The 209,196-nt window shown below is 44.0% G+C and overlaps 1 protein-coding gene and 5 long non-coding RNA genes across 15 annotated transcripts; 4 read left to right on the top strand and 2 right to left on the bottom strand.

The window, feature by feature from the left end:
- Nucleotides 1–19,167: 19,167 nt before the first annotated feature.
- Nucleotides 19,168–89,233, top strand: LOC138850608 (uncharacterized). The gene is made up of 2 exons (XR_011390590.1): nt 19,168–19,573; nt 81,858–89,233. It is a non-coding gene; the product is annotated as an uncharacterized lncRNA (long non-coding RNA).
- LOC138850610 (uncharacterized) lies at nt 50,749–53,690 on the bottom strand. The gene is made up of 2 exons (XR_011390592.1): nt 53,331–53,690; nt 50,749–52,207 (listed from the first exon to the last, which is right to left on the bottom strand). It is a non-coding gene; the product is annotated as an uncharacterized lncRNA (long non-coding RNA).
- LRRC8C (leucine rich repeat containing 8 VRAC subunit C) lies at nt 71,654–183,222 on the bottom strand. Of its 5 annotated transcripts, none has more exons than XM_051856269.2 (6): nt 183,203–183,222; nt 177,785–177,932; nt 169,260–169,365; nt 152,501–152,611; nt 114,028–114,169; nt 71,654–78,140 (listed from the first exon to the last, which is right to left on the bottom strand). In XM_051856269.2, the coding sequence occupies exons 5-6, from the start codon at nt 114,163–114,165 to the stop codon at nt 75,867–75,869; spliced, it is 2,412 nt and encodes an 803-aa protein (XP_051712229.1). In that variant the 5' UTR covers nt 114,166–114,169; nt 152,501–152,611; nt 169,260–169,365; nt 177,785–177,932; nt 183,203–183,222; the 3' UTR covers nt 71,654–75,866. The 5 variants fall into 5 exon arrangements, with proteins under 5 accessions (XP_051712229.1, XP_051712230.1, XP_069934192.1 ...); XM_051856270.2 differs by lacking the exon at nt 183,203–183,222 and adding an exon at nt 178,154–178,236; XM_070078091.1 differs by lacking the exons at nt 152,501–152,611; nt 183,203–183,222 and adding an exon at nt 178,154–178,236.
- On the top strand, nt 107,218–108,262 carry LOC138850609 (uncharacterized). The gene is made up of 2 exons (XR_011390591.1): nt 107,218–107,526; nt 107,799–108,262. It is a non-coding gene; the product is annotated as an uncharacterized lncRNA (long non-coding RNA).
- LOC103350127 (uncharacterized) lies at nt 110,290–142,534 on the top strand. 6 transcript variants are annotated; one of them, XR_518201.4, is made up of 4 exons: nt 110,290–110,509; nt 110,633–110,999; nt 114,014–114,565; nt 118,510–124,453. It is a non-coding gene; the product is annotated as an uncharacterized lncRNA (long non-coding RNA). The 6 variants fall into 6 exon arrangements; XR_011390586.1 differs by lacking the exons at nt 110,290–110,509; nt 118,510–124,453 and adding an exon at nt 142,000–142,534 and having other exon boundaries at nt 110,550–110,999; XR_011390585.1 differs by lacking the exon at nt 110,290–110,509 and having other exon boundaries at nt 110,550–110,999.
- Nucleotides 166,346–183,324, top strand: LOC103350126 (uncharacterized 35.5 kDa protein in transposon Tn4556). Its single transcript, XR_011390584.1, has 3 exons — nt 166,346–167,041; nt 171,485–171,594; nt 178,751–183,324. It is a non-coding gene; the product is annotated as an uncharacterized 35.5 kDa protein in transposon Tn4556 (long non-coding RNA).
- Nucleotides 183,325–209,196: the final 25,872 nt, after the last annotated feature.

Genomic DNA, 209,196 nt, shown 5'->3' on the forward strand with positions numbered 1-209,196 from the left:
CAATACCAGATTTCAGGACATACTACAGGGCAGTTGTTATCAAAACAGCATGGTACTGGTACAGAAACAGATGGATAAACCAATGGAACAGAATTGAAACACCAGAAATCAATCCAAACATCTACAGCCAACTTATATTTGATCAAGGATCCAAAACCAATCCCTGGAGTAAGGACAGTCTATTCAATAAATGGTGCTGGGAAAACTGGATTTCCACGTGCAGAATCATGAAGCAAGACCCCTACCTTTCACCTTACACAAAAATTCACTCAACATGGATTAAAGACTTAAATCTATGACCTGACACCATCAAATTATTAGAGAGCATTGGAGAAACCCTGCAAGATATAGGTACCGACAAAGACTTCTTGGAAAAGACCCCAGAGGCACAGGCAGTCAAAGCCAAAATTAACATTTGGGATTGCATCAAATTGAGAAGTTTCTGTACTTCAAAAGATACAGTCAGGAAAGTGAAGAGGCAACTGACAGAATGGGAAAAAATATTTGCAAACTATGCAACAGATAAAGGGTTGATAACCAGAATCTACAAAGAAAGCAAGAAACTCCACAACACCAAAACAAACAACCCACTTAAGAGACGGGCCAAGGACCTCAATAGACATTTTTCAAAACAGGAAATCCAAGTGGCCAACAGACACATGAAAAAATGTTCAAGATCACTAGCAATCAGGGAAATGCAAATCAAAACCACAATGAGGTTCCACCTCACCCCAGTTAGAATGGCTCACATTCAGAAATCTACCAACAATAGATGCTGGAGAGGATGTGGGGAAAAAGGGACACTAACCTACTGTTGGTGGGAATGCAAACTGGTTAAGCCACTATGGACGTCAGTCTGGAGATTCCTCAGAAAACTGAATATAACCCTACCATTCAACCCAGCCATCCCACTCCTTGGAATTTACCCAAAGGAAATTAAATTGGCAAACAAAAAAGCGGTCTGCACATTAATGTTTATTGCAGCTCAATTCACAATAGCTAAGATCTTCGTCATATTTCTTTAACGCATCCCATTATCTTGACAATTTTTGAAATAGTATACATTGCTGAAGGACTTTTTTTTACTTAGTTCTTTTTCCACCTTACTTTTAAAATAAACTTATGTTGTTTTCCCACTAACTTTTTCAAAATGTATTTATTTGAGAAAGAGAGAGAGAGAGAGGTGCTATCTGCTGACTCAGCCCCCAAATGCTAGGAACTCGGAATGCAATACAATTGTCCCACATGGGTGGCCACTTACTTGAGCCATCACAGCTCTTCATTAGCAGGAAGCTGAAATGAGGAGCCAGAGCAGAATTGTGAATTGAACCCAGGCACCCCAATATGGAATACAGGATTCTTAACTACTATGCTATGCTAAATGCCCATATTATCCACTTCACTTTCATTTAGCATTTTATTTTCCATCTTGTCTCAGGACCCATGAGGGACCAAATGTAAAACCTCATGTGACCATCCTTACTGTATTTCATCCTCATGTTGGTGGGACATTTTGTAAATCTGATTTTGAATAATAGTCTAAACTTCTAGAGTGTGATAATCCTGCCAGTTTCATCCCATTCACTCCTCAAACCCACTCCTGCAGCCAAGAACTAATCATATCCCAATCTACTACATGGACTGATGATTGATATTTCTTTCCTTGTAGGTAATTTTTTTAACATCTGACTTCAAATTCCCCGTGTGACAGGTAGTGTTTGCTACCACTTCAGAGCTTTGCTGAGAGAATGGTTAGTGAACAAATTGAAGCCAAGTGCCATCACTCCTGCCTTTTCAATTCCACCTCAAGTCCGTGTCAACATGACACTTTCTTGAACTTATATTTGTGCTCAAATTTTGTTTTCTTTAATCTCATCATTCGTTTCCATTCTTTCCCTGGTATCTGAGGTGTCTTAGCAACAACTCCAAGCTTTGAGCAACCATCAAGCGCATACTCTCGAGAAACTCGTGTCGTTTTTTTCACAGACAACTTGATCTTTTTTCCAGAACTATAACAACAGCAGAGAAGCTAATGATTTACTACCCCTCTATCCTGCCACAAGCCTATTTCCAAGACTCCGTAACCTTCCTAAGTAGCTTCTATTTGCTGCTGATTGAAAATACTCTACCAGTTATCATTTGACAGCTCTCCAAAGCCGCCACAGCACTTTGGAGTTAGCTCAGACCACGTCCTGTTGGGAAGAACCACCAAGACCGTACACTGTCCTGAGTCTGTGATCACTACTAGTCAGAGACTTACGTTTTTATTGAGTTATGATATATAAATAAGGTGTACAATGTCTAAACTTGATGAATGCAGATACGTGCACAGGTGAGTGTGTGTGCACACATGTAACTACTGCCTAGATCAAGGTTCATTTCTTTTTCTTTTTTTAATTTATTTGAGAGGTAGAGTTATAGACAGTGAGAGAGAGAGACAGAAAGGTCTTCCTTCTGATGGTTCACTCCCCAATTGGCTGCCACGGCCGGCACTGCGCCAGTCCGAAGCCAGGAGCCAGATGCTTCTTCCTGGTCTCCCATGTGGGTACAGGGGCCCAAGCACTCGGGCCATCCTCCACTGCCTTCCCAGGCCACAGCAGAGAGCTGGACTGGAAGAGGAGCAACCAGGACTAGAATTCCGTGCACATATGGGATGCTGGCGCCACAGGTGGAGGATTAACCAAGTGAGCCACAGCACCGGCCCTGGTACAGGTTAACTTCAACACCTAGAAGTTTCCCTTGACTTTTTTTTTTTTTTTTTTTTTTTTGGACAGGCAGAGTTAGACAGTGAGAGATAGAGAGAGACAGAGAGAACGGTCTTCCTTTTTCCATTGGTTTACCCCCAAACGGCCGCCATGGGCGGCGCACTCTGAAGCCAGGAGCCAGGTGCTTCCTCCTGGTCTCCCACGCGGGTGCAGGGCCCAAGCACTTGGGCCATCCTCCACTGCCTTCCCGGGCTACAGCAGAGACCTGGACTGGAAGAGGAGCAACCGGGACAGAACCGGCGCCCCAACCGGGACTAGAACCCTGAGGGCCGGCATCGCAGGCGGAGGATTAGCCTAGTGAGCCACGGCACCAGCCTCCCTTGTCTCTTATGCCTATCCTCAATTAATGTCCCACTGTAGGTAGAAGAAATCTAACTTCCAACATCATAGATTTATTTTTTTTCTGTTCTCTAATTTCACAATAATAAGAATCAAGTAGTATGTGTGGTTTTCATTATCAATACATTAATGAGATCCATGTTCCTATGTCCAGTAGAACTATATTTGTTTTTTTTTTTTTTTTTTGATTGCTGTGTCTCACTCTATTGTATCAATGTTCCACAGTTTATTTATCCATTCTGCTACTGATGGACTTTTGCATTGTTTACAGTTTGGAAACATTACAAAAAAAAAAAAACTACTTAGAGATTTTCATATATGAGAGTATTCAGTTACACACAGATTCTGTTATTTGGACAATTCTTTATGTGATGATAGACAGTGTAGAAAACTAAACCAAGAAGTCTAGGATACTTTCTGTATGAAATTCAGAGAGAACCCATGTGTCATCTGGGACCAGTCAGAAATCAGCCAAGAAACATACTTAAGGGTTTCCACTATGTCAGGGGTTTTTGGATTGTTGATGCTTCATGGTATATGTGAACTATATCTCACATTCTGTATCCAGGCAGTATCCTAAGAGAACAGCTGGCCAGTCAAAGCCAGGGAGGAACACACAGTGGCTTCAGTGTGGCATGATTCCTATGGGACAGCTGGGGGACCAGGATAGCTTTGCTGTTACTATTTGACTAACAAAGGTGCCAAGACTACTAATTCCTAGTATCATGCACAGGGGACCCTTACACATAGCACTGGCTAGCAAACCAGAAACTCAGGGAAATACGAGTTCTGCCATTAGCATTGAGAGTAAGCATGAAATACCTGTAGATGGCTGCCCGCCCCCGTGCTTCCCTTATGTGTAGTGTGGCCACAATTTGAGTTGCTTATCAGTGTTTGCATGTGCACTGTGACATCGAAGAAGTGATCGCACCAGCATTCCCATATGGCCACTAATAAAAAACAGGAACATCTGCTGTACCTTCTGACACAATCTTTTTGTATGACACCTTTCGTACCCCCTATAGCACCCCCCAAGCACTTCAACTGTACACAAGTTGGGCTGGGAAACACTGCTCTCGTGGTGTGGGAGGGGTGCCTTCAGCACCTCCAAAATGCAGAATCATGGGGCAGCCCTGCTGAGCATCCCAGACACCCAGGAACGGCTGCTACCGTGTCCTTCCAGTCAGTAGGGTTTGGATCTGTCCCCCATATTTGTTACGGAATACACTAAATTTCTGGAGTCATTATATTTGCTCAGCAGATGTTTAATAAGTGGTTTAATAGGAAGAAACAGAGGACCACATGTAGCTACAATTCCTAACCCAGGCCTAGGCTGCGGTTCTGAGGATAACACTTATCTTGACATATATTTCCTTGCAACAACAAAGTCTTTGTCTACCCACATCGTTGCTTAACCGATTTAACAGGTTTGCCCTCAGTCCAGGTAACTTCTAACCAGAAAAACACACTTAAAAGAAGTTGGAAGGAACATCTTGAAGGCTGTTTTACAAAAATAAAAAATATTTTCATTAGAATGTGTGCTTTGGCTAAAGGTAAACAGTGCAGACCCACACAGACCCTGCTGGTCTCCGTCTCCAAGGACCTATCTAAACTGCCAGATACAGCTGGCGCCTAGAGCCCGCGGGCACTCCTTCCTTCTCCCCCTACACCCAGCAGCACCAAGGAAGAGTAAAGCCCCTTTCAGTTGTATGACTCAGGTCCACAAGGCTCAGCTTCTCACCAGTGTTTACTGAGAGAATGCCCAGGAGAATCACTAGCAGACTTCTCAACACTGCTTGAAGAGATTGCCCCAGACTCCCGGTTCCCTTATAAATGGAATGCATTCAAGAGGAAGTCCTGCGTTTGACTTTGCATAATCTTTTCTGACTCTCTTCTTTTTTTTTTTTTTTTTTTGAAAGATTTATTTATTTATTTGAAAGTCATAGTTACACAGAGAGAGAAGGAGAGGCACGGAGAGCGAGAGCAAGAGCGAGAGCGGTCTTCCATCGCTGATTCACTGCCCAGATGGCCGCAACAGCTGGAGCTGCGCAGATCTGAAGCCAGGAGCCAGGAGCTTCCTCTAGGTCTCCCACACGGGTGCAGAAGTCCAAGGACTTGGGTCATAGCAGAGAGCTGGATCAGAAGTGGAGCAGCCGGGTCTCGAACAGGCGCCCATATAGGATGCCGGTGCTTCAGGCCTGGGCTTTAACCTGCTGCGCGACAGTGCCGGCCCCTCTGACTCTCTCTTCTTTGCCTCCATTCCTCCCTTTCTCCCTTCCTTCTCTACTTCGTCCCGTGTGGTTATTAACTATGACTATCAGCGAGCACCTATGACATGCAAGGGGCCAGTGAAGAACTGAGATTCAGCTGAGAACAAGTCTAGGAAAGTCCTTGACTCCATGCAGTTTACATTCTAGTTAGAGGGTGAGGTAATGAACAAGTAAACAAATTAACTAATAGAATGTCCCAGACTATAAGCACCAAGAAGGCAGTAAACAGGGTGTTGTGATGTAGAATAGCATGGGAGGCTATGACCAACAAACGTGAATTTGGACACCATCTGCAGGTGTGTGAATAATAGAGTTTTTTTTTAATATTTTTTAAAGATTTACTTTATTTATTCAAAAAGCAGAGTTTCAGAGAGAGAGAGAGAGAGAGAGAGAGAGAGAGATTTGCCAACTGCTGGCTTGCTCCCCAAATGGCCACAATGGCAGGGGCTGGGCCAGGCTGAAGCCAAGAGCTGGGAGCACCATCTGGGTTTCCTATATGAATGCAGGAGCCCAAAAACTTGGGCCATTCTTCTGCTTCCTTCCCAGACACGTTATCAGGGAGCTGGATCAGAAGCAGAATAGCAGGGACTCAAGCTGATGCCCATATTGGATCCTGGCATTGCAGGCAGTGGCTTAACCCATTATGCCACAACACTGGCCTCAGTAGAGTTCAACTTCTAGGGATACTACTCCTCAATGAGAAAGCTTAGATCAGTCTCCCTTAAGAAGGAAGGAAAAGAAAACTTTAAATGCCAAGGCTATTTATCCTGTGAAGAACTCAGAGAGAGAGAGAGAGAGAGAGAGAGAGAGAGAGAGAGAGAGAAAGAGGTACTTTTGGGTTCTCTAAGGTACTTGGCGCAGGGACATCTATCTTGTTTATCAAGAGTGTGTCCAGTGAATAGCACTATACTGGAGACAGTAAAAGCTACAAAAGCACTAACTGATAGGAAACCCAGTGGACCCTGGAAACCAGACCAATATAAAGCCAGATCTTTCATCTTAGGTAAAAGAAAACCCAGCAGTGTCCTCAATGATAAATTGTAACATCCAGAGACCTTTCCAAACGCAACAGACTTCAGTGGCTCTGGGAAGGACCCTCAGTAAGGCATGGCAACAGATTCGGGGTGGGGGAGGGCAAAAAGAATTTTCTTCATGAGAGGATTCCTCTTGAAAGTGTCAAGGCATTGGCGTTGACTGATTTGTTGTCAGGCAAAGGATTTTCTCTTGAGTCCAGATTGCCATTTACCAGACGAAAATCAACACTCTTGAAAGAACTATACTGAAAAGTGTTCATTAGGAAAACACAATACCCTATTATACTATTTACCCTCTTGTAATTTATTTAATTGTATACACATCAGTCTTTTATTCCAACAGACCATGAACTCCTTCTGCAGCAGCTTAAAGAACTGATAGGCAGGGGCTGGTGCTGTGGCATAGCAGGTAAAACCACTGCCTGCAGTGCTGGCATCCCTTATGGGCGCAGGTTCAAGTCCCGGCTGCTCCACTTCCGATCCAGCTCTCTACTATGGCCTGGGAAAGCAGTAGAAGATGGCCCAAGTCCTTGGGCCCCTACACCCATGTGGGAGACCTGCAGTAAGCTCCTGGATCCTGGCTTCAAATGGGCCCAGATCTGGCCATTATGATCATTTGGGGACTGAACCATCAGATGAAGACCTCCCCACCTCCTCTGCCTCTGCCTCTCTCTGTGTCTTTCAGATAAATAAATCTTAAAAAAAAAAAAAAAGAAAGAAAGAAAAGAAAACCTGATAGGCAGAATTGTCTGTCTTCTTGCTGTGATTTGAACAGGATTTGGCTCCTGAACTCATGCAGATGTTTAAACCCCAAAGTTACAAGTTGATGGTACTAAGAGGGTGGAGGCTTGAGCCAATTGCTGTGTTTATGAGGTGGGCCTGGTTTTTTGGAGGTACTTAGGTCACTGGGGTCGTGCCCTGGGAAAGTGGTTTTGCTATGGTGCTGGTTAGAAAAGCCTGCGACAGGCCTGATCTCTCTGCCTCCTGGCTCACCAAGTGATCTTTTCTCTGCACACACTCTGTAGGCTACCAGTGATGTCTACTGCCCTCATCAGAGGCAAACCAATGGGGCTGTCCCATCTTGAACTTGAACCTCCAAAATGGTGACCTAATAAACCTTCCCTTCAGAAGTAGCTTGTCTCAAGTATTTGTTACAGTCATGAAAAAGCTGACTTATATAACTTGTCTTGAAGTTACATTTTTGAAATAAGCACCTGTTTTGTGATTGGAGATCTTAGATAAATAATGATAGCATTTTCACAAGGTATCTTATTTTTCACTTATTCTTATCATCATGATATTGCCTGGGTAGCTTTTTGGGGGACAGTGTGGGCTCTTGAAGATTTGAAGATTATGGTGAAACCAAATCTCTACACACAATAAGACTCCCTCCCACACCTTGTAGATATTTTTGATCTCTAACATTTAGCACAGAATCTTAGTAAGTGATTGATGCATTGAAGATAAACACAAAGAATAAAGAAGTAATTAAAAAACAGAATATGTGCTAATCTTACCTTAAAATGCCCATAATTTGAATGTTTCCCTTAATTAGTCATTTTCAGCATTGCCAAAGTGATACACAAGCTGTAACATGATAATCGTAGTGAATTCAAAAATTCATTTTAATGCTATTTCAAATGAGACCACAGGGGAGAGAGAGGGGATGTCTTAGAACAGTGTACGTAAATGTGTTAACTGCAAAGACCTCCTTCAAGGTGGGTATGCATCAAACATTTATAATCGCTGCTCCTGTCCTCACTCTCAAAACCAAACTGCTTTGACCTCAAAGCCCCCACACCTTCTTCCAGGACAAAGCAAGGGTCAGAAACTAATGAACCCTTGGATATAAATAATCTGTTGTTTCCACAGGACCTCTTGTGACAGCCGTGAGGTTTCTTTCCCCTGGGAGATTGCATTAGAGAAGAGATCTGAGCTAAAACCATTCCTGCTGAGCTGCTGCCAACAGAGAGTATGATATTGCCAGCTTAATTAAAAAAAAGAAAGAAAATGTAAGTGGCATCCAAATGAAATATAATTCTATTTCATTTTTATCCAACAATTTAGATGGACCAAGGAAAGGCACTCTGCTGAGAGCCAGTCAAATGAGTCCTCTGATACCTCACAGAGGCTTGGAGGACAGTGCTGAGGATGGGCTCCTGCAGGGGGAGTGAAGGTACCCCTCTTCCCCAGAGGCAAGCATCAGAATGCAGGGGAGTACAGAGAGGCGAGGCAAAAGTGAAGCTGCACCCTGCTGAAACTCCCCTCTGCTGATACTAGCTGCAAGTCACAGAGGTGACTTTTAAAAAAATATTTATTTGAAAGGGAGATGAGGAGAAGGAGAAGGAGGAGGAGGGGAGAGAAAGAGAGCGAGAGCAAGAGAGGGATCTTCCATCTGCTAGGTCACTTCTCAAGTACCTGCAACACTTGGAGCTATGCCAGACAGCGATGGAACGTGGGAAACTGGGAACTCAGCCTGCATCTCCCACATACATGACAGGAACCCAGCTACTTGAGTCATCACCCGCTGCCTCCCAGGGTGTACATTAACCAGAAGCCGGAATTGGAAGCAAGGTGAGACTCAGACCCAGGCCTCGGAAATGGAATGCAGACGTCCCAAGAGATATCTCAACCACTATGCCAAAGGCTCATGCCCACAGAGGTTCTTGAGTAAGAGAATGATATGACCATAGAAACATTCAGGAACCAGAATTTGTCAGATCTCAACAAACATTTATTGAATGAATGAATGACTCAGATTAAGACCAAGAAATGAATTTGGCCACTAGGGGACGTGGCTTTCACAAAAAGCTCTATGAAAAAGGATCAGAAAATAGCTGATTAACACCACAATTATAGTCCTAGATTATTTATAGGTGTCTACTTGCTATTCTTAAATTAAGGTCACAAAAGAACAAATTGACTTGTGGAATGTGATAAACATACAGCTTGACTTTTGTTCTTATTGGTCCTATCACGCTTATTTTGTGTGGCAATCTTTCCCAGCCCTAGATGAATACAGTTCACCCCAAGGTAAGGTGTGTAAGTCACCAACCCGGCCAGTGCACACACTTTGGAACAGCTAGAACTAAAAGCCTGATTTCTATATACCAACCACACCTTCTTCCTTTCTTGGGCCACCGGGGAAGGCTGGCCGCTTGCAGTGAAACAGGGCACTCCATCCTTCCTACGTCTTTCCCTGCTCCTCTTCTTCAGTACCCCCAGGGTGTGACATTGAACGAGGAAGGGAAGACAGGAGCAGGACTTTTCTACTCCAGCCCTGTGTGCCATCATTCAACTTTGTACTGAGTTAGGCTGCTGCTTCACGCTGATCTTCTTTTGAAGGTGCATGTGGGGGGTCTCCATGCTGGAGGGCTCTGGAGCTGTGAAGTCTTTCCTTTTGCTGGCAGCAGCTCTTGCCTTTGAGGGTGGCGGTGGTCCAGCCCCACAACTGCTGGAGTCTGCTGCACCCTTTAGGAGATCCTCTGAGGTAGATCTTGCAATGGCCTTGGGACCTGAGTCCTGAGTCCTCTGTGACTCCCATTGGGCAAGTGTCTTTTCACCTGCCCCTGCTGGGGGGCAGGGAATGCAGATGTGTCCCAGGGTGGCAGCTACTTGCTGTGGTTCCATTACCCTCAGTGCCTCTTGCCATCTTCCCTCCTGCCCTGCCAATTTGCTGGGGCAGAAGTCAGCTCTCAGCTCACTGCATCTTCCAAACCTCAGGAGACAAACCAGGCTGTCAGAGTGGCTGTGTTGAAGGACTCCAAAGCATGAGGGGGGTTCAGGTATCCCATCATCCTTTGTTCATTGTTGGGGGACCCAACTTGAAGCTGATGCAGAAGTTTCTCCAAATAAATCCATCTCATCAGAATCATTCCTTTTGCTTCTCATGCTCCCAAAATTTTCACATTCTTAACGCCCAAAAAAGTCTATGGATAAATGGCCTGAAATTTTGAAACAAACCTCAGTGTGTTTGTTACTCTATTTAGAGTCTTCTTACGGCATTCTGTCTCATATACATTTTGGTACCTGTGGTGAGAAACATTCTATTTTAACATCAGGTTGCATCAACTTAACAAACCCTATGTAGGGCATTCTATAAAGTAGCTTCAATGCTTGTCACTTAACATGCTTGCCCTTTTAAAGCCTGAAGTTTATTAGTATTAACTTACTATTCTCATAGGCCTACAATTCTAAATAGTGTCCATGATAAAATATTCCCTGCCTCACTGTCCATCCTCAGTAACCAAATTCTATTTGGGAAATGGAATTTGCCCAACAGTGTATCTATACAGTATAGTGTGGTTCCGTTGTATCCAAATGAGTACTGTATTACATTTCATTCTTTCAGTATTTATTTGCAAAATTAACTAAATGATTAAACTTTTGTTAAATTGGTTTGATAAGGAAATTGGCAATATGGTTTTCAACGGTGCCATATCTTTGATGGATTTAACACACACTCATATATGCATATACATTCCTCAGATTAGATCTTGAAATCTTTAGAGAGTGAATTAAATGACAGAAGTGTTGACTTTGAAAAAAAAAAAGTTACATTACATAAAGCCTGAAGTTTAAAGAACTTCCAAAGTAATCAAAAATATTGGAAAATGACCTTTGCCATCTTTATTGATTAGGAATGTTGGCTGATCAGTAGGGGCAACTTGCACATTGTGGGGGGTTCTCAAAGAAAAAGAATGAAAATTACAAATAGTTGGGATGAAAACATACTGAAAGCATTTTCCCTCAGATCTGAAACAAAATAAGGATGTCCACTTTCACCACTCTTATTCAATATAGTTTTCAAAGTATTAGCAAGAGTAATTATGTAGAAGAGAAAAAAATAAGGAACATTGAAATTGGAAAGGAGGAAATCAAAATGTCCATGTTTGTAGATGACGTGATGTTGCACATGGAAAACCCTAAGGACTCTACCAAAAAGCTATTAAAACTATAAAGTCGGGGGCCAGTATTGTGGGAAAATGTGTAAAGCTACCGCCTGCAATATTGGCATCCTATATGTTCATGTTCCAGCTGTTCCACTTCCAATCCAGCTCCCTGATAATGTCATGGGAAAGCAGCATAAGATGGCCCAAGTGTTTGGGCCCCTGCACCCATGTAGGAGACCCCGAAGAACTCCTGGCTGTTTGGCTTCGGACTGTGCCAGCTCTAGATATTGTGGCCATGTGGTGAGTGAACTAGTGGATGGAAGATCTCTCTCACTCTGTAACTCTGACTTTCAAATAAGATAAATACTTTTTAAAAAGATTTATTTATTTATTTGAAAGTCAGAGTTACAGAGAGGCAGAGGCAGAGAGAGAGAGAGAGAGAATCTCCCATCTGTTAGTTCACTCCTCAAATGGCTGCAATGGCCAGAGCTCTGCTGATTTGAAGCCAGGATCCAGGAGCTTCTTCTGGGTCTACTATGTGGGTGCAGGGGCCCAAGGACTTGGGCCATCTCCTACTGCTTTCCCAGGCCATAGCAGAGAGCTGGATGGGAAGTGGAGCAGCCGGGACACAAACCCATGCCCATATGGGATGCCAACACTGCAGGCGGCAGTTTCACTTGCTGTAACACAGTGCTGTCTACAAGAAATATTGTTTTAGAAAAAGGAACTACCAAATCAACATACAAAAATAGCAATTTATTATTTCTTATTTATATACCTATAATAATCATGCTAAAAGAGAAATCAAGAAAGAAATTCCATTCACAATAATTACAAAAAAAGTCACAAATATATAGGAATAGGTTTAACCAAAGAAGTGAAAGATGTCCACAATGAAAATTATAAGATATTGATGAAGAAAATCATCAAGGACACAGAAAAAGAAAAGATAATCCTTGCTCATGGATTCGAAGAATTATTACATTTAAACTGTATATATTACCTAAAGCAATCTACAGATTCAATACAATCAATATTAAAATGCCAATGACATTCTTTACAGAATTAGAGAAAACAATCCTAAAATTCATATAGAATCAACAAAGATCCAGAATTGCAAAAGTGATCCTGAACAAAAAACAAAACAACACAAAAAAAACTCATCCCAAGTTGGAGGCATCACAATACCTGATTTCAGAGCCTAGGGAGATTACTGATGCCATAAACAAGAGTGTCAATTTGTTAAGTCAACAACAGGAGTCACTGTGTACTTACTCCTCATGTGGGATCTCTGTCCTTAATGTGTTGTCCAATGTGAATTAATGCTATAACTAGTACTGAAATAGTATTTTACACTTTGTGTTTCTATGTGGGTGTAAACTGATGAAATCCTTGCTTAATATACACTAAATTGATCTTCTGTATATAAAGATAATTGAAAATGAATCTTGATGTGAATGGAATGGGAGAGGGAGCAGGAGATGGGAGGGGTGCGGGTGGGAGAGAAGTTAAGGGGGGGAAGCCATTGTAATCCATAAACTGTACTTTGGAAAATTATATTTACTAAATAAATGTTAAAAAAAAATACCTGATTTCAAAGCTTACTTCAAAACTATAGTAATTAAAACAGCATGCTACTAGCATAAAAGCCAGCACATAGATCAATGGAACAGAATAGAGAGCCTAGAAATTAATCCACATGCATGTAGTTAATCAATTTTTGACAAAGGTGCCAAAAACACATCAGGGGAAAGGATAGTCTTTTCAATAAATGGTGCTAGCAAAACTGGATGTATATATGTAGAAGAATGAAATTAGGGGGCTGGCGCTGTGGTATAGTGCCCATATGGGTGCCGGTTTGAGTTCTGGCTGCTCCACTTCTGATCCAGCACTCTGCTATGGCCAGTGAAAGCAGTAGAAGATGGCTCAAGTCCTTGGGCCCCTGCACCCATGTGGGAGACCTGGAAGAAGCTCCTGGCCCCTGGCTTCAGATTGGCACAGCTATAGCCATTGCAGCCATCTGGGGAGTAAACCAGCAGATGGAAGACTTTTCCTTCTCTCTGTCTCTGCTGCTCTGTAACTCTGCCTTTCAAATAAATAAATAAAACTTTTGAAAAGAATGAAATCAGCTATTCTACCCCTCACCATCTACAAAAATGAGTTCAAGATGGATCAGAAACCTAAATGTAAGACTTAAAGCAATGGATTTGCCAGAAAGAAACAGGGGAAACACTTCAAGACACTGGTGTAGGTGATGACTTCTTGGATAAGATCCCAGAAGCTCAGGAAACAAAAGCAAAACTAGATACATGGGGTTATACCAAACTCAGAAAGCTTCTGCACAACAAAGGAAGCAATCAATATAATGAAGAAACATCGACAGAATGGGAAAAAATATTCGCATGCTACTTATCTGACAGTTAGCTTCCAGAATATATCAGCAACTTAAAAAACACAACAACAACAAACACCAACAAATCTAGTTTAGAAATGGGCAAAGGACCTCAACAAACAGTTATAGAAAGAAGAAATACAAATGGTCATCAAATATATGAAAAATGCTCAATTTTATTAGCCATCAGGGAAATACAAATCAAAATCACAATGAGATATCACCTTACCTCTGACAGAATGGCAAAAAGACAGAGTAATACATGCTGACCAGGGGAACCCTTACATACTGTTGGTGGAAATGTAAATTTGTGCATCCCTGTGGAAAACAACAAGTAGATCTGCTTCAAAACTAGAATGGGGGCTGGCACCGTGGCTCAATAGGCTAATCCTCCGCCTTGCGGCGCCAGCACACCGGGTGCTAGTCCCGGTCGGGGCACCGGATTCTGTCCCGGTTGCCCCTCTTCCAGGCCAGCTCTCTGCTGTGGCCCAGGAGTGCAGTGGAGGATGGCCCAAGTGCTTGGGCCCTGCACCCCATGGGACACCAGGAGGAAGCACCTGGCTCCTGCCATTGGATCAGCATGGTGCGCTGGCCGCGGCGGCCATTGGAGGGTGAACCAATGGCAAAGGAAGACCTTTCTCTCTGTCTCTCTCTCTCTCACTGTCCACTCTGCCTGTCAAAAAAAACAAAAAAACAAAAAAACAAAAAAAAACAAAAAAAAACTCATTCTCTAACTCTGAATTTCAAATAAATAAGCAAACATTTAAAAAAAAGAAATTACAAATTTTAAAATGCTGAAAAATACCATAAACAGAAATACAGAAATATTTTATATGCTTTTATTAATGGATCACTTTACGTGCACAAAGAGATTTCAAAAATTTTCTGGAAAGATGTAATTAAAATACAAAGGTATTTTGGGGCAAAATTTTGAAATCCATGCTTTTTTTCATAATAGGCATTTTCCATGAACATTTTCAAGGTCCCTTGTATATTTCTACAATTTATTTTGAATTTCAATAGATCAATAATTCTTAATGAAACAAAATCAACTGAAATTGAAGTCCATATAGGAGTAATTCAAATGAATTTTTAATTTTCTTTTTTTAAATTTTTAAATTTATTTGACAGGTAAAGTTACAGACAGTGAGAGAGAGAGAGAGAGAGAGAGAGGTCTTCCTTCCGTTGGTTCACTCCCCAAATGGCCGCTACAGCTGGAGCTGCGCCGATCCAAAGCCAGGAACCAGGTGCTTCTTCCTGGTCTCCCATGCAGGTGCAGGGGCCCAAGCACTTGGGCCAGCCTCCACTGCCTTCCTGGGCCACAGCAGAGAGCTGGACTGCAAGAGGAGCAACTGGGACTAGAACTGGAGCCCATATGGGATGCCAGTGCCGCAGGTGGAGGATTAACCAAGTGAGCCATGGTGCCGGGCCCTCAAATGAATTTTTTTAAACACTTAAATATTTCATTAAGCTACTTACTTATGTAATCACATTGTTCTTATACTATGTACACTGATTAACTTTCAAGTATGTTTGATGATTTGATAATTGGATTGCTTCTTTGAGTTGTTATGCTTCAATAATGGATATTTTTTCATTCTGTTTTGTCTAAACTACTGGTCCTCTTTGGGATGTGATGTAATCCAATATGTTGGAATGCATAAAATATATGGTGGGTGGACATTTAGCCTATGTTTAAGAGGTCATTTAAGACATCTGTATCCCATATTGGAGTGCCTGCGTTTGATACTTGGATCTGACTCCTGATTCCAGCCTCTGGCCAAAGCAAATCCTGGGAGGCAGTGGTGATGGCTCAAGTACCTGGACTGAGTTCCCAGCTCCTGGCTTTGGCCCCAGTCACTGCAGCCACTTGGAGAGTGAATGAGCAGATGGAAGCTCTTTCTGTCTCTCAAACAGATAAAAATTTAAAATATGTGGCTACACAGACATAGTTATTGAGGAATTAGCATGGGCTTGTGCCCTATAAACACAGGAACTCTGATAAATTCTTTTTGGTGTGACTTAATCCAAAGAAGAAAAAAATACATTATAGGCTTATAATTGTATACACTGCTTACTCAATATATTCCTGACAAGACAGAATTTCCATTTTGACTAGGTGACTTATTAATTTCCTCTGCTTATAGTTTTTACACATCTGAAGATCAGCAGAATTCTCCACACACTGGCCTCTTGGCTTCAAACTTTAGAAAACTTGATTTTCCTCCATTTCTCACAGACTCCCAATGTGCAATGCTCACCAATACCATAGTGACCTCTGGCATTGCCCCTCAAATGCTAAGTGACTGGCAAGGGGGTATTGTGGCAAAATTCCTATACCATACTATCTAGCAATACCTTAGATGAGGAGCTGAACCACATAAATATAACCTGCTTAATCCAAATGCTATGTTTCTTCTCAACTTCCTTCAGTTAAGTCCCAGTCAGCCCCTGCCTTACCGAAAGGCGAGTGTAACAGGTAGGCTAGAGAGGTCTTCACTGTGGTCACTGTGACTTTGAGTTTTACAAAGGTATGTGACCATGTGAACACATTCCCTGGGTCCAAAACAGGGCCTTGAGAAGGCCTTGTGCAAGTGAGGCGGACTGAAACTTCCTTCATTTCATGCCACATTTGCCCTGCCAGCCAGGAATGAGTGTTCTTTGGATGAGTCGCCTATTCAAATTTACATTTGGAAGCTTGGCATCCTGATGTGCTTGTGGGCAGATGCAAGCAAATATGTGTCACTGCCAGAGTTTAGCAGCTGGCTAACCTCCAACAAGATCAGCACTTGAGTAGAATTTTTCTAATTTTTAACTGTTATTTTTTAGCTTCCAGGCCTTAGGAAAGTTATTGACCTCATTAGATTGTTCATATACCATCGAAAGGTGTTTGACTTAGGAAATTAAGACATTTTAGTAAGCTAGCAAGGAGGAGACTTAGGCAAGGACCATGATGGGACTGGGTTGGTCTTGACATTGAGATAATGAAAGCATAGTAAGCTGCTTTAATTAACAGCCTACAATTCTTTTTTGTAGACTTGCATTTTATACTTTTTTTAATACAAAACTTTTTTGAAGATTTTTTTTATTTGAAAGAGGGGGAGAGAGAGAGAGAGAGAGAAGGAAATATCTTCCATCTACTGGTTCACTCCCCAAACGGCCGCAACAACCAGGGCTGAGTCAGACTGAAGACAGAGCCACAAGCTTCCTCCAAGGTGGTGAGGCCCAAGCACTTGTGCCATCCTCTGCTGCCTTCCCAGGCACATTAGCAGGGAGCTGGATCAGAAGTAGAGCAGCCGGGACTTGAACTGGCACCCATATGGGATGCTGGCACCACAGACAGCGACTTTACCAGCTATGCCACAGTGCCAGCCCTACATTTTGTACTCTTGTATAAGGGAACAATCAAAGGAGTGACCATAGTAACAGGACATTCAACTAATAATGGTGGTTTAAATAATAAGAACAATGAACTCTTAGGACAAGAATTCTCAAGGTAGGTGATTTGATAAATCTTATTTTGGGGACTCTGGATTATTCTATGATTCTCACATTCTAAATATGGGTGCCACAACTCCAGACTGTCCACAGGCAGAAAACTGGGGGACAGCAGCTTCTCATTTTAGTAAGTAACTGAAATCTTTTCTAAACCACTTTCCATAAGAATTCTTCTTTAAGTCTTGTTGGCTCCAACTGAGTACATGGGCACCCTTAGCTGCAAGGGGAAAACGGGGAAACTGGGCACCTGGAAAAGAAGCTTGGAGTTCCACGACTGGCTCAGTCATGCTTCATCTTTCAGGGCTGGGCACAGGACTGCCTTGAACAAAAATGCGTGTTCTATGGGGCTGCCATTGAGGCACAGCAGGTAAAACCACTGCCTGCGATGCCGGCACCCCATATGGGCGCTGGTTTGAGTCCCAACAGCTCCACTTCTGATCCAGCTCTCTGATAAATGCCTGGGAAAGCAGCAGAAGATGGTCCAAGCTCATGGGCCCCTGCCACCTATGTGGGAGACTTGGATAAATTGCCTGGCACTTGGCTTCAGCCTGGCCCAGCTCTGGCCTATGTAGCCATCTGGGGAGTGAATCAGTGAGTGGAAGACCTCTCTCTCCATCTCTCCTCTCTCTGTAACTCTTTCAATAAAAAAAAGAATCTTTTTTAAAAATATGAATTCTCTTTGTTAGGAAAGAAACAATCAGGAGGCAACTAATGGTATATGCAACTGCCCTTTTTGAACCAGATACCATCCTATTTGGAAACTGTTATGATGTGATGATGTAACCTAAACGAGTAATACACCTTACTTGCAGGCTTTTGTGGACAATGAGGCAGTCTCTATGAAATAGGTCTAAATTTTGCTTTTCTTCCAGAGATGTTATAGAAATCAGACCATCAAAGATCATAAAATAATAAATAGAAAATTGCTTCCAGGGACCAAAGCATACAGTGCTAATACTATAAAAAGATTCATTCATTTATTAATTAAACCAAGGCAATGTTGACTAAGTAGCTCATATAATGAAGTTATTGTATCAGATACTCTATGGAAAATCTATGAAGATAAAAGTTTTAACCTCATTGAGTGTATAATCTAGCTATCCAGATAAGTAAAATGTCCATAAAAGTGAATAACTGTTCCATTAATACATGAATACATATTACAAGACAAAGTTTTCATAAAGATTGCAAACACAGTAAAAATATCCTCCATTTATATATTAGTCACATTTATTACACAATATGTTTGCAGGTCACACTGTCATAAACCATTAAATTACCTTTCATAATTATTAAAGGTGAAACCCTTGGGTCAATTCTATTTGGTAGAGTTTATTTGTTCAAAACAACAAAATGACTTGCCAGCTGGGCAGGTTCTGAGAAGCCCAAGCAACAACCTGATGACACAGCAATTGTAAGATAACGGAAATGAGACACAGGAAACAACTTAATTGGCTGCTACCTAGTCAGTCAATCGGTCAGGCTGTTACGGCTTAACCAGCTAATGGCTTCCAGCCTCAGCAGTTAACTAGCCAAAGCTCCGTTACTGCAATTAAATTCTGTACTGGTTTGTTGTCTGGGGCCCAGTGCAGATGCTCCATCCAGGCTCGTGGGCTCCTACAAAATCCTGTTTAGCACAACAGAGACCCTGGGAGGCACATGGGTACAGTCTTACCTCAGCAGGTGAGGAGATTTGACCTGAGCTTAGGAGAACAGGTGAGGCCTTGATGTTAGGAGGGTGAGGACACTTTATATGCCTCCTCCAGGCATATAAAGTGTCAAAGGAAAGTGCAAGGCACCAGCACGCCTGTGCTCAAACCAGGTGTCTTGTTAATAATGGCGGTCGTGTATTGAAGACTCAACGACGTGGCAAGCCCTGTGCATGGTCCCCTCTGATACACAGGCTTCCTCACTGAGTCACCATGGTAACCGTGCAAAGAAACAAAGAGCTAGAACCTTGCCGTTTCATGCGTAAAGTGTAGGCCCTGGATTCTAACCCAGCAGTCGGGCGTTTAATCCCTGACTTCCGCTTCATGTTTTAGTGCTAAGGCTGGAAAGGAAATTCTAGGCTAGATTACAGAGGGGGGCCATGACGCTTGCCGCTTACCTCCGAGGACTTGGGGTTCTCCGTCCTTCTCCTACCTCTGCATCTACGTTTGAGCCAGAAGATACCTAGAGAAACTGACTCCGCAACAGAAGTTCGGGGTGAGAGCGGCCTGGGCTGAGGGAAAGGCGCCCTCCGTCTTGAGGCCCGAGAGATTCTCAGAAGACCCCCCAGTGAGTGCCGGAGACGGATTTGGCAGCGAGGCGCAGAAGGGATTAGAGAAGTTGGCGTTAGGGAACCCAGGGAACAGACCGTGGCAGCACAAATGAGCATGGGATGGTAAGGCCAGCGCGGCTGGGGGAGGACGCGAGGACGGGGCTTCGTAACTGGCCTCGGGGCGTCTCTTACTGGGTTTTCTGTCGAGCCCGTTAGAGGAGCTCAGGGGCTGGCTCCTGCACAGTCCCTGAGCCTGTTGTCTCCTCACGCGTGGCCACCAGAGGGCCTTCCTGCCTCACCTGGAGCCCGGCCTCCTGCACACTCCCCAGGAGGGCAGCTGGGCCCTTTAAAACTCAGGACTGGTCAGCGCCATGAACGCCTGTTTAATGGGAGCTTGCGTATGCCATAGCTGATCTTTCCTGAGAAGGAGCTGGCCACAGAACCCAAGAGGCAGCAAAGTGGCCTGGGGACTCGGTGGGCGGAGGGGACCGCTGCCTACAAAACACCAGCAGCAGGCCTTAACCAGCGCCAGCACAGGGCCTGAGGTTCCAGAAATTCCCAACACCCTTTGCTGCTTCAATCACACTGGCTGTTACTTAGGTTTTTTGCCCTGTCCTAGGATGGAAGTGGCAAGAGCACTTTTCAGCCTCAAGACAGCTGAACACAGAGACCTTGCACAGCTAGGAGGCAGCTGGAGCTAGGCGGTGTGTGCAAGTGTGTGTATGCATGTGTGAGTATGTGCATGTGTGCATGCATGTGTGGTAAATATGTACATGTGCATGCCTTCGTGTGTGCTCAGGAGAGTGTGGCACAGTGAGCACGTGCCCTGGTGTCTGTGTGTGCCTGCCCTGCAGGTGGAATGTTAATACTTGCTGCTTGGCTTCAGCCCAAAAGAGCTGCTTGGCTTCAGCCCAAAAGAGAAACAAGAAATGAAGTGAAAGGAAGTGCACTGGAGTCTGCTTTCACCACTAACTGCCCCCCTATTGATTTTGATCAACAAGGTATGCAATGGACACAAATGAGCAAAGGATAAAAGACTCAGGAGCCTGGGCTGGGCTGGGCGGGGCTGGGCAGCCACTCAGCAGGCCGCTTGCAGGAAAAGCCACCTCTGAAGCTCAGGTGCCTGGACCAGGTGAGCAGGTCGTACTTAAAGATCTGTGTGTGGCCGGCACCGCGGCTCAATAGGCTAATCCTCCACCTAGCGGCGCCGGTACACCAGGTTCTAGTCCCCGTCAGGGCGCCGGATTCTGTCCCGGTTGCCCCTCTTCCAGGCCAGCTCTCTGCTGTGGCCCGGGAGTGCAGTGGAGGATGGCCCAAGTGCTTGGGCCCTGCACCCCATGGGAGACCAGGAGAAGCACCTGGCTCCTGCCTTTGGATCAGCGCGATGCGCCGGCCGCAGCCATTGGAGGGTGAACCAACGGCAAAAAGGAAGACCTTTCTCTCTCTCTGTCTCTCTCTCTCACTGTCCACTCTACCTGCCAAAAAAAAAAAAAAAAAATCTGTGTGTGAGTGAGCTCGTCTTGGCCAGCACCTCCTTTGGGCTAGCCTTGATCTGATTTAATCACCCCTTCACCCTCTGAAGGGTGACAGCTCCCTGCATCACCTTCCCCGGGCAGTCTTTTCATTGTCTTTGTTAGGTTGGATCCTTTGCACGTTTCTCAGAGATGTGGTCAAATCCTTACTCACCAGTGGCTCAGACGCACCTGGCTGCCAACCGCTTTGCCTTAGCCATGTTGCCTCCTGCCCTGAGGGCCTTCCTTTTCCCTCTGTGAAGGATGGGGTAGGAGGATGGTGAAGGCAGACACACAGATGATGTGGTGACTTGTTGAGAGGAGCTGCTACCTAATTTCCAGACCTGTGTATTTCTGGTGAGTGGGTGGGGAAGGGCTGGAAGAAGGCAACATTAGAGACCCCTGGAGCATGCCCTACCCCGAGAGCAATACCAGGAGGCTCTCTGTATGGGCTCCACACAGACTAAGCTCACCTGAGTTCCAAAGACATAAGTTCCTGAGGGTCCTCCAAGATGCCAAAGTTCATGTGCCCCTTCAGGGAACATGTTTTCTCCCAGGCTCTCTAAGACTTTGTGAATGTGTCCTGGGGCCACCACATCTTGCAAACCTAGCTATGAGATCTGTTTTTTTTTTTTTTAAGGTTTATTTATTCAAAAGCAGAGTGACACACAGAGAGAGACCTTATGTTGGTTCACTCCTCAAATGACCACAACAGCTAGATATGGTCCAGGCCAAAGCCAGGAGCCTAGAACTCTATCCAGACCTTCCATGTGGGAGGCAAGGAGCCAAGAACTTGGGCCATTATCATCTGCCATCCCAGGCACATTAGCAGGAAGCTGCATCAGAAGTGGAGCAGCTGGGATTCAAGCCAGTGCTCTGATTTGGGATGCCAGTGCCACAACACTGGCCCTGGAACTCTACTTTATTTTTAATCTGTCTATGCATAGCCAGTTCTCCCCGACTTTGTATTCTTGATTGTGTGTGTGTTCGTTCACATAGAGGTTAACTCATTATCTCGTTCACATCCTAATAAAATCTAAGGAGTTGCACTTCTTAGAAATCATTCCTCACAACGCTCGGGCCATTAGCAGGGAGCTGGATCAGAAGTAGAGCAGCCAGGACTTGAACTGGTGCCCATATGGAATGTTGGCATCACAGGTATAGGCTCTACCTGCTACACCACAATCCTAGCCCCTGTGATTTCTTTTCATCCATCTTATAGAGTCTTTCACAGAGAAAATATTTTTAATGTCAGTGTAGTCCAATTTACACATTTTTCCACTGATGGATGATGCTTTTGGTGTTAAGTCCAAGATCTCTGCTTAGTTCTAAGTCCCCTCATATTTTCTCCTGTATTCTTTTCTAGAAGTTTTATAGTTTTACGTGTACATTTAAGCCCATGATCCCATTTTGAGCTAATATTGTTATATGGTGTAAGGTTTAGGTCCAATTGCCCCAGCATCATTTTTTATTGAAAATACAATTTCTCAGGGCTGGTGCTGTGGCGTAGTGGGTAAAATTGCTGCCTACAGTGCCGGAATCCCATATGGGCACCAATTCGAGTCCCGGCTGCTCCTCTTCTGATCCAGCTCTCTGCTATGGCCTGGGAAAGCAGTAGAAGATGGTCCAAGTCCTTGGGCCCTGCATCTGCATGGGAGACCCAGAAGAAGCTCCTGGCTCCTGGCTTCGGATTGGAACAACTCCGGCCATTGCAGCCATCTGGGGAGAGAACCAGTGGATGGAAGATTCTCTCTCTCTCTCTCTCTCTCTCTCTCTCTCTCTCTCTCTGCCTCTGCCTCTCTGTAACTCCTCCTTTCAAATAAATAAATAAATCTTTAAAAAAAAGAAACCAGAATTTCTCTTCCCTTGTCAAAAATTAATTCAGTGGGGCCTGCATCATGGCACAGAGGGTTAAGCCATTGCCTGTGACACTGACATCCCATGTCGAAGGGCAGGTTTGAATCCCAGCTGCTCTGCCTTGAATCCAGCTTCCTGTTGGCACTCCTGGGAAGACAGTGGGGCCTGGCCCAGGTGCTTGAGTCCCTGACATCCATCTGGGAGACCCCATGGAGTTTAGGGTCCTGCGTCCGGGCCCCAGCTGCTGTGGCCATTTGGGGAGTGAATTAGAGGATGGAAGATCTCTTTTTCTCTGTCTCTTCCTCTCTGTCATTTTGCCTTTCAAATAAATAAAAAGTTTAAAAAAGAACAAAAATTAATTGGGCATATTTGTGTGGGACTGGGTCTGGGTTCTGATATGGTTCCACCGACCTTTTAGCCTCTTCTGTCCACCAGCCCTGTGCTGTCTCTGTCTTGCAGTTATCTGTTAGGCCTTAATGTTTGGGTACAGTGATTTCTGCCACTTTAATCTTGTTTTACAAAGTGATTTTGGCTATTCTAGGGCCTCTCTCTTTCCAGATAAATCTTGGAATTAGATTATCTACCTCTACTCACAAAATCATTGGGATTTTAATAGGAATTGCATTAACATAGATGAGTTTTAGGAAAGGACTATTTTTCTTGAAGCTGAATTTTAGGGAGCAATTTTTTAGATTTATTTTTATTTATTTGGAAGGCACAACCACAGAGAGGGAGAGGGAATGATACAGAGACAAAAAAATCTTCCATCTGCTGGTTTACTTCCCAAACAACCAGGGCTTGCTGCAACAACTAGGGCTTGGCCAGGCCAAAGCCAGGAGCCAGGAGCTTCTCCAGGTCTCCCACTTGGGTGCAGGGGCCCAAGGACTTGGACCATCTTCTACTGCTTTCCCAGGCCACAGCAGAGAGCTGGATCAGAAGTGGAGCAGCTGCGACTTGAACCGGTGCCCACATGGGATGCTGAAGTCGTATGCTGCAGCTTTACCTGCTCCGCCACGAAATGGGGCCCAGAAGCAAGGTTTAATGAAAGCATCCCACGCCTGGCAGGGGTTTCTGAGCTGGGATGTATGTTCACTCCCAGCTCATAGAACCTCTTCTCTGGCTGCGGGGAGAAACTATGCGGAAGGCTGGGCAGTTGTAGGTGGTGCATGAGTGAAGGTACGTGTTGTTCCACCCGGAGAATGAAGCCGAGCAGACTCAATGCATTAGGTTGACTCCATCGGGGTGCAGTGAGGCTTCCTGGGATTCCTGCACCATCTTTAGAAAAACAACATTGAGGGGCTGGCACTGTGGGGCAGTGGGTTAATGCCCTGGCCTGAAGTGCTGGCATCCCATATAGGCACCGGTTCAAGACCTGGCTGCTCCACTTCTTATCCAGCTCTCTACTATGGCCTGGGAAAGCAGTAGAAGATGGCCCAAGTCCTTGGGCCCCTGCACCCACATGGGAGACCTGGAAAAAGCTCCTGATTCCTGGCTTCAGATCGGTGCAGCTCTGGCTGTTGCAGCCATCTGGAGCATGAACCAGTAGATGGAAGAAGACCTCTCTCTCTCTCTTTCTCTCTCTGCTCTCTCTGTGTAACTCTTTCAAATAAATAAATAAATCTTTTTTAAAAAGAAAAAAAAAACAACATCAGGAAGCAGATTATATACATCTTGAGTCTGTGAGAACTTGGCCCTGACCTCTACTTTGCTGGAGACTTGCTGGGTTATTGAAGATGCGTCTGTCCCCAGCACCCTCAGCAATAGTCCTTCAGGCAGGGGAACAAGTGGTGATGTTGCAAGAAGGGATGGTTTTGTTGAAAGTCTTTAAGCTCAGCCATTGCTGTGTTGTGTCTCCTGTCTTGTGTTCTCTTCATATTTCTTACACATTAGGGAATCAGCTCGCCACATTCTCTCCTCTCTGTTTTTTACACCCTTTTGTTCAGGGCTACCACTTCCTTCTAGCCACACCCTGAAGTTCTCAGTCTCTTATTTTTAGTCAGCCATCCGGATATTTGTCTTGTTAATTTTCATTTAGTTAACATCAGATGAAGTGAACCCAGTTCTTCTGTTCTCACCCAAAAGTTGGCCCCAGTTAGTTTTTTTAGAAAATCTTTGACTTCTTCCTATTGGTTTCATGCTCTGATTTATGCTGACTTTTATGATGTGTGTCACAAAGGGATTGCTGCACAATCGGTAAAGACCATGTGATAAGAGGGACTGCTTCCCTGGAACTCCTTCCACCCCAGAACACTAGACTCTTTTCTAAGATTTTATCTATTTGAGAGGTAGAGTTATAGAGAGAGGGAGAGACAAAGAGAGAGGTCTTACATCTATTGGTTCACTCCCCAAATGGCTGTAATGGCTGGAGCTTGGCCTATCCGACCTTTACAGGGTCTCCCAAGTGGATGCGGGGCCCCAAGCGCTTGGGCTATCTTCTGCTTCCCCAGGTCATAGCAGAGAGCTGGATCAGAAGAGGAGCAGCCAGGACTCAAACCAGTGCCCATATGAGATGCCGGCATTACAGGCAGAAGCTTAGCCTATTCTGCCATAATGCTGGCCCCCAGATTCTTTTTTTTTTTTTTTAAGATTTAATATTTGTTTGAAAGGTAGAGTGACAGAAGAGGAGAGACGAAAAGAGAGAGAGAGAGATCTTCCATCTATTGTTTCACTGCTCAAACGGCAGCAATGACTGAGGCTGGGCTAGGCCAAAGCTAGGAACTGGAACCTTGGAGTCTTCCACATGGGTAACAGGAACTTAAATACTTGGGCCATCCTCCTCTGCTTTCTCAGGCACATTAGCAGGGAGTTGGATCAGCAATAGAGCATCCAGGACTCCAACCAGCACTCTGATATGGGATGCCAGTGTCATAAGCCACGGGTTAACCCATAGCACCACACCTGCCCCAGAGTAACTGATTTTTGATGGCTGATGAAGTTTTGTGCATCCTCTAAGGGACTCTGAGTTTCATAGAGGCCATAAAAAATGTGTTGACAATGTCTGACCTTACATGTGGACTGAGAACTGTATCCAGTTAATGCAACAATTAGTTGTGTCAACTAACAGTTAAATATGATATCTACACAGTAAGCTTCAGTTCATACCTGAAGCTACTGGTGCCTTTGTATTAGAGAATTAGAGGACTCCTTAGCAGATCTGGCTATGGAAAGACCTCTTCCCTACTCCTCCCCCATTTGTTTACCTACACTCTCACTTGTCCCCTGCCATGCGACATTGGAATGATTCTTTCTAGATACATACTGTAGCTGATGTGGTCCTTGGGTTTGTGGCCTACCTCTCCAAGCTTTCATTCCTAAATAAGAGGCATACCCAGGGTCTGAGAGCTGGAGACTTAAGTCAAGCGTGGCAAGTCGCTGAGATAACCTAGTAGCTGGAAGGCCAGCACTGCATATACTCCCCTTGGAAACTGGAAGCACATAGAAGCCTTGTTTGGGGATTACAAAAGCCTGCAGGGCACAGCTGAAGGCTATGGAAATAACAATACCCATTGCATTAAGGCATCCCTGATCTGCTCTTTCCCAAATTCACTCCCCATACCAAAGTAAAAATCACAGCCAGTCTTCCTTCCCTCTCATTTCTGTCCCAACAGATCACCTCCATCTAGGCTGGCCTAACCCTCTCCTCTTCCTTGCCAGAAGAAGAGGGGACCTCTTGTATGCATGCAGGAGCCCTAACTTCTGCAGTTATACTGCTCTGTCCTTGTCCTTGTTCAAAGCTCTTCATTGTGGAGTTCCCAGTTCTTGGTTGTCTGGAGGGCTTGCATCTTCCTATGCTTGCCCTCTGCAGAAACTGGCCCAGCTGCCAGCAGTTGAGGATGGTAGCCTGCACTGACATCTGTCTGACCTCTGCCTTTGGTTTTCAAGCCCGGCTTTTGGATAGGAAAGCCAGAAGCTTCCAGATTGATTACAACCTAAAAAAACATTTTCCCCTCTTCACAGAAATCATTGCTACTTCCTGCGTTGCAATAGCAAACACCCCTCCTGGTAGCTGCCGGAAATGGGTTTGGCTGTTTAACCCCTTTGGGCTCACCCGGGAGGTGCAGCTGGAAGTGTGGGAGTGGGGGGCTTCCCCTTTCCTGCAAGCTCCCTCTGCAGAACACTGCCTACAAATCCCTTCCTGTCCTTGGTGGTCCAGAGCGGCCACTCTTGTTCTTGCAGTGCCCTGTCTGTGCCCTCGCTAATTGCCCTCTTCCTTAAAAAATGCAGCTGCCTGTTGAGGCCTCTCTTTCTGTATTTACAGCCAGTAATCAGCTGGTAATTTGCTTTCAATCAGTGCCAGTTCGTGTTGCTCAGATTCATATCTCCTCTTTCATTTAGTAAGGGAATGATTGCCTTTCCTCTTTACCGTTCGCTTTAAATATTAACTGCCAAGCTGTGTTGATTGATGGTCCCTTCAATACGAAGACAAGAGCTGGCAGGTCAAGAGAGCACTTGTCCAAAGCTGCATAGGTAATCCTCACGTGGTGAGGCAAGTCCAAATGCCTGGGACAGAGGTGGAGTCAGTTGTGTCTAGTCTCATGCCCAGTGTCTGATCTAGGTTTCTAGAGGCTTTCTGTTTTCTAATTCCAGGCAGGAATTAATTCCATCTTGGGCTCCAACAAGGGCCACCCTGGAAGGCTGGGGTGAGGGAAGGGTGGTTCAGGCCTGTGGCCAGGATCTGACCCCGAGATCCCAGCCTTACCAGATTGAAGACACTGCTTGTTGCGGGGGCTCAAGGCCCAAACTCAAGGCCTTGTGAGGCAAGTTGAATAGACCAGAAGCAAAATTTCTCTTTGACCTTCTCTTGTCCTCCTGTCTCTTGCTCCCTGCAAGACAAGCCACAGACACTAGAATTTCTCTTCCCCAAAGTGGGTCAAAGAAACCAGGACCTCATAAAGCCTAAAATCACTAATCTTCTGCTGACCTTAAATAGTATTCTGGTTCAACAAGTACACACTGGGCCATGTTCTTGACTAACATTAGAAATTCTCTAACCTCCCATGAGAGGAGATCCTAAGACCCCCACTGTAGAAGGAATTTTGCCACATGCCTAGAAGGAAGGAACACTGCACAGAGAGGCCAAGGAGAACCTGAACAGATGGGCCTTGCTGGTTTTCCCCTCAGCCCACTATCAGGGATCATGCCCTTGTTGTCCAATCCCATTTTTTTCTTTAAAAAGATTATTTATTTGAAAGAGTTACAGAGAGAGAAGGAGAGGCAGAGAGAGAGAGAGAGAGGTCTTCCATCCACTGGTTCGCTCCCCAGTTGGCCACAATGGCCGGAGCTGTGCCAATCTGAAGCCAGGAGCCAAGAGCTTCTTCCTGGCCACCCACACGGGTGCAGGGGCCCAAGGACTTGGGCCATCTTGTACTGCTTTCCCAGGTCATAGTTGGGACTTGAACCGGCACTGATATGGGATGCCGGCACTGCAGGTTGAGGCTTTCTCCGCTATGCCACAGCATCGGCCACCCAATTCCATTTCTACACGGTTGTCCAGGTGTCGTCCAACCTCAGCATAACTGCATTAGCATGCACCCTGCGTCTTTGGGGCTTCATCCTGAAGGCTCCTGTGTGTGGAAGACTGTCATTAAGTCTAGTTCCTGTGCGCTGCTCTTCTTAGCCTGTCAACACCTCCATGGTACAGGTGTCAGTGGGACCCTTTGTAATAGGCAGAAAAGAGATTTATCTCATTGTTAAAGTCGGAAAAACAAAAATCCAAGAACAAGAAGAGATTGTGTTTGTGGCTTGTGAGGCAGGTGCTGAGAGTAGAAGGAAAGCTGGGGAGGTGAAGATGGCAGGTGAGGGGAAGAGGGCCAGGGGAGGAGAGGCGCCTTGGAGCTGAGGCTCAGCTGGGGCTCATCTACCCAGGCGGTTCTCTTATTTAAAAATGTTTTGTTTGAGAGAGAGAGAGAGAGAGGGCCTCCATCCCCTAGTTTACTACCCAAATGCAGGCAATGGTTCCTGCCAAAGCCAGAAGCTGGGAACTCAATCCAGGTCTTGCATGTGGGTGGTGGCAGGAACAGAATTACTTGAGCCACCCCAACTGCTTCCAGGGTCTGCACTGGTGGGCAGCTGGAGTCAGGGGCTAGGGCGGGGAGTCAAAGCCAGGCACTCTGGTGTGGGATGTGGGTGTCTTAACCATTAGGCAAGACTGCCCTCTCAGGCACATCCTGACATGTCTTACTTGGCAGTGGCCTTGCTCTCTTTGTTTTTCACAAAGTTTAAAATTTTAATTTTCACTTTCATTTTTATATGTGAGGAAGAGTTCTAATTTTATATTTTTATACAAATGACTTAGGAATACAGTACTGCTTATTAAATTATCCTCTCCTAATTTACTAAGCCATCTCCATATCAAATTTCCATACATGAACTTAGACTTATTTCTAGATCTTTCTAATCTCTTCATATCTTTTTCTCCAGTGAAATCTTTACTATTGTTGGGCCTGTGCTGGGCCCAATTCTGTACGAATTTTTAAGAGTAAACTCATTCCACAGATGCTACAATGGGCTGTGTTCTTAAATGTGGCCAATGTTAGCAATGTCTTGCTCTGGAAAAGCTTTCTTCTAAGCTACTTTTCTCAGGGGACTGACTGGGGCTGGGGGACTGTGGACTCCTGCCCCTTCCTCCCTTCCCGTATTAGTGCTCTCATTAAACAACCTTCAGGGGCTGGCACTGTGGTGTAGCCGGTAGGGCTGCTGCCTGCAGTGCTGGTATCCCATATGGGTGCCGGTTCAGCTGCTTCACTTCTGATCCAGCTCTCTGCTGTGGCCTGGGAAAGCAGTAGAGGATGGCCCAGGTCCTTGGGCCCTTGCACCTGCATGGGAGACCTGGAAGAAGCTCCTGGCTCTTGGCGCAGCTCTGGCCATTTCGGCCAATTGGGGACTGAACCAGCAGATGGAATACCTCTCTCTTTCTCTCTCTCTGCCTCTCCTTCTCTCTCTCTCTGTGTAACTCTGACTTTCAAATAAATAAATCATAAAAAAAAACCTTCATACCCTCTAGCTGTCAGCTCCCTCACTTCCCCACACCCCTTTGTTTGGCTCACTTCCAAGGCATTCTAGAATGTCTCTAAGGGTGAGGCTCCAAGGTGGCTATCTGTTTGAAGCAGGTGGGTGGCTGAGCGAGACTAGGGGCCCGTGGCAAGGCTTCCTGGCCCAGAAGACAAACTCTTCTCTGTGGGAGAGGTGGGGAAAAGCAGAGCTCCTGGAGACCTGAGGTCGAGTCGGCCCTGTGCTGCCAGGGATCCTTAGCCTCTGGGTACCCCAGGTGTCCCATGTATGAATTTAGGATAATCTCGGGATACTAGTGCTGATTAAATGAGTTCATGATTGTTAAGTGCTTAGAACTGTGCTTTGTACAAGGTAAGTATTGGTAAATGTTAGTTTTTTAATATTAGATTTCTCGGTGGCGTGGGAGGAATGATAGAAATTATGAGGATGGGCATAGCTCTTCCAAAGCACCCCTAGGAATAGCTCTGCTAAAAGCCTTTCATTTTCTTTGGTCTGAGTTTCAACAGAAACGTCCCCAGGAGGCCTCCTCCACTGCTGTTTTCTCTGCCTCGCACCCTCAGACTCTAAAGTACTCTGCCTCTGTGCCCCTCAAAGCCCTGTACTCACAGATGCCCACCTGTATGACTTCAGTGGAACTCAATTACTTCAGTAAAGACCCTATTTCCAAAAAGATCACAATCTGAGGGGGGGGGGGCAGTGAGGAGGAATTCAACTCATATCCTGAGCCAGGGGAAGACTGGCTGGGGAGCAGTAGCAGTGGAATGGGATGTGTGCCCCAGAGGCCACAATTGCTACGGAAGGATATTTGGGCTTCCGGTGTGCCCTCAAAGCTTTATAAAGTAGTTTTTAAGAATCCAATCCTGGGGCCGCCACTGTGGCTTAGTGTGTAAGCCGCCACCTGCAGTACTGGTATCCCATTTGCTCCACTTCTGATCCAGCTCTCTGCTGTGGCCTGGGAAAGCAGTAGAAGATGGGCCAAGTCCTTGGGCCCCTGCACCCATGTGGGAGACTGGGAAGAAGTTCCTGGCTCCTGGCTCGGATCGGCGCAGCTCTGGCTGTTACAGCCAGTTGGGAAGTGAACCAGCAGATGGAAGATCTCTCTCTCTCTCTCTGTCTCTCTCTCTCTGCCTCTCCTTCTTCTCTATGTAACTCTGACTTTCAAATAAATAAATAAATCTTTAAAAAAAAAGAAAAAGAATTCGATCCTTCATGAAAAGAAGAACTGTAATCTTGAGACAAATCTAAAGACTCAGTCATGACAGATGACTTTCAAAAATAAAATTCTGATACGACAGATGGCAGTGATCCTGAAGAAAGGAATGAACATGGCCACCGAGAGTTCTTTGGTGAGTTCTCTCTCTCTCTTGTAAATGCTTATTTATTTGAAAGACAGAGAGAGACAGAGAGAAAGAGAGAGATCTTCCATCTGCTGGTTCATTCTCCAAATGGCTGCTACAGCTGGGGCTGGGGCAGGCCAACACCACTTCAGAACAAGGAACTCCATTTGGGTTTCCCACTTGGGTGGGAAACTGCTTAACTACCTGCTTAACCCGCTGCACCACAACGCCGGCCCCTGTGTTTTTCTCTTAAAGGATCGTGAAGAGATGTTGGTGGGCAGAGTATATAATCAAGACGGAATCTATGTGAAAGGAAGCTGAGAGGAAATACATCTTTTTAAGATTCTATTTATTTGGAAGTCAGAAATAGGAGAGAGAGAGAGAGAGAGAGAGAGAGAGAGAAATCTTCCATCCACTGGTTCACTCCCCAGTTGGCCACAACTGGGCTGGGCCAAGGTGAAGCCAGGAGCCAGGAGCCTCTTCCAGGTCTCCCATGTGGGTGCAGGGGCCTAAGAACTTGGGCCATCTTCTACTGCTTTCCCAGGTGCATTAGCAGGGAGCTGGATCGGAAGTGGAACAGCTGGGACTTGAACGGGCATCCATCTGGAATGGCGGCAGTGCAAGCAGAGGCTTAACCTTCCACGCCACAGCATCAGCCCCATAAATACATGTTATAAAATTTCTAAGGGCAATAAAATGGACTTCATTAGGTACAACAAGGAGAACAGCATGGAATGGGCACTTTATGAGCCTGAAGACACATGAGGGAACTTCAGAAAGTTCATGGAAAATGGATGTAAAAGGGGTAAGTGTATTTTGTTGCAACTCTTTTTTGAAACCCATGTGTATCTCTTCATAATGCACATCTCTGAACTTTTTGAAGGTGCCTATATGTTAGCAGAAGAATATAGGCAGCAGATGCCTCTCTTCTTCTGAAGGTTCTATTAGAGTGTCAAATTGTAAAGGCAGATCAAAGATAGGTACAGAGAAACAGAATCCAAACATAGTTGATAGAAATCATTAGCTATTTTGAATGAGTTCAAGAAATCATGCTTGATTAGTGCTGGCAGATATTTTCTGTAAAGGCTTCGTAGACCCTGTGACTTGGCTGAAACCACTCAACTTGGCTGTTGAAATGTGAGAGCAAACACTGGCTGTTTAGAAATGACTAGATGCACCTGTGTTTCAATAGAACTTTATTTATAAGACAGGCAGTTAGCCAGATGTGAGTGGGGTTGTAATTGCCACACTGAACTGTAGCTCTCTATGTGGAAGCAATGGCAATCCAGAAAACTGAGGGAGCCTGAGCTTTTTTTTTTTTTTTTTTTTTTTGACAGAGTGGACAGTGAGAGAGAGAGACAGAGAGAAAGGTCTTCCTTTTCCATTGGTTCACCCTCCAATGGCTGCCGTGGCCGGCGCATTGCAGCCGGCACACCACGCTGATCCGAAGGCAGGAGCCAGGTGCTTCTGGTCTCCCATGCAAGTGCAGGGCCCAAGGACTTGGGCCATCCTCCACTGCACTCCCTGGCCACAGCAGAGAGCTGGTCTGGAAGAGGGGCAACCAGGACAGAATCTGGCACCCTGACTAGGACTAGAACCCGGGGTGCCGGCGCCGCAAGGCGGAGGATTAGCCTATTGAGCTGCAGCGCCCACCGAGCCTGAGCTTTTGAGAGAAACACTGACGTCCTCTCTGAAGAATCTAGAGGAACAGGAGGTACCTAGAATCTGGAAAATGCCAGAGAACAAAAGATTCTGAAAGCTCCAGTCTGCTGAGTTTGGCACCGATTTCTGACTCATTTCCAGACTAATGCTAGTTAATCCTATCCTATAAATACTACATGAACACCTACTTTGTACTTTTTTTGGGGGGGAGGTAAAATAGCAAGGTTTATTAAGGAAGGGACATCCGTAAGGACAGATGGGCACCTCTCCAGACAGAGCCTGAGACTGAGAGAGTGCCCAGTCACTTGGACTCGGGGTGGGGGGAAGGAGTGAGGTTACATGGTTGAATGGAGAGAGTACACCCGGCCAGACCAGGCGGGCCGGCCAGACCAGGCGGGCCGCTCAGCAGAGAGGCAGAGGGCTGAGTGTGCAGTCCGGTTGAGGCTGGGGGAGGGGGGGTTTAAGGAGATGGTTCTTGATTCACACACTTCCTCCTGAAACAAAGGACTTTATGGATGCAAATGTTAAGAAGCTTCTCCCTGAGTTTTCTGAAACAAAGGACTTTATGGATGCAAATATTATCAGACAGGAGGAAGGGTGGGCAGGACCCCCTAGAGAATTGGGATCTGGAGCAGGGTATTTGAAATGCAGAAACTGGGCTGTACCTGAGAGATTGTGGAAGATTTGTCAGGCAGAAGGGGTGGGGACACCCCCCCAACCTGGCAGGTTATCAGGTGGAAGGGGGCAGGGCAGGGCAGGATGTGAATACTGGGCTGCCCCTGAAACACCATCAGGATGACCTTGAGATGCAGCATATGCTGGACATAGATGTCTTCTCTTTAGGCCTTTATGTCGCACACACATAAGCTCATAACTGACTTCCTACTTAACATTCCCCCCTCAAGAGGCAATACCCAAAATTCTTCTTTGGGATTATGGGTGGAGTTCCGTTTTCTGTAACTTCTTCAGAGCTGGCATATGGGCGTCGAGGGGGATTTGGGTATTTCCTCTTGCTATCTGTCTTATGGTGTGCAACAGTGGCCTTGGAAAGACTGTGCTGCTTGGTCCAGAGGGCTGCTCAGGTAGTCCAATGGAATGGGCTGGAAGCCTTGTCTGATGACCATTTGGAGTTCAACAGCTTTTAGTCTGTTAGAGACAAAATGAACAAGGGCATTAAAAACACATGGTGCAAAGAGAAGCATCAAGATTACGGAAGTTATTGGGCCAAGGAGAGGAAATAGCCAGGATTTCCATGACCAGATGTCAGGCCAGAAATCCCAGCCCTGCCTGGCCTGGTCCTGGAGCTGTTTGGCTTTGTCCAGGAAAAGTATGAATTTGGGTTTGTACCTGTCCAGTCTGATTGACCCAGAGACAACATTCTGCCTGGAACATGGCACAGATACCTCCTGGAGCAGTGGTTAGCATGTCCAATATTTCTTTCTTTCATAACCTGTTGTGACTTCCACACACCCTCTTCAACTTACTTGAAACACTCCATCATTCCAGTCTAGAGTAAACTAGCCATTAGGATTCTTACAAACCATGTCCTTTCCTTATTTAAAAAGCTCTTTCCTTTTTACCCTTCTTACCAACCAACAACACTCTTTCCTTCTAAATCTTTCTTACCAAGCACACATTTCTCTCTCTCTCTCTCTCTCTCTCTCTCTTTTTTTCTTTTCTTTTCTTTTTTTTTTTTTTTACAGGCAGAGTGGACTGTGAGAGAGAGAGAGAAAGGTCTTCCTTTTGCCGTTGGCTCACCCTCCAATGGCCGCTGCGGCAGGCGCGCTGTGGCTGGCACACCGCCAAGCACACATTTCTATACTTGTGATGTTTTCCATAGAGCCTGGTTGGCCCTTTCTACATTACCGGAAGACTGAGGTCTCCATGCAGAGTGAAGGTGCCTTACAAATCCCTTGTGTGATCTAGAGCTCTGGTTAAGGCAATCAGTTCTGCTAACTGAGCAAAAGTTCCTGGGGGCAGAGCACGCTTCAATAATGTGCCATGCTGTAACTGTTGCATACCCTGAGAAGCAGGTCCCGTCTGACAAAACTGTTTCTGTCTGTGAACCAAACCTCATCTGCGTTAGTCAAGGGGCTGTCTTTTAGGTCCCTTCTGCTGGCATAGATCAAGTCTATAGTCTCAGTACAGGAGTGGAGGGGACCACTTTCCCCTGGAACTGGCATTAAAGTAGCTGGGTTTAGAGTAGAGCAATGCCTTATTTTTACCTGAGGGTTTTCTAGGAGGAGGACTTGATATTTTAGTATTCTACTATCTGTGAGCCAGAGAGAGCCCTTTTGTTCTAATAGAGAATTTATTTGATGTGAGGTATAAAGGGCGGTATTTTGCCCCAATGTAATTCTAGATGCCTCCTCTGTCAGCAAGGCAGCTGCGCTATCATCCTTAGGCAGCGAGGCCATCCTTGTGCAACCATGTCTAAGGTTTTAGAAAAATAGCCCACAGGTTGCTTAACAGGTCCCAGATCCTGAGTTAACCCTCCTAAGGTGATTCCCTGCCTCCCAGTGATATACAGCTGGGAGGGTCTCTCTGGGTTTGGCAGTCCTAGCACAAGGGCTTTAGTCATAGCATCCTTTAGCTGAGCAAAGGCTGTGGTTTGCTCTTTCCCCCAAAGGAGGGGGCTCTGCTTTAGCTGCCTGTCGAGAGTCTGGTTTAGGAACTGTGCTGTTTCCCTGTATCTAGGAACCTGTAACCTGATAGAGAAAAGCTGGGACTGCCTGAAGTTTGCAGAAGTAAGAATTGGTTGCATGGCCCATATCCTCTCTGGGGCAGGTTTTCTCTCCCCAGGGGTGAGGATAAGGGTTAAATAATTAACACTCTAATGGACTGTCTATGCTCCCCCCCCCCCCCCCCCATATCTAGTAGCTAGTTTTGCTAGGAAGTTAAGCCAATGCACAAGACTAGAGTCTCAGACTGGGAAAGGAGACAGACTAACAAATCATTTACACTTAACCATCTACATTATGGACTATTGTGCACCCCCCTCAAGAGACAGGCCCTTTAAGTCCTCAGTGAGGACCTGTCCAAATAGGTGCAGGACTATCTGAGTTAGCTGTTACAGAAAGCCCTGTTTTTAGGAACTGGCAGGGAGGGCTTTCTAAGCTTAATACTATTGGATAGACCTTTAAGGCCTGGCTGGGTGTGTGAGGCCCAGACCTATCCATGGGGTGCTGGAAGAGAATTGCAAGAGATGCAAATCTCCTTTAAGGGAGGCACCCTTAAAGTGGCTGGACTAGGAGGAGAGCTGAATAGGAGTCTGATAGAAATAGGCAACTTGCATTTCACTGACCCTAGGCCATCCCCTCAATAGTAGTGGCTGGAGCTGGAAGCTGGGCAGAGGCTGGACAGAGCCAAAGGCTTTTTAGCTCGGGGCCACAAGGTCTGCGGATCTGAACCAGGAGTCCTTCGACACCCAGGGCAGTTCCGCGTCCAGTGGCCTTGCTCTTGGCAGAGCTGACAGAAGGCAGTTGCTGTCACGACAGCTGCTTGCCCAATGCCCTGGCTCCTTATATCAGCAAGTTGGGGTGCACTGGCCTTGCTGGGTCTCTTTGATGGCAGATCACTGTGTAAAGCAGCCATTGATTGGCCTGTTGCCTAACCTCTGCTGCTAGCTTGCTCTTCGTTCTCCTGGTCTCTAATAAAGTAGACCAAGGAGGCAGCCTCTATGATGTCAGTCAAGGGGGTGCTCAATCCAACCCTGATATTTGGAGATTTCTTTTAATATCAGGGGCGGCTTGAGTTAGGAACCTATCCCCTAATATGGCATTTCCTACAGCAGAGTCAGGATCTAAATCAGTATACTTATCAAGACCCTCTTTGAGCCTTTCTAGAAAGGCAGCTGGATTTTCCTGTGGTCCCTGCTCTATCATTGATAGCTTGTTAAAGTTCTTTGGTCTTGCCTTACTGGCTGTCCTTAGACCTGCTAAAAGACAAGCCAGCATGTGGTCCCTTCTTTTTCTTCCCTCAGGGGTATTATAGTTCCATGAAGGTTCCTTAATTGGGACTGCTGCCTCCGTGATTGGGTGTCCCTCATCCTGCCTATGCAAGGTGTTTGCATAATCATTGCATGCTGCGACACCATTTGCTTTTCCTCATGAGTTAGGGTAGTGTTTAGAAGGAATACTATGTCCTTCCAAGTAAGCTCAAACATGCCGGTAATCTTATGCCATCCCTCTAGCCACCTGTTGGGGTCCTCAGTGAAGCTTCGCATTTCTGCTTTCATCTCATTTAAATCCTGCATTTTAAAGGGGACTCATATTTTGGTGGGGCCATTGGGTCCTATCACTTCCTGTAAGGGAAACATTCCTGCACCCTCCGCCCTCGCGCTGAGCTCACACCTGTGCTCGGGCCCCTGCTTGTGCTCAGCCTCAGGCTAGGGCTCTGGCTCGGCCTTGGCCTTGGCTCAGGCTCCAGTTCAGCCTCACCCTCGGCCTCAGGCGGAACCTCTGGGCAAGGTGGGGCTGTTGGCTCCACAGAAGGCTGAGGGCGTGATGGCTCTGGGGCATCTAGGGGAGCGCTAGATGGCGGCTCCTTTGGCTTAGCTTTACAGTGGACTCCTGATAATAACTCAAATGAAGTTAACATTGCTGAGTCCAGTCTGCAACTTTGACAGAGCTCATGATCTTTCCTGAGTGCCGTAAAGACCTGCACATAAGGGATTTCTGTCCATTTACCATGCTCACGGCAGTATAGATATAAACAAGAAATGGTATTAGAATCTAAAGTCCCGTTTCCTGGCCACACTCTCTGATCATTTAGTTTGTATTGTGGCCACACGTTGTTACAGAGAGAAACTAGCGATTTCTTCTTTAAGACCCTTGGGTCGAACCAAGACCAATTTCTGAGAATGCATCCTAGCAGTGAGTCACGTGGTGGCAAGGAGAGCTGGTTTCCCATCTGAAAGAGAATAGAGGAGAAATCGTGGCAGAGGTGTCTGCCGCGCTAGGGAGGGAGCAGGTGTCCCCGCAAACCTCCAAATCACTCCTTGGCTCGCTATGTAGCCAAGGGTATGGGTTGCCAGGCTTAACTAGTATTACCGTGTAACCTGCAAACACTCTTGGGGTTCCTGGAACCCAGTAATCTGGTATCTGCCGCATAACTGCCTCAAAACTTCTCTAAATCTCTCCCTTTTGGGATCCTGTTCTCAGTGCTATCCCTCAGTCAGACTTGGCCTGATGGCCTCTGGCTATTTTTAATGTTAATTTGGCTAAGCCAGTCAGCCCCTCTTCTGAAACAAAGAATCCCGGCCTACAAAACTGCTTGGACAATACTAAAGTGCTCTTTTTACTTGGAAGGGTGCTGCCCGATAGCAAAGTCTATCAGCTGGCTCCCTGTCCTGACCTACACCTCGGGGGAACAGGGGAGGGCCTCAAGTAAAGACATTAGTGCAGCGGGGAGAGGTAACCAGCTCCCTGTCCTGGTGCCAACCGGGCCCTGGTGAGACACCAGAAGGAGGGAGGGCACACGCTTCCCACTGCCCTTGCTGTCGCACAATTCAACACGCAGAGCAAGCCAGACCTGACACAAAAACCCGCGCGGGAATGAGGTCAACTCTGAAGCTGCGTCCCATTAACAACACGTAAGGAACCAGACCCTTGGTAGGCACAATATAAGCTAGCAAAACCTTTATAACGCAACAAAGAAGTTCAAACTGTCTAGTCTAATCAAAACAGCCATCAAGGTGAGATCTTGATCTGCACTGTTTGAATATTTCAACAAACCCAGATCAATCAGGACTACCGCAATCACTCAGTCAATTAAAACAGATAGTTAACTTTAGCTCCTTTCCAGATTCAGTCCTCAGACAATCAAAGCTTAGCAACAGTAACAGCGCACAAAAACTTCAAGACCCACCAGAGCTACCATAAGCTGCAAAGATGGAAAACCTTCTACCAGGTTGGAAAGGGTTAACTGATAACAGCTTTTCCCTAGGTGGAGAAACCTGTGGAATTCCCTCTCCCTTTCTCTAGGCCAGCGGTATAGGAATGGAGATGAGGAGAGAAAAAGAGGGGGGGAGGGAGCGGGGTGGGGGGTGGGGGGGGGAAGCAACAGAGGACAAGATGTGAGCGACTGCCCTCACCTTCCCCTATGAATCTCAGCTGGAGGAGAGCGTAGGGAAAGGCCCTGATGTCTGGGGGCTGAGTGTGTCTGGGGGCTGAGTGGGGTTTGAAATCTCCTATCGCTCAAGATTGCCCACTACCTAGTTGTCCGAGTTTACCTGGAGGGCCAATATTAGCCTCGACCGAAGCTAAGCCCTGCTCGCATAGCAGAAGGCAGCGTGACCAGGTGTCCCTCCAAGAGAGAAACCTGGTACTTAGGTCGCAGTCCAGCCGCTGGGAAGCCAAAGCGAGCTCAGGGGGTCTCCAGGCTCTCTCAGCCAACTGCCCTTCCTAATTTCCCTCCCGTTCCTTACAATCCCTCTGGAGTTTCGTCGGGGGGACTCCACGTTCTTGGAGAGCTGTGGGGTGCTGGACACTCAACGGTCACTTCCACAGATCTGGTCCCACTTGAGGGAAGGAATACTGAGCTCTGATGTCTTCTCAAAGTCCCATCTGGGTCGCCAAAATGTTACTGGAGAAATTGCAGGGTTCTTGTCTTCGCGCAAGAAAGAATTCAGGCGTGAGACAGAGAGTAGTGGGAGGTAAAATAGCAAGGTTTATTAGGGAAGGGACATCCGTAAGGACAGATGGGCACCTCTCCAGACAGAGCCTGAGACTGAGAGAGTGCCCAGTCGCTCGGACTGGGGGGGTGGGGGAAAGGAGTGAGGTTACATGGTTGAGTGGAGAGAGTACACCTGGCCAGACCAGGCGGGCGGCTCAGCAGAGAGGCAGAGGGCTGAGTGCTACTTTGTACTTTCTAAGTTCTCAGTGGCCAACATAGCAGACATGTCCCTTTCCCTCAAGAAATTCCTGGTGTCAAAGGAAAGAGAGAATGATTTCTAAAAGTGATTGCAGGGAATCTGAATGCCCTGAAAGGGGAGGGCTCAGGGCAACAGAGATGTAAACTTTTCATCTAACAGGATAGAGGATGCATCAAGGTCTCCCTGAAAAAGAAACCCTGAGAGTTAAAGTATGAGAATTCATCTGGAATGATGGATGGCATAGAAAAACAATTTGAAAAGAGGGAAGAGCGCACAAACACCCAGCATCAGAGAGAATCCTCAAGAAACTGAAATGAATGGAAGGGGTTGGTGTGGCTGGAGGACAGAGGACAATAGGACAGGACACAGCTGAGTGGAGACCACAATCCAGATTGAGTGCCATGGATTTGGTCATTTCTCTGACACACCATCTAACAATACCAGTAAAAGTGGAAATAAGATGACTTTGACAGAAGTTTGCTTTCGGGAAGTGCACATTGGCTCCTATAATCTTTTTTTTTTTTTTTTTAATTTTTTGACAGGCAGAGTGGACAGTGAGAGAGAGAGACAGAGAGAAAGGTCTTCCTTTGCCGTTGGTTCACCCTCCAATGGCCGCCACGGCCGGTGCACTGCACCGGTGCACTGCGCTGATCCGATGGCAGGAGCCAGGAGCCAGCTGCTTTTCCTGGTCTCCCATGGGGTGCAGGGCCCAAGCACCTGGGCCATCCTCCACTGCACTCCCTGGCCACAGCAGAGAGCTGGCCTGGAAGAGGGGCAACCGGGACAGAATCCGGCGCCCCAACCGCGACTAGAACCCGGTGTGCCGGCGCCGCAAGGCGGAGGATTAGCCTAGTGAGCTGCGGCGCCAGCCTGGCTCCTATAATCTTAACTGCTTCCCTAATGTTCATGAGCAAGCAGCCTCTCAGGTCTTCTGCTTCCTGTCTCAGTTCCTTCTAATTCTCTCCCCACCCTGGAGTACTTCTACAATGCAAGGCTGAGTGTACCAGCTACCATGCTTACCAATCTTCCATGGATAACCATGCTCCTTTGGACTTGATGTATTTGGATTTTAATGAGGCATTTATCTAAGCCTTTTAAAATATTGGCTAAAAATTATATGTATTTATAGAATGCAGTAAGATATTTTGATACATGAATACATTGTGAAATGGCTAAATAAAGCTAATCAGCATATACAATATTTAAGTGTTCAACGATGTTCTTAGACAGTAAAATATATTTATAGGCATGGGTGGTTGATATAGCAGTTAGGATGTCCACATCCCCTATCAGAGTCCCTGTGTTTAAGTCCTGGCTCCAGCTCCAGCGTCTGATTACGGCTTCCAACTGATGTAGGATATGGAAGGCAGTGATGATGGCTCAGGTAATTGGATTTTTTTCACCCACGTAGGACACCTAGATTGAGCTCCTGGCTCCATTTCACCCTGGTCCAGCTCTGCCCATTGTATGCATTTGGGAAATGAAGCAGCAGATGGGAACACTCCTTGTCTGTCTGTTTATCTTTGTTTGCCTACCAACCATCTTTCAGATAGACAAAATAAATAAAAATTCAGGAATTGAATTTAGATGGATTGAAGACTACACACCAATAGAATACTGTTAATTGTCTTTAATGTATTGCCACAGTCCTAGGTAAAATCTACTTGTGGTTATGACACCTAGAATATGTGGCCTCTGTATCAGGAAAATAGAGGAATAGAAAAATCACATTATCTCTTAAATGCATTGACCTAAGAGTAACATTACCTTTGTCCAGTGTCTGTTGGCCAGAGGAAGTCACATAGCTCCAACTGAATTTCAGCAGAGTTTGCTAAAAGTAGGGGTGTGCATGGCATATTTAGAGTGAATTCTTTGCCGCAGTGTGTTATGGCTTGCTTTTTTTTTTTTTTTCCTTTTTTGACAGGCAGAGTGGACAGTGAGAGAGAGAGACAGAGAAAGGTCTTCCTTTGCCGTTGGTTCACCCTCCAATGGCCGCTGCGCTGATCCGATGGCAAGAGCCAGGTACTTATCCTGGTCTCCCATGGGGTGCAGGGCTCAAGCACTTGGACCATCCTCCACTGCACTCCCTGGCCACAGCAGAGAGCTGGCCTGGAAGAGGGGCAACTGGGACAGAATCTGGCGCCCTGACTGGGACTAGAACCCAGTGTGCTGGCGCCGCAAGGCAGAGGATTAGCCTAGTGAGCCGCGGCGCCAGCCTGTTATGGCTTTCAATAATACTTTAGATGTTTCCCAAAGACTCATGTGTTAAGGACTTAATCTGCAGAATGTGAATGGATTAAGGACGGAACATAATACACTCATGATATCTGAAAATGGACCCTTGGAAAGTGGTTAGACTGGATTAGGTTCATAGGCAAAGCCCCTGTGATTGAATCGAGGTGACTTAATAAGGACGCATACACAGAAGGAAGACAAGTGTGATCCCTGTTCCTCCACTTCCTGGGTGGTCAGGTGGTCCTTCCTCTGCACTTGTTCTATCATCTACTGCCTTCCTCAGATGCCAGATCTGTGTGGCCACCTGGTTTTGGACAGTAAACTCCAGAACTGAGCCAAAACAAATCTTCTTCCTTCTTAAATAGCTTTTATCAGGTATTTGTTATAGTAATGAAAAGTTGACTAATACAATGTGCTTATTGAGTCTAGATATGTCATTAAACATGGATGGTTAGATAATGTGCTTTATCGAATTAAATTTTTAAAATATCTCAATGAGGTAGAAAGATATACCTTCTCCGCAAGATAAAAATATATTCAGGAAGATGAAATACAAAGTCCCATATATTGGTTAAATTAAAAATGAACTCTTTTAGTACAAGGTGGAAAATATCTTGCTTGACAAATCTCGAATGAAATCAAACCACACAAAACAAATGGTTTTAGCTAATCATTTGCTCAGTATGAACCACCATGGCCTGCCAAAGAAATCTAGAGCAACAAAGCAGCATTCATGGGTATGCAGGGTTTAAATAAAGTACAGACCAATCCCTGACTGCAACACAATGTCTACCCCTCAAGGACTTTTTTAAGTCAATGGTAATGCTTTTCCTAGAATGCCACCATCTAAGAAGTAGCATACATATGTAGATACTTGCTTCTTCATTTTGCCACAGAACTAACCTCAGAGCAAGAGAAGTCCTAGACTAATGAATCCCAATTTGCTTTCTCTTGTCTAGTGTCCCAAGTGACCAAAGGAAGCTCTGAGATGTAGCTGACTATTGAGGGCACGGGAAGCAGCGCTAGTAGTGGAGCAGAACCTTGCTGACAACTCATGTGATCAAACCATGACTTTGGACTCCCTGGCTGTTTGAGTTAACCAAGGACTCAATGCCATTGGAAGAAGGGCAGGGAGGACAATCTGGCTGTGGCTCTGTTGGTCACCAGAATTAGATCCCAGTGGAAAAAAACAGAAGGCTAAGACTCTGGCTCACAGATAAGCTCTACCTCACTGGTGGTGATCTTATTAGGGAAAAAAACACCTGGATCTGATCATATCATTCTACTAACACTCTCTCCACTGTCTTTTAAATAATTTCCAAGCTCCATGTCATGGTCTAAATTGTCTTTTTCCGTCTCTCTCTCTAACCTCATTCTGCAGACTTATTCTAGCATTCACTTCTTATGGACAGAAACCTTTTGTTGTTTCTTGCTGTAGCTGCAGTGTTGAGAATAACACTTGGCTTATACCTCACTCACTACTTTTAAATGATTGAGACCAGACTTAACTTCCAAAAAGTCTTTATTGAATGAATCCGTTTAGTGGAAACTCTCATCCATAAGTTCTTAAAAATACCCCCCCCTTTAAAAAAATTCCATCCTTATATCTCCATCATTCTTCGGGTGGTGAAAAGCATGAGTCTGATTACTAAGAGGATAGCTGGAGAAGTGAAGAATACTGTCACGTCCAGGTCAAACTCCTTGGGAGAATTTGGTTGTGAGAATGGAATTGTCCAAGTTGGACTGTGCCCAGCACACCAGGGTACATTTGAGAAATGAATTTTGGCAGCAGATAAAATATTCTCTTGGTGTGGAAATGACCTTGTATTTAGCTTTCTTTTAAAAGCTGGCTTTTTCTGGCAGGGACAAGAGATGGCACTATGAAAGAGCCAGGATTTTGCAATGACAGTGGCAGTACCAGGAAACTTGTGGGTTATGTCAGAGTATCCACTGCTCAGCATCCATTCTGGTTAGGAAAATGATGGACCAAATGTGCCTTTATTTTGCCAATGTTTGGCCTCTTCATTTGGACATTCTTCCATGACTGTAGCTGACTGTATTCCAAGATGCATGAGCTTTGGCACCTGGATCTGATACCTACAGGTGAAAGAGAAACCATTTATCCATTCCTTTCTTCTTTGTTTTTTGTTCCTCCCCAGTTTAACTGCCTCAAATGTTAGTGAATGAGTCAAATGTTCACTGTTTTACCACCGAGGCTCACTTTGGAGACGCCAGTACAGTCCCTCATACTATTTTTCCACCAGTTCATCGTGACATTCTGGGGCTTTACAAAGACATCTTTTCTGTGTCACGCCATCCTAGGATGCCTTTTCCATCTTTATTCTTTTAGGACAAGACAGATGGAGGACAAGGTGCTGACAGCAGGATGACAGGGTGAGAGGAGCTGGATACAGCTTGGGTCTGTGTAGGTTCTGGGAGTGGAAGGAACAGATGAAGCTAAGGTTAAAATGCCAAGGAGTGCTAAGTGAACCCCTTGTTGGGATAGCTCCATATTAGAGCAAATCCATAAAAGTAGAAATGAATTTTAAGCTGTAGAGGCCTTCTCTGCTGATAAAGTTATGAGCACCTTTACTGTATAGAGTATATGAAACAGTTGCTGGTGCGATTTGGAGAGAAACACTGAAAAACACCTTCCCTACTAGCCTGGTCTGGTGCCTGTAAGTTTTCTTTATATCCTTCCTTGAGATAAAAGCATTAGCTCTCAAACAGCCTGAGAAAATGCTGGTGTTCCTGCTGCAGGAGGAGGAGGGTCAGTTGACAGGGATGGAGTTGGTCTACTCAGCTGTCAGCTAAGAATGCAAGAGATTTGCAATGGACTGAATGTTTACAAGGGCACATCAAAAAGCTCATGGAAAATTGGAATTAAAGAGAAACTTATTTTCATACAAAAAATCAAAATCCATTTGCAGTTTTTAAAATAATGCATTTCCATGCACTTTTTAAAGATTCATGTGTTGGAAATCCTAACCCTTGAGGTAGTGGTATTAAGAGGTAGATGAGTTTATTGTCATCAGTTCTTTCACAATGGAGAGCTCTGAGAGGGCGAAAGGAGTGATGTAGGATACCAGCTTGAAGGAGCCGCAGATTAATGCCAGTATGATGTGAGATACAAAATGGCTGTGGTTTCACTTCCTCCTTCTGACTCTCACACGAATTTCTCTGATGTGGCCACTCTAGTAGGAAACACCTAAGGGAAAGGAATTCTGAGACATACAGTTCAGCCTCATCAAGTTGACACATTACCATGTCTGCCATATGAGGTCAGCTGATTCCATAACCTATATTTATTATCAAGCTACCATACTTGGTTAACTAATTCCTTGACCTGTGACCTTTCCTTGACACCATATTATCCCTCTCCAAATGGCCAATTAAATTAGTTATTCAACTAAAAATTTATTTTTATTTTTCATTTGAAAGGCGGAAAGAAGAGTGAGAGAGAGAGAGGGAGAGAGAGAAATGAACCATTGGTTCATTCCCCAAATGCCTATTACAGCCTCCCACAAATTAAATGCTAGCTGCCAAGGCAAAGGGCAGCCTATCTGGGGTGTGCACAGTAAGAGGAAGGCAATTTGGGGCCGGCGCTGTGGCTCACTTGGCTAGTCCTCTGCTTGCGGCATCGGCATCCCATATGGGCACCGGGTTCTAGTCCCGGCTGCTCCTCGTCCAGTCCAGCTCTCTGCGGTGGCCTGGGAGAGAAGTGGAGGATGGCTCAAGTGCTTGGGCCCTGCACCTGCATGGGACACCAGGAGGAAGCACCTGGCTCCTGGCTTCAGATCAGTGTAGCTCCGGCTGTGGCGGTCATTTGGAGGGTGAACCAATGGAAGGAAGACCTTTCTCTCTGTCTCTCCCTCTCACTGTCTAACTCTATCTGTCAAATAAAAAAAAAGGCAATTTGTTTCTCAGGTACTCTACCCCTTCACTATTGCCTTCTCCCCAAAAGCCACCAAGCACACAGGTATCTGTACTGCACAAAGGTGCCAGCCAAGGGTGAGCGTATGTGTGGGCTGAAATATGGCCTGATTCTCTCACCAGTCTTAGAGATGGGTCAGCCATGAAGAATGAAAACTTTTCCCCAAAACCTTGGGCTTGAGGAAGCACCTTTTTATAACCTGCACAAAGGTATTCAGCGTACAGCTATGTCTCTTGTATCATCTGCCTATAGCTGTCAGTGACGTAAGCAGAATACATATTTGGTTTCTGCCCCCAGATCCTGACCTGGAGCTCCTGAGACCCTCATGATTTCTTGAAGGATAGGAACATCTTTTGTTACACTATTTGGTCTTGGTCCCCATCCTGACACAAGAGCTTCCAAGATGTTGGAGTATCAAGTGAAGAGTATCTTTTTCATGTTACTGTGGTTTCTGGTAGCAGGGGTCCCTAGCTAGCTTCAGGATGAGGACTGGCCACCAGAAATATTCCATTTTGATTGGCAGGTTGGAGCTTTCGGTCACCCTTTCCCATGCACCCCAACTTCCTGGGAGAGAAGAAGGACTGATGATTGAGGCAATCATTAATGGTAAATGATTAAATCAGTTACACTGACCCAATGAAATCTCCATGGAAACCCTGGACCATGGATTTCAGAGATCTCCCAAATTGGTGCACACACCCACGTGTTGGGAGGGTGGCACACCCCATGTCCACAAGGACAGCTGCTTCTGAATTTGAGATCCTTCTGGATCTTGCCCTGTGTATTTCCTCACCTGTCTATTCTTTGTGTCTCTAAGGATATTCTTTATAGTAAATGAAGAAGAGTAAATCAAGTGTTTCCTTGATTCCTTGATTCCGTGAGCCCTTATAGCAAATCATTGAATGCAAGGAGGGGCTGGTGAATACCCCTGGTTTGCAGGCAAATGGGTAATGGTTGTGGCTCACTTGGGGACTCATGACTCATTACTGGTATCTAAAGTAGGAGTAGCTTTGTGGGACTGAGCCTCTGACAGGTGGGGCTGAGCTAACTCTGGGCTCTTAGTGCCAGAAGTGAGTATAGGACTCCCAGCTAGTGTTGGAGAGTGTTGGAGAATATTGGAGAATGACTTGGTTTGGAAAACCCACCCCCACATTCAGTAACTGAAGTATTGCCGGTGGAGAAATGGTTTTTCTTACACTGTCTTACAGAGTTGTTGTTGTTGTTGCTGCTGCTGCTTTGTTGTTGTTTGTTAGTTCTTTGAGCAAGCCAAGTCAGGATGCCAGGACAGTCTACCTGAACAAAACATACTGCCCTCAAACTAGCCCAGCTTCTGGATTGTGTCAGGAACTAGAGAGTAACTTTATGTGAGGAAACTACCAAGAGACTCTAAAAAGTTCACAGGGGTGCTGGTGCCATGACATAGGGGTAAAACTGCCACCTGTGAGCCAACATCCCACAGGGGCACTAGTTCAAGTCCCAGATGCTCTACTTCTGATCTGCCTCCCTGCTAATGTACCTCCCTGGGAAAGCAGCAGAAGATGGCCCTAGTCCTTGGGCTGCTGGAGACCTGGAAGAAGCTCCTGGCTCCCGGCTTCAGATTGGCACAGCTTCAGCTTTTGTGACCATTTGGGGACTGAACCAGTGGACAGAGGTGCTCTCTCTCTGTCTCTCCCTCTCTCACTTTGTAACTCTGCCTTTCAAATAAATAAATCTTTTTTTTTTTAAAGTTGATGGAAAATGGAATGAAAAATGAGTTTATTTTGGCACATTTTTAGACTTCATGTAGTTTTATCATACTATTGTTATCTCATGAACTCTTCAAAGACTGACTGGTGAAGAAATCACACAGTGTCACACTGGTGTCAAAGCATTAGACTGTTGATCTGTCATCATGGTGTTGGAAAACTTCTTTCCCTTTTGGGAGTTGGCAGGACATTTCAACAAGAAAACTGAACTCAATACAGAGAGGTTTAGAGTGTGTGTGTGTGTGTGTGTGTGTGTGTATAGCAAGTGAGTGGATGCATAGTTTGAAAGAGCCGACTTCTAACATAGAGGAGTGACTGTTGGTTTAGGCTACATGCAGTCTTTGAGCTCATGTAAGTTGGGCTTGCCTTACCAGAACACTTTGCGAGCTTAGCACCTACGTGGGATGGTTCTTTCCTTCCTTCTGACTGTCGGTGCTCAGTTGTGCCTTTCAAAGGAGCTTGAGAAGTGAGGTCAGTCTTTTGTTCCCATGTTCTTCTGAGTCTGCCTGATACATTCTGGGTGGTGCTGTTGTGAGATGGTTAAGTAGGTCAGGTTTTGGATAATTCTTCATATTTCTTTTTGTAAAAAGTCATGTGAAACTTGTCAGACTCAACATGGAGTCACTTATGTCAACTGTAACAGGAGTAAATAAATAAAACTGGGAGGTTCTGAAGGCAGAGTTCTCATGCATGACTTGCATAACAGTTACTATCACAAAACATTCTGCCAGAACTAGAGCTTGCAAAGAGGCCATCACAACCTTATACAAGAAGTACTTTTACAAGGACATCTGCTCAGCAACTGTCCATTCAACCTGGGCTAACGTCACCCTGGTTGTTAATCAAATCTTTGTGTCCAAAGATTATTGCTTCAAAATATCTGATGTAGTATTCCTCATTTTTTGCCTTTAAAAACTTGCCATCATGTGCAGTTCCCTAGCAATGCTCTGCTATTCCCAAATAAATGCCATTATTTTTTGGAGAACTTTTCCTGTATCTGTTTTTATTTATTTGAAAGGCAGAGTTGCAGAGAGGCAGACACACACACACACACACACACACACACACACAGAGAGACAGACAGACAAAAAGAGAGAGAGAGAGATCTTCCATCCGCTGGTTCATTTCCCAGATGGCTGCAATGGTCAGAGCTGGGCTGATACAAAGCCAGGAGCCAGGAGCTTCTTCCTGGTCTCCCACGTGGGTGCAGGGGCCTAAGGACTTGGGGCCATCTTCTACTGCTTTCCCGGCCACAGCAGAGAGCTGGATTATGGGATGCCGGCCCTGCAGGCAGCGGATTTACCTGCTACACCACAGTGTTGGCCCCTCCCTGATTTGTTTTTTAAATGGACACTTTTAAGCATCAGATAAAATATTGAAAATGTGTAATGCCTGAGGTCAGAACTGTAATGCGAAGTACAACCAGATCTGTCCTAAGAATGCCCACGGGAGGTGAGCTGCTTGATGAAAATGTGCATGGTATTAGAGACTCCCCAGTGCAGACAAAATGAGCTTCCATTAGAAGGTGGGCAATTTGAGTTATGTAGGGATCTAAACTGAGCGTGGAGCTAGTCACACTGCTTCACACGGATGTTCCCAATTCTGCCACTGACTCCCCTTCTCTGCTTGCCTTTCCCTCTGAACTCCGTCATCACCCTTAGACACTTGCTGCATACAAGCAAGAGGGAATGGTGCTATAGACATGGTGTAAGTCACCCACTGTGCCGAGGACTTTACAGGAATTATTCATTCATCACATATGTGCTGAGGGCCTGCTACACTCTAGAAAGTGCTCCAGGTCCTGAGGATTAAAATAAACCACCAACCCCTGCCTCCATGGAAACAACATTCCGAAGGGAGATAAAGACAATTTTTTTTTTTTTTTTTGACAGGCAGAGTAGGCAGTGAGAGAGAGAGACAGAGAGAAAGGTCTTCCTTTTTTCCGTTGGTTCACCCTGCAATGGTCGCTGCGGCTGGTGCGCTGTGGCCGGCACACCACGCTGATCCGATGGCAGGAGCGGATTCTGCTGAAAACCACCCCGCCCCGTGACCCAGAACACACATAACACTGTTATTCTCATTTCACAGATAAAGAAGTACAGGCTTAGAATCCAAAATCTTTTCTCAGGAATAGACATATTCTTTTTTTTTTTTGACAGATAGAGTTAGACAGAGTGAGAGAGAGAGAGAGAAAGGTCTTCCTTCCTTTGGTTCACTCCCCAAATGGCTGCTATGGCCGGCACTGCGCCGATCTGAAGCCAGGAGCCAGGTGCTTCCTCCTGGTCTCCCATGGGGTGCAGGTCCCAAGCACTTGGGTCATCCTCCACTGCCTTCCTCGGCCACAGCAGAGAGCTGGACTGCAAGAGGAGCAACTGGGACAGAAGCCGGCACCCCAACCGGGACTAGAACCCAGGGTGCCAGCAATGCAGGTGGAGGATTAGCCTAATGAGCCCCGGTGCCGGCCAGGAATAGACATATTCTTAACAATTCACGTGTTAGAGTGGATCTCACTCCAAAGTATTTGCACTGTCTTCCTTTTTAAAATTTATTTGGAAGTCAGAGTTACACAGATACACAGAGAGAAAAGGAAAGGGAGAGAAGGAGAGGTCTTCCATCCTTTGGCTCAATCCCCAATTGACCGTAACGGCTGGAGCCTCACCTGTCTGAAGCCAGGGGCCAGGAGCTTCTTTTGTGTCTCCCACGTGGGTGTTTGGGCCCAAAGACTTGGGCCATCTTCCACTGCTTTCCCAGGCCACAGCAGAGAGCTGGATCGGAAGTGGGGCAGCTGGGACTTGAACTGGTGCCCATATGAGATGTCGGCATTGCAGGCAGCAGCTTTACCCGCTATACTACAGCATCAGCCCCTTGCACTGACTTCCTAGCAGGACACTGTCAAGCAATTTGTACACAGTTCAGGGATTTTGACACGAAGGGGTATGCTGAAGGTGGAGGCTGGGAAAGTTCCTTCTCTTGGGGCTCCTCCATACACAATGCCTTGGTTGGCTGCTTTTACTCAAATTGCTTTCCTTTTGTTCTAGAACAAACCTCTGCCTGAAGCTAGGCAGGGCTCCAGGACTACAGGACAGACTTGTCTGTTTTTATTTCAAACAGTATTCTTATTTTTTTAAAATAGTTGTTCGTTTATTTGATAGGCAGAGTTACAGAGAGGCAGAGGCACAGAGAGAGAGGTCTTCCGTCCTCTGGTTCACGCTTGAGTTGGTCACAATGGCTGGAGCCAGGAGCCAGGAGCCAGGAGCTTCCTCCAGGTCTCCCCCATGGGTGCAGGAGCCCAAGGACTTGGGTCATCTTCCACTGCTTTCCCAGGCCATAGCAGAGAGCTGGATCAGAAGTGGAGCAGCCGGGATCCGAACAGGCACCCATATGGGATACTGGCACTGCAGGTGGCAGCTTTACCCACTATGCCACAGCACTGGCCCTTCAAATAGTATTCTTTAGAATAGTTTTTGTTTTACAGCCTGAGCAGAAAGTACAGAGTTCCCATATACTTCCTGTACTGTTGACATCTCACTAGAATGGGCTTTCAAAACTTCCTTTTATTTACTTGAGATGGGGGGTGGGGAGAGAGAGAGAGAGAGAGAGAGAGAGAGAGAGAGAGAGAGAGAGAAAGAAACAAGCACTCCCATCTACTGGCTCACTCACTCCCTACGTAGCTGCGACCTCTGGGACTCAGCTGGGCTGAAGCTGGGATCTAAGAACTCAGGAGGCTCTGACATGGATGGCTGGAACCCAGCTATGGGAGCCATCACGCTGTCTCCTAGGGTCTTCCTTAGTAGGAATGTGGAGTCAAACCCACGTGCTCCAAAATGGGCTGTGGTAGTCTCACCTGCTAGGCTAAGCACCTGCCCATATCACTGACTGCTATTCACAAGTTTAAATTCTTCCCTCCTGCTCCTCTTGCACATTCCCATCTGGGCTGCACGTTGCTATGGGTTACTTAGAGGAACCTGGGAACCACAGGCACGCCGTGCTGGGCGTTAAGGGCCTACCACTCTCCCTCTTACAGAGGGCTCATAAGGACAAGGAGGAAACAGGACAGACAGAGGTGCCGGCTCCGGGAGCTTTCAGGGCTGGGGCTGCTGCTGGGCGGACGGCCATCCCTGCCTGGCCCCGTCCACTCAGACAACACCTTTCCAGTGGAGGCCACGGAGTCTTTTCTAGGAATTCTCGGCCTGGGACTTCCCCGCTGCTTTTGCGTTTCTCGTCCAGAGCTGGCTCACCTTGCCCTGCAGGCTCGCCTAAAAACTCCGCTTTAATACTGAGCCTCGACTGGCTGAGTCACAGCTTACGTCACCCTTTGGTCTCCGACTTTGAGACCGGTTGCCTTGCTCTGTGGCTGGGAGGAAGCGGCCTCCAGCCAGACACCCACACCTTCAGGCGGAGCCCCTTCTGAGACGCAGCTGGGTGGAAATGTGTCATTGCCGGCGCGGCAGGAGGGGGAGCATCCTGGGGGGGAGGGGCGAGAGCATGCCTGAGTCCAGAGCAGGCCTCGGAGGGCGCTTGCTTTTTGACTGACAAGGAAGTGACGTCATTGAGGGGGCTTTCCTTCTGAAGCACCGGGTTGACGCGGCACCTGGGGATGAGAAAGAGTGAGCTCAGGTCCAGCTTCTCTGACTTTTCACAGGCCCTTGAGGGAAGGAGGGGAGGGTGTCCTGTGCCAAATGGGCCTAACGTCTGGCGTCCCGGGCTCCCTGGCCCAGCAGCACTGGCTTTACCTTGGGAAGGTGCCCTGTAGGAGCCCCCCTTCCAGGGCAGAGTAGGGCTTTGCTGGTCTGCTTGGGTCCGTAGGGAAAGTCACAGGTCCCACTGTGACTTTCAAGAAGCCTCGATGGCTTGGACTTTATGAGCTCCTTCCTTGGTTAAAAACAAATTCTGTTTTACAGCAGTGTTGGTACAAAGATGAATACAATCGAGGCTGACTCCTCCTATCAGCCTTGTTCACTTTTCTTGCAATTTGAGAGAAACCAAAATGCAAACGTTCTGTGGGCTTCCTAAAGCACCCTGGGCTGAGGCTGTCTGCGGCTTCTGTACCTAATGGATACTCAGGCCGTGAAGTCACCGGGACGGTCAGGGTTCCCCTCGCCTTCAGCACGGAAGGCCCCCACGCTCACTTTGCCCATCCGCGGTGCTTTGTCAGCGATCAGGCTAAGCAAACCAGCACAGACCCCCACGGCTGTCTTGTACTAAGACAGAGGGCATATCAGAGGCGGGCGGGCACAGGGAACTGGGACCCAGGCACTGCAGGAGCAGGGATCTAGCAGCCTTGGATGAGCACTGCTGCCTCCCGCGCCAGGGCCAGACCCGCTGCATTTACTCCTCAGAAATAGGACAGTGCTTCTTCGTTTGTCTGCTTCTGCCACATTCTTAGAAATCTACTTAAAATAACGAAGGACTGTCTTCACAGCCCTCCCCGGCTGTCCTTGTTTTCCATATGTACTGAGACCCACAATCACCCCGTCCTGCCCCACACAGTCCGGAACTCCAGCAAAATAGTCTGCCGGGACCCACGCTGACACCCACTCTCCTCCATCTCTGCGTCCAAGTTCAAGGCCCGTTACCCAGATAGCTCACTTGGAAAATACACAATCTCTTCTGTAGGCTCTAAATCTCAATCAGTACCAGGAGGAGAAGGGGAAAATGTTAATTAATCAAATCTCCAAACGTCAGAGCATACATTGTTCCAGTCCTGAACATACCTGGAAGTGAAATACGAGAACAGAGGTGGGAGAGTGCCGCCCTTGTGGCAGAGGCGCGCCAGGGAGAACTGGGGCAACATCTGCTTGGTTCTCTGAGAAGCAGAATGTCCAGCGAGGCGTGCAGAATGGGAATGCCACGGTTGGCCCAGGAAAACGTCGTTTCTTTCCTTTGGAAGAGGACAGAGACTGAGACAGCAGGACTCTCACCACTCACGGAAAATACCAGGCCCAGCGTGATGCTCACATTTGACCAGACCACCCAGAGAAGTACCAGACCTTGGGCGCCACGTCCCTGACAAAGTTGTGTGAGTCTCAGGTGGGGTCCAGTTTTATCTGTGTAAATTACTCTACTTTGTTCTATGCCTGTCTCCCTCCCTCCCCTCCTCCTTCCCACCCACTCTTCCATCTTCATGGGAAGTGGAGTACATAGAATAGACTTCATTTTAATTGATTCTGAAAATCTTCTAAACTCTCAGATCCACCATTAGGTATTATTATTTTCACTGGTCAGGATGACAGCCATTGACACAGAGTCTGAAGACGGGTCTGAGTCAGTAAAGCCTTGGGAAGTATCCTTAAACTTGGTTATGGGGCCAGGGCTGTGGCACAGCAAGCTAAGCTGCCACCTGTGACACTGGCATCCCAGATGGCACAGGTCCAAGTCCTGGCTGCTCCACTTCCATTCCAGCTCCTTACTAATGCACCTGGGAACAGCCCAAGTCTCTGGGTCCCTGCACCCACATGAGAGATGAATGAAGCTCTTGGCTCTTGGCTTTGGCCTGGCCCAGGCCCAGCCATTGCCGCCATCTGGGGAGTGAACCAGCAGATGGAAGATCTCTCAGAGGCAGAAGAATTTCAGATTAATTGAAATTTCTGGTTATTTGGTCTCCAGTTAAAGTTTTCCTTGTCACATTCCTCTTTCCGTTTCCAGATACTAAAGCAAAGAAAAACAAAACAAAACAACTTTTCTGTGTTGAGATATCTATTTTTACAAATCGTCCACATATCTGGCTGTGAGATCATCATCATATGCACAGTTATCTCTGGTTGAAAACCTTTATCTTGATTAATTGAGGTACTTATCTGCTACGAACAGCAGGAAGGAGTTTCTAGACAGGACTCTAAAGTCCCTTGGCCTCTCTAAAACTCTGCTGTCCGCAAGTCTAGACTAGTAGATGCCTGCCACAACTTAATTATTTTATCTGTAACAGAAGTGTAGAAACTACATACTTTTCAATTACTACTGTTATAACCTAACAATACCAACATAATTAACAACCTTCATAAAAATATGCTTTTCTACTTTAAATGTTACAGATTTACATCATAGAACATTACTAAATAGAGAGAAACATAAAGAAAACATTAAATATCACCCATAATCACACTACTAGGTAATAAACACTATTACCATTTTAACGAATAGTCCTCAAATATTTTTCTATTCATATAATTTTAAAAACCTTTATTTATTTATTTATTTATTTATTTATTTGAGAGACAGAGAGAGAACTTCCATTTGCTGGGTCATTCCCCAAATGCACACAACAGCCAGACTGCGCCAACTGATTCTAGGAGCCAGGAACTCCATCTGGGTCTCTCACATGGGTGGCAGGAACCCAACCACTTCAGCACTAGCAGAAATGGAATCAAGAGTGTAGTGGGACTCAAACCAGGCACTCCAATACAGAACATGGACATCTTAACCAACATCTAACTCACCAAATGCATTTCCAGTCATGTAGTTCTTTTTAAAATACAGAACTAACGTATTCTAATAGGGAGTTGATGTTTTCCACTAAAACATGTATCACATTTACTTCCTCTGTGCAGTTAAGTATTCCTAGGCAACATGATGTTTCATGGCTACCCAGTGCTCGGTTGTATAGATGTACCATAATTTATTTAAGGATTCCCCTGTTGGGAACTACAGTTGTGTTGTTTGCTTTTCACTGTTACGTGTAACACCAACATTGATAGCCTGTGCATAAATCTTTGCAAGAGTCCCTAATTACTCCTAATGGAAAATTCCCAGAAATGGAATACTGGCTGCCAGAGCTTAAACAATTTCAATTCTTGTGTTACACATCCTGCCAAACCAGCCTGTAGAAAGGATGTACCAGTTTATTCTCCTAAAGTCACTTAAGAGAGTGATTGTTCATCTGTTGCCTCAACAATGCCCAGTCTTCAAGATCAAATTTCACCAATTTGACAGCTGAAAAATTGGAATTGTCATTTGCATCAGAATTTCCTAGGATACTCTTGAGGTTGTATACTGTTTCACATGTGTGGTTGGTCCTCCAATGCTGTCTGCTCAGTTGTCTACCCTACATGTTAGCTTTCACTTGTCAGTTTGTAGGTAAGCTGACTGGTCGACGGTTTCTACCTTCAGATCATTTTCTTTTTCTTTTTTTTTTTTAATGATTTTTATTTATTTAATTGAGAGGTAGAATTAGAGAGAGAGAGAATAAGAGAGAGAGAGAGAGAGAGAGAGAGAGTCTTCCTTTTGCTTGTTCATTCTCCAAATGGCCGCAATGGCAGGAGCTGGGCTAATCCAAAGCCAGGAGCTAGGAGCTTCTTCCTGGTCTCCCACATGGGTGCAGTGACCAAAGTACTTGGGCCATCTTCTACTGCTTTCCCAGGCTGCAGTAGAGAGCTGGATCGGAAGTGGAGCAGCGGGGACTCGAACCGGCACCATATGGGATGCCGGCACTGCAGGTGGCAGCTTTACCAGCTACAGCACAGCGCCAGCACCCCCAGATCATTTTCAAAAATGAATTTGATGGCAATGTGTGGCATGTGTTTTACATGCTTCCTTTTTTGTCACCTTCTCTAAGGAGGTCATTTAAAGTGAAGGCACGCTGAAAACTGGCCAAATTAGTTTCCTTTCAAATTCGTGTTCTTCTTAATCTACTCATGTAATTACTCTGTTTTGAAATTTTGCAGTGACCTTTTCTCACCTTTCCAATGAAAACAAAACATACTAGAAAAAAGCCACCATAGTACATCTCATCTAGAGTCTCATTGCCCAATACAGTGGCCACTTAGCTACATGTGGCCATTTAAATTTAATTCTAAAACACAAAAAGAAATGAAAATTTCAGCTCCTCACTTGTTCACTTGCTGCAGGTGGCTAGTGAGTACCTTTTAGGACAGCACAGGTGTGGAACTCTCCATCATCATAGGACACTTCTGGACATCACTGAAAACAGATTTGACCTGCTCCCTTGCACAGATCCCAGCCCCTGTATGCCCTTCTTTGGCTCATTCTCACTTGTTCTGCAGCATGGAGTTCCCACGTCACCTACTCTGGTGAAGCCTTTCCCAACTGCTTACATACCCTAGACTGGATTACCACACCAGACATATGGTACCCACTACAGTCCTATGGGCACTTGTCCATGGGTCCTTGTCCCTCACCAGCTCATTGAAGGAACATATGTGTTTTTACACTCTTTTTTTTTTTTTAAGAATATTATTTATTTGAAAGTCAGAGAGAGAGAAGGAAAGGCAGAGAGAGAGAGAGGTCTTCCATCCACTGGTTCACTCCCCATTTGGCTGCAATGGCTGGAGCTGTGCTGATCTGACGTGAGGAGCCAGGAGCTTCTTCTGGATTTCTCATATGGTTCATGGGCCCAAAGACTTGAGCCATCTTCTTCTGCTTTCCCAGGCCATATCAGAGAGCTGGATTGGAAATAGAGCAGCCGGGACTCAAACCGGCGCCCATATGGGATGCTGGCACTGCAGACAGCAGCTTTACCCACCACACCACAGTGCTGCCCCCCCCCTTTTTTTTTTCTAAAATATTGTGTTTTTGCACTCTGACTCCGCAGTTCCCAGATTAGTTTGTGAAAATTAGACAGAGTTTGGTGTATGTTGACTAAATGGGTTATCTACCATTTGTATCCTCCTGTGCAACGGCAATGTTTTCTTAAACATTTTTATTTTAAAGATTTATTTGAAAGTCAGAGTTGCACACAGAGAGAGGAGAAACAGAGACAGAGTGATCTTCCATCCGCTGGTTCACTCCCCAGACAAATGCAATGGCCAGGGCTGGGCCAAAGCCAGGAGTCAGGAGCTTCATCTGTGTCTCCCAGGTGGGTAGCAAGTGCCCAAACTCTTGGGCCACCCTCCACTGCTTTTCCCAGGCCACCGGCAGGGAGCTGGATCTGAAATGGAGGAGCCAGACATAAACTTGCACCCATAGGGGATGCTGACATTCTAGGTGGGGGCTTAGCCAGCCAAGCCACAATGCCAGCCCCAAGAAAATTACTTATTTTATTTGAAAGGCAGACACATAGATAGACAGATAGACACAGGTGGAAAGAGGTCTCCCATTTGCTGGTTCACTCCCCAAATGCCTGCAACAGTTGGGGTTGGGTCAGGTCAAAGTCAGGAGCTGGGAACTCAATATAGGTCTCTCATGTGGGTGGCAGGGACACCAGTACTTGGGCCATCACCTCGGTGCACATTAGCCGGAAGCCAGAATTGAGGGCAGAGCTGAAACTTGAGCCTAGGTACTCTGACGTGGATGTGGGCCTTCCAAGCACATTTTAACCACTGAAGCAAATATCTACCCCATGACAATCCCCCCAACTTTTCAAGAATGAAAAAACAAGGATGGGCATTTGGCCTAGTGGTTAGAACACCCATATTGCATATCAGAGGGTTGGGGTTCAATACCAGCCTCTGGCTCCCAACTCCAGCTTCCTGCTTATACAAACTCTGGAAAGCAGCGGTGATAGTTCAGGTAATTGTTTTTCTGCTACTCATATGGGATACCTGGATTTAGTTCTCATTTCCAGCTCTGATCTTGGCCTAGCCTTTACTGTCATGGACATTTGTGAATAAACCAATAGATGGGAGCTCTCTCTCTTTGTCTCTTTCTGTCTTTCAAATAAATTTTAAAAATGAAAATAAAAACAAAAGGTGCAAAATATTTATATTAGGAATAACACAATGATTAATCCTAATAAAATGATGAAATACATGGATTTGCTTTCTTGAGCTGCCTCACAATGGACAGTTCCATGACAATACTAACCTTCCCCTGTTGAAATGCGTATGTGTTGTCTTATACGTCAATGCATATAAATCACTGGAATGGTCACAAACCATGTCTTCCCAGTAATTCTCACCAAGCAGCACAGCCTGCGTAATAGCTGCTCTTTTCTCCTTGGTCTCCCTGGGTCTCTCAGGAGTCTTCATCCCATGTTCCTTCTACAGTGATAGCACATTTACTGGCAGACTGTGCACTTGTGAGTACTAGAGCCAGGGTACGTTTGTTCCTTTTAAATAAAAAGTAATCAAAATCAATATATCTGTCTTAGAGGAAAAACTTTACAGTACTGGTACAAAAGTAAAGGGAAACCCACTCAGAATCCAGCCACTGTCCGAGTCCCGCTGCTTGCGTTTTCATGTATAGCTACCCCCTCTTTATATATATAACATATATTTATATAAATATATATATTATATAAAATGTTTCTTGGAAAAATGACAGCACATTGTACTTCACTTTTTGTTTACTTTTTCAGTGAACACATCATAAGCTTATACATCAATAAATGTGCTTGTAACATTTGTTTTTCTGCTAGAATGGACTTAAGAGTGAAATGGTGACTGTGGAGGCCTGGACGCTGTGTGGGCTGTGAGGATGTCCTACAGCTGGTTCCCTTCTTTCTTTAAAAAAAAGAAAAGTTTATTTATTTCAAAGACAAAGTGACAGGGAAAGGGGAAGGGAAGGAGAGAGAGAGAGAGAATGAGAGAGCGTATATGTGTTTCCATCCTCGGGTTCACTCCCCAAGTGCTAGGTCAGACCAAAGTCAGGAGTCTGCAGCTCTATCCAGGTCTCCTGTGTGGGTGACAGGGACCCAAGTACTTGAGCCATCATCTGCTCCCTCCCAGGATGCTTTAGCAGGGAGCAAGATGGGAAGCAGAACAGCCAGGACTTGATCCCAGGCTCTCCAAAATGCATTGCAGTCATCCCAAGCTTCGACTTAACCCACTGCACCACGATGCCCGCCCTCAGATAACATGACTCTTCAGTGGAAGCTCTGCTGTGACCAAGAAAACATCGACTGTACCTTAACAAGGAGTGAACTTTCCACCTCAGGGCCATTGTAAGAAAAGTGATTAATGATCCCATCGTTTGCCTCTCCCTGTAGATGAGATCCTGTGTGGGAATCAGTGCCGGGAGGTGATGCCCCTCCTTCAGAATCAAGTCTGTCAGCACTGACCAGATGTTCTTTGATTTTTGATGTGATTGATAACCACATGGAAATCTGCATTGTTTAAACCCCATTCAGTGCAAGTACTCACCCTATAAGAAAAGTGGAAGACCAGTAATCAAACTTGGGGAACATTTAGCTCAGGCAACCAATTGGTTGTTTTCAGGTTTAAATCTTTAGTTTGACTTGCTGAATAAACTTTAACTTTGATTTTCCAATCAGAATCTGATTATTTCAGTTGATATCAGTATTTACTGTAAAACTGTATCATGTTTTTAAAAAGCATGATTTTTTAAAGAAGATTTATTTCTTTATTTGAGAAGCAGAGTTACAGACACAGGGGGAGAGAGAGAGACAGAGAAAGAGAGAGAGAGATCTTTCATCTGCTGGTTCACTTCTCAAATGACATCAATGGCCAGAGCTAGGCCAATCTGAAGCCAGGAGCCAGAAGATTCTTCTGGGTCTCCCACATGAGTGCAGGAACCCAAGCACTTGGGCCATCTTCCACTGATTTTCCATGCCACCAGCACAGAGCTAGAACAAACACACCAAATCAGTGAGTCCAGGGTGTCTCCAAGTCCAGCAAGCCAGTCTGAGGCAAAGCTTACCTGCTAATGCTTTCTTTGGGAGGTGCAATGCAGGGTTGCAAAAATACAGAAAAGGAAAATCCAGGCAGGGAAGGAGGAAAGTGAATATTCACTACCAAGTTGTTCACAGTTTCATGATAAAACATCCCTGGTGGGACTCACCAAACCACTGAGCCTGGGAAGGATCCCCTGGAGGGAGAGGAGTGGGCGTGGAATTTATCTGCCAGATGTCTTGGGTCTCCTCTCTGTCTTTAGTCCAAGTCCAGCCCATGGGCATGAACTTCCCCTCAGTTCCTAGTTGTGTCACTGTATCCCCCTGGGTAGGCACTGCAGACTCGTACTCATAACTGTAGCACTTCCTCTGTGTCTGAGCATGAGGGAGGAGTCAAGGGCCCAGAGGTGGGGCCAGAGATGCTGTGCCCGCTCTGTGGCAGGGACCGAGGCAGGGGCTGCAGACTCCACTCGGCAGAGGTGCTCTCTGAGGAGATGGATGCCCGGGAGCTTCTCCACCAAGGCTTTCCCACCATGCCCACCAAAGACCTTGGTTTTGAGAACCAAGGGATTCAGCAGAGGGCCTGTCCATATGTTCCACACTACCGAGAAGGGCAGGGCAGGAATGAAGCTTTGCAAAGAATGGGAAAAGGAAATTAAGGTCTGTGGGCAGGAAAGCTCCACCTTCCCTCTGGGGACAGAAAAAGAGCAAGAGGTCAGACGGGGACACTCACTGCGGCGGAGCCACGGCTCCCTCCACACCTCCTGCTTGGGCCTATCCAGCCCACACAGCTCCACGCAGGCAGCCAGGGCTCACCTGATGAGCAGCCTTCAAAAATACAGGGACAAGCCTGTGAGCATCTTCGATGCCCCAAGATGGATGGCACCTCAACACTGAACACACCAGCACAACAAGGGGCAGTGGCAGTGGGAGGAGGCGGGCTTTGCCCTGAGAATGACACTTAGAGTCTAAGCTACTTGAGTGGTTCCTTTTATAACTTTCCAGTCTCTAAACAGGGCAAATTTTCTGCAATCAGCTGGAGTTTTTGTGCATAAGCCAGTGGATAGAGTGTCTCTCTGTCTCTCTCTTCCCTTTCCAAATACAATGAAATAATGTTTAATTTTGCAATAATTGTAGCAAAGCAAAGGAAGTAAGTAGGTGGGAAAAAAGAGGAAGAGACGGGACCAAAGAGAACGGGGCTGCTGGGGATTTCCCTGAGGCCTGTGATGCCAAGGACAAGTTGCAGCAACACAGTCATGACTGTAAGGTGCATCATGCACAGCAAAATTTGCTCTGGGCACTGTTAATCTGGCAACTCTGGGCTTCTATCTGCAGCCTTTGGTTTCCTACAAGACCAGATGGCAGTTGTTTACCAGGATGTGAAAACAGAGAGGACGGTCTCGGAATCTTTAAGATTGTCCTGACTTTGAATATACCTGAGGATGGGTTTACTGCCTTTCTCAGTGTCGCACTGTCACAAAGATGAAACAAAGAGCTTTGTGGCATGGATAGCATACACCAAGCACCCTCAGGCCGACCCTGACCCTAACCTGTCTCCCCATGTTTTCCAGTGGCCCATGACCATTGGAAAGAGCGTTGCGGTCTTTCAAGCCTCAGCCCCCACCGATAAAGCTCTTTCCTTGAGGTCCTCATACTTCTGCTTGGGGATCCACTCTGCATGAACTTGCAGCTCAGTTTCCCCTCCTGAAACCTTTTGTATGGCTGGGTTACTTGGGCTCCACCTCTCCTTGTGTCCCTACTATAGAAGAACGTCAAAGTTACTTCTTTTTTTAAAAAATTAACTTTATTTATTTGAAAAACAGAGTTACAGAGAGAGTTAGAGACACAGAGAGAGAGAGAGGTCTTCCATCTGCTGCTTTATTCCCCAGATGGTCACAATGGCCAGAGCTGAGCCAACCCAAAGCCAGGAGCCAGGAGCTTCTTCCAGGTCTCTCATGTGGATGCAGGGGACCAAGGACCTGGGCCATCCTATGCTGCTTTCCCAGACACATTAGAAGGGAACTGGATAGGAATTACAGCAGCTAGGACTTGAACGGGCACCCATATGGGATGCCGGTGCTGCAGGCCGAGGCTTTAACCTGCTGTACCACAGTGCCGGCCCTAAGGTTACTTCTCATAACACATTGTAGATATTTGTACATTGTAGATATTTGAACCTGTGCTTTTCTTTTCCTATTAGATTATTAGCTCTTTGTAAACAGGAGTCACATTGTTAATTGTTGATCTTGGAAACAGTGTCTGGTACTTGGAGAGTGCTCAGAACATGTTGGTTGGTTGGATCGGCGCAGCTCCGGCTGTGGTGGTCAATTGGGCAGTGAACCAGCAGATGGAAGACGTCTCTCTCTATGTCTCTACCTCTCTCTGTAACTCCATCTTTCAAATAAATTAAATAAAATAAAAGACAACATCTAGCACATTCTAGATGCTAAATAATTATTGTAAAGTGTGTAATCTTGCAGGCTATTTTTATATTATCTAGAGCTCAGTCTATAGTCATCATGACATTAGCAAATTTCTTGAGAGCAAGTATTGATCTAGACCCATCATAAACTTCACACCACAAATCATTGTGGCAGTTTTTGAGATGAGTCCCATTTCGCAGAGGAGGAGAGTGTGTTTCAGGGAGTACGCAATTTGCTCCAGTGCACACATCCAGGAAATGGCAGGAGCAGCCTGTAAACTGTGATCCCAGTGTGTAGCGGTCACACATTACATCATAGGATCCCCTGCACCCAGGTGCTCTGATGATGGTCGGGTTTGGTACCAGCCCTGGGATACATAATATCATAGTGTGCCCTAGGAAGGCCCCAAATAAGAAGGTCCCTAATATCAACAGAGGCTAGATAATTTAAATTAACTTGCCTAAGCAAGTATTAGGTAAAAAAATACAGAGGACTTGAATTCATTGCCCAAAATACTGGTCAGGCCTGGCTTGTGGAGACCTGGAAAGTCAGACTGAGATCCACAGGCTGACTTAGGAATACCATAAGGAAGTTTTTTAAGCTGAGGAGCAGTAAGACCAGAGTGACCTTTGGGGACACAGGTCTAGTGGTAGAGGAGAGGGTGCAGGATGGAAGGACAGGTGGTTATGGGGAATCTCTTTAGGGGCTGTTGTAGTGACCACGGTTATGGTTAGAAGACATTAGCTCACAGACACATCAAGCAGAAACGTCCAGAAGATAGTTGGAGGAGAGAGGTAGAAAAGGAAGTGCTGGGGGCCAGTGCTGTGGCTCACTTGGTTAACCCTCCGCCTGTGGTGCTGGCATCCCATATGGGCGCTGTGTTCTAGTCCTGGTTGCTTCTTTTGCAGTCCAGCTCTCTGCTATGGCCCGGGAGGGCAGTGGAGGATGGCCCAAGTGCTTGGACCCCTGCACCCTCATGGGAGACTGGGAGGCGGCACCTGGCTCCTGGCTTTGGATTGGTGCAGCGCTGGCCGTAGCGGCCATTTGGGGAATGAACCAATGAAAGGAAGACCGTTCTCTCTGTCTCTCTCTCTCTCTCACTGTCTATAACTCTGCCTGTCAGATAAATAAATAAATAAATAATAAAATAAAACTATAAAAAAAGGAAGTGCTAACCCAAGGTAGAAAGCTGGGGGCTGCTACTGAAGGCTGCAGACACAGTCCTGAAAATAAATGAGGTCACCAAGCGTTAGGGTAAGAACAAAGGCTGAGATGTAAACTGGGAGATTTGGTGTATTCTAAGCACAGGGAATGAGGCGCCACTATGAACAGGCAGAGGAGGGGCTTGGAGTAGGCTGGTCAAGCAAGCAATATGGGAACCTGTTGAGAAAAACTTTGGGACGCTACTGTGGTGCCAAGGTTAAGAGCAAGGAGGTAGGTGCCAGGAGAACCAGAACCAAGAAGGCAAGTTAAACTGGCCAGCATTGGAAGTGAGGGTTTTGAGACAGGGACAGTGGGACAGGAAGAGATGAGAGGGATCAGGGAGGGGAGATGGGGGACGGCTGAAGGGCTTCTACAGACCTGGGACTTTAAAGTGGTTTGCATTGCCTTGGTACACGCTCTGCTGTCTCTCCAAACTTTCATTAAAATCTTGACAATGCACAAAAGCCAAGTGTGAGGGAGGAGGGCAGACTGGTCTTGGAAAGGGTAGGACAAGGATCACGTGACGGAATGGTGAGCCTGTAGGATGGCGAGCGGATGAGTGAAGGCATTTGGAAGAACAGAGGTGCAGTCAGCAGCCTGGAGACGTAGGGGGACCAGGAATCCATGAAACTTTGGACAAGACAACAGCTTCCGGAGGGCATTGGATGGTAGGGGATTGACGGGCAGCCAATTTCATATCCTAACAGTCTTAAGGGATCTTCAGTTCCCCTCTGACATCTGCAGTCTGACTTGATCATTTCTGAATGATCCAAACATGCTGGTGGATTTAGCAAGAGTAAACACCAGTGAGGGAACCCTCAAAGAACTTGCTTGAAAATGCTGGAGGCTGGAGGGAGAACGTGGATGGCAATGCAGCATTACATAGACATAGTTTCTATCAGCCGTCATAGGGCAGGCTGCCCAGCTGCGAGTCATGACTTTAAATTTTCAGCAGGACAGCCTCTCTGGGACTCTTCTGTTCCCTATGCTCATGAGTAATTGTTTCCTAGAAAACTTATTCCAAGCCCTCACTGTTTCTGCAGAGCTGGAGGGAGGTGACCTGGCACGGAAGGTGACTGCGAATGGGATGGGAAGTCTCAGATACCTGTCCTCGCTGCCTGTCCCGGGGAAGTGTCACCAAGGTCACTCTGCGGGGGAGGCAGAAGCTAGGACACTGCCCAGGCTCCTGTGCTGGGGTAAGAAGGGAAGCTGAGGAACTCAGCCAAGACCACCCAAGTGTCTCTGCATCATCACCACAGACAATGATGAGACATTTCCTCTTAGTAATTTGCGCAAATCATTGGCAAAGGGTGTGTGCACAGACTCCCGACTTGGAGCAATTTAGGAAATTTTGGTTTACGTTGAGAAAAACATATGATATGTTAAATGAAATTTGTAAAAGTGACTAGCTGACACCCTGTCAAAAGGTGATTTTTAAAACATAATTCAGTAAAGTGAAATGATGACTTTCTTGTAGATATTTCAGAATGTACATTTTGCCACATTCTCTCAGCTTGTCCAAAGATATGGGGTGAAAAAATAGTTTCTCAGTTTTGTGGCTTTCTGTAGTAATTACAGGATATGCCAACAGCGTATGGAATTCATAAATGACACTCGGCCTGTGTGGGTAACTATATTTCTTACTGACTCTGCTAGTAAACACAAAAGCTTGGAATCTCTGCATGTACAACACAGAGATGCCACCGGGTGGCTGGAGAGGTGGCTGAGACCGTGGGACAGATTGCATTTGTCACAGATGGCTACAACCACATCTGCTGTTCTGCATATTCTTACCATGTGACATTGAGGCTCCCCCCAGTAAAAGGTGGGATCAATGTCTTCTCTGTTCCTGCCCCCAAACTGGGCAAGATTTATCACTGACCCAACAAGGAGTGTATGACAGAAGGGAGGTATGTGACTTCAAGGGCAGGCTGGAATGGATAGAGTGGATTAAAGGCTGCAGCATCCTTTCTGTCTCTTGGGACACTCACTTTGAAGCCCTAAGCTATCACCATGAAGCCACTGGGCTGGGAGCAAGCACAGCTCTATGGAGAGGCTGTTCTAGCTGACAGGCCCAGCTGAGCATCCAGCCAACTAGAGTCAAAGCAAGACATGGGAGTGATGATGCCACCAGGTGACTGCAACTCCTAGCTATCAACTCTTCCAGTGGAGGTCCCATTGTGGGTCAGAAATAAGTCGTCTCAATGTGCCCTGGACAAATTCCTTACTCACAGAATCTAAGTGTCTTAAAACAGTTGCTTTATAGCAAACCATCAGTCAACAGGAGAAACCTGTCACAACCCTCAGAAGGAGCCAGCCCTGCAGCAGACACCTTGACCGAGAACCACAGACAGTAGATTTCTGTTTAAGGCCCCAGTGCGTGGTACTTGTTATGGTGGTCCTAAGAGACTCAAATAGTCCTGGTTTCTACATTCACTGGGTCTCGAGCTGTGGAAAGAGGGGTGTGTTATGTCCTTAACCATCATACAAATGTGAGTGCCCTAAATAACGAGGCAGGTAGAAAATGTTAAAGAAATTCTAAATTAATTTCTACATCTTAAAATTCTTTTTAAAAGTCTCGGGGGGCGGGTTGGGGGTAGGTGTTTAACCTCGCGGTTATGATGCGGGTGGGGACATCTGTACCCCACAGTAGCTGGGTTCAGTACCCTGTTCTGGCTTCTGACTCCAGCTTCCTGCCTATGCAGGCCCTGGTGATGGCAGTGATGGCTCCAGCAATCAGGCTCCTGCCACTTGTGTGGGAGGTCTGGATTTTTGGGCCCCTGCCTTCAGCCCAGCTTAGCTGTGGCTGTTATGGGTATTTGGGGTGTGATCCAGCAGATGAGACCTCTGTCTCTCTGCCTTTCAAACTGGGAAAAAAAAAGTTGCAAGGATTTTAATACAAGTAGAGCCCCATTTGGATTTGGATGGACAGGACTGAAAATAAAAGGGGCATTTCTGTGAAAATCTAACACCCTATCTGCACCTGTCTAATCCAAGTATATAGAATAAGTATAATTCTATTACTAATGGGCCTATTTAAAACATTTATAAAGTCCTGGATAATTTTTTTGTATACTCTGCTTTTCCCCCCTGCAAATATAAAAACTGTATTTGATTCTAAATATTTAAAAATAACCCAGAATGCAATTTTTGTCTTACAACTGTTTACCATAATGTAGTCACTGCTATTAAGAATATCACTTCGGTGCCTGTCAAAAAAAAAAAAAAAAAGAATATCACTTCGGATGTGGAGCTGTGGCGCAGTGGATTAAAGCCACCCAGATGGGTGCTGGTTCAAATCCTAGCTGCTCCACTTCTGATCCAGCTCCCTGCTAATGTGCCTCAGAAAGTAGTGGAGGCTGGTCCAAGTGCTTGGGCCCCTGAACCCATGTGGGAGACCTGGAAGAAGCCCTTGGTTTCTGGCTTTTGCCTGGCCCATCACAGACATTGCAGCCATCTGTGGAGTGAACCAGTGGATTGAAGACCTCTCTCTCTCTGTCTCTCTGTCTCTCTTTCTCTCTCTCTCTCTCTGTGTGTGTGTGTCCCTCTCTATAACTCTGCCTTTCAAATAAATAAATAAATCTTAAAAAGAAAAAAAGAAGGTCACTATCAGTGTTTAGCATTGGGTTTTGGAGTCAGCTTTCAGGCATTTTTGATGTGAATTCTTGATCAGATTTATAATCAAAGCACTCAACAGATACAGTAGTTTCTAAGGTAGAGAAAGTTACCTGACACCTATTATTATCTAGCTGGTTTGCTGTACTTGAGATTTGATTAGCATAAGTAATACTGTTGGGAGAATTTTTTTTTAAAATTTCAGAGGTAGAGATTGAAAGCACTCATGCTCCCATCTGCTGGTTCACTGTGCAAATGATAGTAAGAGCTGGGACTTGACTGAGCCAGATTCTGGTTCTGGGAAGCCAGTCAAGGTCTCCCATGTGGGTGGCAGGACCCCAACTACTTGAGCCATTATCATATGCCTCCCAGGATATACACTGGCAGGAAACTGGAATTGGGAGCCAGAGAGGGTTATAGAAGCCAGGTACTTTGAAATGGGATGTGGTGATCTCAACTGGTGTCTTAACCCCTAAGCCAAACACCTGCCCCTGTTGGGAATTTTAGAAAGTGTATTAAACATCAGAAATCTGCCTGCTGCAAGTCACAATTTCATCCCCTGCCACCATAAATAAATAAATAAATAAATACTTGCCTCAAATGGTGGAGTTAGAAATGTGCCAGGGGATTCCAATACAATCCCATCAAGGTGGCATGTACCAAAGCCATCTCACTAGTCCAAGTGATCAATTTCAGTTCACAGTTGATCACACTGATAGGTCTAAGAGTCAAAGGGATCACACAAACAAGACTAGTGTCTGCTAATACTAACTGATAGAATAAAAAAGGGAGAGAACGATCCAACATGGGAAGCGGGATACTCAGCAGACTCATAGAATGGCAGATGTCCTAAACAGCACTCTGGCCTCAGAATCAGCCCTTAATGCATTCAGATATGGCTGAAGAGCCCATGAGAGTATTTTAGGCATGGAAAGCCAAGACACTCTGGCAAAAAAACAAAAAAAAAAACCAAAAAAAAAAAAACCAAACAAAAAAAACCAACAACAACAACCTAAATGAAAGATCTCTGCCAGTGAGATCCCAGTGGGAAGAACGGGGCCATCAAAGAAGGAGGTACCTTTCTCTGAAGGGAGGAGAGAACTTGCACTTTGACTATGGCCTTGTCTAAATAAGATCCAAGTCGGCGAACTCAAAAGGCTTCCATAGCCTTGGCAACTCATGACTAGAGCCTAGGGAGATTACTGACGCCATAAACAAAAGTGTCAATTTGTTAAGTCAACAACAGGAGTCACTGTGTACTTACTCCTCATGTGGGATCTCTGTCCTTAATGTGTTGTCCAATGTGAAGTAATGCTATAACTAGTACTGAAACAGTATTTTACACTTTGTGTTCCTGTGTGGGTGCAAACTGATGAAATCTTTACTTGATATATACTAAATTGATCTTCTGTATATAAAAATAATTGAAAATGAATCTTGATGTGAATGGAATGGGAGAGGGAGCGGGAGATGGGAGGGGTGCGAGTGGGAGGGAAGTTATGGGGGGAGCCATTGTAATCCATAAACTGTACTTTGAAAATTTATATTTACTAAGTAAAAGTTAAAAAAAAAATAAAAAAAATAGCAATCCTGACTTGATATAAGCCATTTATTTAATCCCTCTTGCTTTCTATGGCTCTCCCATTTGACATGCATTCAGTTTCTTCAAGAGGTTATCTGGACTTACCAAAACTATATTTGTAGTTAAATGTTTAGATTGAGTTGCCTTGACTGAAGCCAAATCTCTAGTTTTCCATTCACATGTATGAATTCACTTTAAAGACCTCCTTACTAAAATAAAGAGTGTCAACATCCTGCTTTTGTTTCTGGATGCATAAAGCAACCAAATCTGCTCCCACGCTGATATTGTTGGGCACAGAGGGACTACCAGGAAAGTTCATGTGAGTCATACCACCAGAGGCTAGCAACTGGGGAGACTTAAGGAAAAAGTCTTCTAATTGCCAGCAAACTGGCCTCTTGTTTAAAAGGCTTATGGACAAGCCATGCTTGATGCTTGATTTCCACTTGGTGATCATTGTTGTATACAGCCTTTTGGGTTTTTGTTGAGATTGGCTACGTCATGAAGTACTTTATACACAGAAACTTAAATCACTAAGAAATATAACTTTATACCACACAATAGGCATAAACGGAACTCATCAACTCTTTCCTAAACTTGTGAAAGCTTATTCCTTAAACACACAGTGAATACACTTTCAGGTAATGTCTTGCAAGGGTTTTAATTATTTTTGGACTATATCATCCTAAGATGTTCTAAGCTGTCCACGTGATTGTGTGATCTTAACAAAATTATCACATACATGTGAAACTGACAATGGAGTCCCAAGAAATCTTACACTTCAAAGAATTTTTTTCCATATCAAAATCACTTTGGGGAACTTGATTATATTTTATTAGATAAACTATAGAGGAGATATAAAATGCAAAACTTACATGTTGCCTCCTTGGTGTTACTTTTGCAAGATCTATTTTACCCGAGACTAGTAATAAGAATGGAACCAAACACTTTTTAAAAATGGTATATGTCTAGAAATAACCCAAGTTGAAGTAAAATTAATTCCCTAAGGGATTAAAAAACTAAGAGAAAGCCTGTCTTCTACTTGTTCTCAAACTTTGTAACAAGAATCCTTGGATTGAGTGGGAGGGAGGTTATGGGGGGGAAAACCACTATAATTCAAAAGTTGTACTTTGGAAATTTATATTTATTAAATAAAAGTTGAAAAACAATAAAAATTTAAAAAAAAGAATCCTTGGATCGATATAGTCAGAACCATTAATTATATTTAGATCCTTGACATTCAAGCTCTGAGTATATTTATTGTTTATGCCTGCTTGTATAAATGATTGTTTGTACCTTGTTCAAATATGTTTAAATATAATACCCATGATATAACCTGGATTCAGAGATTTACACACAAAAATATGGCTAATGTTCTTTTTCACTATTTTTTTTCTTCCTGGATGTTTAAGATGACATTGGAGCTTATATTCAGAAATATGCATGCTTGTACTATAACTGTGTAATAACACCAGAGCCTCAAATTAATTTTAATGACTCACATTGAGCATTTACTTCTCTACCCAGACAAAATGCTTATCTTCTATCTTGCTGGCCAACAATAGCAGATAACTGAATCCATATATTCAATTTCAGAGTTTACCTCAAAGTTCCATACAAATGAAAGGCCTGGAAGATGGGACGGGGGAAGGTGCAAGTGGGCAGAGGCTTTTTGAGGTGTGCACATTGCACTAAGATCAGCAGATACTGTGAATCTATTACATTCCCCAGCTATTGTCCCCAAGATTTCTCCAGAGCTCTCACATAATCTCTTGTTTCTGAAACCCACATTCGCATGTCTTCTCTCTCCAGTCATCACCTTTCCTCATCTCAACAGTCCTTCTCCAGAGAGTTGATTATCAATAAAGTAAATAGTACGATTATGTGCAGCAGCAATTAAGCTTTGAAAGTTACCAGTTGGGGCCCGTGTTGTGGCAAAGTGGGTAAAGATGCTCCCTGCAATGCTGAAATCTCATGTGGGTGTCAGTTTGAGTCCCCGCTACTCCACTTCCAACCCAGCTCCCTGCTAATGGCCTGGGAAAAGCAGCCGAAGATGGCCCAAGTGTTTGGGCTTTTGCACCCACAAGGGAGACCCGGATGAAGCTCCTGGCCCCCCGCTGGTCCAGCACTGGTCATTGTGGACATTTGGGGAGTGAACCAGCAGGTGGACGATCTCTCTCTTTCTCTCTCCCTGTCTCTTTAATGCTGACTTTCAAATAAATAAATAAATCTTAAAAGAAAGTTATCAGTTACAATTTCCTTACACGTAGGTATAAGTAAGATTTTCATATAGGCTCCCTGAAGCCTGGAGAGAATGTGTGCATTGGGAGAGGCCTCCTTGCCATGCAGAACCATTCTGACTGCTTCCAGTGGCCACAGTCGTCACCCTGCATGCATTTAGGGAAAGCCGGACTGGACAGCCACTGTCCAATCTGATCTGGCAAGTGCACAGCAATTGCACTCCAGATTACATATTCAGGCACTAATTACCCAGATGAAACTCCAGAGGCATCTTCGCTAGATTCAGCGCAGTGAATTAAGGAAGGAAATAATTAGTGATAATTACGGAAACTAGCTTAACAGCGAAAGAATACATGCAGCCCATTTTCTGCAGAGGGAACCTTATAAATAGCTGAAGAAATGCAAGGGATAATCATGATTTCTGAAAATGAGAGAGAAAGGGACTGATCTCAATTTTAAGTTATAAAAACAACTTTATTTTGTTTCTAGGTACTACGTAGCCAAATTATGTTAAGACATTTCATCATGAATTTGCATTATGACAAATCAACTTTCAAGCATTGTCTTGAGTCTCAGAGGTTTTGTCAGCATTTGACATGATCCGAATACATAGAGACAGTGAGTGAACACATGGGAAAGGGAAACGGTGCAAGCACATAAGGTGTGGCCTTTCAACCAATAGAAATATCCATAAGGGGTCAGAGTGAGGCGGGAGAGAAAGGGGTATTCAGAAAAAGCAGCAAATGTACACCACATTCAAAATCATGCACAGGAACTGTTATTTAACACAGCCAAGACATTAAGTTGTCCGAAGTTTTATACTCCTTTTCAGGGACTTCAGATAAAAAAAAAATATTGCTTAGGGGCAGGTTGAGCCCCTCCTCTGTCTTCCCAAAATGAACTTAGGGATGCCCCCTTTGTCGGTGAATAACTCAGGGCAGATGGAATAAGAGTGGATAGCTTGTGTGGAAGCTGGCATGGACCTGTATCAGAACACGGCAGGGGCCCACATCTGAAAAACCATGCCAGGACTGGCAAATTATCCATGTTTTCTTAGTGTTTCTAAATGGACAAGAAAAGATCAGAAAGTCCCTAACCCTTTAGGTAGTCATCTCCTAACGACGGGTGTTTTCTTCATTTGTTTTGCTAACTGGATGATGACAGGGAGCTCTATCTTGAGTTACTGAGATAGTACCAAAGTGGGAACTGTTTGAATAACATTATCACATTCTGGATTCATAGGAGAATGTGCATTGACTCTTAATTTTAGTCTGTAAAAGCAAATTAAAATTATATTGCCATTTGTCTTATCTGTTCACTGATGAATACTGCTGACAGTTCATTACGATGAACCATGAATGTTCACTGGATGAGTACATCACCAATGTGGGTCCTGTATTTAGACTGAAATCAGAGAATAAAATAAAATGAAACCTAAACAATGGATAGATTTTCTTATCATAGAAAACAAACAGCAAAACCTCTCTTGGGGGAAACACTAGTAACAGATATAAAGATGATATTTTCCTTCTCGGTGTCAGAAATCATAGCATATTTGTAAGAACTTGGATTTTGCTCATTTCAAGTAACTCAAAGAGTTGTTTAAGACCCCTCTACACATAGTAGGCTTGAGAGGCAAAGAGCCACCTTTAGGACAAAATACTCGTTAACAGGCATATTTTCCAAGCTTTTCTGAAAAAGTAGTGCCCACTGCACAGGATACCATGTTAAATTGCTGGACCTCATTCAAATAGCTGAGAACTACAATGGCAGGGAAAGAATTGGGTGAACATCATGAAGAGATACAATTGTAAATGACAGATGTCATGGGTTCAAAACCTTGTGTTAAAAATAAAACAACACTCAGCACATCATGAACAAATGCAGGTTTCTTAGGCGGGTTCACTTGGGGTATACCTATGTGTTCCCCTTCAACCAGATCCTCACCGAACAATTGTTTGTTCTCTACTTCACCATTAAAACAGACCAAAACAGCTTAACCCATCACAAGTTTCAAACAGCCACATGAGTTGAGAATACATTATGGTGCTTTTACAGTTACACAAGCAGTTTCTCAGGAAATCCAACGGATGCTGGAGAAATACAGCTGCTGTTCCTCTTCAGCAAGAGCACTTGTAAAATACAGAAAGTGACACGATACCCTATACAGTGAGCTGATCAGTTAAGGAACTTTAGAAAAGTCAGCAGTTCATTTACCTGAGTTTACCATTTAAAGGCTGAACAGTAATTGAATGCTTTTTGCTTAATGTGGACAAAAAGTCACAATATTAAAATGGGCCAGAGTTGGAAGGTTTAGACTCAAAATGAAGTTTGAGACTTTTGAATTTTTATAAAAGGTAATAGAAATATTTATGATTCTTCCTTGTTAGTTAAAACAAAGTTGTAGTTTGTATTAATTTACTAGATGTTATTTGAATCTTAGGTTGGGGGGTGGTCAGCCTGTAAAAATCATTAAGAAAACAAATTCTTTTGATTTTTGTCAAACTGCTACAAGTGAACTATTAGTGACTTGCTTCAGTTATGAAGCTGTAAGAGATCATTAGTTAACACCAGATAAAGACTTCAGCATAAATATAATTTTAACCTGAATAGATACCCTTTGAAGGGTGATATAGAAAATAATCCTAAGTTTTATCCAGAAAAACAGTGCATCCAGTGTTTTGCCCTCAGTTCTCTAAGCTCGCCTTGCCGTGGGGTCTTTTTATAATGTTCCACCACAGACAATCTGCTAACAAATTGCTGAAAACAGTGAGGGTTATGTTTCTAAATGCAACACACTGTTCATAGTCAGGGTTCCAACAATATTCCAGAATTGAATATTTCATCATACAACAACTATAACAGTGCATTATTACTATTACTTATTGATAATAAAAGTACTATTCCAATTCCAGGTCTCAATAATTCAGCTACATAAAACCACCTAAAACTTTTACAGCCGAAACTGCCACGCGCACAGACGCAAAGTCTATACGGCTGGATTACTAAACAGAGGAAAAGTGATCCTTTCCCTAATCGTTCACCCCATCACGTGCTCTAGAATTTAAAACACAACCGAGATGTTCTCTCTGCTGAGCAGTTCCCAGAGTTGCTTTCTGTGTATGACTCAAAGTAGCGCTGGGAAAATTCACCAAGGAGCAATTTTTTAAAACAGCATTGTAAAAACCCAAATCATTCTCCTACTTTCTTTCATTTTAAGTGCCCAACATTTCTCAGATGAGTCTAGGGCTCAGAAAATTGTCCCTGTGAATGTGACAATTGAACAAAGTTCCTATGACCAGCAGAACTGGTCCTTGGTTGAGGGCCCAAACACTGTATTTTATTTTCCTGCTCTATACAGCTTAGCAGTCATTGAGCTATTTTGCCCTAAACCCTTTACTATGTTGGATTTTAAGGGGAAAGGTAAATCAAAGCTCTGCTGAACATCAGGTAAAATTATTGCTCAGTGGCAACCTCTTAGCCATTTATTCATCCTTTGAATAAAGTCATAGAATCATTCCAGATGAGAGACCTACTTTAAGCCAGAGAGCAGAAAGGGTTCCTGTGCTTGCATCGCAAGCATTCACAGCGAGGGCAGGTTTGAGGGACATCGATTACTACAGATGTAAGTGGGTTACTCTGCAACAGGCAGAATGTGGGTAGAGTACCACTGCCACACCACCCAGAGGGAGGGGAGGGTTGGCTGGAGCACAGTGGCTCTGTCACAAAGGGCTTGAGTAGTGCCATTTTTCCCGTCTGATGCATCCGTGTATCAAGATATCAAGGCTGATTGAATTACTCAAAGATGCAGGCTCCTAATCCTATGATTTTAAAATTGAATTGCCTATTAGAATATTAGACTCAATCAGGTTTCCTGAAGGATATTCACCAATACTACAAAGCATTGTTAAGGATGGGGGGAGCCTTTGTATTGAGTTTCCAAATTGTATTTTTTACAGGTTGGTTAAAAACACAAATCAGTTAAACTGTAAGTGACCAATTCAAGCATTTTTTTCCACCCCTCACAAAGTCCTTGTCTAAGGAAAACCGTCGCTGTCAGGCCTGAGAAGCAGTGCACTCGAGGGTTCTGCTGGAGGCTGGGGAAGAACTGAACACCAATACTGTGTGGCAATGCACTTGTGTGAGTCTGCACTCCAGAGCAGAGTGCTGCAGGACGAAGGGCGTGGCCCTGGAGAAGGCAGCTGGTCTCAAAGTAACGAGCACAGACTCCGTGCTTCTCACGCAACGAAAGCCAAAATAGGGACCCTGTACACAGGTGTAAACAAACGAAAAGCAACCTTGGCAAAACAACTTCATCCATTTAAAAAATGCCAAAATGCATGCAACTTAGAACTCCCTCCCTTTCACAAGAATAAACCGAAGAAATGAAACAAAACAAAAAACACATGGAACCATCTGATGCTGTCAGTAGAAAACAATACTAGATACAATAGGTTCCAAGAGAAATAAACTTTAAAATATTAATATTGAAAAAATACAATTAAATTTTTATTTAAAAAATACATACTCCTTACTTGAACTTTGTGTACATTTTGTTTTGTGTGAAAAAGAAAAAAAATAAAATAGGAAAGGCATTAAGAGTGCCTAATTATTTATACTGTATTTGGTAGAAGCGTGTTTCAGTCAAACTTGAACCAAAAATAAGTTATTCTGTTTTCATTTGCTCCCGGACATCAGAAGGCAGAGTTTCAAAGAGAGCATCTTCCACAACTAACCCAGCTCGTTTCAGAGCCCGGCAGTCGCCCAGTTCAGGGGGGAGGATTTCAAAGTGATTGCCTTTAACATCTAAGTAGGAAAGAAACAGTAAATTCCCAATCTTGGGTGAAAGTACGGATAGACTGTTCTTCCCAATCTTCAGAGTTTTGAGTTTCTTGCAGAAGTAGAGTTCATCTGGTAGGCTTTCCACTTTGTTAGAAGTGATGGAAAAATACTGTAAACTTTGGAGAACTCCGATTTCAGGTGGGATGAATCGAATGTCATTGTAGGACAGGTCCAAGTATCGGATCTTGTTGCATAGGAAGAGGTGGGAGGGCAGCACCTCTATTTTGTTGTGACTGAAGGACAGTCGCTCCAGGCTGGTGAGCTTCTTGATATGCTCTGGGATGTAGGAGATGCTGTTATACCACAGTTTGAGCACAGTCAACTTTCTCAAGTGCTGAAAGCTGACGATTTCTTCTATCGACTTGAGGTTGTTTTCCTTCAGGTCCAGTTCCTGGAGGCTGAGCAGGCTGAACACGGCGTGCGGGATGCGCTCCAGGTCGCAGTGGACCAGCTCCAGCTCAGTCAGGTTGGTCATCTTCTTCAGGTTGTTGAGCATCACCAACTTGGTCCCATCATTGTGGATGCACATCTTCTGCAGGTGGCTGGACACGTCCACCACCGCCTGGGGGATTTTGGAGACGTTGCTTTTGATGGAGAGAATTTTAAGGCTTTTGAGATCCCGCAGAGACTCGAGGGTGACGTTTTTGGAAATATCATGGCTTAGGGAGCCAACCAGGTAGAGCTCTTCCAGATTCCGGAGCCCATACATCCAGGGCGGCAGCTCCCTCATGTCATCAAACTTGACACTCAGGACCTTGAGGTTTTCCTTCAGGAAAGACAGAGCCGCACTGTGGATTTTGACGGAGCACTGGTGCAGAGAGAGCTCTTGCAGATTGTCTAGCTGCGCAATGGTGGCTGGTATCATGACGTTCTTAATGATTTCAAGTTTCAGAGACTGCAACTCTGTGATTTCAAAAACAGTGTCTGGAAGGCCAGAGAGCATGATAAGAGGCAGTTCCAGTCGGTTGTGGGCATTTGTCTGTAGCTTCTGCCTCAGTTTATCCGGAGTCCACTCGTTATTCAAGTTCAGCTGCTTTAACTTGTTTTCACTGACTTCAGACAGGAACACTGCAAATCTTTTGGAATAGAGAGGGTCATACTGGTCTATCATATGAAGCATAAAAGCAAAGTCATTCTTCACGTCAGGAATATCATCAATCCCAGTCTCTTGCCGGACGTACTCAAAGGAATATTCCCTTAGCGAACGGTAGAAGAGCCAGTATAAGGTATAAAGGCACGTCAATCCGTAGATGCTTACAAAGCACAGGTAGCAAAAGGAGAGTTTTGAGAACAAGTGTGCCATGGTATGATTGCAAGAAAAGTTTCTGTATCCAGTCATGTCCTGAATGTCAACGTTGCAGTCCACCGTAAACTGGACTTTGGAAACCAGAGCGCTGTTATAGGCAATGATGATCAGGAACTTGATGACCTTGAGTACGGTCTGGCGGACATACATGGCATACAGTATGTCCCCTTCCTCCACATGCAACCTGAACTTCTTCACCTTCTCAAATAAGGCCTTGGCTTGCTCACCTTCCTTTTTATCCAGAGCCCCAGCAGTGGTTTTGTCAACCACAAACTTCTCAGGAATTGACTTGAGAGACTGAGAGTTGACCAAGCTGCCTTCTGGCCCGGACTGGATGGTGTTGGACCGGTTCACATTGTTCTTCCTGCTGTCCTTCTCTTCTGAGTCCTCCCCAGACACCTCAGATAAAGCCCGTGTGGTCCAGGGAGAGTCAAAACACTTCCCCAGGATGGAGATGAAATGTTCTATTTTGGAGCTGGAGCCAGGGAATTTGAACCAAAAGTTACTGCAGAGCATGAAGACCAGGGTATGGATGAGGACAAGGTAAGGGAAATACTTGGCATACCAGTGGAGGGCCCGCTCATAACACATCTGGTTTATAAAACTGTACTGCTGGAGGTCCAAGTCTGTCTTCAGCCCCTTCATTTCCACAGTGGCGGGATTGGTAGGAGACGGTTTGGGTGGAGGCAGTGGGGTGGTACTGGCAGCTGCCTGAGAGACATTTGAAATGGAAGAGTGGTTCTGAGCAGGCTGCACTCTCTTCGGAAGGCAGATTATCTTGTCTTGCATGACCTGGAACACAGAAATCATATTTTCAAATTATCTTACTCAAAGAGCTTTCGTAATGTCATTAGTGTGAAGAAAGCAGCAATAACATCCAATAAACGTCTGCTTCCTCTGCCTGGAGAATATAATGTTCAATTCCAGCACCAAGATTTTATTCTTAGCTCATAGGCTAACAAAATGAAATAGCTGACTTTCTTCATCAAAGTTATGTCATAAAGCAGTGGTTTTGTCAGTACATGTAACAGTTCACAGACTGAATATTTAGAGAATATTCATGTGTTTCAAAAAATATTTATTATTTTAGAGGAAAGGAGGTAGAGTGAGAGTGAATGAGAGGGAGGAAGGCAGGGGACAGAGAGAGAGAGAAAGAGAGAGAGAAGGGCAGAGAGAGAGAGAGAGCAAAGGAGAAAGACAGATCTCCCACTTACTTGTTTATACCCTCAAATGCTCACAATTATTGGGACTGGGCCAGGCCTAAGTTGGGAGCCAGGAGCTGGGTACTAAGAACTTGATCCAGGTTTTCCACGTAGCTGGCAGGGACTCAGATGCTTCAGTCATCACTGCTGCCTCCCAGAGTGTGCATTAGCAGGGAGCTGGAGCTGGGTACCTGACTCAGCTACTTTGATATGGGATGTGGGCATCTTAACACTAGAGTAAATGCCCACCCCTCACATTGTTATTGTTGTTTTAATTTGACAGGCAGAGACAGACAGAATCATAGAGAACTCCCATCTGCTGGCTCACTCCCCAAAGGGCCACAAATGTGGAGACTGGGCAGGGCCACAGCCAGGAGCTGGGAACTCAATCCAGGTCTGCTACATGGGTGGCACAAGCCCAATTACTTGCCACCACTGCAGCCTCCCAAGGTCTGCACTGGCAGGAAGCTGGAGTCAGGGGGTGGAGCTGGGAGTAGAATTTTGGCACTCTGATGTGTGACATGGAGGTGCCCCAAGCAGCGTCTTAAATGCCTTGCCAAATGCCTGCCCTCCATAGGTTTTTTTTTTTTTTTTTAATTTGCATTTCTTCTTTCACAGGAACCTGGCAGAATCAATCATTGGTTGGGAAGTACATCCTCTTATCAGACTCAATCTTGAATTGAATGACTCAATATTAAATTAGTTTGTAATATTATTTATAGTGCTCAGTAGTAAAAGTAGTGGAAAGAAGAAATAAAGAAAAAATTCCTATCTTTATTGTTTTCTCTTTGCTTTCTGCCCAGATCCTAGAATATATGCATAAATGAATATGAATGGCTTTAATATAATGAGAATTTTGCCAAGTTTTTATAATGATCATTTCTTCATAGGCAGATGTACGACTACACAAGTGTTCAATAGTAAAATAATTATGTCTAAGTTGGCTAGCTTTTCACATGATATACTACACCGAGAACCTCTATCTCTCTACTAGTGCTTCAAATTGGTTGAAAAGAATATTAAGCTGTGAGATTACTTAGCAGTTTCATATGACTGCAATTTGGGAAAGAGATAAGGCACTCTGGCTGCAAATAAGGTTGGATGAGTCAGATGTGGTCTTGAATCAACCTGGAGAAATCACCTTCAGGAAGCAGCCCAGATAAGTGGAACATTTTGAACAATTAAGCAAACAATGCAAAGGGAGAGTAATAACCAAGGAGTACACGGCAATGGGATGTGGAATTAATAACAAAGGGAAACTCTGCCTAAAATATCAAATGGCTGGAAAACCATGGTATTTAGTGGTCCTGCAACAGCAAGGTGTTTAGTGGTTTTGCAATCAACAAAAGCCCTTTGTATTGACTACAGACATAGAATCTGAACTCATGACAATGTAGACGTGCTATGGCATGGACCATTATCACAAACTGGTGACCAAGGAACTCGCAGTCTAGCATACAGAAGCATGAGGTTGTCAGCGGAGTGACGCATCCATCATGTAGTGAGGCGCCTGGGACACGGAAGGACACCAGGATTCAGCTGCTGAGAAAATGAACGAGGCCAGAACCGCAGTAGCCCTTCCAGCTCAGGGCTGTATCTTGTCTGAGCGGAGAGGAGCCTCACCCAGGACCGAAGACATATTCCTCTAAGTCTTCATGGGGACACAGTTCTTGAAATATGCCTGCTACAGTGCCAGGAGGCTAAAGACAGTGTTCTATTTTCCAAAAGGTGTTAATCCCTCAGAAATGAGTAGAGTAGGGAAAAAAATAAACCCCAAATCCTGGAATTTCATCACTAGGAACACTAGTTGCAGAGGGAACAGCTCTGGGTTGAATCTGGAAGGAATGTGGGGGCAGGTTGTCCAATCCCAACAGCTGACACCTAGATTACAAAAGTGGGTAAAGGGGCAGTGGCATAGTTGGGTCCTGCAGTACCAGCATCCCATATGGGTGCTGGTTCAAGTTCTAGCTGCTCTACTTCCAATCCAGCTCCCTGCTAATGTGCTTGGGAAAGCAGTGGAAGATGGCCCAAGTAGCCTGGAAGAAGCTCCTGGCTACTGTCATCCAATTGGCCAGCTCTGGCTATTGCAGCCATTTGAGGAGGGAATCAACGGGTGGAAGATTTCTCTCTACCTCTGCCTCTCCCTGTCTATAACTCTACCTTTCAAATTAATAAATAAATCTTAAAAAAAGCAAAAGTGTGTAAAATGCTCTTTATGCTTCTCAGTCAGAATCCCTGGAGGAGAGAAAATGCACATGTAAAATTGTTCTATGGCTGTGATAATATCTACACAATATTTCTCAAAAAGAAACCCAAAGGATGAAAGGATTGGAGAAATGGGCGCACTATAATTTGGATTCATAAATTCTCATCTGCAAATAATCATGTTGAGAAAATACCACAGCAGTTTTTGCAAAGAAGAACAGGGTCTTGAATATTCTTCATCAGTTCATGAAATAAAGTGAATTTCTTGCTTTTGCTTTCTAGAAGAGGGTATTTTTGAGAAAAACATGAAGTAAAAACTCAAGCTTCCTTAACAAAGGGAACAATCTTTCCAAATCTGCCTTGCAATGCTGCTGAACTCCAGGAAAATAATATTTAAAATTGTAATGATCAAATCTACACCATCAAAGGGATGCATTTTCAAGTGGAGTGTATGCATACCTTATGTTGTATCCTGAAATAACTTGAATAGTCAATGTGAAATTAGGGCCTTTAAAAATAATTCTATTTTAGGTCACTAATGTTTGTGGATACGTTTTTTATGGTATGGTGTAGCTTTCATGGTGATTGCTTGTGTTCCAGTCTTTTGTTCTGCTAAGCAAAATTAATAAGCTCATTTGGTTGCACTGAGCTCCAGCTTCAGGGCCTAGACCAAACCAAAATGGTACCACTCATGCTAAATGCTATAGAGTCCAACTGAAAATTTAAGGAAGCAGATGCGTCAGTTTTTTTCTTGCTGATGTTTTGGGTTTTTGTTTTGTTTTTTAAGGAAGCAGACCTGGATTCAGTTTTTCCTAAAAAGAGATTTCAATCTACTTGAGTCAGCATAAAGGAAGTCCTCTCTGTTTTAATCCTTACAAAAAGTAATCTGATTTCAGCCAGTCAGCAATCCCCCCAACCCCCCACCCCGCTTTTGCTCCATCTCCTTATTCTCACCTTACAGAACCCACTGTTCTGCTTTTGCTTTTTCCTAGTGAGAGTTCTCATTCTGTTTTGTAGAATGAAGACTACCTTGATTCATGAATTGTGAATAAAAGCCAATGACAGTGCCAGCTAAGTTGGTTGTAATTTTGTCTTCTGACAGGTGGACTCACCACACCCATCATGATGACGGAGGAGTAGGATCTACAGTGGAGTGCAGAACCTGCTTGTGATAACCCCTTCAAGCAGTCCCCATTTGTATGCATGAGACACCAAGAGGCTGAGGTTAAAACAAAACCCAAGCACTTGCCTCAGAGAACTACTTGAAAGGACAGATGGAGCAACATGAGTGAAGGGCCAGCTTATCCAGCACATGCCAGAGTCATAAATGGCACCTGCAGGACATGAGTGCCCTGTAGTTCCGAGTGGCTTCAGGGGAAGGCAGGCATCCAGTGTCTCCTCCACGCAGTTATTTTATTAGGGACACTGAGGACGGTAAGCCCTTCAAGGTCAAGCTTGGGAGAAAGACAACTCAAACAGTATTTAGTGTAAGCAGTGTTCAAATTTGTGTTTGCCTTTTACAATGAACTTTATAATCTAGATCAAGAAATAAAACAAAACCTGGAGGTATTTTTATTTGTAAGTTAAGAAGAGCTGACTTCTTTATTGCTGATTCTTCCTCTCCAGGATGTATGTCCCCACTTTGTGCTTTTCAGGAGTGTTCTGTTGTTTTCCTCACATGGATTTTTACTTTTACAGTTAAATTTAATCTAAGTATTTTATTTTTTGCTAGCATAAATCTGTCTTTTCTTTAAAAAAATTTTAAAAAGTTCTGTTTGAGACAGAGAGCTCTAATTTACTGATTCACTCCCCAAATTACTACAATGGGTGGGGCTGGACCACGCCAAAGCTGGGAACCAGAAACACAGTCGAGGTCTCCCACATGGGTGGCAGAAACCAAATTATGTGAGCCATTGTCACTGCCTCCCGGGGTCTGCACCAGCAGGGAACTGGAGTCTGGAGTTGGAGCAAGGAATTAAACTGTGGTACTCAAGATGTGGGATGCACGTGTCTTAACTAGCATTGACTAAATGCTTTACTCCCTGAAACATTTATTTTTAACACACAAAATAGTCTTCCTTCTCCCTCTTTCTACCCTATACATTCCTTAGTGAATGCTGTAAGTTTTGCATACATTGTGCAGATCTCTATCTGTGCATATACATATATAAGTACACGAATGGAATTTTACTTTATGTATTACCCCTGCAGTAGGTACATTTATTGGGTTTTTTACTTGCATGGTATATCTTGAAGACTTTAAGACGCTGGCACCTGGGGCTGTACTTCATTTTAAGTGCCATGAAATTGCATTCTGTGGTTGTGATCTAATTTACTTCAGACATTCCCATGACGATGTGCACGTAGGCAATTTTGCTATTGCAAACTGTGCCAGTCTCAAAAGCTCACATACTGTTTGATTTTATATGGCATTTTGCAAAAAAAGGACAGAGAACAGACAGAGATGGAGAAGGGATCAGAGGTTAGGGATAGAGGTTCGGGGAGTCAGGGCAAAACTCAGCACCAGGAAGATCCCTTGGGGTGTTGAGATTCTTCTGCATCCTAATTCTGGTGGTGCTTACATGAATCTGCACATTTTAAAACTCAAATGCATACACACCTGGCTTAGATAAAAGGTGATTCATGAAGATGGGTAGGTTAAATGCCATCCAATATTAAAGTTGCTCTACCAGCTTATTTTTAGGTTAGGTCATTTTTTAATCTCTATGTTTTACCTTTGTGATTTTATTGTTTAGGTATCTGCCTTACATGTTTTTATTTTATTTTATTTTATTTTTTTGACAGGCAGAGTGGACAGAGAGAGAGAGAGACATAGAGAAAGGTCTTCCTTTTCCATTGGTTCAGCCCCCAATGGCCACTGCGGCCGGTGCACCGCGCTGATCTGAAGCCAGGAGCCAGGTGCTTCCTCCTGGTCTCCCATGCGGGTGCAGGGCCCAAGCACTTGGGCCATCCTCCACTGCCTTCCCAGGCCACAGCAGAGAGCTGGCCCGGAAGAGGAGCAACCGGGACAGAATCTGGCGCCCCGACTGGGACTAGAACCCGGGGTGCTGGCGCCGCAGGAGGAGGATTAGCCTATTGAGCTGCAGCGCCCGCCCAGCCTTACATGTTTCTTAAAACCCGAACTAATCATCCCTTTCTGCTTATAAGTGAACTTAATTCATTGCATTACTCCTATTTGGACATTTGGATTTATTTCTAGATTTAAATTGTTAATTTATATTTTCCCCTCTTTCTTCCTCCCTTCTGTTGCGTCAATAACTTTTCCCATAACTCTTATCTGTCCCCAGCCCCTGTCAGTCGGTTAGGAAGATGTAGTCTGCATTTCTATTCTTCTAGAGGCTACCTGTAATTTTTTAAATTGTACACTAAAAGTTTTTCAGTTTCCCTACTTCTCTTCCAAGAATGTTGTAAAACCACCCCCTTGAACTACCTTATTTTGTTGTTCTGAGTGTCTTAGACATCTTTCAAAACCCACATTTTTTCCTACATTTTGTAGTTGATTGTGATGATTTACAATCAAATCATATGCTCATTGATTATTTTAGATCCTGTTATCTTTTACCTGTGTTTATTTTCCTTTTGGTTGAAGTACATGCATACTTCCAAATTACTCTTTTAATAAGGACTTGTGGATGGTAACCCTATACCTGTGGGTCTGAAATGTCTATATTGCTTTTATTCTTGAACAAAGAAGTTTGGTAAGTTACACAATTCTGGGTTGATGCCAATTTCCCTTCAGCACATAAACTTATTCCATTTTCTCCTGGCTGACCTTTTTGCCATGAGGAGCCTGCTGTCAGTTTGATTTTGCTCTTTAGAGAGCCATCTATCTTTCTCTAGGGTAGTTTCTGAGATTTTATGTCAATTTTCAATGTATGTGGATTAATTCTGTTCCACACCTGGAACTAAGGACTTGGTTTTCCTCAGTTTTGGAGAATTTTCACAAGTATTTATCCAAACGTTGCTTCAAAAATTGCTCCAACCTTCCACAATTCCTGTAAGAGAGGTATGTGTGTGTGTGCATGCATGTGTGTGTATGCATGTGTGTTTGTGCATGCATGTATGCATGTTTGTGTGTGTGTGTGCGTGCATGTGTGTGAGATTCTTGTCCTCTGTGCTGAGCTCTGGTTAACTCAGGACTCTTACTCAATTCATTACTTCTCTCTGCACCTGAGTACAGTCTAATTACTCTAAGTTTGCTATATTAAAATTCACTCACCTTTTTGTTTCCAAGATTTTGACATTCTGTTTCTCCCTACTTTTTATGTTTATCCCTTTGACCACTCCAAGTATCTGTATTTTAAATTTATTGTCAGCTGTTTCAAGACTTAATTTCACTGTGAGTAAACCAGTGTTCCAGAGGCTAATGTTGCTGACAGCCTTTCTAAATACAGTTTCCTTCATGTGTTTAGTGTGCTAGGTGAGTTCTGAGTAGGAGGCTGTTTTACTGCAGTCACTCTTGTGTGTGTGTGTGTGTGTGTGTGTGTGTCTAGTTTCCTACTGCCAGTTCTAGCCCCCTGGTACCCCTGGGTCCTTTCGCTGTTTGATGTCCCACTGTGGTGTCAGAACCTCACAAGCCAGGCAGGCAGACAGCGGCAGCTGACTCAGTTCCTGCTTGGGAGGCACCGAGATGCGGTTTCCTCCCCGCCAGCTCCAGCATCCACTTAATCGCCCTTCTTTTCAGCTTCCTTTGCGAGCGGGAGCCTTGGCTTTAAACAGTGACCAGGATCCATTGTCTTATCATAGCTGGTGCATTTCTAGCTCCCTTTGCTGGCAGGAGCTGGGCTCCTGGCTGTGACGGATTAGCTCTGGATGAGAGCCAGCATCGATCCAGCCCTGCTCAGTATTCCCATTCGTGCTCTGCACCGATGCTCATCTTGTTTCCAGGTCCATGTACGCAGTTTCGTTATCTCCTTTGATATTTTATTCATCATGACTACATGTATTAAACAGAAGAGTGTCTGAGATATGTCTCGCACTCTATAGCTTTTCCGGAACAGTGTGTCTGCTTTAAATTTATTTATCCATTTATTTACTTGAGGAGGGGAAAGTAAGAGAGAGAGAGAGAGAGATCTTCTACTGGTTCACTTCCCAAATGCCTACAACCCCTGGGGTTGGGCCAGGTTGCAGTTGGGAGCCAGAAACTCAATCCAGGTCTCCCACATGGGTGACAAGGACCTAGGACCTGAGTCATCACTGCTGCTTCTCAAGGGGCACATATCAGGACACCGGACTCAGAATCAGTCCGAACTCAAAGCCGAGCTCCAGGCCTGGGCATCCTAAGTAGCATATTAACCAGCAGGCCAAACGTCCACCCCAGCTAGTTTCATTTTTAACATAAAAATCAGTTGAGATAAATTAACATTATAAAGAACCAGAATTGCTTTGGTAGTGACACACAAGGTGAACTCCCTGCAAAAGGCTCACTTCCTTTACATACCTCCCACCAACAGGACCTGAGACTACTTATTTTCCTATATCCCCAATAATAAAGTTCAATAATACAGTTGCTTTTCTATGAAATATAATCCTAAAATTACTTCTTTAGTTTAGACATGAAATTAGTTTTGACTATATTAACTAGAAAGAGAAACTGCATGAGAAAATCCTGTGCCTGATAAATGAAGTGGTACCATTCAAGTACGTTAACTTGTGATTCAGATGTATTCTTTAGATAGTGCATTAAATTAGTTATGGCAGGTTTGATAAACAGGTAGAGTGGAGCAACAGAAAGGGAGATGAACCAATACAAAGGTGACTAACTTTATTCTTTACCCTATATTGAAATATAGGTGGTACCAAGGGGTTCTACTTGTGGGGCCGGCATTGTGGCTCAGCAGGTTAGGCTGCCCCTGCAACACCAGTATGCCATATGAGCACTAGTTCAAGTCTTGGCTGCTCTACTTCTAATCCAGCTCCCTGGTTATGCACCTGGAAAAACAACAGAAGATGGCCCAAGTCCTTGGGTCCCTTACCCATATGAGAGGCCTGAATGGAGTTCTAATTCCTGGATTCCGCCTGACCCAGCCCCCGGTCTTGTGGTCATTTTGGAGTGAACCAGCAGATGGAAGATTCTCTCTCTCTCTCTCTCTCTCTCTCTCTCTCTCTGTAACTCTGCCTTTCAAATAAATAACTAATGAATCCTGGGTTCTACCCCGAGGCTGATCATCCAGACTTCTCCCCATCTCACAGAGTACAAGTTATTTCTGCTGATCTAAGAATGACCTAACAGGAAACACATCCCAAAGACCTATTCCCAAAGCTTGGTCAGGGATACTAGGGATAAACCATCCTTTGTCAACTTAAACTTACTGAAGAGCTAGCATGTGCTAAGCATCACAGGAAATTAAAGAGGCATAACCAATATTTTTATGCAAAAAGCACTTGCAATCTAGTTGGAGAGACAGGAGTAGCTATATTGCAAGTCAAATAAGAGTACAAATAGGGCAGTATGCACATCAAGTAGATGGAAAATGGGTGGAAAACACACCAAGAGCTCAGGCTTGGCATAAGCAAGGAAGGCCTCTTTGAAGAGGTGTAATTTCATTTGGGTCCTGTAGCTCCTGGACTTAGATACATTATTGGGGGATAGTAGGGTCACAACTTTGTGGTTTCCAGAGACAGGAGCAAGACATTGTCATTGAAGAGTGAAGGACAGATGACTGAACGATGAATTGGCACACTTCCTTTCTGAAGTAGACTCATTTTTCCTGAGTAGAGGGATGAAAGCTTTCATGATAGCCAAGTTCTCAGTTAATGTGCCAACTTCACTAAGCACCTTAGCCCAGGAACCAGATGATAGGGGACAAAGAAAGCACCCACCCTCAGAAGACAAGAGATTGACCCTCATCAGTGGTAGGATTAACTCTGAAAGTACAGACGTGCTTCAAGGATACTTACTGAAACTATTTTAAGTACAAAAAAGAAAAAGAAACCTTGGTGAGAAAGAAAAGGAACTGAAAAAACAGAGTAGATGGCTCTAAAGGGGGTGAACATCAAAATGCTCTCATTCTTAGCAAATGTCTCATCCACAAGTCTGGCTACTCCAACACTCGTGTTTGGGGGCAGTCAGCACTCAAGCCCAGAAATAGCCATCTGTGGGAGCTATACGTGCTGCACCACTAGCGCAGTCAAGCAAGGTGCTTGACTCTCAGGGGAAATAGAAAAGCAACATTGCAAGTGTGTGGCATCATCTGCTGCCTGCTGAGAACCTGCTATCTTCCCTTCTCTTGCAAAAGAACTTTTAGAGCAGTTTAAGGTTCACAGCAAAATTGAGAGGAAGGTCCAGAGATTCACAATATGCCACCTCCCGGCACATATGTACAGCCTCTCCCATTACCAGTGTCCTGACCAGAGCGGTGCATTTTTTACAACTGTAAAGCTACAGGGACACATCACAGTCACCCCAAGTCCAAGGTTGACAGTGGCGTTCATTCTTGGTGGTGTACATTCTGTGGGTTTGGAGAAGTGTATAATGATGAGTCCATCATTATAGTGTCATTTAGAATAGTTTCACTGCCCTAAAATTCTGCACTCTGCCTTTTCTTCCTTCTCTTCTCCTAGGCCCCCAGCCCACACACAGCCACTGACATTTTACTGTTTCCATAGTTTTGCCTTTTCCAGAATATCATACAGTTGGAATCATAAAATATGTACTCCACCCAGTTTGGCTTCTTTCACTTAGTGACAAGCCCATTTTTAAAAAATTTATTTATTTGAAAGGCAGAGCTACAGAGAGGCAGAGGCAGAGACAGAGAGAGATTCTTCCATCCACTGATTCACTCTCCAAATGGTTGCAATGGCTGGAGCTGGGCCATTCTGAAGCCAGGAGCCAGGAGCCTCCTCTGGGTCTCCCATATGGGTGTAGGGGTCCAAGCACTTGGGCCATCCTCCACTGCTTTCCCAGGCCACAGCAGAGAGCTGGACTGGAAGTAGAGCAGTCAGGACTCAAACCAGTGCCCATAAGGGATGCCGGCACTGCAGGCAGTGGCTTTAACTGCTATACCACAGTGCTGACTCTGAAATGCCCTTAAGGTTCTCCTCGTCTACTCAAGGGATGCTAGCTCTTTTATTTATTTTTTTAAAAGATTTATTTATTTATTTGAAAGTCAGAGTTACATAGAGAGAGGAGAGGCAAAGAAAGAGAGAGAGGTCTTCCATCTGCTGGTTCACTTCCCAGATGGCCGCAATGGCTGGAGCTGTACGGATCCGAAGCTAGGAGCCAGGAGCTTCTTCCCGTTCTCCCACGTGGTTGTAGCGGCCCAAGCACTTGGGCCATCTTCTACTGCTTTCCCAGACCACGGCAGAAAGCTGGATTGGAAGAGGAGCAGCCGGGACTAGAACTGGTGCCCATATGGGATGCTGGGGCCGTAGGCGGAGGATTAACCTACTGTGCCACGGTGCCGGCCCCAGGATGGTCTCTTTTTTAATCATGATGTTAAAACTTATATGATAGCCAGAAAATAACACACTGTGTATTGAGGAAGTGTAGATTCAATCAGTAAAGGAAGAGAAATACCAGTCTGAAGCAAATTGCTAACTTTTAAGGTGTTTACTAATAAACACAAGAATGGAATCAAAAGTTTGTTTTAATTGGTTGCTCATTTCGAGTATTTCAGGCATGGAAATCCAAGACACTCTGGAAAAAAAAAAAAAAAAAAAAACCCTAAATGAAAGATCTCCACGAGTGAGATCCCAGTGGAAAGAACGGGTCATCAAAGAAGGAGGTACCTTTCTCTAAAGGGAGGAGAGAACTTCCACTTTGACCATGGCCTTGTCTAAATATGATCAGAGTCGGTGAACTCAAAAGGCTTCCATAGCCTTGGCAACTCATGACAAGAGCCTAGGATGATTACTGATCCATAAATAAGAGTGTCAATTTGTTAAGTCAACAACAGGAGTCACTGTGTACTTACTCCTCATGTGGGATCTCTGTCCTTAATGTGCTATACATTGTGATTTAATGCTATAACTAGTACTCAAACAGTATTTTTCACTTTGTGTTTCTATGTGGGTGCAAACTGTTGAAATCTTTACTTAATATATGCTAAACTTATCTTCCGTATATAAAGAGAATCGAAAATGAATCTTGATGTGAATGGAATGGGAGAGGGAGCGGGAAAGGGGAGGGTTGCGGGTGGGAGGGAAGTTATGGGGGGGAAAGCCATTGTAATCCATAAGCTGTACTTTGGAAATTTATATTCATTAAATAAAAGTTAAAAAACAAATTGGTTGCTCATTTCAATAAAAGCAACAAGAAAAAGAAAAAAATAAAGAACCATACCCTGGTAGCCATAGTTTGGGATGGGACCAAAAAACAAAACAAAACAAAACACCTCAAGAGTTTGGAGGGATGAGTTCACTAAAGCTTGGATTTTTGATTTTAAGAAATTCGCAGTGGTAGAGTATAACAATGGCACCTTTCCTATAGGTTTCATTGATGCATAATAAAACATCAAACACCAAGGCAGCCTTCCGGAGTTATTCAGCATCAGACACTTCCACTCTGGAGGAACACTAAATGCACTGTTGCGGCAGAAGGGTTACACACCGGAGAGTCACTGCCCGATGCCCTGAGTCACTGCAGGAAGCAGAAGGACCAGTGAACTCCCGAAGGCAGGCACTGTGCGTGGCTCTCACTGCCTGTCACGAAAGGGCTGGCAGTTAGTCTGAGGTGAGTCAAAAAAAGAAATGCTTGCCCCACCCAAGAGGGGAACAGGGCCAGGGCAAAGGCAAGAGCAAGCATTCATTCCAGGCAGGGAACATTAGAAATACCTGGCTTGGAGCTATCTGCTCTCCCCTGGGACAAAACCATTCACTTCACACATCCGCCACATTGCCAAGGGATGTCAGCCTGGTGACTCCCAAAACAGGTAAGCACTCACTCATGGAAGATGCACAGAGTGTCAGGTTTGGGAGGCACTGTTGGTTTATTTCTACATAAACAACAACAACAACAAACCCACCACAAGCACATTAGGATTGTGCTTACATTTATTTTTTTATTTTATTTTTGACAGGCAGAGTGGACAGTGAGAGAGAGAGACAGAGAGAAAGGTCTTCCTTTTACCATTGGTTCACCCTCCAATGGCCACTGTGGCCAGTGCGTTGCGGCCAGAGCACTGCGCTGATCCGAAGGCAGGAGCCAGGTGCTTCTCCTGGTCTCCCATGCGGGTGCAGGGCCCAAGGACTTGGGCCATCCTCCACTGCACTCCCGGGCCATAGCAGAGAGCTGGCCTGGAAGAGAGGCAGCCCGGACAGAATCCGGCGCCCCGACCAGGACTAGAACCTGGTGTGCCGGTGTCGCAGGCAGAGGATTAGCCTAGTGAGCCGCGGCGCCAACCTGTGCTTACATTTTGATATTATGCTTAGTAAATACAAATCTGCTACCACTGTAAATACTAACAAATTTCTCAGATGGTAAGGATATTAATACATATTATCAATGTCGACAATCAAACTATCATTGTTGATGAAACAAACTAACAATGTTAGTTTTTTAAATTCTTGGTTAGCCCGAGATTTTCCAGCCATCAGTGGTAATTTAATTTTCTGTGTCTTAACTACATCTACATTGTACTTATTCCCCTATTTTCCAATCCAGGACAAACAAGGAATTAGGGAAAAATGATTAAAAAATGAGGGGATAGGTGAGATTCAAAGTTGTGTCATTTTATTTTACTTCATGACTTTTTTCCATAGGCCAGCTGGACCAGAGAATTATTTGACCCATGGCAATTTAAGCTTTAATTGGGAGGCATACACTTCAGAGTAAAAATCACATGAGAATATTCAATGGATATAAAAATTATGGAAAAGGGATGGCATTGTGGAATAGCAGGTTAAGTTGGTGCTTTCAACACCAGCATCTCATATAGAAGTGCCCTTTAGAGTTCTGGGTGCTCTACTTCCAGTCCAGCTTCCTGCTGATATGCCTGGGAAAGCAGCTGAAGATAGCACATGTACTTGCGCCTCTGTCACTCATGTGGGAGACCCAAATGGAGTTCCAGGCTCCTAGCTTTTGGGATGGTCCAGCCCTGGTTGTTGTAGTCACTTGGGAAGTGAAACAAGGGATAGGAAGTTTCTCTCTCTCTGTGTCTCTCCTTTTCTGTGTGTTGTTCTGCTTTTCAAATGCAGAACATAAATAAATAAATACATAAATCTCTTTAAAAAGATTGAAAACATTACTTAAGAGGCAGAAAGGCAGAGAGACAGAGAAGAGAGAGAAAGCTTTTATCTGCTGATTCACTCCCCAAATGTCCACAGTGACCAGGGCTTGGCTGAGGCCAAAGCCAGGACCTGGGTACTCAACGCAGGCCTCCAATGCAGGTGGCAGGAACCTAACTACTTGGCCACCACAGCTGCCTCCCAGGGTCTACACTGGCAGGAAGCTACAGCCAGGAATTAAACCCAGGTACTCAAATGTAGGATATGGCTGTCCTCCCTGGCTTCTTTACCAGTAGCCAAATGTCCAGTCCTTCTTATTTTTATTTAATTTACTTGAGAAGTATAAGGGGATAAAGGTTGGGGGTTGGGGTGCAGATGGTGAGAGAGACAGTCCTTTTTTTTTTTTTTAAAGATTTATTTATTTATTTATATGAGAGGCAGAGTGAGAGAGAGAGAGAGAGAGAGAGAGAGAGAGAGAAAGAGAGAGAGGGAGAGACAGAGGGAGAAGTCTTCCATCTGCTGGTTTACTCCCCAGATGGCCACAATGGCCAGAGCCAAGCCCATCTGATCGGAAGCCAGGAGCCAGGAGCTTCTTTCTGGTCTCCCAGATGAGTGCAGGGCCCAAGCACTTGGGCCATCCTTCACTACTTTCCCAGGCCATAAGCAGAGAGCTAGATTGGAAGAGGAGCAGCTGGATCTCAAACTAGCTCCCATATGGTATGCCAGCGCTGCAGGCGGAAACTTAGCCTACTATGCCACAGTGCCAGCCCACCAGACAGTCCTTTTTGGAAGCAACATCCAACCACTGAAATCCTGGTTCTGAACTCAGCAGCCTTATCTCTAGACAGCCCATAATTTACACCAAATCTGTGAGCAGAAGTAGGATAAAAGCAATTGGGAGAGTTCAAAGAGAAATAGAAATCCTCTGGATTGCCCAGAGATACAGAATTCTAAATACTGGAAGCATCCAAATAGATAAAAATCTCTTCTAAAGGAATTTTTCAGAAATGATGACTGTTTTAGACACTTAGCATGAGCCGTGAAGAATAATATGCTCTTGTGCTCAGCCAGCGAAGGGAGGCTGGCTGCCACGTTGCTGTCCGCTCTGTGTGAAGGAATCTCTGGTGTTGCTGACGTCACAAAGACTTGCAGGTGAGGCCGCAGTTGCAGGAATTGTTAGTCATTTCTGTGTGCTGGGCGGTAAGACAATTTTTTTTCAGTTTTGCTTTTTGGAAGTTGAGATGATTTGGACTCCAGAAATACCAGGAATTTTAATAAGAAAGATTCCATGCATTCCAGGCAAATAGATCTTTTACCTTAAGAGGGGGAGTTTATCTATGCACTTTTCCTTTCTCTGAGCCATCCAGATGATGGCTGATCTCTGGGGAGCTGTTCCCCACTTCTTTTGAGGCAGAACAGGGCTGGCAGAGACGGTGGCCTTTCAGGGACAGCACTGAACCTTTCTGTCACAGGCTTAACCCTCGGGGTTCAAGTGGTGGGGCTCTCCCTTGGCATCCGTCTGTTAGGCCTCTCTCTTCTGATGGGGGTCGTCAAGCGAAGTCTGTCTTCCTTGAAGCCTGAGCACAGACCGGCCCTGGAACTGACTTTCTCTTGGAAGCTGGTGGAGAGCCTGAGGTCAGCTCAGCCAAGCTTTGGGCAGAATCAATAATAAAACGACCTCCTCCTTCCCTCTCCCCTTTGTCTCTCTGGCCTGGATTCCCCTTTGCTTGCCCTTAGCATGGCAGAGGTCAAGGTGTAGGAAAAAGGTTAAGGCATTTTCTTCATCCCCTTCTCTGCCCACAGGACCAGCTATGGAGAATCCTCAGAGCTAAGGCAAAGGAATTCTCATTACTTATCTGAGGTCTGCCCTAGCTCATCAGGAGATTGCTACTGAGGGTTGCGGCAGAGCCTCAGCCTTAATTAAATGTCCTCCTGACTGCCCTGTCCTCTGTCTGTGTCCCTGTGGTTCTTGCAGAGTCCTCCGGGAGAGGTGTGCTAGGAGCTATGGCAGGGAGGAATTGGATACATGGCCGTACTTCCCACATGTCTCCCAATATGTGTTTGCTAGAGGCTGCACTAACCACACTGGTGACTATACAGAGGCCCCACCTGAAGAGAAGATATCTTATGCTATCTTAGCATGATTTTCTTTTGGGCAATACTAATAATAAATTGATGAAACAGAGATGACTATCCTGCTCATCTTAAAAAACTGGGGTTTCAAAAAGCTATATGTTTTACCTAAAGGCATACTAAAAGCATCTGAGAAAATCCATATTTTCTATTTCAGGTTTTGTGGTGAAATTTCATTTTTCTTATTCAATTGAATACATCTAGCTGCACTTATGAAATGTAAAAATAAAACTCACATTTTGCATGTCCAGTAAGCATACAAGGTGAGATGATGAGATGGTTGAGGTTTATTAGATAAAGGATTTGTGATTGATAATGAAGCATTTCTAAAAATATAAAATTGATTAACGAATATAATCATGCACATCACTGTTCCAGAAGGAAAATCTCTGTTTCATCTTGCATTAAGCATTTCTGAGTTGAATATCTAGTACCTACATTATAAAATTTAACATCAAACTCCTAAATAACAAGCCAATGTATTTGAACTTAAGGTCACAGAGCCCTAGTTTTGGGCAGCTGTGCAAAGAATCTTAATAGCCTTTAAGAATTAATATATTGGGGCTGGCGCTGTGGCATAGTAGGTTAAGCCTCTGCCTCTGGTGCCAGCATCCCACATGGCTGCCAGCTTGAGTCCTGGCTGCTCCACTTCTGAACCGGCTCCCAACTGCCTGGGAAAGCAGCAGAAGGTGGCCCAAGTGCTTGGGCTCCTGCACCCACGTGGGAGACCCGAAAGAAGCTCCTGGCTCCTGCCTTTGGCCTGGACCATCCCAGTCATTGCAGCCATTTGGGGAGTCAATCAGCAGATGGAATATCTCTCTATGTCTCTCCTTCTCTCTCTGTAACTCTACCTCTCAAATAAATGAATAAATCTTTAAAATAAAAGTCAATGTATCATGAAGAGGGAAATTCCAATTCAATTTTTTAAAGATTTATTTATTTACTTGAGAGGCAGAGTTACAGAGAGAAGGACAGACAGAGAGAGATCTTCCATCTGCTGGTTCACTCCCTTAAATGGCCACAATGGCCAGAGCTGAGCCAATCTGAAGTTAGGAGCCAGTATCTTCTTCTGGGTCTCCATGTGGGTGCAGGGGCCCAAGCACTTGGGCCATCTTCTACTGCTTTATCAGGCCATCAGCAGAGAGCTGGATCCAAAGTGGGATATCTGGTACTCGAACTGGTGCCCATATGGGATGCCAGCATCATAGACGGATACTTAACTAACTACTATGCCACAGTGCCAGCCCCTCCAAATCTAGTTTAAAATAGCTTATCTTAGTATTGATGGTACTTCCAATGCTTGTCAGGAAGGAGAGCTAATGACGAGAACTTGCTGTTAGATGATGAGAGAGTGTGTATTTTTTTTTTTTTTTACAGGCAGAGTGGACAGTCAGAGAGACAGAGAGAAAGGTCTTCCTTTTGCCGTTGGTTCACCCTCCAATGGCCGGTGCACTGCAGCCAGCGCGCTGCAGCCAGCGCACCGCGCTGATCCGAAGCCAGGAGCCAGGTGCTTCTCCTGGTCTCCCAGGGGGTGCAGGGCCCAAGGACTTGGGCCATCCTCCACTGCACTCCCGGGCCATAGCGGAGAGCTGGCCTGGAAGAGGGGCAACCGGGACAGAATCCGGCGCCCCGACCGGGACTAGAACCTGGTGTGCCGGCGCCGCAAGGTGGAGGATTAGCCTAGTGAGCCGTGGCACCGGCCTGAGGCCGCCTGAGAGAGTGTGTATTTTAAAAGCTCTCTGGGGGAGCACTTTTCCTGGCAGCAAAGACACCAGTTAACAAGCTAGATACTACACCCCTAATCTAAGTACTTGGGTTTGCGTTCTGGATCTGCTTCCAAGTCCAGCTTCCTCCTAATGTGGACACTAGGAGGGAGCAAGATTGGATCCCTGCACCTACATGGGAGACCTGGGTTGTGTTCCTATCTCCTGCCTTCAGCTCAGTCCAGCTCCAGTTATTGTGGGTCTTTGGGGAGTGAACCAGTAGATGGAGCGCTGTCTCATTCTTTCTTCCTTTAAAGTAGTAAAATTAAAAATTAAAAAATAAAATCCTCTATGTCTTTATTCTTAGAAAACAGAAGTACTAGTGATTATATAAAAAATTCAAATGTTCTCATTTGCTAGAAACTTTCACAGTGGTATTTATGAAATTTTGCCTTGCCTCACAAGTCTTATCCCTTGGAACATCCTGTAACAATTTTTTCATGAGTGTAACTTATTGCTATCACCATCCTACATAGAATATTGAGAATCCTGACCTTCCCAGATAGACAACTATTTTTTCCTCCTTTGCATCCATTTCACTTTATATATACCCATTATAGCAATGACATGCTTTAGGAGGATGTATATGAATTTTATCTTTGCAACAGTCTAAACATCTTCAGGACCAAGGCCAAGGTTTTGTGTTATCAGAACTTGGCAGAGTGTCTAAAACATGTACAGAATGAAGTGATGAAATGAACGAATCAACAGCTATTCTGCCTCTGCAATATTCCTTTAGCTTCTTGGGGGCAGAGATGGAGCCTTAAATTAAGCTGTATTCCCCGTAACGCTGTGCTGGGAACCCAGTCAACATTCAATAAACACAGTGATCTGTTTGTACTTTCAAAGCAAAAATTTCAATGGACAGAACTCTTCTTTTGCAGCAGATATTCTCAGACACAGAATATTAGTGGGTCAGGGGTGCTGCAAGAGATCTCTATATTGCACTGCTACTAAATCACTTCTAATTCTGAAAATCTGTCACTTTTTAAAAAGGAAATTTACTGCATAATTACAATCTGCATGGGTAAGAACAAACATAATCATGAAAATTCTTTTGGAACAGATTTTTAAATGAATATTTTAAAACTCTTTACTAAAGACAAAAGTATACTAAATAGTTAATGAACACAAGCAAGCTCTAAGATTCATTTGAAAACTGATGGTCACAATGAAAATATCATTTCCCCACAAACCAACAGGAAGGCTGCAAGGCTCTTAAGGTAACTCATCAAATCCAATCCATGGAGGGGGCTCCATGGCTCACTTGGCTAATCCTCCACCTGCGGCACCGGCACCCCAGGTTCTAGTCCCGGTCGGGGCATTGGGTACTAGTCCCGGTTGCTCCTCTTCCAGTCTAGCTCTCTGCTGTGGCCCGGGAAGGCAGTGAAGGATTGCCCAAATGCTTGGGTCCCTGCACTCACATGGGAGACCAGGAGGAAGCAGCCGGCTCCTAGCTTCAGATCAGTGCAACTCCGGCCGTAGCGGCCATTAGGGGAGTGAACCAACGGAAGGAAGACCTTTCTCCCTGTCTCTCTCTCTCACTGTCTATAACTCTACTTGTCAAATAAAAAAAAAATCCAATCCATGGATACAAGGCCAAATGCTAACACTGTTACAGAATTTAATGAAACTCGAGCTGGACTGAGCTGAAGGTAGGAGATGGGAACACAATCCAGGTCTCCCAAGTAGGTGCAGAGATCCAATCCTGCCCTCTCCTAGTGTCTGCATTAGGAGGAAGCTGGAATTGGAAGCACAGCCAGGTCTCAAACCCAGGTACTTAGTGTTGTAAAGGTGCACGACACTATAGAAATCAAGATTTGTTGATCTTTTAATGATTTTCATTGCAATATATACTGAAAGGATTTTTTTTTCTTTCAATTTTTTACTTATTTGAAGAGGGGATAGAAGGGAGGAAGGAGAGAGAGAGAGAGAGAGAATGAGAGTGAGAGAGAGATCTGATCTGCTGGTTCATCCCCTCAAATACACAATAAATGCAGCTGGGCCAGACTGCAGCCAGGAACCTGGAACTCAATCTGGGTCTCCCACATGGGTGGCAAGAGGTAAGCTCTTGAGCTGTCACCTGCCGCCTCCCAGGGTGTACACTGAACAGGAAACTTGATTGGAAAGGGAGCCAGGACTTGAACCCAGGCACTCTGATATGGGATGCAGTCATCTCAAACGGCCTCTTAACTGATGTACCAAACACCCACTCCCACAATACAGTTTTATTAGTATTTTGTTACATTTTTATCATTCAGATAGTCAATGATCCTTTGTGTTGCTAAACTAGAACTGTATTCATTCCATAAATATTTCTTGAATATGTGTTAAGTCTCAGGTACTGTGCCTGGTATAAAGGTCAATGAGACATGAATGTCGCCTGTATGTAACTCAAAATCTTGTAGGAGCAATGAAACACGTTTGTACCATTTTCTGCTATACTCTGTCACTGGTTAAGTCCCATTGGAGAGGTACTGATAATTGCTTTGGAAATTCACATGGTCCCAAGTTCCAAGATACTTTAGCACTAAATTCTTTGTCCTAACTCCAAGAAGTCAGATGTAAAGCTGGAAGTTTAAATCCAGGACACCTGATATTTATGGGATCACAAGTGCTCCAGGACACTAGATGGCAGATGCTCAATTTGGGTCAATGCTCGTCTCAAGCCTTACACAGTGGATAAAGCAGGAAAACACTAGAAGGGGGTCACTTTCTCCCTCTCCACCTGAGACGCTGGTCCCTTCCTGGAATGTTCCTCTTGCAGAAACCCTTTTTGTTTCACTCGATGTTACCTTTTCAGGGAGGATTCCAGTGACCATCCCACATTTCCTGTTGTTACATGGCTTTATTTTTGCAAAGCATTTATATCTGATATTGTATTTTATTCTTAAAAATATTTATTTGAGAGGGAGAAAGAGTGCTCCCATCCACTGGTTCACTCTCTAATTGCCTGCACAGCTGGAGCTGGGCTGGGGCCAAAGCCACAAGCCAGTAACACAATCTAGATCACTCATGTGCTGGCAGGAACTTAGCTACCCGACCCATCACTGCTACTTCCGGGGTCTGTATTTGCAGAAAGCTGGAACACTGTATTCAACTCAGATACTCTCATATAAGACACAGGCATCTTCAGTACTAGGCCAAATAGCTACTGCTGCCATTGTATTTTAATGTTTACTTATTTATTTCATCTACCTGAAAGGCTGAGCAACAGAGAGAGAGACAGGGAGAGGGAGAGAGAGAGAGAGACAGATACTCCATCCACTGATTCACTCTCCAAATGCCTTCAACAGTCAGGGCTGGACCAGGCCAAAGCCAGGAGCCAGGAATTCCACCTGTGTCTCCCACTTGAGTGGCAGGGCCCAAGCACTTGAATCATCACCAGCACTTCCCAGGATGCATTAGTAGAGACTTGAGCCAGCACTCTGGTATGGGATGCAGGTGTCACAAATGGTGGCTTAACCTGCTATGCCACAATGCCTGACTCTTAAATTGTGTGTGTATGTGTGTGTGTGGGTGTAGATATAGATATAGATATATAGATATAGATTTTTTTGGTAGAGACTGTCATTTTTATTACTGCCAAATCTTACTGCCTAGAGCTTTCATATTTAAGGAATGAATGGTTCTTGGGACACATGGACTCTCCTTTTAACCAAGCCATTCAGTTTCTAGATGGGCATCCTTCTAGATGGGTATCCCCAATTGGACACTTAGTACCTCAGATGACATTTTCTTTTTTTTTTTTTAACTTTTATTTAATAAATATAAATTTCCAAAGTACAGTTTATGAATTACAATGGCTTTTCCCCCCATAAGTTCTTTTTTTTTATTTAATAAATGTGAATTTACAAAATGCAACTTTTGTATTATTGTGGCTCCCTGCCCCACCCTCCCTTCCTCCCGCGGCCCTCCCCTCTCCCACTCCTTCTCCCATCCCGCCTTTCATCGAGTTTCATTTTTAATCACCTTCATATACAGAAGATCAACTTAGTACACACTAAGCAAGGATTTCAACAGGCTGCACTCACACAACTGCACAAGGTATAGGGCATTGTTCGACTAGTAGTGTTGTTTTTAAGTTTCATAGTAAAACACATTAAGGACAGAGATCCTACATGGGGAGCCTGTACTCAGTGACTCCCATTGTTGATTTAACAATTGGCACTCTTATTTATGACATCAGCAATCACCCGAGACTCTTGCTATGAGCTGTCTAGGCTATGGAAGCCCCTTGAGTTCACCGACTCTGAACTTGTTTAGTCAAGGTCGTATCACAGTGGAGGTTCCTTCCTTCCTTCAGAGAAAGGCGCCTCTCTCCTTGATGGCCTGTTCCTTCTGCTGGGGTATTGTTCACCAGGATCTTTCATTTAGATTGTTTTTTTGCCACCGTGTCATGGCTTTCCATGCCTGTGAGACTCTCATGGACCTTTTAGCCAGATCCGAATGTCCCAAGGGTTGATCTCAGATAACATTTTCAAAAACTTCTTGACTTTTTGAAAATTTGTGTTTGTATTAAGCCAAAATTTTCTTTCTTAAAGCACCTATGAGTTCTAGTTAATTTTCTAAAACATGCGTAATAAGTTGAAGCCATTTAAACTACTCACATTAGCCCTTTAAGAATTTGCCATCTGCTCTCAAGATCTCCTCAGTCTACTTCCAGTGTTTAGGAGGTGGATCTAGTGTGAGGTTCTTAGGTCACTGAGGCGTGCCCTCAGGAAGTAATTCTTCGAGAGGGTTGATTCCAAAAGCCCAAACAGGAAGCAGCCCAGCCCCCTTTCTGGCTCGCCCTGGGATCCTTCCCCAGGTGCCCCACCCATGGGTTCACCAGATCTTAGATTTGAACATTAGCTTTTCTCAGATATTTCATTGTAGGGACAAAAAGCTATTGCAGGAGTTTTATTAATATTGCCTTGAATTCATAAAATAATTTGTGAGGACTGGAGACCCATCAATTCTGTGCCACCCAAGGACATGGAATATATTTCCATTTATTTAAATGTCTTTCATGTCATTTATTAGACATTCAAAACTTTTCTAGAAAAGTCTTGTGTATTCTTGGTTGACATAATTCCCAAATACTTGGAAATTATTGTTGCTAACTTGCATGTGATCTCATTTTTTGTTACATTTTTTGATCGTTATGTATCTTTTTCGTTGGGTGTATTTTATTTCAAAATTTAAAAAGCAGGCACAAAACAATATGGCTGGATTAACGTGTGTGTATATTTTGGCTATACAAAGGCCAGATGTTTTAACATGATAGGAATTATAAAAATAAACATTAGAAGGCAGTGTTTTACAAAGAAAAACAGTAGCAAAGGGGAAGAAATAGGCATTCATTTTTTATACTAAATAGGAGAATCCAAATTTAAGCTAGGGAATTCCCATCCTATAGTTAACAAATGGTCCCAATGTTAGCCTAACCCTCATTGCATGGCCCCTGAGGTGCCAAGTTGATCCACATGTTTCCAACATTCTCAATGCAATGAAGAGAGTACTTCAAGAGGAGCAAGGTAGAGGCTGTAAGTGGTGAAGGAGTCTGTTTGCCTGATAGAACTGGAGGACCAAGGAGGATCTCCAAGTCAAGTGACTGATAACAAGACAAAGTCACCATTTTCCATGTCATGGTGAACCTATTAGACATGAGCCTTTAAACAAAGGCTTCAGTGATTCTCATGCAGGAACAACAGAGACTAGATAGTAGTAAATCTCATTTGCATACTAAAAAGGCTGATGATCTATCAGTGCTGTATTATTGGAAGAAAAGGTGTATTACTAAACAAGCAACAGGCAACAAGGCCATAACAATCTATATTAGTGAGATAAAAGGAAACATCCCCACTCACTGCCTGGCACTGGATGGAATCAGCTGATCTAAGAAAAGCACTTATATTTGTGTTCTGTATTAAACCCAAGAGGATGAGGTGAACAGGACTCAAACATTATTCTTGTGGCTGGTAATTCATCAAGGTGGTAGGTGACAAGAAGTAAAGTTCTAGACAAAGTCAAAAGTATGAGTTTTCATAAACCACCATAACAAGGAAGTCCTAACCAAGGCATATTTTTGTTACTAGATGTACAGAGGTTTCAAACTGTGTTTCATGGCACTCACTACCAGCCCAACAAACATAAGAAAGACTGCTCTTTATAACTGTTTTACCATCCAAATGACCTTTGCTTTGTTTTCTTCCAGACTCAGTACAATGGTCCCTTGTAGTGGGTATATAGAAACTTCATAAAATAGATCTTTTAAACTTTTTTTTTACTTTTTTATTTTTAGCTTTTATTTAATAAATACAAATTTCACAGGTACTGCTTTAGGAATATAGCAATTCTTCCTCCCATACTCACCCTCCCACCCCCACTCCCATCCCACTTCCTACTCCTTTCCCATCCCATTCTTCATTAAGATTCATTTTTAATTATCTTTATATACAGAAGATCAACTCTATACTAAGTAAAGATTTAAACAGTTTGCACCCACAAGATACATAAAGTATAGAGTATGCTTGAAGACAAGTTTTACCATTAATTCTCATAGTACAACTCATTAAGGACAGAGGTCCTACATGTGCAGCTAGTGCAGAGTGACTCCTGTTGTTGATTTAACAATTGGCACTCTTATTTATGATGTCAGTGACCACCCAAGGCTCTTGTCATGAGCTTCCAAGGCTATGGAAGCCTTCTGAGTCCAAAAATCCCATCAGTATTCAGATAGGGCCATAAGCAAATTGGAAGTTCTCTCCTCCCTTCAGAGGAAAGCACATCCTTCTTTGATGGCCCCTTCTTTCCATTGGGGTCTCACTCACAGAGATCATTCATGTAGACCATTTTTGCCACAGTGTCTTGGCTCTCCATGCCTGAAATGTTCTCATGGGCTTTTTCAGCCAGATCTAAATGCCTTAAGGGCTGATTCTGAGGTCAGAGTGCTGTTTAGGGCCTTTGGCATTCTATGAGTCTACTGTATGGCCTGCTTCCCATGCTGGATCATTCTCTTCTTTTTAATTCTATCTATTATTATTAGCAGACACTTTCTCTTATTTATGTGATTCCTTTGACACTTATTCCTATTTATATGATCAGTTACACACTTAAAATGATCACTTTAACATGTAAGATGGCATTAGTATCTGAAAACTTAATGGGATTTGGAGTCCCATGGCAAGTTTTTAGCTTTACCCTTAGGGGTAAGTCTGTGGGAACATGTGCCGAACTGTACATCTCCTTCCTGTCTTACTGGGATCAATTTTCAATTGGATTTAAACACCTATGAATAATTCTGTGTTAAGTAAAGAGTTCAACCAATGGTATTAAGTAGAAAAAGAAAAAGTAAAACAATAATAAACTGTTCCTCAACAGTCAAGACAAGGGGCTGATTAAGTCATTGCTTCTCACAGTCTCAACTGCACTTCTACAAGTTTTCTTTTAAATGCTCTGTTAGTTGTCACAGATCAGGGAGAACATATAATATTTGTCCCTTTGGGACTGGCTTATTTCACTAAGTCTGATGTTTTCCAGATTCATCCATTTTATTGCAAATGACTGGATTCCTTTTTTTTTCTACTGCTGTGTAGTATTCCATAGAGTACATATCCAAAAATTTCTTTTTCAGTCTTCCATTAATGGCCATTTAGGTTAATTCCATGTCTTAGCTATTGTGAATTGAGCTGCAATAAACTTGGAGGTGCAGATAGCTCTTTATTTGCTGATTTCATTTCCCTTGGGTAAATTCCAAGGAGTGGGATGGCTGGGTCACATGGTAGGACTATATTCAGATTTCTGAGGCATCTCCAAACTGTCTTCCATAGTGGCTTTACAAGTTTGCATTCCCAACAGTGGATTAGGGTACCTTTTCCTCCACATCCTCACCAGCATTTCTTGTTTGTAGATTTCTGTATGTGAGCCATTCTAACCGGGGTGAGGTGAAACCTCATTGTGGTTTTGATTTGCATTTCCCTGATGGCTAGTGATTCTGAACATTTTTTCACGTGTCTTTTGGCCATTTGGATTTCCTCCTTTGAAAAATATCTGTTTAAGTCCTTGGCCCATCTCTCTCTTTTTTTTTTTTTAAGATTTATTTATTTATTTGCAAGTCAGAGCAACATAGAGAGAGAAGGAGAGGCAGAGAGAGAGAAAGGTCTTCCATCTGCTGTTTTACTCCTCAAATGAACACAATGGCCAGAGCTGAGCTGCTCTGAAGCCAGGTGCCAGGAGCTTCTTCTGGGTCTCCTACACAGGTGTAGGGGCTCAAGGACTTGGGCCATCTTCTACTGCTTTCCCAGGCCATAGCGGAGAGCTTGATCAGAAGTGGAGCAGCTGGGTCTTGAACCGGCGGCCATATGGGATGCTGCATTGCAGGTAGTGGCTTAACCTACTATGCCACAGCACTGGCCCCTGGCCCATCTCTTAACTGGGTTGTTTGTTTTGTTGTTGTGGAGTTTCTTGATCTCTTTGTAGATTCTGGTTATTAATCCTTTATCAGTTGCATAGTTTTAAATAATTTCTCCCATTCTATCGGTTGCCTCTTCACTTTCCTGTTTCTTTTGCTGTACAGAAACTTCTCAATTTGATGTAATCCCATTTGTTAATTTTGGCTTTGACTGCCTGTGTCTCTCGGGTCTTTTCCAAGAAATGTTTGCCTATGCTAATGTCTTGCAGAACTTCTCCAATGTTCTCTAATAATTTGATGGTGTTAGGTCATAGATTTATATCTTTAATCCACATTGAGTGGATTTTTGTGTAAGGTGTAAGGTAGGGGTCTTGCTTCATACTTCTGCATGTGGAGATACAGTTTTCCCAGCACCACATAAAACAAATCTTACATGAGGTCTTGATTTTAAGCCTATCCATTGGTGCCATCTGATATTTCATCAGTATTCAGAATTTCAGCTTAAACAATGAGTTAATCTACATAAAAATTTATGGGCCTTAACTTACATATTCAAATTTGGCAAAAGAAGAAAGTTGCTAGAAATGCCCAAAAGTATGGGACAGAGGAGTGTGGGAATGGAGTAGAAGCAAGGCTTCAGGGTACATTATCCAAATCTACTCTTCAAATTGCTCTGGAATCTATAATATTTACTGCCTGTACCTTCCAGTGAACTGTTTTGAGCATTTTCACCAGAAGGCCATTTTCCATGAAGCTGACATTAATGGCTCTAAAATTAGAGAAGCAGAAACCAACCTCAGTATGCAGTAAAAATCAAAGTGGGATCAGTTTTGACCAACAAACTCAGATGTCCCAAACTCTGACACTGACCCCAATGGCTGGCTTGTTCCTAGGGACTGGGGAAGTCTGCAAGGAATTTTTGTAGGTGGTTTCAAATGATTTAAATCATTCTCCCCCCCCCCCCCCCAATTCAGAAAGCAGGAAGTGTCTTTCCTGTATAACAATCACAAAGCAGGTCCCCCAGGGCTCCCAGAGGCCTTGCATCTTCCAGTTCCTGCTTCTGGTTGCTAAATGCAAACTCTATATTTGGTCGTGGCCTGCCTGTGGGCTGTTTTAGATTCTGTCATAATAAGATAACCTGGAGTCACTGAGCAGAGATCTAAAGCAATCTCATTTTTCCAGGAAGCAACATGTTGACCTTCCAGGATTTGGTCTATTTTGTTGAGTGTGTTGAGTGTCTGAGTGGTGGTGTTTATAGCACAAAAAGTCAGGTTTACACTACTGGCCCTGAGGGTATATGACTGTACAGGCATAGGATACATAGACGCCTACACTCTACTGGTTTACAGTGACTTTATAACTGTTTCTTATGTGGACTGATGTAATCTAAGGAATGCTCTCTTTATATGCTCTTATTTCATAGCAGCCTTGAAAATAGCTACTTGCTCAGAAATGAATAAATATTTGTCAGATGAGTAAGACAAGGGTGCTGATTCTAATCCTTCTTTATCAGGGCATCAGAAAGAATCAACAGATCTTTGATAGATGATAAACCCCTCCCTGAGTATTCTCAAAGTTTCACTGGTTGTGTTAAACACAACTTTTTAGTATTAACAGATCACCAACTGCTACTTGCCATGGAAGAGTCAACTTACAAAATACTGAAAAAGCTGTTGTATTACAATTTTATCATCAATGAGCTGCTTTTCTAATGATACCTTAGATTTTGCTTTGCTGTATTGTCATTTTTCAAAAGATTTATTTATGTATTTATTTGAAAGGCACAGCGACACAGAGGGAGGGAGAGACAGAGATATATAGAGAGAGATCCTTGATTTGCCAGTTCACTGCTCAAATGGCCTCAATGGCTAGGCCTGGACCAGACTGAAGCCAGGAGGCAGAAATTCCATCCAGGTCCCTACATGGCAGGGCAGGGACCCAGGAACATGGGCCATGATCTGCTGTCCTCCCAGGCATGTTAGTGAAGAACCAAAGTGACTCCATTTTAAAACAATAAAAAAAAAAAGCAGCTTCCGTTTCCCATAGCAGACCCGGGTCCTTGTAAAAGTAGGCATTCAGGCATTCCGGAGATATCAAAGCTTACCAGGGACAGCTAGCTCGGTAGACCAAGGACAGCACAGTAGATATTGCTAAACAAAGTAACTCCCTGTGCCCAGAGCTCCTGTGCTGTAGGCCCCCGCTGTAACTCCCTGTCCCCAGAGCTTCCATGCTGTAAGTAACTCTTTTTTCCTGCTGATGTAGCTCTTTTTTCCTTTAAAAACTCTCCCAAAGACCGGGGCCTCACTTCTTCCTCCGCTGTGCCGGTTGGTTGGATGGGGTCCCTGTCACGGCTTGTACTCCCGAATAAACCTTACTTTTGCAGTTCGGTGTGATCGACTCTCTGGGGGTCTCTGCGGGGATCTAACGATCTGGGCACAACATACTTTTTGGTGCCCAACATTAGCACGGAGATGGATCTAAGCCAGAACTTGAACCAGCACTCTGAGACGCTGGCATTGCAAGAGGTGGCTTAACCCACCAGGCCACAATGCAGGCCCTGTATATTTTCATATCTAGAGTTAGCTTGCTTTTTAAATAAGATGAAAGAAGATTATTGTACTTTATTTTTACAAAGGAAAAATCAAGGCATAAAAACTTAATTAAGCTATTTTAATATCACCTTGGAAATGGGAAAGAATTTGAGCTTCACAGAGAACCCTTTGTTTATAAAGTTGTCAGCCATTAAACCAATTTCAGAGGATTATCATAGGAAGCTAAAAAGAGAGTTTAAATTCTTCCCTCAAGCAACATAACTTTCATTTGCAATACAGATCCTGGGTGGATAATTTTACTTTCTTTTGTAATTTGGACCATGTTATTTTTTATTTCTTTAATGAAATTGGAAGGTATCTTTTTTTATAATAGGTATATAGTGAATACTCTTTAAAAAATCCAATCTGTAATTAAGAAAATTGATACTTTTTATAACTTTCTATTTTCCCTTTGAGTCGTTTTGCACTTTTTCTGTATTGAAAATCCTGTCTTAAAAACCAAACTGTAGCTACACAGTCTTTGTGATGTCATGGTTCCATATTACTTGACAGCAGTGTGAGCACGGGTCCAGGCACACACTGCGCAGTCAGCCTGGGATTCAAGTCCCGGCCACAGCCCTCCTGGTTCTCTTGGCAAGTTAACTTACCTAGGAGCCTTCAAAAGTTCCACTTGAAAAATGGGACTAATCTACACTCACAGGCTCATTCCAAGAACTAACTACAGCACCGATTCTAGTCCAGGTGGGATCAGTGTCACTCAGCGAAAGTGCCGCTGGCATTCTGCACAGGACCGTTCTTCTGTTGTATGGGAACGCCTCTCCAGCACTGTAGGATGTTTAATAATCCTCATTCCACCTCCTAAAATGCCATCTGTCCCTCTGACCACTGTGCCAAGAAATAGGGTTTGTGAAGGCATCACACGAAATCTTCCGATTTTTTTCTTCTTGTAAAAAATTTTATTTTGGTTCTGCGTATTCATTCCTTAAGACTTAGCTCAATGTTCTCCTCCTCAGGTCTCCAACTTCCAGTGGCTGAGATGACAGCCCCGGATTGGATGCTCTTGAGGGATCATGATGACTCTTTGACAATGGAAGGTACTCCTGTACTGTTAGGACCACTGGATTCTGAGCCATCTGAGGGCAAGGGCTGTGCCACATCTCTCCCTCAGTGTCTAGCAGGATGCCCAGTGCCTGACAGATCGCTGCTGCCACAGATGTTTGCTGCATTGAATGACCCAGCCCACATGAACTCTGAGCCCTTACAGCCTTCAGCTTTTGATGCCACAGTCATCAAGGCATCATACTTCTCAGAACCTAGTGTCTTGGGCAATGCTTCTTGTACTCAGTCAACTGGCTTCCGATTTCTTGGCAAAGGCTATAAAGATGAACCGGGGGCCAGCGCTGTGGCATAGTGGGTAAAGTCACTGCCTGCAGGGCCAGCATCCTTTATGGGTGCTGGTTTGAGTCCTGGCTGCTCCACTTCTGATCTCTGCTATGGCCTGGGAAAGCAGTAGAATATGGCCCAGGTCCTTGGGCTCCTGCACCAGCATGGAAAGACCTGGAAGAAGTTTCCGGCTCCTGGCTTCGGATTGGTGCAGCTCCGGCCATTGCGGCCAATTGGGGAGTGAACCAGTGGATGGAAGACCTCTTTCTCTCTCTGCCTCTCCTCTCTCTGTGTAACTTTCTGACTTTCCAACAAATAAATAAATCTTTAAAACAAACAAAAAGATGAAACCGGCTGATGTATGAAGGACCCAGGCTAGGCATCCTACCTGAAGGTAGGAGGTACTGGTGGTGGGGGACTGGCGGTCAGTCAGAGCTGAAAGGCTTCCCGTGAAGCAGAGAAACCTGACAGGGGCAGGGCTGCAGGCAATGATCCTGACCATGGTACAGGACAAGACGTAGATTGTGCTGAATTCCCTGCTGAACTTGCTGCAGACACAACTCCAGACGATGTTCATTGCAGACACTTCCATGGGTGCTCTTTCGTTTCCATTCATTTTGTTCCAGGTTGGCTGCTAGTTCTTACTGATTAGTGGGTTCTTTCTCTTTTTGGCATTTGATCATGCACAGAGTACATAACAAGAGAAAGGATCCTCTGTGCTTGTTTGGCAGATCCTGCCACAGTGCCTTGAGCTGCAGCACAGCAGTGAAGCAGGGCAGATTTACAGTCCCCCTACTGGTCTGTGCACCAGGCTGGCCTTTCCACATCCCTGCCTTCTCTGTGAGGCCTCCTTGCCCTGTCACTCACTGCCACATCCTGCTCCTTCCCATGAGGAATAAGCTTCCACCTTTTTGTCTCCCTAAGTAAATGCATCTGTTAACATCATTCCCATTCAGTGGAAGATGCCCCACCCCCACCCCCAGCAAATCAAGGGTCATCCTTCCACCTGGGATCTGGGTCTCTCCCCACCTTCCTCCAGCAGGTGACCATTCATCACTAACCATGAATTCAGTCTTAGATTCAACTACTTACCTACTATCTCCACTTTGAAGACTGATGATGTCTCAAAACTAACAAGCTTAAAAAATTTTTTTTTTCCATTTGCTCAGGACAAAACCCTTAGAGCCATCCTTGATTTCTCTTTTCCCCCTCATATTTCACATTGAATCTTGCACCAAATTTTGATGTTTTTTCTCTCAAAAATATATACATAAAACCACTGTTCCTACCCTGCTCAAAGCCACCTGATTCATCTCTTGTGTGGGTGACTGCACCAGGCTTCCAAATAATCCTTCCCACCTGCTTCCATTCTTGTGTTCTCAGAGCTGGAGTGGTTTCCTAAAACGTAAGTCAGAGCATGACAGCACTCTGCTGAAAACCCTCTACATACATCCTGTCTGACTGGGAAACCTAACAGCTTTTGGTGGCCAACAAGACCCTCTGTTTTCTGGCTCCCACTGGTCTGGGGTCTCATCTTCTACTCTCCCTCCTCTGGCATGCTGGCCTCCTGGGTTTCCCTTCAGCATGCCAGGGACATCCCCGATGCAGGCCTGTAATGCTATAACATTGCCAGGGATCTTTCTCGGTCCACTTTAACATTCAGATGGATAAGATTAGCATAAAGCTCATTTGGCAGGAGAATCCCCTTTCGAAAGATACAGGACCGGAGTCGCATCTGGCCAGCACAGCAGCATCAGGTTCTTCCCTTCAGGAGGAAAATCTTCACAACTGTTCACAGTGTGGTCTGTAGCTAGGTCTGGTCTCCCCCTGTGCCTCTCCTCCTCCAAACCATCCGAATGCAAGGAAAAAGATATCCCCAACAGGTAGGTACCAGATTTGCCCTGGCTTAACAGCCTCATGCAGTAAAGAAACCAATATCCCTTGTAACTCAACAGACACCTTCGATGTGTCAGGAAACACACCTAGTTGTGTCACCAAAATCACAGAAGTCCAACGATACAGCTTCCAACCAGGCACTTATCACTCTTGCAGCCCAGATGCAGCTGGCCAATCAGCAGTCATTTATGCCATAACTAACGTTGCCTAGGAACAGTCAACATTAGACCTTTATCACGTCTCCAGGGAAACAGAGCTGGACAGCTGAGAAAGTCAAGTTCTTCCACAGAAAGGAAAGGGTCCTGTGAACGTTGTCTGCACACCCCTTGCTCTTGCTGTCCTCTCTGCCTAGAAGCTCCTGGCAGGACATCTCTTGCTGTGCCTCCTTTAATTCCCTGGTCAACAGTCACAACTCCTATCTCATCTGCTAGCATTTTCTGCCTTTGTATGTTTTATTATTATTATTATTATTATTATTATTATTATTATTTTATTATTTTTACATTGCCCCAGAGCCCTCTAACATATTACAGCAGTCCCTCCTTAACCACAGTTTTTCTTTCTGCAGTTTCAGTTACCCATGGTCAACTGTGGTCCAAAAATATTAACTGGAAAATTCCAGAAAGAAACAATTTGTAACTTTGACATTGTACTGTTCTCAGTAGTGTGTTGTAAGTCACTCAGCAGCCACCTCAGTTAACAGACTGTCACTGTGCTTGTGCTCAAGTCACCCTTATTTTAATAATAACTCTAAAGCAAAGAGGGATGGTGCCAGAAATGTAGATATGCACAAGAGAAGTTGCAAAGGGTGTAAGTGAAAAGGATCTGAATAAAGAAGGAAAAAAAAGTCATATGCGGAGGATGCCAAGATCTACGTGAAGAATGAATAGGTTCAGTACTATCCTTTGAGGGTCTTGAACATATACCCCCTGCAGGTAAGGGAGCCTATTGCATATAATCTATTAATTGATTTTGATTATTTTATGTGCTATTTTCCCCAGAGAATGTCTGTCCTTAAGGCTGGGATTTCTATCTTTTATATTTTTTCCTCTGCCCATTGATCATTCTTGGTACAACAATACCTGGCACACAGAAGGTTCTTCAACAATTATCTGTTTTGTTTTTAAATGAATTTATGCTCTCTCATTCAGACCCAGTTTCTTATTGGAATCCTTTCTTGGGTAGGTGAGAAAGGGGTGAAATGTTTTTAGTGACCAAATACAAGGCAGCTCAGGGTTAGGGATCAAAGACAGGGACTTTGGAGCCAATGATCTGGGTTTGAATAACAGCTTTGCCACTTACCTTGGGGGATTTTCTTTATCGTTCTGTGTCATGGGGTCTCAGTGGTACATGAGATTAGTAATAGCACCTACATCTTAGAATTGCTACACGATGAAATGAGTTAAAATATATGCTGTTTTCAGAAGAATGCCTGTCGCATACAAAGCACTATGTGTTAACTTATTAAAATTGATTTTAAGAAGGCCGTTGCTTCTACTCTGTATCACTTTTAGGTACCTCCTTCATCCTACCTCTTCTCCACCTCTTCTACCTCAAAGTCACATTTTCTCACAGCCTCTTTAACTTCCATTCACTTTTCCAACCACTGAAACTAAAATTTCTTGTAAAAAATATTTAATTACTTTGATTTGAAAGTCAGAGAGAGAGAGAGAGAGGGAGAGAGGGAGGGAGAGAGAGAGAGAGAGAGAGAGAGAGAGAGAGAGAGGTTTTCCATCTACTGGTTCACCTCAAATGCCCACAACAGCCAGGGCTGGTCCCAGCTGAAGCCATGAGTATGGAACTCAATTTGGGCCTCCCCTGTAGGTGGCTGGGACCAAAGCATTTGAGCCAACACCTGCTGCCTCCCAAGCTGTATATTAGCAGGAAGATGGATTGAAAGTGGAGCTGGAACTTGAACATAGTCACTCTGATATGAGATGTGGCCATCCCAAGGGGAAGTTTCACTGCTGTGCCAAATGCCCCCACACATGAAGCTAAGATTTCTAATGGCCTTGGTCTGTGGGTTGGTTGGGTACTACCCACCCCCACAGACCTCACCCTCCTTCAACTTCTGACACATCCTCCTTCCCCGATTTCCACCTCTCCTTTGGGATGCCCCTTCTTGTCTTCTTCAGAACCTCCCCTTTCTTTTTCACTCACTCTTTTTTTTTTTAAAGATTTATTTATTTACTTGAAAGTTAGAGTTACACAGAGAGAGAAGGAAAGGCAGAGAGAGCGAGAAAGAGAGAGAGAGAGAGAGGTCTTCCATCCGCTGGTTTACTCCCCAGATGGCTGCAATGGACGGAGCTACGCTGATCCGAAGCCAGGAGCCAGGAGCTTCCTCCAGGTCTTCCACGCAGTGCCCAAAGACTTGGGCCATCTTCTACTGCTTTCCCAGGTCATAGCAGACAGCTGAATCAGAAGTGGAGCAGCCAGGATGTGAACTGGCATCCATATGGGATGCCAGCACGACAGGCGGCGGCTTTACCTGCCACTCCACAGCGCTGGGCCCTCTTTAATGTTGTCTCTGACATCATCTTACTCACCATGTTCTGGGCGATGCTGTTCACAAGCATGGTGCCAACTCTTGTATTTATCACTCCCTTTCGATGCCAGTCCTGCTGACAGTTTCTCAAAGACCTGTTCTTCCTCACATCCATGACTTTGAGCTTTCTTCCCTCTTCCTGGCAACTTCTCCCACCCCCAGAGCCCTTTTCCTGACCTTCTTCCACTTGTTTCCTAAGTTTTAGTTCATCTATCACCTTTTCTACCGTTCCCAAGCCAAGTGCACCTCCTCTGTACTCCCTCAGAGCCTGTGGAGGTCTCTATCACAGTATAACTCACTTTTCCTGATGGCTGGTTTCCTTAGTCTCCCCCAGAAATGACCTGGTTAGAGCTACCCCCGTCCTCAAAGTATGGTGCTTGGCACATTGCAGGTATGCCAAGAATATCTGGAGTCAATATAAGAATATAGAATAATTGTAAATTTTGACATGGCTCCATTTTAATTTGGAATTAGACATTATATTCTCATTACGTCAATAATTTGGAATTAGACATTATATAAAATCATGACATCTCATTAAAATGTTAGTTTTTCAGCAAATTTTATCAGGCATAAGTGTAAGAGGTAAAGAAAAGCAAAAAGTTACACTTTGTCATTACAAATGGCACTATTGATAGATAAGCTGTATTTCACTCTAAAGCCAACTTTGAAAGACAACAGACCCTCTTTGATGTTACTGGCATCAAATATTACTTGACTACAGTCAACTGCAATTGGGCTCATTGAAATTTTACAAGAATCTTATTTGTCATATTAGCCAAGTTCAGTCCTTACAAGGATACTTCAAAAAGTTTGTGGAGAAATGGAATTGTATTAACTTTGCAGCAAAAATTTTTGAAATCCATGCATAATTTTTTTCATAATACATATTTTCCACAGCCTTAGAGGTGCAGAGAGAGACAGTGCTTCCATCTATTGGTTCACTCCTCAAATGCCTATAACAGCTAGGGATGGGCCAGGCCAAAGCCGGGAACTCAATCCAGGTTTTCCATGTGATTTGCAAGGAACAATTACTTGAACCATTATTAGTGGGCAGCTGGAGTTAGGAGCTGAAGCCAGTTATCAAAGCCAGGCACTCCAACATGGGTTGTGGGCGTCTTAACCATTAAGCTAAATGCCTCAGCCTTCCATGAAGTTTTGCAGACCCCTTGTCAGCATGGACTTCACAATTTTCTGCACCAAAATAAGCTTATCTTTTATTTCCATCTTCCATGAACTTTTTGAAGTACTCTCTTGTTTCAGGCTTCCTGCCACAATTGCAAACACCAAATACGAACAGAGAAGTGCAATTAATGTTTATGTGATTAAGCAATCACACAGCCAGCTTTATAGGAGGTTGTTTCATTGACTTAGTGTCTTGCTGTGACTCCCATTTTACAACAGGTTCAGACACCTACCTGTAGAGTACATCCAAACACGCCGATCATCAGCATGGCCACCGAGAGGTAATCGGTAAACACATCCCACCACGGCTTCAGCACCCGGAAGGCAGGCTGCTGCTCAGAGAACTGCCGGAATTCTGTCACTGGAATCATGTTTCTGAGAAAGGAGAGACTATGGGTGAATTAATGCATCTACAAGAACGTCATACACATGGCGTTGGCATCAGTGTTTGCAATGTTGCTTTGCTCATCAGCAGCAGAGCCCCAGTCGGCCCAGCAGCTGCCCTGGCACACGTGTGTTTCAATGAACCAGTGAATAAATCCACCAGTTGAGGAAATGAGGAGCCTACCGCGGAACAGACAGGAGCCTTTACTGAATGAATGCCCAATAATCAGCTTCCTTGTGCACTCCATAAGGGACAAAGAGACCACGGCTAGGACAGTGGCCAAGTCCTGGTGAGTTCCTGCACCCTTATCGCCCTTACGCAGAAACCAATGACACCAACAAGAGCAGCTCACCCGCTGAAGTGTCCATGCTGTTTATCTTGGCATTGTGAGTTATTGCTTTAAATTGGTTTCTGAAGTGTTATTTCAGCATTCATTTGTATTAATTCCTTACTGAGCTTTATTTTATTTGTAAAGCATTTTTCTTGTTCCATGGGGAAAGAAAACAATGTTGCCCACATGGTCCTTGTTTCTTACAAGGAAAGATCTTACTAAGAGGAGGAGGTGGGTTGGGGAGGACCCCATTTTCTCTGGCCTATATTTTTGTCTCTGCTTTTGTCTGGATTTCTTTTCTGTTTCCTGTACTTCTCATATTTCATTGTGACCTTCAAACTTATCCTGGTTTTCTCCTCTGAGAAATCAGTTTGCCATGGAAATGCCTTATCTCCATCTAAATTAGGTCGACTAATGGATAAGGTGCACCTGAGGCTTTGGGAAAAGGGAGAAAGAGGTGCCCCCTCCTCTCTCACTCCTTATCCACTGCCCTTCCGGTGACCCAGGACTCGAGGTTAATCACTCTTGCTACTGTGAGAAAAAATGTTTTTTTCCTTATTACTTAGGGAAAGGAGTAAGTGTTGCCAGTAAGGAAACTTCTGCCTTCTTATACTCGCTGCTCTAGCTCTCCACATCTGTCCTTGTTATTCAGTCCTAATTAAAATGCCGGCAAAAGCCTACACTTTCTTCTGGATCTCCCCAGTCTTGTTTGTTTCCTGGGTTTTACTTCCATAATAACTCCTTTACTAGACCATTCACACCCCAGATAAAAACACAGCTCCTTCTCTGGATTCATTGTTGCTTCCAGCTTTGGATACTGTTCTAACATTCTCCCTTGTGTCTTGCTGTTACAAGACTTTCTTAAACAAGGATTTGCCTTCTTTGCATTTGTTCTGTGTGTGGAAAATGTTAACTGCCTGGTGATGCTCTCACTTAGGACCTACCTGACATCTGTGCAGCATTTGAAACAGTCTCCTTAGTTTACTAAAACACAACTTGTTTGAAAACTGCATTCTGTTACCACCACTAGGCTGAAAACTTCCTGAGGGCTGAATATGCATATAGATGATCGCAAAATAAATGTTGCAGGCAAACTGCACACGTCCTTGTTAAATAACTTACTTTGCACAGTCCCAGTCTCTTTAAAATTTCAGACCAGTTCAAATGTTGATTTTTCTGACACTTTACACCTTTTTTCCCCCTCCTGGATGAATCACTGCCCCAAATGTCTTGTCAGTTATTTCAGGAGCAGTCACAGACAGGCATGAACTCATCTCAACTTCCAAGCTCCTCCTCAGAAGCTATTGTCTCATTCTATTTTGTATTCCTGTCACTTACCATAGTGCCTGGCAAACAAAAGGTACTGAACAATTATTTGTTGAATAAATGAATGAATGAATGAATGAACACAGGTGAGCATCATGGAGCAATGCTCATCCAGCTCAGGTCTGGGAGACTAACCAGCTGTGTGGACAGGGATAATTAGCAAACTATCCGTGCAGTAGTTCGTGTTCTTTGCTAGATTTGGTTGTCTCTTTCAAAATAAGTTTCTTTACACCTTGGAGGGGGAATTGTGCTTTTTCATTCAAGCGAGGGATGATTTCAGGAATAAAGTGCACTAGCACAGAGAAGTGGTACTCAAACTTTGTGGTTTCAGAACAGCTTTCATGCTCTGAAACTTAAGGAGGAGAACCCCAAGTGTTTGTTTGTTATTCCCATAAATATTTGCCATGTTAAAAATTAAAACCAAGAAACTTGGGGTTGGGAATTTGGCATGGCATTACATCTGCATCCCATATCAGAGTGCCTGGGTTTGAGTCATGTATCTGCTCTCAATTCCAGCTTCCTGCTAATGTGCCTGGAAAGGAAGCAGAAAATGGCCCTAGTAGTTGGGCCCCTGCCATTGGTGTGGGAGACCAAGATGGAATTCCTGGATCCTGGCTTTGGCCTGGCCCAGCCCTGGCTGTTGTGGCCATTTAGAGAGTGAACCAGCAGGTGGAAGATATGTCTCTCCTTCTCTATAACTCAGCCTTTCAAATAAACAAATACATCTTTAAAAAATGCATATTTTGGCCGGCGCTGTGGCTCACTAGGCTAATCCTCTGCCTGCGGCACTGGCACACCGGGTTCTAGTCCCGGTTGGGGCGCCGGATTCTGTCCCGGTTGCTCCTCTTCCAGTCCAGCTCTCTGTTGTGGCCCCGGAGTGCAGTGGAGGAGGCCCAGGTCCTTGGGCCCTGCACCCACATGGGAGACCAGGAGGAAGCACCTGGCTCCTGGCTTCAGATTGGCGCAGCGCCAGCTGCAGCGTGCCGGCCGCAGCAGCCACTCGGAGGGTGAACCAATGGAAAAAGGAAGACCTTTCTCTCTGTCTCTCTCTCTAACTCTACCTGTCAAAAAATGCATATTTTTATGAAAAATAACCATCGCCCAAAACAAAAAAAGTATTGTTTTATATTTTCGCAAATCTCTTGAATGCCTGACTTAATGTAGAAGGCAAGTGGATTTTCATATCTGCTTCTGCACTCAGTCTATGGTGATGCTGTTTCGGTTGAAGTGTATGAATCACAAAATGGCCTCAGAGAGCCACAGGATTGAAAATTGAAGGAATATCTCATCAGCCTTTGCATAACATTGTGGATATTCATTCTTGAGACTACACTAACATTTGATGAGGTTAGTTGTAACACAGGATTAAGGAACTTTGTGAAGTCTTTATATTAAAACTCATTAGTCTTCTTGTGCTTTTAATCACACTCTTCCACCATGTATGATTTTGTAATGTTGTGCATTGGTAATGTAGAAAACATTGAATCACTGAGCAAATGTTCACAAATTTCTATATAAAAAAACCTAACAGTCATTGATGTCACTACTGTTACCATCAGAACAATTAAGTATGGGGAACACAGTGGTAAATACAAGTTTTCTAGAATTCTAATTGTCACTTCAAAGTTTGAATTTTATCACTGTCAGCAAGTATTATTAGTAGTTCTATTTCAAGTGTCAGGGTAACTTCATTCATTTTGAGAACACAATATGCCACATATTCAGGTCTGAGTAGTCAGTTGTTTTGTGCAAGTAGAAGTGGTATGATATGATAAAGTAGTTCATTCTACTTTCAACTCGCTCACATAAGGGCTATCCCAGAGACAACCATTGTATGAGTGCTTTGAATGAAGCAGAAGTATTTGGTGTCTTCTTCCCATTTCATCACACATGTAGTCAAGGGATAAGAGATATTAAAGTAGCATTTTTTCAATATAATATTTTTTGAGATAACATTTTTTATTTACTGGTGCACACATTATATTATTTACATTATAGCCAAAGGCTTAATGGCTCCATTAAACAAAGAGTTTAACCAAGAAAAACATGAAAAGACCGTAGTCCAGCAGGAACATAGGCAAGGACTATAAACAATCATCAAATGAAAAGATGTTCGATTTCACTTGTAGAAATTTTAAAATAGTTGCAAAATCATTAAAACTATAGTGGTGTGAGGCCGGAGCCGCGGCTCACTAGGCTAATCCTCCGCCTAGCGGCGCCGGCACACCAGGTTCTAGTCCCGGTCGGGGCGCCGGATTCTGTCCCGGTTGCCCCTCTTCCAGGCCAGCCCTCTGCTGTGGCCAGGGAGTGCAGTGGAGGATGGCCCAGGTGCTTGGGCCCTGCACCCCATGGGAGACCAGGAAAAGCACCTGGCTCCTGGCTCCTGCCATCGGATCAGCGCGGTGCGCCGGCCGCAGCGCGCTGGCTGCGGCGGCCATTGGAGGGTGAACCAACGGCAAAGGAAGACCTTTCTCTCTGTCTCTTTCTCTCACTGTCCACTCTGCCTGTTAAAAAAAAACAAAAACAAAAACAAAAAAAACAAAAACAAAAACAAAAACAAAACAAACTATAGTGGTGTGTAACTCATATCAATTTGTTTGACAAATATTAATTTTCACATCTTCAACAAGGACATTAAGTGATGCTGGATTTTTTTTTTTTTTCAATTGCAAGTGTGTACCAGTGAAGACTCCAATTTCTCCAGCATGGTCTGGTGCCTCCACCTTCATTCATGTGAAAACACCTTACCCACCACTGCTTTTGCATCATCACTGGAAAAGGAAGGAAGTATCCATGCATAGTAAAATTGTTTGGACTGTGGGGCTCCTTAAAAATGACTGGGCTACAGGTTGAGAACCACAGAGGCCAAAGGTCACTGTTCTTTCTTAACTTCTGGCTGTCCTGGTAAAAGCAAAAGCTTGAGCATTCCCAGCAGGTGAGGGTCTCTATGTCCTTGGCTGAGTTGCCACACAGGCACCACTTTTCTAATATGGAAAATAAAGACAAACTGAGGGATGTAAGAAACTTCCGTGCTATCCTGCGCTCCTTACTGTTAGCACAGCCTAGTAAAGATGGATTAAGACTTGTCAGCAGCTGGTCGAGACAGCCAGCTTTTCGGTGTTGTCACTCAGCTCTGAGTGCACTTAAACTCTTTCGGGTAAATGCGTTGTGTGTATGTGTATGTATGTTGCACGTACATGCCAATAGACAGGTAATGCATGCTACATATAAATATACACACATCGATGCATAATACATGTCGTAGCTCCAAGCTGATATCTAGGACAGTATTAATCCTTCATGTTCTTGATATGAAAAGGAGAGTGGGGAGAAATAAAAAAATCTAAACTAAAGAGAAAGTAGGTGAACCTTTTGCTTACTTAACTGAAAAAAATTCTTTTTGTACTTTTCTTTTACAACGTTCAGCACCTCTGAAAAGTTATGCATTCCAGTGGCAACAACACTTAATTTCTGTTTCCTTACCTCTGTTGTTTCACAGTGATTTATGACAATTTCAAGGGTTACTATTTTAAGCTAAGTAAGAGGTCCATTTCTGAAGAAATTGTTGGGTTTAAATAGGGGGCTAAGAATCAACCAGTGTAATTGTATTTCTATTTAAATATTTCTCTATTTTAGAAGGATAAGTGATAGCTTTGATACTTTGATATTCCCAACTTATTACAAGATATTTTAGTTTATATAACCAGTACTGTCTTTGGAAATATGAAATTTCAAATTATATCAAGGGATTCTGCTACCCTAATTTTAAAATTTAAACTTTACATTATATGAGAGTACTTCAAAAAGTTTGTGGAAATGGAATGAATAGTTTATTTGGGTGCAAAAAATTTTGAAATCCATGTATACAAGGAGTTTTCAGAAAGATCACGGACAATGCATATTATGAAAAAAATAATGCATGGATTTAACATTTTTGTACCCAAATAAATTCATCTTTTAATTCTACTTTCCACAAAATTTTTGAAGTGCCCTCATTATCTCTATTTCTGCTATCTCTTTCAGAAGCCCATATATATTTTCCCTTTAAAAATACATTTTATAAAAAAGCTTTTTTACACTTCAAATCAGTTTTTTAATAGATTCAATATGGTTTATAAATACAATTCTAAGAACATAATGATATTCTTTTCCTCCCTCTCTCCTCCCCCTCTCTTCTTCCACCCTCCTTCCTTCTCTTTTTCTAATTTTTTTAGTTATAAAAAACATCTTAATATTTCCATATTTCAGACAACTTTGCCTCTCAATGATATCAACTAATCCTTTGCTAAAGGATATTGGTAGAATCAGGTGCAAACACAGGAGTTTGTTCATTCGTTTGTTCTTTCCTCCCTTTCTCCCTCTCTCCTTCCCTCCCTTCTTCTGATTCTTCCTAAAATCTATGTCCCTACCCATCCCCAGGATAACCTTAGTGCATTCTTAGAACTGATCGCACAGAATATTTCCTATTCTACTCATTAACTCACAACACAAAGAATATCAACATAATTCTATGTAGGTATGTGGTTCCCAACACTAGCATCCCCTGGCTTTTTTTTTTTTTTTTTTTTTTTGACAGGTGGAGTTATAGACAGTGAGCAAGAGAGACAGAGAGGTCTTCCTTCCATTGGTTCACCCCCCAAATGGCCACTACAGCTGGTGTTGTGCTGATCTGAAGCCAGGAGCCAGGTGCTTCCTCTTGGTCTCCCATTCGGGTACAGGGCCCAAGCACCTGGGCCATCCTCCACTGCCCTCCCGGGCCACAGCAGAGAGCTGGACTGGAAGAGGAGCAACCAGGACTAGAACACGGCGCCCATATGGGATGCCGGCGCCGCAGGCGGAGGATTAACCAAGTGAGCCACAGCACTGGTTCCTCCCCTGGCTTTCAGATGGGCACAGCTGGCATTTGTTCTGTCCCCCACTGTTCTGGTGCGTGTCCCCTTTAGATAACACCATCATACACCATGCAAGGAAACAACGGCTAATTCTAAATGACACCAGGCATCTATCAGTAACCTGGTGAGTGGCCCCTTCACAGAATGAATAATTTAATAATTCCTCAGCACAGGAAAAATGAATCCGACTGAGAAGAAACCCATATGTGTTTCTCATCTGTGTTGTGAAATCCAACAGTCAGTTCTCATTTGTCACCATATTTGATCCACCGGCAGTATCTGACATGGTTTCAGCACCCCTCAGTTGGCTTTGCAAACACCTTGCGGGTTTCCTCCTACACCCACGCTGTTACTTCTTACACTGCTTCACTGCTTCCTCCTCTCCTCCATGCCTTCTTATTTCGGAGGGGCCCAGTGCTCAGTCTTTGGTCCTCTTCTCTTCCCTAACTCGTTCCCTGCTTTGGTAATCGTGTTTGGTCTCAGTGCTTTCAACACCATCCATACTGCACTCTTCACACGTTTCTGTTTGCACCCAGACTCACAGTTCCAGCTAAGCCCGTGATATCCTATTTAAATGTACACTTGACCCATCAAAATTAGTGTGGGAGACCAGGAGAAGCACCTGGCTCCTGGCTTCGGATCAGCGCGGTGCACCGGCCGCAGTGCACCGGCTGCAGCTGCCATTGTGGGGTGAACCAACGGAAAAAAGGGAGACATTTCTCTCTGTCTCTCTCTCTGTCCACTCAGCCTGTCCAAAAAAAAAAAAAAATCAGTGTGGCCCAGACCTCCTCCCATCCCATTTCCTACGCCCTGCCCCATAGGGAAGTCCTGCTGCAGATGGAGCTACCCTACATCTGCAAATGGCAACTGCTCAACTGCTATCATCTTTGTGGTTGTCTCAGCCAAAAACCTTGGAATCATCCTTGACCCCTCTCTTTCACATCCATGTCCAAGCTGTCATGTAAAAGCTTATTCGTTATGTTTCCTAATGCATTACTCCTTACCTTCCAAGAGAAGGTAAGTTTTATAAAAGTAGGGTTTTTCTTTTCAGTTAGAAAATAATACTTGGCACACAGTAGGCACTATTTGATTAATTAATTAATGAATATGTAGTAATTCTAATGGAGAAAGTGGGTGCAATTGCCCCAAGTTTTGAAAATAATAATTTTGGGGCTGGTGCTGTGGTGCAGTGGGTTAAACCTCCATCTGTAGCCCCTACGTCCCATATGGGTGCCAGTTCAAGTCCTGGCTGCAGCACTTACAATCCAGCTCCTTGCTAATGCACCTGGGAAAGCAGCAGAGGATGGCCCAAATCTCTGGATCCCTGCACCCACATGGGAGATCCGGAGGAAGATCCTGGCTCCTGGCTTCAGCCTGGCCCAGCCCTGGTCATTGCGGTTATTTGGAGAGTAAATCAGCAGATGGAAGATTTCTCTCTCTCTCTGTAACTCTGACTTTCAAATAAATAAGTCTTCAAAAAAAAAAAAAAGAAAAAGAAAAGAATTGCCAAAGCGAAGTGTGTTATCTGAGTGATGTCATGGGAGGAAGGTCCCACAACAGACAGCCAGGACATCAGCACAGCTATGGGGAGAAAGAGAAGTGCAAAAATGGAAGAATATAGAAATGCCATGATGTTAAATTTATGGCTTCTGGCCCAGTGGCTAAGACACCGTTTAGGACACCTATAGCCCACATCAGAGAGTCTGGGTTTGAGTCCCATTCTAGCTCCTGATTGCAGCTTCCTGTTAATGTGGACCCCAGGAGGTGGTGGTGATGGCTCAGGAGTTCAGTTCCTGCCCCCAACACGGGCACCCTGGATTGAGATTCCCAGCTCTGCTCTCCCTTTGTCCCTGCCATTGCAGGCATTTAGGGAGTGAGCTAGTGGATGGTTTCTCTCTCTCTCAAAAAATCAGATTTGTGGCTTCTTCTTAGTTGTACCCAAAGGATCCGCAAATCAAAATAAAGTCATTAGGGTATGCTCAAAGCATCAGTTTTAAAACAAAGTGCTTTTCACTAGCAGTGCTAAGGTAGAAATATAAAGAAGAAAAAAGCCAGTTTTGCAGTTACATGACAATCAGGTCCTTCTCCCTTGGGAGAATCTGACTCAGGATACTGTTTTATTGTATGGTTGTGATGCACATATGAAATATTTCTAGAAAAATCCCCAAAAGAAGAACATAATTCTATGAAAATATAATTATGCTTCAAAAAGTTCATGGAAAATGGGATTATAAGTCAAGTTACTTTGGTGCAAAAATTACTGAAATTTATGCATAGTTTTCTCATAATATATATTTTCCTTGAACTTTCTGCAGACCCTTTTTATGGTTGAAATTCAAAATCACTTTTGCACCAAAATAAACTTATCTTTGAATACATGTTCCATGAATCTTCTGAAGTACTCCTGTATGGCTTTGTTAGACATATATTTAATTATGACAGAAAATCATAAATGAGTTATAAAATTTTAGGACCTGAATAGGAACAAAGAGATAATCCAGTCCACACCCTCATTTTATGGCTGAAAACTTGAGCCAAGAAAAACTAGGTTTCTTGCCCAAGAAATATGGCTAGTGATAAATTATGACTTCCAACCAAATCATCTCCCTCATTCTAAAGCTCTTTGCTAATACTACAGGATGCTGATTGGAACTTAAAAATCTAAAATGTGTTTAGAAACAAGTAGTTTCATAAAAATTTTTCCTCTACTCAAAATCTTTCCATTCATTTGAAAGTGAAAAATAATTTTAAAATCCATCATTTAAATTATTCTTCAGCTATGCTGCCCTTGGAGGCTCATAAAATGAGCAAACTTCTGACTCAAAGAAACCTTAAGAAGCAAATTGGACTTGCAACTCAACAGAAACTTCTGTGTTATCCTCTCCTTGGAATTCCCATGATCTATGTCCAGTTAGTGACCCAACTACATTATATGGAAAGTCTACAAACTGAATTCACCCTGCTTTCTAAGGGTGGTGGTGTCATGGAGCAAACACGCCTCCTACCTAGCAATTCTCATTCTCTCCCAACAAATGAAGAAGTAATTATTACTAACCATGCCCTTCACATATTTAAAGAATCCTTTTAAGCATGGGTACTGCAGATCATACATCTCAAGGCCTTTACTATATGTGATGATTTCCAATTATCTTTATCATTGTCATAGGTCTTGGAACTCACTATGAGTTTGTCACATATTATGGTCTGTAGCTGTGTCTGTTCTTCACAGGCATAACCCAGTTTCATTCACTCATGTGCTTGCTATAAATTACAGAGCAAACTGCATATCAGGCCCTGTACTAGTTGCTGAGGGAGTGGAAATGAAAAAAAAAACAAAAAACAGAAGCCCTTGCCCTTGTCCACATGCACTCATGGAAGAAAGTGCACTGAGGAAATTCCTAGGACAACAGGAATTGAAACTGCTCTCCTCTGTAACTGGTATAGATTATTGTTCCTATGTCAATGGTGCAGCTAAATATGCTATGCTTACTTCTCTGAGGACAAAGTTTATATCTTTTTTATCTCTGTATCTTAGAGATAATAGCAGAATGCCTTACAAGAGGTTCTCAATATGTATTTGTCAAATTGAAAGAGAATTTAAATACACACCACATACACACACACACACAGAACCAATTAAGCATTTTGCAGTAAAGACCAAACACTTCTATTGTTATTATTTTATAGGACTTGACATAGCTATAAATAAGAGTGACTATTAGCACATAACTCCGTATTGCAAATAATTATTCAAGGAATATTCACTATTGCAGAGCATACTTGAGATGAGGAACAGATGCAGGAATTATTTATAATTTCAGAGTTAAGGATCATTGAACTTTTAATGCACAATGTTCTGTCACTAGTGCTAAAGAGGTTGTATATTGATTGACAATGCCTTCTTAGGTCTCATCTTGCACCCAAGGAAGTGGCCAAGCACTTTGCTTCCTTTGTCTGAATATTACCCTATGAAGAAACAAGTGACAGAGGACAGATTTAAACATAAACATCCTGTTAACACTATAATGCTTTGGAGCACTGCATTCCTAACTCTTGCTGAGATCTTAAAAGAGGGACTTAATTTCTTTGGGATTTTTGTCAAAAATCCTCAGCTACATCTATACATCACTAAAATAATCTTATGCTTACTTGGCACATTTTAAGTGCATTTAAATTCAGAAATTGTTTTTTGAAATGAGGCTAAGCTGTCATCGAACAGTTTTTAAAAAGCTGACAATAGAAGACTATCAGATATTAGTCACCCTATTCCTCTTTTCTGTTGTGTTGAATATACCTCTGCTCTCTGGTCCTGCTGGCTTCCTAGTTGCCTCTTCATTCTATCTCCTTTATTTCTATCTCCTTCAGGAGGCAGGGTATGCATACTCCCACCCCTACCCCACCCCATAGGATTCCAATCCTTTAAAAGGCTGTGGGCTTTCCCTCAAACTCTCAATGTCACTGACCATAGTTTGGACAAGGTTTCAGTTCATCTTATCAGTCTTTATTTATTTATTTTTAAAAGATTTATCTACTTATTTGAAAGTCAGTCACACAGAGAGAGATCTTCCATCTGCTGGTTCATTCCCCAGATAGCTGTAATGGCCAGGGCTGGGCCGGGCAGAAGCCAGGAGCTTCTTCTGGGTCTCCCATATGGTTGCAGGGACCCAACTATTTGGGCTATTTTCTGATTTCCCAGGCACATTAGAAAGGAGCTGGATTGGAAGTGGAGCAGTTGGGTCTCAAACCGGCACCCTATGGGATGCTGGTATTGCAGGTGGTGGCTTTACCAGTAAAACCACAATGTCGGGCCCCCCTCTTATCAGACTTAACATTCAACAATGAAATCTGGGGTTCAGCTGAGTAAATCTTTAATGATTGTTCTGAAGACCATTTATCTCTTTCTTCAGTGGACAGAAGGAAACTGAGATTTATCTCCAATACAATTTTGCAGCTTAAGTAAAGAGGGCACAAGAATTCTAAGCAGCAGACACACAGTGAACATCCTGTGCAGGCCAGAAAATCCAGACAAAACAAAAGTGCTGGCCAGGTCAGCTCCGTGGAATGCTACACTGGTCAAACGACAGCAAGGAGAGGAAGGAGAAGACAAGGAGACATCTGCCCATTAAAACTAAAGTTTCTTGCCTATTACTTTCTGCAGTTTAGAATAATCTGAAAAGGCAAGGGGTATTCTTTATTTCATAAATTCTTTTCCCCAAGGCCCAAAAATGCCCAATAAATTGTTGAGTTAAATTCTTAATGATTCTATAGGAGGAATATCGTTTTTTTCTGTTCTGACAGGGAGTTGAGAGTGTTTTCCAGAAACCTTTTCATGAACATCATTGGTAGACTGGTAAGTACCAGTCATCCAAAAGCATGACAGGGAAGCACCAGCAATGTTTTGTCAAAAACTTTCCAATGTGGGTTTTTTTTAATTAAATAGTGGTAAAATTAAAATTTTCCAGCTATGTTAAATACAGCAAGTAGGAAACAAAGCAGCACTGTTCAGAAAATGAGAGATATTTAAAGTTGAGAATGAAAGTTTAATAGAATTAGACTGTGATAATTTTTATCTTCCAATTTATTTATTTTTAATTTAGTTATTTGGAAGACAGCAAGACAGTGAGAATGAGAGCAAGAGTGAGAGAATGTGCTGTGCTTCCATATGGTGGTTCACTCTCTGAATACCTACAATGGCCAAGGCTGGAGCTAGGAGCCAGGGACTCAGTCCAGCGCTCTTACATGCGTGACAGGGATTCAATTACCAGAAGCATTACCACTGCCTCCTAGGGTCAGCATTAACAGGAAGCTGGAATCAGGAGGCGGAGGCAGGCATCGAATGCAGGTACTCCAATCTGGTACCTGGGTGTCCCAACGGGCAGATTACCCAGTAGGCCACATGCCTGCCCCCTTCTTCTGTTAGAAAATTAATCTTTATGAGAATCTACCATTTACAATTTCAGGTGCCATGGGAGGTTTGATAGTAGCAAAAACACTGGCTGCTGAAGAATTCTCTTTGGGACATTCTAGAAGGCTGCTCTCAATCTCATGCCAGCTCTTGAGCTGTCTTTCCTGGCGGGTGTGCTCAGCAAAATCTGTGATGGAAGGAAGATGTTCAGGTCCTCAGCCTCTGGAAAAAACCAGCTCTGCAGGAGGAAATCACGACTATGCAACCTGCACTGCCAGAGTATTAAAACTGACACGGTTTCATCCATCCCGTCAATAATCATTTAAGGTAGATCTTTGTGCCCACAAGAAAAACATTAGCTAGCTTTGGCTCTAATTTCACATACTGATTTAGTGGGCATTTTTCCAGGTTAGAAATTATGTGAGCTTCCTCTCCCTAGTTATGTTTTCTCACAACAAAGTTAAATGAAGTCTAATACGAAGACATCCAATACTCCCAGAGCCACACATCCTACCCATTGATGGAGGGCATGAAAGATTTCTTTATTTGAAGGCTCCAGGAGGATATGGGGAAAGGCTTCCGGACACTCCCCAGTCTAGACTGTGCCAACAAGGTATATGAAAAAAATTCTTGAACAATACAAGTCACTTAATTAAAATACATGTTTCTGAAGATGAATATGTTCTTAAATTTTGACAGATAAAAAAAGTAATTCCCCTCTCAAAAAGAAATGTGAAACTAAGTGAGAGACATGACATGATGGGAAAGGTTAAATGATCTAAATGGCTCCTAAAAAGTCACTACAAAAAAAGACAAATGATAGCTAGCAGCTGGGCCTTATGACACTAACTGTAGAACTGGAATGTTATTCCAGCCCCTCTCCCTCCTTGCTCTGCAAATTCTTGTGCATACTGGAGATCAAGGCTCCAGCACCAGTTGCTCAGGGAAGCTGTCTCTGAGCTCCCGAAGTCAAACCCGGAAGTTTAAGCTCTCCCAGCACTGTGGATGTGGCTCTCACATCACGATGGCCCCTGTCATAGACACCGTGTTCTGTCCATTTGTGTTCTTAGGTTCATGTGGGTCTCCCCCTAGACTATAAGCTCCATAAGGGCAGTAATAATGTCTGCCTTGTTCATCACTGTTGTCCCAACTGCTAAACAGTGTTTGGCACATAACAGGTGCTCATATATTAATTGATTGAATAAATGAAGAACCCATTAAAAATAAAGTTACAAGAAAAGTCTAAGTACAAGATATCAGATACATTATTTTGAATCCTTTGTCAGCAAAAGGAAAATAACCTGGGGCTGGCACTGTGGCGTAGCAGGTAAAGCCATCACCTGCAGCACCAGCATCCCATATGGGCTCTGGTTCAAGTCCTGGCTGCTCCACTTCCGATCCAGCTCTCTTGTGGCCTGGGAAACCAGTGGAAGATGGCCTGGGTCCTCGGGCCCCTGTACCCTCCTGGGAGACCAGGAAGAGGCTCCTGGCTCCGGGCTTTGGATGGGCACAGCTCCGGCTGTTGCGGCCAATTGGGGAGTAAACCAGCGATGGAAAACCTCTCACTCTCTGCCTCTCCTTCTCTTTCTGTGTGGCTCTGACTTTCAAATAAATAGATAAATAAATCTTTAAAAAAATTCATTAAAAAAAGGAAAATAACCATCAACTCACCTGGAATAAGATGCAAAGCAGCACCATCTTTATAGACAAACTGTATAGTATTTTAAAATGGAATACACGCAGTTGCTATTATTAGAAAGGAAGCTGACTTGGGGCTGGATGAGGTATTCCTGAGAAAACCAACTCAAAAATACCTACAGCCTTGCCAAATGTATTTTTAAAGATGACTGAAAGACCCAGAAAACAAGATATGGAAGCCTAGAAATACACCAGCTTCCATGGTGACATCTAGAGTTGATTTCGGGATGGATTTTGTTCAGCCGCCTCATCAGTGGTATGAAAGGGTGAACTGGGGGCACTTGGAAGCGGTCAAACCAGCTCTGGAGTTGTCACATTGTAGATTTAAATACATCAATCCCAGTACTAAAATATGAAAAGTTACATAGAAATATCACAGGAATTCAATTAAAACCTGAGGTGTAGTAGAAAAAAAGTAAGGCAACAAAAAGAAAAAAAAAAACTTATTTTAAACTTACCTCAAAGATGAGAGACCTTGGGAAGCTCTGATGAGGAATTTGGGAATGAAATGGACGATCTTTTGGATGATGGAAAATTGGCTTAGGGCCAAGGGAACCGGTTTAGGGACAGGGTTTATGGAACAACTGTGGGGATGTTTGTTTTTATTTGTTCTGTTCCTCTTTCCAGATGACCCAAGTTAACACAGGCCAATGTTTTAGGGATCTAAGAAATAGCTACACAGACATAAATTAAAATTCTTTCTGCAACTAAAGGGTCCACGCATCAGGAAATGAACATATAAGTTGGTTCACTTTTATTCAATGCCCTTGGCTGCAAGCAAGGTCAGTCTTGGCATTCTTGTGGGAAAGAAGAATTCGTGGAAATGGGGTGGAGAAAGCCATAGAATCAGATTCGCCCTTGGCCTTTCCCTTTTTGAAGACTGAGGGAGGAAGAGGTCATCAGTACAGGTGGCTACTCCCTGAGTACAGTTTCTCAAGGACAGATGAATTGTCTTGAAAAAGCTTTATGTCCCTAGCTCCTACCACAGTGCCTGGCAGCTTTATTCATTTCTCTACAAGTATCAGAATAGATTTTATGCACAAGGTGTTGGGCTTGTACATAAAAGCAATGAGTAAGAAAGACATAACCTTTATATGAAGCTTGCATTATGGTGGGTAGATGGATGGTAAACGATTATATACAACCAAGGACAAATTTCAGAGACTCAGGACATCCAGAGGTGCCTGAGCTATTGAAGGTTCAGGAAGTAACGGTACAGGGAAATGTGATGTGTACGCGGTGACGGTTAGCAAGGCCAGGGCCAGGGCCAGGAGACGACTCCAGATGCAGTGAAAGGTCTGCACTGTGATGCGTTTTCTTCTCAAGATGGGGGCTGGTGCTGTGGCACAGTGGGTTAGGCCACCCTCTGCCGAGCCAATGTCCAATGTGGGTGCCGGTCCAGGTCCCTGCTATTCTGCTTCGAATCTAGCTCCTTGTTGGTGCCCCTGGTGGGTGGCAGAAGATGGCCCAGGTTCTTGGGCTCCTGCTCCCATGTGAGAGACCTGGAGGAGGTTCCTGGCTCCTGGTTTTGGCCTGGCCTGACCCTGGCCTTTGTGTCCCTTTGGGGAGTGAGCCAAGGGATGGAGGATCTCTCCCCCCTCCCCCCCACCTCTGTCGGTCTCTCTCTATCTCTGCTTTCTGTGTCTGACTTTCAAATAAATAATTCTTTAAAAAACGCTCTCTATGATTCATTATAAGTGTTTTGTTTCTGTTTTTGAAGGAGGTTGGACCCTGACATTTTCTATTTCTAGAGACATAGGCTCGAGGTAGCCCAGGCTGGTCTAGACACCCCCAGATAAGGCAGGTAACAAATTATAGATTCTTAGACAAAACTGGCAAAAAGTCACCAAGACTCACTTACCAAGAGTCTCTTTCTAAGGAATATGTGAAAATCTATCCAAACCATCATTTCTATGGAAACAGAGCTTAGCAGCTTCACCTTGCACCTGGATGTTAAGTGAAGCTAACTGCCCTTCAGAATATGTGAATTGGTCCTGACCTATACTGGGTCACCCTCCACCTGATGCCTTAACTCTGATTCAGTGTAAAAATGCCATAAATGCCAAAATGCCATAAATGCCAAATGCCAAAAATGACTATGTAGACCATATTTGGTAACAGGTTCAAAAAATTCTCATCACAAAGAGTAATCATTGTTTTAGTGTCTCATAGAGCAGTCATCATCAATGAGGGCACTGCTCAACAATTTCCTGAGACTCAACACAATGGCAACAGGATGGCCAAAGAATACTTTTTTCCTTGCACCTGTCCAAACCTGAACCAGTGTGCCATGAAGTCACTCCCATTCAAAATCCACCTGTAATTCCCTTGCAGAGACACACAGCAGAGTCAGCCTTTGGTCAGAGGGCAGTCTCCTTTGGTCTGGGTTTTTACTTTTCTCTTTTTCTTCCTCTCTCCCTTTGATATGCCCTTTGCCCTTCCCTTTATTCCTTCCTCCTCCTCCTCCTCTCTATCCTTCCTTCCTCCAGGTCTCATTCAACATTTCTCACCTATAAAGTGCCAGGCACTGGGGATAAAAGATGAACAAGAAGTTCTAATACAATATGCGTGCAACAGACCTATAAACAAGGAGACTCAGAAACGTGTTATCCCTTTTCTTTGCTCCCCAGCTCTTTATACTGACTCAAACTCAAAGGGTTGAAGCAAGTCAGACATGTGCTGGGAAACCTGCATGCCAACCAGGGAACTCATTCTTGCATGTGGCCCACAAAGACATCTGCCAGAGAGGGGCAGGGTACAAAACTAAACAGGAGATCGCCCTGGGATGAAGAGCGGAAATTGAAATAAAAAGGCACCTTAATTTTCACAATCTGAAATTAGACATGGAATAGATTCACACATACGTTCTTGATAAATCCAATATAAATTCTTGCAATTCGCCATTCAGAACCCAAGAACCAAACAGTTTTTTCATAAGAGGTACTTGAATAAGCTTTTTTTTTTTTTTTTTTTTTTTGACAGGCAGAGTGGACAGTGAGAGACAGAGACAGAGAGAAAGGTCTTCCTTTTGCCGTTGGTTCACCCTCCAATGGCCGCCGCGGCCGGCGCGCAGCGGCCGGCGCACCGCGCTGATCCGATGGCAGGAGCCAGGAGCCAGGTGCTTCTCCTGGTCTCCCATGGGGTGCAGGGCCCAAGCACCTGGGCCATCCTCCACTGCACTCCCTGGCCACAGCAGAGAGCTGGCCTGGAAGAGGGGCAACCGGGACAGAATCCGGCGCCCCGACCAGGACTAGAACCTGGTGTGCAGGCGCCGCTAGGCGGAGGATTAGCCTATTGAGCCGCGGCGCCGGCCTTGAATAAGCTTTTATATATTCAATATCTTCCTCCATTATTTCTTTTTTAAAAAGATTTATTTACTTATTTGAAAGGGAAAATTTACAGAGAGAAGAAAGAGGGAGCGCTTCCATCCACTCGTTTACTCCCTAAATGGCGGCCAATGGCCGGAGCTTGGCAGATCAGAGGCCAGAAGCGAGGAGCCAGGAGCTCCTTCCAGATCTTCAAGACTTGGGCCATCTTCTGCTGCCTTCCCAGGCATATTAGCAGGGAGCCGGATAGGAAATGCAGCAGCTGGGTCTCAAATCAATGCCATAAGGGATACCAGTGCTATTGGCTAAGGCTTAACCCACAGCGCCACAGGGCCCGTCTCCTCCAGTATGTCTTAAGCTCCTATTTTTCTGGTGAGAAGGTTCACAGCTATTTTCTAGTCATCAGTAGGTTTTGTAATATCACCAAATACCTAGGCACTACCTGAGCAGTGCATTATGATGACAAAGAAAAGTAGAAAACAACTGTGCAAGCAAAGTAGCTGCAAGAATTAAACCAGAGAAAAACCTGTAAGGACATAAATGAGTCAGCAAGGGGGCATAACAGCCTTAAGGGCATCAACTTCAAAGAGAAAATGAAATTATTTAGGTTGCCCTAGTAACACCAAGGTAAAATGTGGGAATGAAAATGCGGGGTTTAACATTAAAAAAGCCTTCTTCAGCAATAAGATCTCTCACAACACAGAATGAGCTTTACCATAGCAACATGCAAAAAAGATGTAAACAGATTAAATTCAGAAAAGAGCCAAGGGAGTGGAAGCATGGAAATAAGGATTAAACTGAACTAATAAATATTCTGCCCCTTTTCTTCAACGCAGAGAATTAACCAGGGGGGATGCCAAAGGGACTGCAGGGATCAAACGAGACTTCCCTCAGTAATATATGCTCTTTAAAAAGTTTTAAAGTTCTCTGTTAGGTACGCATATTATTTCCACCCACTCATTTTCACACGAAAGGCACAGACTCTCCATTCATTCTAAAGCTCTGGTTTTATTAGGAAAAGGCCAAGGAAAAAGCAGACACAAGAAACAGAAACATCCCCCTAGGTTACATTTTCTATCCTAGCACTCCATTTTTTGGGGGGAGATACGTATCTATTTGGGAGTGGTTCTTCTTGAGAACAACTGTGCTCACACAGACACACAGTATGAAAGCAATGCTATCAAGTCATGGTGGGCGGGAACACGGCACTGAGTTGAGTGTCTGAGTCTGAATCCTGGCTCTACCACTTGGATGCCAGGGGACCACGAGCAGGTTCCTTCTTCTTTCCGTTCCTTCATCTTTAACATGGAGGAAAGGACAGTATCTTTCTCCACAGTGTTGTTGGAAAGGGTATCAGAGATAATTGCAGCAAACCCTAATTGTAGTTCTAGGCAAAAGTGCACTCAATATATGACAACTGCCAACATTATCAACAGAATGACATATTTGTTAAGTGTGATGGAGAATTTACCATTTCTTCAAATTTTCTTTGTGGTAAGAAAGCTTAACCAAAGTTCTACCCTACAGTTTTTACTTTTTTTTTTTTAAAGATTTATTTTTTGAAAGAGCCACAGAGAGGCAGAGGCAGAGACAGAGAGAAAACTCTTCCATTGGCTGGTTCACTCCCCAGATGGCCGTAACAGCTGGAGCTGTGCCAATCTGAAGCCAGGAGCCAGGAGCTTCTTCCAGGTCTTCATGCAGGTGCAGGGCCCAAGGTCTTGGGCCATCTTCCACTGTTTTCCCAGGCCATAGCAGAGAGCTAGATCAGAAGTATAGCAGCTGGGATTCGAACTGGTGCCCGTATGGGATGCCGGCACTGCAGGTGGTGGCTTTACCTGCTATGCCACAGCACTGACCCCAGGTATAATGTTATTTAGTGCCTCTGGAGCTTATCCAGAGATAAGCTCATTGCACCTATTCATTAGATATTCCCCATTTTTCTCTTCCACCTAGCAACCACCAATTCACTCTTCAATTTTATGAATTTGACCATTTTAGATATTTGATATAATATGTAAGTGGAATGTAAGTGGAATCATGCCTATTTGTCTATCTGTAACTGGTATATTTCATTTAGCTTAATTCCCTTTGGTTCAGCCATGTCACCACACATTGCAGAATTTCCTTATTTCTAAAGGCTGAAGAATAGTCCGCTGGAGGTAAATACTACCTTTTCTTTTCCCGCTCACCTGCCAATGAGCATTTAGTGTGTTTCCAGATCTTAGTTACTTTGAATAGGAGCGTTCACTATTAAGATTAAAATTTCTTGGGGTGGGCATTTGACCTAGTGATTAAGCTGCCAGTTGGGTTGCCCACCACCCATATCAGAGTCCCTTTCTCAAGTCCTGACTCCACTCTGATTCCATCTTTCTGCTAATGTATATGCTAGAGGACAGCATGTGATAGTTCAAGGGTAGTTAAGTTCCTACCACCTAGGTGGAAGACGCTGATTAAGTTCCTAGCTCCTGGCTTCAGCCCAGTCCAGCCCCAGCATTTGCAAATACTTGGGGAGTTAACCAATGAATGAGTTCTGTCTCAAATAAGAAAAAAAAAGAATAAATCTTTAAAAAAGAATAAGAATTTCTTGGTGTTTAGAGCCTACTATTGTAGCTTGGGATAACACACAAAAAATTAATTTCTTTATAACAACTGAAGGAATAAACTTTGAAAGAATCAATTGTGTTAAATGGGCAAGGAGAAGTATAACAACAGATATTTAATGCCATTGGTCTTGCTAATTGCTAGGCATTGAAACAACATAAAATGTTACTTGTGGAATCTCCATATTAAATCCATCAGGAAGGTGTATCTCTGCTCTACAGAAAAGGAAATAGGCAAAGAGAGATTACATAATTTTCCCAAAGGCTACAAAGCCTATGGATGGCATAGCAAAAACTCTAGCCTGGGTCCATCAGATTCCAATGTCCAAGCTAATTCCACTTCACAAGGAAAACTGGTTGGTTTCTAATCATCTCCTTTATGGGAAATTCAGAGCTGGCATGTATTGGCAATAGCACGTATTTAGGAAGTTATCTATCTAAGGGCTGTATACAGGGCAATAATATTTGCAACCTGAACATTCTAGTGTACTATCTGAAACTGAGCAAGAAATCTAGCTTGAGAACAGATCTTTGTAGAGGTGGTAAAGGATTCACCCTTCTGACCATAAAGGAGACATTTAAATGGAACTCATCCTTCTATTGAGCTAGAAAAATGGAAGTTTACCAGAGCCACAGAAGCACTTTGATATGACTCTGGGTAGTTATACCTGTTTTTCATTTGATGCTAAATCCTTGGGTGGAGTGTGCAGTTCCCAAATATTGCACAGTTCCAGTCTCCTCTGGGTCATCTGCAAGTGGTTTCCAGGAACTCAGTGCAGCCAAACAGCAAGAACCTTCTGTACTGAGAACTTGAATACTGGGAAACTTATTCCAAATTCAAACAGAAAGAGAGTGACTACTTATTTCCTTTTCATTGTTCTTATTCAAATTAATTTGGTCAAGATACTCAATTGCAAGTATTAGCCAGGCCGGCCCCTAGAAAATTATCCACATCTCTCTCGTCTGATGTTCCAGCCAAGTGTTTTGCTTTACTGCAGAGATGCCATAAAGAAGATTCATTTTTCTATGACTTGTTCAAATGTTCAGTGCTTTTAGGTTTTTGTTTTATTATGACTCTGCATTCCTGGCATCCCCATCCGGAACCCACAATGTTTCCAGAAGCAGGATATAGAAAATACTTTAGCCGAACTTTAAGTAGAAGAGTCCCATGGGTATGTCAAGTCTCTTTCCAAACCATAGGGACTCAGCCTTAGTTCTGCTCAAGTGGACCACTCTGACGTTTGAGCTCTGTCAGGGGAATATGATTTGTGGTGTGATTTCATGACAGCCTGAGCTGCAGGTGCTCTCATGCTGGATACCGGCATCCTTCCCAAACGTCCACCCTAGAAATCCAGAAGATGGAGTTGCCCCTGATTAAAGGGTGCACGAGAGCAGGTTTGGGGAGCGGGAGGAATGAGGACTTTGGCGAAGGATGAGTTAAGTCGGTCACATCCATCAGACGTCCAGGAGGAAGGACTCCACAGACAACTGCATATATTAGACTACGGTTAGCAAAGCTCTGGGCTAGAGATACAGATTTTGGAGTCATTGGAATGCTGACAGTGATTAAGGCCACAGAATGGAACCACTTACGGAGCACAGAGAAAAGAGAGAACTAAGGACATCCTGCAGCAAGGAGCATTTGCCATGGTATGGGCAGGGATGTTGCTCTCTCACTTCCTTCTGGTCTCTAATGTCGCTTCAGAAATGCCTCCTCTGGTCTCTCTCTGGGAAATATTACTAACAACTCACCAGCAGAGGCATACCCCCAGCATGCTCTTTCTCATCCTTCCAGTTGCTTTACCCAGTAGCATTAACTTTATCAGACACATTCTATATGTGTTCACTTGTGTATCTGTCTGTCTCCTGATTTATAAATTAAGTTCCCTAAGAATCAGGACTTTGGGCCCAGCATTGTGGCATAGCGGGTTAAGCTCCTGTCAGCCGTGCCAGTATCCCATATAGGTACCAGCTGCTCCATTTCCTATCCAACTCCCTGCTAATGGCTTAGGAAAGCAGTAAAAGGTGGCCCAAGTGCTTGGGCCCCTGTACCCATGTGGGAGATCTGGAAGAAGCTCCTGGCTCCTGGCTTCAGATGGGCCTAACTCCGGCTGCTGTGGACATCTGGAGAATGAACCAGCTGATGGAAGACCTCTCTCTCTCTCTGTCTCTCCCTGTCTCTCTCTGTAACTCTGCCTTTCAAATAAATAAGATAAATAATTTTTAAAAAAAGAATCAGGGCTTTATTTGTGTTCATTCCTATCTCCTAGTGACTAGAACAGTGCTTGGCACATAAAAAACTACTTGATCAATAATTGCTGAGTGCTGGAATGAAAATTGAGTATATACTGACTCTGAAATTCTTCCAGCTGTAAAAATGAATAACTGCAATCTTTACATGAAGAGCAGAATTTAGAGTAAGAGTGAACTCATTCTGTGGGAGAGAAACACCAAATTTCTTCCGCATTTCTCAGGGTACCTGCATGCTGCTTAGGGGCAAAGGGCGAGCAAAGAAGTCTTAAGAGGCCACCTAAGAGACCCGTGTGGAAGTGCAAATGGGAAGTCTTCTATTTTGTCTTTTTTTTTTATTTGACAGGTAGAGTTATAGACAGTGAGAGAGAGAGAAAGGTCTTCCTTCTGTTGGTTCACCCCCCAAATGACCGCTACGGCCAGTGCTGCGTTGATCCAAAGCCAAGAGCCAGGTGCTTCCTCCTGGTCTCCCATGTGGGTGCAGGGCCCAAGCACATCCTCCACTGCCTTCCTGGGCCACAGCAGAGAGCTGGACTGGAAGAGGAGCAACCGGGACTAGAACCTGGCGCCCATATGGGATGCCGGTGCCGCAGGTGGAGGATTAACCAAGTGAGCTATGGCGCCGGCCCTCTATTTTTGTCTTATTCAGGGAGTTAGGAGAAGGAGGAAAGGAGAGGAGTTGGACAAGAGGGGTTCCTGCCTGATATACTTGTGAAACATGGGCTCCTTACAATAGAATTAGTAGTGTCACATTCTTTCCTCTGCTCCCATTGTCCACTTCTGCCACCTTCTGGGGTCCCACCATGGATCAGGTGAAGACTCCGAGAAGGAAAGTGCAGGTGTTCGTGAAGGAGCAGTCATGTAGCAGACAGCACTGACAGTCTGGGTCAAATCACCCAGTGACAAATGATCAGTAAGGCACAAGCACCACAAGATGGGTGTGGAAGGACCGGGAAGTTATGAGGATCAGTAATGGAACAAATCAGTAATAAAGTTCTTAAAAACATACAGTGCTGAGCTTGTGGTATTCAAGAGCCAGAGTTTGCCTTTTGCTGTAACTAGCATTATTCACCTCCCTTACTAGAGTTAGGACTCTGATTGGTTTTTTAGAGGACTGTGGAAAATTTTAGATGAACATTTATTTAAGGGTAACAAATTCCACCTTCAGAACTAAATCCAGATTCCCAACATTTCAGACCGACCTCTGCCATTTCCCTGGTCCAAGCCACCATCTTTTGACCAGATTATGAAGACAGCTTCCTAATTGATCTCCCTGCTTCTATCATTGACCCTGATAGGTTACTCTTAACTGAACATCTAGAATGATCCTCGTAAAATACACAATTTCTCTTCTGCTCAAAATGCTCTAATAATTCTCAGAGAAAAAAGCCAAAATGCTATAAAGCCCTACGCAATCGCACTCCCATCCCATCCCTGTCTGTTTCTCTCTCTCTCTCTTTTTTAATTTATTTGACAGATAGAGTTAGACAGTGAGAGGGAGAGACAGAGAGAAAGGTCTTCCTTCCGTTGCTTCACTCCCCAAATGGCCGCCACGGCCAGCGCTGCGCGGATCCGAATCCAGGAGCCAGGTGCTTCCTCCTGGTCTCCCATGTGGGTGCAGAGGCCCAAGCACTTGGGCCATCCTCCACTGCCTTCCCGGGCCACAGCAGAGAGCTGGACTGGAAGAGGAGCAACCAGGACTAGAACTCGGTGCCCATATGGGATGCCAGCACCGCAGGCGGAGGATTAACCAAGTGAGCCACAGCACCGGCCCCAGTTGCCTCTCTTGTACACTTACTTTGCTCCATCCACACTGTTCCTTCAAGCAGTTCCTTGAACATCCAAATTCAATACTGGCTCAGGCTCTTTGCATTTGCTGTCATTCTACCTGGAACTCTCTTCATGGTATCTGTATGGCTCCTTCCTATGCCTTCTTCAGGCCTTAAAGTCGTCAGGATTTCTACTGGTTTTCTTTTCTTCTTTTTTTTTTTTTTTCCATCTCTGTCACTACCACCCCTGTCTAAGCCATCATCACCCCTTGTTTGTATAACATGGAGAGTCAATTTAATATTATATTCCATTTCTGCTCCTCTGGACTCTTTCTCCCTTATTTTTCTCCATAAGCACTTAACACCTTTGAACATATTATGTGGACTTTAGTTATTTATGTATTTCCTTTTCTGACTTCTGCCTCTTGAATGTAAGTCCCACAGGGGCAGGAATTTTTGCCCGATTTGGAAACTTTTGTCATCCAGTAGATATTTGTTGAATGAAAGAGTAAAGCAGCAGAAATAAAGCTATGGAGAAACATTACGTAAATTGAGACAAGCTGTGCTGAGAGCCTAGCAGGACGAGGAAAAACTGAAGGACCAAATAGAAAGGTTCCACCTTTACACAAAGCAAGCTTAGCATTGCTGCCTGAGATACCTACGGGAGACCTATTGCTAAATGACTCAAGAAAAGGTTCCAGAACAAAGCCTGTGGCTTGGTCACGCCAAGGAGAGGAAAGAATAGCAGACCACATCTGCATGGTGAGCCTTGCTCTCTGGAAGCAGACTGCAGGACAAGAAAGCCAAAGATAGGATTTCTCTAACAGCCAACATTACTTCCTGAAACCCGAAAGGGCCATGTGTTTCCAAAGGGAGAACATGTGGGCCAATATTAAATTAGGAACTCTGATTGGAAAACCTGTTGATAGAATCTGGTCAGAGTTGGTCTGCTGGAATTTATTAGAGAACATCTGGGGCGAATAAATCCCAGCATAGGTAGAGGAGTGGCTCTCAACCTTGGCTGTGCCATGATAGCATCCTAGACAACTTGAAAACCTTGCTGTTGGGTACAACTGATCAGAATCCATGGGGTGGGACCCAGGCACAGATGCATAAAGGTCCTTCTCGGGTGATTCCAACATGCTGCTGAGGCCGAGACTTGTACCCATAGAAACAGGTTTCCTGTTGCAATAAAAAGAAAAAGCTACGCCCCAAATGAGGTCCCAGGCAGAAGCCAGAGCTTTATCTGAGCCTACAACACAGAACCTTCTCACTCAAAATGATTTCAACACTTAATGACTTTCTACTTTAATACTGTACTACCTTTAGCTACTATTTACCTGCACACCCCCTCTTCCCAGGTCAACCTGTCAGGACTGACAAGCTCCCCAGCGTGGCCCACCCTCCCTCAGGTGGATTGTGCCACTGGGATCATATTTGGAGGGGTCTCAGACCACAAGGGCAGAGTCCTATTTTGGAAGCCTGTGGCTGGATATTTTCATCTGCAGTCCAAGAGCGACACTCCTACCTGCTCAGCTCACTGCTTCACTCCTGGGTTATTTATATCCCCCTCTATCTCCCCTCCCACACTGCAAACTCTGTCAGGCCAGAAATCAGGTTCTCATTGGCACTCCCAGTGCCTGACCTAGTTGTGTGAGCAGTAACAGTTTTCCATGACACACAGCTCCATGGGTAGCAGTGATTCAGGAACCTTGCTGAATATAGATGAGGCTCTCAATGGTACAAATGCAGTTCCACTGGGGTCCATGTTTAGTTGATAACTGTTTTTATTTTAGAGTAACAGTGAGTATTGATCTTAGTTAGCAAAGCTCTCTGTATTTATAAACCCCACAACATGAGCTAAGGTGAAAGGCACTCCACTGGTCTTCTTTAACCCCCCCCCATATATCCCTAGGCTGTGAATACTACAAAGTGACCTTCTGGAAGAAATTGGGACTTACGCAGGTTAAATGTCCTCCCTGGGGTTACACAGTACAGGGCGTGAATACACCCAGATAATACACTTTTAGAGCCTGTTCTCCTAAGTCACCAACCATAAAGTTCCATGGACAACAGAAATAACAGAATAGAAAAGTGAAATGAAGTCCTTCTTGATTTTAGGATTAGTTAACAAGAATAGGTGCTTTCCAAGTGTTTCTTAAAAACTGTAAGTGACAACACATAAAATATCCTAACTTACATTATAATATCACAGATATCAGATATTCACAACAAATGTACACTACTAAGGATATAATACATAGGGATTTTAAAAAATGTGTTTGCTGTTTGCACTGGCAGTGGCTCCTAACTTTGGCTTTAAAAGAGGCTTCACCTTTTAACTCTATAGATTCTGAGTCAGGGGCTTAATAATGTTAATGAATTTAAAGGACAAAATCTCCATCTAAAAGCTGATGTGTCCATTTTTAGCATAATGTACACACATATTTATAATAAATATTTTATGGTTTATGACTCAAAATGAAATATAATGATATATAAGTTGGCCGGCGCCGCGGCTCACTAGGCTAATCCTCCTCCTTGTGGTGCCGGCACACCGGGTTCTAGTCCCGGTCGGGGCGCCAGATTCTGTCCCAGTTGCCCCTCTTCCAGGCCAGCTCTCTGCTGTGGCCAGGGAAGGCAGTGGAGGATGGCCCAAGTGCTTGGGCCCTGCACCCCATGGGAGACCAGGAGAAGTACCTGGCTCCTGCCATCGGATCAGCATGGTGCACCGGCCGCGGCGGCCATTGGAGGGTGAACCAAAGGCAAAGGAAGACCTTTCTTTCTGTCTCTCTCTCTCACTGTCCACTCTGCCTGTCAAAATTAAAAAAAAAAGAAATATAATGATATATAATTTGAATGTTTTATCAACTGCTTAGTTTTGTAAAACTAATGAAGATTTCCTTAATCCTACTGATAGGTGATCCTAACATAAAAATAGAGATGGTGCTTAGGCATAATATGTCTAAAAATGAGGGCACTGCTACCTATTTTTAAAACATAGTGATTCTACCACTTCTCCCATTTCTACTTAATAAAATGCCCTACAGTATGAGATATTGAAATATGGAGAATGACTATTTTAAACCTACTGAGGTTAAAATTTTTTTACATTTTTTAAGACTATATTCTATAAACAAATGTATTTAAAAATAGGCTTCATTCCCAGTTTCCAAGCAAACACACCCAAATAGATTAATTAATACATCAGAGCATAGACTGTTTTCAAATGCTATAATTAACCCTGCTGATGATGTCAGACAAACAATTTTGATTCAGTGAATATGTCAACAGGAAGAGGTCTAGCAGATGCACAAAAATTCCAAGCAAACTAATTCTCGGATTGAAGCTACTTCATTACCAGAACCGCTAGTGAACCTAAACAGTGGTGCGGCCAAAGAGCAGCAGGCATGACCACTGTTTTCAAGATCTGCGGTTTCCACATATAAGGAACGTCTTCTGTAGATGCGGTGCAAGGGGCCTTTCTTAAAGCGCGGGGTGTGTCAACTGCAAAAGAACTCAGTCTTGCTGAGTAAATGTAAAGGCACTCTCCCCCACACACTTGCATGCTGCAGATTTTCCAGAAATAACGTCCGCTGCCTGACATGGACAACACACCTTACTGTTCCCCTAAATTACTTATGTTTTGGCTTCTAAATATGATACCATTTTGTGCCCAAGTTTGGCCCCAATTTGGGCTTAACTTTTTTTCGTCTTCTACAGAAAAAGAGATCCTCTGGAAATTTTGCAGAAACTGACTATCATCAAGTATCTTCCAACGTGCAAGGCCATTGCTTACTGAGTCCACTCTCAAGGAGGTACAGCATTCATTCATAAAGGCAGGACATGCTCCTGTGCAGAGCATCAGCATTATATTACCAGCACATTAACAGAAAACCTAGCAGCAATTTGTGAGCATTCTCTACGAACTGATCAAAGTTTCATACATTTAGGGTGATATCATGTCTTTATATTAATAAAATTTTAATGCAAAACTTAAATGCAATTTGTGCACATTCTGTTCTCTATGGACAGATTAGGGTTGTTTTGTTTGTTTGGGGGGGGCATGAAGTTGTTGGTCTAAAATAATATAAGTTCACAGAAAAATTAATAAAAAATGCTCCTGTCATTATCTTACACGTATATATTACTTCATTGGACATCTGCATTCCTAGAACTCTAAGTTTAGTCATAAACAGCCACATTCATCTACAAAATAAAAATAAAAAAGGAAGACATTTGTACTCATCACTTTGTATAATATAAAGCAGTGGGAGCCAGAGCTGTGGTGCAGTAGTTCGAATATTCACCTGCAGTGCCGACATCCCATATAGGCACCGGTTCAAGACCTGGCTGCTCCACTTCCGATCCAGCTCCCTGCTGATGGTCTGGGAAAGCAGTGGGAGATGGCGCAAGTGCTTGGGCCTGTGCACCCATGTGTGACAGCCAGAGGAAGCTCCTGGCTCCTGACTTCAGATGGGCTCAGCTCCAGCCATTGCAGCCATTTGGGAGGTGAACCAACGGATGGAAGACCTCTCTGCCTCTCCTGTGTGTAACTATGCCTCTCAAGTAAATAAATAAATCTTTAAAAAAATAGTGCAGTGGCTAAAATATAAATTTATAGTCACAGAGACCTGGATTTAAAATGTAGTGCTACAGTTACTAGCTGGTGACCTTAGGCATGCTATTTAGCCTCCTTAAATTCTGCACACTTGGAAACACACCTGATGGTAAATGTGACAAACGCGAACTTATTATTTAAGAAAATAGTAGCTAGCTTTTCTCTGGGTTCTGAAAATCCTCTTTCCTGTGTATTCCTCTATATCTACTTTTTCAAGCAAAATGCCAAAAAGAACACCAGAATTGCAGTGTCCTTGTCAAAACACTTGGTAATTTTTTCCCTTGTCACACATACACCAATTTCTCAAAATCAACCATTTCTAATTCCACATGTGAGTTGTCTCTGTTGCATGACATACCAGAACAAAACTCTTGGGAATGCCAGCCTGCTCTTAGCCTTGAATGAGCTATCTGGAAATCCAGGGTCTCAGAAGGGCAGTTCTACTATGTCCACCGCAGACTCTGTGCCTCGTGGAGCTTACTCAGCACCACCCGAAGTTCTAAGGAAGCCTCGACAGCTGAACTATTCATGGTCAGAACTACCTGGTTCCTCAAGAACAAGCGCCCACCCTGGCCAACACCGTACAGGTGCTCAGACCTGCGGGTGTGATGATGGGGACATGACTGGAAAGGCTGTTTCTCTGATGATGGCCACCCAAGGGCACAGCTGTCTCCCTGGGGCCTAAGGATGGCCAGCAGCAGTGGCCAGGGAAATCAGCTGCAATCTGTGGCACAGACTCTTTTTTTAAGATTTATTTATGTTGAAAGTCAGAGTTACAGAGAGAGAGGGAGAGACTGAGAGAGGGGTCTGGCATCTACTGGTTCACTCCCCAGATGGACGTTAACAGCCAAGGCTGGTCCAGGCTGAAGCCAGCAGCTAGGAGCTTCTTCTGGGTCTCCCATGTGGGTACAGGGGCCCAAGCACTTGAGTCATCTTCTGCTGCTCTTCCCAGGCCATTAGCAAGCAGGTGGCTTGGAAATAGAGCATTGGGGACATAAGCTGTGCCCAGAGGAGATGCCAGTGTCACAGGCGGCAGCTTTACCTGCTATGCCACAGTGCCAGCCTGCCGCAGCCTATTAAGGGACATATCCTGGAAGCTGAGTCACACTTCCTCCAGCAGCGGTTACCAAAAGGGCCCTTATGTTGAATCTTTGATGCTCTCTGTGACCCTAGCTGGAAGATGGCAGCACCACAGTGGGACAGGCAGCTGGTCTAATACTCAGCATCTCCTTTTTACATAATAATAGGTAAGGACATGTCCTGGTCCCATTTAGGTGGCTGTGGCCATGTGATTTAGTCCTGGAATACAAATGGAAAGGATATATTCAACCCAGAATAGCACCCTTAAAGGATAGGACCTTGACCTCCATGTATCTCCCTCTCCACTGCTGAGATGGGGTGTGGCTCCATGTGAAACATTTGTGATCAGACAAGCAAGGGATACCTGTGAAACATCAAGATATAAGGAGAGGGGCTAGCATTGTAGTGCAGCAGGCTAACCCACCACTGCGATACTGGCATCCCATACTGTAGTGCTGGTTCAAGAACCAGCCACTCCACATCTGATTGAGCTTCCTGTTAATATGCCCGGGAAGGCAGAATCTGTGGGGGAGACTGGGATGGAGTTCCTGAACTCAGCCTTGCCCAACCCTGATCATTTGGGGAATGAACCAGAGATTGGAAGATTCTCAATCTCTTTCTCTTCATTGCTCTGCCTTTTATTCAAATAAATCTCAGAAAAAGTCCTAAGGAAGCCAAGCCCTCCACATCACAGACCCACATGATTGTGTCCAGGAAAGAAAGAGTGTTGTTTTGTGTTTAAGTCACCACTGTGTTTGGGGGTGGAGGTTGTAGAGAGGAGGTACAGGGTACAGAGGTGTTTGAGCTCAGAGCCTACCTCTCAAGTCACATCAGGCAGAGCTCCCACCCTGGAGCAGAGCCTTGCATATCAAGTGGAGGTGGGGGAAGGAAAAGTACCAATAGACTACATAGGCTCATTTTTCCTGGCACACCAACTTAAAGATTTTGGATTAAAAAGAAATGTTATTGGGGCCGGCGCTGTGCACAGCGGGTAAAGCCGCCACCTGCAGTGTTGGCGGCATCCCATATGGGTGCTGGTTCTAATCCCGGCTGCTCCACTTCCAATTCAGCTCCCTGCTAATGCCCTGGGAAAGCAGTAGAAGATGGCCCAAGTCCTTGGGCCCCTGTACCCACATGGGAGACCTGGAGGAAGCTCCTAGATCCTGGCTTCAGATTGGCACAGCTCGGGCCAGTGCTGCCAATTCGGGAGTGAACCAGCAGATGGAAGACATCTCTTTCTCTCTCTCTTTCTCTCTCTCTCTCTCTCTCCCCTCCTCCCTCCCTCTTTCTCTCTCTCTCTGCCTCTCCTTCTCTCTGTGTAACTCTGACCTTATATGAACTTATATTGTAACTTATATTAACACCAACAAGAATACAGAGTCAAAGGAAAAAAATTGTGTGATTTTTAAAGTTAAAATACAGGTTGAGCCTCCCTGATCCAAAATTTTTTTTTTTTTTTTTTTGACAGGCAGAGTGGACAGTGAGAGAGAGACAGAGAGAAAGGTCTTCCTTTTGCCGTTGGTTCACCCTCCAATGGCCACCGTGGCCGGCGCGCTGCGGCCAGCGCACCGCGCTGATCCGATGGCAGGAGCCAGGAGCCAGGTGCTTTTCCTGGTCTCCCATGGGGTGCAGGGCCCAAGCACCTGGGCCATCCTCCACTGCACTCCCTGGCCACAGCAGAGGGCTGGCCTGGAAGAGGGGCAACCGGGACAGAATCCGGCGTCCCGACCGGGAGTAGAACCCGGTGTGCCGGCGCCGCTAGGCGGAGGATTAGCCTAGTGAGCCGCGGCGCCGGCCCCAAAATTCTGAAATCTGAAATGCTCCAAAATGCAAAACTTTGTGAATGTTCCACTCTGTCACATATTTGTCCAATTAGTACATTGATATATTGGATATATATCCTTTTGGATACACACACACATACACACACATTTTTGGATGGTATTGGGGCTAAAGATGCTGTAGGCCTGATCTTGGAAGGCACTGGGATAGTAGGAATCATAAGCCTGTAGCAATGACATCCAAGTGGAATTAATGCCCCGAAAGGCCACTCGTGACCTGATTACCCATAGGTGGACCCACCCCACAGGTTACACAGAAAGCCCAAACAGCTTTCCATGCTTTGCTATTAGATATGATGCTATCGTCTGAGTATCTGTCACCTTTAAAACTCATGCTGACATTTAATTGCCATTGTAATGGTCTTTGGAAGTAGGACCTTTAAGAGGAGTGTTGGTCCTGAGGGTTCCACCATCAGGAGTGAATGAATGCCCTTATCTTGCCCCCCACCCACCTTCTCTCTCCATCTCTTTGCCCTTCTGCCACGTGATGACACAGCAAGAAGGCTGTGTCAGAGGCTTGCCAGATGTTAGTACCTTGATATTGGCTGTTTTAGTCTCCAGAACTGTGAGCCAATACATTTCTTTAATTATAAATTGCCCAGTGTGGTATTCTGCTAAAGCAGCACAAAACACACTAAGACATTTGAAGACACAATTCCAGATCGTCAGCCTCCATCAGGAATGCCTCCAGCTTGAACAACTGATACAGAAAAGAGAAATACATAATCAAAGGAACAAAGAAACACAATGAAAAACCAAAATCAGCGGAAACATACAAAGCAGAGGGTAGGAGTTCACATTTTAAAACTTCCATACTATAATTAGTATTCTCAGAAAAGCAGCAAAAGAGAATACATTAGAAAAATCTTGGAAATTAAAATAATACAAATTTTAAAAGTATATAAATTAAATGCACTTTAATATAAGTAATATAAAGTAACATAATAAAAATCTGCATGTACTTTAGATTATAATGCTAAAAAATCATAACTAGAACAAAAGGCAAACTGGGAAAAAATTAATATGTAAATTTCAGACTCAACATCTGAAAAGCAGGGATTTTATAAGAAATGAAAGGAGAAAACGTGTGAAATCATTTAAAAAAACGTTTCCCAAACTGTGGCATATGAGACTCAGTATTAAAGTTAATGAAGATCCACCTATCTTGAGGTTTCATAACATTAGGGACAAAGAGAAGATCCCAAGAGCTTCTGGTAGTGATGGGGGATAGAGGAGGTCCAGGAGCACAGCCAGAAAAAGAAAAGTCAGCTCAGCATCAGACTTCCCAGTGACAGCACTGGGCATTCAAGGTCAGTGGTAGGATGCCTACAAGATTCTTAGTGAAAATAGCTGTCAATTTAGACCATAAGATCCAGCTAAACTAACTTTCAATTTTGAGAACAAACTAAATAGTATATTTCAGACACTGCAGGACACAGAATTTTACTTCTATGCATTCTTTCCAAAAAAAGATATTGGGGAAACAACATGCCCCTCCTCTGAGTTCCAGACTTATTTCAGCCAACTTGATATTTCCAAATGAATGTTTAATAAACATTTCTAAATTAACAAGCCCAAAACAATTCTTCATTTTACCCTCACTTCTGCTATTTCCACAACCTTCCACTCCTCAGTAAATAGGAAATCTTGGAGTCAAGTTTTGTTTCTCTTATACCCATGTCTATTCTGGCAGCAAAGCCTACAGACTCTACTTTTAAGAGATATTCAGATTCTAACCAGTTCTCATGGCCTCTATTACTATAATCCAAAGCCACCTGCATGTGCCACTTGACTTATTCTAACAGGTTGCTAATCAGACTCCATGCTTCCATTATTGTCTCCTACAGTCTAGTGAAGTCAAAACTATTTTCACAAGACTATTAAACATTATTTTACTTCTTAACTCATTTTCTGGCAAGTACAGTGAATTTTTGTGCAGGCTACATGATGTGGTAGTGAACAGACTGAATGCCAGATGTTAAAGAGATTTTTAAGAGCTTTAAAACATTGCTATCTTGTCATTTTTTTTGTTTAGAAAATAAAATTATTTTCATAAAAATACATTATTTGTGTTAACATGCAGTGGCCTTATCACTGTTATTGTAAGTAAACTAAAAATACATTTCAAATTTCTACTATGGTAAATATCTATGGATATAACCAACATGAAGCTCCCTGGGATCTTCAATAATTTTTTTAAGAGTAAAAAGGCTTGAGACAAAGGTTGTTTAATGGCTGCTCTATAATGCAGCCAGAGTAATTTTTTCATAATTCAAATAAGATAAAGATTCTCCTTTGTTCAGCACCTGCTAATGGATTCTCATTTAGAGGTGGATAAAGACACTGCATGAGTCTTTTCTTGGTGAGCTCTGCTCTCCCCATGCCTCAGTGCCCTCCACCAACCATCTCCATGGTTGCTGCCCCTCTCCTCCCTCAGATATGAGCAGTTCCTTTCCTCTGGATTGTAGCCTTCTGAGTCAGATTTTTAATTGTGTCTTTTTTCCAGACATCTAAATACTTACAAATATTTCCCCAATCTTCCAAGAAAATACTACCCTGTATATCTCTGCCACTTGAACATTTGTTCACCCTGGCCCATCTGTAAGTCCTCAGGGACAATGACTGTTGTTTTAATCCCCTCAAAGGCTACCAGATCTGATGGTTTGCTCCCAGTGTGGTCTTACATTATAAACACACAACTGATTTGGAGGGGTTATCTAGCTAAACATTCAGGCACCACAGTCCAACATCCACAGCAGAGAGCTCCAATGAGGCTACTTTAACAAGGTTAGAGAAAATGTGTATGAAAAAAAAAAAAAAAAACTATGCATGGATTTCAAAAGTTTTTGCACCACAATAAAAACGTATATTTAAATTTCATTTTTCCTAGAACTTTTTTTTTTTTATTATTTGACAGGGAGAGTTAGTGAGAGAGAGACAGAGAGACAGAGAGAGAGGTCTTCCCTACATTGGTTCAGCTCCCAAATGGCCGCTACGGCCGGCGTGCTGCGCTGATTTGAAGCCAGGAGCCACATGCTTCCTCCCAGTCTCCCATGTGGGTGCAGGGCCCAAGCACTTGGGCCATCCTCCACTGCCTTCCTGGGCCACAGCAGAGAGCTGGACTGGAAGAGGAGCAACTGGGACAGAATCCGGGGTGCTGGCGCCGCAAGGCGGAGGATTAGCCTAGTGAGCTGCGGTGCTGGCCTTTCCTAGAACTTTTTGAAACATGCTTGTATTACTAAGATCTCCTAAAGATTCAAACTCTATGAAAAATTGTGAAAGGTTGTTACTTAGTGTCTGAAAACTCCTTTAAAATTTGGAACTACTCACTGTGCAGATTAAACTTTTATCTCTTTTCAAAAGAGACGTACAAGTGCTGTTCACACTCAGTTGAAGATGGCTTCATACCCCTGGAAGTACTTACTCATCTTTTCCCTTGACCTCTTCATCTTAACGGAAATATCTCAATTCCTTTTATCTTTTCCACATAGATGATATTTTTCAATGCTCTAATCCTCTCTATGATGCTCTTCTGAATCATGTCCACGTTTAGTTGGGTGGTCTTAAATTAAACAAGCTATAAGAATTAGTGTGGCAGCAAAAGATTCCTAACATGTACTTTTTTTTTTTTTTTTTACTGCATCCCAGTGTTTGCTTTAAAAATATACTACTACAGGGGTGGGCGTTTGGCATAGATGCCGCTTGGACGTCCACATTCCACATCAGCGTGTTTGGGTTCGAGACTTGGCTCCATTCCCGGTTCCAGCTTCCCGCTAATGTGCACCCTGGGAGGCAGCAGCAGGTGGTTGGTTCCTGTCACCTGTGTAGGAGACCTGGATTGAATTCCTGGCTCTTAGTTTTGGCCTGGCCCACCACTGGTTATCACAGGCATTTGGGGACTGAGCCATTAGATGGAGCATTGATATCTCTCTCTCTTTAAAATACATAAATAAAATATACTAGAATGTTGCCTGGTAAAAGAAAAACTGTCCCAAACTTGTTTGTATGATGTTACTTTGAACCTCCTCCCTGAAAGAAATCAGGAATAAAATGTTTAAGTAATAGATTCTCATGAACTTTAATGACAGTAAAACTTATTCTGGGAAGTTAGTTACTACCCACACAGTACAACGGCTGTCAAAAAAGAGTTTAGTGATCTTTAACCAAGTATTATTCTTCTGGTGCCAAATCTAATGATGTTCTTTTCTTTTTTTTTTTTAATTTTTTTTTTTGACAGGCAGAGTGGACAGTGAGAGAGAGAGACAGAGAGAAAGGTCTTCCTTTGCCATTGGTTCACCCTCCAATGGCCACCGCGGCCGGCGCGCTGCGACCGGCGCACTGTGCTGATCCAAAGGCAGGAGCCAGGTGCTTTTCCTGGTCTCCCATGGGGTGCAGGGCCCAAGCACTTGGGCCATCCTCCACTGCACTCCCTGGCCATAGCAGAGAGCTGAGCTGGAAGAGGAGCAACCGGGACAGAATCTGGCACCCCGACCGGGACTAGAACCCGGTGTGCCGGCACCACTAGGCGGATTAGCCTGTTGAGCCGCGGTGCTGGCCCTAATGATGTTCTAAGCATTATCTTTTGCTCTAAATAGATAATATCCTTATACAAAGCCAATCTCTGAATTAGCCTACTAGAGAGCTTTTCCTTACAGCAAGTTTGCTATAAAACTTTTATACATATTAATAACTAAATTGTTTGTCAGTTTTTAAAATGCAGGTATCAGCAATGTATTTTTGTCAACTTTTTTGTAATACAGGTATGAGTAACTTTTTTCCTTTGAAGGAAGAGACAGTAAATGCTTAAGCTTCATAAGTGCACATGTGCTGTATGCTACTTTTTTCAGTAGCTGTATGCTATTCTTCAAAAACGTAAAAACAATCTCAGCAAGTGGGCCATACAGAAGACCAAATGATCTGAGCCAGTTTGTCCAACCTGTTGTGAAGGTCTTGGAAGGCCCATGGAGATCTGCTAACCTCAAGAGAGCAGAATGGTTGGCGGCCTGGATCACGGAACTTCATAGCACGTATGCTACTGAAATCCAAGGTGTTCCTGTCTGGTCCGTGGCTTTTTCACTGAGGGCAATTTTCACACTTGAATGTCAAAGCCTGAAGGCCACTGAGGGGACTCTGTTCTATTGGGCTTAAGGTGACTTGCCATGTAAGTTAGAGTCTGGAGAGCTGTTTGGGTCTTAAGAATTGGTTGAACCTGGATTTGGAGTTAAAACTGAACACAGCAGTACACAGCACTATTTCTGTATGTGAAGGAGGTAAGCATGGAAGTCAAATATAGATCCCAGAATCTCTGTCCTGGATTTTAAGTGTGAGGACTTCCAAGGTCAGTGTTGTATATTTGATACATTTCATGGACAATTGTTTATTATGCTTATATTACTAGGAAATAACCAAAGCCCTTAGAAAGGTAGCCTAGGGCGAGCACGCATACATTGTTTTAAAAAGTATCAAAAACCAGAAGAGGTAAAGGAAGAGCAGCCTATCTTTTCAATGTAATACTGAAAAAGAATTTAACTGTCTCACCCAGGAATTACTGAGAGAAAATATGCCCTTTTTTTGACTTGTTAATTATAGATTAAATTACAGACTTGTAGATTTTTGGCCAGTAGGAAAGAAAACTCAACAGGTTATGGTTTTCATTTCTCTGGTACATTTCTTAGTTTTATATCTAACCAAGTAATGTTATTTTAACATTCTTTTAAAAATAATTCCTTGAATACTCTTTGAACAAATTTTGCCATCCTGCTGGCTCCTTCATTTACGAGTTAAATAAATCTTTGACATGTTTATTCTATATTTGTACAAAAGTCATGTTTAACTTTTTGAAAATTATCCTTTGACAACATTCACAGAAGTCTAAAGTTAGTTTATGTTTGGCCTGCAGTGGGTTTGATTTTGTATATATTTGCATCTGTATTTGCATTTTGTCTGTATGAGAGCTCTTCAAAAAAACTCACGAAAAATGCATACTGTAAAAAAATTATGCATAGATTTTTAAAAATATTGGCACCCAAAAAACTTCTTTTAAATTCCATTTTCTTACACACTTTTGGAAGTACCCTTAAACATAGGGATTAAGGATTTCTGTACATAAGTGGTTATTTATAGAGTTCTGGCTTTATACATACATATACACATACATACATACAGCTATCTGGTCAGCTTTCAGCAGCTCTTTGGATAATTCTGAACTAGAGGTTTAAATCCAAAATTTAAGGTTTTGTTTTTTTTTACTAGCAATTTAATTTGTAAACAACTAAGAGTAAATTACACAAAATGTGAAGTTCAATCGATATTCCTGATAACAATACCTGGACAAATTAAACAATTTTGTTACATTTCATTAAAAAGATGAGTAAATGTCTTAGTACTGATTTTATTCTGGTTTGGGATATGATGCAAAAATCAAACCTCATTTACATCAAAATATCAAACACAGTCACCATATGACTCAGCAATTCCACTTTCATACATATTTATCCAAGAGAAATGAAAACATATGTCCACACAAAAAAATGTTCACAAATAGCTCCAAAGTGGAAACAACCTAATTGTCAATCAACTGATGAATGGATAAACAAAGTATGGCCTGTCCATGCAATGGAATATTATTTCACAATGAAAAGAAATACAATATGATACATACTACAATGTGGATGAGACTCACCTATATGCTCAGGACAAGCAGCTAGTCACACACGCAAAATGACCACATTGCCTGATACCATTTACATGACTCTCCAGAGTAGGCAGAAAATCAAACAGCAGCTGCCTGGAGCTTGGGAGAAGTGGAGAATATGTTGAGATTAGGGCAGGGGTAGCTAATGAGTACAGGTTTCTGTATGAGATGAAGAAAATGTTCTAAAATCAGATTATGGTGATGGTTGTACAATTCTATATTTAAAATTTTTGAATATACTGTTAACAAATGTCATAGAATGCAAACTGTGTATTAGTAAATGTCAAGATATGCTCATATTTTAGCTTGTATAATTAGTTCATACATTGTCACTCATGCTATCTGTTCTCTGAGAGGATACTATTTTATTGGAAGATGCTAACTTCCTTATATTTGTCTCATAGATCAGATAGGTAATCGTTATTTAAACTAAAAATCTGAGATTGTGGATGTGCACAACAACATCAAATTAAAACCAGTGTCTCTTTCTTTGGTGGCTGTTAATTTTAGCTAATGCTATGGTAGAGTGAATAATGGAATGCTGTATTTCTAAGTTTTGTTTTTATTAAAACATTTATTTGTTTGAAGGCAGAGTTACAGAGAGAGAGATACAGGGAGAAAGATCTTTCATTTGTTGGTTCACTCCCCTACTGGCAGCAACAGCTGGGACTGAGCTGGGCAGGAGTTTTCATCTGGGTATTCCATGTGGGTGTAGAGCCAGAAGCTTGGGCCAACTTTTGCTGCTTTCCTAAGTGTGTTAGCAGAGAGCTGGATCAAAAGTGGAGCAGCTCATATGGGATGCCAGTGTCAGGCAGCAGCTTAACCTGCTACACCACAATGCTGGCCCCTCTCATAAGTTTTTAATATGAAGTGATTATGTCATTTTTAAGTCACGATATAAATTGTAATTCAAAATAATTAATTTTAAGACAAAGACTAATATTAAAATCAGGCAATTAATTGGCAAAATAATTATACAATCATTTGAACCTGTGAATCATAAAACACATATGCATAGTTTGTTGTTCATAACACTTAAATAAGAGCATAATCACTGTTTTACAATATACTTTCAACATTGCTTTTTTTAAAATTTTAAAAGCTGAAATTTAACATTTTAAAAATTACCATATACCATTATTTGGCCTATGTGATTTACATGAAAATACATCAAGACAAAATTAATTATTTTTAAAGTAATCAAGTAGAATAGGTAATTAAATAAAGAAAAATTATTTTAGATATGGTCTTCTCTATTTAAATTTTAAGGAATTTTATTTGAGAGGCAGAGAACAGGGAAACAGATCCCATCTATTGGCTTCACTCCTTATTTTGCTATCTCCAATTTGCTGTTAAGCTCATCCCATGGATTTCTCATTCCAGAATTTCTTTGTTGTTGTAGTTTCTATTTCTTTGGTGAGAGATCTTATTTGTACATCCATTATGACTATATTTCTTATACATAACTGTAACAGCAATTTAAAATCATTTTTTACTAATTCTCACACTTGGATAGTCTTGGAGCTAATTTTTAATGACTATTCTTCATGTGATTAGTGGTTAGACTTTCCTGTGTATTTTCATGTCTAAAAATTTGATTTTACACTAGCTATTGTGGATGAGGTGTTACAGAAATTGTGAAGCTTGTTTTCTTCATCTGAAAGGCTTGAGTTTAGTTTTGGCAGGCCATTAACTTGCTTATAATGAAACTGAAGTCTGTGTCACCTAAGGTGGGCAGCTTGTGAAACAGCTGTGTAGGTCATCCCGGCTTCCACCTGCTGTTGTCAGAGAAGCTCCGTGGATTCTCACCTCCCATGAGCAGTTCTTGGGTCAAGCAAAGGTTTAGAAAAAGTTCATATAGGTAGATTTGAGGGCTCTCCATTTGATGTAACTTTCTTGTCCCAAAGATTCCCCTCTCACCTTCCAGCTGCTGTGGAAGGCTTCACACGGCAAACTGACTTTTCAACTGTGGTGTCTGGGATGAGATTCAGCAGCTCTGGATCACAGGATCTGGATGACCTTTCAAGATCAAGGCCATAATTCAAACTCATCCACTGCATTGGATGAGACAGTTCCTTCCAAGTTCCTACTTGCTTTTGATCACCTGCTCATGCCTTCAGATATCTGGGTTTTATGTTTGACTCAGAGTTTGTAATGTTACATTCTTGAGAGTTAATTGATACAAGCTATTCCATTATTTATATTTCATTTTTTGAAAGGTCTTCAGTAAAGCCCCTTTTTTCCTTCTTAGATGATCTCTAAACCCTAATATATCAGGTTACTTCAGCGCATTTGTGACATATCTTTATTAACAAACCTCTAAAAGTAAAAGACTTCTAGGGGCTGGTACTGTGGCATCTTGGGTAAAGCCACCACCTGTGGTGCCAGCATCCCATATTGGCACAGTTTCTAGCCCCAGCTGCTCCATTTCCAATCTAGCTCTTTGCTAATGAGTCTGGGAAAGCAGCTGAAGATGGCCCCTGCTACCATGTTGGGAGATCTGGAAGAAGTTCCTGGGTTCTGGCTTCAGTATGGCCCAGCCCTGGCCATTGCAGCAGTTTGGGGAGTGAATCAGTGGTTGGAAGATCTCTCTCTCTCTCTCTCTCTCTCTCTCTCTCTCTAACTCTGCCTTTCAAATAAGTAAGTAAATAAGTCTTTAAAAAAAACTAAAAGTCTTCCAACTTAAACATCTCTTGATTATTGGTGATGCATGCAGCTACATCATAATTTCAATCTCTGGTTGGTATATTATCAAATAATACTGCAAATGTCAGAAACCCAGTTTTAGAAGTAGAGGGATTTCTACTCCGCAGGAGCACACTCTTTAGAACTCTGGAACTCATAAAATTTCCAGTATTTCTCACCACAAAGGAAAACATCTTGTATGAAATGAACATAGGAGAAGCTGTAGGTACTATTAGAGATACTCGGGAGAATGTAAAGATAAATCTTTCTCTTTTTTGACAGGCAAAGTGGACAGTGAGAGAGAGAGACAGAGGGAAAGTCTCCCTTTGCCTTTGGTTCACCCTCAATGGCCGCTGCGGCTGGTGCGCTGTGGCCAGCACACCGCGCTGATCCGATGGCAGGAGCCAGGTGCTTCTCCTGGTCTCCCAGGGGGTGCAGGGCCCAAGCTCTTGGGCCACCTTCCACTGCACTCCCGGGCCACAGCAGAGAGCTGGCCTTGGAGAGGGGCAACCGGGACAGAATCCAGCGCCCTGACCTGGACTAGAACCTGGTGTGCCAGCGGCGCTAGGCGGAGGATTAGCCTAGTGAGCTGTGGCGCCGGGCCAAGATAAATCTTTCAACAACTGGAGTTTAAGGGGGGGTAAATTTAGAGAAATAACTGGCTTTAGATAAACTTTATTTATCCTAACTGTACCTAAAAACAATAAAAACTTACTTGTAGAGAACTCCACAGTCATGGAATCTATGATTTTCTAGAAAATGGGTCACATTTTATGTTTGCCTAGCACACAAAACTATGCAGAACAGCAGTCATTATCATGCTAAGACCCTTTACTGCTCTTGGTCATGTGTCTCTATGCCCAGCTTCACTCAGAATCTGTCTGCACCAGCATCTGGCCTACACCAGTTAGGACAACCAGGTCACACATCAGGGAACCTGTGTTCAATACCCAGTTCTGGCTCTTGATTCCACCTTTCTGTTAATTCAGACACTGGGACACAGTGGTGATGGCTGGGTTTCTATCACTCACAGGAGAGACCTGGATTGAGTACCTGGCTACCAGCTTCAGCCTTACCCAAATCCAGTCACTGCAGGCATTTGACGGTGAACTAGTGGATGAGAGTGTTCTTGTGCACACACTCTCTCACACACACAATAAATATTTTTAAAAGAAGGATTTTCTTCTTCCTATCACTATATAGTTATTTAAGCCTAATTTGTAACATGCTGTGCCTGAGTGTCACATTTAGATATGAATTGCCTTTGAAATTAGAATTTCACTACTGAGGGACAAATGCTACTTTTATAAATGTGATGGAACCTATGATGTTGTCCCTGGGTACTAGTCTGGTGCCTATTCTATGTACCAGATAATCTCAATTTTTCAGGCAGTAAAGAATATAATTTCCTAGCAAGATAAGAATCTCAGGAAAAAATAAGGTCACCCCCTCAAAAAAAAAAAAAAAAAAAGAGAGAGAGATCCCACAGTTACAACTACTATAGGCAAAATCTGATGAGGCAAATCACAAATTTCTTGGGTTTGGCATTGGAGTAGATAAGCTGAGAGGGCAAAAAGACTATTTCTAACCTGAAGAAGCAAGCAAAAGTACAATTCTAAGGATTTTACAAAGCCTCCATAATATCATATGGTAGTGAACTAGACCACACAATATAGTTTAAATGGCTTAATAAACATCTCTTTGTTTCTTTTAAAATAAAACATGCTGAATAAGATGAATAAAATATAAAATCCTTATACTATATGAAATAGATAACACTGAAACACTGTTGGTTTAGATTATGCTTTGAAGGTTTTTCTTAATGTAGAAAATAAGTACACACTATTCGCAGTGTTTACACAGTTATTGCTGTTAGTAGAGACCGTGAATGTAAAGTACTTACATAAATGAAGTAATCTAAAAAGTGAATGAATGTTTAACAAATTCACTGAACTTAATACAAAAATAGAATGGGATGCCTGGATATTTCCTTGACTAAGACGATTTGCAAAGATAGTCTAAACTGAGTGCCTTTAAAAAAAAAAAAAAGTAATCAAACTTGATCTGAGGCAGAACCTGTTTGCAAGTAGAATTCACAATCATCTTCTGTGGAGAAATCAGACTTGCTGATAAAAAGTTTAAGCAATTTTCTGACTAACTGTAATGGGAATAAGCCTTGTTCTTGGAATCAGTTCCCTAACCATCTAGTTGACTGTCAGCTATGCGTACTCAAAGTCTAGAGACCTTGAACTCACATTTTTAATCTAGCCTACCAATATCTAGCCACTTATACCTTTACTTAGTGTCTCTAAGAATGAATTTTTATATACACCTACCTGAAATCTTCTCTATATAATGGTAAAATACAATTTTGACATGATTATTTGTGCAAAAAGTGGTTTTTCGCCTTATACTCTACGAGTTATTTATCATGATCTCCTTAGGAATAGCTTTATTTTTGTTCTGATGGCATATAATTTTTCTTTATCTTGCATTTCATTCAATATTAATTCAGAAAATATTTATTGATCTTTTGCTAGATGTTGTACACTTCTAAATACTGGTGATACAGCAAAGAACACAACAAAACAAATACCTAATAGATTTGTATAGTTTGCTTGCTTGTTACTTTTTCTTCAAGGTACCTCTTAGTACTTTCTTTCATTGAATTTAATTCCTTGACTTTCTACTATTACCTCTCATTTTAATTTAATTTTGCTAGACTCATTTCAAAGCCTTGCTTCAACACCAAGGCACTATATGCATCATGGAGTCACTTATATAAACATCAGGTATATGTTTTCTATTATGTTTCCATACCCTTAAATAAAATGCTGAAGCACTCACTAGCTCCTCAACTGATAACCACTTTCTGGTTACAATGATCCACATAGCTGTGCATGAACTAGGAAGTTATGTGTTCTAGACAGTATTCCCTAACTTTACTGATAAGTACATTACACCGGACATTGCTAATGTCAAAGGAGATAATTTAAATCAATCTGACAATGTCTTCCAAATGAAGCCACTCTCATAGTTATTTTTAAGGGTGTTATTAACTAAATAATCTACTACAGTATTTGTCTACAAGTTGTATTTATAGATTATATCTTTCCTATCTGCAAAAAGATTTTCAATCATGTTTCTAAGTTTTATAAGCTTCAAAGACATGAGAAAGACTAATTAGTAATTTTTATTGATTTTGACAAATTCTCAAAAAAACACAGTGTGAACTCACAGGATCCATAAGTTTTGATGTATTTAGCTTATTCAGCGACTTTTTCCTAGGATTTACTTTGATGCCCTGGCCTCATATTTTATATGCTTACTCCTAAGTTATAATTAGTTACGTGCTTTCTGCTAATTTCCAATCACATAAAGATATATTTACATATAAAAGTAAATACAAGTATTTTATGTCCCCATTAAGAAGAATGATTTATAATTACCCAAGTCTGATCAGAAGAATTTAAAATAATGGAACAATTGGATAGACTTCAGGATAGTAGGTAAAAAATGCTACCATAACATAAACCATTAAATCTTTCTAACATGACTATTTCTTGTGTGTATTGTCCCAGTTACTTTATGAGGGATGTAGATATAGCAGACACCAACACAGATGTGGCCTTTGCCCACAGAGGAGTTTTACTGTCACTCCAAAAATTAGATAGACAGAAAAGAAGTTGAAAAAGAAACTTAATGGGGCTGGTGCAGTGGCACAGTAGGTTAATCCTCTGCCTGTGGCATCGGCATCCTATATGGGCACCAGAGCTAGTCCAGGCTGCTCCTCTTCAGATCCAGCTCTCTGCTGTGGCCTGGGAAAGCAGTGGAAGATGGCCCAAGTCCTTGAGCCCCTGCACCCATGTGGGAGACTGGAAGAAGCTCCTGGCTCTTGGCTTCGGATCAGCGCAGCTCTGGCCATTGCGGCCAATTGGGAAGTGAACCAGTGGACAGAAGACCTCTCTCGCTGTCTCTCCCTCCCACTGTCTGTAACTCTACCTCTCAAATAAATAAAATCTTTTAAAAAAATGAAAAACAAACTTATTTTTGGAGGTTTGAGGGTAGAGGAAAGGGCGAACAATGTGGTTAAAATAAGCTGGAGGAGGGGCTGGCGCCATGGCTCACTTGGTTAATCCTCCACCTGCGGCACTGGGTTCTAGTCCCAATTGCTCCTCTTCCAGTCCAGCTGTCTGCTGTGGCCCGGGAGTGCAGTGGAGGATGGCCCAAGTGCTTGGGCCCCTGCACCCGCATAGGAGACCAGGAGGAAGCACCTGGCTCCTGGCTTCGGATTGGCACAGTGCTGGCCGTGGCGGTCATTTGGGGAGTGAACCAACGGAAGGAAGACCTTTCTCTCTGTCTCTCTCTCTCATTGTCTATAACTCTACCTGACAAATAAATTTAAAAAAAAAAAAAAAAGCTGGAGGAGGTGAGGGATGAGTTGTCTGGGGGCAAGGAGCAAGGCAGGGCATGACAGACTCCAGATGCTGCAGGAAGCTGAGGTGTAAAGAAGGTGTGACCTGGTCTGCTGGTCCTTGCTGCTCCCAAAATCAGACCTCAGGAGCCCTGGCTTGTGTTCCTTGGGGAATCTGAGTAAGGAGCTGAATAGAAAATAAACAAGAGCGACTTCAGGGGCCTCACTTCCCCTCCCCAAATAACCTACTTGCTGTGAAGTGAAATCTCTTTGAGATAGAGCACAATGTTTCATAAATGTAAATAAGTGGTTTTTACTACTATGCCTGTAATATAGACAATTTATGCTCACATATATCTGACCAGTCACAAGAATGAATGGCTAATATCAGAGCATTCTCAGTGTCACGGGATTAAATAACGGGTGTTGAGCATCTGAAGGCAACAGAGGGCTTCCCACTTTGGAAACAAAGGGATGTGGGGAGAGGAAGCTTTGGGAAACAACTTTAGAAATTTAAGAGTTTTGTCAATGTAACTTGAGACAAGTAGGAGTCTTCCAATTTTTATGTATACATTTCAGGTTCTGAGTGAAACATGTCTTCTTTATAGAAGAAAAATTAAGCAACCTAATTCCAGAGGATTCATAAATGAAGGTCTCCTATGCATTCACATAAAATAAATTGGTTTATTGACTGTTTTTCATTTCTTCTTTACTCACATATGGCCCTTTTGTGATGCTACACTATGTGTTTTAAATAGAGGGAAATAGTACAGAAAGCAATATATAATCATGCCACACTGTGTTTCTTTTTTTTTTTTGACAGGCAGAGTGGACAGTGAGAGAGAGAGACAGAGAGAAAGGTCTTCCTTTGCCGTTGGTTCACCCTCCAATGGCCACCGCGGCCGGCGCGCTGCGGCCGGTGCACCGCGCTGATCCGATGGCAGGAGCCAGGTGCTTTTCCTGGTCTCCCATGTGGGTGCAGGGCCCAAGCACTTGGGCCATCCTCCACTGCACTCCCTGGCCACAGCAGAGAGCTGGCCTGGAAGAGGGGCAACCGGGACAGAATCCGCGCCCCGACTGGGACTAGAACCCGGTGTTCTGGCGCCGCACGGCGGAGGATTATCCTATTGAACCATGGCACCGGCCCACACTGTGTTTCTAATAGGGAGAAATCTTGCCCCTAGCGAAAATTGGGAAGCTGGGGTAAAAACAACCTTGAATCTATGGTTTGAATAATTGCCTGCCAACTGGCAGTAGTTCATAAACAGACAGACCAAGTGTCTGTGGTATTACAACTTATCAGCTTGCAGACTGAGGGTGTTAATGAACCAAGGTTGGAGAAGCATTCCTCTAGGAGCCTCATTTTGTCTTCTCTAGTGCTTCAATGCCTTGGGCTGTCTTTTGATTTAGCCAAACTAACTTTCCTTCTTGCTCTGCCTTCAAATTTACTCTGGTATGGCAGCTTTTGCTCTTTTGGGTCCTTGCAAAGATTCTCTAAAGAATCTATAGTTCTCCTGAATTCCTTCAACTCAAAACATTTTAGGCATCTGGAAGGCTTTCATTGTTGCCCTAAGCTTTAAAATGTTTTTCTTAAAATTGATTTTTGAGGCCGGCGCCACGGCTCACTAGGCTAATCCTCCGCCTAGCGGCGTCGGCACACCGCGTTCTACTCCCGGTCGGGGCGCCGGATTCTGTCCCGGTTGCCCCTCTTCCAGGCCAGCTCTCTGCTGTGGCCAGGGAGTGCAGTGGAGGATGGCCCAGGTGCTTGGGCCCTGCACCCCATGGGAGACCAGGAAAAGCACCTGGCTCCTGGCTCCTGCCATCGGATCAGCGCGGTGCGCCGGCCGCAGCGTGCCGGCCGCGGTGGCCATTGAAGGGTGAACCAACGGCAAAGGAAGACCTTTCTCTCTGTCTCTCTCTCTCACTGTCCACTCTGCCTGTCAAAATAAATAAATAAATAAATAAATAAATAAATAAATATAAAAAAATAAATAAAAATAAAAATAATTGATTTTTGAATTTGTCAGTTCTTCCTTTTCTTTTATGAATCCTCATTTTTGGATTCCTTATCACCATTTCTCTACTCAATTAGATACACCATTGACTAGAGAAATACATGTTTAAAGAACGTCCATTCAACACCAGAAAATGATCCTTACATTTATTTATTCCTAAGACTTGTGACAACGTGTTACACCTCTAGGTACATAGTCTCGGGGGTTATCTGTTTCATGTCTGATTTTAGGAAAGAGTTTAGTAGTTCTCTATCTTTTTATGATAAGGAAATTATGACTACTATCGCATTACCCTCTTGTCTTTCTGTGCTAGGCTCTGGGAGTAGATGGAAGTACAGTGATATCTTAAGATGTTCAAGTTCACATTCCTTTCACTCTTGTCGAATATTTTGACCCCACAGTTGAGTTCCTATTTCTACAGGCCATTAGTGACGAATATCTAGCTGGCTTCAATCACACATTGTAACAGTCATGCTTCATTTCTTTTGCTGCTTCATTTTTGTTTTTTCCTACTCCTCCTATTTGCGGTAACACTGCCGGGGACTTTCACTTGCGCTTTTCATTTTCACTTTTCATTGCAGCCTCCCACTGTGCCATGATTAGTCCTAGCTCCTAACAAGGGGCTTTGAAATTTTTTGCTCCTGAACTCAACCTCTCTGAGAGACGTCTTCCTTCTCAAATAAAGTCTCTTCCTAGTTAAAAAAAATCCATTTGGACTATCACTTCATCTAAAATGCCAAATACTGCTGATGTGCTCAATATATTTGCAAGTTACTGAAGTTATTATATCACCACTGGAACAATTTATTAATGAGACATGGCTGCCTTACATGGTGCTAATGGCCAAAGCTTTAAGAATTACGGTCTCTCAGTAAATTTCATGCAAGCTAAACTGGCAGGGAAGGTTAGAATGAACAAGTCTCAAAATAATAAAGAAGGTGCCAGTAACAATCATGTAATAGAGACAAATAACATGGGTGTCTTTCCTAATTATTTTAAGAACATCTTTCAGAGTATCTGACTTGTCTTTCATTCATGAAACAGAATCATGTACGTGTTATCCAAAGCAAAGAATATCAAGAAATAGAAAAATATTTACAGCTTTCATAGTATATTATGAGAAGACCACAAAAATAAAATATGTTAAAGCAGTGGATGTACATGTTGTCTAAGTTATAAATGAACTGACAAAGGATTTAGAGGGGGGCATATGGACTCAGGAAGGAAATGGCATTTAGGCTAGGCCTTGAAGGAGATACAGAATTTCAGCTGGTAGGAGCTTGATCAAGAGAAAGGAATGTGGTGGGGAGATAACAGTATTATCATGGTGTCCTGTGTGATAAGCAAGACTGAGTGATCAAGAGAGGCAGAAAACAGGAAAGTGTGTTAGCCAAAAATACAAATTCCAATCCATTGAAATACTTCTAGTTAGTTTGTTCCAAGAATTATGCAGAGAAGGGGATAGGCAAAACTACAAAAGGTGAGTACATGTTTCCAAGTCAAGACTTCAAAAAGATAAAGATGCTAAAAACTGGATTAGTCCTTTGGATTCCTGTATGAGGAATGAATCAGTGAAGGCACTGACTAATCACTGGGTGCCTGTAAAGTATGCATAAAGTGAAACACAGCAGAAATCTCAAGCACTGCTGGCACACAGTGGTATCAGTCCTTACTCAGCCCTCAGCAGGCGTCAGGAGCTGCGCAAAAAGATCCCCCAGGCAGGCTTTATTAACCTCGTTACATACGAGGAAACTGGGACTCAGGGAAGCTCCATAATGTGAGCTCACTTGAACTTCTACTGGATAGTACAGGCAGACTTTGATGCCAGTCAGTCATTACGGTAAGTCAACAATAAATGTGTGTAGGTGAAAAAATCTGTGGATAATGGTAAAAAGTATGCCGGTAAGAATGAGGAGGCGTCTCATTCAGCTACTAGTGTTGTTGATGGTCTTCCACAAGTCACAAACACTGAGCTTCTTTCTTCTTTTGTAAAATATGTTTGGCACCATCCACCTTAGGGATTTGTAGTAAGAATCTCAGATAATGTGTTAGGGACCTGGAGCAGCTAAACCATATTACAGCAACATGCCAGACCAAATCATTAACATGATGCTTGGCAAAACAAATATAGTTCCTACCTCATTTCATTAAGTTTTAAAAGCTTACTTAGTTACGTACTTTATTTATTTGAAGGAGAGAGAGAAAGAGAGCAAGCAAGCGAGCACTCATCTGCCAGTTTATTCCCCAAATGCCTACAACTGAATGGACTGGTGTGGGACAAGAACAAAACTAGGAGGCAGCAACACAAAGCAGGTCTCCCCTATGAGTGACAGGAACCCAAACAATTGAGCCATCACTGCTGTCTCCCAGGGTCTGCAGGAAGAGAGAGTGAAGAGTTAGAGCCAGGTATTGCATGCAAAACCCAGATATTTTGATATGGAATGCAGTGTCTTAACCACTAGGCTAAGCATTTCATTTTAGACTTGGGCTACAGGTAACAATGATATTAAAATACTACTACTACAGACTGTTAAAAATCATACGAAATTTGGTAAAAATTGGACCTTTGGAGTAGAAATGTTTTCAACTTCAAAATACTTTCAAAATATAAAAATGGGACAGGAGTTGGTGCAACAGTTAACATACAGCTTGGGATACCAGCATCCCATATCAGAGTGCCTAGATTCTAGTCTTGATCCTGCTTCCGATTCCAGCTTCCTGCCAGTGTGCACCTTGGATGGCAGCAGGTGATGGCTCAAGTACTTGGATTCCTGCCACTCACCAGGGTGACCCAGATTGAGTTCTGGGCTCCTGGCTTCAGCCTGACTCAGCCCTGGCTGTTGTGGGTATTTGGTGAGTGAGCCAGTGGATGGAAGTGCTCCCTCTTTGTGTCTCTTTCTCCCTTCCCTCCCACCGGCCCCCATCTTTCAAATATAGAAAAATAATTAGCAATAAAAGATATATTTCATTAGTGGAAAAGTAATAATTTCCTTTACAGCTCCTAATGCATTTTTCTCACTAAAAGCATTCCCTTTAAAAACACATTTCATTAAATAAAGAGCAAATGCAATCTGAGAAAGAAGACACTGGTACTATTAACAAAGGCTTTGAAAATTCTACTAATATGAAACTTGTTAAATGTGCTTGCTACCTCTGATATCATCACTGGGTTGTGGGACCTATCTGTGGTCAAATCTATTGTGCGAATGGTAGAAAATATTCACCCTTGCAAAACTACTCCCCCCTTCCCTCAAAGGAGACAAATCAACCCCAAGAGGGGATTTAAGTTGCTCACCCCAAAGCAAAGCAAGTCAAAGTTACACAAGAAATTTGGATATCATAGATTAGAAGTGTATGAATCTAATCTGTGGTCTTTGTCCACACATCCAACAGGGTTGACGATTCTAAACAATTTTTGTCAAGTTCAGATTACTTTTTGGGTTTACAAGTTGTCCACAAATCGTTAAAAAAAAAAAAAAAAAAAAAAAAAGCAGGGCATGTGTAAATGTATCGAGGTGATGGCGCCGGCAGGTTGGCAGTGCTGTGCACACTGCACTCATGTCTAGTCCACGCAGCATCTTAGGGCCCTGTCCAACACTCTTCGGAAGCCAGCCCATACCGTCCGGAAATGGGACGGATGCTCAGGGCCTCCCGGCCTCGGTCCTGTAGGAAGTGTGTGACCAAGCCAGGACGGCTGCTCCCTTTACCTGTGATTCTCCATCCCTCTCCCCGTTCCCCTACAAAGAGGGCGTTAAATAGGGTCCTTGAAGCCTGCCTCTGGCAAAGGCCAGCGCCCCACAAAGATGGATTGGGTCTTAATTTTCACTCCAAGGAGCATGGGAACCTGAAAATGTTTCCTAACTGGGCTGCTACAAGTTTACAATGCTCCAGAAATTTGAGAGCACGAGAAGTTTGGCCCCAGCGGTCTGAAATATTCTCATTAGGACGTGGGCTAGGTGCCTGCTTCCTGCACAGCTAGGTGCCTGGCAAGGTTCATTAGGAACTGTCGGGACTCATACGGGCAAGCATGGTGGGGGAGGGAGCCGAGAGAGATCCGCGTGCCCACAGGGCACGTTCCGAGGTGCCAAAGAGGCCAATTCCATCCCCAACCAGCCCGTTGCCGGGAACCAGCTGGAAAACGGAATGATCGGTCAGCCTCGGTTTGGGACGAAGGCAGCGGTCATGGCCTCAACCGCTGGCCTAGACACCTGGCTTCTAGGGCCCGCCCGCCGGGCAAACCCGTCTCTGTGGTCTGCAGGTGAGCAAACCGTGGGGCTCATTCCAGACCTTCTCCTTCCTTTGCCTTCGCAAAAGTGGCTCGGGGGGCGGCGAGGGGAGAAGAGACCAGAAAGGACAGGCCCCGGGGTCTCGGGGATTTTCTCGGCAGCCAAGGACCGCGCTCGCCCCCGGCCGTGGCCGCGCTTTCTGCCCGCGTGCCCCCTCCCCCCGCCCCGGTCCACAGAACCTGCCGCGGCCGCGCCGCGCTTCGCGCCAGCCTGGGGTCCCTGGCGCGGACGCCGGGGCGAGCGAGGCATGGGTGGGGTAGGGGTAGGCAGGCTCCTGAGCCGTAGCAGCCGCTGGCTCCGGAGACCACAGTCCGCTGCCGGTCCCGGAGCCGGGAGGAGGCAGCGACGGGACCGAGGCGGGGCGAGTCCTGGCCCCGCGCGCCTAGCGGACTGAGCCTGCTGGCCCGCTGCGGGCCGCCCCTCTCCATCCCTCCTTGGCTCCCGCCCTTACCTCTGGGCGCGAGGGTGCCGGCTGGAGAGGGTGCTGGGTGGCGGCGAGCTGGCTCCTGCTGGGGCTCAGCGGCGGCCAGCGACGGCGGGGTCGCCGGCAGGGCCGCTGCTCATGGCTTGGCGCGCCCGGAGCACTGCGGCCGGGGCCACGGCGGCGCCTCCCTCCTCGTCCTCTTCGCGGGCTCCGAGCCGGGACGCAGCTAACGCCCCAGCCCCGCAGCCCTCCTCCCCTCCGCCTCCCCGGCCGCGGACGGAGCCGCCCCGCGCCTCCAGCGCCGCCCCGCGCGCAGCCGGGCCAGCGGCAGCCAGCGCCGCCCAGCGCCCGGCCCCGGGGTCGCCGCCACCGCCCGGCGAGCGGAGTCGGCCGTGCCAGCCCCGCTGTGACGCAGGCCGCGCTGCCCGGGAACTTCCTCCCCTGCGGAGACCACCCGGCGCCGTCCGGGACCGGCCAGCGGGGCTGCTCGTCGGCCGCTGGGGGCTTTGTTCAGGACGAGGAAAGAAGTCCTGGCGCCGGGCGGCCACCGGTCCGGGGCCGCCTCTGAGACGCCCACCTGGCGGGCTGTGTCCGCGGCCCGGCGGTGTCTGATAGCTCCTCCACCACTCATCCCTGACAATGAGCGGACAACTCGTGGCTTCTGTGCGCGCAGCGCCTGCTCCGTTACCGCAGCTCCTCCCCTGGGTGAGTTAGAGGGGAGCAGCCAACGCTAAAAATAGCCCTCTGGGAACTCCTCGGAAGACCCGGGTCAGGATGGTGATAGCCCCTCTGCCTAGGAATCCAAGGGCCCCCATAAGAACAGTGGGCAGGGGAGGCCGGGATGCACTGAGCGAGACGCAGAAGGAGCAGGTCAAAAGCCAGTGTGCCTGGACCAAGAAGCGCCTGAGCCGCCTGCCAGCCGAGCCTCCTCTCGGGCTGGAATCCCCATCTGCACCCCGAGACCGCCAGACAGGCTCCCTGCTCGGTGTGTAAAGCTGCAGGTTCCAGCGAGGCTCAGTTTGCAGGCTCCGCCTACAGTCTCGCGTCCCGCCTAACGGAGTTGACGGTGGACACCCAACCCACCTGCTGCTTAGGGTGTGGGGGAGGGGTCCTTTCGCCTGTACTGCTCAGAACCCTGCCCCGCCGTCTCCTGGTTCCCTCGCCCAATGTCAGGATGGAAAAGCAAACTGGCGGCTTGAAAGTTTGGCAGCTCTGTGTACGGAAAACCTTCTGCCCAGGGAAAAAAGGTACAGACAAGATTGCTAAGTAATACGAGTCTTGTGGGAGTGCCTTAGCGGTACTAAAAACTGAAGTGTTCCTCTGCTGTAGCAGTCTGCGGAAGACGATGCAAGCGAGCCGAGAAACTGAAAGACAACCCGTGCTCCTTGGCCGGTCGGTCTGCTCTCACACAGCAGCCTCCAGGAAGCACTCACCTCTTTCACCTCATTTCTCCCCTCAAGCCAAAAGGAAAGGAAGTTTGTCCAGAGGTTGTTCTCTTGGGCTTTTTGATTACTTTTCTCTTGCTCTCCCATTAAAATACTACACTTTTCCTGATTACGGTGCTGACAACTTTAAACCCTCTTAGGCCTTAGGAGATGACTCTAAGACCAGTTTTCATTAACCCAGATCAAGACAAAAATCTAAGGTGAAGCTTTCCTCCTAGTCAGCAGATGGAAAAATTCCTGGAGAGTCTCTAAGGAAAGAGGCAGAGGCTGCCTGTAGCAATTTACTGAAAATTTCAAGTACCTTGTAAGACATCCAGTAGATGCAGTAATATTCTCTGAGATAGCTCCAGCTCTCAAATAGCTGACACTCAGCAAGTACTATGGGCACGAACTTCCAAGGGCCTTATTCTCAAGTGCTTTCTGAGTGCACCTTATCCCCTTTGGACCAGTGGCACCACAAGCTTAGGCATCCCTGAGATGCTTCCCTTGCTACACAATGCCCAGGAACCCTGGACTTCGGACTCAGGTGAACCAGGATAAAGCTTTGCTTTTCCTGGTTAAATGTAGGAATATTCCTGTTCCTTTCGACTTTTCCTGCATCACCAGTATTATAGGGGTAGTTTTACAGGGTGCTGTGAGAATTAGATAACATGTGTAAAGCTCCAAGGGCTGTTCCCAAAGACTTTGTAAGGACTCAAATGATATCTGCTATTGCCTTGAAAGTAAAAGAAACAGAAACAGTGAGATAAAATTTGGAAATACAGAATATGAATGCTCTGCAAGTGGAGTCTCCCCTCAGCTTATTGCAAAACTTTTGGTTACTCAGCGCCTGCCTTTTTATAGAGGAAACTGGACAATTCTAACGTATGTACAGAGGTGATTCATATGCACATTGAAGTTTGAGAGTTACTCCTCTAAAATCCACTATGACGTTTCACTTTTACCCAGATTTTTAAGCTAGAATTTCATATTTTTTGTTGGGCTTCCAGAGTAAGTTCCCACATTCGGACTCCACATAGATACATGGTTAATTAACCATGTACTGGTTGGCAATAAGAGGCAAAAATAGGTGTTTCTGGGCAATGCAGGGCCACAGTAAGGGGGTTGCAGTGATACAAATCTGGGCTCAAACCCTGCATCACGAGCTATGCAAACTGAGCCTCTTAATCCTTGAACTTCAGTGTCATCATCTGTGTACTGGAACATAGCTCCTCTCTCGGGTTGTAGCAAGACTTGCAGAGAATGTCTGCAATCCCCCTAGCAGGTTGTGTGGAAATGATAATTAGGTTACATTGTTGTTTTGTTGTTAGCTACAAGAAACCCAGGCCCGACTGTATCATTTCTTGAAGGTATAATTTAAAAGGCCTTTCTCTGGGAAGCTTCTGCAGGTTGCAGACAAGTGTAATTCTGCCTTCCTTGTGCCCCACTGCTTAGTTGAGCCCCTATTTCAGCGCTCACTGCTGTATGCTATCATTTACCTCTTTGCGTGTCTGTGTTGCTCCCAGGTCTGCGAGCCTCTGCGGTGCAGGCAGGGACTGTATCTTTATTCACCTCTACATCCATCAGCAGCACCTAGCACAGGACCTGGTATTACATGTTGAAAGAATGTGTTTCAAGATTCAAATCAATTTTTTGTATTGCTTCTAACTTTCAATATAACTCATGGTGCATGCTCTAAAACCTGAGCCCTTTAGCTCATAGAGAATTTATATTAAAGTTATGAATTATATAGATGTGTATGCATAAACCTTGTTCTTTAACTGCTGGGATCATCCTTTTTTAAAGATTTATTTTATTTATTTAAAAGACAGAGTTACAGAGAGAGGTAGAGATAGAGACAGAGAGAAAGGTCTTTCATCCATAGTTCACTCCCCAAATGGCTACAGTGGCCAGAGCCAACCCAATCCAAAGCCAGGAGCCAGGAGCTTCTTCCGGGTCTCCCATGTGGGTGCAGGGTCCCAAGGACTTGGGCCATCTTCTACTGCTTTTCCAGGCTATAGCAGAGAGCTGGATCAGAAGTGGAGCAGCCAGGACTTGATCCGGCACTCGTGTGGGATGCTGGTGCTGCAGGCCTGGGCTTTAGACCAATGTGCCACAGCACTGGCCCCTAGGAATGTTCTTTAAGACATACCTGCTGTTCTTGTTTTGTTTTGTATTGAATGCCAGTTGATCTTGCCTAGTAATCATGAAAATAAAAATTTAAATTCTGAAACCCAACCACCAGCACGGTTTTACTCTGCATTCCCCGTGCACCCTGTGCACATCTGCTCCCCCAAACCATGGTGAGGTTTGTGGGAAGGAACTCAATTAACAGAAAAGATTGTTGTTTTAAGTTTCAGCTGTTAACACTTTTGCAACCATTAGCACTTTCCAAGTTAATAGCTACAAGATAAAATCCACCTTTAACAACAGTTTTGAAATCCTTGACTGTAATGCCATTGAAAATGCTAAAATGAGAGCAGGTGTTTAGCTTGATGGTCAAGACCCAGCATCCCGAATTGGAGTGCCTTGGTTCAATTCCCAGCTCTGGTTCCTGACTCCAGCTTCATACTTCTGCAGACTTGGGAAGGCAGTGATGACGGCTTAAGAAATTGGGTTCCTGCTATCCGTAAGGGAGACCTGGATTGTATTCCCAGCTCCCAGCTTCACCCTGGCCCCTTGCCATTGTGGCGTTTGGGGAATGAACCTGCAGGTGGGAGCATTGCATATTCTCTCTCTTTCCTCTCAGGTTTAAAACAAAACTAACAGCACAAAGTTAAGATAGGTAGAATAAAATCTTCCCTAGAAAACATTTTTTTTCCAGCAGGAAGTTTCTTGGGAGGTGACATGATCACTTGAATTTGTACCAGAGGAGACAGTGGCACCAAGGACTTAAAAACAGGAAACTATAAAACTTTGGATCAAATTCTCCTAAAATCAGAATTTAGATATTTTGCCCCCACCTGCACCCCAGACAGAAGTATTTGGTCCCATTAACTTGTTAAGTTTTCTTTGGAAATAATAATAATGAATAATCACTCACGAGGTTCATATTGTGAGCTGTTGTATGTGCATCATTTCATTTAACAACCATAGCTGTTCATTAAATTGGCACCATTATTTTCTCCTATTGACAGAGGGGCAGATGAAGGCCCATTACACTCAGGTAGCTTGCCAAAGATCCCATGCCCAGTAAATGGAAGAGTTACAATTTGGACCTAGGCAAGTCTTTTTTCAGAGTTCACATGCTTAAGTTGTACTCAATTCTATGGATGAATGAAAAATTTGTTTTTATATTGAGCCCATCAAGTAGGGTTAATAACATTTTTCAGTAGTTTTTGAAATTGCATTGATTTGCACTTTTCCAGTGTACACACATCCCTCAAGTACCTTTGTGAAGTGGTTTTATAACTTATTGAGAAGCACTTTATGAATGAAAACTAACTTCTTAGTGAAAGATCATAAAGTGTCTATGTCTCTGGGTTTAGTCAACATGAAGTAGTCTGGGCAGAATGCCTTATTCTTAGATTTTGTTCACATAGGTCAATGATAAGTAACTTTCACATATATGTGTGTTGGTATGTGCAGTTATGCTGTGCTATAAGAAATACATATAGGTCTTAGCCCATAGTTACTGGCTCATAGCTCCTGAAACTCTTGTGATTTCCTGTGATTACAGCTATAGGAATATCTCTTGTTATAATATTTGGATTTTTGTTCTCAGTTCCTGAAATAGCTCCAAAGCAATACAGGTGGAGGAAGAGTCTTTTGTTATTGCTCACCAGCCCCTTTCAACTGCACCTGTGAAGGAGGTGACTTTTGGAAAGCACCTAGGTAAGTGGGTGGAGTCTGGTTGCCAGGACCCAAGCAAGGGATTGGGAGGTTGGAACTTTCAGCCCCACCTGCATCTCCTAGGAGGGGAGAGGGACTACAGATGGACATAATCACCAATGTCAATGATTTCATCAGTCGTGCCCATGTACTGACATGTACATAGAAACCCAGAAAGCTGGGGTCTGGAGAGCTCCCGAATGGTAAACAGGAACACACCATTGTGCTAGTCGGGTGGTGCACCGCCAAGCTCCATGTACTCAGACCCTTCTGGATCTTGCCCCTTGTCTCTCTTCGCCTGTCTGTCCATTTGTACCCTTTAACATGTTCTTTGCAAGAAACCAGTAATCTAGAAAGTAAACATTCTTACTGAGTTCTGTGGGACATTTTAGCAAATGATTCAATCTGAGAAAGGATTTGTACCCCAGTGGCACAGAAGCGATGGTTTCCTGGAAGCCCAATGCTTGTGACTGGCGTCTAAAGTTGGGAGGGGTAGCAGAACAGACTTGTGGGACTGGGCTCTTAGCCAGTGAAATTTGATGCTGTCTCCAGGTAGACATTGTTTCACAGTGGAGTCAAATTATAGGACATACAGTTGGTGTCTGCTGGAAAATTAAATTGAATTGTGGCTAAAACTCCATGTATTTGGTGCCTAAAAGAGTTGGTGTGAATCATAAAGAAGAAACACAAGTTTTTTCCTATACCACATATAAGTTTAAAAAGTTAGCTTGCCATGCTCAGGAATTGTTTGGTTTTCTTGCACTTCTGCAGCACGGCTGGAACTGCACTACTAGGTAGTAGTTGCTCACTGTTCTTTATGATTTATTCAGCAACTATACCCACTGTTTTAAGAACTTTACAAGTATAAACGCATTAATTAAATCTGCAAATGACTGTCTCTATCCCTTCTTCTAAAGACATTATAACATTCTGAAATGATTTTGAACTTATTTAAAAAAAAATACATTCCTACGTATCTCCTAAGGAAGGTAATCCTTTTCTCACAGGACTCAAAATTTTCAGTATTTTTCTAACACCATATATTATGCATACTAATGTACCATAGACAAGATGAAATCAGGTGCGTTCAGGGTGGTATGGCCACAGGCAAATACTACTGTACCATAGAATCTCTCAGATCACAGCTTAATATTGAATTGCTTCAAATTTCGGTGGCATCAGCCCTTACAAAGCACCTAATTTTATGCCCAAGGAACTGTTTCTTTCTTTTGACCATAAAATGCCCTCTCTCTGAGGTACAAAGATCGCTGGCTCAGGAAACCTTACCAGGGTAGTGAAATTGAAGATGCTTCTTGTTACTCACATAAGCCTGCCTCTTGGAGAATTATCATGGACAGTGCTTTGTATATTTAGGAAAGGCTGCAACCATTCCCTGTTATAGCCATCATTCATATCTATCACCTAATGCATTTTCTTGAGTCTTTTTGGGATTACCTTCTTCTTTTTTTAAAAAAAAATTTATTTATTTAAAAGACAGAGTGACAGAGAGGGAGAGACTGAGAGAGCAATCTTCCAGTCACTGGTTCGCTCATCAAATGGCCCAACAGCCATAACTGGGCCAAGCTGAATCCAGAAAACAGAAACTCCATCTTGGTCTTCCATGTGGGTGGCAGGGTCCCAAGTTCTGGGCCAGCTTCCAGTGCCTTCCAGGTGCATGAGCAGGGAGAGATTCAAGCTTGTCTTCTCAGTATCAGTGGTAGTGATTATTAGTGGTCTTTTTCATTGCCTTCATTGCAAAGAACACACACTAGTATTAATCAGACCTGGATTTCAGCTGTGGCCTTTTCATTGGCTAACTTTTTACTTGGACCAAATCTTTTCATATCTTGGTATCCTCATCTTAAAATGGAGTTGTGGTGGATCATTTCTTTTCTTTCTTTTTTTTTCTAATATAGGAGGCTGAGTGAGTAATGGTCTATGCTTTAAGATCACCTATTCGGCCGGCGCCGCGGCTCACTAGGCTAATCCTCCGCCTAGCGGCGCCGGCACACCGGGTTCTAGTCCCGGTCGGGGCGCCGGATTCTGTCCCGGTTGCCCCTCTTCCAGGCCAGCCCTCTGCTGTGGCCAGGGAGTGCAGTGGAGGATGGCCCAGGTGCTTGGGCCCTGCACCCCATGGGAGACCAGGAGAAGCACCTGGCTCCTGGCTCCTGCCACCGGATCGGCGCGGTGCGCCGGCCGCAGCGCGCCGGCCGCGGCGGCCATTGGAGGGTGAACCAACGGCAAAGGAAGACCTTTCTCTCTGTCTCTCTCTCTCACTGTCCACTCTGCCTGTCAAAAAAAAAAAAAAAAAAAATCACCTATTCTTCAAATTCTTCAATGAAATTGGATGATGGGAAGTATTCTTTTTTTTTTTTTTTTTGACAGAGTGGACAGTGGACAGAGAGAGAGACAGAGAGACAGAGAGAAAGGTCTTCCTTTTTTTGCCGTTGGTTCACCCTCCAATGGCCGCCGCGGCCAGCGCGCTGCGGCCGGCGCACCACGCTGATCCGAAGGCAGGAGCCAGGTGCTTCCTCTGGTCTCCATGTGGTGCAGGGCCCAAGCACTTGGGCCATCCTCCACTGCACTCCCAGGCCACAGCAGAGAGCTGGCCTGGAAGAGGGGCAGCCGGGACAGAATCCGGCGCCCCGACCGGGACTAGAACCTGGTGTGCCGGCGCCGCTAGGCAGAGGATCATTTCTTATGGCTTATTCAGTACTAAAATTTTACACAAAGATCTTATATTGATTCATATGTATTCTCCCTACATTTCCATCAGTATTGGATATAATCACTGCATTTAATCCAGGAAGCAGGAAGGCACCCATTGCTACTAGTAGCCATCAATAGGAAATCTGTTTAGACTAGTGCAGGCCAATCAGCCAGTTTCTTCCCAAAGTACCATTGTTTTCCACCATTTGCTGCCTGTGATAAAGAGCAATTCCTGGCTGGCGCCGTGGCTCAACAGGCTAGTCCTCCAACTTGAGGCGCCGGCACACCAGGTTCTAGTTCCAGTCGGCGCTCCGGATTCTGTCCCGGTTGCCCCTCTTCCAGGCCAGCTCTCTGCTGTGGCCTGGGAGTGCAGTGGAGGATGGCCCAAGTGCTTGGGCCCTGCACCCACATGGGAGACCAGGAGAAGCACCTGGCTCCTGCCATCAGATCAGCGCAGTGCGCTGATCGCAGCACGCCAGCCGAGGCGGCCATTGGAGGGTGAACAAACGGCAAAAAGGAAGACCTTTCTCTGTCTCTCTCTCTCTCTCACTGTCCACTCTGCCTGTCAAAAAATTTAAAAAAAAAGAGCAGTTCCTCTCCCTAGGCATTTCCAAGCAGCTTCAGTAGATCTCTACCTCCTGAGATATCCTGAAAAAAATGGGATCTGCCATCCAAGTTGTATAAGGAACATTAGATCCCTATTGGAGTGCTTAAGGCTATGAGAACCTCTGCATTATTAATGCTTGTTTAACTTTGCTGAACCTGGCATTTTTCTAACTTCTTTTGACCATGGAACTATTTCTTTTGTCATATCTATCAATATTTTAAGAAGAATAAATTAGCTTGTAATAGAATATTTTGATTTTGACTAAAGTTAAAGACTGCAGAATTTTTCTCTTTGTAAAGAGTGTGATTATAGGTTCTATTAACTGATTTAATGAATGTCTACTAAGATAAGCCCATCTACTAGATAGTTTTTCAGCTATTTTCCTTACAAACATCTGCCATAATAGTGTTTTTCCTCTTTAATAGGACAAAGAGCACCTGTTCTCACCAGTAGTAGTGTAGCCTTTTCCCTCTACACTGAGGAATACTTCCCTTACTTTGACACTTTCATATTAGCCTCTGGGTTCTACGACATACTTTTAGAAATATATGGCTGAAGGCCGGCGCCCCAGCTCACTAGGCTAATCCTCCGCCTTGCGGCACTGGCACACCAGGTTCTAGTCCCGGTCAGGGCGCCGGATTCTGTCCCGGTTGCCCCTCTTCCAGGCCAGCTCTCTGCTGTGGCCTGGGAGCGCAGTGGAGGATGGCCCAAGTGCTTGGGCCCTGCACCCCATGGGAGACCAGGAGAAGTACCTGGCTCCTGCCATCAGATCAGCGCAGTGTGCCGGCCACAGCGGCCATTGGAGGGTGAACCAACGGCAAAGGAAGACCTTTCTCTCTCTCTGTCTCTCTCTCTCACTGTCCACTCTGCCTGTCAAAAAAATGAAAAAAAAAAGAAATATATGGCTGAAGTGGTGTAGGACAAACATATATTCTGAGCTCTCAAAAGGCATAACATGGAATAGTTTACTTATTGATAAATACTGGAAGACAATTCTTCATGGGACTGTAGTGTTTCTGTATATGTGTGTATTGTACAGACTTGAAAGATAATGTCTCTGGGGCCAGCACTGTGGTGTAGTGGGTGAAGCAACACCAACAGTGCCAGCATCCCATATGGGCGCCTGTTTGAGTCTCGGCTGCTCCACTTCTGATCCAGCTCTCTACTGTGGCCTGGGAAAGCAGTGGAAGATGGCCCAAGTCCTTGGGCCCCTGCACCCATGTGGGAGACCTGTTATGCTGGTAGTAGTACATTTTCTTTTATCTCTGACCCAGGAGTCTCATGTCTTTTACTAGAATCCAAGAAAGTGTGGCAAGCTAATTTTTTTGCTTCCAAGGAGAACAAAATCCTAGATCTACCACATCTCTTAACTAAAACTAGCTTTTTCCTCTCTGGTATTTGGACCTCAGTAGTCTATCTTGGTATTCTTCTCTATTCTCTTTCCCTGAATCGTCCCTGACTTAGGAACATTCTCTCCATGAATGTTTTCCTAGACCCTTTGCAGCATTGTTAGCCTTCCATCCTTGTTTCTGAGGGAGAGTCAGTAGAAGGCTCTTAGAAGCGATACAGTACTATTATGGGTTTACAAAGAAAAGGCAGCATGGATTTGTGTCCAGTATGATTTTCATTAAGATGATTAGAGAATATTTTATATTCCTGTATTTTTAAAAATGATTTTTAAAGTGAGTAATCAATGACAGTTACTATGTTTCATTAAAGGACAGATTGTGTGTGTGTGTGTATGTGTATACTTCTGAGTTAATTGCACAGATTGCTTCTAAAATAAATATACAAAAAGGAAAAAGTTAGAGTTCAAGTAAAATGAACTGCTTCATGTGTCAAAAGGAGAGCATTTATCCCAGTATGAAAATTGCTTGTGGTCTCATTTTAGAGACTGAAAACATCCTGATCTTATAAATGTCTCCAATATTCTTCAACTTGTGATGTGCTCCAGACAATAGGCTATTTACATATGGTCTGATATCATTTCCTACTAAGTGTTCACTTTATTGGCTAAATCAGAACTAAACATGCTTTCTGTAATAAAGCCACTGACCAATTGGTTTGAAAACATTTTTTATTAAAAATTTTCCTGGGCTTTAAAATTTAACAGTGATTAGTTTGGGAGCAACCCAGTCTGGAATTTTATGAGAGATAGACTGCTGACAACTTCCTGCAATGATTTGAATGATCCAAACAAGGTAGCCAGTTAACATTTATTGAGGACCTACTCTATGGCAGGCATGGCTTTAACCATATTACATGTATGATTTCATTTCATCTATGTAACAATGTGATGAACAGATGTTATTACTATCCCCACTCCATAGATGGGGAATCAGAGACACAGGTAATGTCATTTGCGCAAAGTCAGGACCCACAGCAGAACCCAGGCAGCAAGATTATAAGAAACACATTTTTTTTTTTTTACAGGCAGAGTGGACAGTGAGAGAGAGAGACAGAGAGAAAGGTCTTCCTTTTGCCATTGGTTCACCCTCCAATGGCCGCCACGGCTGGCGTGCTGCGATCTGCGCACCGCGCTGATCTGATGGCAGGAGCCAGGTGCTTATCTTGGTCTCCCATGGGGTGCAGGGCCCAAGCACTTGGGCCATCCTCCACTGCACTCCCAGGCCACAGCAGAGAGCTGACCTGGAAGAGGGGCAACTGGGACAGAATCTGGCACCCCGACTGGGACTAGAACCGGGGGTGCCGGCGCTGCAAGGCGGAGGATTAGCCTAGTGAGCCATGGCGCCAGCAGAAGCACACTCTTATCACTCCCTTCTGTCTTATAACACAATATCAGACTTTGAAACACTGCTGGAAAATGGAAAATGTCATTTTTTTCTGGAATGCTAGAGAGAAATAAACATAAATTACCTTGCTTCTCTGGAGTTTTGTACCTGTATTCCCTCCCTAGATGTGATGTTGTGTTCTTCTTTTCTCTGGGGTGTATTTCAGGACCATAGAGATTGAACTGGTGTCCATCAGCAGGCCATGTAGCCTGGGACAGGAGATACTGTGTACCCTAAGGCAGTAGGGAGACAATCTAGTTAAGCCACTTTGAAATAAAGGTTCCAATAAGGTTTTGATGTGCCTCAAACTCTTAACATAAGATGCTTTTGAAAAATCTTTTAATAACCTAGAACAAATATATACTAGATATTAGATATTGAGTGTTTATCTTTAAGTCTGTATCCAAAAAGGGAGGGAAAAACAATAATATTGTTAAAGTTGTTATCTCTTTACCTGGGCAAGCTTCCATTTTTCATCAGCAGGAGCGGTGTGACTGCTAGCCCTCCAATTGCCCAAATATCCCCGGGCCCCAGAGGGGCACATTGTGAGGCTGCCTGGCATCACATCACAATGCTTTTTCCTCACTCAGATTGGCAGCTCAACCTTTCCAGCCTCCCCAGGAGGGTGGAGGTGGAGAAAGGTGGTGGGCTTCTGGTGCTTTAAGGGGAAAGGAGTTTAAAAATCTTGGATGACTGTTTCTTAGGATGATGAGGAAGTCATTTAATCTGCAGCATATATAGATTGCTACCTAGCTTCTGGAATACCAAAAAGATTTGTGAAAATCAGTGATAGGAAGCTTTTACGCAAATTTCTCTGCAATGTTAGATCTGTTCAGTGTCTTGGATGATGAAAAGTGGTATGATACAGATCTCAGATGTAAAAGTGAGATGTACTTCTAGTGCCTCTTGCCACCATTTCTGCCAGAGAATGAGGGAGTCGTAATGGTCTTTGCTGAACACGTTTGTGGAGATGTGTGGGTGTTTATCGCTCTTCCTAGTAAGACTTTGAAGGACAAAATTGAATGTGGAACTTTGTGCCTTTATTTTCTAGAGTGAATCTAGATGTTTAAGAGAAGCAAATGTGAACCTGTCTTCTGACCTCTGTGAGACCTCAAGTAGGTGAAAAGAAGTACTGAAGGTCACTAACAGGGAAGTTGGATGTATCTGGACTTTAACCTGCAATTGCACGTTTTGTAACAGAACCAACATTTTTGGACAAAATCACCGTCCTGAACTTTGCAGTTGTTGGCTCCGAGGGAACCCTCTAAACAAATGTGTACGTGGCTCTGATGAGTTTGTTGTATTTGACCACCTCCTTGATTTTGTACACATTGTAAGACCACCCTCCATCTTCTTACTTCCCTTTGCTCATCTTTCTGCTGTCCTCCTATCCAAATTTTATTGGTGTTTATGTGTTCTCTTCAACTGCGAACTCCACAAGGTCTTTATAACCCTTTCATTCTATAAACTCTTTATTGTGGTCTCAACATCTGTGTCCCCCCACAACATTATGTTGAAACCCAGTCCCCAGTGTGCTGCCATTAAGAACGAGACAAATGGGTAGTCATAGGACAGGAGGGCTCCTCTGAATGAGGTTAGTGCTCTTAAAAAGAAACCAAAGGGAGTTTGTCCCTCCCTTTTGTCATGTGAGGATTCATCCAGAGGTACTACCTATGAAGAAGAGAAAAAGCCTCATCAGACAGCAAATCTTATTTGTTTGTTTTTTAAAGTCAGAATTATTAAAAAAAAAAAAAAAGGAGAGAGAGAATCTTATAATCGCTGGTTCACTCCCCAGACGGCCAGAATGTCCAGGGCTGGACCAGGCTGAAGCCAGGAGCCAGGAGCTTCTTCCAAGTCTCCCATGTGAGTGCGGAGCCCAAGCACTTGTACCATCCTCAGCTGCTTTCCCAGGCAGATTAGCAGGGAGCTGGATGGGAAGTTGAGTAACTGGGACTCGAACCAGTGCCCAGATGGGACACTGTTGCTGCTTTAGGTGGCTTTACCTGCTATGCCACAGTGCTGGCTGCAGATGCCAAGTCTACTGAAGCCTTCATCCTGGACTTCACAGCCTCCAGAAAGGGGTGGGGGGGACTGATGGATTTGTGTTATGAAGTACCAGTATAATTTGTCACAGAAGCTAGATAGACTAACACATGCTTTTTTTTTTTTTTTTCCACAGATAGAGTTAGACAGTGAGAGAGAGAGAGACAGAGAGAAAGGTCTTCCTTCCATTGTCTTCCTTCCATTGGTTCACCCCCAAAATGGCCGCTATGGCCAGAGCTATGCCAATCTGAAGCCAGGAGCCGGGTGCCTCCTCCTGGTCTCCCATGTGGGTACAGGGGCCCAAGCACTTGGGCCATCCTCCACTGCCTTCCCGGGCCACAGCAGAGAGCTGGACTGGAAGAGGAGCATCTGGGACTTGAACCCGGCACCCATATGGGATGCTGGCACCATAGGCGGAGGATTAACCAAGTGAGCCACGGTGCTGGCCCCAAGACATTCTTAAAATAATCATCTCTTTTATTGTCCACAGCTGTGAGAACTTGGACAAGGTGTTTAACTTTTCTAGGCCCAGGCCTCAGTTTCCCTATAGATAAATTGGGGAAAATTATAATAAAAAGGGGGAAGTTATAGCCTACTTTATAATGTGATTGTGAGAATTAGATGATTTAATATATGTAATGTCTGAGAGCCTAATGCAGTATAAGCATGTGAGAAATGTTAGTTTTACTAATATTCAATAGTAAATTATATTATTTATTAAAATATTTATGTATTTGAAAAAGAGAGAGAGAGAGAGAGAGGGGTCTTCCATCTGCTGGTTCATTCTCCAAATGGCCTCAGTGGTCAGGACTGGCCTAGGCCACAGTCAGGAGCTAGGAACTTCATCCAAGTTGCCCACATGGGTGCAGGGGCCAAAGCACTGGGGCTATCCTTTGCTGCTGTCAACACCAGACACATTGGCAGGGAGCTGGATTGGAAGTAGAGCAGCCAAGGCTTGAACTGACACCCATATGGGATCCTGATATTGCAGGTGGCTGCTTAACCTGTTATGCCACAATGCCAGCTTGATTGTTTATATTTGATTTTAGATTTATCTACTTACTTGCAAAGAAGAGTCTCTCTCTCTCTCTCTCTCTCTCTCTCTCTCTCACACACACACACACACACAGAGAGAGAGAGAGAGAGAGAGAGAGATCAAGAGGGAAGGACAGAGAGAAAAAAAGAGATCTTCCATCTGTTGGTTCACTCCTCAAATGCTTGCAATAGCCAGGGCTAATCTTGGTCAAACCAGGAGTCTGGAACTTCATCCAGGTCCACCATGTGACAGGAACCCAAGTGCTTGGGCAGTCATCCATGGCCTCTCAGGAGCATTAGCAGGAAGCTGGATGGGAAATGGAGGTGGGGCTTAATGCTGGGCACTCTGATGTGGAATGCAGGTGTCCCAAGCAGCAGTTTAATCTGTTACACCACAGTGCCCACGCAAGCACAGCACTTCCTTGAATTCTGTGAATTGTTTTAATGAATTGTTGAATCTGAGGGGATCATGAGAAACCTATGAATTTGTAGCCAGTTGGTCAGAAGTGTGGGTGGCCTGAGGACCTCCTGAGACATGTGGCTGGCAGTGAAGTGAGGTCAGTCTCATGGAGGACTTGGCCTCTAACCTTGGCACTTGTGGCGACTCCAGGTGGTTAGTGTGAAAACTGAGTTGAGGTGGAAACAGCAGAGGAATTCTTAAGTAGCCACTCTTGGAAGCAGCAGAAGCAGAACAAGTCATTGGAGCATGATTTTGGACAGCATGATTGTAGAGGGCAGACAATCTGACTTTCTAAAGGCCTCCCCAGGAGCCGAAAGCACTACTACTTCCTCTAACTTGCTTACACATAACCTGTGATTCTAGCAATGACTTCTGAGTCATCTGAAGGGAAGAGGAATCGAAATATTTTGACTAGTCTGGAGCAAGGTGCTCAGAATGCATTATGATCTACCCTCAGAATTCCATAGGGTTCTAATGGCTTATTCTGGCAGAAGATTACAGGAATGTCCTTTCCCACTGAGTTTCTCTGGAAACATTCTACCTAGGCAAGAGAACCAAGCTGATGAGTTACAAGTGAATGGGCATGTTAAGGATAGATTTCAACTGCAGTGCTGGTGCAGCAGGTTAAGCCACTGCAACCCATATGGGAGCTGGTTCGAATCCTGGATGCTCTACTTCCCATCCAGCACCCTGCTAATGCACCTGGGAAATCAGAGGAGGATGACTCAAGTGCTTGAGACCCTGCACCCACGGGGGAGATCCAGAAGAAGCTCCTGGCTCCTAGCTGCAGCCTGGCCCAGGCCCTGCTGTTGCAGCTATTTGGGGAGTGAACCAGAGGGTGGAAGATCTCTCTCTCTCTCTCTCTCTCTCTCTCAACTCTGCCTTTCAAATAAATAAAATAAATCTTTAAAAAAAGAGTTCAGTTGCTCTGCTCTGTCTACATCTTAGATAGCAGTTCTGAGAGAAATCCAGTTGTTGGTACTGGGAGTGGTGGTGTAGGGAGGGCAGGCACTGCCTATGTATTGCTCACTAAGCTGTCTGTTTCCAGTTTGAGCAGTAAAACATAGCAACAGAGGGAAAGAAAAGAGCTCACGAGGCATCGGGTACCCACTGGCCAGCAGGCTTGGAGTGAGTGCTTTTGCTTCTGTCAGCTTCTTTAATCCTCGCAGGCTCCCTGGGCGGCAGATACTATCCCACTTTGTAGACATTCAAACCATGGCTCCGCATTCCTCGGCCTCTCAGGGTTGTCTGAAGCACTCTCCCTTACTGCCTAGTGTCCAGTGTGAGGCCTCACTACTGCATGCCTGAGACACCGTTGGGTCTAAGAAAGCTAGCAAAGTTCATCTTTTCTCCCTCATCTTGCTAGGGGCTGGGAAGTCAGCAACTCTCTGGTTAGGCTACTCAGCTCCTGAACCCATATTCCCAGGGAAGCGGAGATTCCCACTTGGCAAAACAACACTGGAATCTTTTAGCAGCCTCCTACCTCAGCAAGATCTCCTTTAGGCAAATTGGTGCTACTTCTAGGGCAGGCAGGAACATGTCCTCATCACAGCTTCCAGGAGGAAGCCTTGGCACAGTGGCCCAGGGCACACTTCCTTGCGTCTTACAGAACACTAACCCCTGGCCTCCTGAGTTAACTCCATGTAGTTGTCCGTAACCATCAGTGACTCTTCAGCAAGAATCCTTCATGATGCACCTCCCCCTCCTGTCTTCCAGAAGACCTGTTCAAGGGCTCGGCGTGTGTGGGAACCACACTGGCAGGACGAGGCTGGGGGTCTGCTTTGCTGTCTATTTGTCACTAGTAAGGGAGCTGTCCCAGTATGGCTGGCCAGGGACCTGACATGGAGAGCCTGAAGGGTAGGGCCCAGTCCCTTGGTGGTGGAGCTCAAAGGAACAGGACAAGCACACTGACCTCCACAGTCCCACTCGGAGCCGGCAGGACAGGCAGCCATGACAGCGTCTCACCTGGGCCAACATGCCAAACGGCTTGTGGACTGGGTCCTGGGTTGTAGGCAGAGTGCAGCCACTGGCCGGAGAACAGCTCCAGATGAACACCCTCTCCCTCTCATTTCCTAAGGGCTCACTGCAGTTGATTTCCCATGGAAACAAGCAGAACTCTGTTTTAATCATGTGCCATTTTTAGTTCCTAATTTGTATGGGAACCTAGAGATACAGACATATGGTACATTCATTATCTCAGAAGGCTACAGCTGAAAGAAAAATAGTTAAAACCAATCTTAACACTGGAAACCTTGGGCAGATGCCTTTGTATTATTTTCCTTAATCTTAGAAACTGTCAGCAATCCTGCCAAAAGTGTCCTTTCTGTTGCAGCTCAGTCCTTCCAGCAGGATTTATAGCTGAACTGTGGTGTGTGTTTCCCCCACGCCGCATCACAGCCTGCCAGCTCTTGTGGTTGGGTTTCAGAGCCCACTCCTACCTCCCGAGGCTGCTTGAGAGTGGAATGCGCTCGAGGGTGGATGGGGCTAAGGAGTCACACAGACTTGAGTTCTGATCCTGACTCTTGATCTTACTAGTCTTGTGACTTGGGGCTAAACTGAGCTCCCTCATATTTCATTTTCTTCTTCTGAAAATCTCACTCCTTTCACAAATGTTTATTGACTATCTGTTTTATGCCAGATACTGTTTTAGGAACTGGGGAGGACGTGAACAAAACAGAATCCCTATGTCTGTGAGGGATCCTATTCACTGGGAAATAAATAATAGAGAAATAAGAAGATATCACATGCCAGCTGGTGTGGAGGTTATAGAGAACAACAGGACAGAGGAAAGGAGTTTCTGGTAGTGTTTAAAAGGCTGGCAAGGGACATAGATTTGTTATACTTTATTCCTGTGTACCTGCCTTTGGTTATTGGAGGGTTCACCATGCCCCTTTACGATAGGCTAGTACAAGACCACCTGCTTTTTCATCTTCACAATAACATGTTTCATTTTATCCACTTGGATTTCTAAAATGTCCACAATTGAAGTCCAGATTTCCCATTGCTGGTTCCTATTTCCAGTCTCAGAAAACAGACCCTCCATTCTTCCTTGTAGCCAGGCTAAAAATTGGAGTCATCTTTGCTACTGCATACAGATGCAGTGGAGGAAAGGCCTGAAGGAGGAGGAAGAGTGAGATATGCGCTATCTACTGGAAGAAGAGCATTTTGGTGAGGGTCCTGGGGGTGCAGAACATCTGGTATTTTGAGAAACAGCAAGGAGTTGAGTATGGGTTGAGTCAGTGAGTATAGGGCATTTTTGGTTGCGGTCTTTCTCACCCGGGGGGTTCTGAGCCGAGAGGGGATTTAAGTATGTCAGGGCTGCTCTGCCTGCTGTACTGAGAATATGACTGAAGAGGCAAAGTTAGAAAGGTATCACAGTGATCAAAGGGATAGTCTGTGAGGGTTTGCATGTGGGTCAAGTTGGCATCGGGTTGTGAGACACGGCTGAATTCTGGTTGATGCTTTATTTGAAGGCAGAGTGAAAGGGTTATGCTGACATATTGGGGTGTGGGTGTGAAAGAAAGAAAATTAGCAAAGGTGACTCCAGTTGTTAGCCTGGCTCTTAGGAAGAAAGGCAAAGTTACAGAGAGGCAGAGGCAGGGGTAGGGGCAGGGGCAGAGAGAGAGAGAGAGAGAGAGAGAAACAGAAAGAGAGAGAAATTTTCTATCTGCTGGTGCAGGGGCCCAAGGACTTGGGCCATCTTTTGCTGCTTTCCCAGGCCATAACAGAGAGCTGGATCGAAGTGAAGCAGCTGAGGCTTGAACCAGCGCCCATATGGGATACTGGCACTGCAGGCAGCAGCTTTACCCATATGCCACAGCACTGGCCCCGAGAATTTCTTTATGACCATCTCCTACATAGGAATGAAGGACAAGGGCAGGCATGTGGCATAGTGTTTAAGATACCACTTGGAATGCCAGCATTCCATATCAGAATGCCTGGCTTTGAGTCCAGCCCTGCTTTTGATCCAGCTTCCCGCTAACATATACCCTGGGAAGCAGCAGATGATGACCCAAGTACTTGGGTCCATGTTACCCATATGGGAGACCCATATGGAGTTCCTGGCTCCTGAATTTGGCCTCACCTAGTCCTTGCTGTTGCGGGCAATTTGGAATGATACAGTGAAAGGAAGGTCTGTGTCTCCATGTCTCTTTCTCTCTTTCCATCTACTAAAAATAAATTAAAAAAAGAAAGGGCAAGTTAGAGAAATAAATTTAGGTTTATGATTGGCTTTGGGGTCTATGATCTGCCTTCAGGAGGAAGAATGCTTGTTCCTGTGGCTTGTTTTGGGGAAGAATGAAGGTTGAGAGACAGGAGGATGGAAGACCAGAGAGAAACTGCTTCTGAGGCTGGTTCTGAGGCCTTGGCTTTGGGGCATCACTTTCTGAGCCCCAGTATTACCTACCAGATGACAAACTTTCCATTGCCATACATTTCAAAGCAGACTGTTTTTGTCTCTAGGAAAAATAAGAGTAATATCTGCTGGTGCATATGGTGAGAAGCGGAGCTGATTGAGAAACAACTAGCTCTTTTTCTGTGCTTTCCTTTAGGGCACTGTGACCTCCCTGTAGTTAATTATGTAATGGCATGTCAGTAGTTTACAAATGTGAAGGTAAATAAAGGTATCTGCACTGGAATATACAGTATGGAAACTACGTACCCACCTTCCCACTTACTTGGCTTTTGAAGGCAAGTTACAGGCTAGAGTCAGCAAGTCTAGTGGTATAGAGAACCACAGGCGCGTGGGGTGGGGGGTACTAGTAGAGAAGAGAAGAGAGAGAGAAGAGAGAGAGAGAGAGAGGAGAGAGAGAGAGACTTTGTTCACATCAGTTTGAAAAGCTTCCTGGGCCCCACATGGAGGAGGTTTTGCAGGCTGGAGCTGAGTTGTGTGGTAGAAATATGAGCATTATTCTAGTTGCAGGGTTGCCCAGCACATGGCTCGTGTGGGGTTCAATGAATCTTTCTCTTAAAGAAAAAGAGCTCTTCATTATTAACTGTTGTATTCTTAGTAGGTACATAATACATGTGCCTATTTCTAGGCTTGAATTCAGTCCTTTTTGTATTATGTTTCTAAGGTACTGAGAGAAGGGTCAGATCAAGGTGAAGTACAGGCTTTATTCTAGAGCAGCACCACCCTGTAGAATCTAATAGAATCACATTGGTCAATTCAAATTTTATAGTATGTACCTCTTAAAACAAAAAGGAATCCCTGAAGATAATTTTAACAATACAATTTAACTCAATGTAGCCAAGCTATTACCCTTTCAACATGTAAAGAATATGAAAATATTTTGTTCTTTTTAATGAATTCTTTGAAATCCAGGTGTGAATTTTGCACCTATAGAACATGTCCATTCAAACAAGCCACTTTGAAGACCTTGGTAGCTACCTGTGGCCAGGGGTTATCTAAGGGAAATAAGGAGGGCTTTTTCCATATTTTTGTGAGCCTGACATTCAGCTGCAGAAGCATGGCGCGTTTTCAGTCAGTCAGACTCCGATATTACTTGTCCCTTTGCTTTATATAGCAAGCAGTTATGCAATTGTTTTTCTCCTACATATAGGAAACAGAGGGTGGATCTCAAATTTTTATTGTATTCCACCTGCTCTCACATCCCACAGGTAGAAACATTACCCAATACAAAGCACAATTAAAGATCCAATAATGCCACATGCCCAGTGCCCCCCCCCCCCAACTGTAGGGGATATTTTCCAGGACCCCCAGAGTATGCTTAAAGCTGTAAATACTACCAGACCCTATATATCCTATGCTTTTTCTCTTCACTAAAAGCCTATGGCAAACTTTAGTTTATAAATTGGGCACAGTAAGAGATGGACAACTATAATTAATAATAAAATATAATTATAACAATATACAATATGAAAATCACTTAAAACGTGTGAACCAATTATTTCTGGAATTTTCCATTTAGTATTTTTGGACCAAGTTGACGGCTGGTAACTGAAGGCACGGAAAGTGAAACCACAGATAAGAGGGCCTCCTGTGCTGTGCCACAGACTTCTCTTTGTGTGGGTTCTCACCCTAACTGCTACATTTAAAGCACTTGGCTTTCTCTGATTTTTATGTTAAAAAATCTCTCTGTGATGGAAAAGCATGAAAAGGGTGGGGCAGTGGGAAATAAATCATTTGGAATTGGTGGCAGGAGACCTTTCAGTAAATGGCACACATGGAAAATAAAAACAAAGGGGAAACTATGTTGAAAAACACAGAGCTATTACTCACAGAATAAATGAGACCTTACTTTACATTTCAGATTATTAAAATGACTTCATGTACTTTTACTGACTCAATCATATTTCTTCTAATGTACAAAATGGTCTAACATTAATGCTGGCACTTGATGGCAAGGGCTATTGCAACCAGCACTGCTCTTAGCACTTTGTAGATATTAATTTATTTAATCCTTATAGCAATCCTATGCCTCTTATAATAAACATAGAACATGTTTGAATCTCAGCTCTGTCACTTGCAGGTTAGGCAACTTTCTGAGGCTTGGTTTGTTCATATGAAAAAAACGTAAAGATTGTAGAAAAGATTAACTTGAGGCAATTGAAGAACAGTGCTGGATACATTTTAAGCTCTCAATATACATTACTATTATAAGTGACAGTTACTTTGAAAATATATTTTAAAAACTCTTTTTTTCCTTCTCTCTTTTTATTTTCTAAATATTAGCTACCTATTTAAAGGCAGAGTGATATGGTAGGAGGAGAAAGAGAGAGAGAGATGAATCTTCTTATTTTTTCTTAAAAGATTTATTTATTTGAAAAACAGTTACAGAGAGAGGTAGAGACAGAGAGAGAGGTCTTCCATCCTCTGGTTCACTCCCCAGATGGCTGCAATGGCTGGAGCTGCTCCGATCTGAAGCCAGGAGCTTCTGGGTCTCCCACGTGGGTGTAGGGGCCCAAGAACTTGGGCCATTTTCCACTGCTATCCCAGGCCATAGCAGAGAGCTGGATCGGAAGAGGAGCAGCTGGGACTAGAACTGGCACCAATATGGGATGTCAGAGCTTCAGGCCAGGGCTTTAACCTGCTGTGCTACATTGCCAGCCCCGAGATGAATCTTCTATCCATTGGTTTGCTCCCCAAATGCCCATAACTACTGGAGTGGACCAGGCTGAACCCAGGAGGCAAGAACTCTATCCAGGTGGCAGGAAGACAAGTACTTGGGTTTATCCTGTGCTGCCTCCCAGATGCATTAGCAAGAAGCTGGGTTGAAAGTGGTAGTAGGACTTGATCCTGGGCATTCTGATATGAGATGCAGGTGTTCCAAGTGGTGGCTTAACTCACTGAGCCACAATGCCTGTATTTACTTAGCAAGTCTTGAGGGGAGAAATTGTCAACATGCTATGGCAAGAAGGTCACAGTGTTAGAACCTCCTTCCAGCTCAGAAGAGGTTTTCAGCTTCAAGAACCACAATTTCCTTTGTCCATAGACTAGCAAGTTCTGGAACTTATATTAATTTTCAAAGCGTTAGGGAACTCATCCTAGAATGCCTAACTCAAGAACTTACTTCAACATGTACCCTTGGCCCCAGAGAGTAAGCAGACACTAGCTGTGGGCAGCTCAGACCACTAATGGCCAGGGAAGCAAACCAGAGTTACCTACCCACTCTTGGGCCAGGGAAGCAGCTTGGCAGATTTACCTGTTCAGGTCAGTCCCTGAAGGTCCTGCAAAGTCACTTGCTCAGCTCCCAGGCACTGACAGACACCCCATATGGGCACACTAGTGTGGCCTGGCTCCTGCTGCAGCCCTTAGACACTGCCTGGCTAGTGGGCATATTGCCACAGCCACCTGGGATCACAGTATTTATCTTGGCCTCATATGACCCACAGAAGCTAGTGGGTGCTCCATACCTGTGGCTAGGCACAATGTGGCCAGAGCTGCCAGTGAACTTTCCCCACTTAAGAAAACTGCATCCCAACTGGCAGTGCAACCACACAATCCCTGCATCCGTAGCCACTGAGATGCTCACAGACACCACCGATGTTGGTTACAGCTAAAGGAGCATGGTCACTGTACTAAAACACCCGCATGGAACCAAGGCCAACGCAGCTTAGCCAACCAATAGCCTAGGATACATCACCCACAGAAAGTTTTAACTATGACAGCCACCCTTAAGTCTGGTAGAAGCAACTGGCCAACCAGATGAATAGAAAACAACATAAGACCACAAGAATGGAAAAATAAAGCTTAATGTGACACCTCCAAAGAACACCATAACTCCTTAATAACAAACCAAAAATATGGAAAACTATTGTTTGACAAAGAATTCAAAAATATCAATTTTAAGGAAAGTTAAAAGCAGACAAGTCAATGATATTAGGAAGATAATTCATGATATGAACAGAAAATTCAGTAGTTATTCTTTACAAAAGAACCAATCGGAAATCTTGGAGCCAATGAACTCAATAAACGAAATTACATAATCAATCAAGAGAGCCTGAAAGGCAGAACTGGGCAGGCATTTCTTTTTATGTATATCTTTGAAAGTCAGAGTTACAGAGAGGGAGGGAGGGTGGGAGGGAAAGAGAGAGCGAGAGCGAGATCGAGAGAGATCTTCAGTCCACTGGCCCATTTCCCAGATGGCTACAATGGCCATTGCTGCTCCAACAAAAAATCAGGAGCAGGACCTTCATCTGGATCTCCCACATGGGTGCAGGGGCCCAAACAGTTGAGCATCCTCCACTACTTTTCCCCAGGCCATTAACGGAGCTGGATCAGAAGTGTAGGAGCTAGGACACAAACTGGCACCCATATGGAATGCCAGTGTCTCAGTTGATGGCTTTACCCACTGTTCCACAATGTTTGACCCAGAAGAAAACATTTCTGAAATCGAAGACAGGTCTTTTTAACTTTTTTTGTCTTACTGGGTTATTTCAAAAGAGTGAAGAGGGGCTGGCACTTGGGATTAGCAGGTAAAGCTGCCACCTGCAGTGCCAGCATCCCATATGGGCCTCAGTTCAAGTCCTGGCTGCTCCACTTCTGATCCAGCTCTCTGCTCTGGCCTGGGAAAGCAGTACGAGGTGGCCCAAGTCCTTGGGCCCCTGCACCCATGTGGGAGACCCGGAAGAAGCTCCTGGCTCCTGGCTTCGGATTGGTGCAGCTCCCGCTGTTGCAGCCAACTGGGGAGTGAACCAGTAGGTGGATGACCTCTTTCTTTCTCTGCCTCTCTTTCTCTCTCTCTCTGTAACTCTGACTTTCAAATAAATAAATAAATCTTTAAAAATAAAAAGAATGAAGAAAGTCTTTGAGACACATTAAGCAGGCATTTACATTAGTGTGTTCCAGAATGAAAACAGATGGAGAAAAGCATAGAAAACCTATTCAATGAAATAATTGCTGAAAACTTTCCAAATCTTGAGAAAGACGAAAACATCCAGGCCCAGCAAGCCCAAAAGACTTCAAATAGATTTAACCAAGTAAAGATCCTCTCCAAGGCATATTGTAGTCAAATTGTTTAAAACACAAGAGTGAATTACAAAGACAGAAAGAGAAAACTATCAAGTCACTTACAAGGGAATCCCCATTAGATTAATAGCAGACTTCTCAACGAAGCACATGAATACAAAAATCAACAGTAGAGCAGATACACAAAAGATGATGTATATTTTATTTTTATTTTGTTCTAGATTTGATATGCTATGCATTGTTAAGCATTGTTTCACCTGCATTAATAATTCTAAAATTCTGTAATTTTTCTTGATAAGTTATGATACCAAGAATATGTTCATGTCTAAATGTGAATTGGAAAATGTTTGAGCCTTCTCTATTTTCTGAAAGAACATATTCTTGTGCTATTATTTCTGCTTCAAATGTTGAGTAGAAATCACAAGTGAGGGGCCGGTGCTATGGCACAGTGGGTTAACACCCTGGCCTGAAGTGCTGGCATCCCATATGGGTGCCGGTTCGAGACCCGGATGCTCTACTTCCCATCCAGCTCTCTGCTATGGCCTGGGGAAGCAGAAGATGGCCCATGTCCTTGGGCCCCTGCACCTGCGTGGGAGACTGGGAAGAAGCTCCTGGTTTCTGGCTTCAGATCAGCACAGCTCTGGCTATGGCTGCCAACTGGGGAGTGAACCAGTGGATGGAAGACTTCTTTCTCTCTCTCTGCCTCTCCTCTCTCTGTGTAACTCTTGACTTTCAAATAAATAAATAAATAAATAAATCTTTAAAAAAAAAAAAGAAATCACAAGTGAAACTAGGGCTTTAATTATATCTAGGGAAATTTCGAAAAAAATTGTTTCATAAATACAAATAAGGCTATTAAATTGTTTTGTCCTTGTCAGTTTTCTGAATTTTTGTTTTTGAAGAAATGTGCATTTCACAAGAGTTGCCAAAATTTTTTGGCATAAAATTGTTTAACATCCTTAAAAAAATAAAAATAGAGCTACCCTATGATTTAGCAATCCCACTTCTGGGTATATAGCCAAAGGAAATGCAGTCAATCTGCTGAAGGAGCATCTGTACTCCCACGTATTTTGCAGTACATCACAATAGCTAAGACACGAAATCCGTCTGGGTGTCTGTCAACAGAATGGATAAAGAACATGTAAACACAATGGACTACTATTCTGCCTTAATTTGAAATGGTTGAAATCCTCTTTCTGACAATAAGGATGGGTGTAAGAGACATTATGTTAGGTGAAATAAGCCAGGCACAGAAAATCAAATATGACATTATTAGGTAGCAAGGCAGATATTACCCTGTGTATGTAAGACAGGTTGAAGAAAATGGGGATTTTTAGAAGAAAATAGGGATTTTTTTTGTGGTTCCTTGAGGAAAAAAATGTAGAAACAGCTCTTGGAAGCAGAACAGCATTTGTGCATCAAAAGTCTTGCCTGTGTTTGATACACTTGTTAGGAGGATTGCAGCCCTCCCCTGGGCAGTTTAGGGGAATCTTCCCTGCCCTGCACCAAGGAGTCTGTTAGGTCCAATAACATTGTGCTGACAAAGTGCTGGGAGGAATTTTAAGAATTCCGTCATGCCCAGAAAACCCTCTAGCCGCAATACCTCAGAAGATAGGGCAAGAAATAGTGGGTTCATACCTCCATCTATAAACACTCCAGTCTAAAGCACAAGTGGCTCTCAGTTCTTTACCGAGATGCCCGCCTGGCCTGTCAGGTGTATTCTTTTCATTAAATTTGGCTAACATGCTTACTTGTTACTCTCTGCCTCATGTCTGAAATTCTTTTCTTGTGTGAAGACAAAAACCTAACATGAGCTCATTCTAATATGGAATCTAAAAATGTTTGTCTCATAGAAGTTGCCAATAGAAAAGTGATTACTATAGAGTTGGGAGCGAAGGAGTTAAGGGACTAGGGAGAGGTTGATCAATGAGTACAATTTACAGGAAAAACTATTGTTCTATTGCCAGTAAGGTTACCCCAGTTAACAATAACGTATCACATGTTTCAAAATAGCTAGAAGAGGATTTTTGCTGTTCTTATCAAAAATTAATCAATGTCTGATCTGCTGGAAGTGCTAATTACTCTAATGTGATCATTATACAATGTTTACATGTATTGAAACATCACATTGCACCCTATAAGTATAATCATTTGTTGATCCAAAATATAAAAAAGGGAAAGGCTCTTGGCATAGTGGTTAAGACTCTGCTTGGGATATCTGCAAACCATGTGGGAATGACTAGGTTTGAGTCTTGTCTCTGCTTCTGATTCCAGCTTCCTGCTCACTGTCGGTGATGGCTTGAGTTCCGGGGACCCTGACACCCATGTGAGAAAGGAGACTTGTTTTCCTGGCTCCTGGCTTCCACTTGGCCCAGCACAGGCTATTGCAGTCATTTGGGGAGTGAACCAGCAGATTGGATGTCTCTGTCTCTCTGCCTTTAAAATAAATGAAATAAAAATCTTTAAAAAGAATTTGCTCCAATATCACTAGCATTTGAAAAGTAATTGATTTTTGAATAGAAATGCATTTACATGATGTAAAACTCAAGAAAAGGCATAAAATTAGGGCTGATGTACTAGGCTAAGCCTTCACCTGCAGTGCCAGCATCCCCTATGGGTACTGATTTGAGTCCCGGCTGCTCTTCTTCCAATCCAGCTCTCTGCTTATGGCTTGGGAAAGCAGTAGAAGATGGTCCAAGTGCTGGGCCTCTGCATTCAAGTGGGAGACTTGGAAGAAGCTCCTGGCTCTGGCTTCAGATCCACTTAGCTCCAGCCATTGTGGCCATTTGGGGAGTAAACCAGCGGATGGATGACCTTTCTCTCTGTCTCTCCCTCTCTATGTAACTCTGCCTCTAAAATAAATAAATGGTATCTTAAAAAAAGACATAAAGCTATACAGAGAAAATGCATACAATGCTACCAGTTTTTTGTTCATCTACTAGAGATATTCTGTCTATACACAAGGTCACACATAACCCTCCACACCTGCAATATTCAAATAGCAAATATATCCAGCAGGAGTCTATTCTCACTGAGATATCCAGGAGCACCAAGAATCTGTAAAGGCCCAGGCCACAGTTTCAGTTTGGGAACACTGATTAATGTTTCCTTGGGGACACCTTCTTACAGGTTCATAATAGCTATGACTCTTGTTAGTGATCATTTCACCAAAGTCCCAGAGAGGAGTCAAAAATCTGGGGTAGGGAGCAAGAACTGGGTAAGAGGCAGGTTAGGGGAAGCAAGGTAAATTGGATGAGTATCTACCGAGTGGTAGCTTTTAAATGGAATGTCTTAATTTTTCCTACCACCCTAGAAGAGGGTTATTATTCTTCCTCAATTTATATATGAGAAAATTAAGCTACAGAAAGGTATGACTTGCCCAAGGTAACACAACTGGAAAGTTAAAGAGACAAGATCCAAGGCTGATTTTGAAATCCCAAGCCCAGTAACGTTCACTATAAGGGAAGGACAAAGGGGTACAGGTACCAGGAGGGCAAGAGCACCCAGATTCTAATTGTGTTGACTGCTCTAGGAAGGGAAGGCAGGCCAAACCTGAAGGCTTAACATTTGCAACATCCAAAACAGCACCCAATGGCAGGCTTACTACCTTCTCTCTTGCAGCTCTTCAGACAGGCTAGCTCTTGACCCTGGCAGGTTCTGAGTGCTCACAGAGGCCGGCTCCAGGACAAGCACACAGTGATGACAGCAGGCAAGACATTCCCTTGGGGAAGGCAGACTTTCTACACCCAGAGACTTTCCCCTCTGTGACTAAATCGGAATCAGTTATAATCACTTAAGCTCATTGCTAAGATGTTTGCAAATGAAAATTCCTGAATAATAATAATAATAAAAAACTACGTTCTTCAGTCTTGGTGTTGTTACTGATGGTCTTAGTTTGTGCTGTGATAATAAATACCATAGACAGGGTGGCTTAAACAAGTGACAGTTGTTGCTTAAGTTCCTGAGGCTGGGAAGTCTAAGATCAAGATGCTGACAGATTCAGTTTTCCGTGAGGGTTCTATTCCTTGCTTGTAGATAGCTGGTTTTTTGCTGTATCTTCACATAACAGAGACAGAGTGAGACAGAGGAGAGATAGACAGAGAGCACTATTAGTCACTTGTTCTTATAAGGGCACTGATTTCAACATGAGGGCTCCACCCTCATGACTCATCTAATTTCCTCCCAAGGTCCCACTTCCTAATTTCACAACATCAAGATTAGTATTTCAGTATCTGAATTGCCAGTGGACACATCATTTGGTCTAGGACACTAACAACAATAAAATAATTCATACAGATGAGTTTAGCAGCTGGCATAGCAAATTTACACAAATCATCTCATTGAAGCCCAGATTGTTATCTGTGAGTTAGCTGTTTTTAATTTTCCCTGCTTTATTGATAAGAAAGGTGAATTGGGAGCATTGGGTTACTTCCCCAGGGTCATGTAACTACCAAGCAGCAGCAGTGGAGGCGAAGCTGTGTCTCCTATTCCTAGGTCCTGTGTTCTTTCAGCTACAACAGAGGAAGCAGATCATTCCGTCCCTAGTAGTAAGAGTGGTAATAACAAAACAGAAACAGCTGTTATTTATTTAGTGCTATAGTATGTGTCAGTCTCTTTGAAAACAGTATCTCTTGGGATAGGTACTAGTGTTTGCTCTATTTTGCATCCCCAAGAAAACTTAAGATGATCAGCGTTGAGCAACTTGTAAAATAACATAGCTACTACATGCTAGAGCAAGTATCTGGACCAAGTCTGGCTGCATCAAGAGATTGTGTTCTTATTAAACCACATGGCCACAATGGCCTTTCAGTTGCTCTTTGAAAAACAGTATGTACAATGAAAATATTCTGTTAGACATCTTTATTGAGATTTTAGTCAGAAATGGATTTCATGCCCTTTAAAAGCCTTAGTGCTCTACAAAGTCTATTCAAAGTCCTATTTTTCAGGCGCCACAGATGGAGAACAGATGTTCCTTTATGGTCTGAAAGGTCCACCCTATGTAGCTGACTATAATGAGAATGCAGCTTGTTCTGAATGTTTCTGAAGAATGGAACCAAGCAGATCATTTCAAATGAAAGCCAAATCAAATGAGTTATTACACAGATTTGACAAAAAAAAAAAAACACCACACAACTCAGTCAGATGTTATTCAGTGGTATAGGTGGGAATTTTCATTACAATTCATCCTGAACTACACTGATATTTTCAGTGGTGTTTCACCCAAAGACTGAGCCTGAAGTCAGAGAATGCATGTGTCTGATTGAGATTCTTGAGATGGGGTGAGGTGAGGGTGGGTGGGCTTGGGAGGGGTGCTACATGTTTGGGTGAAACAATGCCAAACCATATTTCAGAGAAACACAGAATTACCAAGAATGATGGAAAGTTTCCTGGACTACTCAGATAAACACTTTCTGTGAGTTCAGACAAGTTATACTTTAATGCCTCAGTGTATTTTAGATACTCATTTGGGAAGAATAAGATAATATTTCACTGCTATTGTTGTGTGTTAGAGCCATGATTGCTACTCATGAATAAGCTTTTCAAAGCCAACTCACAAGTGCACTTGTGCTTTAACTGATTTGACTTATGGCTCAGGGAACCCATTTGTATTTTGTAGGGGATCATGACATCTTAGAGGAATCTTTTTCAATTCCCATTTTACTGAAGAGAAAGCTGAAGTCCAGCTGGGGTTGGTGACATTCTGTAGTCAAACTTCCGCATTTCTTGAATATGTAAAATATCTTAGAGTTCAAGATCGTGTTTGCAGCTTTGGGTGAGTCTTTCCATAGTATTTATTATTATTATTATTATTATTATTTTAAAGATCCATTTATGTATTTGAAAGGCAGAGCTACAGAGAGACAGAGGCAGAGAGAGAGAGAGGTCTTCCATCCAATGGCTCACTTCCCAGATGTCCACAAAGGCCATAACTGAGCTGATGCAAAGCCAGGAGCCAGGAGCTTCTTCTAGGTTTTCCACATGATTGCAGGGGCCCAAAGACTTGAGGCATCTTCTACTGCTTTCCCAGGCCATAACAGAGAGGTAGATTGGAAGTAGAGCAGCCAGGACTCGAACTAGCACCTATATGAGATGCTGGCATTGCAGGCGGTGGCTTTACCCACTATGCCACAGTACTGGCCCTTCCATAGTATTTAAAAACCCAACTATGAAATCAGATCTGGATTCTATACCAGATTCCTCGGCTTATTAGCTTATTAGCTGCTTGCCCATTGGCAAATCATGGAACTTATTCAAGTCTCAGTTTCCTCACCTGTAGAATGGGTATAAGATTTTTTTTCCCAGGGCCAGCGCTGTGGTTCAGTGGGTTAATGCTCTGGCCTGAGGTGCCAGTATCCCATATGGGATATACTTGTTGAAGGAGATAAAAATATGAACAAGATTTGATTTCTGGTCATCACTCTGGTGAGGGAGAAATTGATAAATAACTTCACTACCTTGGTGTGGGGTTAGGAATATGAGGAGACTTTAACAGGCTTATGGAAAAATGGAGTTAAAAGAAAAAATAATAACTATAAACATTATTTTTCAACATAAGCTTCATCAAGTTGATGACAGTTTTGTAAAAAATGATACCAGCCATTTAGTTTATCCATAAAGAATTGAGGCCTAGGAAATTTAACCATGTCCATACAGTCTGTTATAATCATTAACTGAAGATAAATAAGTGGTTTGAAAAATATATTAATTTATTTGAAAGAGCCACAGAGAGGGAGGAAGAGATGGAGAGAGAGATCCTCCATCCACTGGTTCACTCCCCAGATGGCTGCCACAGCTAGGGCTGGGCCAGGCCAAAGCCAGGAACCAGGAGCTTCTTCCAGGTCTTCCACGTGGGTTCCAGGCACAAATACTTAGGCCATCTTCTGCTGCTTTTACAGGTGCATTACCTGGGAGCTGGATCAGATCTGGAGAAGCCAGGACTTGAACCACGCCCTTATTGGATACAGCATTGAAGGCAATGGGGGTTGACCTGCTACACCATGGCTCCGGCCCCAAAATAAGTGTTCTTTATGGACTTTTTTAAAATTAGGAAGCAAAAAGAAGTCAGAAGGAATCAAGTCAGGACAATCAGTGAATACCTAGTAATTTCCCATCAAAACTCACAAAATTGCCCTTGCTTGATGAGAGAAATGAGTAGGGACATTGCTATGCTGGAGAAGGACTCTGGTGAGAGCAGACGAAAGTCAACACACAAATACCTGGAGCTGCACATCCCCAGAAATCGCTGCCATGAGCGTTGCTCTTGACCAGTCCACTTTTGCTTTGACTGGATTATTTTTCCACCTCTCGGTAGCCATTGCTTTGATTGTGCTTTGTCTTCAGGACTGCACATTTAAGGCCATGTTTGATCTTTTAACATTCTTCAAAGAAATGCTTCAGGGTCCTAATCCCTTTTTTTTTTTTTTTTGACAGGCAGAGTGGACAGTGAGAGAGACAGAGAGAAAGGTCTTCCTTTTTCCATTGGTTCACCCCCCAATGGCCACTGTGGCCGGTGCACTGCGCTGATCCAAAGCCAGGAGCCAGGTGCTTCTCCTGGTCTCCCATGGGGTGCAGGGCCCAAGCACTTGGGCCATCCTCCACTGCACTCCTGGGCCACAGCAGAGAGCTGGACTGGAAGAGGAGCAACCGGGACAGAATCCGGCGCCCTGACAGGGACTAGAACCCGGTGTGCTGGCGCTGCAGGTGGAGGATTAGCCTAGTGAGTCATGGTGCTGGCCTATCCCATTGTTTTAAATTTTGTAAATTTAGAAGCTCTGCTTCTGTCTGCAGCTGATCTGGAGCAACATTGGACAACCATAGAGCAGAAACCATACTCCACTTACATTTCTCCCAGAGTTGTGAAAGCTGAACTACCTGGGATGTGTTTGATGTTGGCTATTGTTTCTGCTCTTAAACATCAGTTCTCTTCAATTTAGGTACAAACCAGATGAATGTTTTCCTTACAAATTGAGGAGGATGGCTTCCTGCTAACGCTTCATCTTCAACATTGTCTCGTCCTTTCTTGAAATGAATTATTTACTTGTAAGCTACTAACTTCATTGGGGCATTGTCTCTATAAGGTTTTCATGAAGGACCAATGATTCTTCCATTCAAGTTTCATCATGAATTTATTGGTTTTTTATTTTATTTATTTGAGAAGTAGAGTCACAGAGAGAGGGAGAGATAGAAAGAAACATCTTCTGTCCACTGGTGCACTCCTGAAATGGCTGCAATGCCCAGAGCTGAGCCAATCTAAAGCCAGGAGCCAGGAGCTTCTTCCGCATCTCCTATGTGGGTTCAAGTGCACTGGGCCATCTTTTACTGCTTTCCCAGACCATAGCAGGGAGCTGGATTGGAAGTGGAGCAGCTGAAACTCCAACTGGTGCCCACGTGAGATGCCAGGCCACAGGCAGAGGCTTAACCTACTATGCCACAACACTGGCCCCATGAATTTAATGCTTGTTCTTGCATCAACTTTAGCAGAATTTACATTGGTCTGATAAGGACAGTCTTCTTGGCCTTCTTGTACTTCAAATTAGATCCTGTCCAAGCACGTTATATAACTAGTATTGCAAGCTTATTCTGGTGCAAAAGAATTTAAAGTCTTTTCACAGCTTTTTCATAATTTGCATTTTTGATGACCCTTCATAAAAGCACCTAACTCCAATTTGGGGAAGGTAAAGAGATACTTTATGTTAGTTTTGATGAAGTGAGTTGTGCTAGATTTTTATATAAAGACCACCTCTGGTTCAGGGAATGGCCTGGACAAAGGCATGGAGGTAGGAAAGGCGTGGCATGGAGGACTGCTTTGCATTCTTTGTGGTGGGCCTGTAGGAATGCATGTGGGAAGTCCAACACTGCCTGCAGAAATTGGATTCTGGCCAAAAGAAAGCCACTGGGGTCAGCTCACACTGCTACTTTGTTAGATCCACAGTGCACAAAAGGGCAGGAGCAGTCATATTTTCAGTGAGTCACATGTAAGTGGCCGCATGTTTGCCCAGGTCTTGCCCTCAAGGTACTAAGTCTTGAGTGATCATTTGGCACAGCAGTTAAAATGCCACTCGAGGAGCCAGTGCTGTAGTATAGAAAGCTAAGCTTCCACCTGCAGTGTCAGTAGCCCATATGGGCACTGGTTTGAGTCCTGGCTGCTCCACTTCTGATCCAGCTCCCTGCTAATGTTCCTGGGAAAGCAGGGGACGATGGCCCAAGTACTTGGGCCCCTCCTGCCCATGCTAGCCCTGGCCATTGCCACCATCTGGGGAGTAAATCAGCAGTGGAAGGTCTCTCTGTCTCTCTTTCTGTGGCTCTTTCAATGGATACATAAATCTTAAAAAAGAAAGAAAGAAAGAAATACAGGTGAAAATAGGCTTCTCATCCAGGTTGGAGATGGTGCCTTTTGGGACCCTTGGTGCCTGTCTTCTTCCAGATGCAGCAGAGTCTAAGTTTGGCCTTGAACAGCTCTGGGATGGGCACCATGGCACACAGCTCCAGGATGGCCCACTGCATATCAGGTGAGCTGGGGCAGTTGGTGTGCCTTTGGAGTTGGCATTTGGGTGGGGCAGCACCCTTTGTCCAAGGAGAAGATGGCAAAGGCTAGAGGCATCTCTCTCTAACAGGGAGCCCATTAGCTGACTTCACACTCAGGCCCATGCAACTGAATCCTGAGAACTTCCAACTGCAGGCATCTGTTTGCCCCAGGCCAGTGGCAAGGTATCAGTTTCAGCTTTCAAGATTTGACATTAAAGTCCAAGAGTGGGCCAAGCACCTAATAAGTCACCTGTTCACATGTGCAACCTTGGGACGTTTCTCCTTAAGGACCGTAAGGAGAGCATCATCAAGGCCCTGCTGGGATGCTCTGAACTGTTCTAGGTGGCTCATCTTACAGTCTTACAGTCTGTCCTGATGGGGAGAACCTGTACAACGTCTCCTGAAAATAATTCCAGGGGCTGGCTCTGTGGTGCAGTAGGTTAGTCCTCTGCCTGTAGTGCTGGCATCCTGTATGGGCACAGCTTTGAGACCTGGCTGCTCCTCTTCTGAGCTAGCTCTCTGCTGTGGCCTGGGAAAGCGGTGGAAGATGGCACAAATGCTTGGGCCCCTGCACCCTCATAGGAGATATGGAAGAAGCTCCTGGCTCCTGGCTTCGGATTAGCTCAGCTCTGGCTCTTACGGCCATTTGGGGGAGTGAACCAGCAGATGGAAGACCTTTCTCTCTGTCTCTTCATCTCACTGTCTGTAATTCTTTTTTTTTTTTTTTTTAATTTGACAGGCAGAGTTAGACAGTGAGAGAGACAAAAAGAAAGGTCTCCTTCCGTTGGTTCACCCCCCAAATGGCCACTACGCCAGTGTGCTGCGCCGATCCAAAGCCAGGAGCCAGGTGCCTCCTCTTGGTCTTCCATGTGGGTGCAGGGGCCCAAGCACCTGGGCCATCCTCCACTGCATTCCTGAGCCACAGCAGAGAGCTGGACTGGAAGAGGAGCAACCGGGACTAGAACCCAGTGCCCATACGGGATGCTGGCGCCACAGGTAGAGGATCAACCAAGTGAGCCATGGTGCCGGCCCTCACTGTCTGTAATTCTACCTCTCAAATAAATAAATAAATAAATAAAATTTTTTTTTTAAAAAAGAAAATTCCATTTGCCTTCATTTGCTCTGAAGCTTTAGGATCTTCAGTGAAAGTTTTGTTCATGCGTCATAAAAGTGAATCATTTCAAAAGCTAAAAAAAGAAGTCTATGACACGCTCTAAAGAAAATTATTCAGCATTAACCTGATCAACACCTCCTACTCACTCAGCATCTTATGTAGATCAGAATGCTGGAGTGGGAAGGCATCCCAGGGAAGATTAGCCTCCTGGGCTCAGTTAGGGGGACCTAACCCTGTGCATAATGACACAAGGCAACAGCAGGGCTGGTGCTGAAGCCCACAACTTATAAGCACGTTTTTCTCTTCCCTCTGTGAGCAGCCTCCAGCGTGCACAATGTTGTCAAACTCCCTGAGCCACAGCTCACCCTGTTCACTTCCTCCGGGCCCTTGCAGTCATCAGCCTGGCTTGGGCTTTCACTGATTGTCTGAGACAACACCTAAGCCATCTGGCTCATTTCTAGCCTTGCAGAAAAATCCTCCATGCTGTGTGCTGAACTTCAGGAACTCTACTCACCACCAGCACCAGAAAGAAGGAAAGGGGAGAAGGGCCAACTTATTTGTCAAGAAGAAAATAAGAAACAGTTGAAGGGCCTGTACCAAGTCCCTGCAAAGCTGCCAGGTAAGTCATCTTCTTTCATTAATAGAGCTCAGTGGAGGGGAGCAAGGGGACCCTGAGAGTGGTTAACATTATCACGGAATCCACTGCGTGAATGGGCTGAGCCAGGTGCCTTGTGGTGGGCCTGATATGCCATACACCTCAAAGGGCCAGCTTGTTGAAGAAGCAAGGGGGAAATGGCAAGCGAGCCAGGGCTACAAGGCAGAGGGCTTTCAGAGCTCAGATGAGGCTTTTCTCCTCGCTTAGTTGTGTGTTCAGCCAGAAGGCAGAGCACCGTCTCCTGGGAGGAGCCTGAGGAGCACGGCTTCTCGTCTGTAACACAGCACGAATTCAACAGAACAGCACATCTTGTCCCACCTCCTCCTCGCTCCCTGATGCGACATCTAAATCAGCAGCTGAAGAAGGAATTTAGCCTGAGCTGAGATAGGAAGTCGTTTCACAAGTCTAAAATGCCTGCCAGCATTTTCCAATAAAATAAATCAGGACTCTCAAGGAGTTCAGCTAGAACTTCAGTTCCCTAAAACTGAACCTGCCTGGGGGCCTCATGTGCAGCTTGAAACAAGAAATACAGAAATGTTAACAACTCTTATTCAATAGGTTGTGGTCTTCACCCAACAACCCCCACAGGGTCAGGAATCCAGCATGACAGTCTGTTCTTCTAATGGGAGCAAATGCACTCATTGATGTGGTTTAAAACATGGAAATAAAAACAGTGCACTTGCAAAAATAACCACAAAATTTAAAAATACATTAGTCATTTGGATGAAGTTATTTTTATATTGCAGTGTGCTTAACACTGCATGTGTATGTGCATATCAGTCTTTCCAAAATATTCCGTGTCTGCACATTACAAAGGACAGAATTCTGGGTTAGATTTCAAAATTCCATGCTGTGCTCCCAACCCCACCCCTTAAGGTCAAATGACCATGGCAATGTGCAGGATGAGGGTACTTCAACAAGTTCATGGGAAAATGGAATTAAAAGATGTTTATTTTTGTGCAAAACATTTTGAAATCCATGGTTTTTTCAAAACACATATTTTGTAAGAACATTTTGAAGTTTGAATTTTTTAATCCATTTTGGTGATCTTCAAAATGTTCTGCACCAAAATAAACTTAGCTTAATTCCACTTTCCACATTTTATTTTTTTAGACTTTTATTTAGTAAATATACATTTCCAAAGTACAGTTAATGGATTACAATGACTTTCCCCCCCATAACTTCCCTCCCACCCACACCCCTCCCATCTCCCGCTTCCTCTCCCATTCCATTCACATCAAGATTCATTTTCAATTATCTTTACATACAGAAGATCGATTTAGTATATATTAAGTAAAGATTTCATCAGTTTGCACCCACACAGAACACAAAGTGTAAAATACTGTTTGAGTAGTAGTTATAGCATTACTTCACATTGGACAACACATTAAGGACAGAGATCCCACATGAGGAGTAAGTACACAGTGACTCCTGTTGTTGACTTAACAATTTGACACTCTTGTTTATGGCATCAGTAATCTCCCTAGGCTCTAGTCATGAGTTTCCAAGGCTATGGAAGCCTTTTGAGTTCGCCGACTTGGATCTTATTTAGACAAGGCCATAATCAAAGTGGAAGTTCTCTCCTCCCTTCAGAGAAAGGTACCTCCTTCTTTGATGGCCCGTTCTTTCTACTGGGATCTCACTGGCAGAGATCTTTCATTTAGGTCCTTTTTATTTATTTATTTATTTTTGCCAGAGTGTCTTGGCTTTCCATGCCTAAAATACTCTCATGGGCTCTTCAACCAGATCTGAATGCCTTAAGGGCTGATTCTGAGGCCAGAGTGTTATTTAGGACATTTGCCATTCTATGAGTCTGCTGTGTATCCTGCTTCCCATGTTGGATCGTTCTCTCCCTTTTTGATTCTATCAGTTAGTATTAGCAGACACTAGTCTTGTTTGTGTGATCCCTTTGACTCTTAGACCTATCAGTGTGATCAACTGTGAACTGAAATTGATCACTTGGACTAGTGAGATGGCATTGGTACATGCCACCTTGATGGGATTGTATTGGAATCCCCTGGCACGTTTCTAACTCCACCATTTGGGGCAAGTCCGATTGAGGATGTCCCAAATTGTACATCTCCTCCCTCTCTTATTCCGACTCTTATATTTAACAGGGATCACTTTTCAGTTAAATTTAAACATCTAAGAATAAATGTGTGTTAATTACAGAGTTCAACCAATAGTATTAACTAGAACAAAAAATATTCATTTTATTTGACAGGCAGAGACAGAAGGACAGCGAAATCATCTGTTTTCTGTTTTATTCCCCAAATGCCTGCAAACAGCAGGGCTGGTCCAGGATGAAGCTAAGGAGGCTTCAACTCCATCTGAGTCTCCCACATGGGTGGCAGGGGTCCAAGTAACTTGAGCCATCACCTGCTGCCTTCCAGGATGCACACTAGTATGAAGCTGAATCTGAAGTGAAGGAGCCTGGGCCCAAACCAGGCAGCACTCTGATATGGGATATGGGCATCCCAAGTGGCAACTTATTCGCCAAATACTCCCTCCCCTTTCCACAAACTTTTTGAAATACTTTCATATATAAAAAGCAGAGAGTTGGTGTTATAGACTCTCTGAAACCTGGCTCTATTATGTTTTTAAAAATGATTATTTATTTATTTGAAAGAATTAGAGAGAGGGAGAGTCAAAGAGAGAAATCTTCTGTCTTCTGATTCACTCCCCAGATGGCTATGAAGGCTGGGGCTGGGCCAGGCTGAAGCCAGGAGCCAGGAGCTTCATCTGGGTCTCTCATGTGGTGGCAGAGGCCCAAGCGCTTGGGCAATCTTCCACTGCTTTTCCTAGGTCATTAGCAGGGAACAGGATCAGAAGTGGAGCAGCCAGGACTCAAACTGGAGTCCATATGGGATGTTGGTGTTGCAGGTGGTGGCTTTACCACAATATTGGCCCCAATCTAACTCTGTTATGTACTACTATATAATCTAGTATGTTAGTCTGTTGAACCGATTTTCATCTGTGAAATGGAATTAAAGCCTACTTAATATGCTTTATGCATTAGTGATGCTTATAAAGTTCATGGCAGGTGGTTTAATAGTTCTCAGGAACGGTAACTGTTGCAGCAGTCTCCTTCACAGCCTAATTTGCTTATGAGAAAGGGGTCTAGAGCCCAAATTGCTGTGGGCACAGCCCTGTAGGTACACAGTGAGGTGTTGTTACTGAAATACAACTTGTAACTAAATGAATATAACTTGCTAGAGAATGTACAGGATTTGCAGCTGGGCAGGAGACTTGGCTGGGAGTCTTGGTTCTTGCTCTAAGCCTTGGTTAGAGGCAGATGATTTGTGCTCTTCAGAGCTAGCCAACCCAGCATAGCAGATGGAGCATTCAACAGAGGGTAGCACAGAGAGGGGAGCTGTCTCTTTTGGTCAGCAGGGTTGTGATCTTCAACAAACTACTCCATCTTTCCTTCTCAGAAGATCCAAGGGTTCTGTCTCACTGGAAAGTTCTGTGATTCCAGAATGACATTAGGAGAAAAGGAGAAAAATAGATTATATGAAGGGGCTCATTGTCTTAAAGATAGAAACTAGGACAGATGTAGAGCAGGAGGAAGCACTAGGCATAAAGCTGACTGGAAGAGATCACCCAGCTCTGAAAACCAGAGTTTTCGAAACACTGCAGTAGGTACAAGAGGATAAAGTTCAGATGTTAAATGTTCAGCTAAATCTCCACAGAAATGGGCTGTGCAGACTTGTAAGTTGAATATGGTTCCTCTTTGGAACTGTCCTAAGACCTTGAGTTACTTATAATTTTTAAGTCCATTTTCTTACCTATAAAATTGGAACAACCCACCAAATGGGCTTCTTGGATGGGTTGAGACAGTACACATAAAAACCTGGTGGCCTACTTGGCATGGGGTAGGAGCTGAGAAAACTTATGGCTGTACCCCACTGTGTTACTTCCTCCTACACAGATAGTCTCCAAGCTAAAGGAACATGGACCAAGTGGTTCAGTTTTTATCTTTTTCTCAACTTGAAGCTATCTAATGAGTTTCATGATGGGCATTGTTCTGCCTTGATGTCACAAGCCCAGCAAATTTTTCTCAGGTCTCTTGATGCGGATGGAATCAATTCTTTCTCACTTGGTTAGTTCTTCAGGCTTTCCCCATTCACAGGGCAGCTGCCTCAGAAAGGCTCAATCTGTTATAAGAAGGGAGGCTTAATTGTCCTGGAAAAGTGACAGAAAACTGGCTCTGTCCTCACCTGGATCTGATCAGGTACCCTATGCATCACTAAGGAGCCAGGGAAACAAGGGTAAGAATCCAATCTTGGTTCAGACTAGAGGCTTCCTTCACACCCTGGTGTTTAGTCCCCTCTAGTGGTGTAGTTTCAGAAACTGCACAAGGGAAACCTTTCTACCTTCTTCTAATGGGCAGGGCAGCACTGAAAGAGAGAAACAGGTTTTCTCTCCATAGTGGTAACCCACTGGTCCCATTGAGCAGAAAGTGGCCCTGGCCAGGTATAAGGCACCTGAATGCCAGGCTGGTATGAATAGTGCATTTAAACAGGTGCCTGGTGTATTAATTTATAAGGAGCACCAAATATCATTGGAATAACTGGAAATACGGAGCCTGTTAACTCAGGTTTCCACATGTAGTTCTTTAGGTTACTAGTCTAAGGACTGAAAATTTGCTCTGCTCCGATTCAGAGCATAAGTCTCTTACTTTGAATTTGAAACTATGACAAGAAACTACCTTCTAGGAAGGGAGAATCTTGGTAATAGAAAGACATTTACAAGGGTCTCCAAAAAGCTCATGGAAAATGCTTATGATGAAAAAACTATCCATGGCTTTTAAAAAATTTTGGCATCAAGGTACACTTATCTGGGCTGGTGTTGTGGCACAGTGGGTTAATTGGCCACTTCTGATGCTTGCATTCCCTATCTTAGCACCAGTTTATGGCCCAGCTAATCTGCTCTTATCCAATTTTCTGCTATATAGAGCCAGGAGCCCAGAGATTCTTTCAGGTCTCCCATGTGGGTGCAGGGGCCCAAACACTTAGGCCATCTTCTGCTGCTTTCCCAGGCGCATTGGCAGGGAGCTGGATCAGAAGTGGAGCAGCCAGGACTTGAACTGGCGCCCATATGAGATGCCAGCATCTCAGGGAGTGGCTTAATCTGCTAAGCCAGAATGCCGGCACCCCCAAAATAAATGGAATTTTAAAATTCCATTTTCCATGAACGTTTGAAGTACCCTAGTATTTTTTAAGATTTATTTATTTTATTTGAAAGTCAGAATTACACACAGAGAGGAGAGAGAGAGAGAAAGAGAGAGGGAGAGAGAGAGTCTTCTATCTGCTGGTTCACTCCCCAATTGGCTGCAATGGCCAGAGCTGCACTGATCTGAAGCCAGGAGCCAGGAGTGTTTTCCATGTCTCCCATGTGAGTGCAGGGGCCCAAAGGTTTGGGCCATCTTCTACTGCTTTCCCAGGCAGTAGCAGAGAGCTGGATCAGAAGTAGAGTGGCCAGGACTTGAACTGAGGCCCATATGGGATGCTGGCACTGCAGGCAGTGGCTTTACCTACTATGCCACAGCACCGGCCCCATACCCTAGTATTTGGGTGGTCACAAAGTAAAGCATCATCCTGGGATAATAGCTGTCTAAGATTCTTGAAGACAGGGGTGAGTGATAGGCAAGGATATTTATGTTTGGGGTATGTGGTTGGAGCAACCTTGAACAGCATAGTGAGGGAGAGGGAGAGAGAGAGAGAAGGAGGGAGAGAGGGGGGAGAGAGAGAGGAGATCTGGTAAGGGGAGGAGGCACCAGGGGGTTGGGGTGCTTTGAGGGGGAAATGGGAAGGTGAGGCCCATCGGTCGACAGACCTGCTCAAGAGGCCTGGGGGAAGAAACTGCTTCTCCACTGGGGATGCTTGGCAGAAATGCCCGAGATGTGAGGTCTCACTTTCTCCCTAGAGCCCCATCCCCATGTCTCTTTCTACTCAATCATCTGTAACCTCTAACTGACTCTTGCTAGAATTCGTTTTTGGAAATTGGAGTAAGGCATAAGATTCATGATTTTCACTAACAGTTTTCCCCATCCCTACCAAATACATATTGAATAAATATTCAAAACAAATCACTGGAAACAACTGCCCTGGAGTTGAAGGACTCTCAGGTCAGAGCCGCAGACCTTGTTGGTTCTAAGCTGAAAAGCCTTTCACTCAGCCCAGCTTCCAAAGTAACCACCACTGTTGAGGGGACGGTCAAGTAGGGTCAGCAACATTGCAGGCAGAACTGTCAATTTCCTGTTAGAGATGCCACCTGCCTTCACCATGCCAGCTCTCCTTCCAGGCCGCGAGATAATGGAAGTCAACAGGGTGTCTTTCCTAAGGAGGTTTGCACCTCCCTTATGATGTCCCTTCCAGTACCCCACGTGAGGAGATAGATAGGCCTGGGCCTCATACCTGGCCAGGCTTTATAGCTCACCTGATTATTATCAGGCCCCATCTGTCGGTTTCTATTTGCCTCTCAGTGGGGGAAACTTGCTCATGGTTTAGACAGCTCCGTTTTTAATCCCTCTAATGACTCCATCCTTTGTTCTAGGCCATATGAGTTCAATCTGCTTGCTAGATTCGTTTTCTCCAGACTTGAAACAGTGACATTCTAAATGGCCATGCACACAAAGCCTCGGAGGGAAGCAGTCTCTACAAGCTGGCACCGTGTTGCCCTCGAGAAGCCACCTCCTGCTGGAACCCTGTCTTGGCTCTGCCCCTGTTCAGCATGAAGCAGCCAAAGTGGTCATTGCCCAGTTCCCCTAACAGAAGTTAGGGTCCATTTTTCTGGAGGAGGGAATGTGAGGCCTCAGACGGGTTAATAGGCAGTCAGGGTGGTCCTGGTGGAAATTTAAGGTGCAAAATGCTTGCTTTTCCCAAAAGTTACCTTTGCAAAGTCAAAAGGGCCTGCCCCATTCCTCAGAAATTTCCAGTTTTACCATGAGAACAGCAAGGGAGTGGCGACTCCATCCTCCTCACCTCACAGTTTATTGTGAAAGCAAGTCACCTATCCAACCCTTGTGGATGGCTTTTTTGTTGTATTGTGAGCAAGCCACCGAGGGTAAAAGATTGCAAAATCAGGTCTTTGGATGGGTTTTGTCCCTGCCTTGTAACTGAATGTCAAGCTGATAAGTCTTTTTCTTCCCCAAAATTGTGCTTAAAAAAAAAAAAAAACACCCCAATACCACCAGCCCCTTCAGCTTTTTTCCTCTTTTGAGCCCGCTCCAT

The sequence above is a fragment of the Oryctolagus cuniculus genome, chromosome 7, assembly GCF_964237555.1.
Source record: "Oryctolagus cuniculus chromosome 7, mOryCun1.1, whole genome shotgun sequence".
NCBI classification, from domain to species: domain Eukaryota; kingdom Metazoa; phylum Chordata; class Mammalia; order Lagomorpha; family Leporidae; genus Oryctolagus; species Oryctolagus cuniculus.

What these genes read in the sequence shown, in the direction of transcription:
- LRRC8C (XM_051856269.2), bottom strand. Translation starts at nt 114,165, where the DNA reads ATGATTCCAGTGACAGAATTCCGGCAGTTCTCTGAGCAGCAGCCTGCC. An exon ending in TGTTTGGATGTACTCTACAG is followed by an intron (nt 78,141 to 114,027) that starts GTAGGTGTCTGA and finishes TCTGTGTTCCAG; the next exon opens with GTCATGCAAGACAAGATAAT.